At 44.5% G+C, this 288,358-nt stretch overlaps 1 protein-coding gene across 2 annotated transcripts; it reads left to right on the top strand.

Moving 5' to 3' along the window:
• Positions 1-115,205: 115,205 nt before the first annotated feature.
• Positions 115,206-284,099, top strand: MKLN1 (muskelin 1). 2 transcript variants are annotated; one of them, XM_075925720.2, is made up of 19 exons: positions 115,206-115,357; positions 132,037-132,106; positions 149,237-149,379; positions 151,005-151,093; positions 169,823-169,932; positions 179,261-179,453; positions 189,891-189,968; positions 190,724-190,789; positions 190,963-191,118; positions 204,804-204,916; positions 228,686-228,898; positions 230,874-231,095; positions 236,779-236,908; positions 252,454-252,601; positions 252,966-253,080; positions 255,492-255,631; positions 260,923-261,025; positions 268,355-268,409; positions 271,757-284,099. In XM_075925720.2, the coding sequence occupies exons 1-19, from the start codon at positions 115,248-115,250 to the stop codon at positions 271,876-271,878; spliced, it is 2,376 nt and encodes a 791-aa protein (XP_075781835.2). In that variant the 5' UTR covers positions 115,206-115,247; the 3' UTR covers positions 271,879-284,099. The 2 variants fall into 2 exon arrangements, with proteins under 2 accessions (XP_075781835.2, XP_075781840.2); XM_075925725.2 differs by lacking the exon at positions 190,963-191,118.
• Positions 284,100-288,358: the final 4,259 nt, after the last annotated feature.

Raw genomic sequence — 288,358 nt, 5'->3', positions numbered from 1 at the left:
GACAAGATCTTTTGACAAATCCATGCTGGCTTACAAACTGTTTAATTTCTTCCAGTATCTTTCCAGATACCAAAGTTAAGCTAACTGATCTACAATTCCTTGAATCCTTTGTTTTCCCTTTTTAAAGATTAAAAACTGTATTTGACTGTCTCCAGTCCTCGGAGACCATATGCATCTTCCACAAGTTCTTTGGAATAATTCACAATTCTGGTATTGCTTAAGTACTGTAGGATGAATTTCATCAGGCTCTACCAACTTGAATACTTCAATCTTATTAAAATATTCCTTAACCCGTTCTTTCCCTGTTTTGGTTTGCATTCCTCCCCCTCCCTTGTTAATATTAATTGTGTTGAGTGTCTGGTCACCATTTAACCTTTGTAGTAAAGACAGATGCAGTTTTGTTTATTCACAAAGAATGTACAAAGACCCATGTCTCTGAATGCAGCAGGAATCAAATAGCAGGAAACAGCTTCTTTTGCTTGCAGCCTTGAGTGCTTTTTTTTCCAGTCTGCAACCATGACCCCAAAACCTTAGGCTTCTTACAGAGTCAGCTACTATGCTTTCAGCTGCTCATCGAACTGTCTTTTTTTTCTCAGATTTTTTTTCTGTTCTGTTTTCACACACCATGCTCATGGGGCGTGCGCACACAACCCATCCAAAACAATACTCAATTGGGATCAGGCACATGGCCTGTTGTCTTAGGGTATGTCTACATTGCAGAATTTTTTCAGAAAAATAGCCTTTTTTTTTTTTTTTTAAACTTCACTTAGCTACACTAAGTGAAAGAACAGAGGAGTTTTTCAGACATTGATAAACCTCTTTCTACAAGGAAGAAGACTTTTTCCAAAAGAGCTCTTTTGGAAACATGTCTGTGGATGGGGAAGAGTTCTTTTGAAAGAAGAGGAAAAAGCACAGGTGTCCTCATGGCCACTCTGTCGATAGTAATCACAGCTTAAATGAGAGAGAGCATCCAGTATGGATGCTTCTTTAAAAAGAAAATCTCTTTTTTTGATGCACTTTTGTGCTGTGGATGCTCTTTCGGAAGAAGTTTTTTCTGAAGATCTTCCGAAAGAAGCCTGCAGTCTAGACATAGCCATAGATGGAGACTCATGAATGTAGCCATAACCATGGAGAATAAGATCACACTTAAAAATTGGGTTTTAACTCAATTTATGCAAGGTTCATCCAGCATTCCTCCCCAGCTACAGGATATTATGGAAGTGGTGTGTGTTGATCTCTCAGCCACCTACAATGCAGTCAATCATCTCATGCTACTTGCCAGTATACTGGTGGTAACAAAGATCCAACACGTGACGGAGCTAATGCAAACCATGCGGCAGAACAGAAGGTTCCTTGAAAATTTTCATGGCAAACAGAGCACGTGGCAATGACCAAAGAATAGTCTCCCACAAGGCAGTGTCTTAGCGCTATATTAGTTAATATTTAAATGACTAGCCAGCTACCCAAGCACGAGGTGCTTGATTTATGCAGATGATCTGTGCATTATCACCTAGCTGGCACAAGGAGGCTGGCCTATTACAGAGAACTCTAGGAAATGAACTGAAGGCCTTAGAGAAATGCTAAGCAGCTGCAGGCAAACCCACCAAAGATGCAAATCATGCAGTCTATCTTAAAAAAAAAAATCAATGTCAAATATGAAGTTAACATCAGCGGGTCTAGGACAACAGTTATCATTCCATAAATCTCATGTACTTCAGTGTTACTCACAACTATACGCTCTTTTTAGAACCCACAGCAGGAACACCAAAGCCAAGATTAGCATACAAACCAACAACCTGGTTGCATCTAACTAGGACCCCATCCATTCTGCAATCGAGCTCTGGCACTTTGTTATGCGTAAGAATGGCTACCCTGGGTCAGACCAATGGTTGGTCTAGCCCAGTGTCCTGTCTTCCAACAGGGGCCAGTGTCAGATGCCGCAGAAAGAACAGCTCAGGGCAATCACTGAGTGATTGATCCCCTCATCTACTCAGCTTCTGGCAATCAGAAGTTTAGGGACACCCAAAGCAAGGGATTGTGATCCTTGATCATGAAGGATGGGTGGCCAATAGCCAGAATGAACTTTACTGACTCTTAGTTCCGCAGGTTAACTGTGCATTCCACCGAGAAATACCTCCTCATGTTTGTTTTAAGCCTGCTGCCTTTTAAATCTAATCTGGTGACTCCTGGTTCTTCTGCTATGCAAAAGGAAAAATAACACTTCCTTACTGGGTTTCTCTCTATTCCTTTCATTTTTTATACCTGTATCATTTCCCCCTCATCTTGTTTTTAAATTGAACAATCCCGGTCTTTTTAATCTCTCCTTGTATGGAACAGCTTCCATAGCCCTCATTTTTGTTGCCCTCCTCCATACTTTTTCCACTTCTAATATGCATTTATTGAGATGGGGCAACCAGAGCGGCATGTGGTGTTCAAGATGTGGGCGAACTGTGGATTTATGCAGTGGCATTATAATATTTTTGTCTTTCTTACTCTCCTTTTCTAATTCTAACATTGTTAGCTTTAAAAAACAAAAACCTACCATTGTACATTAAGTGGATGTTTCTGGAGATCCATCCAAATGACTCCAAAATGCCTTTCTTGAGTGGTGACAGCTAATTTAGACCCCATTACCTCTCTGCCTGGACAGTGAAGCTATGTCTACACTATGAGTTCTCAGCAAAAAATATGCTAACAAGGGATATTTTTTGCTGAGAACTCATAGTGTAATGAGGGACTCACTTGCGTGAGTTGCAATCTCATTTGCATATTTTCTGCTGATCCATTTTTGCTCTGAGGTTTGTGCCAAAAACAGATTGGCAGAAAATATGCAAATGAGATGACTCATTATCGGCAAAAAATATGCTAACTCGTAGTGTAGACATAGCCTGAAGGATCACCCTCTCATGCACGAAGGGTAAATCCTGCACTTAACACTGCCTGCTGCTATATTAGAGGATGCTATAGGCCACTGGTTCCCAAACTTTTCAGCATCACGCCCCCTTTTTGATTTTTGAGAAACCCTCATGCCCCTTCCACAAAAAATAGCAGCAAAACTTGAGGGGGGTGGAAAAAGGAACTTATGGGAGATGAGAAACAAAAACAGCAGCAAAACTTGGGGGGGGAGATTGATTGGCGGGACTGGGTCGCCTCACCCCCCCCAAATTTCTTCATGCCCCCCAGGGGGCCACGGCCCCCAGTTTGGGAACCCCAGCCATAGGCCAGCCCATATCCATAGCTTATACATCCTCCCAGGAATTGCTCCTCCTGAAATATATTGGGAAGGTGCTACTAGAATAGAATGCAGAAATCCAATAAAACTGCTGCTGAGTTAAATGAAGTCATGATGGGGTTTGTTTTCCTCCATTAAACCACTAACATTATCACCCAAACAGACAAGAGTTCAGTGATGGCAAACAGGAGCAGAGAATGACCTTGTAATCCAAGCCTTCCCCAGCAGTCAAGCACCTACTGCCAGGTACGGCTCAGCCCTGGATGACAAAGAGAGGCAGCTGCCTCCAGGTCTGGCAATTCAAAAGAGCCCAGGGCTCCTGGTTGCTGCTAAGGGCTTGGCTGGGGAAGCCTGCCTCAGCTCCTCCCCTTCCAATCAAGGCCCTGCTTCCTCCAGGAGCTTGTAGCCAGGCCCCTCCCACTTTCCCCAGGGCCCAGCAATTCTATCAGCCCCACTATACATGGCCTTGTCTTAGATGATGCCACATGGGAATTGGATGAGCTAGGGTTATAATAATCAAGCAGAGCTACATCATAGGCCTCAATACCTGAGAGCGCCACAAGGCAGTCTCTGAACTGAAATATCTCCTGCAATGGCAGCTGCTTGAGTACACATGCTCTTTCAGTGACCTGGCAAAGTCCGATGACTGGTCCATTGCCCATACACACATGGGATGGGAAGTATTATGAGGATACAAGAAGACGCAGCTTAACCCCCGTGAGGCCTAAAATGATGATGTACAAAAACCTCACCCCCCAAACAAAAACAAAACACTGAACAACTCTCAAACAAAACTAGGTTAGCTATTTTTCATATAAACAATCTTTGTGTCAGGCTACTTTCACATCACCAACAGAGAATTTTATTCCTACCCAAGTATCTTTGTGACTTTCTTCTCCCAGGATATTGTTTCTCCATGTGCTTTTGAAGTGTCTACTGTTTTTGTGCAACTTGCTGGTCATGAGAAACAGAATGGGGAGGAACTGGACCTTTGTCTACATTGGCAATTGAGTGAAAAAAGCTTTTGTTATTAACAGGTGCTCAAAAAGCAGTCCTGACCAACAAAAGCTTGGCTGGGGCAAGTGTTAGTGTAAACAGTATTTTGTTGTCAGGAGTCCTCTCTTGCTGACAAAGCAAATGCCACTCATGGAGGGTGGAAGTTCTTTGTTGGTGGAAGTGCTGACAAAGTGTTTACACTGCATGAGGCCACATCTCTACTTGGCCTGTCAGAGATTTTTCTGGTGTTTGATTTAGCAGGTCTAGTTGAGACCCGCTAAATCGAATGCTGAGGGTGCACCCAGTCAGTGTCAGTACTCCTTGCATACAAATAAGGATGAAAACATTCTAAGAGTTCTAATAACCATTGCTAAGAGTTCCTTTTGCTGTCACCCTCTCAAGTCCCTTGTGCCCAGACTGTCTCCCAACAATAAGATCTAGTATTTGTGTCCCAAAATGATTAAAGGTCTAGAAAACATGAGCTACTATGGAAGACTGAAAGAATTGGGTTTGTTTAGTTTGGAAAAGAGAAAACTGAGGGAACATGATAGCAGCTTTCAAGTACATAAAAGGATGTTTCAAGGAAGAGAGAGAGAAATTGTTCTACTTAACCTCTTGTGATAGGACAAGAAAAATGAGCTTAAATTGCAGCAAGGGAGGTTTAGGTTGAACATTAGGAAAAGCTTCCTGTCAGTGTGATTAAACATAGGAATAAATTGCCTAGGGAGGTTGTGGCATCTCTATTGTTGGAGATATTTAAGAGTAAGTTACAGATAAGAAGATCTAGATGGTGCTTGCTCTTGTCATAAGTGCAGGGGACTAGACTTGATGACCTCTCAAGAACATAACAGCCATAGTGGGTCAGACCAAAGGTCTGTGTAGCCTAGTATCCTGTCTTCTAACAGCGGCTAATGCCAGATTCCCCAGAGAGCGTGAACAGAACAGGTAATCCTCAAGTGATCCTTTCTCTGTCCTCCATTTCCAGCCTCTCTCAAACAGATGAGGGACACCATTCCTATCCATCCTGGCTAATAGCCTTTGATGGACTTAACCAGACACATTCATGGAGGTTCTTTTCCAAATCCTGTTAGAGTATTCACATCCTTTGGCAAGGAGTTCCAGTTTAGTGTTCTATGAAAAGGGCTTTGAAATGTGGATCAGCCAAACCAGGAGCCATCACCTGAGTGTGTTTCATTTCTGAGGAAACTACATCACACTTTGCTGACCTCTTGAAATGGTGTCACTTTCTCACCCAACCGGTGCAGTGAGTTGAAAATATTGACAAACCCACAAATAATCTTCTGTAATAGGAGCAGAGACCTGTACAACGCTACATAGCTAGGCAGTTGGCCAGCTCTGTAAAGCTTCAATTTTTGTTTCTCTCAATGAGGAGACAATTTCTAGTAATTGTGTAAAATTTCCTCTTTTCAAAACAACTCCCGTTTCTTTCAGTTTATTTTCAAACGGGCCACCTTCAGCTCATCACCCACCGATTGTAAATGTTTTAGCATACAGTAGAGCGGTGGTCCCCAACGCGGTGCCTGTGGGCGCCATGGTGCCAGCCGGGCCATTTCTGTGCACCCACCGAGTGATCAGAGCCAGCCCCGCCCCTGGGCACGTGGTGCATGGGTGGTGCCGGCCCTGGGTGCCCAGCGTATGGGTGGCCCTGCCCCCGGGTGCACTGCGCAAAGGGCTGTGCCGGCCCCAGGCACACAGCGTATGGGCGGCCCCGTCCCCGGGCACGCGGTACATGGGCTGTGACGGCCCCGGGCGCATGGCGTATGAGCGTCCCCGCCCCTGAGCATGTGGCACAGGAACAGCGCCAGCCCCAGGCGTGCAGCACTTGGGCACTGCTGGCTCCTGGGCATGCGGCACAGGGGCACCGCCAGCCCCAGGTGCACAGCACATGAGGGGCCCGCCCCCAGGCGGGTGGTGCATGGGCTGTGCCAGCCCTGGGTGCGCGGCGTACGGGCGTCCCCACCCCTGGGCATGCAGCGCAGGAGTGGCGCTGGTCCCGGGAGTGCATTGCATAGGTGGCACTGGCACTGGGCACACAGCGTATGGGTGGCCCCGCCCCCGGGCATTCTGCAAGCCCTGCCTCTGGGCGCGTGCGCAGCTCCGGGCGTGTGTGTGGCCCTGCCCCCAGGTATGTGTGCGGCCCCGCCCCTGGCCACCTGGCAGCCCCAAAAGGTTGGGGACCACTGTAGTAGAGTATCATCTGGGTATAACAGGCTGAGAGATGCCATGTAATGCCCTCCCTATTAGCCTCTCAAATGTGACTGGTACTTCATATAAGCCAAAAAATATCACTTTAAATGGTCACCATCCTGGTCCTTCTGGGAACTTAGGTGGGGTTTTTTCTTCCTTCCTCCCAGTCTTTTGGATCCACTTCCATTTGTCAATTCTCACCTTTAAGAGCCTACACTGGGAAATCAGACTGAAACTTCGCATCCAGGGTATCATCTATTTGTGGTAATGGACAAGAACATGTCATAATGGAATTCTCTGCACTCCACGCAGAATCTGCCATCCCATTTTCTTAGCCAAAACCATGGGTGAGGCCCAGTGGCTGCTTGAATAGAATCATAGAATCATAGGACTGGAAGGGACCTCAAGAGGTCATCGAGTCCAGCCCCCCGCCTTCAAGGCAGGACCAAGCTCCGTCTACACCATCCCTGACAGATGTCTATCTAACCTGTTCTTAAATATCTCCAGAGAGGGAGATTCCACCACCTCCCTTGGCAATTTATTCCAATATTTGACCACCCTGACAGTTAGGAATTTTTTCCTAATGTCCAATCTAAACCTCCCCTGCTGCACTTTCAGCCCATTACTCCTTGTCCTGTCCTCAGAAACCAAGAGGAACAAATTTTCTCCTTCCTCCTTGTGACACCCTTTTAGATATTTGAAAACCGTTATCATGCCCCCCCTTAATCTTCTTTTTTCCAAACTAAACAAGCCCAGTTCATGAAGCCTGGCTTCATAGGTCATGTTCTCTAAACCTTTAATCATTCTTGTCGCTCTTCTCTGTACCCTTTCCAATTTCTCCACATCTTTCTTGAAATGTGGCGCCCAGAACTGGACACAGTACTCCAGCTGAGGCCTAACTAGTGCAGAGTAGAGCGGCAGAATGACTTCACGAGTTTTGCTTACAACACACCTGTTGATACAACCTAGAATCATATTTGCTTTTTTTGCAACAGCATCACACTGTTGACTCATATTCAACTTGTGGTCCACTATGACCCCTAGATCCCTTTCTGCCATGCTCCTTCCTAGATAGTCGCTTCCCATCTTGTATGTATGGAACTGATTGTTCCTTCCTAAGTGGAGCACTTTGCATTTCTCTTTATTATACCTCATCCTGTTTACCTCTGACCATTTCTCTAACTTGCTAAGGTCATTTTGAATTATGTCCCTATCCTCCAAAGAAGTCGCAACCCCACCCAGTTTGGTATCATCTGCAAACTTAATAAGCGTACTCTCTATCCCAATATCTACATCATTGATGAAGATATTGAACAGTACGGGTCCCAAAACAGACCCTTGAGGAACTCCACTTGTTATCCCTTTCCAGCAGGATTTAGAACCGTTAACAACAACTCTCTGACTACGGTTATCCAGCCAATTATGCACCCACCTTATCGTGGCCCTATCTAAGTTATATTTGCCTAGTTTATCAATCAGAATATCATGCGAGACCGTATCAAATGCCTTACTAAAGTCATGCATTAGTTGATGGCTAAGTATTGCCGCCTTGATACATTTCTTCAGTAGGCAGGTGTGCCTCTTCCCTTTTTCCTGCTGATAACCAGTGAGATGGCTGTTTAATGGGTCAGCCTTCCCAGTATTATTCCTGTGTTGGGCCAGTGCTGTACAACCTATCTTTGTTGGACCAGGAGAATGACAACTGATTCCTAACCAGAAAGTGTCATCAAGTATTCTGTTGTTCCCCATTTACGTATATAGGATTGTGCTGGAACAAGTCCAATAGAAACTGAGCAAACTCACCTTCACCCCCATTTCCCTTTAATTTTCCTCTGTATCAGTAGTTAGAGCCACCGGCTTACGTTTCACAATGCCAGTTCTCCTTTTTTTTATCATTTGCTGCTTGTTAGAAACCCACAGCAAACAAACTGGGATCAGTTCTTCTTTCAGAGCCATAAGATCTTTAGCAGCTAACAACTTCCCAAAATCCCGGGTCTCAAAATAGGTTTCAGCCATGCCTCCTCTTTCCCTGGCTAGAGAGCATGTAGCTGTTGCAATGATTTCTGCCCTGGTGGTGGGGCAATTTCTTTCATTACAAACCAGTTGCATACAAACCATGTTTATCTAACTCGGGCCATATCTTTTTCAAGGGAATTTCTTTAGACTGAAGTTTCACGTAACGATTAGAGTTGTTAGCCATGACAAAATCCAAACCAGTGATCTCATCCGTTATTTCAGCCACCCAAACGCCTTGCTCTAATACTAACCATTGGCTGCATCTAGACTGGCAAGTTTTTCCACAAAAGTGGCCGCTTTTGCGGAAAAACTTGCCTGCTGTCTACACTGGCCGCTTTGAATTTGCGCAAGAACACTGATCTAATGTAATATTGTCAGTGTTCTTCCGCAAATACAATGACTCTCCCATTCGGGAAAAAGCCCTCTTGCGCAAATGCTTTTGCGCAAGAGGGCCAGTGTAGACAGCTGAGAACCGTTTTGTGCAAAAAAGCCCCGATGGCGAAAATGGCCATCGGGGCTTTTTTGCGCAAAACCGCGTTTAGATTGGCATGGATGCTTTTCTGCAAAAAGTGCTTTTGTGCAAAAGCGTCCATGCTAATCTAGATGCACTTTTCTGCAAATGCTTTTAATGGAAAAACTTTTCCGTTAAAAGCATTTGCGGAAAAGCATGCCAGTCTAGACGTTTCCATTGAGTTTCCAAACCTGTGTTCTTGCCCCACAATTTTGTCCCCATCTGAGACCAGTTATGTGGTTCAGTTTCAGATCCCAATTGCCCAGCCTGTTTAGCATGTCTGGTCCAACTATATAGGTTTAAACCTATGTCAATTATCCCCATGTAGACATCATGGGCCTATTACACACTCGATAGCCAAAGTCCCATTTTTGTTGTTCAGCTGCCCAGACCGAAACACAAACTGTGGGGCTGATCCTTGTACCTCCAAATTTCTTTCCCTTCAGCTTGATGTTTTCACATTTTCCCAGGCTGAATACAAGAAACAGCCCTCTTTCTGTTCCTCCTCCCAGCCACTGATCTGAGCTATCACATTAAATGGATTCAAATAATTCTCCCAGGAAGTTTTCCCCTTTGTCAGCTTGTAAATGGGGTCAACCCACTTTTCCCTCTGGGCATTACAAACAGGACAGAAAACTGTTGCTAGTGTCCAATCTTACCCAAGTCTTCCAGCTGGCTCTCTTCCTCATCCAGGCATCTGATTTCAACCATACCAGAGACCTTTTGATTTCCTTCTGGAGCTGAATTTTCAGTTCTTGTTGCAGCTCATCCCTGTTACCAAGTTCCAAGTGGGCTAAAGCTTGCTGGTCTCCACTATTTTGTGGAAAAGCTGCTGGTTTAAGGCAATCTGGTTGCTGGTCACTTCCCTGCTTTTCATCCCAACGTGGGAGCTTTGCAATTAGGCTCCCCAACCTCTATGGATACTTTGTGATGGTTCCTCCAACAGAAATACCAGTGAGTCAACTCTTTGCTCTTTCTGGAAATTCTCCAGTTCCTTTTAAATCAAGTCTCCAGGTCTTGTTTTAAATTCTTTTGTGAAGGCTTCAGCTCTTATTTGAAGTCTTATTCCCATTCCTTTTGGCCATCTTTGATTTCATCAAGCACTGCCCTCATTTCCGCCGTCTTGGTTCAACAGCAGTGGCAGCTCATATTTTCTCTTTGGAAACTGAAAGCTGCTCCTGGCACCACAGTGGGCCTCTTCACTTAAATGGTAACTAAACATCCCGTGTGTGGCCGGTTAGGGGGAGAAAATGATGACAGTCAGCAATCTCTGGAATGCAGTTTTGTTTATTCACAGAGAATATATAAAATCCTGTGTCTCGAACACAGAAGGAACCAAATAGTAAGAAAGATTCTTTTGCTTATAGCATCACGAGCAGGCTTTCAGCTTGCACCCTGACCCAAACTTTTCTCCCTAGGTTTCTTCCATTGTCAGTCACCATGTTGAGGAGGGCTGACAGCTGAAAGTGCAGTTCTTTTGGCTGTCTCTCACTCTCTGGCCTTCCCAGGTTTTTCTGTTGCACCTTCCCACCCACAAACATGACTGCCCAAAACAATACTCAGCAAAAGCTTCCAGGATAACTCATATGTTCCTTTTGTCATACCTGACTCCAGCACTGCAAAGCTTGAGACTGATCCTGGAAGCACGTAGGCCTTATCTACACTTAAAATACTGCAGTTGTTCTGTCACCGCACCTCAATATAGATATTACTTTGCCAACAGCAGGGGTCTATCTGTCAGAGTAGGCAAACCACAGCCCTGAGACGCAGGAGCTAGGCTGATGGAGCAGTTATTCTGTTGGCTTAGCACTGTCTATACTGCAGTTAGGTCACTATAGCTACATCTCTCAGATGTGGATTTTTTGCATCCCTGAGAGACATAGCTTTACTACTGTAAAATCTTAGAGTAGACCAGGCCTCTACTACTACTACTACTACTATACTGAGTGTAATACTTACTGCTGTAAGTAGTTCCAAGAAGTCATCATGACTATTTATGACAATACAGGGTTGAACCTCTCTAGTCCAGCGCACTGGTCCGGCAACATCTGTGGTCCAGCATGAATTTAGTTAGCTGGATGTCCACTTATCATGGGTGTGGCCAAGTTTCCCACCGTCTCATAAAGTTTGTTTACAGCCACCACTCGCAGCTCTGTGTTCTGTGCTGTTCTTTAGCTCTGATTTACACCTAAATGTCTTCTAAGAGCCCAGTAAGCAGTGGAAGTGTTGGTAATGTTACTAGATAATATTGACTTCCCACATTCTCTGGTTCAGAACCATTCAGATCCCGAGGATGCTGGACTGGAGAGGTTTAACCTGTGCATACTACACCTGCTGCACTTCGCTCCAGTCCTCTGGGACATTAGCTGACTTTAATGAGAAACTGCACACTCTTGTTAGCAGTTTGTTTGCTTAATATTGAGTTAGCATACTTTCAAGTCTCATGGCCCTAGTGGCTTCTTGTTCTTTCATTTATCAATTATTTTTTTACTCAGCACCTTCTCTTTTGATACTTCTGTCTCTGGCAGTATCTCAGAGAAGAAGTAGGGGAAATATGCCACCAGTCTCTGTGATGAAGACTGATGCAAAGAAAAGGTTTCAGGAAAGCTCAATACTTTAATTGCTTCCTTTATTTTTTTTTTGGTTCTGTAGTGTACCTACCATTTCTTACTGGTTTCTGATATATTTAAAGAACGTCTTGACATTTACTCTCATGTCTCTTACTCTTTGCTCTTCAAATTCCCCTCTTAGAGTTCCTATCATCCAGCTTACATTGTACTTACCAGAGGATATGGCTTAAATTTTCAAAGGTGACTAGTGATTTAGGGTATCTTAATGTCTGTGTGTGACACTTATTATGGGACATGATTTTCAGATGCACTGACCATCAATCTTTTGAAAATCTAGACATATGTGCCTTTCAGTTGTGTTCACTAGTATTGCATTTCCATTTCCCACAGGATTCCTATTGGGCTCAAATAATTCCTTGTATTATAACTTTTCAATTTAGTTGTCTTTAGTGCCCAGTCCTGGGGTTCTCAGTCACTGTTCAGCTTCTATTCTCACTGTCATCAGCAGTGACTGGGGGTCATGACCAATGCTCCTTGACAGAAACGTCTAGTCCTGGCTGCTGTCAGGGATGCAACTTGGCTCCTGTAGGGGGTGAGGCCTCAGCAGAAGGGGTGGAGTTGTGAGTGGGGCTGGCCCAACTTTGTCTTCACCGATCACCCATTGTACGGAGCTAGTTAGACCATTTGTCTGACCCTGTATTAATGTTCTGGGGATGGGTGCAGTATCAGAACTAGAAAAGAACAGACAGTGGATTTCCAAATTAGCATCAAACACAAATATATTATGCAATAAGCCTTCATGGGGGGAAAATCTCAATATTTAACCAGGATGAAATAAAACAGGGGTCTATGGAAAATTAATAAAATTTGGTAAAATTCCATTGAATTAATAGTGAATAGGATCCTACTACTGTATATGTTTTGAACATCCCATAGAATGTCCTATAGAATTCTTAACATGAACCAAAAACCCCCAAAGAAAAGGCATAATTCTTATGTGAATCCTATAAGAGGACATTGTATGAACATGAAACAATTTACTCCTCCAAGAGAATTATAGAATACTAGAACTAGAAGAGACCTCGCGAAATCAAGTCCAGTCCCCTGCCCTCATGACAGGACCAAGCACTGTCTATATCATCCCTGACAGGTGTCTGTCTAACCTACTCTTCAATATTTCCAGTAATGGAGATTCGACAACCTCCCTAGGCAATTTATTCCAGTGTTTAACCACCCTGACAGGTAGGAAGTTTTTCCTAATGTCCAACCTAAACCTCCCTTGCTTCAGTTTAAGCCCATTGCTTCTTGTCCTATCATCAGAGGCCAAGAAGAACAATTTTCCCCCTCCTCCCTGTGACACCCTTTTAGATACCTGAAAACCGCTATCATATCCCCTCTCAGTCTTCACTTTTCCAAACTAAACAAGCCCAGTTCCTTCAGCCTTGCCTCATAGCTCATGTTTTCTAGACCTTTAATCATGTTTGTTGCTCTTCTTTGGACCTTCTCCAATTTATCCACATCTTTCTTGAAATGTGGTGCCCAAAACTGGACACAATACTCCAGTTGAGGCCTCATTAACACAGAGTAGAGCGGAAGAATGACTTCTCATATCTTGCTCACAACATTCCTGTTAATGCATCCCAGAATTATGTTTGCTTTTTTTTTTGCAACAGTATCACACTGACTCATATTTAGCTTATGGTCCACTATGACCCCTAGATATCTTTCTGAAGTGCTCCTTCCTAGACAGTCGCTTCACATTCTGTATGTGTGAAACTGATTGTTCCTTCCTAAGCGGAGCACTTTGCATTTGTCCTTTATTAAACTTCATCCTATTTACCTCCGACCATTTCTCTAATTTGTCCAGATCATTTTGAATTATGACCCTATCCTCCAAAGTAGTTGCAACCCCTCCCAGCTTCATATCATCTGCAAACTTAATAAGCGTACTCTCTATACCATCATCTAAATTGTTGATGAAGATATTGAACAGAACCAGACCCAAAACAGACCCCTGCAGAACACCACTTGTTATGCCCTTCCAGCAGGACTGTGAACTGTTAATAATTACTCTCTGAGAGCAGTTATCCAGCCAGTTATGCACCCACCTTACAGTAGTCCCATCTAAGTTGTATTTCCTTAGTTTATTGATAAGAAGGTTATGCGAGACCACATCAAATGCCTTACTAAAGTCTAGGTATACCACATCCACTGCTTTTCCTTTATCCACAAGACTTGATACCCTATCAGTGAAAGCTATGAGATTGGTTTGACACAATTTGTTCTTTGCAAATCCATGCTGGCTGTTACCTACCACCTTATTTTTTTCCAGGTGTTTGCAGATTAATTCCTGAATTACTGGCTCCATTATCTTTCCAGGCAGAGAAGTTAAACTGATTGGTTTGTAGTTTCCTGGGTTGTTCTTAGTGCCCCTCTATAAAAAGGGAAATATTTTCCCTTTTCCAATCTTTTGGAATCTCTCCTGACTCCCATCATTTTCCAAAGATGATAGCTAACGGCTCAGACCTCCTTTATCAGCTCCTGGAGTATTCTAGGATGCATTTCATCAGGCTCTGGTAACTTGAAGACCTCTAACTTTTCTAAGTGATTTTTAACTTGTTCTTTTTTTATTTTAATTTCAAATAAGTTTTCCATGGTGTCCTCCCATGAGCGCTAAATCCTATTCCCTTCCCTGCCTTTAGCTTCTGATCCTGTGGCTTAGATTCTGTTTCTAATATTTCACCATCCTAATGCTGAAAATATATAAAAAGCAAAGATTGCCTATCTATTTTCCAGTGACTCTATCAACCTAAGCGTCATTTTCTGTTTGCAGGATTGTCTGCTGTTGGAAGTGTCTAATGTCATAAATGTTACTTATTTGAACAAACAGATTTATTTATTGTTCCGAAAGGACGTTTTGTACTCTCTGGCTCATTTGCAACATTATGACCAATTGATTTCTACTGTACCTATTATTGACTTGCCAGACTCATTATGAAGTAATGCTGGGGCTGTGTCAGAAAAAATTGTTGACTTACACACAGCCTTTTTCAGACGTTTATTCAAGATGGTTTTCCTAATCAACTGCTGCTCCAGTAAACGAAAACAGCTAGCTGTTGTTTGAAATGAAGAATAATTGAAAACATCATGCCTGTTTTTGTGATGCAAGCAACAATTTGTCCATTTAGGATTCTTAACGTTCCTGAACACTGACCTCTTAAAAACATGGGTGCCCATTGTTTTGTGGATTAGTAATATTGAAAACTGCAAACTCCTGACAGGATTCCACTTTCATCCTACCCAAGACTTAGCAACACTAAGTTCAAATAACATTATGAATCTGAGTTTAACCCATGGAAGTCAGAGATAACAAGAACTGTTTGTGCTTTCTATCTGAAGGAATCCAAACTGCCTTGCATATTAATTAATGATGGCTTAGAAACACCCTTTATAAAGTAGGTACAAAATTGGGTTGTAAGCTCTTGGGAGTAGCTGTTTGTTGTGCGTCTGTGGGGCTTCTAGGCACTACTGCAATTAGGATAATATCCATGTGGATAAATGTAGACAGAGAGAGGGAAATGTGACCTGCCCAAGATCACAAAGGAAGTCAGTAGCAGAGCTGGGAATAGATTCCAGTAATGTAAGCTCACAGTCTCTTGCTCTAACACTTGATTAAGGCTACTTGACACGTAAAGGGGTGGGTGGGAACTGCGTGTTACCTGGTTTAATGGAGAGATTATGCTGAACCCAGCCTTAAACACAAAAGGAGAGAGTGCCTGTTTAGGACACCAAACTGAACATAAATGGGTCAGGCCAGTCTTCCTCTCTAGCATCAAGAGTCAGTTCAGTCCCTTATTTTTCTTCTGGCAACCTGGGATCTTTCTTTGGCTTGGTCCCCACAAACCCTAAACCAGTTGTCTGTTCCTTTGGTCCACTTCCCTAGTGCCCCAGCCTACTGACAATGAGGTCCAGTTCCCTTTAGACAGATGTGAATCTTGGAGACCAAATGTCTCTTCCTCACTTCCGCAGATTCTTAACTCTGAGCTCAGCTCTGCTCTCTTCTGAGGTCTCTGCCTCACAGAGCCTGTGTCAGCCGTTCATCCTCGTTTGCCTTTTGAAAAGGCTTCGTTGGGAAGCCATTTGGAAGCGGGCTGGGCCTTCCTGGGTGCAGTTCAACTCCACTCCTTTGACAGGTTCATGATCCATTAGTGAGGCAGCTCAGAGAAATGTTCTTCCTCTGTTCCTACCTCAAGGATTGGAGCATCTAAACCCATAGCTAGCCTACCCCACCTAGATGGGCCAGCTGTGTGTTAAGAGAGTCTAAAAACTACTGCAGAACCCTTTCTCTGGTCCCTGAAATCCTTAGTTAATCCTGCAGGCGCTGGAATGTAACAAGATACAAAGAAAACAGAACATTTGAATGCCCAGTGATCTGGCATGGTGGGAATGATTGGCAGGTCATTTGCATTTCTATCCTAAAAACAACACTCATGGCACCGACATGCCTAGCTAGCACTAACCCCCTCCAGCCCCAACTCCTACCCCAAGCCGAGTTTTTAACCTCAGAAAGGGAGAAGAGCCAGAGAAGCCAAGAATTGTACCAGGGAGGTCTCTGTTGGCATTGATGTGATGTGGTAGGCACTCAGACACTATGGTGATGGGCGGCTTCTCCCTGAAATGGAGAGGCAGATATTCCTACATGGCAGAGCTCTGCCACCACAATGAAGATGTCACTCCCATGCAGTGGCTCTTTGGGGGCTCGGTTTGGAATAAAGTTCATCTCTTATTTGCCTTTATAGGGTGGCACAAATTCAGGAGATGAAAAAACCGTGAAAAGCTTCTGAATGTACATTGCCCCTTTCAGCTGAGGATTTCAGCCCTGGGCCACCGACATATGTTTGTATCCTTTTTATAGATTAGACACAGAGAGGATTTGGCTCGGGATACCCAGCAAACCTGTGCCAGCAGTGGATTTGAGGTGTGAAATCCTGGCCTCGGTACTGTCAATGGGAGAGGTGCCATCGACTTCAGTAGGAACAGAATTTCATACTAGGACTTCTGGCTCCCAGCCCATGTTATAGCCAGCAGACTTCTGACTACAGGATACACTGAAGCATCACACATGTGGCATCTTTTGAGCCCCATATTAAACATTCCCACACAAATTACTAGCATTACAGGAGCAATCTTTGCCATTTCCTGTGCTTCTCCTATTGCTTAATCTGAAAAGTATAGCTGACTGCATTTCTGGATAGCAAGAGGAATAGTATAGCTCCTCCCAGTAAATTCTAAGTAGCTGTGTAGGGAAGGGTTAGCTGAAAATTTTGTTCTGGTACAAGAATAAGATAAGACATAAAGTGGCAAGCCTTCAAAATGACCCAACTGGTCTTTTCATTATTTCTTACCACCTGTTATTTGTATTACAGTTGTGAATAAGGTCCCACATAAAGATCGGGGTCTCACTGTGGTAGGTGCTGTACACACCCATCGTAATACAGTCCCTGCCCTGAAGAGCTTACAATTGGCATAGATGAGTAGACGCAGGAAGTACTGCCCTATGGCCTCTGTTTCTAAGGCATTTCAATGGTGGAAGTATTGAATCAACTTGGCAGTACACCCAACACACAATTTTGTGGCACAAAAGAGTGATTAGTGGTCAGATCAAACGAAAAATAGCAAGGCCAGGAAAGGCCCTTGGTATTTCGTGGCCAGGAATCAGGACCTCCCTTTATTCTCTTATCCAAGCAGCAATAGTAATGCTTTTCCTTCCGGATCTCCAAACCATTTACAAAGGGGCAAAGTTGTTGTTCCCAATGTTACAGAAAAGGAAACTGAGACTCAGGGAGGGGAAGTAACCTGCTTAAAGTCACCCAGCACAAGGCAGGGCAATCAGCAGTGAAAGTAACTTAAGAGTTCTTACAGGGACTGTCCTATTGCAACCCAGGTCCTTGCCAGCTCTTTAAATAGCTCCCTGCTGGCTTTTGCTGCAGCTCAGCCGGCTCCTGCCACAGCGGCGCACCCGCTTACTTTCACCTCTGCAGGGAATAGAGACTTATATTCTCCGCTGCAACCGCAAGGCCTTCCTGCAGCTTGTGCTGCCTGTGAAGCAAGGCAGCCGCTTGATTCTGCCACAGAGAGAAGAGCTTCCCTTTCTGATTCATAGATACCTCTTCCTGCCATACCTGGGTTTTCCTTTGTCATTCTCCCATCCAAGTTCCCTGCAGCCTCAATCTCCTATGGAGCACAAGGCTGGCATGCGGTTATTGCTGTCTTGTCCTTCTCCATGATTCATTTCCTTTAGCATTCGGGCCAGGGAGTCTCTCAGCAAGAGAGATGCCTTCAGAGGCAAGTCAGTTGAAGAATGCCCTTTCTTATCCGCCTGTCATCATGCTGGAGATGACGTAGTTGCTCCCGCTGTGCCGGAACACTCACAAGGAACCATTTGACTATCAGTAAGAAGGGGGCCAAGCAGCCCACACACCACAACGAATCCAAGAACATCTCGGTGAGAATGAAGGCTGCAAGCCCACGAGTTCGCTGCTGGTGCAGCTGGTGTCCTTGATCCTCACTGCAGCAAATCGACACGTTGCCAAGTGCTTTCAAAACAGCTGCCGTCATTGAGCTTTCTACAGCAGCAGCTGGCAAGGAAATACAACAGGATTCAGGGAAACGAATGTGGGCCTTTTGGACCTCGGCCGCCCAAGCTGCCGGGAGGAAAACATCTGAACCCTGATCTTGCAAGCAAGTCAGACGCACTGAATAAGCGTGAACTTGTGTGTGGGTGTTGCAGATGGAGTGAGTCACGTGGAGCGCTGAGTGAGGATGCTGTCGGAGAAGCGTCCCCCAGGACTACCAAGTCGAAAAAGGAGCCTAAAGCATTTGAGCTGATTTCAGATGCAAACATGGCACTCGTGGCTTGAGACGGGTAACAGACTGCCTGGGTCGGTCTGCAAAGTCACAGTTTAAGCTAGTAGGAAGAGGGGCTTAGCAAACAAGCTTGCTGTGGAAGCAAGGCAGTGTTGTGAGTTGTATGAACAAACTGTCCGAAGACCTGAGTTCTAATCTCCCCACCCCCACTACCAATTTGCTCTCTGAGTATGGGACAAATCAAATTACTGAGATTGGCTTGAATTTTCCCCTTTAAAAAAGTCAGCACCATCAGTCTCATTTTAGAAAGTGTGAGATTCTAGAATGAAAGGGAGGGGATGTGGGAATACAAAATGTCACCGTTCGAGGTTGTTGTAGCCATATTGGTCCCGTGCTACAAGAGAGAGAAGGTAGGTAAGGTAAATTTTTTTTTGAGTGACTTGTATTGGTAGAAGGAACACGCTTTCAAGCTTCACAAAGCTCTTCTGAGTGTCTGAGCTAAATGCAAGTCGGGGCAGATTGTTAAGCAAAAGAGGTTCACACAAGCTATAGGAGCCAAGGTAAAATGAAGTGGGCACCTAAGGGTTATCCGGTAGTAGGGTATATTATGAATGGTTGTAATGTGCTGTAAATAGAATCTCTGTTGAGCCCATTGTTTTCAGTGTCTAGCAGGGTTCTGAATTTAAGTGCTCACTCCTGTACTTGAAGGAGTTGTGTGGGTTTCATTTGAGGCTGAGGACTAAGAGACCAGTGATGGAGGGATCACTTTGTGAAAAGTGTAGGACGTGATTGGGTCACCCACATAATTGTTGTTGGGGTATCTGTTCTGGAAGAGGCACACCACATGTGATAGGCACATGTAGGAACCATAGATGTCCTGTTTTTTGTTATAGATGTTCAAAGGTGTGTTGCGGGTGGGGGGTACTGATCATCATAGGAGTGGAGCTATATCGGCAGGGTCCAGTGACATTCTGACCTGCTCCCAGATCCAAACATAGTGGCTAAGGTTATACAGTCATGGATCAGAACACATCACAGACACTATCGACATTACGTAGATACCAAAATCCAGCCTAGATACTTCCATGAACGATCCTCTGAACATACCGTAGAATTGGATTTATGAATAAAGACCCATCTGCAAACATCCGATCCAAATCTTAGCTTTTCCAATATTCCTGTGTGTTCAGATGATAGCTATTTAAATCCCCCTGCTCGCATCCAGACCAGCAAGCTAGCTCCTATTAACGGCATCATTGTGTATGTTTCTCACAATGCAGAACCAAGACCTGTCAAACGTACCCCTGTAACAAGAACATTACTTTACACTTTTATGCTGCACGTCTCATCAGAGAATTCCATACCACTTTCCAACCACGACCTTATTCCGCTCCGCAGCACACTGCCTGGTAGGCGTCATCACCCACCCAACTTTATCAGATAGAGAAACTGAAGCACACAAAGTTTGTGATTTGCACCGCATCATGCAGCAAATCCAAGACAGAGCTGGGAACTGGAAAGAGAGGCAGGATTGTGCAGTCTTCCAGGACGACTTTGTGTTAAGTGGCATCAAGTAGCCTTAAAGTGGCTGGAGATGGTTAGTGAAGAATTCCCCGTACTAGGGAACTCTCCACTAGTATCCATGGAGACTACCTAGTGCCACATTTCCCCCCGCCCCTGCCTCCAGGCACACCACAGCCTAGTGTAAGGGAAAGGGAGGGGACATGTCCAAGGCAGAAAGTTTGGTAGAGTGGAACTCTACCATGCCCAATTCTCAATTAAAGTCCTTGGGTCCCATGTATCTTACCCCAGGGCTGTACAGCTCCAGATCAGGGAATGGGAGGGGACCTCTATAAGTCATTTAGTCCAGTCTCCTGCACTGAGGCAAGACCAAGTATTATCTTGCAGATCATGCCTGGTACCCTGAAATCTCCATTCTCCGCTCGGTCTGAGTTCTGTTTGGACACAAGCAGGCCTGCCAACAGGGGTAATTGCCCTGAGGCTTGGTGCTTCTAAGAGGCTGCAGCTCTGAGAACGGGGAGCCCAACACCATGATCTGGGCAGTCCTGCCCCAGTTTCACCCGTTTTGCCCAAGGCCCTGCCCCTGCCAAGAGTACAGAGCAGGCTCTGCCCACACAGAGAGCCAGCGGAAGCTGTCGGCCCCTCTGGACACAAAGCAGAATAATCCTGCACTGGGAGTCCTGACTCCAGTCTTCTGCTCTGTCAGACGCTCTCCCTTCCCCAAGAAACAAAGGAAACCCTGGGGTTTTGTCTACAAAATGGTGCAACTGCTCAAATCCTCCCTATCACTACCTTGCACGCTCTGATGTTTCACAGGAGCAGATGACCCCAGCTAAGTAGACTGTAAGATGTGCAGCAGCCTTTGATGCAGTAACTGGAAATTTCCATTCTTTGCTTACAGCTTTGAAAAACAGAAGAATCTAATGTGCTGGGAAATCTCTATGCTGTGCTAGGGAATTTCCACAAAGGAGATTTTTAATATATTCTCCAGTGTGCATTTAGTCAGCCAAGTGTGTGGGGTGGGGGAGCGAGGTATTTTTGTTTTACATTTGGGGGAATTTTTTCAATTTAATTTAAAAAAAAAATTAGTTAATGTACATGGCAATAGTGTGAAAATAAGACCGGCCAGAGAAAGGTAATGCGATTGGAGAAAGGACACAGGAATGAGTAACACACCTGTCATGCATCTACCAAGCCAGCAGAGATAATGGAGACTTGTATTTCTTCTAGAGCAGTGTTTCTCAACCAGTGGTACTCGCATCCTCAGGGGTACTCGAGAGAAGTCTGGGGGGTACGTCAACCCAACTGAAATTTGGAGAAAACTGAATTTTTGTTTTAAGTTTTACAGCGCTTTAATATTTTTGTCCTTTTTACAACTACAGGCAGTCCACGGGTTACGTACAAGATAGGGACTGTTGGTTTGTTCTTAAGTTGAATTTGTGTGTAAGTCGGAACTGGTACATATTGTAGGGGAAACTCTAGCCAAACATTTCTCCAGAGCTCAGTTTTATTCTCCCAAGCCTCACTTCCCTCAGTCCTTTATTCTCAAGCTGAGGTGTCTGCTGAGAAAAGCCGCTTCGCGTCTCCCTGGTCTGCTGGGGGGAAGCAGCTAGTGGGGGGTTGCCTCACCCCGTTTGTAAGTAGGGATCCGATGTAAGTCGGATCCATGTAACCCGGGGACTGCCTGTAAATATTTCATTGCCCACCCGGCTATCATTAAGTTGTTTAAACAAATGTGTTGCAATGGTAGAAAAAAATGTTGTGCGTCTGAAAACCGTAGGTACTGGGGGTATTTACAATTTTTTTAAGGAGGTACTTATAATCTTTTTGTTTTTAAAAGGGGTACTTTATAAAAAAAAAAAAGTTGAAACACTGTGCTAGACAATAGCCATCAGACCTATTGCAAAGGAGAGCAATGGCTAGTTGAGGCCATCTCCCACTCTTCACAGATTGATATCTTTGGGAAGATGTAGCTGTTAGCGTAAAGTGCCCAAGAGCCAGAGGGTGGATCTGTCTGTGCCTAGTCAAACAATCAGCACCGTTCTCTTGAACCGTACCATTCGACGTCACGTGAGCCTTTGGTGTTGTGATCAGCAATACTGGGCTGGAAGTCCAAACAAAGCTTTTAGTGTCACAAAACAGACAAGGGATTTGTCAGCAGTTCTGAAAAGAGGCTCGTATTGAGGAGGTGGACAGCAAAGCAAATATACTGGAGGCAGAATGACTGTGTTTCCTGAATGCAATATGAAGGAACTGCATGGGCTTCCTGTTGGCTAGTGTGGGTATGTCTCACAAGGCAGTCTGTGATCTCTAAAGCCATGAATGACTTAGGACCCAACTAACCTAAGACTCTCTCATCCTCAGTAGGCCTCAGAGGTCATCAGCTGGGATGCTTCAGTCTGTCTACAACAGCAAAACACAAAGCAACACATTCATGGAAAAGAGCCAAACAACATCCTTTTCCAAACAGTACAGGATGTGGGACCAACAATTGCTCTCAAGGCAAGAAGATGAACGAGGGAATGAACCACCTATGGCAGGTGTCGGTCTTATGGCTTAATGTGTAGCTGGAAGGTGCTCACATACTACAGTGAATAAGGTATGGTATAAGAACCTGTAGACAACGGTCTCAGAGGGGTGGTGTTGGTCTGTTACTTTAAAAACAATGACTAGTCCTGGGGAACCTTAAAGACTAACAAAAATATATAGGAATCACAAACTTTTGTGGGCAAAACCCACTTCATCAGATGAGCTGGAGTGAGATGGGTTTTGCCCACGAAAGCTCGTGATTCTATATATTTTTGTTAGTCTCTAAGGTGCCACAGGACTACTCGTTGTAGAGAACAGAAAAGTATTGAACTCATGTGGGGAATCTTCCAAAATGCCATCACGTATGAACGGCCACACTGGGTCAGACCAAAGGTCCATCTAGCCCGGTAGCCTGTCTGCCGACAGTGGCCAATACCAGATGCCCCAGGGGGAAGGAGCAACAGGTAATCCTGCTTCCTGAAGTCAGTCTCGTTTCCTGCAAATGAGGAACTGGATCCTGGGGCAGGAGACAGACCATAATTAGAGGACGGCTGCGCACTAGGGTTAACATGCATGATGAGCACTCAGGTCTGACCACCCTGATGAGCCTTGCTCATGTGCAAGTAGTCACACCGGCAAGCGAGACTCGGCCTGGGTCATGTGAGCTGTATGGCTTCTGAGTATTAGCACCATAGTAAGCTGAGCTGCTCTCTGATTCTTTCCCAGGGAATTGTGGGAGAACTTCTCTCTATCTGGGCACACGGGGGAATTGTGGGAAGCACTGGAGTACTATCAGCACTGAAATGGATTAGCCTGTGTCCACACCGCCAAGTGGGTGGGTTTCAGCCCAAATGTAAACAGCCCTCGGGCTTTAGTTCATCCCCCCCCCCGGGTAGGTCAGCTAAATCAAGTTCAAAGCATTTGGGTGAGAGGTTTTCCCGTGTTACTGTCAAAGTAAGATTCTAAAGGGAGGTCTACACTGCAATGAAAACTGGTGGCGCTGAGTCTGAGCCCTAATCAGCTAACTCAGGCTCACAGAGCACAGGCTGTGTGGCAAAAATGGGCCCTGCAGAAACTCAGGCTGGAGCCCAGACTTTGAGACCCTCCCCTCAGACTTGCCTGAACATGTACACCGTAGTTTTTAGCCCCAGAGCCTAGGACACCTCCCCTCAACCAAACCTGAGTTAGCTGATTTGGACCAGTCATGGCTGTACCATCAGTGCAGTGTAGATGCACCATGAGGTAAACCTAGAGGCTGTGTCTAGACTGGCCAGTTTTTCCAGAAAATCAGCCGCTTTTCCGGAAAAACTTCCCAGCTGTCTACACTGGCCGCTTGAATTTCCGCAAAAGCACTGACTTCCTACTGTAAGAAATCAGTGCTTTTTGCAGAAATACTATGCTGCTCCCGTTTGAGCAAAAGTCCTTTTGCACAAAAGTTTTGCACAAAAGGGCCAGTGTAGACAGCTGAGATTTGTTTTCCGCAAAAAAGCCCCGATTGCGAAAATGGCGATCGGGGCTTTTTTGCAGAAAAGCACGTCTAGATTGGCACGGATGCTTTTCTGCAAAAAGTGCTTTTGCGGAAAAGCGTCCATGCCAATCTAGGTGGTCTGTTCCGAAAATGCTTTTAACGGAAAACTTTTCCGTTAAAAGCATTTCCGGAAAATCATGCCAGTCTAGACGTAGCCAGAGTGAAGAGAAGCCCTCAGGGAATGTCTTACCATTTGCAGCAGTGAGTTTGGCTGCCTTTAGAGGACAGTGCGCTACGTGGCTGTTTAAAGAAGCATTGCCTAGTGGATCTAGGTTTTATCAGGGGGGGAAAAAAGCACGATTAGAACACCTAGCACGATCGTAAATGTTTTAAAAAATTTAAATTAATGGGTTTTTGCTGGAGTTTAAAGAAATTGTGTTGTGCAACCAAAGGAAAAATACATGGAAAACCAACTTCACAAACAGTGAAAACTAAATTAGGTCTTCCAAGTCCTTCCCACTGGAATAAACTACTGCAGTCATGATACACCAGTCCAATTCTTAAGCAAATGGATCCAGAGGAGCAAAGACACCGTGTGATGCCTTACGCTAGGGCAGTGGTCCCCAACATGGTGCCCGCAGGCGCCATGGTGCCCACCAGGCCATTTCTGTGTGCCCGCTGAGTGATCAAGGCTGGCCCCGCTCCCGGGCATGCAACACAGGGGCGGTGCCAGCCCCGGGCATGTAGCACATGGGTGGCCCTGCCTCTGGGCATGCAGTGCATGGGCTGTGCTGGCCCCGGGCACGCGGCGTATGCGCATCCCCCCCCTCTCTGGGCACACGGCATGGGCTGTTCTCCCCCCCCCCCCCAGGCACACGGCATGGGCTGTTCCGGCCCCAGGCACACGGTATATGGGTGTCCCCGCCCCTGGGCATGCGGCACAGGATTGGTGCCGGCCCCGGGTGCATGGTGTATGGGCGGCCGCACCCCTGGGCATGCAGCACAGAAGAGGGGCCGGCCCTGGCAGTGCGGTGCATGGGTGGCGCTGGCACTGAGCACGTGGTGTATGGGTGGCCCCGCCCCCGGGTGCCAAGCATGTGAGTGGCCCTGCCTCCGGATGCCCGGCAGCCCCGAAAGGTTGGGGACCACTGCGCTAGGGCTCCTTAATCTCGTATGGTCAGAGACAGAGGATGTTTTTGGTCAGTGGGCAATTGATGGTAACAGGTGAGAATTGACTTTCTTTGGGGCACAATCTTTCTCCCAGATCCACTCAGGGATCATGCAAATCTAATTTAATAATCATAATTAATACCTAGTGCTTATAGAATGTTTTTGATTAGTAGTTCTCAAAGCGCTTGGTAACATTATCCCGATTTTACAGATGGGAAAAACTGAGGCACAAGGAAGGGCTATGACTTCCTCAAGGTCACTCAGCCTGCCAGTGGCAGAGATGGGAACAGAATCCAAGTCTGAGTCCCAGGCCAGTTCTCTAGCATAATTTGTTTGGCAAGGTGGATCACTTGCCCCCACCTAGTGCTCTCTTCAGTGAAATCAATGGGTCTGGGGGTCTTGGAAGGCAGAACAAGCCTCTGAATCTAGGCCTCAAACTGCAGGAGAGGATGACTTTAGTTCAATGGATAATTTAGACATTAACTTCAACAGAAACAGGTCCTTGATTGCAGCTGTTGATTTGCTTTTGTTTTTGAGTGTTCGTCAGAGTAGAGACACTGCAGAGTCTTATGCCAGCTGCAGCAAACTGATGGCATACTTGTGGCACCTTTTTTATTATTATTACTCGGTTACTGTTGCTGCTGCTGCATGGTTGCCAGACCTATTCACTCCCCCTTAGAAATGGGCCGAGATCAAAACCCTTCATCCAAATATCAAACCCGGCCAGCAGCTCAAACCTATCTCTGCCATCCAACAAATCTGAGCATCGGGGTCCGAATTTTATACCCTCTGTGGAGGAAATGTTGAGAGGAGAGATTTTGGTCCTGTGATACAGCTACGACCTGAGATTTGGCTTTCCATTCATGTCTAGTGTAGATGCACTCAGGGTTTTCCTTGAAGAGGAACTCAGCCCCGCACTCTCTGGTTCGGGAAAGCTAGATGGGGCAAGGGATTCAGGTGTTACAACAAATAACATTTAGGGGCCAGTCACTGAGCGAGCTAGGCACTCAGACTCCCTATTTGAGGCACAGGTAGAGGTAGGCACCTAAGAATGAGATTCACAAGAGCCAGCATGCTGAGCAAGGAGTTGCCTGGATGAGTCAACAGGAAATGCCGAGGAAAGAGGCAGGGCTTAATCCCCCCCATCTCAGAGCATAGGCACTGGTAGTGCTTGCACCCACCCCACCTCCTGAGCCTGCCTCTGTTCCATCCCTTCCCTGCCGCATTCTGCCCCTCCCCTGACTGCACCATGTAGTTACTTCTCCCCCTTCCTCCCAGCACCTCGGAATGCCGGGAAACAGCTGTTCTGCAGCAAGTGAGCAAGAGGCACCGTGGGAAAGGTGCAGAGAGGATAGGTTGGCTGCTAGTGAATGCTGGGCAGCTGATTCCCCCCCCCCCCATGGGTTAGGGTTCCCAATCCTTTAGGATTGTCCTGGAGTCTCCCAGAACCAGCATCAATCTCCAGGTGACGAACCTCCTGGAATAGCTTCCATCAGAGTTGGCAACCAGTGTTGCCTCGAATCTTTTCCATACATGTGCAAATCAGCTGGGTGGCATTTGCATTTCTCCTGAGCGGCTGTGCAGGCACCCAGCTTGCAGGGAACGCCGTAAGGGCAACCCTACCGTGGGTGCTCCAGTCCCAGAGCACCCATGGAGTCAGCGTCAGTGCCTCAGAGTTAGGTGCCTTAGCCAGTTCAGTTTTGTCTTGTGAAAAAAGAATTCACTCACTGGGCCAGAAAGAGCATAAGAATAGGCTTATAGCCTGGGGATTAGGGTGTGTCCCTGGACACCTGCATTCCAGTCGCTGCTCCAAAGATTACTTAATACAAAGTGGAACAGCTTCAAAAGGAGAGACAGAACACTCCACCCTGGAATACCCTATTCCCAGTGGGTAGGGCTCTCACCTGTGATGAGAGAGGTCTGTTTAAATCCCAGCTCCAAATAAGCCATAGCAGTAATTCAAATCTTACTCTCCTATATCCCAGGTGAGGGCTCTCACGGTGCTATTGGGCATAAGGGAGGCCATTGTCTCTTTCATAGAATCCTAGGACTGGAAGGGACCTCGAGAGGTCATCGAGTCCAGTCCTCTGCCCTCATGGCAGGACCAAATACTGTCTAGATCATCCCTGATAGACATTTATCTAACCTACTCTTAGATATCTCCAGAGATGGGGATTCCACAACCTCCCTGGGCAATTTATTCCAGTGTTTCACCACCCTGACAGTTAGGAACTTTTTCCTAATGTCCAACCTAAACCTCCCTTGCTGCAGCTTAAGCCCATTGCTTCTTGTTCTATCCTCAGAGGCCAAGATGGCCTCACCTGGTTTTCTTTGTTGGAAGGTTAGGCTTGATTTGAAATGCCTTTGGAGTGGGTCCCACAGGCAAGGGAATGCTTTGTTTTTGAATACCACTTGGACTTAGTTGCTAAGGTCAGGCCTTAAGCAGCTTTGTACATCCCCCAGCAGTGGATTGGGGACTTTGTGCCTCCAGAATCTTAGCAGGGGTTTTGAGAAACTTAGTGCCACCTAAATGTTAAACTCAGGCCATTAGCATGCCATCCCACCCATGACCCAAAGGGGTTAGGTGGCCAGCTGAGCCAATAAATGGCACAGATTGTGCCAAAAGGAGGAGCCAAGGAACAGTGAGGATTAAATAAAGAGGATGTTCAGCTGGATAGCAACAGGAGGGGCCTGTATTAATCCTGGTAGCTGAGAGCAGAAGGAGGCTGCAGACTGAGAGCGAGACAACAGGCTGAGGAACTGAAAGACCAGAGTATCATGCTAAAAATTGGTAACCCCGACAACAGACAAGAAAAGGTGCCATGTAACAGTGAATAGAGAGGCCATGAAAAGTTAGATGCCTGCGAGTCACCAGGGTCTGATGAAACGCATCCTAGAATACGCAAGGAGCTGATAGAGGAGGTATCTGGGCCTCTAGTTATCATCTTTGGAAAATCGTTGGAGACAGGAGAGATTCCAGAGGACTGGAAAAGGGCAAATATAGTGCCCATCTATAAAAAGGAAAATAAGAACAACCCAGGAAACTACAGACCAGTTAGTTTAACTTCTGTGCCAGGGAAGATAATGGAGCAAGAGGAAATCATCTGTAAACACTTGGAAGGTGGCAAGGTGATAGGGAACAGCCAGCATGGATTTATAAAGAATAAATCATGTCAAACCAATCTGATAGCTTTCTTTGATAGGATAATGAGTCTTGTGGATAAGGGAGAAGCGGTGGATGTGGTACACCTAGACTTTAGTAAGGCATTTGATACGGTCTCGCATGATATTCTTATCAATAAACTAGGCAAATACAACTTAGGTGCATTACTGGCTGGATAACCGTACTCAGAGAGTAGTTATTAATGGTTCACAATCCTGCTGGAAAGATATAACAAGTGGGGTTCCGCAGGGGTCTGTTATGGGACCGGCTCTCTTCAATATCTTCATCAATGATTTAGATATTGGCATAGAAAGTACGCTTATTAAGTTTGCAGATGATATGAAGCTGGGAGGGGTTGCGACTGCTCTGGAGGATAGGGTCATAATTCAAAATGATCTGGACAAATTGGAGAAATGGTCTGAGGTAAACAGGATGAAGTTTAATAAAGACAAATGCAAAGTGCTCCACCTAGGAAGGAACAATCAGTTTCACACATACAGAATGGGAAGCGACTGTCTAGGAAGGAGTACGGCAGAAAGGGATCCAGGGGTCATAGTGGACCACAAGCTGAATACGAGTCAGCAGTGTGGTGCTGTGGCAAAAAAAGCAAAACATGATTCTGGGATGCATTAACAGGTGTGTTGTGAGCAAGACATGAGAAGTCATCCACTCTACTGTGCGCTGGGTAGGTCTCAGTTGGAGTATTGTGTCCAGTTCTGGGCACCACATTTCAAAAAAGATACAGAGAAATTGGAGAGGGTCCTGAGAAGAGCACCAAGAATGATTAAAGGTCTAGAGAACATGACCTATGAAGGAAGGCTGAAAGAATTGGGTTTGTTTAGCTTAGAAAAGAGAAAATTGAGGGGGGACATGATAGCAGTTTTCAGGTATCTAAAAGGGTGTCATAAGGAGGAGGGAGAAAAATTGTTCATCTTAGCCTCTGGGGATAGAACAAGAAGCAATGGGCTTAAATTGCAGCAAGGGAGGTTTAGGTTGGACATTAAGAAAAAGTTCCTGTCAGGATAGTCAAACATTGGCATAAATTACCCAGGGAGGTTGTTGAATCTCCATCTCTGGAGATATTTAAGAGTAGGTTAGATAAATGTCTATCAGGGATGGTCTATACAGTATTTGGTCCTGCCATGAAGGCAAGGGACTGGACTCGATGACCTCTCGAGGTCCCTTCCAGTCCTAGTATTCTATGATTCTAAAAACTGGTGGAGAATGTGGGCAGGTGCTCACTACAAGAGGAGGGTGAAAGACTGTGCATGACAGTTGGCCCTGATAAAAGGGGACTGTAAGAGACTATGAAGGACTGTATAAAGCTGTTACCCCGATATAAGGAGAGTGCAAAAGGCCATTGCAGGAAAAAAATGAAAAAGCAACAGAGCTGCAGTATATGGAAGTCTTGTTTTGCAGAGAGCAATTATACCCTTTCGGGTTGGACCTTGGAGTTGCCACCCCCACAGAAGAGGGCTAACAAACAACTTAGATCTAGATTCTAAGGCTGGTGTTGGAGAGCCAGCAAAGACAGAAGGAAGCAGAAATACACTCACAAAAGTATTTCATGGAGCTGACTAACCAGCAGCAGTAATTATACAGATTCCTGGAAAAGGAAATTAGCAGAAGCTGCAGATTGAGACTGGAAAGGAGGTATTTGTCCCAGGGCAGTAACAAGGGTGAGGCGAATGAGGCACTTGCCTCGGGTACATAGCTAAGGAGGCACAGAAAAACAATATAAAAAACTAATTATTTTAAGACAGCGCCACTTCCCTCCCCCACCCATTAGCATCGTCCGGCCCGCAGTTTACATGTCAGGCTGCACGTTGCTACTCCGCGAGCCAACAGGCACCAGCCCTGGTGGCCGCCCAGCGCATCAGCCACTTCTGAGCGGCGCAGGAGGCCAGGCACCGGTTCAGCCATGCCAAGCGCCGCCTTAAGGTGCCCAAGCGCAATTCCCAGTCATGGGGTGCGGGGCCAAGAGAGAAGGGGCTCAGATTGCCCTGCACAGGGCAGAGGTGCAGGGGGTGAGGCAGGGGTGCCAGGCTGGGAGCCAGGACTCCTGGGTCTTGTCTCTCCTATGCCAAGGGAGTGGCTCTAGGGCTTAGGGGTATGTGATTAGAGCTGGGGGTCTGGGAGCTATAATCCCTGGGTTTTATGGGTTGGGGTCCAGGCCCTCAGCCTGTTGGAGTCATGGTTTCCCCTCCAAAAACTGGAGCCCATGCTGCTGAGCCGCCTGTGCCAAGTGCTTTGAATGTGCTACAACCAAAGGGACAAGGCAGTGACTGTGGCAAAAGAAGTTTTAGTGAACTAAAATTAATTAAGAACTATCTTCGAGCATTCATGGGTCAGGAGAGATTATCAAATACGTCCATCTTATCAACAGAACAGGAGGTAGCGAATAATATTAATTTCAACGTGATTATTGATTAGTTTGCCTCATTAAAAGCACTCAAAGTGCAATTGTAAACAAATACCTAATAGTGCCTGACATGGTGATATTTTATAATTAGATGTATTGATTGTGTATGCAGAGCTCATAACCATAATAAATAAATGTGATATTATTATTATTATTTATGTATTTTCCCTTTTTCTGTGAAATAACTACTATGAATATAGACACGAGTGGGCGCAATTTTATATTCTTGCCTCAAGTGCAAAATTAGCTAATTACGGCACTGATCTGGCCCAGGAGGCCAGGAGCCTAGCCAATGAGTATTAAGCCTGTCAGTATAAAGGACATCTAAAAAGGAGTGCCCCTATCTGTATAGGATTGAAAAGCCTTACTTGGGAAGCAGGAAAACAAGAAATCTCCAAAAAGTCCAACCTATTGGGAGAACAGGAAAGGGAGGGGCATGTTTTTGCCTGTGATTGACAAGGGCACATGGAGGGATGCCCTTTTATGTAGGCTGATATGTTCCATTTTGGATGGGACAATCCTCAGGCCCACTCTGCGCAGTGTCCCATGTTTCCTTTCAAGAAATCGAAGTGGGAGTCGAATGCTAGCCCAGAGGAGGAGCGTAGGTGGGAGGAGGCCAAAACATGGCTTACCATGAAAAAGGATTTTCTTTTGGTGCTTTGAGACCAATGATGTAAAAAGAAGCTGCCCTCATGGTGTAGCAAAGGGAATAGCCTGGGCTCCAGGGGGACGGGATAAACAGAGGGAGGGGTGATGGGTAGGGTTGTCAGGTGTCCAGTATTCACCCGGACAGTCCGGTATTTTCGCCTCCTGTCTGGTTTAAAAAAAAAAGTTCAAAATACCGGACACCTGAGATGTCCGGTATTCTCTGAATTTTTCCCCGGCCAGGAGACAAAAAGGCGGGGCACCTGGCAACCCTACAAATACTCAGCGCCTGGACTCCCGACCCCAGCCCCCATGCGTACCTGGTTCCGTAAGGCGGCTGGCACAAAATAGCTGCTGACTCAGGGGAAGCAATGCTTCTGGGTCTTAGTGCTCAACCGCTCCTCTGTTCCTATCCCTGCACTCACTCTTAAAGGAGTGACATGTTGTTTTAATTTTTTTTTTGGCTTAAGTGATGGGGTGTGGTCACAGAAGACCCCTGGGGGAGCTTCCCGGAATGCTGATAAGGCCACTGACACTCACCTTCCTGCTTTCTGAAGCTTCTCTCCACCCTGTCCTGCTGGGCCTGCTCTCTGGCCTCCCCCAGCCAAGACACTGAGCTGAGATCACTTCCTCCCCGGGGGAGCAGTACAGACACTGAAACCCTTCAGGCCCAAGGAAAATGCAGTTTGGGGCCCAGCTTCCTGGGATATGGCTCCCCAATAGGGTCAGAACCCCAAATGAATTATATAGGCAAGTCCCCTTTAACAATAAAAGGGGGAATGTACACACCCTGATGGCTTCCCCAGGAAACAATTATTTAGATTGGGCTTGATAGAAAATAAAAGATTTTCTTAAGGTACAAGCAGTAGGATTTAAGTGGTAATAAGTGAGAACAGTCCGAGCAAAGTAGATTACAAGCTCAAAATAGCAGAAAATGCTTTGTGAATTCTACACTAAAACCTCAGTTCAAACTTATAACAAACTCACCCTAAAACTGTTTCTTTTCCAGCTAAGCCTTCCAAACCAGGGCTGTTCCTCACCCTGGGGACTTTGGTTCCTTCCTTCAGTGTGTCCAGCCAGCCAAAGACAAAAAGGCTCCTAAGCTTCCCATTGTTCTAAAGATTCCCACTTTTGCTTGGGAAGTTACCTGGCCCATCCCTACCAGTTAGGGAGGTCATGTGGCTTCCTAAGACCAATCACTGCTAAGACTAAAGGACAAAAGGCTATTTACATAAGATTTGCCCAGTCCTTGAGGCATCACAGCATTGGAAACACCCTTGACGGCTTTCCATTTACACATTTAAAATGATAAAGCATTCCATATTCCATATGCCTAACTTTACACACAAGACTGATACATGCACCGAAATAAGGTAAACAGATCCAGCAGATTATGACATGAAGATTGATAGGTTACATGAGATTGTTTGCCCAATGCATCTTTAATCTATGCATATTTGTGTCCACAAGCCCATTTCATAAAGCTGGGGCAGGGGAGGGAGGGCATCCCAGAAGTGTTCAGTGAGAGAAGTATGCTGGAGGAATATTATTCATGGTAGAAGCAGTAGCAAGGACCATGGACCTTACAGGTGGTCAACCCATGCACTTAGTAACAGGTAGTAAGGAGTAAAAAGAAATAATGTCTGGGATGGAGAAGGCCCAGACAGGCAAGGGAACTAACCCTGAAGTGAAATGAGCTATCATTGGAACGCAGACCCTAAAAGAAAGGGGGCTGAGAGGGTCCACAGAAAGTTGCTATAGGAGAAATTAGCCATGGCCTAGCAGGTGTTGCAAGAAGCTCCAAGGGGCCTGTCACTACAGCCAAAAGAGTCCTGGGACACCATGGAGGAGAAAGGCGGCAGCCTGCTCTTCATAGCGGGGGACCTGGATTAGGAAAGGGATGAGCTGCAAGCCAAGCTCAGACAAATGCAGGGCAGGAAGCCTTGTTGCCACCAAGGATTCAGGCTTTAGAAGGATGGTGTATGAAAGGGTTTCTAGGGCATACACGGCCAAAAAGGGTTAAGGAAGCTAGGTAGGCCAATTAACAGCATAGGCTGCACCTGGAGGAAGAGCCAGGGCTCAATAAGGATTAATTACACAGGACGTTCAGCCAAACAGGAGCAGGAGAGGCCTGTATAAAGTCCAGTTGCTTTGCGCGGAAAGAGGCCACGCACTGATATGATAAGCTGAGGAAATGCAAGAACCATAGAATCACAGCACTGAAAGGGACATTGAGAAGTCATCTAGTCCAGTCCCTGCACTCATGGCAGGACTATTTTTTATCCAGACCATCCCGGACATGTGTGTGTTAAATAAATAAATAAAAATACCCTCACTGACATGGCCTCCAACTGAGAAGGAGAAAGACACTCCCCACATTCCCCTCCCACTCCAGAGCATACGGGGGCAAACCTAGTAGATGTTGTGTGTCCCAGCTCTGTGGTGCAGCAGTGGGGGGCTGGAGTTCCAGCATGGGCTCCCCTGTGCTGGGGGCGTTCTGAACCTCAAGAGCTAGACCCAGGCAAGGTGGGGACCACCTCCAGCTCCTGGGTCTGAGGTTCCCCACTGCTTTTTTGGGTACTTGAAAGCTGTTATCATATCCCCTCTGAGTCGTCTCTTTTCCAGACTAAACAAACCCAAACTTTTCTGTCTTCTGTCATAGGTCATGTTTTCTAGACCTCTAATCATTTCTGTTATTCTTCTCTGGACTTTTTCCAATTTGTCCATATTTTTCCTGAAACGTGGCACCGAAAAAATGGACACAGTACTCCAGTTGAGGCCAAATCAGCATGCAATAGAGTGAAATAATTACTTCTCTTGTCTCGCAGCACTCTTGTGAATATATCCTTTGTTGCAAAAAAAAAATAAATAAAAAAAATTTCACACCATTGACTCATATTTAACTTGTGGTCCACTATGACCCCCAGATTCCTTTCTGCAGTACTCCTCCCTAGACAGTCACTTCCCATTCTGTATGTGTTCAACTGCTTGTTCCTTCCTCAGTGGAGACTTTTACGTATGTACTTATTGAATTTCATTCAATTTACTTCAGACCATTTCTGAAGTTTGTCCAGATCATTTTGAATTTTAATCTTATCCTGCAAAGCACTTGGCAACCTTTCCCAGTTTGGTATCATTCACAAACTTTATAAGTGTATTTCCTATGCCATTATCTAAATCACCAATGAAGATCTTGAACAAAACTGTCTGCAAAACGGATCCCTGCAGGAACCTATTCGCTATGCTTTTCCAGTATGACTGTTAATCATCGATAACTACTCTCTGGGAACCCTTATCCAACCAATTACACATCTAGGTTGTAGCAGCTCCATCTAGGTTATATTCCCTAGTTTGTTTATGAGACGAGCATGTAACACAGAATCAAAAGCCGTACTAAAGTGAATATATACCACATCCTCCCTATCTGCAAGGCTTGTTACTTTGTTAAACTATCGGGTTAGTTTGACACAATTTGTTCTTGACCAATCCATGCTGACTGTTATTTATCACCTTATTATCTTCTAAATGTTTGCAAATGGATTCCGTAAGCATTTGCTCCCTTATCTTTCTGACTATAGAAATTAAGTTGACTGTCTGTAACTCCCTAGATTGTCCTTATTTCCTTTTTTATAGATGGGCACTATAGTTACCTTTTTCTGGTCTTCTGGAATCTCTCCCACCTTCCATGACTTTTCAAAGGTAATTGCTAATGGCTCAGATATCTCCTCAGTCAGCTCCTGGAGTATTCTAGGATGCATTTCATCAGGCCACAGTGACTTGAAGACATCTAATTTGTTTAAGTACATTTTTACATTTTCTTTCCTTGTTTTAGCCTCTGATCTTACCTCATTTTCACTGGTATTCATTATGGGTGTGTCTAGACTACAGGGTTTTTTCAAAAAAAGTAGCCTTTTTTCAAAAAAACTTCCCCTGCATCTTGACTGCCGCTGCATTCTTTCGAAATTAAATCGAAAGAACGCGGCAGTTTTTTCGACCATGGCAAACCTCATTTTACGAGGAAGAATGCCTTTTTTCGAAAGTGCTCTTTTGAAAAAAGGTGTTCTTGAACGCAAACAGGGCTTTTTCGAAAGAGAGCATCCAGACTGCCTGGGTGCTCTCTTTTGAAATAGCAGCTCGCTTTTTCGAAAGAAGTGGTTGTAGTCTAGACAGTTTCTTTTGAAAGAGGCTGCTAGTCTAGATGTATCCTAAGTTAAATGCTCAATTACCAACACCCTACTTCATGAAAATTGAGACAAAAAAGTCATGAAGCACCCTTGCTTTCACCACATTTTTTGTTATTGTTTTTTTTCCTCCTTAAGTAATGGGCCTCCCCTGTTCTTGATCTCCCTCTTGCGCCTAACATATTTGTAAAATGTTTTCTTGTTATCCTTTATGTGTCTGGCTAATTTGATATCATTTGGGGCCTTGGTCTTTTTAATTTTATCCCTATGTATTTGTTTTATTTATAGTCATCCTTTGTAATTTGACATAGTTTCTGCTTTGAGTAGGACTCTTATTTTGATTTTTTGAAGATCTCTTGGTTGTCTCTTGCCATTCTTCCTCTCTTTCCTATGCAGTGGGATAGTTTGCTCTTGTGCTCTTAGTAACTTGTCTTTGAAAAACTGTTCACTCTCTTTAACTGTTTTTCCTTTGAGACTTGTTTCCCATGGGATCTTATCTACCAACTCTCTGAGTTTTCGGAAGTCTGCCTTCTTGACAGCCATTGCCTTTATTTTGATGTTCTCTCTCTTACCATGCCTTAGAATTAGGAATGCTACCATTTCCTGATCACTTAGACTCAAGCTACCTTCTACTTTCAAATTCTCAACCGGTTCTTCTGAATTTGTCAAAATCAAACCTGGAACAGCTTCTCCCCTAATAACTTTCTCCATTTTCTGAAATAAAAAAAATATATTAAAAATTGTCTCCTATACATTCCAAGAACTTGTTGGATAATCTGTGCCCTGCTCTGTTATTTTTCCAACAGATGCCTGGGTAGTTGAAATTCCTTGTCACCACCAAGTGATGATTTTGGATGATTTTGTTAGATGTTTAAAAAAAAAACTCATCCATCTCCTCTTCCTAGTTAGGTGGTCTGTAGTATATCCCTGCTGTGACATCTGCCTTTTTAACTCTTTTTATCTTTACCTAGTGACTTTCAACAAGTCTGTCTCCTGTGTCCATCTCAATCTCAGCCCAAGTGTACACATTCGTAACATATAAGGCAACATCTCCTCCCTTTTTTTCCTGTAATCTTTCCTGAGCAAGCTGTACCCTTCCATACCAATATTCAAGGGCAGCATTTTGGGAGAGCAGCAGGGGACAGCAGCCATGTGTTTCAGGACACAGCTTGCTTTTTTTTCTGTTCCCCTGACGATAAGGGAGCAAGGGGAATGTACTTGGATTCTGTGAATTACTCCTCTGTCCCCTCCTTTCACCAGCCAGGAGTGAGAGGCATGCATGGAATCTAAGTACTTTCCCCTCGCTCCCTGATAGTCAGAGGAACAGAAAGAAAAGTAAGCTGTGTCCTGGTACACATGGCTGCTGTCCCCTGCTGCTCTCCCAAAATGCCACCCTTGAATATTGGTATGGAAGGGTACAGCTTGCTCAGGAAAGATGACAAGAAAAAAAAAAGGAGGAGGTACTGCTCTATATGTTAAAAATGCATATGCTTGGGCTGAGGTTGTGTTTATTGACTAGCATTTTTAATTCTTCCTGCTTATTCCCCATACTTCTTGCATTAATAAACGGACACCTAAGATACAGCCTTCCTCCTTCACCCCAATTTTCAGTGGGCATCGGGCTGAAATAACTAATCCCCAAAGAGGCCAGAAGGAGGTGTCACCGAGTGGTGAGCAGCTCCCATGATAGGTGGCTACATTCCTTTGCGGAACTGGTCTGAAGTTGTTAAACAAAAACACAAACAATCCCTCAGTTTTGCCTGTGTCTAGTTTTCATATAATGTATCCAGGACAGGTCAGGGGCTAGGTCTCTGACCAAGCAGCAAACAGAAGCTCTTTGGGGGCTATTTGGTGATGCTTCTATGTCTGAATAGGCCTTATTAGGACTATTGGTTAGATCTAGTATGCTATAAGCTCATAGAAGTCAGAGCTGGAGAAGGCCGGTTAGAAAGCGCTGGACAAATAGCAACATCTTTCTACATGCATTTGCTTGCCTATTCAATCAAATTTGCTATGTTTGGGCCTGTTTCTGACTTAAGAATTTTATTAGTTCAAGTCAAGCTTTACTGACACAAACATTTGTAAAAAGTGAATTTCAACCCTGTGAGCATGAATAGTACCAACAATGGGATTTGCATTTGGGCTGAAAGTGTGTGTATGCGTATCCAGTCAAGAAACAAAGAGCAGCATGCCACCCTATCTAATCAGTTACAAGTAACCCGCCCAAATACAGTCTATCGGAGGCCAAAAAGTCTTGGTGATTGGTCCATAGAGTTAAAAAAAAAAAAAACATTTGCCATAAAACATTTAGAGTGAAAACAACAACATTGCAAAACATTGAATTGAACAATTTTGAGCACACTTTGGAAGAAATTTGTTCTTTATATTTCACCAGCACTGGAAGCTAAATTTGTTAAATAAGTTATTTCTAATGAATTATTCACATAGCTCTATTTTTAGATTACTTCTAGCCCATCTCTCATCCAGCAGAAGATTGTTCACCACAGAATATTCTCCAGAGCTTTATTCAGTCTGCTTTGATAAGTAATGTTTTGTTGTTATTCCTTTTATTTAAATGCCTTGAGAGGGATGGGAGGGTCGGGGCTGGGGCAGTCCCCGATGTTTGGGTTACCCCCCAGCCATCCCCTTTCACCTGCCTGACGATTCTATCTATTTTCTGTATGCACTATAAGAGTTAAAAACAAGGAGATGTAAACGGGTATTTTCTAATTAGTCTCTAAGGCAGCGGTTTTCAAACTTCTTTTCTCCTGACCCAGTTGGAGAAAATTGTTGATGTCTGTGACCCAACATAATTTGACCAGAGTGTAGGCTTGGGTGGGTGGGGGGGGGGGAAGAGCTGAGGATGAGAACTTTGGGGCATAGGAGGGGGCTCAGACTTTGGGGGGCTGTGGCAGGAGGGACTCACCTTGAGTGACTCCCGGTCAGTGGTGCAGCAGGGATGCTAAGGCAGCTTCCTGCCTCTCCTGGCACCACAGTCCATGCTGCGCCCCAGAAGCAGGTTCCCAGTCAATGGAAATGCACAGCTAGTGCTCAGGGCAGGGGCAGTGCATGGAGCCCTGTTCATTTCCCCGAGCCCCCCTCCCCCACCTAGGAGCCAGGCCTGCCATCTGCTTTTGGGGTGCAGAGCAGTCTGTGGTGCCAGGACAAGCAGGAAGTTGCCTTAGCACCCCCACTGGTCACCTCATCCCCCTGCAGCAACGAGACCCAGCGCCTGACATTCTACCACCCAGTACTAGGTCGAAACCCAGCATTTGCAAACCCCTGCTCTAAGGTGCCACTGGACTACCTGCTGGTTTTAAAGTTACAGACTAACACTATCTCTCTGAAATAATTGTACAGGAGACAATTAATATGCTAGTAGACTATTGGGCTTCTCCAAACTATCTTGTTGGTCTATATTCTGTGTGTGTAGGTTAAAATACCACGTTCATCAGTCCGGTGTCCAAGTGCCTGGCCCTGTTTGGCACAGAAATCAACCACACCAGAATTTCCCATCCTTGAATGGCATTCTGCCATACCGTCTGGGTCTGAGATCAGCATGAATGTCAGTTCAGAGGATTCACTTTCAAGTGTGGTCTTAAAAGGTCTTTGAAGCAGGATGCAGGTAATCAAGTGGTTTAAGACCACACTTGAAAGAGAATCCTCTGAACTGACATTCATGCTTAAATTCGACACTTTATGCCTAAGTTTAAACAAAGACATTAATTATCTTACCCATTACAAAGATAGCTTCCCCAATTATCACCTCTAATATCACTAGCTCACAGACATTTATCTCCCACCCTCATCCCCCTTCTGTTCTGAAATTTGATTTGTCCTTTTCATATGTGTTCACTTTTTTTTTAAATTGTATCCTTTGGTATATATGGTTGTGACAATTTTCTTCCTCTATTTGATCTGAGGAAGTGGGTCTGGCCCATGAAAGCTCATCACCTAATAAACCATCTTGTTAGTCTTTAAAGTGCTACATAGTCCTGTATTTTGTTTCAGCTACACCAGACTAACACGGCTACATTTCCATCACTATTTTACTTTGATCTGTCTGTCATCACTCGCAACCACTTAAATCCCTCCTTTTTATATCTAATAAAATCACTTTTGTTTATTATCAGACCCAGTTATCTGGAGAGGAACAACAGCCGTCTATATCTTTCTTTCATTGATAAAGGGAGCAAACTTTATGAGCTTTCTCTGTGTAAAACTTTTATACAGAGTAAGATGGATTTATCTGGGGTTTTGGTCCCACTGGAGCTGTGCACCTGGGTGTTGTCAAGTCCTTGTGACTGAGCCTTCCCTGTGATGGTGTGCTGTGGGCTATAACCCCAACTCTGTGTCTTTGCTGAGGAAGACTGACCACAGCTTCTGCCTTCCAGAGGGACGATAGGCAGGCTCAGTGTTGTGATCAACCCATCAGGTGACAGTCTCAAGGGGATCTCTGTGACCCAACTCATCACATTTATCTACCTGCTCCCCTTTTAAGCTTCATTCCTGGTCCATCTATCTTTGCCCTTCTGTGGGCAACAGGATCAAAAGTTAACAGCACTGTCCTGTAAAAGGAACAACCACTTTCCAGAGAGAAGATGGATTTAGCTAAAGCTACTTTATTCTACCCACCCAGAGAGATCAATTAGATGATCTGCTGTAGCTGTTTTTTCATCTCAATTTCTGTCATTCTATGAATCAGAGTTTGTTGCCGTGTTGGAAGCTGATCTCATAATACTTTCAATCTCAATAATTTTAGGTGTATAAAGATTCTTGGAAGCTTGCAAAACAGCTTTTAAAGGAAAAAAATCCCAAAACCTACATCAGCAAGGAAATTCCCCCAGTGGGTTATATATGAAAACAAACATGTTTTTGTGCTTGTGAAGATTCGTCAAGTCTAACAATGGTAATGGGGATTTCCACATTTCAGGGAATAGCCTGGAAGCTGCAGAGATCTGTGTTCCAAACCCCATGCATTTGGGAATCAGTTATCAACAAATTATGAGACTGGCTGAAAAATCATGAGATGTTGAAAACAATAATAAATATTGGGAGTTTTTCCCATCGCTTTCTCAGCCTTTAGGGGGCATGTTTTCAATACCCCCCTGCGCACGCACACAACCATGAGGCTAGAAACTTACTTTTTTATGAAAGCTGAGAGTCTCACAAACTCACTAGCCTTAGGAGCTGGGGCTTATAAGAAAGATACTGAACAACTCAAGATTCAAAACAAAATCTTGAGTTGGCAATGGTGAAAACAAATAGTTTTTCGTCCCTGTTAAATTACTTGATTGTAGGCATCATGGACCCATGCATATAGTGCTGGACTAGAAGCAGGAGACTGCCACATACTTTGTCTCAGCTTTCCCCATCTGAAAATTGGGGATTGTGGTATTTCCTTTGTTAAAGCACTTTCAGGACCAACCAGCGGTAAACTCACGATTTAATCTCAGCAACCCCCAGGGTGCAACTTGTTTCTCCTCAGTGTTTGTGGTGTTAATCTTCATTCCTCCAGCCATTCCTCATTTCCTCTTTTTTATTTCCCCTCACCTACTACCCAAGACCCTCCCTTCTGGTAAGGCAACCCCAACGCAATTTTCAGTGCCTCCTATCAGCCAGTAGGGATCAGTACAGAACACTGGGATGGATGCATTGGCCCTGTAGTCCAGGAATGGGCTACTTAGGCTAGTGAGTGGTCCTCCTTCATCTCAGTGGGACGCAAGATTGTCATAACTAAGAGAATCTCCCAAGATTTGCTAACAGCGCTTGCGTACCTAGAATTTGTGGGATGTGCCAATTGAACCGTAGAAGGACTTTGATTGGATGCAACTGGAGCACACAGCTCTCATAGTCAGTGTTGTGTGCAATCAGCACGCACCTCCAGTCACGTGCCCTGCCTTTACGTGTGTGTCACTTTAGTAATACCGGTCCGAGAAAAACCTACATGGAGAGAAACCAGTGGAATCTGGCAGCCCTGCATGTGGGCAGTGGCCTGCAGGTCACAGGTTGCCCACCACTGCCGTAGTCCCAAAGTGTCAGTGAGCAAAAGGACTGTCCAAAGCTCGATGCTGCTCTGAGAGTGGGGGACAAACGCTAGCCTCAGTCTGGAGTCCTTCCTGGCCTTGCGCTGCTGGTTGACTTCTGAGCTACCTCCTGCTTCTTTGTAAAAACCTCAGAACAGTGGGCGAGGGAGCTGGCAGCATGGCAGCTCTGATTCCCTGAGAACTGCAGTAACTCGGTGCACCTGAAGAGGGGCTCTTCGCCTTGCGAGACAAGGCCCACAGCTGGTGGCAAGAGCCAGAGGAGGTGATGACGCTGTGCAAGGGTAACGTGAAAAGAGAAGTGGACCCAAGAGAGAGCTCTGAATGACGCTGACAAAGACCTGGTCTATACTAGACCGGGCAGGTCTGCTTAAAGAACGCAAATGCACAGCTGGAGTTGACTTACCTTAAGCTGAGCTTTGGTAGCATCCACAGAGTGGGAGGCCAACGGGAGCATGAAGGAGGAGTACTGGATGCCGGTGGGGGCTGCCCTCAGCGGTCGATTTAGCATTCCATACTAGACCCGCTAAATTGAACGCTAGAAGATCGACCTCTGGAGCATCAATCTTCTCATAAGTGTAGACATGCCCAAAATATGGGAGAGGGAAAGAAAGAGATGGGGGTTGGAGAGCAATCAGAGAGTCAGGATACAGTAAAAATCCTCTCCAGCCTGCTTTGTGAAGGTTCATCTGTAAATAGCACACTGTGCTCTTCAAACTAAATACTGCAGCTGAGGTGTTCCTGCTTCCGTTGATAGTCCTGTCTGCTGCCATTTGGGAGATTAGCATATCCCAGAAATGGGGCGCCTGCCAGGAAAACATGAGTAAGAGGATGAAGGAGAGATCTGCCTTCGGGGAAAGGGAATGGTGCCACCACGAAGAGCAATGTTACCTCACCCCCAGTGAGTAAGCGCTTACTGACAGGCACCATGATTGCTGCATTTTCACATCAGCTTGTTACGGCAGGAAACGGTTTCTAATGAAATTACTGATGACATAGTGAGGAGCCTTGAAAAACAAACAGGGCAGCCTTACAGTGTGATAGGGCTGGTGCTAAGGATGTGTCCCTGGGGCTTGATGATGTTAGGTTAGTCCAGAAACTTCCCCAGAACTCTTCCAGAGTACAAGGAATAGGTATCGTGGGTGTTTATCAGCACTTGCTCTTAATGTGAAACCTCATCCTGTGTCACCAACAGATGCTCTTTTTGCTTCAGACATATGCAGCTGTCCCCCTCCTACCTCTCTCTCTCTCTCAGAATATTTTGGATAGTATGAGAAAGGGGAATCAATTACTTTTGCTACTTACTAATAATAATAATGTTTATTGTTGTTTTCTCTTAACATTTTAAATGCTCTGAGCCCTCTTGAAAATAGACTCACAACACCAACTACACAGCAGTATAAATAAAAACACTGCAATTAAAGAAAATTATTAAGGTTGCAAAACCTGGCAATCAAAAGATAGGAAAGAAATTAGGAAACCCTCTTCATTCAACCTTAATTCAGTCCCTTTAGGTGTATGCATAATGACAGTCATTAATTACATGATCACATAATTTTTTCTACAGTACCCCTGCCTTGTTCTGTACATAAGGTGGATCTGATCTGGGGAGGCATCAGGATTGGTTAGTTAAGGAGGCTGTTGTCTGCATCCAATTCTGCCCCTCCGCCTTTACAGAAAGGATGTGGACGCATTGGAGAAAGTCCAGCAGAGGGCAACAAAAATGTTTAGGGGTCTGGAGCACATGACTTATGAAGAGAAGTTGAGGGATTTGAGTTTATTTAGTCTAGAGAAGAAAAGAGTGAGGGGGGATTTGATAAGCAGCCTGCAACTACCTGAAGGGGAGTTCCGAAGGGGAGAGAGGCTGTTCTCAGTGGTGGCCAATGACAGAGCGAGGAGCAACGGTCTCAAGTTGCAGTACGGGAGGTCTAGGTTGAATATTAGAAAATACTATTTCCCTAGGAGGGCAGGGAAGCACTGGGATGGGTTCTTAAGTGGTGGAATCTCCATTTTTAGAAGTTTTTAAGTCCAGGCTTGACAAAGCCCTGGCTGGGATGATTTTGTTGGTGTTGGTCCTGCTTTGGGCAGGGGACTGGACTTGATGACCTCCTGAGATCTCTTCCAACTCTAGGATTCTATGATTCCGTGATTTGTTACAGAAGTTGGAAGGAGAGTACTGATTCTGGTTCCATGAAATGGGTCTAAGAACATCCACAGGTTAAGGCCCGCCAAATACTGAGGACAACAAATGAGAAACCAGGAGTGGGAGTGAAGGTCATGGAGTGAAAATCAGATGGCTAGAAAGGGACACTGAACTAAGATCCTCAGACAACATCTATGATTCCTCAAAGGCATCTCAGGAGTCAGTAGACACTGCCTAGGGCCCTTGGGGAACTCTGCTTGTTGGAAGGAGAGATCTGAATGAGACATGGGCTTGCAGGAAGGGAAAGGATGATCTCATGGTTAAGACAGTTGAGTATTACACTGCAGATTGGATTCTGTCCCTGCCGCTGCCCAAGAATGATATTGGGAATACACTTAAACCAAAGTTTCTATAGGAACACAATTGCATGCTTGTTTTCCAGGTACCTGACTTGATATTCCGGGGTCCTATTTGCAGAAGCTGCACTTCCAGAAGTGCCGGGTGCTCACAGCAGCAACTGAAATCAATGTGAGCTGTGAACATATTCAGTGCTATTTTGTGCAAGCACTAAGAAAAATCAGGCCCTAAAATGATGAATGGATACCTCTGTTAAGCCTTTGAGCATCACCAGTGTAAATTCAGATTTCCAGGAGCATGAGCTGTCTCAGGGTGTGCTGTGTGCTTGTGAAATGGATAAAAATACTGGGCCATGTCTCCTCTTCACTAAACGCTTGCTTAGCCAGACTAAGCGTATGTAGCTCTTGTAAGGTGTCCTCAGATCAGTCTGTCCTCCAATGTGATTGGAAGCTGGAGAGGATGTGATGGATATATTAAATCGTAAACATTTATACAGTGTAAAGTCTTGGCTCTATCAAAGTCTGTGGCAATGCTCCCATTGACTTTACTGGGGACAGGGTTTCACCCCCAAAAGTTTAGTTTGTGCGCTACATAAGCCAATTTTTTGTGGCTTACAGCTTTGCTTGGATTGTGAAAATACAAAGTCATTTGCATTTGATAGCATCATACATGGCGTATTTTATTCAGTGATTTAATGAGTTTCTTTGGTGCCCCTGGGGACTTCTCAATTAGGAAGCTAGTATATGGTTTCAAGCCTCCCACCGTACATTTCAAAAGCTTTTGATGACTTTGCTGTATTGACTTTCATGGGAGTTTCATTGGTTTTGCTTTTAAAGACATGTATTCCCCAATGGCAGAAGGAAGCAAACAGGACATTTTTGCAGCATTTCAGTCTCATAGAATTTAAAAAAGCTCTTCAGAGCTTCAGCAGGAACAGATTAATTTGGGGTTAAGAAGGACGTAGACAAATGCAATGCTTTTGGTTTGGATGCAGATGTGGCTGATCCTTTTAGGCCTGATGTGTATAGAGATTCTACACAGGTGAAACTTAAGGGCAAGGTGGTTTTTTTGGTTTGAATTTTTTCAAACTAAAATAGTTACACCAGTAGAACTACTAGGGTGGGCACAATTATGCTGGTATAAAAGTTCCTTAAAATGGCATAGTTTATTCTCCCTTCTGTATGATAATAAGCTATTTTGTTTATAACCACATTTCCATAGGTATTTCTGTCTCCGCAATAGGAGGGTTAATCAGTTTAAAACCAATACCAAAACAATAAGGAGTCCTGTACCACCTTAAAGATTAGCAGATTTATTTGGGCATATGCTTTCGTGGGTAAAAACCATTTTGTGGATGCGTCTAATGAAGTGGTTTTACCCATGAAAGCTTACACTGAAATAAATATGTTCGGGATTGTCTACACTATGGAGAAGATCAACCCTCCAGAGGTTGATCTTCTGGCACTTGATTTAGTGGGTCTCATGTAGACCTCTAAATCAAATGCTGAGGGCAGCCCCTGCTGGCGTCCTGTATTCCTCTTTCTGTGAGGAGTAAGAGAAGCTGATGAGAGTATGTGCTCCCATTGGTTTCTTGCACTGTAGATGCTTTGGCAGCTCAGCTTAAGGTAAGCTGAATCCAGCTACGCATTTTGTGTTGCTGGTTGGCGTGCCTTAAGTTGACCTGTCTGGTTAACCAGGCCCTAGTCTTTAAGGTGCCAGAGGGCTACTCATTTTTTGTAAATACAGACTAAAACAGCTCTCTGAGACTTAAACCAATATAGTTAAGGCAGTACAACTTTTGTATTAGACAAGTCCTTAGATTACTTTAGAATTCAGGCCCCATCTATTGAAAGACTGAAAGAACTGGGCTTGTTTAGTTTAAAAAGGAGTAGACTGAGAGGGAACATGATAGCAGTTCTCAAGTATCTAAAAGGGTGTCACAAGGAGAGGGAGAAAAATTGTTTTCCTTGGCTTCTGATGATAGGACAATAAGCAATGGGCTTAAACTGTAGCAAGGGAGGTTTAGGTTAGGACATTCCTAACTTCCTAATTATCAGGGGGGTTAAACACTGGAATAAATTGCCTAGGGAGGTAGTAGAATTTCCATCACTGGAGATATTTAAGAGCAGGTTGATAGGCGTCTATCAGGGATGATCTAAATCAGTTTTTCCAATTTTATTTGGCCACAGAACCCTTTAAAAAAAACAGCGGGGAAAACTGGTCGACCAAAAAAACCCCCAAAAATGCCACACTACCCCTAAGACTGCAGCGGCCAGCGGCCCCTTGAAAATGGCAGCCCCAGGCAACCACCCAGCGTGCCTGCCCCTAAGGCCGGCTCTGGGGGCGGGAGAGTGATCGGGTTCTCGCGGATCCCTTACTTTCACTTTGCGGAACCCCAGAGTCTCTGTTATCCCAATTAAGTATTTGAAGGCTTCAATATCTGAGACATAGGTGAGAGGATTATTCTAAGGGGGTGGGTGAGATTCTGTGGCCTGCACTGTGCAGGGGGTCAGACTAGATCATAATGGTCCCTTCTGACCTTAAAGTCTATGAGTCTATAAGAGTTCCACGCAGCACTATTTGGGAAACACTGATCTAGATGGTGCTTGGTCCTGCCGTGAGGGCAGAGGACTGGACGTGATGACCTCTCGAGGTCCCTACCAGTTCTAGTGTTCTATGATTCTATTATCCTAGCTTTAGAACTGATTTTAAAAACTGCACTGAAACATTATAGTGTCCTGGGGGATGTAGGTTGTTTGAATCTCCTCTGACATACTGTAACTCCATATAACTCCCCCATACTCATCCCTGTTAATTTGAGGGGAGGGATCAGTAACGGCAAAGCCTGTATTTGTAGCGCACCTGTAGCTGCATGAATACTTGAAAGTCATGCTGTTTTATTTGTTTTCAATTAAACAAATTCTTGTTGTCATGGCAGTCTGGGCCCAGTCTTGTGCAGTCCTAAAACAGGCAAATTTTCCATCGTGGGAGGACATTCTTCTGACTCAGCATAATTCCAAGCAGGGCTTTAAAGAGACACCCTTTTGGATTGGATGTACACATTGTCTCAGATAATCATGCTAACGGCATCTTAAATAATTACATCTGGAAGAATTTTAAAAATCAGATTGATTTATCACCATCTCTCTTCTTACACCATGCAGATAAATTGGTCAGCTTCATTTTCATTTGGGGTTATAATTAGTTTCCTCTCCATTTCATTTTCCGACGCTGACCAGCTAAGTGGTTTGATATGGAGGCTGGAAACAGCACAGGGGAGTGTGTATTTACTTTCAAATACTGATCTCCATGGGATTTTTAAAACAATTCATGGAAACATTTTAACATCTACATAACCAAAACCTTGTTTTTACAAATCTGAATTTTGAACCAGTGTGATCTAGTGGCATCCCCTGTGTCTGAACATGAAACTATCAAAATTTACTTTGGGGAGAGTGGGGGAGATCATAGAGAAATGAAGTTCCCTGTAGAAAATGAGGTTTTTTTTAAATGTCCCAAGTGAGAGCTCTAGCATGGAGCTCATGGTAGGTTTACAACATGAGAGTGGCTAGTGGAAGCAGCACCAGATTGGTGCTCAATGCACCAAATTAATGCTCCTTTTCCTCACTCTGCCATGGACTCACCTGTGTGACCTTGGCAAGTGTCTCAGTTTCTCTTTATAGCAGTTTCCCTATCTACAAAACAGGGATAGTGACATTTACCCACCTGTGCAAAGTGCTTTGGGATGAGCCGCTTGGAGAGGAAGCACTGTAAACATACTAAGTGTTATTATTAACAACATGAGTCCATAGCACCTGGTTTGTAACTAAGGTTGCCAGGTGGTTTAACAAAAAATACTGAACTCCTCCCCTCTCCCTCTCTCCCCGCAAAAAAAAATAACACCGGGGAAAAATTCTGTTGGGAAAAAAAAAGGAGAGGAGACCAAAGTGGTTAAGCAAAAAAAAAAAAAGAAAAGGACACTGCACCTTTAAATGGCTCTGCTGCTCACTCCCCCACCAGGCTTCCATGCGAGGGAAACAGGAAATAGCAGACATTTCACATGTCTGGTATTTTCTGTTTGTTTTTTTTTACCGGACGGGGGACCCGAATACCGAACTGTCCAGGCAAAAACCGGACACCTGGCAAGCCTATTTGTAACTGCTGGTCTTTCTGGAGCAGGCTTAGATTCCCATATAGCTGACTCAGTCCTTCTTTCTTCTCAGCTAGATACACTGAATTCGGTGCAGTTAACTATCAGAGCAGACCTTAAAAGCCAAGTTTCTAGCCAGTTGACATGAACATTGGGCTTTCCATATAAGTAGGGACTGCCCTGGTGTTCTTGGCCAAATTGTTTCTCTCTTTAGGATGGACAGTGCTCAAAAGGGAGGCAGGGTGATATTATTATTGTCACTTTAGAAGAAAACACACATTCCGATCTCTCTCTGCAGAGCACCAGGACTGATCCACAGACCACTGAAATAAATAGACTCCTTATTGGCTTCATAAGGCTTTAGATCAATTAGTTCTCAGTCATGGTCTTGCTTCAAAACAACATTCCTTGGCCACGTTCTGCTCTTACTAGCAGCTGAGCGATACCCATGGCCTTCAGTGAGAGCTGCTTGTGTACAAATGGGAGCAGTATTTGGCCCTTCGTTTCCTGTATAAGTAAACTAAATCGAAGGATGTACTGTCCTTGACCGATATGTTTGTTCCTCATCTTCCTATGTCTGATTAAATGTAACTTATACTTGTCGTCTAATTTACTCAGATGTGCATTGCATCAATTTAAGGTGTCACTCTTGCCACCAAGAGATAGCATTCAATAGGTCGCTCTTACATTAATTTCCCATTAAAGAGCCCTGTAACAGAGATTTTTTTTCTAAGCACTAAATATGAAGGGCCTAATATCTTGGAATCTGCACACACTCCATAGCTGAATGTCAGCAATATAGTAGTGCAGGGAAATGCATTACCAATGAATATCTCTGTGTTTCTATAGTTTCTATGTCCCTTTATTAATCTTAAAGTTCTATCACACGTAGTCCATGCTTAGCCAAAAACTGCTCACAATGGATTTTGTATATATTCCCAGATATTTACATAATAGAAGATGTACCTGGTAATGCTCGGGTCCTTAACTCACAGAAGTTTTGTTTTTCTTCATTTAAATCATTGCTCTGCGGTGGGGCTGAGGACAAGGGGTTCAGTATGCAGGCTGCCCTGGGGAGAGAGGGCAACTCCAGCCTTCTCTGACTGCAGCAGCTTGGAGCCAGGTGTGAAGCACCTGCTCATAGCCACTGCAGCTGCAATGAGCACAGCTGGGAAAGGGGTGCATGTCCCCCAGCTGGGGAACAGACAGACACACACAGTCAAATGGAGAGACAAACAAATTCTCTGAAATATAGAGATAGCTGCCCCTCCCCACTCCCCCCATCCCCTGCTGGCCCAATGGGGTTATAACTGTCCCAGTCCCCATCTCTGGCCCCTTGCTGCCCTCCTGTGGTCATTCTGCAGTATAACTATACTTCCTGCCAGACCCCTCCCTTTCCATTTTATGAGAAACAATCGAATTCCAGGCTCATCCCATTGTCCTGGAAAAACCAAACCCTAACCTTGCTTTAAGTTATGATAAGGGGAAGCTGCCGACCAATTTTAATGGTTCTGGCTCTTGCCGTTTAGAAGGAGCTCTTGAACAAATGGACTCTCAGTAGGATGGACAGACAGACAGATGCACATTTCTAAAATATATAGTAAGATATGTAATTTGCAGTACCACAATTTTACAAAAGATATCTGTTGAAGTAAGTCCTGTCTCTTTCTCACAGACATTAGAAGACAATAGAGCACTTCTTTGTAAGAGCGATATGCATCAGTGAAGGGCTGGCCACAAGTGAGCCCTACAACTTTATTACAATAGCAGTACTAAAGTTAATATGATTAATTAGAGCAATAAGAATGATAAGTGATTAGTTAATGCCCATATAGCACTTTGAAGAGTATAAACACGATGTCAGTGCTATCAAATTGATTACTTGCTTTCCTCCTTTGCTTTCGTCCGTATGGACCCTCATAGTGATGAACTAAATGGAAAAATACTAGTTTAGCTACTCAGGAATTGGATTGTTGGCTTGTGAAATGGAGGAGCAATGATGATACTCATTAAATATACAGCAGACACAGACCAGCCAAATAATCTTTGTCAAATGAATTAAGGGAGAGTTCCCAAGTGATGCCTAGGGCTATGTCTAGACTATGTATTATTTTCGAAGGAGGATATGCAAATACCATGGGTCAGAACTTTGCATATCTTCTTCCAATATCACTTTCAAAAGCGGGTCTTTTGAAAGTGAAAGTAGTCTGGACGTGGGGGGGAGATTGGAAAAAAACTCTTTTTTGGAAAAACCGTGTAAACCTCATTTTTTAAGGAAGTGTGGTTTTTCGAAAAAGGGGAAATTTTTTCTGAAAAAAACATGTTGGCTACTTTTCCTTTTGAAAGACCCGCTTTCGAAAGTGAGATCGGAAGAAGATATGCAAATTACCGCAGAATTTGCATATCCTCTTTCGAAAATAATGTGTAGTTTAGACCTACCCTAGGAGTGGAGCCAGGAGGGTATTAGGTGGAGGGTCCCCAATGAGCCTGATTCCCAGGCTGCTGCATGAGAGCAGGCTACTCCCGTGTTCTCTTTTATGCCACATGGTTTCCCAGGAAGTTTCCGAAGAAACCCCCTGGAAGTGTGGGGCTGCCTCGGATGATCAAATTAATTAGAGCAAGCCCATTCTTCCAGGTGAAGAGGCAGAAAACTGAAAACCAAAACATCACTAATAGAGGGGTTCTCTAATGCCACACCACTGCAACCCCTTTTTGACAACCAAATTTACCACATGACCCCAGGTGGGGGGACCGGATCCTGAGCCCGCTCAAGCCCTACCACCCCAGATGGGGAGGGGGGCGACCCACAGCCTGATCTCCACTGCCCTAGATGTGAGAAGGGTTGTGAAAGCCAAGCCCAAGGGCCTCAGTTCCAGGCAAAGAGCCTGACATCTAAGTCCCGCCATCCAGAGATGAAGCCCTGTAGGGGGGGCCCACTGGGGTGGGACTTGGGCTTCAGCTACAGGCCCCAGCAAGCCTAAGAGGTCTCTCATGACTCATTAAAACAGGGCTGTGACCCACTTCGTGGTCCTGACCCAGTTGGAGAAGCATTCTTCTTTCCTGTTCAACTGGAAGTGCGGAACGCACTGGCTCTCTGGACTTCGCCCACTTTGCAGCCACTCTCAATTTCTGCATCATCCTCCTTTCTCAGTCTTCTCCCCATGCTCCTCTCTCCCTTTTCACCTTCTCCATTACCTCCTCTATAGAAAGCTCAGTGCACACTGAGATCATCTATCCAGAGTGGGGGTGGGGAAGGGTACCGAATTCATCCTAATCTATTGGTTTATCAGTTCATGTGAGCTCTGTACTCTTAGCTGAAGGAGTGACGAGGAGTCCTGTGGCACCTTATAGACTAACTGAAGTGTAGGAGCATCAGCTTTCGTGGGCAAAGACCCACTTCGTCAGATGCAAGTGCGTCTGACGAAGTGGGTCTTTGCCCACGAAAGCTGATGCTCCTACACTTCAGTTAGTCTATAAGGTGCCACAGGACTCCTCGTCGCTTTTGCAGATTCAGACTAACATGGCTACCCCTCTGATACTTAGCTGAAGGAGTTCCTCAGAGAATTCTGAGATGCCTGTAGTAAGATCTCAGCTGGAGCTGAATGCAAACAGACAGCTAGGTCTACCAGAAGCAATTACTCCAGCAGCTGTTCCCCACTGAGAGATCATCCAGGGGACAAGCAAACTAGTCTCTTGTTTGTTATGAGGCTTTATAAAAACTGAAATTGTGGGTGATTTTAACTGAACTTCAAAGAGTTCATTTATGTTCCTTGACACAGCTGGAAAGAAGCTGTACAAAAGTTGGTCCTTAGCTATGCTTTACACAAGAGGTGGGCCAGAACCAAGCAGCTTCACACCTGAGGGAAACTTGGATCCAAATCTAGACTTGACCCTTATGACTATAATAAAAGATCCAGAAACTGGCAAAGAAATCACCACTAACAAAATGTAACTAACAAAGCTACACCAGATTTATTTACTTGCATGGACTGTTTCTTTATCTATCGGTACAGAGCATGGTCCCAATCCTGACTCAAGAATTTGGATACTTCCATGATGTAAATGTTTTAGCAATTTTTAATAATGGGCCAGACTGAAACTTGGATCTTGAATCGACTTGAATCGTGGGGAAATGTGTATCTGGTTCTAAAGTCTGATGTGACTGTTTCTCTTCCTCATGGCTGAGCAGCAAGAATTTAGGAAGGCTGTACATGAAATTGGGGGATGCTCTCCCCCATGTTTAATATGTACAATTTTTACCTTTGCCTTTTAGTGAGAGGCATGCTCAGGTGTCTCTCAAGTTAATGTCAATAGGAATCTCACGCTGGCTAATCTCCAGGAAGTCTCTCCAGTGTGCAACTAAATCTCCCATGGTGGCTAAGAAAAGACAACAGCAAATTAAATCCTGCTTAAAGCCTAGCAATGAAGGTTAGTTACATCACCTGGGGCTGTGAGTTTCTCTGATGTCACTTGCTTAACAGCTTTGAGCCTTGGGAACCTTGAGGGAAAACCTGAGGTTCTGGAGACTCATTATTTATTCATTGCTATTTTTGTCATTTACATTGCTGCGATGCCTAAAAGCCCCAACCATAAGAACTGTCATACTGGGTCAGATCAAAGGTCCATCTAGCCTAGTATCTTGTCTTCCAACAGTGGCCAATGCCAGGTGTCTCAGAGGGAATGAACAGAACAGGGAATCATTAAGTGATCCCTACCCAAACAGAGGCTAGGAACATCATTCCTATCCATCCTGGGTAATAGCCATTGATGGACTATCCTCCATTAATTTATCTAGCTTTTTTTGAACCCTGTTATATTCTTGGACTTCACAACATCCTCTGGGAAGGAGTTCCACAGGTTGACTAAGAATCATGTGAAGAAATACTTCCTTTTGTTGATTTTAAAACGGTTACCTAGTCATTTCAGTTGGTGACCCCTAGTTCTTGTGTTATAGGAAGGAGTAAATAACTCTTTATTCGCTTTTTCCACACCAGCCATGATTTTATAGACCTCTATTATATCCCCCTTAGTCACCTCTTTTCCAAGCTGAAAAGTCCCATTTTTATTAATCTCTGCCGCTATTCATCATGGCTGTTATCTCTCATAAATGATGGCTATATGTAGCCATGATCAAAGCCCATTGTGCTAGGTACTAAACAAACATATTGTCAGTGACAATCCCCTCCCCAAAGAGTTTAAAATCAAAATAGAGAAGACCAACAAAGGGAAGGGAAAGAGCTCTGGTATAAGGTAGGCAATGCTATGTTGTAGGAGGTTCCATGTTTCGGATGCTAAAACAGGTCTTCCTGCACTTCTTATGTTCCATGACACCTTTCACCAAAGCCAGGATGTCAATACAATAACCTGGACAGATTTCAGGATAGACACACTTCCTCGTCTTAAAATTCCCTCTTCACTTCAGATTGGAGACTTTCTTCTTCCGCATTTCCTCCCATAAACCCTGGTGTCACCTTCCTCGAATCTCTTGAACAGCTGCAGCGTTCCCCCCTCCCCCCCCCCAGAGGTGGCTCTGTTTCAGTTGCAGGAGAAGGGAATGGAGCAGGGTGAGATTTTTCAACAAAAACTTTAAAAAAAAGAAAGATTCAGGGACACTGAAACATTCTGTGAATTGGTGCTGATTTTTAGCCAGTTCTTTCAAGCAAGGAGAAAGTCCACCAAAAATCTGAAAATATTGACACACTTCCGTTTATAATTTCGGTTTTTTTAAATGTAAAAAAAAGCCCCAAATAAAAATCAATTTTGTGGGGGTTGACCTCGCTAAAATAATGTTGGACTCTCTCAATTCACTGAACATTTAATTTAAAAAGTCGGTTTTTGTTGACCTGAAATGACTTTTTACAAAATGTGTTTGGAACAACCAGTAAACCAAAAAGCCCACTATTTGCTTGGCTCTAGAAGCGTCTGCTGCATAGGCAGGGGACCTTTTAGGATGAAAAGTACTACCTGGAAGCATCTCCCTTCAATAATATCTTGTAGTTCAGTGAGGAATCGGCAAGCTCTGGCTGAATTGTGCACTATTCAGTGGTACTTTGGCATCTGAGTAGAATTGGCCTAAGGCACCCTACCTGTGTAATGCAGCCATATGTAGCCTGGATGGGACCAGAGGACTGGATTTGGTGCAATGCCCGGTCCTCGTTGCACCTCCTTCTTTAAAGGGTTGGATCTTTACTTCTCCCCCACGAGCTTTTTGGCTCCATGCCTCCTGCCTGATGTTAGCTCTGATGGGGACTGGCCACACCCTTTAGCAGCAGACTTCTTCCAAACGTGCTAGCTGGCTTTCCACCCAGACTGCTGTAGGAAGGCGAGGGAAGAGAATTCCTGGGTCTTCTTGCTGCTCCATGCCCCAGGGCAAAAACAGCTACTCTCTGCATCAGTGGTGGGAAACCTGCAGCCTACGTGCCGTATGCGGCCCATCGGGGCTGTGTGTGCGGCCCGTGAGACTTTTTATTTACCCTTGCCCATGCACAGGGTTGCCAGATTCCTCTGGTTTCTGTCTGTGTAGGGTTTTTCTACTGGTCTTACTAAAGTGACACAAAAGTAAAGCAAGGATACGTGAATAGGGTTGCCAGGTGTCCCGTATTCACACAGACAGTCCAGTATTTTCGCCTCCTGTCCGGTAAAAAAAAATCAGAGAATACCGGATACCTAAAATGTCTGTTTTCTGAATTTTTCTCCGGCCAGGAGGCGAAAATGCCGGGCACCTGGCAATCCTACAAACACTCAGCGCCCAGCCTCCCCCTGCCGAACTCTTCCTTGGCTCCCAGCACCCCCTGACCTCAGACCCCATGCTTACCTGGTTCCCTAGGGCTGCCGGCCAAAAATCCTAGGGGAAGCAATGCTTTCCCCTGGGTCTTAGTGCTCAACCGTTCCCCTGTTCCTATCCCTGCACTCACTTTTAAAGGGGACATGCTGTTTTAATGCTGTTTTATTTTAAATTTTTTTTTTTGGCTTAATAAGTCCTTGGAGTCCTTTTTTTTTTTCCTCAACAGCTTTGGTCTCCCTCCCTTTTTTCCCCTTCAACAGAATTTTTTTTCCCATTTTTTGGAGGGAGAGGAGGGGGTGTTCGGTATTCTTTTTTCAACCATCTGGCAACCCTGTGCATGAAGGGAGGTGCAGGCTGATTGCATCCATCATCGACAGGGTGTCCAATCCAAGCGCTGCTACAGTCCAGTCGGCACACCATGAGCAAATTCTAGCACCATGAGCACAGGGAGCAAAACTCCCCTATCCTCGGAGACCACTTTGGTTACAACAATCTTGCAGCCCACTGAGATTAAGGAGGGCCACTCACCCGGCCCACTCCCTAGCCTAGGTTGCCCTACACTGCTCTGCATCAAAAAGAACGTTTATCTGAGACAAGAAACATCACGAGTGACAAAAATGAGACTCTCTAATAAGGGCCAGCTGGCCTCACTACCAGGGCATGGCCTGGCACCCACACAGCCTTTGGTAGACCACCCTCTGGAGAGCACAAGGTCTGTCTCACTTTTCTTCTTCTCCCTTCCTCCCTTATGCCCCCTCCCCTCTTCTAAGAATCAGTGGTTTCTGTTGTGTTCAGAGTAACACAGTGTGTGTCTAGCCCCCCAGCCCGTCCTTTAACAGCCCGGCTAGCAACGCTCCTCCGAGTGAGGATTTTATACGTTCCATTCTAACCTTTGTCTTATTGAGCAGTGAGTCATCTTGCTCATTAGCTGAACTTTGAATCTCTCTCTGGTGGTTACCCGCTGGATCTCTTTCAGCCTTGTTTCCTAGCAGCCAAAGCGCCTGCCTCTCCCTTGGTTTGCTCTGGATTGCAGCAGGGCAGCCTGTCTCTCTGCTACTGCGTAGCCTGCCTCTCAGTCCGAGGGACTTCAGTAAAAAGAGACGGGAGGGGGTTTGTTTTCAATGCAGAGTTGCCTTTCCTTGCAGCGATGTTACTTCTAATATAGGGAGGCAGATTATTCAAGGATATTGTGCACACAATGTCACACAAACATCCACACATTCCCTCGTATTGTTTGTGTTTTGACAGCTAGAAGGGCACTTGCCAGCAATTCTTTATGGCAGGTGCTAACATCCTATTACTAACCCAGCCAAAAGAGAACTGGCTAGGGTCAGTTCTCCTATTAGTACAACACAGTGGCACTCAAGTCTGGTTTTTCTGCCCTCCCTTCAGGCATTGACCTCCCAGAGGGAGAGTAAAATGTTGCAGTCAAGAGCTGTCACGTGGCTTCGAGAGGAGAATTGTGCTCTTACAACTGAATGGACACTTTTTCGGGGGGGGGGGGGGGGGAATGGATCAAGAATGAAGGGGGTGGCCAATGACTGTCCTGTTAAGGCCCTCCCATGAACTGTGTTCCCTGTAAACAGTGTTCTTGTACAGCCACTCAGGAGAGATTCAAATGCTGCCCAGTTGATTAGCAGAGAGGCCACAGCTAGGTTTTTGTTTCTACTAGTGGTGCACATTCACACATGCCTTCGTGCACATAAAAAATTATTCTGCACGCGGATGGAAAAGATTAGCGGGAACATTGCTCAGGAGTGACCTGTCTTTCCTGCTTCTCAAGCGATAAAGAGGAACAAAGAGTGATCATTCTAAGGGGATAAATCCTGAGCTACGTCACCTTCCTACCATCTGCTTCTCTGCGTCTGGATGAATCATTTCCAAATGTCCGTATCTCCTGTGTACGATAATGGGAGCTTTTACATTTCATCCTCTCCTTGTCATTCAGATCACTTATAGACCTTGATGATTTCTTACTATTAAGGTTTGGCAGCTCTCATTGTCTTTCTAAATTGTGAGGCGGCGCTATGGATAAATTCTTCCATCTTGGCACTCACCAGTTCTCAGTCTGCCTGTGTTTCTTCCAGTAACTCATGTCTCTTGTAACGGAACTGCTGGAGAGCCCTCCTCTTAAAGAAACGGATTATTCATGACCGTAGGAAGATTACTCAATAAGCCATGACTAAAACATCACTGCAGGGTGATTTATTGTTCACCCACGTCTTCCAGCAGATTTGTCCTGAGTGACAACATATTGTTTATCTTTGGGGGATTATTGTTGTGGGCCAGCTTTGCCATATTTTCAACAGGTTGGTTTTTTTTAATGTAGAGTCTCTCTCCCCCCGACACACCTCTCTAGGCTGTTTCTTAATTAATCTGACAAAGAGGGTCTCTCTGGCAGGGAGAGCTGCACAGTTAAAGGCATGGGCGGCTGGTGTGCTAGGTGGGGCAACGCATTGCCTTCCCAAACTGCCAGCCTGGCCCCACCCACACTCCGCCCCCCACAACACCGACTGTAAGTGTATGGGGGGGGGGGGGCGGAGTGTTGCTGCCCCAGAGTATCCACCCTCCCTGTTTGCCATGCCAGGGAGCCTGGATCCACAAACATACACACCCCCTATGCTGGGAAGGTGGAGGCGTGGCATGCTGCCCTGCCTCCCCTTGGTACAGGGGGCAGGACAGGAAGGCAGCTTGTCTCCCGTGAGGGGCAGAGCATCGGCAGACAGGGGCGGCCCATGAGCATAGGCAAACTCGGCGGTTGCCTAGGGCGCCGCCTTCAATGGGGCGCCCGGGGTGCCCGATGATGACATCACGGCCATTGACGGCCGTGCAGGTGGGGGCACCAATCGCGCCTTCCACCTGGGGCGCCAGTTGCCGCAGCCGGCCTCGGGCCACTCCTGTCAGCAGAAGGAGTGGGGCTGGGGAATAGGACTTCACCTTCACCCACTGCCCATGGCTAATGGTCTCTTAACAGAAATGGTGGGAGTCCCTTCTCTTTGAATCCTTTACAACTTGACTGGAAAATACATCATAGGGAGAAGTCCTTGGGAGATGGACTGTGTAACCTAACAGGTCTTTTCTACCACTAATTTTTCAGATCCTGGGTCTTTTATTTCTGGCCCGTCCAGTTCTCTAGTATGTTGTGCTTCAGAGAGAGAATTAATGTGCTGGCTTAAAAATTCTGGTACTCAGGAGCTATGCCAACCTATACATTTCTTGGACAACCAATTAGAACATTAATTTTCACCGACCCAAGAAACCCAAATAAACAGAAAGATGTGTGTAATTAATCACAACTGCATGGTCACTTGGGGATCACTGCGCTGCTGGAAATGTTTGCTATTCTGTCAGCAGAAGGCTCCTTGAGTGCACTTGATTTACGAACTCTTCACTGAATGTGCTGATATGGAGACATGATAAGTACACGCTAGACGTGAAACTAATTAGATACAGTCTGAAATCAGCCTCAAGAAAGAGAATTGATGTCAGGCTGCAACACAAACATGTTTTACAAGTCCCCGACATTACTGACACCACACACGCTCTGTAGCGACCCTCATTGATCAGGGGCTCCCTGAGTTAACACCAGTGACTCTTGGGCTTGTTTCTTGGTATTCATCCAACGTAGCATATGGATGGATTTTCTAAGAACAGAATAATCAGCCTCGTGGCTTATTTCTACCCAGGCACTGAAGAATACAGGTGCAGCCTCACAGATGTTAGCCACGAATCCCTTCCTATATACTTCAGGTTAACGGAGCTCCAGATGATAATAAACAGGGAGGACTTACAAGCAAGAGTAAGGCAAGGGGAATAATGGAAAGGGACCTAGAAAAATTTGAAACCCAGGCATAAAATAAGAAAAGGAGATGTAGCTTGGAGGAGTGTAACCTCCATCACTCATTTGAAAATGCTGGAAAAGAACCAAGCATAATCATGGATATGCATTTGCAATGGAAGATAGCTGGGGAAAGATGCCCCACACAGTTGAGGACTGCATATCTGGAGTCCTCTCATCACAGAGCACATGAGAGGAGACTGTCTCCATGCAGCTCTGATTCAACCACATTAGTTCTGGGTAACACATTGCCAAAAAGATGTGGACAAACTGGGAGTCAGGGTGTTCCAGTATAAACTTGCTGACAGTAAGGTCAATTAGAAGAGCCTCCTTGAGGAAGATACAAATGCGCCATCACTTGGGATTTTAAAAATCAGATTGAAGAAAACATTAGAACAAGTGCTCGATGCAACAACCCTGTATTCTCAGGAAGAAGGGACAGAAGCACAGGTTGGTGTGTCATTCGGTCTTTCCCATCTTCAGTTTACATGCTCGGATCAGGTTAAGAACGTGTGCATGGCAGAGAATGGAACGGATGACCATGAACTATGTCTGTGGATCCAAGGGAGAGTCTGTGCCTCTGATTCATTTGATATGATAAGGGATGGTGGAAAAAGGTACAGCAACTGGAGTCTATGAGTTAAAGATAACTTCCATACACATGCCAGGAGAACACCATGTAATACTGCTGATGTGGAGGTTGATATTTTCAAAGGGCGCACTGCATGTTACTGGAGTAACAGATGCGTAGTCAAATTAGCTTAATGTGGGGGAATTAAAATGTTCACCTGTCTCGTATCTATTTTAAGATACTTTTTAAAAAGTGTCTATTAGAAGGTAGAGTTTATTGAAGTGACATTATAAATGAGGGGACGAGGAGTCCTGTGGCACCTTGAAGAATAACAGATTTATTTGGGCATAAGCTTGAGTGGGTAAAACCCACTTCATTGGAGGAATTGAAGTGAGGGAGGGATGATCCATTGGTGGGGACCAAAACAGAACCAAACTCTGCTCTACTATACTTTCCTCCTCCTGAATCACGCTAGGCGTGGGAGACTCGCACTTGTGTTGGGGTTAGTGCTGCCAGGGAGGCAAAGGGATGGACCTAGCCTAACACCCCCTACAGCAGTGGCATTGTGACATTCAACATTTATAATTGGCCCCATCTAATGGAGTTGCTCAGGTAGGTAATGACTCAGAGGCAAGTGATATTGTCATGTCACTCCCTAAAAGCTATTGGCTCTAGTCCCTGGCTGGCTCCCAGTGAAAGGATTATATATCAGGGCTGTGAGAACAGAAAGCACGTAAATACTCTCAGTATAATTCCTCAGTCAGTTACAGAGAGCGACAAATACCGCAATTTCTAACTCGGTCTGGGTGTAACAGTTCCTGACTCTCTGCTACGGCGCCTCCTGCTGGTCTCCTTGGGAATTAGCTCATCTGCCTCAGAGTGCCCCCTGTTGACCAGTGTCTTGCTCTCCGTTATCTGTCTTCTGTGTCCCTCCCAACCCACGGTGCCCTTCCCTCCTGGTACTGCTCTGTGTCAGTGCCCCTGTGCTCCCCTCTCAGGAAACCCCAAGTCCCCTAATCACCTTGCCTCAGTGACTCTACGGCCAGTCATCCTCTAGCCCCTGCCTCACAGGCAAACTGCAGTCTATGGTCATTCATTATCGGCAAGAGGTGTGAACCTGCTGCCTTCTCCTGCCCTAGCTGCCTCTTCGCAGCCCTCATTCCCTCAGGCCTTGTCTCAGGTCCTGCAGCCTAGAAGTGGGGTCAGGCCAAAGCTCCCCAGCTCTGCCTGCCTTTCCCCAGCCCTGATCTGTCTCAGGAAGACTCTGTAGCTTCCCTTGCAACCAGGTCTTTCCTCATCCACCGCCTGAGCAAGAGTGTGCTGTTTTCCTCCTCTGCAGGAGCCCCTATTTATACAGTCTCAGTTAAGCTCTAATTGGCTGCTACCTGCCCTAGCTGCTGTATCCACAACCCCAGCCCTCTCCCAGGGCTGATTTTAACTCTTGTTAGGTCCAGCACGGGGCAGAGATCGAGTCACAGTCTGTAAGGGGCAGCCCGATAGAGGATAGAGGTTCCCTCAGAACTAACACCTGGAGTATCCCTTGTAGTCCCTCAGTATGTTAAGCACTAAGGTATCTGAATGCAGGTCCCACTGGCCAGGTTCAACTTTAGAGTCTCATTGGGGCTTTTTGTTTCTAATATCAGAACTGGCCTTTGCTTCTTGTCCTCTGCCCTACTTATGGGTGAAAGTTTGGCTGAAAAATCCTTCAGGTTGGTATGGATGACCTGTGCCTGCCCCTTTGACAGCTGTCCTTTCCCTTTGGACTCAGCACCTGGTCAGGTCACACTGACTCCTCTCTCCTCATCCCCAGCCACACAGTTTAATTGAGGCCACTGCCCCTTTAAGAGTAAAGTCTTGTAGGGTTGTTGCATCAGGACTCTTGCCTTGAATCCCCTTCAAACCTTTCTACGCTGCCTTCTGCATGGGGAGGGCAGGCCCCATGCTTTTCCTTGCAATACTGTGTCCTCGCTCATTGAGCACCAGGGGCAGAGGAGCTAATGGGTGTTTTGCCTGGAAGGAGAAGGCAGGTGTTTCCAGGCTGTTCTTCAACAATCAACTCTGCGGTCCTTAGTATTCCTATAAAATCCCACACAACCTGGCCAGAAAGGGCACACCACACTCCCTGGTGGGTTGGTGTGTGTGTTGGTCCCAAATAAGCTAGGGGCTCTGGGATATTGGCCACCTTCCAAAAATGTTATAGCTTTGGCACATAACACGACCATATCTCATTCTATCCTCTCTACCTTGGTGACTTAATGGAAGCGGGGACAGTTCTCTCTTCCCACACAGTGCCCTCCTCCTCCTCATTTACATCTACTGTCCAGATCTCCCCTTCTTCCCCCCTCCAGTTACCTCTCTCCTGCATTTAGGTCATCACATTTTTCATTCCCACCTTGCTTTACTTGTGCCACTGAGGTTTAGCGGGAACTATGAAAATAGCCCTTGTAGCAATCTGTATCTTAGTGTGCTTAGAAACAAAACCTGACTCGGGAGGCTGCTATTCCTTTCTTCTGTCTCTCCCCTGACTGCCCCAGAGATAAGCAGTATCCTATGAATCACCCAATTGCCCTTGGGAATCTTTCCTGTGCGACCAAAATGTGGTTCTGAGTAGTCAGACGATACTAGGATGTAATTTTAGACCTCTAAGACAGCGAGAGGAAAGGTCAGTAACTTTGTGACGTGCCAGAGAGGTCCATAAACAATCCAAAGCCTTGAATGATTCTTGTGTAACCAATCTAATCGATACTGATGTGGCTGGCCATTGCTGGAGGCTGGGTCAGGAAGGAACACATTTTCATACAGGATTTCTTTGTCTTGAGGTTTGGGGGATGGCCTGTTATAAGATTCTGAGGATGCATATGTTGTTTATTTACATCTGTAGCAAGAAGCCAGGCAGCAGAGCATGCTGGTAAAAACTGTGTAGTGAAGCTGAGAAACTTCAGGAATAATTCTGGTTTTCATTTTCTAAAACAGTTCCTTGCTCAGTGATAGATTGTGATCATTTCTATGATTCACTGTCACATGACAGTCCCTAATCTGTCCCTAATCTTATGAAATAAATTGTGATATGATGAGACTGAGACTCTACTTTCCATACAGTGGATGGTAAAGTTGTTATACCCCAATGCTCCAAACCCCAGTCTGAAAAATGCATTTGCATATAGTGTTCTTCATGTTCTCTCCTGAACAGCTGTTCAGTAATGCTGATTGTTAAACAACTGATTTGGGGGGTAAAAAGTGTCTTATAAATCTGTAGTGCTGATTGGAATACTGTTAATGAGAATAAGTACTAGAGAAATCAATATCAAAATGAATTTGAGTTAAAAAAAAAGCTGATGAAACAGTGGAAGCCATGGAACTACAGGGGTATTAGAGATCTGATGTAGAAAAGTAGCAAAATATTAAAGAATAGGCAGAAAAGGCTGCAGCTGGTATGCATCCCGCTTAGTTCTAATGGCCTTTTCAGACCTACGTAGCACCCACCATGAAAAGAGGAATAAACGATTTCCAGAAGGCCTTTAAAATATACAATAATATGAGAAGGACTAGGTTTAGGGAAGAGCTGTAAATATAATCAAGAGCACGTAAAGAGTATAGTGAGAGGAGTAAAAAGTGACATTGAATAAAGTCAACAGAATTGTGCAGATGTCAACTGGCAACCTGAGATGTTTCACTGAGTGTTGGAAGACATCTCTGCTAGCAAGCTCCAGGCTATTTGTATGATCAAACTATGCTTTGAGCAGAACCAAAACTAATCAACAGAGGCATATTGAGTTTGTTATTTATTCAAGCTCCTCCCAATTCTTCTTCCATATGACACCCTTTAATGTTGCTTTATAGTTTGATGTCTAAGTTTGTCATCCATTCTATGGCTTCTGCTAACACGGAATGTTTCTAGGCTGAAGGATTTTAGGGTATGTCTATACCGGGATAAAAGACCAATGGATCAGCTGACTTGGGTATGGGGTATTTGGTCTGGACGGCTATAAAAAACTATCTATCCATTTGGGCTGAGACTGTGGCCTGGATTCAAAGGCCTTCTACCCTTATAGAATCCCTGAGCACTGGCTTCAGCCTGAGTCAGCTGACCCTGGCTTGCCAGAGTTTCTTTAATCCTGTGTGGTTGAATCCTGAGACGACAGCAGTTCACTGGATGTTCTGTGGTTTCAATGGCTTCTACGTATTGGCCTATTGGACTGTCCTTTGTTTTTCATTTGTGTAATAGGTAATAGCATCATCATGTGGGATTCTGATGCATTCTGCTGTGAGCTAGGGATGTGCATAGTTAGCCAGTTAATCAGTAAGCCTCACCTATTACCGGTTCTAGTTAATCAGGAGGGGCTGGAACAGCTCCTAGCCTGACACAATCAGGTAGAGGCTGCTGTAGCCAGCTGACCAGAGTAGCCCTTATCCACCGCAGGGGAGCCCCCTGCCCCTCCCTTTTCATTAAACCAATTAAACAGGCCGTTACATCCCGACTGTGAGCCATATCTTTCCTGGCATGATGAAACCAGGTGGATGGTCTGTAGAATCGAGAATCAGCACACTCCTCAGAATTCCCAGTCTGAACCATGGATGGATGACTGTCCTCCTTAAGAGAGTCCTCAACTACCTCCATCCAGGTACTGAAGAGTTCAAGTCCCCATAGTAGATGTTGCAGAGTTCATGTCTCAGGATTGTTTCCATTCTGTGTTCTCAGTGGTATGGGCTTGATGCTATGTGGTATCCTGGAATGCGACATGTCAGTGCTTGCTTGGTATGCAATAAGTGAGTCTCCTGCAATGTGAAGACATCAATTGCCTAGTCACTTAATAGCTTGGTCAGGAGAATGGCCTTTTACGTTGAGATGGTGTATGCAGAGGTCTGAGCCTATATTTCTCTCATTTTTTCTGCACGAAAGAAAAGAAATCTGTGGGGGATATGAATTCTGCATGCATGCAGTTGTGCGGAATTCCCATATGAGTAATAGGAGGGAACGGGGTGCACCAATTCTCAAGACCTCTGCAATGGTAGGGAAATGACTGAGTTCTTGTTTAGACCACAAAGCCATTGACCAGCATTCATGCACCACATTGATGGCATTGGTTATGCTAGGGCACTTATCAGGAATGACCATGGGGGAAGGTTGCCATCCTCCTCCCCAAATTTAGTATCATCTATGAATTTGAGTGCTGTTTATCATTCCTGCAGATCATTAATTAAGATGGTTTTAAAAAGCTTGGTTCTTAAGTTTGATTCCTGCTGTAGCCCACTCAATACTTCAGGCTTGATTTGTCATTCTGCCATTTAACATTAATCCCATTCTAAGCATCTTTGAGCCAGTTTCCTGTCTACATGTGTGGTCGCTCCGAGCCAATTGGAATGAATTTTTCAAGCGAGATTTTATGAGACACAGTAGCAAATACTGTAACTAAAATCCAAATGTTACATCTGTGGTTTTCCCTTTGCCAACTAGTTCTGTAATTCTATTAAACAGCCCCTCCCTCCTCAAAAATAATTCCCTAACAGAACTGTGCCCATCATTCTTGCAGCCTGATTTTGATCACACGCTAGTTTAGAGCAGCGGTGAGGGATCTTTTTCAAGTCAGGGGCCATTGACCCATAGTAAAATCAGTCAGAGGTGCCACATGCAAGTAAAAACAAACAAACTTCACTCACCTGCTCCCAAGGGAGAAGCAAACAAACAAAACCCCTACTCAACTTGCTCTCAAGAGAGAAGTAAAGAAGAAGAAACAAACCCGACACTCAACTTGGGGCACCTGGACTTGCCGCAGGCAGAATCAAATGAAGCAGGAACTGGAGGTTGCCAGAGAAATGTAAGCCACTGATGTCAGCAAATATACCCTTCATTTACACCAGGGTAAGTGAGATCAAACTCAGACTCTAAACATTTAATTATATTTTCTCATAATACTGGTTTTATTTTGTTGGAAAGATCGATTGAAAGTGTAGGACAGTTGTTGCCAGGTTTGATTCTCTCTTTTTAAGAACTGGTACTGCAGTTCCTTTCTCCTGTCACACAGAACTTTCCTAGGCATCGGATCTGCACAAGTGGATTAGAGTTATGTGAGAGCCCACGGTTCCACCCATGCAGTTGTTCGTGAATTTTCAGTGTCAGCAAATCAGCATTCAGGATCATTTGCTAATTTCCTTAATAATGAAATTATTAAGAGAACAAATACACTAGGCTGTATGTATGTGTAGCCCAAGGTCCAGTGTGTTTCAGCAGCAGCCCTGGGAACTACACGTTGTGGACTACAAACTGCGGCATGTTGGGAGAACTTCCTGGTTCCTGCCAGGATGTGCCCTCTGCCCCCAGCAGGGTCTCAGCAAGGACTGTGCTAGAAGCAGCACACAGGCTGCATGCTGAGAGAAGGGGCTGCTGAACTGTTTTCCTCTTCTATGTTTTTTACAGAATAAAGCCTGTTCCTGGTGATTTGTTGGAGTGGGTCTGGTCTGAGGTGCACTCACACATACACAACGCAGAGCACACCAAGCAGCCTCAGGCCTAGCCCTCCCCCCACAGTGGTGTAAGAAGTCACAAGCTTCCCCTATGCTGAATAACCTCACACTGGGCTAGCCAACAGGAGGGGTTACATTTTTTAGCTACTGGTGCCGTGACTCGGATAGGGGAAGCTTGATTAGTTTGCAGAGAGTTAGGAATCTGCCACACCAGGACAGCATGAACTCACAGTTTGGAGCCCAGGGGGATTGGTATGACCCGGGGTTGGTGTCAGTGAAAGTAGAGACCCCTAATGGGTGTTGTGGCCTAGAGATCCCTGTGGCTAGGGATATAGCTGTTAGAGAGGAAACCTTACGGAAGAGCATAGCAGTGCCATATCTCCCTGCACAGCACCAAATCCGTGGGGTGCCTGTTTTCAGTGGTGGTACAGATTGCAGAGTAGACATTGGAGACTGGATAAAAGATATAGAGTATCTGCTAGCAGCCACTGGCATTCCTGAGCCTCTGAAGTTCCCCACCCTTGTCAAATACCTAAGTGGGGGAGCCCGTAAATTAGTCCTTAATCTGCCGCCTCAGGAGCAGTTTCCAGCCGGAGCTGTTGAAGAGCTTAGAGCAGAATACAGTGACTGTCATTTATCATTGGACCCCTTGGCAGACTTTTATGAGCAATGCCAACGCCCTAGAGAAACAGCCTCAGCCTATGCCATCGAGTTAGGAGCCTTACTGCGGGTAGTAGAGGAGAAGCTCCAACAGGGCCGATCCTTCCCTGATCGGGACTATAAACTGACACAACAGTTCATGCAGGGCATCCGGGACCGAGAAGTGCGGAACAGGTTGGCACCTATGCAGCCTCGCTACATGACATTCCGACAGTTGCAAGAAGAACGGCGTCAGTTGGCCCGGGAGAGGAATGTAGAGGGTAGAATGCATGGGCCAGCCCAGAGGATAAATAGCCTGCAACAAGCTGCCCCGTCAGATGATGCTGTGCAGGCTGCCCCTGAGGTACCTCCACCCAGCAGTACACCGCATCAGGCAATGCTGGAGACAGTGAAGGGCCTAACTGGACTAGTCCAGGAACTGACTGCCCTCCAGAAACAGAGCCATGTGAGAATGGGACAGCTGGAGGCACAGGTATTGCAGCAAGGTGTAGCAATGAGGGCAGCACCTCAAAATTCTAGATGGGCAAGTGAGGGAAGTACCCCTGACAACAGTGCCCGTGTCACCAGAGGCCGTTTTGTATGCCACTGTTGTGGACAAGAAGGCCACATAGCCCGTGGCTGCCGTCAACTCTCTCAGGCTCCCTCCTCTTTAAACTGCTAAAGCCTGACACTGAGGGGCAAGTGAAGGGCACAGAGTTGGTGAGAAGTTCCCCAATAGCATCAGTGTGCACAACGTCCTAGTGTACCCGACCATCAGCCATACACTGTTATGGTTGAACCTGATGCTAAGAGTCACCTGCCAGGGAATTTGAGGGTGGAGGAAGGTATAGTAGATGTTGAACACGGGAAGGCTTATGTTTATCTGCAGAATGTAGGGCAAACAACAGCAATAATAGGGAGGAACCAGCATCTAGCTACAGCATCAGTAGTCTACAGCATGGCTAGCGTGAGCAGCAGCTTAAAATACTCTCCAGGGCAAGCACTGAGAGAAGAGGCACAAGCCAATGCCAAGGTGCCAGAAGTAGACCTGAGTCAGGTAGCTGTGCAGGACCCAGCTCAACTGAAGATGTTGGAAGAACTGTTGAAGCGGAACGCAGATGTATTCTCTAAAAATGATCTTGACTTGGGGTGTACTTCCACAGTCAAGCATTGGATACCCTTGATCGACACTACTCCTGTTAGACAACCCTACCGGAGGATACCTCCAGCACAGTACCAGGAGGTCCGCAAGCACTTGCAGGGTATGGCAGAGGTGGGTGCAATAAGACCAAGTCAAAGCCCATATGCTTCACCAATGGTGGTGGCAAGGAAGAAAGATGGCTCTATGAGAGTGTGCATTGACTACAGACAGCTGAATGCTAAAACCACTCGGGATGCATTTCCTCTGCCCCGTATGGAAGAAGCTCTGGATGCCTTAGGAGGAGCCAGATATTACTCTACACTAGATCTTACTTCAGGATATTGGCAGGTAGAAATGGCAGAAGAAGATTAACCCAAAACTGCATTTATCACCCTCATGGGACTGTTTGAATGTAATCGGATGCCCTTTGGTCTACAGAATGCACCAGCTACCTTCCAGAGGTTGATGACACATGTTTTGGGGGATCTAAACTTCTCAGCAGTATTGATTTATCTCGATGATGTCATAGTGTTCTCCAGTACTTTTGAGGAGCATCTGCAGCGCTTGGAGATGGTTTTTGACAGACTCCGCCAACACAAGCTCAAGCTAAAGCCCAGAAAATGTCATCTGCTACGAGAAAAGGTACGATATCTTGGGCACATAGTATCTGCCCAAGGCATTGCAACAGATCCAGATAAAGTTCAGCAGGTGAGAGACTGGAGGATCCCTGCTAACAGGAAGGAAGTGTTACAGTTTCTTGGGTTCACTGGCTACTACAGAAGATACATCAAAGGCTACTCCAAATTGGCAGCCCCATTATTCAGACTAACTGGAGGGGGCACCCAGACTAAAAGGAGGAATAAGAGGGGTCCTATTAAGATACCAAGTTTTGTTTGGACAAAGGAATGTGACCAGGCTTTTACAGAGCTGAAAACAAAGCTGACAACTGCACCAATATTAGGTTATGCTGACTACAGTTCACCATTCATTCTCCAGACAGATGCATCTACGGAGGGTCTAGGAGCTGTACTGGCACAGGTTCAGTTAGGAAAGGAGAGAGTCATAGCTTATGCCAGCAGGCGCTTAACTGCCTCAGAAAAAAATTATCCTGCCCATAAACTGGAGTTTTTGGCATTAAAATGGGCAGCTGCAGATAAATTTAGGACACCAATTCACAGTGCTAACTGACAACAATCCACTGACCTATGTCATTACTTCCGCTAGGTTGGATGCAACTAGTCAAAGGTGGATGGCAAAGCTGGCAGAGTTTAACTTTGACATAAAGTACCGGCCTGGGAGAAGCAATGCCAATGCTGATGGCCTGTCTCGACTACCCTGGGAGGAGGTGGCGACTGTTCTGAATGCCGGATGCAATGTGTCTTCCATAGCAACCCAGGGTGATGGCCAAGGGAGAGCAACAGGTGGAGCTGAGCCACTCCATTGGCCAGGCATAGAGTTAATCCCAGGCCTGGCTAAGGAAGAACTGAGGAGGCTGCAGGAAAAGGATGCAGTAATCTCTCGAGTAAGATCCTACCTGACCAGACAGCGGACACCCAGTGCCCAGGAGAGGCGGAAGGAAGTAACACTAGTGAAGATATTACTGAACCAATGGAAACGATTGCAGCTGGTAGAAGGGATCCTTTACAGGAGAACAACAATCCCAGGAGAGGGACAGATCCAACAAGTTGTGCTACCAGAGAAACTCCAGAGAGAAGTGTTTGAAGCTCTGCACACAGACATGGGACACATGGGCATTGACCGTACAGTGGACCTCATCCGCACTCGCTGTTATTGGCCAGGCATGCAGTCCACCATCCAGAAGTGATGCCTTTCCTGCAAAAGGTGCTGCCTAAGGAAGAGAGGCATCTCTGGAAACAGAGTTCCACTTATCTCCATCCATACCAGTAGGCCCCTGGAGCTAGTATGTATTGACTTTCTCACCCTGGAACCATCCCGAGGGGGCATTGAGAATATCCTTGTGGTTACTGACCACTTTAGTCGCTATGCTCAGGCATACCCTACTCGTGACCAACGGGCATCTACTGTGGCCAAGGTGATGTGGAAACACTTCATCTGCAACTATGGCATCCCTGAAAGTATACATACAGACCAGGAGAGGATTTTTGAAAGTAATCTCCTTGTCCAGCTTTGGAAACTGTTGGGGATCTCAAAAAGCAGAACTACGCCCTATCACCCCCAGGGGAACGGGACTACTGAGCGGTTCAACCAGACACTCATGAACATGCTGGGAACCCTGTGTCCAGAGCAAAAAGCAAATTGGAAGGACTATGTTGAGTCCATGACTCATGCCTACAACTGCACTCGTCATGAGTCCACTGGGTTTTCCCCATTCTTCTTAATGTTTGGCCGGCACCCAAAGCTGAAGATAGATCTAGCTTTGGGTCTCCCCCACCGAGGAAATGAGGGGTTAGAGGTGGAGGAGTACGTCTCCCACCTCAGAGAATGCCTGGAGACAGCATACCATCAGCATACCATATGGATGGTTCTAAATCCTGCTGGAAAGGGATAACAAGTGGAGTTCCTCAAGGGTCTGTTTTGGGACCCGTACTGTTCAATATCTTCATCAATGATGTAGATATTGGGATAGAGAGTACGCTTATTAAGTTTGCAGATGATACCAAACTGGGTGGGGTTGCAACTTCTTTGGAGGATAGGGACATAATTCAAAATGACCTTAGCAAGTTAGAGAAATGGTCAGAGGTAAACAGGATGAGGTTTAATAAAGAGAAATGCAAAGTGCTCCACTTAGGAAGGAACAATCAGTTCCATACATACAAGATGGGAAGCGACTGTCTAGGAAGGAGCATGGCGGAAAGGGATCTAGGGGTCATAGTGGACCACAAGTTGAATATGAGCCAACAGTGTGATGCTGTTGCAAAAAAAGCAAATATGATTCTAGGTTGTATCAACAGGTGTGTTGTAAGCAAAACTCGTGAAGTCATTCTGCCACTCTACTCTGCACTAGTTAGGCCTCAGCTGGAGTACTGTGTCCAGTTCTGGGCGCCACATTTCAAGAAAGATGTGGAGAAATTGGAAAGGGTACAGAGAAGAGCGACAAGAATGATTAAAGATTTAGAGAACATGACCTATGAAGCCAGGCTTCATGAACTGGGCTTGTTTAGTTTGGAAAAAAGAAGATTAAGGGGGGACATGATAGCGGTTTTCAAATATCTAAAAGGGTGTCACAAGGAGGAAGGAGAAAATTTGTTCCTCTTGGTTTCTGAGGACAGGACAAGGAGTAATGGGCTTAAAGTGCAGCAGGGGAGGTTTAGATTGGACATTAGGAAAAAATTCCTAACTGTCAGGGTGGTCAAATATTGGAATAAATTGCCAAGGGAGGTGGTGGAATCTCCCTCTCTGGAGATATTTAAGAACAGGTTAGATAGACATCTGTCAGGGATGGTGTAGACGGAGCTTGATCCTGCCTTGAGGGCGGGGGGCTGGACTCGATGACCTCTCGAGGTCCCTTCCAGTCCTATTATTCTATGATTCTATGATTCTATGATCAGGCTGCACAGGCATCTGAAGCTGCCAAACATCACCAGAAAAAGTATTATGACCGCCAGACACGAGAAGCCCCATTAATTCCTGGAGACAGGGTGCTAGTAGCCAAGGTAAAGAAAGGGAGACAGAAACTGGGAGACAGATGGGAATCAACTCCCTACATTATAATTAGAAGACAAGGGGATTTGCCTGTGTATGTTGTGCAGTCAGAAACAGGAGGGGGGGAGCTGGTGATACATCGTAACCGAATTACCCCATGCATGTTTCTACCTATTGGTGGAGTCAGTCAACCAGTTGGCAGGGAAGTAGACATGCAGGAAGCCATGCCAGAAAATGAGGGAAGTCTCCCGTTGGAGGCAGGGGCAGGAATAGAACTTACTAGAGGCCCTATAGATAGTCCAGGGGGCTATAGAGGAAAGAAAACCTGTAGGGGGATGACATACACAGGGGATACCCGGGACATGAGGGAGTCAGGATTACGCTGCAATGAGACCCCAGAGCTAGACAATTTTGACTCAGACTCTCAGTTCTCTGACCTGGAGGAGCCTGACCAGACCATGGGGGTAACAGAAGAGGCTGACCAAACTGAGGAGAGTCTGAATGAACTGAATTGGATCGGAGAAGGGCAGACTGACTGGGACCAGACCGAAGACATGCCTAGAGAGAACCCACCAGCTCCACGGCGCTCAACAAGACAGCGCAGAGCACCTGTCCGGCTCGATTTGGAACAGAGGGCTGCCTGATGAAAGAAGAGTAGAGACTGGGGGTTAGCCAGAGCTGCTGTGGGACGTGCAGCAGGACGCTGAGAGGTTTTTGATTAAGGAAAGGGACGAGGTCGCCCTTTCAATGAGTGGGGGAAGGGTGTAGCCCAAGGTCCAGTGTGTTTCAGCAGCAGCCCTGGGAACTACAAGTTGTGGACTACAAACTGCGGCATGTTGGGAGAACTTCCTGGTTCCTGCCAGGATGTGCTCTCTGCCCCCAGCAGGGTCTCAGCAAGGACTGTGCTAGAAGCAGCACACAGGCTGCATGCTGAGAGAAGGGGCTGCTGAACTGTTTTCCTCTTCTATGTTTTTTACAGAATAAAGTCTGTTCCTGGTGATTTGTCAGAGTGGGTCTGGTCTGAGGTGCACTCACACATACACAACGCAGAGCACACCAAGCAGCCTCAGGCCTAGCCCTCCCCCCACAGTGGTGTAAGAAGTCACAAGCTTCCCCTATGCTGAATAACCTCACACTGGGCTAACCAACAGGAGGGGTTACATATGTAATATGGACAGACTGATTTGTCCCCATTAGCCAGTTCCAAATACATCTTTGTTTTCTTTTTATACATAGTAATTTGGAGAGTGTCTTCCTTTCTGACTATTCTTGTCGAGGACGGAATTTTAGAGTCCAGTATCTTTCTTTTTGATGCATCATTAATTTAATTAACCTGGAACATTCACACTTTTCTCTGGAACTTTTTTCCTTTGATGTATTTGTAAAAATTGTTCTTATTTCCTTTGACTGGCAATAACTGTGTGTTGCCTGAACCGGCATATAAAGGGCTAAAACGGTCTTCGGCAAGGGCTGTGCCTACGAGCCAACTGGGAGAGGGCTCGAGACAGCCCCAATCAGAGCCCAGCAAGGCTGTATTAAAAAGGATAGCTGGCCAGGAGGAGCTCACTCTTGCTTGCGCTCTGGAGGGAGAGGGTCCTACCTGCCTGCTAGCATGGGATACCTTGGACAAAGCAGTGCTGGGGGAAGGCAGAGTGAACCAGGGGTGCTCAGACCTGAATAAACCCCAGGCTGAGGCTAAGCGACAGAGGCCCAGCGAGGTACGGGGGCTGCAAAGGAGTATCTAGGGCAGGAAAAGGCAGCAGGTCTACACCCCTTTTCCAATGATAAGTGGCCATTTCAGACTGCAGTTTGCAGGGGCTAGGTGGCGACTGGCAGTTGGTTACTGAAGCAAGATTGGGGTTCTCTGGGAAGGGAGGACCCCATAGTGTAGAGCACTGCTGTGGGGCAGTGTCCAGAGGGAAGGGCGCCGTAGTCTGGGAGGGATATGGGTCCAGATAAGTGGACATAAAGATAACAGCAGGTGAGACACCACCAGCAGAGGGTGCACTGAGGCTGGACTGAGCTAATTCCCTGAGTGACCAGCAGGAGGCAGTGAGTCACGAACTTTCTACTCTGGTTTTGCTATTTAGCTTTCCTTCCCTTTTCCTGAAAAGCTGTAATTGATTCAGAACAGTTTTGCTTGGTTACCTCCTCTTATTCTCAGATCTCTGAGCAGCCTCATGGGAAACTGCACCGGCTGGACTGATTTCTGACACACTTCCGAACATCACTCTGTTGCCCCTTGATTATAACATTGTTTAGGACTTCTCCAGCCTTCTCCCAAACTAGTGGACTTGAATTCTTCCTCCTGTTGCACCTTCCTGGTTAGATGATTTTTCATTTCCCCCAAATTTGCTTTCCAGCATTCTATGATCCTAATGCTTCCTCTGCTGAATTCAAATAACTCATGGGCACTCGTTCCAGGCTTTTTCTATGCTTCTCACTCGATAAGAAGTTGATTCGGGAAAGTTGTCTGAAAAGTTATTGGTGCATAGTGCTACTCTTGTCTTGTGATGGACGACTGTGCTGGGATGGAGGGGGGGTGTAGGGGGGAGCATAGGAAGGGTACTGCACTAATGAAGCAGCAAGACGCAATTCCAGTAGCCCAAAACAACCTGGAAAGAAACCTAATCTGCTAACTAGAGGGCTTGAGTCTGTAGCACATCCTGGCCTGAGGGACATGCTGCTCCTTTGTGACCTATGTCCAATATCCCCTGAATCCCTCTTGTGAGTCAGCCCTAACGAACTGCGACAGCTTTGATTTTGGGGATGCCTTCAGATGCTGCTACATGACCCAAGGGACTGGAAGCTTTACGACTGTGCAGTCACATTATAGCTTGAAGCTAGTGGCCTGCTTTAAAAGTGTCTGACGCTATCCCCTGAAATAATAGGAAGGTTCCTGGCATTGGCTCAAAAGGTCCTAGAGGTGGCCTCCGTTTCGTGACTCACCATGACTGCCCCTAAGGTTGTCTCTAACGGTGTCCCTGGCCATGCAGAGTTCTATTTGATTGTTTAAGAGGCACAGGCTTGTGGGTAGGAAGCACCAGAAATTTTCCAAGGCAGTCTGTTTCCAAGCACCCTGGAGCCTTGGTCTGGAGCCCAAAGAGGCGTGGATGAATATCCTATGTGAATCTTCAAACACTGGTAGTGTACCTGTCATTACATGTGCACTGGGCAGGCATCACAGCAGCTATAATATTTCTATGATTACATCAGTGTTGTCTTTTCTCTTCCTGCCTAGCACCAATCGCACATTGCCCTTCTGGCGCATTTCCTAAACATTTAGCCCCAGATCTCTGAAGGTTCTTAGGTACCTAACTCCTGCTGAAATCAATGGTACCAAAATACTTTTGATGACTTAGGCCCTAATCCTTGTGAGAGAGAATTTTACAGGTGGGGAAACTAAGGCACAAAGAAATGCTAGGGACCAAGTCGATGGCAGGGATAGATCTCGGTAGTCCTAACTTCCAGCCCTTTCTACTCATTCATGCTTCCTGCATGTCAGGAGTGTATGAGTAGCAGTATGGGAGAGGCAGTATGGTGAAGGAGTCTAAGGGTACGTCTAGACTACAGGCTTTTGTTGACAGAAGTTTTGTCATAGAATCATAGAATAATAGGACTGGAAGGGACCTCGAGAGGTCATCAAGTCCAGCCCCCCGCCCTCAAGGCAGGACCAAGCTCCGTCTACACCATCCCTGACAGATGTCTATCTAACCTGTTCTTAAATATCTCCAGAGAGGGAGATTCCACCACCTCCCTTGGCAATTTATTCCAATATTTGACCACCCTGACAGTTAGGAATTTTTTCCTAATGTCCAATCTAAACCTCCCCTGCTGCACTTTAAGCCCATTACTCCTTGTCCTGTCCTCAGTAACCAAAAGGAACAAATTTTCTCCTTCCTCCTTGTGACACCCTTTTAGATATTTGAAAACCGCTATCATGTCCCCCCTTAATCTTCTTTTTTCCAAACTAAACAAGCCCAGTTCATGAAGCCTGGCTTCATAGGTCATGTTCTCTAAACCTTTAATCATTCTTGTCGCTCTTCTCTGTACCCTTTCCAATTTCTCCACATCTTTCTTGAAATGTGGTGCCCAGAACTGGACACAGTACTCCAGCTGAGGCCTAACTAGTGCAGAGCAGAGCGGCAGAATGACTTCACGAGTTTTGCTTACAACACACCTGTTGATACAACCTAGAATCATATTTGCTTTTTTGCAACAGCATCACACTGTTGACTCATATTCAACTTGTGGTCCACTATGACCCCTAGATCCCTTTCCGCCGATAGATACTGTTGACAAAGCTTCTGTTGACAAAGAGCGTCTAGATTACATTCAGTTCTGTCAACAAAGCAAGCGGTAGTGTAGACACAGGTTTAGTTTTGTCGACAAAAGTGGACTTTTGTCGACAAAACCCTGTAGTCTAGACACACCCTAAGTCAGGTGCTGCTACATCTAACTCTAGTCCTGAATCATTTTTACCAGAAGCCTTGAACAAACCATTTAACTTTCATTGCCTTCAGTTTCTGTGTGTAAACCAGGGGTGGTGATGTTTACTTACTTAACAGAGTGACATTGATTTAATGCTTCTATAGCAGTCCTTGTGTCAGTTTCTGAATTCCCTGGAATCAGCAGGGCCTTGCTCCATGCCCCTAGAAGGGGAGGGGCCTTGATTGGAAGGGGTGGGGCTGGGGCTAGGCGTGAGTGCCATGCCTGCCCAAGCTGCAATTTAAAGGGCCTAGGGCTCCAGCCAGTGCTGGGAACTCTGGACCCTTTTCTTTCACCCTATCCTGGGGCCCTTTGCCCTCCACCCCCCGTTGGTGGGACTACTTGGAATAAGAGCAGCCATATTGGTCATGTCAATGGTCCATCTAGCCCAGTATCCTGTCTTCCAAAAGTGGCCAGTGCCAGGTGCTCCAGAGGGAATGGACAGAACAGATGATCAGCAAGTGATCCAGCCCCTAACATCCTTTCCCAGTCACTAGCAAACAGGAACTATGAACACTCGATGAATTCACTCCATGAATTTATTTACTTCTTTGAACCCTGTTAGTCTCAAGAACATTCTCTGGCAAAGAGTCCAACAGATTGGGTGAAGGAATTCTTCTTTTTGTTGTTTTTAGACCAGTTGTTTTAATTCATTTGGTGCCTCCCCTCATTCTTGCATTATGAGTACACTTTCTTATTTACTTTCTGCACACCAGTAATGATCTTCTAGACCTCCATTCTATCCCGCCTCAGTGATCTTTATTTTTTTTATGCAAGGTGAAATGTCCCAGTCTTAACAATTTCTCCTCGTATGGAATGCTCCCAATCATTTTTGTTGTCCTTTTCCGTACCTTTTCCAATTCAAATGTATTTTTTTGAGATGGTGCAACCAGGTCTGCACACAGTATTCAAGATATCGGCATACCACAAAATATATATAAAGGCAATATGAACTATATAGATAATAAGGCAGAATCCCTTTCCTAATGATTCCAAACATTCTAGTTGCTTTTTTGACGGTTGGTGCAAATTTAGTGGATGTTTTTGGAGAACTGTCTACAATGATTCCAAGATCTTTTTTGGGTGTAACAGCTAATTTAGACCCCATCATATTCATAGATGGGGGGATTGTTTTCCAATGTGCAGTACAGTACTTTGCATTTTTCAGTGCTGAATTTGATTTGCCATTTTGTTACCCAATCACCCAGTTTTGTGAGATCCCTTTGTAACTCTGAGCTTTCGACCTACACAACTACAGGCAGTCCCCAACTTAGAAATGGGTTATGTTCCGAACACCTGGTCGTAACTCGATTTGGTCATAAGTTGGAAATACCCTTAAACGTGCTGCCCGCACTGTTCAAAAAGCTTGACATACATGGTTCTCAACTCGAAAGTATTATAATGGGGTTAATGGGAGGTTGGTTGTAAGTACGTATGGTTGTAAGTTGGGGTGTTCGTAAGTCGGGGAGTGGCTGTACTCAGATAGTTATGTGCGAATTTCACCATCTCACTGTTTACCACTTTTGCTAGATCCATTTATGAATATGTCAAACAGTATTGTTCCCTGTACAGATGTCGGAGGAGTGGGAGGGGGAAACCACTATTTACCTCTCTCCATTCTGAAAACAGGTCATTTATTCCTGCCCTTTGTTTCTTGTCTTTTTAACCAGTTACTGATGAATGAGGACTTCCCCTCTTATCCCATGACAACCCTCTTTGCTTAAAGGAGTCTCAGGGAACTTGTCAAAGGCTTTCTGAAAATCTAACCACACAATACTCTCTTGATCACCCTTGTCATGCCTGATGACCCCTGAAAGAATTCTAGTAGTTTGGTGGGCCATGATTTTCCTTTATAAAAGCCACTTTGGCTCTTTGCCAACAAATCATGTGCATCTATGTGTCTGATAATTCTGTTCTTTATTATTGTTCAACCAATTTGCCTGGTATTGAAATTAGGCCTGTAACTGCCAGAGTGGCCTCTAAAGCCCTTTTAAAAAACTGGCATCACATTAGCTATTCTCCAGTCATCTTGCAGAGAAGCTGATTTAAATTATAAGTCTCGTAGTTCTGCAATTTGAGTTCCTTCTAAACTCTTGGGTGAATACCGTCTCGTCCTGGAGACATATTACTACTTATCAATTTGTTCCAAACCCTCCTCAAATGACACTTTGATCTGTGACAGTTCCTCAGATCGGTCATTTAAAAGAAATGGGAATTTCCCCTCACATCTTCAGCTGTAAAGACCAATGCAAAGAATTCATTTAGTTTCTGCACAACGGCCTTATCACCCTTGAGTATTCCTTCAATATCTCAATTGTCGAGGGACCCCACTGTTGGGATTTTTTTTAAGCAGGCTTCCTGCTTCTAATGTACTTAAACTTTTCGCTATTACAGTTATCCAAAGACTCAAAATTCTTCAAATCCTTTTTTGGCTTTCCTAATTATATTTTTATACTTCACTTGCCAGAGTTTATGCTCCTTTCTATTTTCCTCAATTGGCTTTAACTTCCACTTTTTACAGGATGCCTTTTTGCATCTAACTGCCTCTTTTACTTTGTTGGGTCACAGAAGCACTTCTTTGTCCTCTTGCTGTGTTTCGTAATCTGGGGTGTATGTTTACACTGAGCTTCTATTATGGTGTCCTGAAAAAGTTTCCATGCAGCAGCAGGGATTTCACTTTTGGCAGTATCTCTTTTAATTTCTGTTTAACTTCCTCATTTTTGTGTATTTACCCTTTCTGAAATTAAATGCCACTAAACCAGGCCGCTGTGGTAATTTCCTTGCCACAGGGATGTTAAATTTCATTATGTTGTAGTGATCATTACCAAGTGGTATCAGTGTCCTTTTACATTGCTCATCAATGATTATTTATTCACTAGTATTTATTTAGCATAGACACTTTGCCTGGTGCTAGTCAAGTACGATGCTCCTCATCTCCACGGAGTTGACAATGATCATGCAGATGGCTCTGCATAGGTGGACTAGGGTTCTGCATGGACCTAACGTTCTACTTGTGCAGCTCCATCTGCAGGAACGGAGCCCAAATCGGGTGCAGTGAAAACAACTGAGACACAAAACACTGGGGGGCTTGAAGTCAAGGAGCAACCCCCCCTTTACTTTGATGCTTGGAATCAGGGCCCAAGCCAGGCAGTAGGCAGGAATTCTATTTGCATTTAGCCCAAACGAGGGGTGAAAGGAAATGCAATACGTTCACTGAGCCTCTGCTCGGGACCTCTCTGAAGTTCTGCCAGCGCTTGGAAATCTACTTGGAATGCCACAGTGAAAATGGCTCGGTTCGGTAATACAGTGCTTCCAGCTGGACAGATGCTATCAACACTGTTCTTCTGGAATTAAACCTCATTTTATTCTCGTTTCCAAAACAAACTTCCTCTTTGGCCAATCGTTGCTGGGAAGAAAAGCTGTGCAGAGTTTCCATCCAGTTGATGTCCTCTCTGGGTATGTCTACACTGCAATTAGGCACCCACAGCTTGCCCATTCCAGGATCCTGGGGTTCAGGTTAAGGGCTGTTTAATTGTAGTGTAGACATCTGGGCTCAGGCTGCAACTCGAGGTCTGTGACCCTCGCATTTCAAAGGATCCTAGAGCACAGGCTCCAGCCTGAGCTGAAACGTCTGCACCGCAATTAAACAGCCCGTTAGCCTGAGCTGTGCGAGCCCCAGTCATCTGTCACAGGCCAGCTATGGGTGTCTAATTGCAGTCTGGACTCACCCTGTGTTTTTGCTCATCTTCAGAAAACCACGGGGAAAAAGTCTAATGTTAAGAGCAAAATGAAACACACTTGAAGCTGCCCTGACTTTAAATGCATATCATCACCCTGATTGAAACAAGCTGAGCGGCTCTGTTTAAATTTTAATTCCATGTTTCAACCATCTCGCTTTTAAATGCTAGAGCTCTGACTTTTTTAAAAAAATCAAGAACGGCGCTTGAAAGTAATGTGCGTTTAATTGCATTAAGTGAGAATATGATGTTAACATGTTTCTTGACCTGTCTCTTTACTGATCAGTTGAAAGGGTGTGTAAATACACTTTATAGCTGGAGTCCTGTTTGGTATGGTAGGTCATTCGTATTGCTAAAATATATTGCATTGCTCCCATTCAGTAACTCCTTTGGCTTGGCTGCACCATTTGACTTTCACTTAATGCATTCATATTGGTTTTGTTTGTTTTTTTCTTGAAAGCTTAATTTTACAACCCATCTTGTGTAGTTCTTACTCTTGAAGAATTCAGTAAATCAATCAAAAGCACCAGGCTCAGTTACTGTCAGATTTTTTTTGAGTTTATGCTGGTTAATTGCTTGATTGCATGCTATTAGTTAACACTTTTAAGATGTAAAATGTTAAATAAGTGTTAAGTATAGTTATATAAGTGCAAAGTACGGTATATTGTGCTATGAAAACTGTAATGGTATTTTGCACCTAAATAGCACTTTCATCCTAAAAAATCCAAGTTCTTTACTAACCTGGGAGCCTTAATTAGAGTTACTGTTTTATTACCCATTTATACCTATGGACATTGAGGTAAACTGATTTATACACAATCAAGTCCAAGGCCTAGCTGGGAAGCAAACCCAGTAATCCTTGTTTTCAGATGACTGCTCCAACAACTAGGTGACATTCTTTCCCACTACAGTAGATCAAGAGCAGCATAACCCCATGTGCAGCTGAGACTAGGTCTACACTACAGGAGAAAGTCAAACTAACATATGCAACTCCAGCTACGTGAATAGCATAGTTGGAGTCGACATATCGTAGCTCTATTACCATTGGGTCCCCACTGTAGGAGACCAATGGGATAAACTTGCCCATTGATTTCTTTTACTCTTTGCAACCCTGTGGAGTACAACAGTTGACAGAGGTGTGATCAGCGGTAGATTTAGCAGGTCCTTACCAGACCTGCTAAATCGAACCCTGGGAGATTGATCTCCACAGTGTCGATCTCCTGGTATGTGGAGACAAGCTGCTAGACTAACTTGTAGCTTGACACAGCAGTGGGATTTATTTGACATCTTTCTACCAATTTGCTGGATCAACAACATCTTTGTTTTTGGAGCTAAGGGGAAAACTTCAATCAACACAGGGCAGAAATGCTTTGAATGAACCCAACAGATGTTTTGTCTCTCGAGTGCTAGCCATTTTTGATGTATGGAGATTCCTAGAATTCAAGGCCCGAAGGCATGGGCAGCCAGTATGGTAGGTGGGGAAGGCACAGCCTTCCCATACTGCCAGCCTAACCCTGCCTACACTCTGTCCCAGAACACTTACTGTAGGCATTCTGGGGTGGAGTGTTGCTGCCCCCAGCGCCTGCTCTTCCAGTGCTCCTAGACAGGAGGCTGGAGCCTCCCATCCTTCTCCCTCCCCAGTCCTCCAGGCCCGGGACGCTGAAGCTACGCGCCACCCACCCTTCCTGGTGCTCGAGGCTGGGGAGACTAGGGCCATGTGCCTGCCTGCCCCCCTTCCTGTGGTGCTGGGGGCTGCATGTGTGGGGCACTGTCCTGCTTCCCCATGGTGGTGGGGGGGAGATGGCTTGGCTCCCATGCGGGGCATGGCCCCAGCAGAAGGGTTGGGGCTGGGGTGGGGCTGGGGGCTTGCCATCCCTTGACCTACCTTCACCGACTGCCCATGCCCAAAGGGATTGTTAGAATATCTAGCCCAGTTTCTTGTATATCACAGATAATTAAATTTCATGTGTGGAGTCTGGCTAAAGCATATCTTCCAGAGAGGCATCTATGCTGGATTTGAAGAAACTTCACTACTCCCCCGCCCCTTTTTTTTTGTTCTGATGTTAATCACTTAGAAATTATGCACAAATTTTTAATTTGACTTTTCTGGAGTCCCATTCCAGCCATTAGTCCTTGTTCTGATGTTCTCTGTGAGATTAAAGAGCCCTTTAGTACCCAGTATTTCTTCCTGGAAAGGTACTTACAAACTAAGCAAGTCACCTCTTAGTCATTTTAATAAGTTAAACAGATCCAGATCTTTACGGATGTCTACAATGCAATAAAAAAACCATAGCTCACCTTGATCCTCTGACTGGCTTGCAGGGCTGCGGCTGCAGGGCTACAAAACTGCCGTGTAGCCATTCAGGATGGGTTTGCCCCTGGCTTATAGAACCCTCCCCCATCGCAGCATCCAAATGCCTGCTCTGCAGCCCCACGCCCTGTTAGCCTCAGTCACCTGTCACAAGCCTGCCATGGCTGTGCTGCAGGTCTTTGATGTACCCTGCGTCTGCCGCAGTACGGCACTTTTCTCCTGCCCTCAAATAACTCTTGTGGCTCTTCTCTGCACCCTCTCCAATTTTTCAACAGGCTTAAAAAAAATTAAATTAACATCTACTGGTGTGTTCTAAGGAAAATCACCCCGGCCTCCAGAAAACAAGCCACGCTGCTGACTGTGGTAGTTACGTAGCATTTGTGATAATTGGATTCTTGGAGAGCCAAGCACTTTCTGAGCTAGAATGAGATTCATACTTTAATTGCTGTGTCCTTTTCCCAGGCATGCAGCGGAGCCAGTGAAGAAAACAACCACAATCAACTCTTAGGTGTCTTATTACAAGATATGGCCTCAAACGACACTGGTTTAGCTTCTTAATGAGGGTGTGCTCTGGCAAGGCATGTTTTATGGCCAGATCCTGTCCTACTAGGGCCTATTTGTGCCAGTGAGGAAGTGCAAGGGGTTAGATTTTTGCCATAATGTGCCATCACAGAATTTCTCCTGCATAAGGGCTCTTCCCTCTGCTGTAAAGCCAACAGATACAGCTTTGGTGCCACCCACCCTCCCCACTGTGCTATAGGGAGCATGCTTAGGGAGGGGGTGGAGCATGGCAGAGCTACACCAACCTTTCACTTTCATAAGGTCTCTATTGGCCTGTACCAACCTCGCACTGGGCCGATCAGAGTGAGCCAGGGCTACCTGGCTGAGAGAGCCCCACCCCACAGCCCAGCATAAAGGCCAGTGGAGCACCTCAATCAAGGCTGACTGCCACGGAGGAAGGAGCTGCTGCCAGAGCTCTGCAGGAGGAGCTATGGGAGGACTGAACTGTGGAGGCCAGTCAGTGGGGAATGGCCAAAGAAGCCCTCAGCCTAGACAAGACAGGAGAAGAAGCCACTGTCAGGGAGGCTGGTAGGAAGCAGCCCAGGGTGGGGAGCAGTGTTCCCGCTAAGCTGCAAGGGGTGGGGTTAATGGGGTGGGGGTAGGAGGACTCAGACCCTTCCTCTCCACCAGGTCCCAGCCCAGGACCCTGTCAGTGATGGGTATATCCCACCACTAGCTCAGCATGGAATCTGCCTGCAAGATGCTGAACTCTGTCAGGGTCTTTGCCACCCCACCAGTGTTCCCTCTAAGCTGTGGGGCAGCCCAGCTTCCCAGGTGATTAATTAGTCCTGCCCAGGCAGTCAGCTCCTGGCAGAGCCCTGAGTCTCTGACTGGTCAGGGCTGATGAAGCACCTGTCAAGCTGGGCTGCCCCACAGCTTAGAGGGAACACTGGTGGGGTGGTAAAGACCCTGACAGAGTTCAGCATCTTGCAGGCAGATTCCATGCTGAGCTAGTGGTGGGATATACCCATCACTGACAGGGCCCTAGGCTGGTACCGGGTGGAGAGGAAGGGTCTGGGTCCTCCTACCCCCACCCCATTAACCCCCATGGAGGGGAGGTGCTATAGCTGGGACTACAGACTTGGGCTGCTAGGCCTTGCTGCCCTGGAACAGGGAGTGATATGGACTCTGGCCACTAGGCCTTACTGCCCTGAGTATAGAGGACACTGCTACTGGCTCTGGCTGGTAGGCCTCACAGCCCTAAGAGAAGGGCATGATAACTGATTTGGGCCACTAGGCCCCACTGCCCTGAGGGAAGGGGGTGGGAAGGATCCTGACCACTGAGAGAAGGGATGTTGTACTGATGGTGGCCACCAGGACGGACCGTTGTAAGGGAACAAGCACACAGTGAGAGGACTGGTCCCTAGAGACTGAGACCCTCACAAGGTGGAGCACAGGGTAAGGGGGCTGAAAGGCGTAAAGCCCTGCTGAAGAAGGGGCTGGGCACACCCACCCCGTAACATGGCCATACACAAGTACCTGAAACTGGCAGCCCCCAGCTTACTGTAACTCACCCTGTGACTGGATCAATGCAGAATCAGTGAGCCAGCACCCTGGCAGCTCCTAGCCCCCTCTCCCTCCTGCACAGCTGACAGCTCCGACCCAGGAGAATAAAACCCGGCTTGTGTGACTCCTCCTCTGGACCTCTATTTGCATCTACAGAGCCTCAGTGTGCCATTACAAAAGGGATATATGAAGCAAAATGCAGGACAATGTAGCACTTTAAAGACTAACAAGATGGTTTATTAGATGATGAGCTTTCGTGGTCCAGACCCACTTCCTCAGATCAAATAGTGGAAGAAAATAGTCACAACCATATATACCAAAGGATACAATTAAAAAAAAATGAACACATATGAAAAGGACAAATCACATTTCAGAACAGGAGGGGGATGCAGCGGGGGGAGGGAAAGGAAGGAAGGTAAGTGTCTGTGAATTGATTATATTAGAGGTGGGGAGAGTGGGATGTCTGTGAGCTAATGGTATTAGAGGTGATAATTGGGGAAGCTATCTTGGTAATGGGTAAGATAGTTTGAGTGTTTGTTCATTCCTTCTCGGAGAGTGTCGAATTTTAACATGAATGACAGTTAAGGGATATAGTGGGCATGCTGAATGGTGGATAGTATTAGCTCAGCTGTCCTGCATTCACCATTGTCCCTGGGCAGGTGCCCAGCAGGGACGTGACAGTGTAACTTTGTACATGGTTAACCAATTATCCTAGGCTTAAAAGTTGGCTCCTGGTGTGCACCAACTCCTGCAGAGCTGCCTGCTCTCCCTCCCCGCCCCACCCCTGCTGCTGCCTCTTTATTGGGGGCAAGAGGGCAGGCAGGAGCTGATATGGGGGGGCAGCTAGCTCCCTGTGCACACCGGCTCCTGGGAACCGCCTGCCTCCCAGCCGGTAACTGCTGACATTTTCTGCAGTTACACGGTTAAGAATTAAACACATGTTAACATCCCTAGTGTCCAGTGTGAGTGTCTGCTTAGGACCTCATGAGTATGGGGACACCACTCTGAGCACCTACAGCCTTCCCCCTCTGCTGGCTGGCTGTGGCCTGCCCTCCTCCTGCCACCACTGCTGAAATACTTCAACCTTCCCCAGTGGCAAATGCCGTTTTTCATTCCCGGCTGAAATCCTCTCTTGGTTCCTGGTCCAACCCCAGCTTCTAGTTGATAAACCCCAAACCACAGCTCCCGAGCATCCACACTCCCTCGCCCCAGCTAACCTCTCCACTCAAATATGCTGTGTGGTTTACCAGAATGTGCCTCAGGCGCAACACGTCCTCGTTAATGCAGGGCTGTGCAAAACCTACTGCCAACTCCACCTACACGGAGCCATCCATTGTGGAGTCATCAAACCACAATACTGAGCGCAGACTCGCACTGGCCAGAGGGAGAGATTGGAATAGAATAGCCTCTTGCCAGCTCCTCAGGAAGCTGTACAACTCAAATCTGTCCAGCAGCAGCATTCGCTTCCCAGAGGGGGTGGAAGGCAAAGCCAATTTGTTGCTGTTGGTTTTATGGAGGTTACTCTTAATCCCATCCCCTTATCAAAATGGGGAGGGACTCCGGGAGAGGGCCGTGAGAAATTTGGTACCACATTGCAACGTCTTATGCTCATTCTTTCCTGGTGAATGTACTGACCCTCCTGTCATCCAAGGACGTTGAGACCCTTTACACAGGTGAATGCTTGTTATGCCTCTCTCACCCAGAGGATCTGGGGCACAGGAGTAGTGCTGTAGGTGACTCATTCCAGGGCACACAGAATATCAGTGGCAGATATTGCAGACATTGCTGCTGTCTAACTCTCACCATTATGTAAGCAGGACCTGAAGGAATGGGTCCTGTACAGCAAGCTGGGACTGGGGGGAGACCCCGAGTGTACCTATGTAAATACAGCTGGCTCCTGGTTTGCTTAGATTTGTTAACTATTCAAGCACATCACCCAGAATAACTTACTGAAATAAAGCATTTACACAAACTTTAGCTATTTGTTCTGACTGCCTCCCTGCAAAGAAAATAAATGGAGAGTTAAATATTTATAAATAGGGCAACTGAGGCACACAGTGATATGTCCAAAGCCACAGAGGACAACAGTATCATAGCTAGGATTAGAACTCAGGAGTTCCTGGAGCGTAGGCCCCTCTGTGACCACTATCCCTCCACCCTCTTTTTGTTCTGCCTCTCTTCTTTTGAGCCAAAATTAACCGACACACTGACGTCTCCAAGGTTCAGACCTTTCCAGGACTCCAGCAGCTCAGAAAACCGAGCTCTGGACATTCCTTCCAAAACCTATTGGTCTCTAAACCAGCAAAATCAGACATTTCAGCTGTGCCAGAGGGGCACCCGAGGCAAATACATAACTGATTTCAGTGCACAAGCAACGTATGTAATAGAAATTCTTTAAAATACCAAGATTGAGGCAGATCCAGGTCTTAAAAAAACCCAAAAAACCTCTGGCCTCCAGTGACGACGTTCCATACACGTGTAATTATAGCACGCTAGTAACCATTGAATTACCTGGTGTATTTTTACTTCAGAGTTGTAGGATGGAGCATCTTTGGATAAGTCACAACTGATAATTGTAACATACTCAAGTTCTTTTTGTGTTAAAGAGAAAAGCATTTAAAGCAATGGGCTGCGTCTAGACTGGCAAGTTTTTCCGCAAAAGCAGCTGTCTACACTGGCCGCTTGATTTTGCGCAAAAGCACTGACATTCTACTGTCCGAACTCAGTGCTTCTTGCGCAAATGCTTTGACATTCCCGTTCGGGCAAAAGCCCTTTTCCAGAAATGTTTTTGCGCAAGAGGGCCAGTGTAGACAGCTAAAAACTGTTTTGCGCAAAAAAGCCCCGATGACGAAAATGGCGACGAAAAGTGCTTTTGCGGAAAAGCGTCCATGCCAATCTAGACGTTCCTTTCTGCAAATGCTTTTAACGGAAAAACTTTTCTGTTAAAAGCATCTGCAGAAAATCATGTCAGTCTAGATGTAGCAATGGGGTGTGAAGCAGGATCTTCTGTCTGAGCGACACTGACTCCTCTCTGTATTGGAAGGAGAACAGACAATACTAATATTTTTGGCCTCTCTTCTCTTGCCTTTGCAGTACAATTGGGAATATATTGCCTGCCAGGTTTAGAAACGCACCGCAGAGAGATTTTCATTTCCTCGGGGTAGTTTGTCCGCCTGAATACCCTAAACCAGAGGGGGGCAAAGTACAGTCCCTGGGTCACATCTGACCCAGTCGACCCTTCTGACTGCCCCTGAGCTTTTGCCCAGGGAGGATAGCCCCCAGCCGCTGCCTTCTCTTCTCCCCCACAGCCTCAGTTTCCCAGTGCCTGGGTAGCATTTTCCCTATGTTGCCAGCTCTGATACTCCATGAGGCACTGCTATGTGTTTCAGCCAGAGAGTATGGCTGCCACATCACCTGCCACAGTGCTGCAGGTGCCGTGGTCAGACAGGAGGGATGTGATAGGATGTGGTAGGTCCTGGGGACTAGGGGGCAGGGAGGTTGGATAGGTTTGGGGGCTAGGGAGGTTGCATGTGGAGTGGAGAGGCTGGACCATGCCTGGCTGTTTGGGGAGGTGCAATCTTCCCTACCCGATCCTCAGTACAATATCTGAACCCCCATGTGGCTCTCAAGCCAAAAGATTTGCCCATCTCTGCTCTAAGCACTGACATTCACTTTTTTTTTATCCCAAGTCATTCTCCCTATTGTGTGCAGACCCATTGGTTTGTGGATGTGAGGTGGTGAAAGAGAGCTGGCATTCATTTTTAGTATTATGTGTTGTAAAGGAAGCAGTTTGAAATTGGTTTGAATGCACTCCTTTCAGCTTGCACACATGCGAAGAAAGGGGATTGAATATAGGGGCACTTTTAACCTCCCCAAAGTCCCTGTGATTGCCAGTGAGATCTTTCAGTGATTTAGGACTTTAATTATGTCCCTGATTCTGCCACATGTAGTTTGTGGGACATAAGCCTGTGCTTAAATGATTTACTGATTTGGGTTGGCGAACTGGATCAAGGCCTCGATGAGGTAATGCAGCGTATGTTATGAGGAACTGGTTGCACCTCCGGTCTGTCTATCTCAGAGATGAGGGAGGGATAATAGAAGCATCTCCATGTGGCCTGTTCTCATCTCTCAGGGTGCGAGTGCCTTGAGGTTGCACAGAGAAAGGATTTTAGCTATTTTACTATATAATTTAGATATGTGTGTCTTTGTCCGTGAGTCCATTGGTTCAAGAACTCCTCTTAAAAGGTAAGAACTAAGACCACCAAATTTGGTAGGCAACTTCCTCTTAGCCTAACTTAAAGCAAGGTCAGGGTTTGGTTGTGCCAGGAAAATGGGTGTGCCTGGAATCAGACTGTTTTCTGGAACACAGAAAAGGAGAAGTCTGAGAGTAGGGACAGTTATGCTCCACAATGATTGCAGGGGGCAGTGAGTGTGGGGGACACTTATACTGCAGAGTGACCACAGGCGGGGATTGGGAGGGGGGAGTTCACCATCAAGAGAGAGACCAACTGGGACCGGGGCTTTCTATATTGCTGGCCCCTGGCCAAGGTAAGGAAACCTCCACCCCGAACACCTTCCCCCCAGCCATCAGCTGCAGCACCAGAAGTGGAAGAGCCCTGCCAGCCAGCAGCCCCACCTCTTTCTCCCCCCCCCCCCACCTCCACCTGTGAGGAGCTGCCTGGCTCCCCTGCTCATGCCTGGAAAGTGTCTCTGACCGGCTGAGCAGCCCAGTCTCGGCCCCACTCACAGGACAGCGCAGCCATGTCTCCCAGCCTTGGGAGGAGTTGCCAGGGCAGTGCAGTGCAGCGCAGCCCTGGCCTCCCAGAAGGAACTGTCATCAGAGCAGTGCCATCCTCACTGCCAGAGGCGAACCTGGTAAGCCCCTCCCAGCCTGCTGCCCTGAGCCCCCCAAGCTCCTGCCCTGAGTCCTGCACCCCCCCAAGCCCTCAGCCCCCTGCCCTGCAGGACTTGAGTAACACCAGGTAAGTCTTCTGTGGAATCTACCTTTTCATTTAGCATTGTCTCCTGAACTCTGTAAGGCACCCGGTGTGAATTCCCTTTAACAGCACCGTCAAAGAGGAATATAAAAAGAGCATCTTTCCTCTGTGACCAAGGCCTCTTGAAGGCACATTTCCAAACTGCATTCATTCTAGGCAAACTAGCCTGCTCCTCCTATCTGAATTGACGCCCATTTCTGAAGGAGATTCCCTTCCTTTGTCATATATATAGTAGCCCAATGTCTGTGACTCTGTAACGCTGAAATGCTGTCTGTTCCCTCTGGGCGGCGCTGTTGCCTCCCTGGCTATTCCCTCTGGGTGGTCCTGTTGCCTGAGTCATGTCCTTCTTCTCCCGCAGTGGCGCTCAGCTGACTTCTGTGCTGTTCAGCTGGGCCACCGCATGGGAGCAAGTGGTGCAAGCGACCATTTGGGCTCCATGCTCCCCTGAGTGAGAGGCAGGAGGGGGAGGAGAAGAGAAAGAGAGAGAGGCGGGAGGCGGAGGAGAGCTGAGAGAGGAGGAGGAGGAGGAGGGAGAGGGAGCGAGAGACCGGAGGCTCAGGAGAGAAGACCGATGTGGAGGAGAGACCTGAAAATCCCGTCTTATGACAGGCTAATTGGCTAGTATTTTAAGAGAAGGCAAAGATTTTTTGAGGGTAATCTAATGAAGCATATATAGTTATGAAAATCACACAACAGCAGTCCAGGTATGTTTACACAGCAGTGTTTTTTTGGAATAACATCAGTTATTCTGAAATAACATAGTCTGCATCTAAACTTCAAGCAGTTATTTCAACATAATGTTGAGCTGGAGGATTTCTTACTCTGACTCCTGTAAACTTCATTTTATGAGGAGTAAGGGAAGCCAGAGGACGAGTGCTCATTCTCGGACTTCCTGACATGTAGACAGTGCCAAAAGCTGAAATAAGCTATTTCGACAGCAATTGACGTAGCTGAAGTTTCATAGCTTATTTCAGCTTTAGCCCTGCTATGTAGGTGTGCCCTACGTAGGGGTGTACTCTACTCTTATGAAAAGTGCCATGGGAACTTTAGTTACAAGACTTTGGTTTTATTTCTCAATTGAAAGAAGGTACCTCTAACAACACAGCTCCAGTTAACTTCCTTGGTTTTGGTCCTTTCTAGGAGGGAAGAATTCTATGTAATGAGTTACCTGCCTAGATGGTCCATGAAGGTCTTTACTTCAATCCAACTGCTGACCAGCTCCATGGCTCTTGAGGCTTAACTGGATCAGAGCCCAAGATGGAGTGATTCCTGACCATGGGTTTGTTTGTATTCCTGATGTTTTTGTCACCACCTGGCATTCTAGTGTAATTACCTACACACATTTCACCCGTGGAAACTTGATACATACACACAAGAAGAGGAAGTTTATGACAAAGGCCAAAATGTTTATATAAGGGCAAGCACAAGCAACAGTCAAATCCCCTCGCTCTCAATGGATTTCAAACATACAGTATTTAAGAAAACCAAGATTCTGGTGTTGGTGTAATATGTTCAGATCACCAGCAGAGGGTATGTCTTGTTGGCACTCACCACTGGATCCGGAAGTACCAGTGTGTGAACTGATTGGACAAACACCTGTCAGGGATGGTCTAGATAATATTTAATCCAGCCACCAGTGCAGGGGACTGGATTAGATGACCTCTCATGGTCCCTTCCAGTCCTACCGTTCTATGATTCTACTATGCTCACAGTGCTCCCATAGGGAAGTTAGATAAATACTTAAAATACTCTTTCTGGAAGGTTGCAATGTAAAAATCGTAATATACAAGAACCTAAAGCAGAGACACAAAGTGGACTATTCCCTAAGATCGAGAGGCACAACTCACCCCACCTTCCTCTGGGCTTTTTCTTTGCAGACATACTGCTGAAGATCTAGATTGCTCACTACCCTACTGAGCCCCCTGGCCTGTGAGCAGGACCAAGAAATCTCTTCCTTATTTTAAGAAGAATAAGGGATCTTTCGGAAAAGCTTTATTTTCCAAAAGATCCGCGTCTAGACTGGCGCTTTTTTCCGGCAAAGCTCCGAGCCGGAAAAAAGTGGCAGCCATTTTTATGCAAATGAAGCAGGAGGGATTTAAATCCCTGCTTCATTTGCAATTGCGATGTGTCTAATTTGCATCCCTTATACGGAAAAGGGGTGCAGTCTAGACACAGCCCATGAGTTTTCCCATTTAACTCCACAAATTTCATGTGGAGAGTTCTCAGGTATAATTTGGAATTGCTGAGAACTTCTACGACAGACTTGTTGTAAGTGAAACTCTGAATTATGAGGCAGTGGCTCTTATTCTGGGATTGATAACATAGTATAAGCAATATTTCTGTACACTTTTACTCCTCTAATAGTAATTGAATAAATTAAACAGTTTTCAGTCAGGAATTTAGGTTAGATAAATCTTAAAATCAGGAGTGTTAGAAGCGGAAACTTGGTAACAGAACTACTGAGGAAGCTCTGGAAGCTTGTATCTAACGTGTGCCTGTTGGCGGGGTATTGCTGAGATGGTTTGCTTTGATACAGTAAAAATTCTGAGAACTCTTGGCCAGAAAATCAGGCCTCTCTAAAGGCATGCCCACACTAGGAAATTATTTCCAAATAACTAATTTTGACTTAACTCCCGATTTTACAAAATCAAAATAGTGTGCCCCCACTATAGGGTAGCCTCAAAATTAGTCGAGGCAGGCTCCATTAATGTGGATGCACTAACCCTGACTTAGAACCCCAGGAAGCACTGGGGAGTAATTAGTTCAAAATGGCAGCACTGGAGTGTCCACACTAATGCTATTTCAAAGTAACTATTTTTAAATTAACATTATTCCCCGAGGAAAGAGGAGTACAGACTTCGAAATAAGTGACCCGTTATTTTGAAATAACAGGATTGGTAGTGGGGACGCTCCCCTTATAAATTCGACCTAAGGTGGGTTATTTCAAAATAACACCCTACTGTAAGCGAGGGCTAAGAGGCCTGACATCGGGCCCCAAAGTCACTAGTCACTTTTTGAAAAACTTGGTCAATAGTCATTAGCCATCAAGGAAGTGTAGGGAATTTTTTGTTTGCAATTTGGCTTCTGTTGCTGCACTCGGACTTATTTTCCTAAAATAAAGTTAATATTCTAATCAGGCATCTTTGTAACCTAGCTGGTGAGGCTGATTTCTCCAATCGGGCATCTTCAGGAGATGTCTGTTTCTTTTTCTTTCCTCCTGTCCCTAATTGGCTCCCCTTTCCATTCCAGAGGCTTTTAGGGCTACTGCTACACTGCAATAAAATACCTACGTCTGGCTCATGTCACCTGACCTGGGCATTGGATTTGCAGGTGTTGGGCTGCGGGGCTATAAAATTGCAGTGCAGACATTTGGGCAGGGGCTGGAGCAACTGTTTTATTGCAGTATAGTTGTGCCCTATAACTTCCTTGTTGAGGTCCTAAACCCCCTTCCCTCCAACATTACCCTCTCTGTATCAGGTGTGGACAGAGCCATCTTTCTTCTTTCTCTCTCCTGTGTCACCAGAACACACTTCTAAGACAATCTGTCCTAGAAAAAATCCATTAAAGATTGCCAAATCCACTAGATACTTGCTTACCTACGCAGGACTTCAAAGAAAGCGGTCTGGGTAATATGTCAGCTAAAATGATGAAATCTATCACTCTGTAAACCTGGCAGTCTGAGAACTGTCTAAACTCATTCTCCATGATAGATGTTTCTCTGAGATATGGTCAGAGGAGATATCATCCCGAGCCAGAAATATGATCCAGAAATAGGATGATCTTTTCAATCCAAAAAGTTACAGAGGTATCAGTGTTAGCAGCAACATCAATAAGTTATCCTGTAGATTCAACAGGAAAGTACTACATTCCCTAACAATACTTCCACCACAATATATGACAGTCATACTGCACCCTTCCCAAAAAACTAACCGTTACAACACAACTGCTTATCAATAAACATACAAACAACAACAAAAATGAGGAAAGATATTTGTGTTTTTCAGACTTATTAAAAAATCCCTTGTGATTCACTCTAGTAATTTAGACTCAACTTTCAACTGCCACCAAATGGAGCTGTTGGCAAAACATATGACATAATTAAATCTATGCACCAACCAATCAGCTACATGATGAAAATAAACAATACACAAACACATGTCTACAAAGACTAAAGAGTAAAAGAAGGAGGCAGAATAATTTCCAACTTGTTCCAACATATACATCAGTGACCTACCTATTCTTCTCTAATAGTTCTCTCAGGCTACGTCTACACTGCGCAGTTATTTAGGAATAATCTATTCCGGAATAGTTATTCCAAAATAGCTTATTTTGAAATAGCATATCTACACTGCAGGGTAGCTTCAAAATTAGTCCGAAGCAGGCTTCCTTAATGTAGATGTGCTATCTCCATTTAGAGCCCTAGGAGGAATAACTTAGAATGGCCCTAGTGAGGGGCTATTTCGAAATAGCAGAAGTGGAGCGTCTACACATGCCTTATTTCGAAATAGGCATTAGTCTGCATAGAATGAGATTTACAGAAGTCAGAATAAGCCATCCGTTATTTCAAAATTATTTCAAAATAATGGAATTGCTATGTAGACGCTCGCATATTTATTTCTGAATAATGGCCGTTTAAAAAAAAATAACTTTGCTGTGTAGACACACCCTAATTCATTCAACTCCTCAGAAAAAAAACACAAAAAAATTAGTTGTTTGACACTGATCACAAAATATGGGTCCAGCAGCTTGGCAAGTGTAAACTGACCTCAAATAGCTCCACTGACATAGCCTGAGATCCAGTGACAAAGGTTCTGTTCCAGGAGAGAAGTATTCACCAGTTTATCTGGCCTCTTCACCTACTTACACACCAAAACAATATTTTTAAAAGTCTTTAGTTCAGTCTGGCATCATGAACTATGACTTTAAATTGTAAAAAGGAATAGGACATATAACTCAATTGAATCCATGTACAAATCCATGCGCTGCGGGATAAAAACAAACAGCACATTAGAATTGCCAGCCCTCCAGGATTGGCCTGGCATCTCCAAGAATTAAAGATTAATCTTTAATTAAAGGTAATGCCATGTGATGAAATCTCCAGGAACACACCCAAGCAAAATTGGCAACCCTATAACATCCAAACAGTTTAAAAAAGAAAGTGGAATAAGGCGAATTCAACCTTTAATCAGTTGAAAATAATTTAATTACAAAATTAAAAGTGATACTTCAGTGTTACTCAATCCATCCCAAACACAGGGGCACCATTTTGGAAAGGTATAGAGGGCAGCAGCTGTGAGCTCTAGAATGTGGCTTGTTTTTCATCCTGTTCCCTGGACTATCAGGGATTGAGGGAAAGGACTTGCATTCCGGCATTCCTCTCACACCTGGCTGGTCACCAGCTGGTTATCTATTGTATTCAAATGATGCTGCCCTGTTGGTGCCGAAACAGCACAGTTACAGAAGAATCCATACTGTATTTCTTTGTTCATGGGATGTATTAACAGAAGTGTTGTAAGCAAGACACGAGAAGTAATTCTTCCACTCAGAACTGATTAGGCCTCAGCTGGAGACTGTGTCCAGTTCTAGGCACCACATTGCAGGAAAGGTGTGGTCAAACTGGAGAAGGTCCAAAGAAGAACAACAAAAATGAGTAAAAGACTAGAAAACATGACCAATGAGAGAAGACTGAAAAAATTTGTTTAGTCTAGAAAAGATAAGATGGATAGGGGACATGATAACTTTCAAGTATCTGAAAGGTTGTTGCAAGGAGGAAGGAGATAAATTATTTTCCTTAACCGCTGAGCATAGGACAAGAAGCAACGGGCTTAAATTGCAGCAAGAGAGGCTTAGGCTGGACATTAGGAAAAACTTCCTAACCATCAAGGTGGTTAATCACTGAAATAAATTGCCTAGGGTGGTTGTGGAATCTCTGTCAATGGGGATATTTAAAAGCAAGTTAGATAGACATCTCTCAGGGATGATCTAGATCAGGGTCTCCAGCCTTTTTAAGCACGAGATAACTTACCTCACACCCAAACACCCGTGCCCTGCCTTCTTCGTGCCCCTTCTCCAAGGCCCACCCCCTGCTCACTCTGTCCTCCCTCCCTTTCATCAGACAGGGATAGAGGATTGGGGTGCAGGCTTTGGTCTTGGGTTAAAGGATTTGGAGTGTGAGAGGAGCTCTGAGCTGAGCCTGCGGAGGGGTTAGGAGTGCAGGAGGAGGTTCAGGGTACAGGCTCTGTAAGGGAGTTTGGGTCTAGGGGGACTCAGGGCTGGGGCAGGGGCTTGAGGTGCAGGAGAGGGTTTATGATGGGGGAGAGGTTCAGGATGCAGGCTCCAGCTGGACACGGCTCACTACAGGTGGCTCCTGGGTGTTGGTGCAGTGAGGCTAAGACAGGCTCACCCCTACCCTGGCCCAGCACCACTCTCAAAAGCAGCCAGCAAACTCCCTCCATCCCAAGACCTGTTGTGCCCCTCCCCTCTCCCTGTTCTGTGGAGACAGAATTCAGGGTGGGAGGGGGGCACCCTGACATCAGCACCCCCTCTTTTCCCCAGCCCTGCACAGCAAGCGTGGGGTGGGGGCCAGCTCCAAGGCAAAAGGCAGGAGGTGCACAGCAGTGGGGGGAGGGGCAGTTGAAGTGCTGGCACTTGAAAGCCTCTTGGCCAAACCAGTCAAGATCACCTGTCAGAGGCTCCAAGATCAACCAGTAGATCCTGATCCACTGGTTGATGACCACTGATCTAGATGATGCTTTGTCCTGCCTAGGGATGTTAAATATCGGTTAATTGAATAGTCGATTCACCCCATGAATTCTTATTGGTTAGTTGATAATTCTATAGTCCCCAGGGGTGGGGCTGGCAGCCAGCATACTCCAGCCCCATTCCTGGGGAGCCCCTTGCCATCCCGTGCTGCTGCCTCTCTATCAGCGGCAGCAGTGTGGGGTGCCAGGCGAGAGCTGGTCTGTGAGGGAAGCCAGTTTAAAAAACAGCTCCCCTTGTGGACTGGCTGCGTACCACCCCATGTTACTGCCTCTGATACAGAGGCAGCAGCACGGGATGGCAGCAGCCCCTGTCTGGGATGGATGGTGTGAGCTTCCGGACCCAGTGCAAGCCAGAACTGAGCTAGGCTGCTGGCTAGTCTGCTAAAAAATTACTGGAGGGAGGTGAGGGGGAAGAAATGTGTGTAATCTATAGGATTAACCTATAAGCTTTTGCTTATTGGTTAATTGGTTAATCGGCTACACCAGCGTTTCCCAAACTATGGTCCGCAGCCCAATACCGGGCCGCGGAAAAAAATGCCGGGCCTCAGTGCGCCTGGTGGCTGCTGCCCCTTAGGCCGATTGACCCATCTGGTCGAATCGGGCCCCGCGCCCCTGCACCCGGAAGTGCCGGCGAGTTAAGAGCCAGGCCCTGCTCCAGCGCTATGTGGAGCTGGGTCTCTCCCCGGCTCTGCCTGGAGCGGGCCCGGGCCCTGCCCCCGCGCGTCCCCTCGGCCCCGGATGTCTCTGCCGCACGTAACTCCTCCTCGCCGCCTGCCGCCCATGCATGGCATTGCACGTGGGCGGGGAGGACGTGACGTCACGGCCCAGGGTTTTGAAACCTGCGCGAGGCACGTGGCGGGGCCTGGCTGGCTCCGGGTTCGGCCTCCAGGGCCTGAGCGCGGACCCCGGCCCCGCAACGGGGAAAGAGAAGGTGGGAACTGGCTCGTGCGGCGGCGAGTAAAGGAGAGGGGTGGGGAAAGGGGTGGAAGGAGAAGGGGCTTGGGAGGGAAAGGCACCAAGGGATAGGGGTGCGGGAGAGAGAGACAAATGCCAGGGGGCCAAGGAGGTGTCAGTGGGAGGGGGGACAGGGTGATGCTGGGAGAGGAGAGGAGAGGGAAAGGGCATTGGGGACTGGAGGGGGAGGTGCTGCGAGAAGGCTTGAAAGAAGGGGTGGGCATGAGGAAAGTCAGGATGGAACAAATTGTGTGTGAGGGCACAGAGGGGCAGGAAGGGAATGGGGCAGACACTGGTGAGGGGGTGGGTATTACGGGAAAAGGAGGCACCAGGAGGGTGCAGGGCTAAGGGAAGGTGCAGGTGCCAGGGGATTCTGGGGTGAGGAGGAGGGGAGAGCTGGCCACCGGAAGCAGAACTGGACGGGGGAATCAGGGCAGGCTGGGGATATTGAGGGGCTGGTGGAAGCAGGGCTGCCGGGGGGTGTGAGGTTGGGGGCAGGGAGCTGGCTGGGGAAGATGTGGGCGGGGTGGGAGAAGTGGCCGCTGGAAGGAGGGCTGGACGCAGGCAGCGGGGCTGGCCAAGGGAGATTGGGAGGAAAAGCGGGGGAGCACTGGCTGCCAGGGAGGGGGTTGGGGGAAGTGGGGCTGGCCAGAGGCGCAGCAAGGGGAGCAAGGGGGAAGAATGAATCGGCCTGCAGGGAGTGGGACTGACCCGACCCCGTTCCCCTCTCCCCCCCCACCCACAAAGCATGAGTAAGTCTGGCACAGGGATTCTACTGTAGTTGTCCTCCCCTCCCCCCACAAACCCCTCGAGTAGTTGCGAGCTGTCTGGCTGGTAGACACACTCGTGCAGCCTGAGCACATTTGCCAGCCAGGCAGTTTGAAACTACAAACTGATACATCTAGTAATAATACAACTTCCTACTGAGAAAATACCAGACATGTTATATGTCTGGTATTTTCTTCGTTTGTTTTTCATGTGTTTATATTTTTGGGCTGCAAAAAGCGGAACTGAAAAAAAAGGGTTCCAATTAAAGTAAAAAGTTTGGGAAACCCTGGTCTAACCAGCTTTCTGTCTGTCTTACAGCCCATTTATCCAATCCATATTCCTTAACTTGCTGGCAAGAATATTGTGGGTGACCATATCAAAAGTTTTGCTAAAGCTGGCACTGGGAGATTTGGGAGGACCAGAAACAACTTATTTAAATAATTTTTAAATTTGATTAATGAATATGCAAATATGCAAATGAACATTACTGGTCCTCCAAAAGTTCGTGAATGGATTTACTGGTCCCCGTGTCAAAAAGTTTGGGAACCCCTGGGCTACACTATTATATCCCTAGTCCTGCCATGAATGCAGTGGATTGGACTCAGTGACCTCTTGAAGTTCCTTCCAGTTCTAATAATCTATGATTCTACGTTTATTGAAATAAAACTACCAAAAAAAGCCCAAAGTTACTGTCTCAGTCAGAATCACAGATTATAAAAGAAACCATTAAGCCCTCCCCTCCTCAGATAATTTGTCCTGAGAACATGATCTTCAATCTTCAGTAATATCATAGGTCTTCATGACACCCATTATTCCATCAAACCTAATCTTTTTTCTCCACCATGGCCAGTGACTGTATAAACATTTCAATAACATGAACCAGAGTTTTAAGCATGCTGTTCTGTGTCTGAAGACAAGATGGCCAGCAGCTCCGTCATAGGTAGTATAAAACCAGTGTTAACAACTGCCAGAGTCTCACTTTTTTTTTTTAAGTGGGAAATGTCTGTCCTTCCAGATTGAAGCATGATGCCGAGTCCTCTGGTGTTGGAAAAAGTTCAAAAGCCAGTTGTCCATAAGTCTGCACACATGACAGCAGGCCTCTCTGTTTTGAAGCCAACAAATCCTAAACGTGGCTGCTAAAGGGACAGAATAATACAAGGAGCTCTGTTGTCTCCTCTGAACCAGGGCACACTTCCCAGGGACAATCTTTATAAAGGGGAAGTTACTCACCTTGTGTAGTAACGATGGTTCTTCGAGATGTGCCCCGTGGGTGCTCCACTCTAGGTGTCGGGTCCGTCCCGGCGCCACTGATCGGAAGATTTCAGAGCCATACCGGGCCGGGCCGCGCATGCTCCCTGCGCTGCTGGTCGTTCGCGCCCTTTCCAACGATCGCGGCTCGGCCCCCCCGCCAGTTCCTCTCACCGCTCGGTCTCTAGAAGAGAAAGACAGAAACAACCCGGAGCGGGGAGGAGGGCGGGACGTGGAGCACCCACGGGGCACATCTCGAAGAACCATCGTTACTACACAAGGTGAGTAACTTCCCCTTCTTCTTCGAGTGGCCCCGTGGGTGCTCCACTCTAGGTGACTATAAAGCAGTAGTCGGAACTAAGAGCGCTCCGGGTTACTTAGGTTTTACTGTTGAAAGGACTGCGGAAGCTACTGAATGGTCCGCCCCCCATTTCTGAACTATAGCATAATGCCTCATAAATGTAGAGCTGGAAGCCCAAGTGGCTGCCCTGCAAATATCGGCTAAAGGAACTCCTCTGGCAAAGGCCGTAGATGTCGCCACTGCTCTAGTCGAGTGTGCTCGCGGCTGCGAAGACAAGGGTTTATCCCGAATGGAGTGGCATGTGGTAATGCACAAGGTGATAAGCTTGGCAATGCGCTGAGTGGAAAGTGCAGTACCCTTAGATCGGTTCGCTGTCGATATTAGAAGTCTATCTGTTCGTCTCCACTGACGGGTTCTGTCTATGTAAAATGAAAGAGCCCGCCTAACGTCCAGCGTATGTAGCAGGGCTTCCCTCGTTGAGGAGTGTGGCTTAGGGTAAAAGGAAGGAAGGACGATCGGTTCATTGATATGAAATGATGAAGCTACTTTGGGTATGAACGCTGGGTGTAAACGTAACGTTACCAAGTCCTTCGAGAAAGAAGTAAAGGGAGGGTTTGCCATTATCGCCCCTAACTCACTAACTCTACGAGCTGAAGTCATAGCGAGCAAGAAGACGGTCTTCATGGTTAACATCTGTAAAGATACAGATGCCAGAGGCTCGAATGGGGGATACATAATTGTATCGAGTACCAGGTCGAGGTTCCACGACGGAGGAGGCGGCCTTCGAGGTGGGCTCATATTGGTTAGACCTTTTAGAAATCGTTTTAACATCGGGTGAGAGAACACCGAATAACCCTGTATCGGGTGATGGAAGGCACTGATGGCTGCCAGGTGAACTCTGAGGGATGCCAGAGAAAGCTTAGCATTTCGGAGATGAAGGATGTACTCGAGGATGTGTTGTGGAGGAGCAGTCAATGGTTGAACGTTACTCTGGAGACACCAGAGAGAGTATCTGCGCCATTTTGCCAGGTAAGTATTTCGCGTAGATGTCCTCCTGCTATGTATCAATATGGACCTGACCTGGCTTGAACAGAGGTTTTCATCTAGCGTAAGCCAGTTAGGAGCCACGCTGTCAAGTGCAATGTTTCTAGTTTGGGGTGAAGGAGAGCCCCCCGATCTTGAGAGAGGAGGTCTCGATACAAGGGCAGAGGCCATGGCTGTCGAAGTGACATCTTGTGTAGGAACGGGTACCATGCTTGCCTCGGCCAAGCTGGTGCTATTAAAATTACTGTCGCCCTCTCCGTCCTGATTTTCTCTATTACTCTGGGAATGAGGACTGTTGGTGGAAAAGCATACAGTAGCGACTTTTTCCAATTGGTCAGGAGCGCATCGCCGAGGGATCCTTTGCCGATCCCCGCCCTGGAGCAGAAGAGGCGGCACTTTTTGTTGACAGACGTCGCAAAAAGGTCTACCAGGGGCGTTCCCCATCTGCAGAAGATCCCCTGAAGTACGTCCAGCCTCAGCTCCCACTCGTGGTCCGTGGGAAAGCATCTGCTGAGGGAATCGGCAATGACATTGGCTATGCCAGGTAAGTATGATGCTGTTATGATTATGTTGTTCTGTATGCACCAGTTCCAGTATCGTACCGCTTCTGCGCATAGGGAACGTGATCTTGCCCCTCCCTGCCTGTTTATATAGTACATCGCCGCTACGTTGTCTGTCAACACCCTGACTGTTTTGCCTCTCAGACTGGGGAGGAAGTGTTTGCATGCCAGAAAGATCGCCCTCAACTCTAGCTGGTTGATATGAAGACGCCTCTCGGTGTGAGACCATTGTCCCTGGATGCGCTCCCCGTTCATGTGAGCACCCCATCCGATGAGTGAAGCATCTGATGTTAATTGAACCGATGGCTGAGGTTGGTGAAACGGTACTCCCGTGAGGATGTTTAATGGGCTCGTCCACCATCGGAGGGACCTGTGCACGTGGGATGGAGGAGTAACCAACTTGCGTATGTCGTGTCTCATGGGGACATACACCGTTGACAGCCAGTGCTGTAAATTCCTTAAATGGAGACGTGCATGCGGGACTACAAAGGTGGCCGCTGCCATGTGGCCGAGCAATCGCAGGCAAGTATGTGCTGAGATTGTTGTGGTTTTTTGGAGAAGATTGACCAGGTCTTTTATTGCCTGGAATCTGTCCGTGGGCAGGTATGCTCTCGCCGTGCAGGAGTCGAGAACCGCTCCTATGAACTTTATGTTTTGTGTTGGAATTAGCGTGGACTTTTGTTCGTTTATTATCAACCCGAGTGAGTTGAAAGTCTCTATGACTTTTGAAAGCATTAGAGTTGTCTCTTGTGCCGTCCTTCCCTTTATGAGACAGTCGTCCAGATAAGGGAATATGATGACTCCGAGACGACGAAGATGGGCGGCGACAACGGCAAGGGTCTTTGAAAAGACTCTTGGAGCTGAAGCCAGCCCGAACGGGAGGACACAGTATTGAAAGTGCTCGTTGTTTATAACAAATCGCAGGAAACGTCTGTGCGCCGGATGTATGGCCACATGAAAGTAGGCGTCTTGGAGGTCGAGGGCTACGAACCAGTCGTCGGTGTCTAGAGAAGGGATTATTGTAGTCAGAGTCACCATCTTGAACCGCTGCTTTCGCAGATAACGGTTTAACTCCCTTAGATCGAGTATGGGTCTCCAACCCCCTGTTTTCTTTTGAGTCAGGAAGTACCTTGAATAAAATCCTTTTCCCCTGAAACAGTCTGGGACCCTTTCTATCGCTCCGATTTCCAACAGGCGATAGGCCTCCTGTTTTAGGAGGGCCTCGTGAGAAGGGTCCCTGAAAAGGGACGGGGTGGGAGGGGTAGGAGGAGGGAGGGATGTAAATGGGATGGTGAGTCCGAATTTTATCACTTCCAACACCCATCTGTCCGATGATATGGCCACCCACTGATGGTAGTAGGGTCGCAACCGATGCTTGAAAATGGGAGTGGTGTCTCTGACTGTTACCGGAATGACCGGCGTGCCCTCGACCTGAAAGTCAAACTTGCTGCTTGGGTGCTCCTGCGTTATTCACCCTAAGTGGCTGAGGGCGTCTGCGCTGTGTCCTTTGCTTGGACCGGTTCTGATCGTATGGACGGTTTTGTTGTCTGCGGAACTGGTAATCGTAACGTCTTTGGAATGGGAAATAGCGTTTACGACGGAAAGGTGGAACATACATCCCGAGGGTACGTAAGGTAGCCCGGGAATCTTTACCCGTGTGGAGCACCTCGTCCGTCTTCTCCGCAAACAGCTTGATTCTGTCGAACGGAAGATCCTCGACCTTAGACTGTAATTCTTTCGGTACGGCAGCGGTCGCAAGCCATGAAGCTCTTCTCATGGAAACTGCTGTTGCGATTGATCGAGCCGCTGTGTCTGCCACATCCATGGCGATTTGCAAACCTGCTCTGGCACATGCATAGCCCTCCTGCAGTATAGCTCGGAGAAGTACTTTGTCCGTTTCGGAAATTCTCTGAGCAATTTCCGATAATTTTGCAATGTTGTCAAAACTATGATTGGAGAGCAACGCTGAGTAATTTGCAATCCGGAGGAGAAGAGTTGAAGAGGAGTACACTTTCCTCCCGAATATGTCCAATCTCTTTGCGTCCTTGTCTGCTGCCGAGTTTCTTACTTGCGGGTTCTTAGCTCTTTGAAGAGCTGCATCCACAACCAACGAGTTTGGCTGAGGGTGAGTAAAAAGGAACTCAGCACCCTTCGAAGATATGAAGTATCTCTTTTCTGCTCGCTTGCATGATGGAGTAGTGGAAGCCGGCGTCTTCCAAATTTCTGTGGCTGGTTCCAGGATCGCCTCGTCCAGCGGTAGAGCCACCTTTGATTGCTGTCTAGGGTGCAAATTCTTCAGTAACTTATATTGCTTCACGTTCACGTCCGCTAACTGAACCTCCTGTGATTGTGCTACCCTCTTAAAGAGGTCCTGAAATTCTCTGGTGTCATCTGGTGGTGAGGAGTCCATAGCAAAAACCGCGTCATCAGGGAAAGAAGATTGAGCATCCTGCGGGGAAGCTTGCGGCGGCCGGTCATCTGTGTCCGATATCTGGCCCTCTTCAGGCTCCGACAGGACCGAAATTGAGGGGGCACTAGGAGGTGGTCTGGGTGACTGCGACCGTCGATGCTCAGAGGCCGGTTGTGAATGGCGTCTGTAAGATGACTGACGGCAACAACACGAATACGAGTGGGACGGTGATCTGTCCTGCCTCCCCATGTAATAACCCCTGTGGTAACGGTAAACAGAATCAGGGGATGGTCTTCTGGATGCATATCTGCTACCATGTCTAGTATGGTGAGACCTTGGAGGAGAGTAACTCGGAGAGCGAGATGTGTTTCTGTAATAATGGGAAGATCTTCGTTGCGGGGAACGTGAAGACCTATGTCTTGGATAGTAAGGTTCTCTCCCCGATCCCGAATACTGAGGTGGGGAAGGGTATGTTGAAGGCACAGGAGAGGGAGACAATGAATGATCCCTAGGGATCGACTTCCCAGATGCCCTTGCATGGGCTGATGAATGCCCTTTAGCACTTGAAGAGTGTCGTGCTGTGCTGCGATAAACCTCCTTAACAGATGGGGAGCCTGATTCATGAGAGGAGGGAGAGGCTGTTTGCATTCTAGCCGATTGCGAGGACTTTCTCGGTGCCGATGCAGATGACTCCTGTGGCACCGGGTGTGTTGCGGGACCGCTGACAGTTTCCGGTGCCGGCTGCCTTGACGGAACCGGGTCCTCGCTTTGCGGTGCCGGGCTCTCCCGGTGCCGTCTGTCTGGTGCCGAAGGCGCCCGGTCTCGCGGGACGGTAAGCCGCACCGCTTCGGTGACCGCTTGGTCAGCCGACTCCGTTGCTGACCCCTGCATGTCCCGCCGTTCCGGGGACGATGATTTATCCGGCGGCGCTGTTAGCCGGGGCCGCTTACTCCCCGAAGGGGTCAGATCCCGCTCGTGCTCCCTATGGAGAGGGGAGACTGGCGGTGGGGCAGACGCAGTGCGATGCTTGCCCTGTTTTGAAGATCGCGGCTGCGAAATTGACTTAGCCGCGGAGCGGCTGTTGTCTGATCCCCGGTCTCCCTGATTCACCGGAGGGAGAGGGACCGCTGTCAGGGATCGGGCAGGGGAAGCTTTTTTCTTTTTTGCTCCGGCTGCTGCAGGAGATAATGCCCTTCTTTTTGGGGTTTGTGAGGACTCCTGCTGCAGAGGGTTTGATGGCTGAAGAGCCTTGTCACAGAGCAGAAGTTTGAGGCGGAGATCTCTGTCTCTTCTTGCCCTCGGAGTTAGTTTAGAGCAGTGGGCACACTTGCTTGGGATATGAGACTCCCCCAAGCAACGAAAACAGAGAGTATGCCCATCAGAAGCAGGCATTGCCTCCTTACATTGTCCGCACCGCTTAAAGCCGGGTGATCCGGACATGGCGGTGAAACTGACCAGGAAAAGCGCTTCAGCGCGCAACTGACTAAAGATCTTCTGTTTCCTTTTTAACTAACTAAACAAAGACTAATAACTAACTAACTACAGTAAAGGTCAAACTATTTACAGACTAGTGGGTTGTTTTTTTTTTTTAGGAGAACAAGGCAAGCGACCGCAGAGAGATCGCCGTTTCCGTCAGCAACCGAGGATGGTTGAGAGGAACTGGCGGGGGGGCCGAGCCGCGATCGTTGGAAAGGGCGCGAACGACCAGCAGCGCAGGGAGCATGCGCGGCCCGGCCCGGTATGGCTCTGAAATCTTCCGATCAGTGGCGTCGGGACGGACCCGACACTTAGAGTGGAGCACCCACGGGGCCACTCAAAGAAGAATGATGTGATTCCCCCATAGGTTACCTCTAGCACACAATTTACCATGAAATACCCACCACCCTGTATCCCTTTTCTGGAAGGGAACTCTGTTATTTCAAAAGTACGCCTCCTTAAAATGATCTGCTGGGCAATTCAGCCATGCTAAATGGTGCTCTAAAAATGCACCTTAAACACCCTTTGGTATAACACTCTCCTAAACTCTAAGCCTCCAGACTACAACTCTGTTGCCTGGCTGTGCCAATTGGGAAATACATCTTCAAGCAAGTGGCATGTTAGTAGAAGCCTATTGGCTGAGCCCTGGGTGGACACAAAATGTATATCCGCATCTGTATCCACAAAGATGAGCTGCAGATATCTGTATTCATATCCACGGATGCAGATACCTGCAGCTATAAAGCGGATAGCCACGAATTTGCAGGATTCTAGATACAAAGTTTGCATCCATATCTGCATCTGCACAAAAGAACCGTGGATATCTGCATCCACATCTGCAGATGCAGCTACTCATGGATATAAAGTGGATATCCATGGATTTGCAGGGCTCTACCTATTGGGGTATTGCATGACATTTTGGGAGCTGCATCCCTTTTTTTCCACCATCACTCCATTTCCTCCCCTGCTGTGACATTTTCCAGTAACCCCGGAAATTAATGGCCATACACTTCCCCACACCTGTGTAAACCCTATGAAAAATATAAATCCATGCGCCAACCCTCTTCCTTACCTGAAAGCTAGACTATGCTTCCCTTCATTAGGTTATATTTATTCCTCCAGAGCATCTGAAACAACAATATTCCAGAGGGAGGACACACATAAACCACATAGTTGCAAAGGGGCAATAGGAATGTTTTAATTAATCATTTCTTCCGCCTCATCACGTTACACTGGTGGGAGGCAAAGCACTTCTCCCAGTTCAACTCAGCTACTGACTCACTGCCAAAGGTGAATCTCAGAATATCTTTATAGCCTCAGGAGGGCTTGTCACAATCTGCAATGAATCTGAAAGAGCAAAAGAGTACCCCCTAATCTCCATCCCCAAAGCACTGCTCTTCTACATGTTAATTGCTATTTCGGCGGCAGCTGGTTAATTAAGTAAAGTGTCAAAATATATTCCTACTAGAAGATTTACCTGATGTTGCTCAGGTCCTTAATTCAATTATTTAAAAACAATGAAACGAAAATGTACATGCTTAATTTAAATCATTGCTCTGGCGTGAGGCTGGGGATGAGCAGTTCAGGTGCAGGCTGGCCCTGGGAGAGAGGACTGTCCAGCCCTCTCTCACAGCAACAGTTTGGGGCCAGGTGAGAAGCACCTTTCCATGGCTGCTGCAGCTCCACCAGGCACAGCTGGAGGAGGGCTGCATGTCCTCCAGCTGGGCCAAGTCCAGGTTTGTCTCCTCCCTGAGCTCTCCAGCTAGAGTGAGGATTGCAGCAAACTGCACTTTTCCCTCGCTCCCTAATGAAGGGAAACAGACAGCAATGTTCTTCCTTTACAAATTGCAGGGAGGGATCTTCAGCTTCCCCCTCCCCCCCCCCACGTCCTCCCTACAAGTGCCTGGGGGGTGGGAGGCTTGGGCTGGGGCAGTCTTGGGGGGGCACCCCCTGCCAGTCCCTTTCACCTGCCTGGTGATTCTGTCTCTTTTCAGTATGGTTTTCTGAGAAGCAATTGAATTCCAAGCATATCTCATTATCCTGGCACAACCAAACCTTTATCTTGCTTTAAGTTATGTTGAGAGGAAGTTGTATCAAATTTGGTGGTCCTAGCTTTTACCATTTAGGAGGAGTTCTTGAACAAACGACAGACTTTTTCAAATATATAGTAGATCTTCTGTTCTGTCCATCTATACGGTGACATTAGCATGGGCAAAAATTGCTATTGACAGAGAGAAATTTTTCTTCCCTTAATTCACTGTTACCAAAGAGTCTACAGCAAAGGGTCCAAAGAAAAACAATATGACTGTGGACTCAAGGGACAACTTTGCCGTACCCCAGAAAGTATCTATACAACTCCCCTTCTCTCCCTATTTGCTAAAGGGATTCATAGTGCATGAACATATAAGAGCTGCAGCCAGTTAATAAGCCGTGAGGTTATGCCATATGGAGGAAGAACCAACAATAATTAAAGCAGGTTCATGCTGTCAAAAGCTCTGTCCTGATCCCAAGCCAAAACATAACCCTGCCACTTTCCCCATCACTCAGACTATGGCTACACTGCCATTTTTTTGCGGAAGAGGTATGCAAATCGTGCTTGCATTTGCATATCTTCTTCCGATTCTTTTTTGCAGAAGAGGTTTTTCCAATAAAAAGCCCTGTGTAGATGGGGCCATTTGTCGGGAAAAAAAACCCCTCTTTCACAAGACCCTGTAAACCTTGATTTACGAGGAATAAAGGGTCTTGCGAAAGCGGTTTTTTTCAAATATTTCTCACAAGTGTCTGCCAATGTACAACCTTTAACTGCATTAGACTGATTGTGATATAGTTATTTCCTTGCTACTTTTCCTCAATCTTTTGGCTAGCATAGAAGTCAAAATATAGTAATGTGTCCCACAAGTTCCTGATATTTTCCAAATATCATTTTTTTGGTCAAAAACATAAAGGGCTTCATAAAAGAGTCCTCTGTGCCTCTAGTCAATCTATTACTCCTGGAGGAATTTTGCACCACTGCACAGATGCAGAATTCATGTCTCCTATGGATTTCTTTGTTTGTCCAGCAGAAAAATGACTTTCTGACAGGAAAACAAAGGGAAGCTCCAAGAGTGGTCATACACCCATTCCTAGCAGCACAGGCACCAAGAGCAGCTGATGGAGAGATGAAGCACCATGGGGCTAAGGACACCCCAACCACAGGCTCCTATTAGGATCAGTTGCTCGAACTGGCTGGGCTAGAAGCAGGAGAAAATGGGACTTCCTCTTCCCCTGCAAGGAGTGGTTGGGGCTGTGTCAGATCCACCCTGCAGAAGCCTCTGCCAGCAGTAGGAAGCGCACTACCATCCCCTTCTCCCTGCCCCCATCACTCCTCAGCTGTGAAGCAAAGGGTCACTGTATGGGGAGCTGTTCCTGCATCTGCCCAACCCTGGGCATCTAGACCTACCATCCCTAGACATGCCTGCCAAGCCTCACCTCATACATCCAGAATCCCCTAGCCCTCCATACCTGAACCTCAAACCCTGCATCCAGAGCCCCCTACGCTTTCCCCATCGCTCAGTTTCAAATACTTGCACCTCTTCATAGCACCAACTATCTTCAGACCTCCCACCCCTGTAACCAGACTATCCCCCACTGAGATCTTTCACTCAAATACCAACCTGGCTAGCCACATCCCCTGCACCATCCTGAGCCCCCACATCCAGACTCCCGCATTGACCCCAACTAGCTACATTCACTCCCACCCCACCACCACCCCACCAAGCCCTACTCCCCCAACACCCAGACCCCTCTCCCCTGCTGATATCCTCATGCCCAGACACCCTCCCTGAGACCCAACCACCATTACCTGGAAGCCCCTGCAGTATCCCAATGCCCCAGCACTAGAACAGCCCCCGACAAGACTCAATGTATGCAGATCCCTCCACCCCAGATCTCCCCCCACTGATCTGTCTGCACCCAGATTATCCCACCTAGAACCCTCTCACCCCACCCGGATTCCCCCACAGTGTGCCCCTTCACACTTGACCCTGCCTTGCTGAGCCTGCTTGCCTCACACCTGGTGCACCTGGCATAAAAGGGCAGGGCCCCAGGCTACTTCTGGGGCAGGTACAGGCCTTGTGCTGTGTCAGGGGTGGGTGCAGTCCCATTACTGAGTCCATGTCCTGAGGGTTGCCGGAGTTGGGCATCAGGTGATCTCCTACTTTCATGCAACCCGTGGCCTATGTTCCGCCCAGCCATGCTGGAGCCTCCACATTTATTTATGGACAAATAAAACTTGCAGAATTTTAAAAATATTGTGTGCAGAATTTTTAATTTTTTGGCACAGAATACCCGCAGGAGTAAGCCAACACTGAAAGCACGAGAGTGCCGCAGAGGGGGGAATCCACAAACCTCTCATAAAATTCTGCTGTCGACTCCGGGGGAAGTTCCCTTGTGCAGTAATAAGATAGAGGCATGAACCTCACTTTCTTCTATTGGCCTCACGAGTGAATCTTGTTCATCATCTGCCAGTGTTGGGAAATCTGTGATACTATCCAAAAACTGCTGCTGTGGAAAGGAAGAATGGTTTCTTCCCCAAAGATTGCACTCGTAATACTCCTGAACTATCCTCAACATTCCAGCAGGGTCCTGTGGATGTGTCCAGCACTCACATCCCATAACCCCCTCATATCTTGCTGTAGTCTCTTTTCCTTTTGTCCTGAAGTCCTTTGCAAATTTATCTGATTCCAGCTTTCTCCTTCAGTGCTGAACCATTTCCTTCTTAATTTCTTCTAAGACCTCTTAGTTCTGTGCCTTTCCCAGCTTGCAGTCAACTATGAAGATCGCTCAAACCCCTCTGCAATACTAAATAATGCTTGTAATCAGATATACAGATGTCATGAAAAGGAATATAGAAAGGTCACTAGGCTCCTCTTAGCCAGTTCCCACCATTCTGTATGGGATGCATAAAAATTTGCGAACTGTCTCTTGTTCAATAAAGGTGTCTTCAACCTTTCTATATGCTACTGCATTATTAAATACAGGCAGTCCCCGGGTTACGTACAAGATAGGGACTGTAGGTTTGTTCTTAAGTTGAATTTGTATGTAAGTCGGAACTGGTACATATTGTAGGGGAAACTCTAGCCAAACATTTTTTTTAGTTTTGGATAGCATAGGGAAAGGTTAACTCCCCTCTAATGTTTGTTTTGCTGTCTGTTCCCCTGTTCAGAAGATTTCACATCTATTTCTGTCCCTGTGACAAACTCAGGACTAAAGGAGTAACTCATCAAATACCAAACAGCTCTGCACCATGCTTTGAGCTAATAGCTTTATTTCCACACACCACCCAGGGTTCTAGGAGGAGGGTCCTTTTTTTGCTAACACAATGAGGCCAGCACTTTGTTTGTTTTGGTGGAGTCTTTGTTTGCCCAGGGAGCCCAGCATGTATAGGGGGAGGAGGGGCGGAGAGGCTGCTTTTGTCTGCTGTTCGGCAGCCTGTTGCTCAGGGGAGGGGGCAGCCTGTTGCTGGCAGGGGGGAGGGGGGAGGCGTGCAGGATGCGAGGCCACAGGGGGGGGGGGGGGGGGGGGCAGCGGGCGTGGGGAGGCACTTTTCCTCTGCCCGGCAGCTCTGCGGGATCCCTGTCCCTGTGGCCAGCTGCTGCAGGCAGAGGCCAGTTGGAGCCGGCCGAAGAGGAGGAGAAGGTGGATTCTAGGACCCAGGTGAGCGAGCCCCGGGGACGCTGCTGCGCTCCCGGAGCCCAGCCCGGCATGTATAGAGGGGAGGAGGGGCAGAGAGGCTGGTTTTGTCGGTTCGGCAGCCTGTTGCTCAGGGGAGGGGGCAGCCTGTTTCTGGCAGGGGGGTGGGGGGCGGCAGCGGGCATGGGGAGGCACTTTTCCTCTGCCCGGCAGCTCTGTGGGACCCCAGTCGGAGCCAGCCCGAGGAGGAGGAGGATCCTAGGACCCAGGTGAGCTAGCCCCGGGAATGCTGCTGCGCATGTGCGGGAGTTGCCTCACCCCGTTCGTATCTAGGGATCCGACGTAAGTCGGATCCACGTAAGTCGGGGACTGCCTGTAAACCCGTATTTAGTTTCCATTTACCATGGCCAAACTTCACTTTTCTGTACTCCCCGAGTTCAACTTAGATGAAACGGTGATAAATAAACCTATAGGCCGCACACTGCAGCATCTGCTCACTGAAAATAGCTTTCCTATATACCCCTTCCAATCAACCACTTATTTCCCCTCCAAAAGAGGTCAATGCCCCCCCTTCCTTAAATGAGACTGCTTAAAAATATCAAAGTTAGTGGAATCACAAAGGGTACGTCTATACTGCCATGCTATACCAGAGTATCCCGCAATAGCTTTCCTGTGTCTTCACGGCAAGCCTGTTACTTCAGGCTCACTATTCTGACATTCCTGTAAACCTCATTCTATGAGGAGTAAGGGACATTTCAGAATAGTGCTTTATTTCAAAATTTGGTGGTGTAGACAATGTCAAATGACGAAATAAGCTATTTTGAAATAGCATTGAAATAAGATACGCAATTTGTGTAGCTCAAATCGCGTAGCTTATTTTGAGTTACGGTGCAGTGTAGACGCACCCAAACTGATCGTAAGTTTTATCAGCTCATAACCTTTTGGGTTGCTTTGCTCTGTCAGTCACTGCAGCTAGCCAACTAAAATCCCCCTTTAAAAAAAAACCCTTGAGCCATCAATAATAAAGGAGCAATAACAGTAAAAAAGCTCTTTCCTTAGCTTGTGATGCTGTGGGTGACAGAGGGGACACAATGCTTCACACCCAAATAACAAAAATTCATTAGTAGCCCTCTTCCTAGCTGAAGTTCTACCACCTTCTGCACTGATACTAGATGTATGGGAGGAGCTGTTGCATTGTATTATTTACTTGGGCAAGTTCAATGGTGCCTGTAAATTCACCATTCCAACCCCTATATCAAACATAACCTTTTACTAGGGGCATCACAGAAACAAAGCTCATAACATCAGCTGATAGAGCCACAGGATCTACCAGTCAGTGGGTAGTATCTTCTGCACATCACCATTATCATGTCCAATGAATTTACTCGGGGCTGCAGCTCTTTTGGCTGGAAGAGGAAGAAAGAATGAATTCTCACTCTGTCTGGCTACGTCTAGGCTGCATTGCTTTTCCAGGATATCTCTGGTATCCCGGAAAAGCTATGCTGTGTCCAAGGAATGTGTCTGCTTTTTCGAAAATGTTTTCGAAAAAACGGATGCGCTCTTTTGCCATCCCTGTAAACCTTATTCTGCGAGGAATAAGGGATATGTCGAAAGAGCACTTTTTTCCAAAATTTGGTGCCATATAGACGTGCCACATTTTGGAATAGCCTCTTTCTAAAGTAAATCGGAGAAAGATATTTTTTTTTTCCAATTTAACATTGCAATGTAGACCTAGCCTCTGTCTCTATATAGTCTCTATATTACAATACATGCATGATAGGGTTGCCAGTTTCGGCTGTTCATATTCCTGGAGATTTCATTGCATGACATAGTCTTTAATTAAAGATTAATTTTTAATTTCTGAAGACACCAGGGCAATTCTGGAGGGCTGGCAACCTTAATGGATGATAGAGTCAGTGTAGCAAGGAAGGTGTTGGACTGGGACTCAAGAATCCTGGGTAAACACAACACTCAAGGGGTGTTATGAGGATAAAACCTATTAATGATTGTGAGGGGGGGTCAAACAGTGATGTGGGTCATAGAAACACCTAGGTAGGTAGTACCAGCATGTCTCTCTAACCTTGGAAAACCTTCTGCAAGCTTAACCCTGCACACTTATGAGATTTACAGATGACTCAAACTGTGAGGAAGTGTGGAAAGCCCAGAATTAACACACGGGCTGATCAAAGAAAAGTACAGAAGTTCAGCAAACAATGCAGTGAAATTCAGCCTTTAATAGATTCCAAGGCCAGAAGGAACTACTGTGATCATCTAGTGTACCCTCCTGTCTATCACCATCCATTGACCTTTTCCAAAATCATTCCTAGGGCAGATCTTTTAGAAAAACATCCAATCTGAATTTAAAAAAAATGTCGGTGATGGAACATCTATCACAGCTCTTGGTCATTTTTTCCCTTGGGGAAATTATTATTATTGGTTAATTATTTTCACTGTTCAAAATGCTTTATTTCCAGCCTCAGTTTGCCTAGCTTCAAGTTTTGGATTTGAAATACAGATTTTCAATGGAAGGGAGAAATCTGCAAAACAGTATTGCTGTTACATAGCAAGTTAGTTGTGAATTTGCCCTGGTGATTTGGTCATAAGGAAAAGGCCAATGCTAAGGTGAACTGTATGAAAGAATAACACAGTCAAGAGCAGGGAGGTAAAAAGGTCTTCTCTGAAGTGCTGTGGACCAACCTGTAAGTTGCTTAGGGTAGGGACTGTCCTTCTTGTTTGTACAGTGCCTGCGGTCTTAGTCCATGAGCAGGGATTCTAGGCACTATGGTAAAGCAAATTAGAAATGCTCTTAATATTGAATAACTGGAGGGGATTCAGGGAAGCTAAATAAAAAAATTCTTGGCACTGGAAGGAGTGACTTCTCAACAAAGAAAAACAACAGAATGTGTCCTACTTGGCTAAGTGATGACTAGGGAAGAAGAGGGATTGTTTAGTTTAGTACCAGCAGGTAAAGGAATGAAATTACCTTAAGAAAGGGAAAAATTAAGCTATCACTCTGAATTTGAGATGCATTAGGTTGTGTAATAATCTATCAAGGAGCTGAACAAAATGGACCCTGCCCTAAAGATTTTAGACTAGACAAATGCCATCCTACATTGGCCAAGGGAAGATGGACTTGGTTGTCTAACAAGCCTTTCTATCTCTAATGTTTGTGACACCAGGAGAAATAAATGAGATGGCACACATCAGCCATGGACCAGCAATGTGTGATGACAAATGACCATTAGGGACAAAGCCTTGTTTGTGAAGTTTATTTGTATCCGTTTCTTTGCTGTCCAGTGCCAGGCAGGTCCTCGCTCTATTGCTGGGACTGGTAGCAGACACACCACCACACTGTAACCGGGGGAGGGAGCAGCGCTTGGCCTGCCAGGAACCATTTGGGCTTGGATCTTAGCATGTGTTTGTGAGTCTTCCCTTCTTCTGTCTGTCCCTGTGTAGGGGGACAAGAGTTCAATTCAGTCCTCATCCTGGAAGTGCCTAAATGCCAGAGCACAATATAAACTGGTAGAGAGAGACAGCCCCGTGGGACAGTCGATAAGACCAGACTCAGTGAGCTGCCTGCCTCACCATAATTGTCTGCAATGTTTGCCTGCCTTTTTGTAGCTTGTTTGCAAAGTGACCGTGGCTGCTTGCACATGTCTGTAGTCCAGGTCCGCCTGTCCCTCTGCAATTTGCGCGACAGGTCTGTCTGCACCGTCTGCCCCTCTGTCTGTGTCTACAAGGCGTCTGCCCCCTTTCTGCAACGGGTCTGTCTGTCTGCAACATCTTTCCCCTTTTTACAATCTGCCTGCAACGTCTGCCCCCTTTCTGCAGGGGTCTGTCTGTCTGCAACGTCTGCCCCCTTTTTACAATCTGTCTGCAGAGTCTGCCCCCTTTCTGCAGGGGGTCTGTCTGTCTGCAACGTCTGCCCCCTTTCTGCAGGGGGTCCGTCTGTCTGCAACGTCTGCCCCCTTTCTGCAGGGGGTCTGTCTGTCTGCAGAGTCTGCCCCCTTTCTGCAGGGGGTCTGTCTGTCTGCAGAGTCTGCCCCCTTTCTGCAGGGGGTCCGTCTGTCTGCAACGTCTGCCCCCTTTTTACAATCTGTCTGCAGAGTCTGCCCCCTTTCTGCAGGGGGTCTGTCTGTCTGCAACGTCTGCCCCCTTTCTGCAGGGGGTCCGTCTGTCTGCAACGTCTGCCCCCTTTCTGCAGGGGGTCTGTCTGTCTGCAGAATCTGCCCCCTTTCTGCAGGGGGTCCGTCTGTCTGCAACGTCTGCCCCCTTTCTGCAGGGGGTCTGTCTGTCTGCAGAGTCTGCCCCCTTTCTGCAGGGGGTCTGTCTGTCTGCAGAGTCTGCCCCCTTTCTGCAGGGGGTCTGTCTGTCTGCAACGTCTGCCCCCTTTTTACAATCTGTCTGCAGAGTCTGCCCCCTTTCTGCAGGGGGTCTGTCTGACTGCAGAGTCTGCCCCCTTTCTGCAGGGGGTCTGTCTGTCTGCAGAGTCTGCCCCCTTTCTGCAGGGGGTCTGTCTGACTGCAGAGTCTGCCCCCTTTCTGCAGGGGGTCTGTCCGTCTGTCTGCAGAGTCTGCCCCCTTGCTGCAGGGGGTCTGTCTGTCTGTCTGCAGAGTCTGCCCCCTTTCTGCAGGGGGTCTCTGTCTGCAGAGTCTGCCCCCTTTCTGCAGGGGGTCCGTCTGTCTGCAGAGTCTGCCCCCTTTCTGCAGGGGGTCCGTCTGTCTGCAGAGTCTGCCCCCTTGCTGCAGGGGGTCTCTGTCTGCAGAGTCTGCCCCCTTTCTGCAGGGGGTCTGTCTGTCTGCAGAGTCTGCCCCCTTGCTGCAGGGGGTCCGTCTGTCTGCAGAGTCTGCCCCCTTTCTGGAGGGGGTCTGTCTGACTGCAGAGTCTGCCCCCTTTCTGCAGGGGGTCTCTGTCTGCAGAGTCTGCCCCCTTGCTGCAGGGGGTCTGTCTGTCTGCAGAGTCTGCCCCCTTGCTGCAGGGGGTCTGTCTGTCTGCAGAGTCTGCCCCCTTGCTGCGATGAGCCCGACTGTGCCTGCGATCGGACGGTAGGTCGGTCGGTCGGTCTGTCTGTCACGTCTGCCGGGCAGGGACGGACCCGCCAGCCCGCTCCCGCCGCCCCAGCCGGGCCCGCTCCCCTCAGGCTCGGGAGGGCGGCGGCCCCTTTAAGAGCGGCCGCCCCTCCCCCTTCCCCGCTGCTGACAAGATGGCGGCGGCGGCGGCGGCGGGGCCCGCGGGTCCGGCCGGGCCCGAGAGCCGGGTGCTGGGCTACACCCTGCACCGCTGGAGCAGCTTCTCCTCCACCTACCTGCCCGAGTGAGTGACCGCGCCGGGGTCGAGCGCGGCGTCCGCTCCCCCCCCCCCCCGCCTCAGCGCTCCAGGCCGCGGGGGCCCAACCGCCGGGAGGGTCCCGTGACCGCGCCGCGCGCAGCGCCCCCCCTCAGCCCCGCCCCTCGCCGCGGGCCTGGGGGGGGGGGGGCGCTGCCCTCGCGCCGGAGCTGGGGGTAAACCCGCCCCCCCCCCCCCCTCGCGCGCCCGGCCCGTGTCCTGCCCTTGCAGCGCGCCGGGCCCGTGTCCTGCCCTTGCAGCGCGCCGGGCCCGGCCGCCCGCTCTTCCCGCCCGGGCTCAGGGCGGCGGCGGACGCGGTGTCACTGGGCTGTAGGGGTTGGTCTGCGCCTCACCCGCGCCCCAGTGGCGAGCAAATCTCCTGGCCAGTTCCCCGGGGGGTGACAGTTTTAAAAAAAAGCCTAAACTTTGTGAGCCGCATACTCCGTAGTCTGGCCTGGGTTCCTGTGGCCTCCTGGTGCCAGAAAGATACCGATCCTATCCTGGAACACAGCACAGGGCCGTGTAGCACTTTAAAGACTAACAAGATGCTTTATTAGGTGATGAGCTTTCGTGGGCCAGACCCACGTCCTCAGATCAATATGGGGAAGAAATTTGGCACAACCATATGCACCAAAAGCCACAGTCCAAAAAATGGTGATAGAAATGTCGCCGTGTTAGTCTGGGGTAACTGAAGCAAAATAGAGGACGATGGAGCACTTTAAAGACTGACAAGATGGTTTATTAGATGATGAGCTTTCGTGGGCCTATTTTCCTCCACTATTTGATCTGAGGATGTGGGTCTGGCCCACGAAAGCTCATCATCTAATAAACCATCTTGATAGTCTTTAAAGTGCTCCATAGTCCTGTATTTTAATCCAAAAAATGAACACCTATGAAAAGGACAAATCAAATTTCAGAATCGAAGGGGGATGAGGGGGGAGGTAAATGTTAGTGAGCTAGTGATATTAGAGGTGATAATTGCGGAAGCTATCTTTGTGATGGGTAAGATAATTAATGTCTTTGTTTAGACCGAGGCGTAAAGTGTCGAATTTAAGCATGAATGATAGTTCAGAGGATTCTCTGTCAAGTCTGGTGTTAAAAGGTCTTTGAAGCAGGATGCAGGTTCTATCACTATAGTATCATGAGATTTTGTGCGCCATACCCGCTTCCTCAGATAACCTCCTAGTGGGTTTGGGCCATGACCACTCATGATACTAAATAGACTCGTTTTGGTTAGTCTCTAAGGTGCCACAGGACTACTGGTTGTTTTTGAAGTTGCAGACTAATGGGCGGCCCGGCCCCTCTGACACCTTGGAGCAGTTTAGTTTTGAATTATTGTAGTGTTCAGGTTTTTTTTTTTTTTAAAGGCCGGAGTGACCATTATAAAGTGTGTTTGTGTAAGCAGTGACTAACCACCTGCATGATAGTCTAACTCAGTTAAAAGTTAGTGGCCTGAGTCAGGCAGGTGGTTGGTCACTGCTTACACACAAATGCACTTTAGAGAGAATCAAGTCTTGACTCAGGCTTCTAGTGATGGAGTTGTCATCCTTTCTATTTTCACCGGCAATTGCTTTTACTCATTTTTTTTATGAAGTGTTTTACTTCCAGTTCTCTCTCTTTCAATACAGGCAGTCCCCGAGTTACGCAGTTCCGACTTACGTCGAATCCGCAGTTACGAACGGGGCCCGTCTCCCTGGCCTCCAGCAGACCAGGGAGAGGAAGCAAAGCGGCGGAGCATGCGGGCAGCGGACAGCCCAGACGCGTCTTGGCTGTCCGCTGCATGCATGTTTCGCGGCTTTGCTCCCCGTCCCCCTGGTCTACAGACCAGGGAGACGGGGAGCAGAGCAGAGCCGCGGAGCCGGAGGGCAGCAGGACAGCCACGGCGCGTCTGGGCTGTCCCACTGCCCCCGTGCTCCGCGGCTTTGCTCCGGACGCCTGTGGTACAGCAGCTGGGGCGCTGCGGGTTGGTCCCGTAGCGCCGCTCTGGGCGCTACTGGACCAACCCGGCAGCACCCCAGCTGCTCTGCCCCAGGCGTCCTGATTCAGCTGCTGCTGAAACTGACCAGCAATCAGGACGCCTGGGGCAGAGCAGCTTGGGTGCTGCTGGGTTGGTCCAGTAGCGCCAAGGAGCAGCGGCGCTACTGGACCAACCCAGAAGCACCCCAGCTGCTCTGCCCCAGGTGTCCCCAAGTCAGCCGCTACTGAAACTGACCAGTAGCTGACTGCCCCGGGCTTCCTGGAATCAGCCGCTGATCAGTTTCAGCAGCAGCTGACTTGGGGATGCCTGGGGTTCTTAAGTTGAATCTGTATGTAAGTCGGAACTGGCGTAAGCCGCTGCTGAAACTGATCAGTTTCAACAGCGGCTGAATCTGGACGCCAGTTCTGACTTACATACAAAGTCAGAACTGGCGTCCAGATTCAGCCGCTGTTGAAACTGATCAGTTTCAGCAGCGGCTGAAACAGATCAGTTTCAGCAGCGGCTGAATCTGGACGCCAGTTCCGACTTACATACAGATTCAACTTAAGAACAAACCTACAGTCCCTATCTTGTACGTAACCCGGGGACTGCCTGTATATCACTTCTGTTTCCAGCTATTGCATCCGGTTCTGCCTTTGCTGTTCTGGATTCCTTTAGTGTCACAGATCTCTTCTCTGTGTATATATAGTATACTCGTAGGCTGTGAGTGACCAAGTCATCTCCTCATCTTCCCTTTGATAAGCCATATAGACTAAACTCTTTGTAAGGCTTGCTTTCCAAATCTTGAACCATTCTTGCAGGTGTTCTGCTTTTTTAAAAAATTGAGAAGCATCATGATAGGTACTATGTCCAGTTGTAGTATTCCAGTATTGGTCTCCATTGTGCAGTTTTCAAAGGTATGAACTCCCTGATCAGTAGTTCAGTTTATAATGCCCAGCATCCTGTTAACCCTCTTTGAAACAGCATCTCACCAGCTGTTCATGTTTAGATGCTATTTACAAAGCTGATCTAAGTCTTTTACAGAGTCTCTGCTCTTCAGGATGCAGTTTCCTCACCTGTAAATACGATGTGTGACCTTACATTTAACTGATTAATTCATGTTTTAGTGTGCCCAGACTACTTGCGATCTCAATTACTCTGTATTGGTGGTAGGTCCTTACAGTTATGCTTCTAGTTTTTTTGGTGTATAAAATCATTGCTGCTAAAGTTGGCTGTTTTATTCCAGATCATTGATAACTTTTCAATAGTGGGACTGATAATGAGCGTAGTGGTAATTAGGGATGTGAAAGATTAACCAGTAAGCACCACCCTGAAGGAGTGAAGCTTACCAATTCTGATTAAATGGTAACCAGTGGGTCCTGCCACAGGTAGAGGGCTGCTCCAACTCCGCAGGAGGCATGCTACGGACGGCTCCAGACAAGAGCATCCCTTGTCTGTGGTGAGCCTAGGTGAGAGCATCCCCTGCCTTCCAGCGCAGGAGAAATGTTAAGGGAAGCAGCCTGAGAAGGAGGATTGAAATTTTGAAATAATCCTCTGGGAGTGGAAATGATGCAGTTACAGTGTGTATACTGTGATACAGTTTAAACTTGATTTGTTTTAAAAGTAGACAGTACTAGGCCGAGTCATGGTCCAAAAATGTTAAGGCCCACAGTTAAAACATAGTCCAGTCCTGCTTACATTGTAAGTCTGAATTATAAAAGGTCATGCTAGGTGACTGTGTACTGCTGCATCATGGATAGAATTAATGTAGATGGCTGTTTTCCCTAAAATGAATATTAGCCCTGTCATTGGAAGTAGAACCATGTTTACTAGGAGTAGTTACAGCAGCAGCCATGTTAGTCTGATCTTGGTAAAACAAAAAAAGCAGTCATGTAGCACTTAATAAACTATTTTGTTAGTCTTTAAGGGGATGAGCTTTAGTGGGGCAGACCCACTTCTTCAGATCATATGAAGAAGTGAGTCTGCCCCACTAAAGCTCATCACCTAATAAACTATTTTGTTAGTCTTTAAAGTGCTACATGACTGCTTTTTTTTTGTTTTACTGTGTTTTTACTATGGTTGTGTTGGTGCTACTACTAAAGTACTAGTATGGACGGGTTTTTTTCTGTCTCGTGGACTCTAACAAAACCATGATTTTAACACATGATTTTAAATGTAAAACAAAATTATGGAATGCAAAATCCATGTCCCTCCTGGCCAGCTAGAACCATACCAGAACAGCTTTTTAAATGCTAGTGGGGATCTCAATCCATTATGAATTTAAACTGGTAAGTGGGTAAAAATATAGAAGACTTAGCACTTGAAATTTAATTTTTAAACAGTTAACATGATTCTAGGTATTCTCAACAAATGTTACACAAATACTTACAAAGGATGTAAAAGAATAGTCACCCAGTCAGGTTTATTGGATACAGGAGCTGGATTAAAAATCAGTTCCCGCGCCGCTGCCCCCCCCCCCCCCAGCACCGTTGCTGTGGCTCTTCCTTTTAAATATTGTAAGAGTTGGGCAGCTCTTCCTGCTCACTACCTCTGTACCACTCGCCCAGTGGTTGGAAAGCACCTCTTAATACACACAGAAAGCAGAGGAGCAGCTGTTGGGAACCCAGTGCAAGTGGGAGCTGTGTTGCACTCTGCCTTTTAAATGTAGTAAGAGCCACTCAGCTCTTACTACATATAAAAGGCAGAGCCACAGCAGGGTTAGCTCCCAGGGTCGGTACAAGCTGGGACTGCTTAGTCACGGCTCACGCCATCCCCAGGAGGTAACCGGCTGCAGCTCTGCAGTTGAAATATAGTAGGATCTGGGCTGCTGCACGCCTGGGTCCTACTACTTTTAAACTGCAGAGCCGCAGCAGGGGTAGCAAGTGCTCTCTTCTCTCCCCCCCCCCCCCAATTGAGTAGTTGATGGAAGTTCCTGCGACTACTTGATTAGCTGATTAATTGCAATTTAACATCCCTAATACTTGTAAGTAACATTCCGATAATTCTCTGGTTGCTTTCTGTTTTTATGGGGATGAGTCCAAAAAGGCAATCCGTTAACTTGGCTGGCAGTGACAACGGGGAGAGTTGCATGGACATCAGCAAGGATGTCAAGAATCCAGGTGTTATGTCATAGACTGTTAGTTCTTGGGAAAGGTCTGAGCTGTTACTAGGAAAATTGAGTCTAGAACAAATTCATACTTGTCAAATCCTACAAAATGGTCCAGTAGTAAGGTCAATCCTCCTGTCCTTCCTTAGGTGTGGCAGAGATTAGTAATATAGACTGAATTATACTTAAACTGGATCAGGCTATTCCAAAAGTTTTAAGGAGCACCCAATCATCCACGTTCATGGTCCTCACTTGCCTCCCTGTTTCTCTCATCTATAAGAATTGCTAAGGTAGGATGAAAAAGAATAGACAGACTGAAATACCAGCAAGTTGCAAATGGCACTGAGGACCAGAAACTCATTTTGCATGAACAACCATGTGATTGTAATAACTTTGGTCACTATAAATCTGAGCTGGAATTCTTAAATTCTTTGTGTACACCAACCTTCATATGTATTAAATATGTAGGAGGAAAGAAGGGCATAGGCATTGGTACCTTTTAATATGGCTGTCTTTCTAGCACATAGCAGCCTGAAACCCCTCCTCCCCCCAATGGTATGTAGTTAAGTCATCATTCTGTAGTACTGGAGTAGCTTGATATCTGCAAGATAGGAAGAAAGACTGGACTTTCCTTCAGTTTTTTGCTCTGACTCACTGTGGACCGATATTGTCAAAGAGCTGATAGCACCTCCCCCCCCCCCCCCCCCCATCGGTTAAGCCTATCTCATGTTGCTGACACATTTGTTATGACTTTCCCCACCCCTAAAAGTCCCATATTTTCCCGTAAAGAATTCCTTCCCTGAGTTTTAAGTAGAGCAGAAAAGGGGTACCTTGTTTCACTTTGTAAGTATATTCTTCAGACACAAAGACATACATTGTCCAGAATTGTTTCAGTCCTGGGGAATTTTGTACCACTGCACATCTGCAGAATTCATGTCCCCTGAAGATTTATTTGACACAGAAAATACATTGTCAGAATTGTTGCAGTTACATCTGTTTGCGCACAAGAGCAGGGGTAGATGGCTTATCCACTCTGGCAGCCAGCTGCTGAAAAGGAAAGGGTGAATCTGCATTCCATGCAGTGCCCTGTGCGTGGGGCCAATTGAGGGGGCATAAGATATGGAGAGGCCAGAGTAGGGCGCAAGGAGCTGCTGGGGATTGCATAGATAGTGGCTCAGAAGGTCTAGTGGGAGAGACAGACAGGAGCAGGAGGGGGGTTGAATGGGTACAGGGAGGTGCAGGATCACCAGGGGGCAGAGGATGGCTGAGTCGGGGTGCAGAGGTACATGGGGGTGAGAGGAGGGTGCTGCATGGGAGGGGGCTCCCCAGCTCCTAAAACAGTCCTGCAGATTCATTCTCAGGCTCCTTCCCAATAATTACTTCCCTTTCCCTTAGCACCTCTGTTATCTTTTCTCTGACTCCCCTGAAGACTTTGCACTGCTTCTAAGGGGTGCAGGAAATGTGTTTCTGTATTGTTGTTTAAATGAATTATTACTCAGTCATGCATTAATATGCCTAGTAAGGAATCTATTTGTCAAGAAACATTTTCTGAATCTTTTTTTATTTTATTTTTACAGACATACTTGCTGACAGGTATTTTGACATAAATTTTCCAGATAATTGAAACTGATGTGTTTATATTGTTTTGACAGGTAAAATAAGCAGGATTTGTGAAAACAGTATTTCTCCAGGAATAAACTAGGAATATTAAAATGTGTTTAATTTTGTATATGTGGTGTCCTCTTTCTTTGCCCTTAGCTCCTATGGGAGCATAGGCCATCAACAAATTCTTTCCAATCCTCTCTGTCTTGTGCCACCTTTTCTAATTTTCTCCAGGTTTTGCCCATTTTCCTCACATTGACATCCAGGTCTCTTCTCCAACTATTCTTTGGCCTTCCTCTTCCCTTTTTGACCTGTGAGTTCCAGGATAGGGATGGTCTTGTAGTGCTAGTTGGTGGCTTCCTCAGTGTATGGCCAATCCATTGTCATCTTCTCAATATGTCTTGCTCTACTGGTCATTGCCCTGCTCTTTTCCATAAACTGTTTGTAACCTCTCTGGAGATAATTAAGAACAGGTTAGATAGACATCTGTCAGGGATAGTGTAGATGGAGCTTGGTCCTGCCTTGAGGGCAGGGGGCTGGACTCGATGACCTCTCGAGGTCCCTTCCAGTTCTATGATTCTATGATTGTCAGACCACTTCAGGCCACTGATCTTATGCAGACATTTATTAATATAAGTTTGCAATCTTTTGATGTTTGTCCCTATAGTTCGCCATGATTCTGAGCCATATAGAAGTACTGATTTTTACATTTGAGCTGAAGATTCTTATTTTGGCCTGTAGCTTGATCTCTCTTGAATTGCATATGTTCCTCAAAATAATAAAAATCTCTTGCCTTCTGTATTCTGGTCTTAATATCTTCGTCAGTACCTCCCACTTTATTTATAATACTACCTAAATAGGTGAAGATATCAACTTCCTCTCAGGACAGTTGGGCGGCTGCTGTTTGCTGCATTCACTTTCATGATCTTAGTCTTCACCTCATGGATCTTCAGTCCCATCTGCTGTGAAATCTTGTCCAGCTTCACTGTTTTATTTTGCATTAGAAGTTGATTTTGTGACTGAAGAGCTAGGTCATCTGCTGGTGTTCCAAGGTCTTCTAGCTGTTTAAACAGAGTCCGCTGGATTCCATTCCTCTCATTAGCTGCTGTTTCTCTTTCTTTTGGCTGTTTGAATCATGAGAGAAAGGGGGACAGCAGACAACCTTGCCAAACACCAGACTTTATTCTGAAGGGTTCTGTAAGTTGACCGTCATGCAAGACCCTACAGCTCATATCTTCATAGGTCTTTTTAATGAGATTTACGTGCTTCTGAGGGATCCCATACTGCTGTAATAACTTTCACAACGTTTCCCTATCCAAGCTGTTGAACGCTTTTTTATAGTCCACAATGTTAATATACAAAGAAACATTCTATTCTAAAAATTGTTCAATAATTAAGCGCAATGTGGCTATCTGATCTATACAAGATCTATTTTGACAAAAGCCTGTTTGTTCATCTCTTAGCTTGGCATCTATAGTTTTGAGTCTTTCTAGAATTATCCTATTTAATACTTTGCCTGGCACTGACACAAGCATGATTCCTCTCTAATTCATACATTCTTGTAGGTCACCTTTACTAAATATCCTTCCCTCCAGTTTCTTGGTAATTCTTCCTTTTCCCAAATGTTACCAATAAAGCTGTGGAGTATTTCTGTTAATTTATCTATGTCCATCTTTATAGCTTCTGCCGGTATTCCATCAGGACTTGCAGCTTTCTTACTTCTTAGAAGTCAAATTGCTTCCTTTATCTCTTCTTTATTGGCTTGCTACAATTGACCAAGAGATCTTCTTCAGCTGGCTGGATTGCTGGGGGATCTTCTGAAACTGGTCTGTTTAGAAGTTTGCTAAAATGTTCTGCCCATCTTTCCATCTGGTTTTCTACTTTTGTATCACTTTTCTTATCTGCTCTAATGCTCTTCTTAACCCCTTTGTTTGCATTTGTATAGTTCCCTTGGGCTATAATTTTGGCAGCTCTTGTTTTACTATTTATATAAGAATACTTTCTTTTCTCCCCCCTCTTTGATCCTTCTAAGTGTTTCCACTGATACTCTCTCTGCTGACGTTCCTTTTTGCCTAAGACTTCTTCACATGTACTGGTCCAGGCATCTTTTATTTTTTGCTACTGGCTGTCAGTGCTTAAATTTTTATCTAGATGTTCCAGTGCTTGATATGTATTGCTAAGCACGATACAGAACATTTCTTTCTTTACCTGGTCTCTTAAAAATCCTACATTATAACATGATTTGTAGTTTTGTATTGTCCTGTTCTTTTCATAATTTTAGTTTCAATTTGGCCATCAGTAGATGATCTGAGGCCACATCAGCTCCTCTGTATACTTTAACATTCTGTAAGGATCATTTAAATTGTCGATTAATGCAGAAGTGGTCAATCTGATTGTTTGATGATCGGGGGATATCCATGTTGCTTTATAGATGTTCTTATGTGGAAAAACACTTCCTCCTTTGATAAGTTAACTGCACAAAAGTTAGCAAACATTTCCCCTGTTTTCATTCATAACTTCCCTATTGTCTCTTCATATCTTGTGTTGTCATCTCCTACTTTGGCATTAAAATCGCCCATGACTACGATGGCATCTCTTGGTTTTGTCTGGTCAAGCACATGCTGTAGTCTGTTATAAAATTGTTCTTTTATTGATTCCTCTATCATTTGTTGGTGCATAACACTGAACAACGTGCATATTAATTTTCCTGTTTGTGGTCCTGAATGTTGCAAGGATACTTCTTGGCCCTGCAGGTTCCCATGCTATAAGAGCTTTATGTGCCTATGGTGACAAGAGTGCAACCCCCTCCATATGTGGTATATCTTCCTCTTCATTGCCTGAGTAGAGCACTATTTCCTCTGAAACTTGTACCCTTACCTGACTGTGTACCCATCTTGTCTCACTAATTCCCATGATGTTTAGGGTGTACTGCTGGCTGCAAGCCCCCTCCCCTGTCCTTCCCTTCCCTTCTCCAGAGCCAAACACATCTCCTCCTTGCTATAACCCAGTCCCCTTTCTCCCCCAACCTTATGTCCTGGTCCCAGCTGCTAACAAGTGCAGGCTGGAGCTGTGAGCGCACGTGTGCTTGAAACGCAACCTCCACCTTTTCCATCATTTTCAATGGGAAAATTGACCCCGCATAACACGTTTTCACTTAGGACGATCATTTTCTGAAACGTATCTACCGTGTTAAATGAGGAATTACTATAGTGGTGGTTGTTTAGATGTTCTTTCGGAAGTATCTAGCCTGCCTCTGGCAACCCAACCCTCTTCTCCCTCCCCCCCCCATCCACATAACCTAAACCCTCTGCCCCCATATCCCCTCCTAGATTCTGCACCCCAATCCTCCTGCCCCAGGTCACAGCCCCCTCCTGACCTAGGTCACAGCCCAAACTCTTCTACCCATGTCCCTAAACACAAGTCACAACTGCCTCCTTCACCCAAATTCCCTCTCCTGCACCCCAGTCCCTTACTGCAAGCTCCCTTCTGCACTTAGCCTCTATCCCAGACTCCATCTTCCTCCATTAATATGGAGGAGTGCTGTTCTTGACCACTTTCCAAATTCTTGGAGTAACTCCCCAACAAAGTATTGCCCACCCCTGACTTATGGTCTCTTCTCTTGCATATGTAATACCTGAACATGTTTTTTCTCTTACTTATGGTACAGATATTGCATCTAAGCCAGTCAGACAGCATGTATGTTGCTTCATTTTATCTTTTAGAATGTTAATTTAAAAAACGAACTTGTCTCTCTCTAAATTGGCTTGATTTATTGTCCTTCAAGGTAAATATTGAACTTGGCTTTTTTCTCAATCACCAATCAGTTCAGTAAACTCAACTTCACTTTGAAAATAAGCTACTTTTTTTTCATCATGTATTAACATAATGTACAATAAAAGTAAAAATAAATACACCTTATTATGTAATTGAAGCCTGTGTAAGTCAATGAGAGTGCTGGATAGATTTTTTTCCCCCCACTTTGACTGCAAAACAAGGTTTTCTAGTTATTCTTTGCAAGAATAAATACTGAGAATTAAGCAATAATGGATTAACATTAGGTAACTGATACTGCAGTCAGTAAACTTAAAAATAAATAAACTGTTGAAGATGTTTCAAGGGTCAATACTGCTCATGTTAAAGTATTGCAACATCCTGGGAACTCTGAAAAATTTTGATCACAAACGTTGAGTTCAGGGAGCAAAAATTACTTTTGTGATAATACACGGTTAAGAAAAGCAATTAACATTCCTCTGATTTTTTCAATATAATTTAGGTGTAATTCAGTTTGATACCAACAATAACTCTAGTTATCCCTTTGTTTAACTTTATGCTGTGTTCATCTTTTATTTGGGGGTGACCCACAAATGTAAACCTCTGATTCTTTAAAACCCAAGCCTAATAAATAGGGTTAATGGTGCATCATGGCTTTGAAGCTACATAAATTACAACTGAGTCAGTGAAAAGAAGGAGATACTGAGGAATTTACTCTGAAAACTCTTGGAAACCTCTTATTCTGTATTGCAAGATGTGAATGCAGGGTCAACTATTCTCAGCAGCAAGTTTGTTAATGAAAAACGTTGTAACTACACAAGCCACCTGTTTATTTTGGTTCATATCCTTAAGAAATTAGGAGTGGGTCTATAAATTCCCCTACACAGCTAAACTTGGCTCTTTCATTAAGAACTGCATAATTGGATCACAACAGAAGTTTTAAAAGGTACAGAAATGTACAGTACTTGTGGGGTTTTCTTTTGGTATGGTGAAGTCTGTATGCAATTCTTGATTGAAGATGCTGTAGCAGAAAATATTGTGCTAAGTTTACTTTGTTAAATGTTGTCACTGACAACTTATGATGAGTGCTGTGGTTTTATGGAAACATTTGGAAGTATATTTGAATTAATTTCTTCAATTACTCTGCCTGTATTTTTCCATTAATTAAAATATGGATGTTTTACATTGGCGTTAATCGAACCCTCTTTTATGCATCAGTTAGTTACTGAGGAAATAGCTTTCATTGTATTGCAAACTAGGGATGTTAAAATGCAGGTATTTAATCCAGTAGTTGATAGAATTTTTATTGATGACTTGATTAGTCGATGGGGCAGCCTGGCTCAGTTCCGGCTTGCACTAGGTGGCTCTGCAGTGTAAAAGGCAGTAGGAACTAGATAGCCTGCCCGCTGGCTCCTGGTTTTTAAATTGCAGAGCCACAGTGGGGTTTAGTCCCACACTCAGCGTGAGCCGAAACTGAGCTAGTTCCCCATACTCATAAATTCAGACTTCTGTGCTCCAGACTTTATCTGGCTTCTGGTCATAGAATGTTGCTATGCCTTTTGTTTGCAAGGTTGAACAGCTGTTATTGAATTTGTGTTCCTCGTGTAGATATTTATAGACTCTGATCAAGTCATCTTTTATATCTTCAAAGAGCTAGATTGAACTCTGAGTTACACCATAAATAATGTTTTTTAATCTTTCAATAATTCTTGTGGCTCTTCTCTGAACCTGCTCCAATTTGTCAAAATTCTTCTTGAAGATAGAATTAGTGATTCTTCCACAATCCAAATAGTCTATTTTTGATGAATATTCTGTGGCTATGTATTACTTTATAATTTGTGTGTGTGTTTTTTCCAGTAATGTTAAGGAGTAAGGGGATTCTCATTGGGTATCCTTCTGTAAAATTCTGGTGGTTACAAAGCAGTGCCATTTTTACTGAATGGCCAACCATGTTTGGGATTTCGCGTAACTTCCACATGGTAAAATCTATGGTGTCTTCTCTCTCTTGCTATTTTGAAGTGAAAAGGTAATGTGCATCTGCTATCCTGAGGTAAAAATGCTCCTTTTTTGTTTGAAGACAAAACTTGTATGACTCTCATATTGTAAAGGGTTCCGTTAGGTCATTCACTTTCTCCTCAAGCAACAGGGTAAATACTACACTGTAGTGTATAGTGTAGCTGATGCTGCTGTGACAAATCTTTGATCCTGCTTAGCCCATTTAGTTTCTGCAAAGTCATATGTTATACTCACAGAAATGCTCAGGAAAATGCAAACTTGTGTAGGTTGCAAAATTTGAGAGAAATTGGTTCTGTTTTCTGAATTTATGGAAGTATGATACAATAAGCTGTCAGGTTGAATACTGAGTGAAGATTAAGTGGTGGATTAGGGACTGCTTGGATGCAAGATTTTGATTTGTGACTTTGGTTTTTTTGCTTTGGTTAGGCCTAAATTAGGGATGTTAAAATGAGCAGGGCTCGACAAATCATGTAATCTACTCGCCCGTAGTGAGTAGATTACAAGTTGGCACAGCGCGATCTGCGCATGTGCAGCTCGCAGAATCGCGCGGCTGGCGAGCGATGCTTGGCGAGCCCTGAATGAAGTAACCAACATACGGCATGGCACTTGGCTTTTTGGGAATTAACTGGTGTGTGCGGGGTGCTGGCTTTTGAGTCAGCTCCCTACACGTACTACCAGCTCACATCTGCACCCCCACGCCCCCCGCACTCGCTGCTGCATCTGTATAAGAGACAGCAGCATGGAGAGTGGGACAGGAGGCTCCCTGGGAATTGGTGTGCACTGGGAGCTTGTGTGTACCAGGAGTCGACATATAGCCATGAATGTTAACAGCTCACCAGTGAACGGTGTGCTGGTTACATTTTCATATCTCTAGCCTAAATTAGAAAATTAGGTCAGTTTAGCTCAGTTGGTCAGGAGTGTGAAAAATCCACATTCCCGAACTGTGTTTTTAGGCTAATGTAAATCCCATGTAGATAGCGCTAGGCTGATGAAAGTACTCTTCTGTTGATCTAATTACCACCTTTTGGGGAGGTGATTTATGTATTGTGATGGATAGAGCCCCGTGCAGATACAAAACTTGTATCTGAATCGGCAAAAATGAGCCATGGACATCTGCAGCCATATCAGCGGATGTGGATAACTGCGCATATCTGCAGTTTTCCAGGGAGATGGAAAGATGGGAGAGTCAGTGTAGATAAGGGGTGAGCAATAATTATTGAGGTGAGGGTCACTCCAAGATCTTGTAAGTGGTCAAGGGCTGCACTTCTCTATGGAGGGGGTACGGGATATTGAACAGAGATTTAGTGCAGACAGGAGCTCAGGTTAGGAGACTGGGGAGCAGGAGAGGGTGTGGTGTTGGAGAGGGAGTTCGGGTGAAGGTGGGGGTTGTAACCTCCACAGGGTGGATTTGATTTAAATCACTAGTTAGGAAACTTGATTTAATCATGATTTTCTACATTAGTGGTTTTGAAGCTTTTTTTCTTGTGACCCAATTCAAGAAAATTGTTTATGCCTGTGACACAACATAATTTGTCTTGTGTGATGGCTCTGGGGGTGGAGCTGAAGATGAGAGCTTTGTGGAGGGGGGAGAGGATTATCTTGAGGGGCTCCCACTAAGTGGTACAGCAGGGGATGCTAAGCCAAGCTTCCTACGTCTCCTTGCACTACAGACTATGCTGCACCCAGAAACAGCCAGCAGCAGGTTGCCAGCCACTGATGGTGTGAAGCTAGTGCTCAGGGCTGGGCAGTGGACCAAACTCCGTGCGCTCTCCCCTCTCCCCAGCTAGGAGCTGGGGCTGCTGTCAGCTGCTTCTGGGGGGTAGTTTGCAGTGCCAGGGCAGGTAGGTAGCCTGCCTTAGAACCCACACTGGTCACCTGATCCCCCGATGCAATGAGACATTCCATGACCTGCTACTGGGTCATGACCTAGAGTTTGAAAACCACTGTTCTACATAAAAATGCATTCTAGTGAGAATGGTATGGTAGATTTCAAATGAATGAAGGCTTCTGGAATATGCTGCTCAAACAGTTTCACTTTTGTTTCTGCTGCCTGTCCCTCACCTCTCTCCTTTTATCTCAAGACTTCTTCTTGTCCAGATCTGTTCCACCCCCAACAGTCTTCTATTCATTGAACTTTTTGCAACTTTGCACTTTCAGGGAGAGGTAAGGGATTGACTCCATGTATGCAAATTTGCAGAGGAGCAATAGGATTGAGGCCTGTTATTCCTCACCTCTATATATTTAAAACCATTTTTTGCTGTTAACAAGCATGCTATTTCTGGATACACAAATCCAAGTAAGCATCTCTGATATCTTCTACACTGAGCAATGAGTCCCACTGAGGGGATAGAAAAATTCACGTAAATAATGTATATCTCTAGAACTGTATAAAATTGGGTCCCTTATCCTTGAACTATTGGAACTCATTCTTTTCTTAATGTACATGAATATATTGTTCCAGACTGTAGGATTGGAATTTATTATAGCTAAAAGATCTTTCCGCATGGAAGACGGATGATAGTTTTAATTCATATACATCTTTAGATAAGTGTTTTTTCTCAAACATTTTTCAAAAAAATCTAATTTTAAATAAAAAATCTGATTTAAATTAAACCATTTTTTTAACTTTTTTTAAAAAATAATTGATTTTTATCCACCCTGGACCTGGGGCAGAGGGTTGGGGTGCAGAGTCTGGGATGGGATATGGGTACAGGAGAGGATTGTGGCTATGGGGTGCATGTAAGAAGGGGTGCAGAGTTTGGGAGGGAGTTGGGGTACATGAGGGGGTGGAGGGCCAGAGGTAGTTCCACTCTATTCTAGCAAAATCTGTTTGAAGACCTGTCGCATTTGTTGATTCATCTTAGTTGATGAAATAACATGTTGCTCTCCTCTGTAAACATTTGTGCCAATAACTTATGTTTTAAGAAATAAACTGATGTGTGTTGTCCGCTTTGCGACAGGTCTTCAAACAGATTTTGCTAGAATAGAGTGGAACTTTTTCTCTGTAGTGTCTAAACTTTGGTTTCCCACTACTGATATACTTTTCTGAACCTGTTTTTCTCTTGGAGCCTTTTTATCTCCTCTTTTAATTTTTCTTGAGCTCTTTCAGGTTAGGTTCTGCTTACCAACTGACTTTCAAATATTACTTCCTGCCTCCCGTGGAGGATTCTACTTTATATTTGTCTTTATCATTTATTTGAAAGTATTGAACAATATCGTCTTTAATTTTTGTTGCTGGATCTTCAATCTGGAGCAGCAAACAATTTTTATAGGAAATTAACTTTTTGGGACCTGTTCATCCCTTTTATCTAAATACTTTCAGTGGGGTAGCTGCTCACCATTTAAAGGCACCGTTTTCTGCAAACCACATCTGCTTCAGTAAGGATTTAGAGAATAACATTACATCTAGTTTAGTGCATAAATGAGGGTGTGATTAAAATGTATAATTTCATTGTCCTGGATGTGTTTGATCCGGCGCTTACAATGTTAATATCCCAGTAGTTGTGTTTTTAAAATCATCCCTCCGTACTTTGAAAATGATCTTTAATCCAACAAGGTTACATGTTTAAAATATATGCATGTTGGGTTTCCTTATTCTGCACTTTGAGACCGGGCTCTTGGCCATGGGGAGCCTTGGCCAAGCTGGCAGTGGGGCCCATGGCAGAGCGGTGGTGGGCTGGGCTGGCAAATTCTCTTGTTCCCAAGTGTACCAGACCAGGGAGATTCAACCTGTATCTTTACAACCGTGAACACTAAAGGCTTGACTTATCTTTTAAAAATCTAGGTTCTGCCACACAATTATGCAGCAGAGTCAAAAGGAATAACTGCATAAATGAATTGTTGACTGTAGGGATGTAAAATCCCATTTAATAGGTTAAACATGATGGTTAACTAGTTAACCAATTAAAGGTGGAGTGGGAGAAGGGACCGCTCCCTCGCCCCCACTGTAGACGGGGGCTGTGCTGGCTGGGCTGGAGTGCTTCCCACTCCTGCTGCGAGCAGGGAGCTTGATCAGTTCCCACTGGTTAAGCAGAACTGATAAGCTTCCCCCATTAAGGGTGAGATAAGCGATCGCATCCCTAGTTGACAAGACCATATGTGTTTCTGTTCAAACTGTAGGAGCTGTTGACTAAAATGTAGTGCCTTGTCTACATGTTTGCCATTTGGGGATTTTACAAAAGTATTGTCAACTTACGTTTGCTTTTCATTTTTTAGGAATATTTTAGTAGACAAGCCTAATGATCAGTCTTCAAGGTGGTCTTCAGAAAGCAACTACCCTCCCCAGGTAAGTATTTTAATTCTGCATTAGTACTCAGCTTTACTGGGGATTCCAAAGTCCCAAATTTTATACTCCTAGATTAGTAGTATTCCAGATGTAATATAAATTAAACAGCTGAGTTATTCATGCTGTTATTGACTGATAAATGTCTGAGCACTCCGCTCTAAGACATTATCTTTCTTGCAGTGTTTCAATTATATTTCCAGCTAAGGCATGTTTATCTCCTTGACTTCTAAAGCAGTCTCCTTTTTGGGGCATTCCGTATTCTTTATGGGAATATGACATAAGTGGGATATGCTTTATCTGAGATGATTGGAAAGGTTATAACCCACTGGGTATAATTATCCCATTTTTATGCTTGGATCATTCTTGTATGGGACGTTAAAAATATGAAATATAAACCTGTGGTGGTGTAGTTCTATTTATGCTAAGGACTATTAGTAACACTCGAGATCCAATATTCAGGACAGTGAGATGTGAATAGACGTGTTTTCCTTGCAAGTCTGGGAGGAGGGGCTATCGTGGGTATACTACCAAAACATGTGGCCATATCACCTGATCTTGGAATCCAGCTTAGATAATGTATTTTTCCAGAATAGCAGAGATGAAGTTTAGACTGACTGCAAAGGATTCCCTCCTTGTGCAAAACCTGTTTAAGAATCCAAAGTGAAGTAATCCAGGTGGTCAGTTCTCCTTGGCTACACAACCCAAGATGGCTGCTGGAAAGGATTAACACTGAACTGGGGGAAGGAACTGGGCCTAGGCTGGAAGAATGTCTAGTCTGAGAAGAGTATTAGGTGACTGTTAGAATGATATGATGTAACTAGTTTCTTTCAAATGTTAATTGCCTGTTCTATTTTAATTTGCTTAATCTACTTTGTTCTGTGTACTGTCTCTCTTATGACCACTTAAGTCCTACCTTTTATACTTAAATCGCTTTTACTTACACTGGGTTTATTAATAACCAGTTGTTACCTGGAGGCAGGGTCCAAGGAGTCTGTATCTCTTGAGAAGCAGGAAGCCTGCTAAGCAACCAGTGGGGCCCTTGGATGATAGAGATGCTAAAGGAGCACTCAGAGATGATAGTCATTGCAGAGAAGCTCAATGAATTATTTGCTTCAATCTTCACAGCTGAGGATATTGGGGGAGATCCGCAAACCTGAGCCATTCTTTTTAGGTGACAAATCTGACTAATTGTCCCAGATTGAGATGTCCTTAGAGGAGATTTTGAAACAAATTGATACCAGTAACAAGTCGCCGTGACCAGATGGCATTCACCCAAGAGTTCTGAAAGAACTCAAATGTGAAATTGTAGAACTGTTAACTGTGGCTTGTAACTTATCCTTTAAATCAGCTTCTGTACCTAATGACAGGAAGATAGCTAACGTGATGCCAATATTTAAAAAGGGCTCTTACTGGTATGTAATGGTCAGAATCACTGTTACACTAACGTCAGTACTAGACCAATTACTTGAAACTATAGTAAATAATAATAATTTTCAGACACAGATGAACATAATTTGGTGAGGGAAATCATGCTTTTCTAATCTTCTAGAGTTCTTTGAGGAGGTCAGCAAACATGTGGACAAGGGGGGACCCAGTGGAGATATTTTACTTAGATTTCCAGAAAACTTTTTTGACCAAGTCCCTCACCAAAGGCTTTTAAGTAAAGTAAGTGATGATGGGTTAAGAGGGAAGGTCCATTCGTGGACTAACTGGTTAAAAGACAGGAAACAAAGGGTAGGAATATATGGAAAGTTTTCCAAGTGGTAAGAGATAACTAGTGGGGTCCTGCCAGGGTCTGTCCTGGGACCAGTCCTATTCAACTCTTTTATAAATGATTTAGAGAGAGGGGTAAACAGTGAGGTGGCAAAATTTGCAGATGATACCAAACTGCTCAAGATAGCTAAGACCAAAGCAGACTGTGAAGAGCTTCAAAAAGATCTCACCAAACTAAGTGTTTGGGCAACAGAATGGCAAATGAAATTTAAAGTTGATAATAAATGAAAAGTAATGCATATTGGAAAAAATAATCCCAACTATTCATACAACATGATGGGGACTAATTTAGCTACAGCTACCCGAGAGAGATCTTGGCGTCATTGTGCATTGTTTTCTGAAAACATCCACTCTGTTTGCTTTTTTGACTTCCGCTACACAATGTGAGGAATCATTTTAAAAGGGATAAAGAATATCTTATTGCCTCTTTATAAAAACATGGTACACCCACATCTTGAATACTGGGTACAGATGTGGTCACGTCATCTCAAAAAAGATATACTGGCATTGGAAAAGGTTCAGAAAAGGGCAACAAAAATGATTAGGGGTTTGGAGTCGGTCCCATATGAAGAGAGATTAAAAAGATTTGGACTTTGCAGCTTAGAAAAGAGAAGACTAAAGCGGGGTATGATAGATGTCTATAAAATCATGACTGGTATAAAATCATGACTGGTAAAGAAAAAGTGAATAAGGCAAAGTTATTTACCTATTCCCACAATATAAAACTAGGGGTCACCAAATGAAATTAATAGGCATCCTTGCCAGAGGATGTGGTGAAGACTAGGACTTGAACAGGGTTCAAAAAATAGCTAGGTTTGTGGAGGCTAGGTCCATCAATGGTTATTAACCAGGATGGGTAGGAATAGTGTCCTTAGCCTCTGTTTGCCTGGAAATAGGTGACAAGAGAGGCATCATATGATTATTACCTGTTGTGTTCTCTCCCTCTGGGACATCTGGTATTGGCCACTGTTGGCAGACAGGATACTGGGCTAGATGGACCTTTGAGTCTGACTCAATATGGCCGTTCTTACGTTAATATTGAGGAAGAGGGTGAATTTCATGAGCTTATACTGTACAGATATATGCTACAGCATAATATGGATTTATTTTAGCGCTCTGCTCCCAGAAGGTCTATATACTTGAGTTCTGGGAAAAGATCTCAAGCTGTGCTGATGAGTGTGTGTCTTCAGCCATTGGATTGTGGCTGTGTCCCGATGTTGCAGCAGGCTAGCCTGTCAGGCTCAAGAAGAGAGGGTTACATGGTGACCAGGCTGCCAAGGTAAGCAGCCTCAGTGGGGTCTTGGTGCATTAGGTAATAATGCTGAGGGGGTCCTGACCCATCAGTCTTGTTGTCACAAGTGAATTTGGCAGGTACTTTTTTATTCATTTCAGACTTCAAGATCAAACTAAAAATGATTTAACTTGTGCTGTCAGTGAGCTAATGGTGGGAATCTGCCATGCATGGGGCCGTATCTCCTCAGCAATACAAGCAGCTATGGTAGATTTCTTATGCATATCAGTCTTGTTTTAGTGAGAATATTCTGTTCTTGGAACAGGGCACATCCTTTTTATGGTCATCATTCACTCTGCCAGAATTCTAAACATGGAAACTGTTAGAAACAGTACATTGTTTCCTCTGCTTTTGTCTCATTTGCTTTGTTAGAACATGGTTCTATTTGTTCACTTAATGTCACAACTCTGTGTCCTACTTTCTTTCCACCATGGTACATTGGTTTCTAGTGCTTCTCAGAGAAGTAAAATCTGTTCATTCTATTACTACTTTCTTTCAAAATGTTTATTTTGATTTCTCCACCCCCCCCCCCCGCAATAAATGTAAGTGCTTTTGTAAGGAAATAGATTTCTATATGTTTGTAAAATCTGCTATCCTGCTTGCCCTTTACATGATCTAATATCTAGAAGACGAAAGTGGCATTTCCTGGATTCTTCAGGGCAGGGGACTGGCAGTGTGAGGAGTGTAGGAGTCAAAGCAGGACCTTGGGGATATGGAGGGCTTAGGGCGGGAGGCTGGGGTATAGGGACTGCAGGAATCGGTGTGGGGAATTTAGGAGGGGCTCAGGGCAGGTAGCTGGGACTGTGGGAGCAGGGTGTGATTGGGTAGCAGGGTGTGACCAGAGGCTCAGGGTGGGCAGTGGGGATGGCTCCTGGCTTCTTCCTGGTGATGGCCCAGGTCAGCAGGGACCCCACACCCCACCTACTAGCTTGTCCACAGGAGTTGGCAGAGCGCTCTTCCTTATCCCTCCCGGGGCCTCGGGAGGGATGGCAGTTGGCAGGGGCTGATTCCCAGGCAAGGGGACCCCACTTACCTGGTCTGGTGGCTACTGGCGAGTATAGAGTCTCTCCAAACAGTCCTTCCCCTTCCAAGTTATGAAAGTCTCAACCTGGTGCTTCTGTTTTTCTTGGCACAACCAAACCCTGACCTGGCTTTGAGGAAAGAGAAAAGGAAACTGAATATTAAATTTGGTGCTCCTAGCTTGTTTTGGGGGAGCTCATGAACAGACTCATAGATTCACGTTTCTAAAAATATATAGATCTCGGTAGGGAGGTTTAAAAAAAACAAACTTTTAATATGATGATTGCTGTGTAGCTGCTAAAAATCTTAGTGGTTACACACGCTGTGGGCTCTGCAGCACAAAGCTTAACGTCGACTGTAGAGCCCACAGCCAAGCCTCCCTGGGAGAAGGGCCCCCAGCTATTTGCCGCTCGGCTCCCAAGGAGGAGGCTTTGCTGCAGCAGTGAAGCTACCTCCCTGGGGTGCGGAGCCAGCAGCCTGCTGAGCTCAACAGGTACCATTAACTGATAAGCATCAGTGTATCAGTTAAATTGATTAAACTCTAACATCCCTATTAGAGAGTGCTCCTTTTATCAGTCTTCAAGCTCAGTAATTTTGTCGTACTTGTATATAAGGGGAAGATTGCTTCGAAATTTGAGACATCCATGACATTTTTCTGCTTTGGCCCCAGTCGTGATCATGAGGGTTAGCCAGCATCCTGGAGACTATGGTTATGTCTAGACTGCAAGCCTCTTTCGAAAGATACTCTTTCAAAAGATACTGCTCTCTTTCGAAAACTCCCTGTTTGCAGTCAAGAACGTCTTTTTTTTGAAAGAGCACTTTCGAAAAAAGGCGTTCTTCCTTGTGCAGTGAGGTTTACCGCCGTCGAAAGAAAAGCCGTGTTCTTTTGATTTAATTTCGAAAGAACGCGGCTGCAGTCTAGACGCAGGTGAAGTTTTTTAGAAAAAAGGCTACTTTTTTCCTAAAAACCCCTGAGTCTGGACACAGCCTAAGGGATTAGTTATGTCCCTTACCTAAACCAGGTGGCAGGCAGCCAATAGAAATGTAGGTAGGAATTTCAAACTGGGACAAAGGAATTTTGGGGGTTTTCCCTCCTTTGTCTCTGTGGCAGTTTCTCTCCATCTACTGAAGGGTACAGACAGAATGTCTCCCTCCAGAATAGACTCTTCACTTTTCTGTATGTAGAGTAAAGTTTAGATAGATCCGTTTTAATTGTTTTATGGTTTGTGTACTTTTAAAAAATGTTTTGGCTTCCCTTTGTAACTAAGTTCTAGGCCCACGGTGGAGTTTCTCCATGAGTATTACTTTTCCATCTAGTCATTATGCTGCAACAGGAATATTGTGGTGGTGATAAAAGTTCTCTGTTTTTTATTAACCTGATATTGGTTAATGGTTGTGTCCTGGTTTGTACTTTAGGGTGAGATTTCCCAAGTGATCTCTCCCCTGATTTTCTTATCAATACTTCGGTGGTGGCAGCAGAGTTTTTTTTTTTTTTTTTTTTTTTTTTAAATCCCCAAAATCTAGGTTAAGATTTGGGGGGAAGCTTTATACCAAAGCCTGGAGGATAAGGTTTTGGGGTACTTTTGCTGGCCCTCACTTCTGCATTTATTGTGCCAGAGTGGGGAGGGAGCCATGGCAGCCCTATTGTGTTCAGGCTGAAGCTGTTGGATGGCGCAGAGGCCCCCTCTGCCCCTGCAGAGTTGCCAGCCACCGTGGGAGCTGCAGCAGTGGAGGATGCTGGACTAACCTCCCTCCCATGTTTTGTCACGGTTACTTTTAGAAAACATCATGGGCAGGTCAGGGCTTCTGTGACTTTTTGTTTGACATGTCTGACTTTAATCGTGACACAATCTTAGCCTTACTTCTGACTGATGCTTTTGGCTACATTTGTTTACTTTATTTTCTAGACTGGCTGTTTTACTCTGTCTAAATTTTGCCTGATTCAGACAACAAGAGATTTTCATTTTCATCTAGGAGAAGAACGTGAATAGTACTTGTTTGTCACCTTCACTTCATTGGGTCACAACTTCTCCATTTTTTTTTTCTGATTTTGCTTTTGCTTTTAAATCTATTTAGTGTCTTATGAACTCTGCTTTCTCTCAAACCAGAGTTATGAATGCTCATAATGGGCTGCAAATGTAACCCTCCACTTACCCATACATTTAGAAACATCCGAAAATTAATCGAAAGAGAAAATGCCACAAGACTTGCCATCTGGGGCAGATGTTTGGTTGAAAAGATGACTTAAGTTTCAGGCTAAAGGCTCACAAACATACACAAGACTGACTCTGTTCTATAGCAATGAGACCCATTCAGCGTGACTGACATGTCTCCAGCCAGCAAGTTTGCAAGTCTATGGCCTTGCAGCAAAAGTATTTCCAATTATCTCTGTTGGCACAAAAATTCAGATACAGGTTTCCCTAGCCTAAGATTTTGAAATTGAGAAAACATTTCACAATGTGTATAGTTGTCAAGCATTTTTTTCAGTGACATCCAGCTGTGGTGAAGAATGGTACTTTTCAGATCTTGTGGGTCAAGGTTTCTGTTCGGAGATTGCTATTTAGGTACATACATGGAGACCTCGCTGGAGTATTGCTACGCTGTGGGCATGTCTACGTTAGGAAATTTCAAAATAACTCCTGATTTTAATAAAATTGAAATAGCGTGTCCCACTACGGGGGGGAGGGGGGGCATCGAAATTAATCAGAATTATTTCGAAATAGCATGTCCACACTGATTGGAGCCTGCCTTGAACTTAGAGCCCCTGAACGCACTCTGGGGAGGGCACCAGGAGGGCAGATGCTTCTGAGGCTGCTTGTTCAGGCAAGGCTGTGCATTCAGGGCTCCTCCTTGTGGCCACGTCACACGAGCCACTCCTTCACTGCCTCCCCTCTCGCAGGACAGAGAACAGATGCAATGTGTTCTGGTTGCCCTTGCAGACCCCACAGCACACGAAGCATGGAGCAGGAGCTGCTGCAAAGCAGTGCCAGGCTCATGGGCCTCATGCTGTACATCATGGCGCAGTTCATGCAAACTGCCCTCATGCTGCTCCAATAGGAGAAGGACCAGCCTGGATTGCAGGCTCTGATCTCCCTGCTCCCTGCTACATCCCTATGGATAGGGGCTGCTTGCAGCAGCCCCCCTTATCTTCGCCCCGCTCCTACTGCTTCTAATAAAGGCAGCGGGGAGAGGGCAGGCAACACCCTGGAGACGGTGCTGCGGGAACTGGCTTTTAAGCCAGTTTCCCCCAGCACTGGCTCCTGCTTCCTCCCCTCCCCCTTGCTATCTCTGATAGAAGCAGGGGAGTGGGGGGGGAGCGACTTGTTGACTCAGCTCAACTATCTGATAAGCTTATGCTTGTTGGATAGTTGGCTAGCTGCTTACATCCGGAACTGAAACCTGCCATCCCCATACACAAGCATGTCACCATGGTCTTGTGGAAGCTCACCATGCCAGATACCTACTGCTCCATCGGGAGTCAGTTCGGCATGGAGAAATCCATAGCTGGGTCCATGCTCCTGCAGGTAGCTGAGGCCATCAACCATGTGCTGCTATGGTGGATTGTCATGCTGGGCAACATGGACACCATCGTCAATGGCTTGGCCACTGTGGGCTTCCCCAACTGTGGAGGGAAAGGGGGACATAGGCTGCATGCACATCTCCCTCCTGGCCCCCAACCACCATGCCTTGCACTACATAAACAGGAAGGGGTATTTCACCATGGTGCTGCAGGCCCTAGTAGATCACAAGGGACACTTCAATGCCCTCACCTGGCTGGACCTCAGCGACTGCAACATCCCCTGGTTTGTGCTCCACAACCTATGAGAGAGCAAGGAGGGGGCGGGGGGGATACTTATGCCAGGGTCGGGGGCAGAACCTGAACAACTGGTCAGGGCATATGAGCAACTGGACACCAGCCCCATACGGAGAACATATCAAGGGGCTTTGCTCATGAGGGGGAGAATTCTGTCCAAGGCCAACTGAGAGACACTTCCCCTGTGCCTCTCTACAAAGGGCCTCTACTTTCCTGCTGTGTGCCTTTCCTCCCCCCCCTTCTTACGTCCCAGGATGGCCTCCAGCTACTCGAAATAGTGGCATGTGTGCGGTGCCACCCCGGAACATCCACTCTGCTCCTTGGCCTTGTGGTAGGCCTGCCAGAGCTTCTCCTTCATCCAGACCTGGTCCAGGGTAGGGATGTTAGATATCGTGTAATGGAATGGTTGTGTAACCTCATGAGATTGTAGCAGTTACACAACTATTCAATAGTCCCCAGAAGCAGGGGCGGCAGCCAGTGCACTCCCACCCCACTCCTGGGGAGCCCCTTGACACCCCTCTCTATCAGCACTCACTCTCATGGAATTCCCCCTTCTTCAGATGGGATCTTGACAGGAGAAGGGGAGCTGGGTCATGTCAGTGCGCACCGATGCTCCTGGAGGATTATCAGAGAACCAAAAGAGCTGACCCTATAGTTTCGTACCCATCTCTTAATATATTTTAGTCTATAGACCCTGACCTGTCACACTGTCCCTGGGGCAGTGGAACCAAATGACTATAACTTAAGTTAGCGGCTTTGATCTTCAGCCCTACAGTATGAGCGCTTGTTCTGATTTGGGGAACACGTGCCACAGCTTGAAGGAAAACCAAAAAATGCATATTTCACATGCCACCTGCTCAGTTAAAAACAAGTAACTTTCATCTTGTACAGCACATATGTTGATTTGTAAATTGTAGAATAACTTTCTTGATATCAGTCTTTTATTTTCCCCTTCTTTACAGCTTATGTTGCATGCAGCATGTTTTTACTTTGTAGTATCAAGTATGAAGGAAAAAATCACGTGGTATATTCAGAGCAATGAGCCTCTTTCTTTCCTAGATTGTTTGGCAAGATTCTAGTTCTCTAGAACTGAAGACTGGTGTATCTATCCTAGTTTGGGGTAAAAAACTGTTTGAAATTAAACTCTTTTCCCCTAGGTGTTATCCCTTAGAGTCTATAGCTCAGTTCCTTCAGAGTGCTTGACTTCGCATGTCACCTGTATTCTCATTGTGAAGACAAATTAGAAGCTTACTCACTCCTATTTTTAGAATTAACATCAGTAAATGAACATTTAGCTCCCTAATGGTTTTGAAGTTTCCCATAATTGTCATTTAGCATATTAGTGGTGTTTTAAATGATAGGGTCGAATTGGAATCAGAGTAAAAACCATATATTAGGCATAATATTATTACTAAGAAGGGTCATTTTCCTCTTTTCTTAATAGTTTTCAAAGCTTGAATTACTAGTCACAGCAGCTGTAGTGGAGGTGATGAGTTGCTGATATCTCTGCCTATCATGCCAACAATTGTTATTGTGTTGTTTCCTTGACCTTTGTCATGTCTGTTTCAGTCTGTGGTTTTTTTGTCTCTATACTTACATTTTAACCTTTTGGGGACAGAGACCGTCCTTTTATACTTTATTTGTCCAGAGTCTAGCAGAATGGGTTGTCAGTCCATTTTATAGGTGGGATCTGAGAGACAATTCAGTTCAGAGGTATCCACTAATTTAGTATGTTCAACTTGAAGCACCTATGCACTGATATTTTTAGAGTACTGAACATTTATAGAGCATTATATGTTTAAAGCATAACTTCCACTGATATCTTCTAATTTTTTGGGTGTTTGACTTTGGAACTTTTAAAAAAAAATTAACATTTTTTTGGTAAGTAAATTCCCCCAACAATTTTTTAAACAAGTGGCAAACCAAATTCTATAGTGGCATCATATTGCTATTTACATAGGTCAGAAGCAGAGTTGGAACCATCATCCCCAACTCTGTAACCTTTTTGCTAATGAAGTAACTGTTTAGCTATGGTTTCCTAGCCTTCTCATTAGGGATGTTAAATTGTGTTTAATCAAATATGTAACCCATGAACATTTCATTGGTTAAACTGGGGGAGGCAGAAGCACCTGCTCTCCTCCCTCCCCCCCCCCCCCCCCCGCTGCCTCATACATGCCAGCTCCCTGTGCATACTGGGAACCTGCGTGTAACAATGAAAGTTAACCAATGAGCCCAGGCTCAACATCAGGCCAGAGCCCTAGCCTGTGGCAGAAGAACAGCACAGGCCATGTTGGGAGGGACTTCCCCTGCCCCGGCATATCCCCTCATTCAGGACCACTCAGGTCCCAAGGGTGCTGGACAAGGAAGGTCCAATTTGTAGATATCAGTGCTTAGATACTACAGTTGTAAGGGGTATAGAAATAATAAAAACAAGTGCATATAGGTTGCAGAATAGAAACTGGGAGTTGGGATGTAATAGTGTAGCTGATTAATCGATAGGCTTTTGCTTATTGGTTAATGCTATAGACTACATGCATTCTTCCCCTCCCCCCAGTACATTTTTTGCAGGCTGATGAGCAACCCAGCTCAGTCCTGGCTTGCACTGGGTCTGGGACCTACCCCTGCTGTGGCCCTGCATTTAAAGTGTATTGGGAGCCAGGCAGCTTGGCTCAGTTCTGGCTCCTGCTGTGTCCGGCAGCTCAGATTTCTCACCTCTTCTCCTCTTCCCCCTTTCCCAATAGGGGCTGCTGCCATCCTGCACTGCTGACTGTATCAGAGGCAACAGCGGTGGGGCAATAGGCAGCCAGTTAGCAGTGAAAGCTGACGTTTAAATTGACTCCCCTCACAGACCAGCTCCTGCCTAGAACCCCGTGCTGCTGCCTCCCATAGCAATCGCAGCACAGAGTGACAGGGGGCTCCTTGGTAGTGGGGCTGGAGAGCACCGACTGCCGGCCCCACCCCTGAGGGATATAGAATAGTCAAGTAACCGATAAAAATTATGAGGTTCATAGTCGATTAACTGATATTTAACCTCCCTAACTGGGAGTGTAGTAAACTTTTTGGACTTATTTTTTTCCCCAAAGGTGTTGAGCAGATCAGGGGTTGCTTAGTTTATATAAATTTAAGGGCTTAGCATCTTTGTCATTTTAGGCACCTCCAGCATTCCTACCTGTTTGTGAATAGAGCGTTTATTATTTTGACTCAGTCTAGCATTCACACAGGGGTTCATTTTATCTAGCATTTCAGTACAGCTATTTTTTTAGATGAAATGCAGTTTTTAGCAAAATGCTAAAATTGCTTAAGCCTTGCTGGGGCTCTTGTACATCTGAAAGGTGAACATGCTAATCCTTATTGACTAATTGAATAGTTGATGGAAATCCCATTGATAATTCCATTAGTTAGTTAATCTAAATTTAACATCCCTATTTTGAAAGGCACATACGATGGGCATCATATATATATATAGTAGCCCAATGTACATCACCCTTCCCCCCCCTCCTCTCCTGCTATGGCGCACAGCTGAGTGCTACGCCCCTCAGCCGGGTTACTGTGGGGGAGCCAGTGGCGCAAGTGACTATTTGGGCTCCCCGGTGGCAGGAGGGAAAAGGGGGGTGGGGCGGTGATGTAACCGGCCCTGCCCCCGGCCATGTACATCACCACCTCGTCCCCTTCCCTTGTGGCAGCCCGGCTGAGCAGGCAGCACTAAGGCGAGCGCCATGGTGGGAGGGGAAGGGGAAAGGAGGATGGGGAGAAACGGAGGGGGGAGAGAGGCAGGAGGAGAGCTGAGAGAGAGCAAGAGTGTGCTCAGGAGAGAAGACCAAGGTGGAGGAGAGACCTGAAAATCCTGTCTTATGATGGGCTAATTGTCAAGTAATAAAGAATGAGTAGAATACAAGAAAATCTACTAATATGAAGAGAAATTGGGGGAACTGTACTTCCATTTTTTGGTACAGTAGCATGTTTGTAAAGTTGTTCATTGAAATAGAAATTGAAAGTGGAAGTCTAAAACCTCAACATAATACTGAAACATCTGAAATACTACCCCTTGTGTTGTTTAATAAATGGGTTTTCCAGTTATGTAGTTATGGTAGAGTTAAATGACTCTTGTGGCCTTGAAGGCCATGAGTTGATTATGAATGAGTTCCAATGAAAGGAAATAAATCACAGCTGTTTGTTAAACTGGATACTTTCTGGATCCACTCTTGAAATCGAATGATCCAGAAGTTATATGTAGGATAATAAACCTGTGAAATAGAAACTTTGCCAGGAAGAATCTGGTGTATTCTCTATTGTCATATTAGTTCTAGATTTTACAAAGGAAATATAAGTAATAATTGTTAGCACTGGAGACCAGACTTTTCATTTTATGAAAGAGAATCCTAACAGCTGTATTTATACTCTGATTTTGTACAATGTAAGTTCAACAACGTGGCTTCCCTGGTTGACAATATACAAAAGCAAAGTTTTTTTTTTTATATATAATTCTTGTTATACAAAGAGGAGGCCTTTAATGCAGTGAACTGTGTCCATAGCATTGTCTGATTTTAAGAAATATTATGGTATTAATTTATCTCTATTTAAAAAAATAATACAGTACCACCTCCTAATGAGATGCATTTAGCTGCAGGACAAAACTGACAGCTGCTTATTGGGAACTGACATTGTTAATGTTGGAAAGAATTTGTTGAGTCAAATTGCATGGATGTCAGGTAGATAAGACTTCAAATGTCTAATTCATCATCTTAGCTCAGGAGAAATTTGTTGGAGCTAATACAGAAGTATTCCATCCTCATTTAAAAAACAAAAAAAGCCTTCCTAAGAGGCAGCTTCTATTTGTCAAGTACATAGTCTGTTTCAAAAGATTTTTTTTTTTTATCCCTGCAGAGTAAAGACTGATTTTGTTCTGCGTAATCTCAATTTGACCTTTTGGTTCTGCTACTGCTGTGTAGCTCATATCTGAGCGTGATTTTGAAATATATTGTTAAAACTTGTTAGGCTGTATGTTTTAAATGCACACATACGTTGAACATGTGGCATGGGCTAGATCTTCAAAAGAGCTGCATTCCCATTATGACACTTGGGGTCAGATACTTTTTATGCTAGTGTGACTGGGTAGTGGTTGCTAAGGTCATGTCTAACTTCGTTTCACTCCCCTTTTTCTTGTACCTCAATTTACCCCTCTCTTTGAAGCAGAGGCCAAGGTGTGTGGTGTGGGGGTTTTTGAAAGGACTTCTCAGAAATCTTAACCAGAGTTAAACCTCAGAATCATAATGCAAATCCCTGAATGTTGATGGTACTAGCAGTTGTCAGTCAGCCTCAAGGAGGGTACGATATGATTTTCTTAGTGAACAAATATTTTATATGAACGCCAACTCTTGAAATACTTCAACTGATTTAATATAAACACTAGGCACTGCACCTATTGGTGCTTCATGTATAAAATCTTTACTTATAATTCACTACAGGGTTTCAACAGGGCATATATGACCTATTATACATTCTGCTTTGAAATTCTTAGGGGGCGGTGTGTGTGTGTGTGTGTGTGTGTGTGTGTGTGAGAGAGAAACACTCCCCTGAGTCCTCCCAGAGCTGAAGGAAAATGGGAACCTCAGTTTCCTTCCAAACACTTCAGAACCTCCTCAGCTATACAGTCAGGAGAGCTTCACAGTCCTTTGGCGCTGCGGGACCAACCCGGCGGCACTCCAGCTGCTCTGCCCCAGGCGTCCCCAAGAGCAGTTGGGGTGCTGCCGGGTTGGTCCCGCAGCCCCGAGGGGCAGCGCTACCAGACCAATCCGGCAGCACCCCAGCTGCTCTGCTCCCGGCTTCCCCGATTCAGCTGCTGGTCAGTTTCAGCAGCAGCTGAATGGGGGAAGCCTGTCCGGCTGCCCCAGCACTTCCGGGTTCCTGATGGTGCCGGACCATCAGGAGTCCCGCAGCATTGGATGCCGGACTAATGGAGTTTTACTGTATATACAAAAAAGCCTTAACTCTGTTTCTTTCTTACTCGGCCTATCTGAAGACTTTGATTATTATTGATGGAAGTATGTTTTCATCAGTCTGTCTAATTTTTCTGAGCCTGTGAGTTTTACAGTAGCATTTAGAAGATGCCACTGAAATCATGATCCCATTGTGCTAGATGTTGTATAAACACATAATGAGGGCCTGCTCTTGCTCTTAAACTTAGTTTTTAATTTTTTTACTGCCCTTTATATAGTGTGGTTTTGGGCTCAGTCTGGTTTCTAGGGATATTTAGAGATGACTGTATTGTGGAGTTGTAGCAGAAAGACCAAGCAGAAAGGTCTGTCTTACTGGTTGTGGAGAACAAATTGCCCCATTATCTTGGAAATGGTAATTCTAGGTGAAGTTTGAAGCATGTTGGCAGGGCAGCTTCAGCAGTTTGCATGGCTGTTTCTGTGCAGCACCTGCTTTGGAGATAAATAAGCAGACCCCTGAAAATCCACAAATCTGCTTTATTTGCACAGATATTCACATCTGCAAATGTGGCTATGAATATCCACAGATCACTTTTGTGGGTGCAGATGTAGATAAAATTTTGCATCTAGAACACTGCAAATTTGAGGATACCTGCTTTATATTTGTCGGTATCTGAATCCTTGGATGTCAAGGTGGATATCCATGGATCACTTTTGCAGATGTGTATGTGGCAACAAATTCTGTATCAGTACAGGATTCTCTAAAATCATCTGGCTCTACTCTGGGACTTTGAAAGCAGTCACTGTGTTTAAGTTCTATGGAGTTGGTCACTTAAACATTCTCCTTTTATATATTAGATTAAGTTTGTGCGCTAATAACTTGGACATTATAAGAGCTACCATAACCAAACTTTTCACGGGATAATGTTTCATCCAGGAGAAGGTTTTAAGGTACTTTTCGACCTGATCGGTCCCGAGCTCAAGCTGTAAAAATAAAAAAGTAACCCGCTGCGTTGTTGCAGGGGCTGCCCCACCCACCCTAGGTCCCATGCCCGCTGCCTGTGGCTCCCACCACCGTACAGGACTCACCGCCTCCCACCCATGAGATTACATAAGCGACCCTCTCGTCTCTCCTTCCCTCCTCCCCCAATGCATGCCGGCACGCAGTGCCCCGACACCCCACGTGCACAATGGCTCGGGCACCTGCCCTGCCCCCGTGGCACCTGCAGCCCCAGGTGCGAGCTGGGGTGCCTCTCCTGCATGTAACCTCCCCTCCACCTGGGATCGCGCACCCTCTCTCCCCCTTCCCTCCCCCCCCCCCCAGGGGGATGACGCGGACCAATATTTTAATCCCTATAGAAATCAGTGCAACTTTTCTACCATTCAAAAAAGATAATGGATTACTGTTTTTCTACATTTTATTGTTCCGGTTTCCCGAGCAACGCTGGGTAACTCCAGCTAGTATTAAAATAATTAAACTTAAAATGCTAGCCATGTTTGAATCTGCAGCACTGTTTTATGGTTGGACTCCCCTTTCCCCATGTAGTTTGCAGTGGAATGGTTTCTAGAATATTGCACATGTCTGTTCATACAGTAGCTTCTGTTGAGGTTTTTGTGACCAATCAAGGGGAAGACAGTGGAGTTTATTGTACATTGTTCAACCTCTTATTTTATTTTTGTGTGGCTGCGATCATCCCATTGTAGAGCTCCTTGGTGTGACTCTAGGGAGCAGAACAAGATCTGCTAGTCTGGAGTAAAGGGTGTAAGCGACTAGTCAACTGTTCGATAAGCAACTCGACTAGTTGCTTCCTCTTCTCTCCTCCCTCCCCCCCTTGCCTCTATCCGAGAGAGGCAGCTAGCAGGGGGAGCAGGTTCCAGTGCTGTGGGGAGCTGGCTTAAAAGCTGGTTCTTTCTTCCTCCTCTTCCCCACCTCCCCCCAGCACCATCTCTGAGGAGAAGGGGCAGGGCATAGTGGGGAACTGACAGCACTTCTGCCTTTGAAATGCAGCAAGAGGAGAGCTCTTGATACATTTCAGAAGCAGAATTGCTGCAGCGAGCCTGGGGCGTGCTGGGGACTCAAACAGTCTCCTGCTGGTGCCACGCTTCCTGCTTTTGAAATATACAAGAGCCCTCCCGGGAAGTGCTGCAAGGAGCATGGCCAGCGAGGGACTCAAGCTGTTCCCTCTTGACCCTGCGCTCCTGGTGGTGCTTTGCTTTTGAAATGTACAAGGGCTCTTGTACATTTCAAAAGCAGGGAGCTGGGAGCCAGCCAGGGGCTCTTGCTACATTTCAAAGGCAGAGGAGCCCTTATTGACTAATCGAATAGACAATGCAAATTATATCGACTATTCAATTGGTTGATTGATCTAAATTTAATATCTTTACTCTGGAGTAATTTCTAGATTGTTCTATTTTTGTTGGAAATAAACACTTTGATCTCTTCAGCCAGAGGGAATATTTGCACTCAGATCTACCAAAATTCCTGGTGTCCTCCTAGTTTATTCTTCAGGAACATTTCCCTTCACAGGCACTTACGAAGCAGGACTCGTTCCCTCATGCAGTTTTTGTTAAAGTGACTGATAGGACTGGAAAATGTGAAGTATGCAACCCCTCTCAAGTCTCGCACGGATGTTCCTCTGCACACAGGGCAGTTAAAAGCAGATCCTTGTGAGCCAAACCCTTCTGATTGGTTTCCCTGTAGACTAGGAAAAGCTACGAATAGCAGATGAATTTCCAGATTTCATTTGATATGGTTTATAGGCAGTTTATTCATCTGCTACCTATGAACCAAGCTTTTAGTGGCTCACTTTTTGCTCTGGGACCAGGTAGTCTCTGAAATGAAATTAATGGAATTTGTGTGTGAGCATCTAGGAGAGATTTAATCAACAGAGAATGTACTTTTGAGTTAAGCATTACTTCAGGCATTAGCGCATAGCTGAGTCAGTTATCCAGAGCCTAGACGTAGCTTGCTATGCTATCTGAAGTCATACTTCCAACTCCCAGAAGGAATACACAAGGCCTGGAAAAGCATACGGGGTCTGACTTTTATTTTCTGGTTGTGTAAAAAGCAGGAGTTCCTAATATGCAACCCACATCTTCCTTTAGTTTAGTTTTTTAAACTTATTCACAGGCAAGAACAATATGTGGAGTGCACATGTTGTCCTCCAGCCTCTGAGGAAATTTACAACTTTTCATTACAGTGGTAATGTAAAGGCTGTAATTTCCCTCCGTTCAGGTATGCGCTCCACAGCCTTTATTTTGGTACTCAAATTCATTCTTCCTTTTTCCTCTTTCCACAGTATTTGATTCTGAAACTCGAAAGACCTGCCATAGTCCAAAGCATCACCTTTGGCAAATATGAGAAGACTCATGTCTGCAATTTAAAGAAGTTTAAAGTCTTTGGTGGGATGAACGAAGAAAATATGACAGATCTATTATCCAGGTAAGAGATGATTTCAACAACTTGTAAATCATCTAAATCCAAGGCTGGACCAAAGTGTTCTTTCCTCCCCTCTTCTCCCACATGGCACTCATTAACAGTGGTCTGTGTTGGCTCCTATAACTCCATGTAGAGTCCATGCCAGATAACAGATGTGATACGATCCAGGCCAGGGAACATATGTTCCAAAATTTAGTTCTGGGAAACCTTCCCTACCTTGTTCTAATCAGAGGAGTTGCAGAGAGTGAAATCCTGGAGGTTTTTGAAGAGCCAGGGTGCAACACTTGATTCCTTTCTTCTGCGTACCTGAGACTCTTAACTAAATTTGAGTTCCAGTTGTGGGAAACTTAATAGTACAGGTCTGGACTACTCCGTTGCATTACCTTTCTTCATATTGATCTGTCAAAGGGTAAAGTACAAAACTAATTTATTTCCTTTGTTTAAAGTCACTTGATTTGGTAGTCCAGTGACAGATACTTTATGTAAGGAGGCAGGTTCATTGCCAGTTTTAGACTTGTCATGGATATTAGAATAATTAATGTAAATTTGAGAAGGCCACCTAGCCAGTCTCTGGCCTAAGTGAATGGGACAGATAATTTTTAGATCACTTGCTGTAGATCAAGCTAAGAGGAGCTATACAGCAAGAGCCAATGTTAGATGGAGGCCTGCAACAAGAAAGCTGAGTTGTGGGGAGCATGTTCCTAGTTTGTTGAAGTAGTTCAGTACTTGCTGACTGCACTTACTTGATCAAAGAATCAGACCGGGGCGGCCCTAGACTAGCTGTCAGCAACTGGTACCCAAGGCGAACCATGCAATTGGCGCCCCCACCTCCAAACCCCTCAACAATATTGTGCCACCATTTTGGCACTCCATTTAACTTGGCGCCCTAGGTGACCGCCTAGTTCGCCTATATGGACGGACCGCCCCTGAATCAGACTAGTGCTGCCTTACCAAGTTGAAAACATATGACATGGAGAACCTTGTACATATTCCTGTAAGACCCTGTAGTAGGATTTCAAAAGCATCTTTAAATAGGAGCTACATCAAATGAGTCCTTTTTTTAAAAAAAAATTGCTATTGCTTAGTACTTGAATTGTGGACCAGCTTGATGGTAAGAGGGAAGGATTGAAATAGTATGCTACTAGTTAGCTGGTATAGTTGAGGTCTTTGTGTCATTTGTAATTCATTAAAACATTTGACTTCTCAGTTTGCCAGGAATTATTGATTTATGTATATTTTTTTGATAAAACTAGACTTTATGTAGTACTTTTCATCTGGAAATCCGTTAATTCTTACAATGTTCCCATGAGAGGGGCAAGTATTCTTATCTATGGCTTGCAAAGGAAAGCTGAATTAGAGAAGTGACTTGCCTAAAGTTACAGTTGGAGTCAGCAGAGACAGGAACAGAATAAATGTCTCCTGACTTCAATTCCTTGTTCATATTGTTAGGCATGCCACCTCCTTTGGAGGTGGAGTGGCTGATAGCAATCCAGACACTAGTCCAGCATGCTTGCTTATGAATCAGTAGTAAAATCAAAATATCACATTAGACATGACCTAGGTTGCATTTATTAGTTAGTTCTAAAATACAAGGTAAAATTTAGTAACTTTATTTATTTTTTCCACAGTGGCTTAAAGAATGATTATAACAAAGAAACATTCACCTTGAAGCATAAAATTGATGAACAGATGTTCCCCTGTCGATTCATTAAGATAGGTAAATGCATTTTTTCAGCATTCTGAGTAGAAAATAATCTCTTGTGCCAATCTTGGCGCTTGTGACTCTGCTGTACTCCGGCAAAATATCCAAAATAGTTTTTCCATTCCATGGTCTTTTAGGTTGGTTAGGTTAGAATACAGAGAAGTCTTGTAACCAAGGAATAATAGCTTAATATTTTAAGTCCTGTGAGCTGCAAGCACAGTAGAATGCAGACTTAAAGAAATGTAATCATGTAGCCAAACAATATTGCTGGGGAAGCTGCTTCCTATGCTCCAGAGCATTCTATCTGATCCCTCAAGGTATGTCTACACTGTGATTTAGAAAAAACTCACAGCACTGAGTCTGAGCCCAGGTCAGTTGACCCAGGCTCATAGGGGTTGGGCCATGGAGCTGTAAAATTTCAGTGTAGATGTTTGGGTAGGGGCTGGTTTCTGGGCTCTGTGATTCCCTCCAGGCTGAGCCTGAATGTTTACATAACAATCTTTATTAGGCTCTCACAACTATAAAATTACCTGGGACCAGCAATGGCTGTGATGCAGGTCTTGCATTATTGTTTAGAGGTACCCTCAAATCAGATACTTGTTTTGTTATAGTGGCTATTGTTTGAAAGGAAAAAGCAAGGACATACAGGAAGAAAAGAGAAGGAACGAGAGGCTCTGGATTTGCTTTCCTTGCTCACCCAGGCTTGCCTGAGTGACTGAATGGGGGTCCTCTCGGAATCCTTCCCTGTCACTCATATCTCTGGTAGAGTATTGTGAAGCAGTTTTTCTCTGTGTGCTAGCATCCAGGGAAGTGAGAGGTTAGGTCCAGAAATGTCATTTGAGAGGCAGCCAGAAGCCCTAACTCCCCTAAGTGTGCAAGTGTAGTTTTTGTTGACTGTGCCTTTTTCTCTGATATTTTGGCCATATAATATGCAAAATTTAGCTCAGAAATGTAGTGGCAGAAGTGCAAGCTAAAGCAGCACAAATTCTGCACTAAGTATAGAATGTGTATCACGAGAGTTGTTGCCTTTTAAAACATGCTGAGGCTTACCTATTTTGTCATAGGATACAAATATTATTCTAGTATTCCTTTTTACATGTTGGAATCTAAAGTGGGAAAAAAAAACTCCAGTAACTTCATGGTCATCTTCAAAAGCGACAAGGAGTCGCTTTATGGACATCTTGTGAGTTTACTAGAGCACTTCATTAGTGCTGCTTTGCCTTTCAGAAAATGGTTCAGATGCGTTTTTGAACTCAAATTTACAAGTGGCTGTTCTTAAAAAGTCACGGTTGAATGTGTACTTTGCTCTGATTGAATGAAACTTATTTGAGAGGTTATAAATAGTTGTGTGAAGTATGTTCATTCATTTACACGTGCTCCTGCATGAGGGGTTTGGAATGCCCAGAAGTGAATACATATTCCTAGTATTTTTCATAGACTGTGTGTAGGATGATTTTCATATTATTCCTTGGGAAATCATGCGCTACTGTGCACATGCAGAAGTCATGTGTTGCGCAAAACATACATTCTGCCCAAGTGGTGCTGCAGTTCGACATACCCACCAGAAGCCACTGTGGTGCAAGGACAACCAATAGCATGAATGCAGCCAGCTGCTTGGTGCCACAGTGGCCTCTGGTGGTCAGTAGGTGGAACTATAGTGCTGTTCAGGAAGAACAGGCAGGGGAAAAAAGGAGGAGTTGCACTGTATGTAAGAGAGCACTATGATTGCTCAGAACTCCAGTATATAGAGGGAGAAAAGCCTGTTGAGAGTCTATGGGTCAAGTTTAGAGGTGTAAGCAACAGAAGTTATGTTGTGGTTGGTGTCTGCTACAGGCTGCCGAATCAGGAGGATGAGGTAGATGAGGCTTTCTTCGGACAACTGAGAGAAGTTTCCAGATCGCAGGCCTGGGTTCTCACCGGGGACTTTAATCACCCTGACATCTGTTGGCAGACCAATACGGCAGTACACAGACAATCCAGGAAGTTTTTGGAGAACGTTGGAGATAGCTTCTTGGTACAAGTGCTGCAGGATCCGACCAGAGGCTATGCCAGCTTGACCTGCTGCTCACAAACAGGGAGGAGCTAATAGGGGAAGTAGAGGGGAGGTGACAACCTGGGAAGCAGTGATCACGAGATGGTAGATTTCAGGATCCTGACCAAAGGAAGAAAAGAGTAGTAAAATACACACCTTGAACTTGAGAAAAGCAGACTTCGATTCCCTCAGAGACCTGATGGGCAGAATCCCCTGGGATGCTAACATGAAGGGGAAAGGAGTCCAGGACAGCTGACAGTATTTTAAAGAAGCCTTATTGAAGGCACAGAAAGAAACCATCCCGAAGCATAGCAAGAGAAGCAAATATGGTAGGAGACCGGATTGGCTCACTGGGGAAATCCTTGGTGAACTTAAACACAAAAAGGGAGCTTACAAAAAGTGGAAGCTTGGACAGATGCCTAGGGAGGGCTATAAATGTATAGCTCGAGAATGCCGGGGGGTTATCAGGAAGGCGAAAGCGCAATTGGAGTGGCGACTCGCAAGGGATGTGAAGGATAACGAGAGGTTTCTACAGGCATGTTAGCAAGAAGGTAATCAGAGAGGGTGTGCGGCCCCTAGTGGAAGAGGGCGGTAACCTAGTGATGATGTGGGGAAAGCTGAAGTACTTAATGCTTTCTTTGCCTCTGTCTTCACGGGCAAGGTCAATTCCCAGACTAATGCGCTAAGTGACACTCTATGGGAGGAAGGTGGACATCCCTTGGTGGGGAAAGAACAGGTTAGGAACTATTTAGAAAGGCTAAACGTACACAAATCCATGGGACCGGACTTAATACATCTGAGGGTATTGAGGGAGTTGGCAAGTGTCATTGAGGAGCCTTTGGCCATTATCTTTGAAAAGTCGTGGAGATCAGGAGAGATCCCAGATGATTGGAAAAAGGCAAATGTAGTGCCCATCTTTAAGAAAGGAAAGAAGGAAGATCGAGGGAACTATAGACTGGTCAGTCTTACCTCAGTCCCTGGAAAAATCATGGAGGACATCCTCAAGGAATCCATTTTGAAGCACTTGGAAGAGGGGAAGGTGATCAGGAATAGTCAGCATGGATTCATGAAGGGCAAGTTGTGCCTGACCAATCTGATTAGTTTCTATGATGAGGTAACTGGCTCTGTGGATATGGGGAAGTCAGTGGATGTGATATACCTTAACTTTAGCAAGGCTTTTGATACGGTCTCCCACAATATTCTTGCCAGCAAGTTAAGGGAACATGGATTGGATAGATGGGCGGTAAGATGGATAGAAAGCTGGCTGGAAGGTTGGACCCAACGGCTCGATGTCAGGATGGTGGTCGGTTTCTAGCGGAGTGCCCCAAGGTTCTGGAAACGGTTTTGTTCAATATCTTTATTAATGACCTGGATGAGGGGATGGATTGCACCCTCGGCAAGTTTGCGGATGACACTAAGCTAGGGAGAGAGGTAGACATGCTGGAGGGAAGGGATAGAGTTCAGAGTGACTTAGACAAATTGGAGGATTGGGCCACAAGAAATCTGAGGTTCAACAAGGCCAAGTGTAGATTCCTGCCCTTGGGACGGAAGAATCCCAAGCATTGTTACAGGCTGGGGACCAACCTGCTAAGTAGCAGTTTTGTAGAAAAGGACCTGGGGGTTACAGTGGATGAGAAGCTGGATATGAGTCAACAGTGTGCCCTTGTAGTCAAGAAGGCTAATGGCATATTAGGTTGCCAGTCAATCCAGAGATGTGATTATTCCTCTTTACTCTGCTCTGGTGAGGCCACATCTGGAGTATTGTCCAGTTTTGGGCCCCCAATTACAGGAAGGATGTGTATGCATTGGAGAGGGTCCAGCGGAGGGCAACCAAAATGATTAGGGGGCTGGAGCATATGACCTATGAGGAAAGGCTGAGGGAGTGGGTCTATTTAGTCTGCAGCAGAGAAGAGTGAGGGGGATTTGATAGCAGCCTTCAACTTCCTGAAGGGAGGTTCCAAAGAGGATGGAGAGAGGCTGTTTACAGTAGTGACAGATGGCAGAACAAGGAAAAATGGTCTCAAGTTGCGGTGGGAGAGGTCCTGGTTGGCTATTAGGAAAAGCTATTTCACTAGGATGGTGGTGAAGCACTGGGATGGGTTACCTAGGGAAATAATGGAGTCTTCATCCCTAGAGGTGTTTAAGTCTCAATTGACAAAGCTCTGGCTGGGTTGATTTAAATGGGATTGTTCCTGCCTTGGGCAGGGGACTGGACTTGATGGCCTTCTAAGGTCTCTTCTAGCTCTATGATTCTGTGCATAGGCAGCATGTATTTTTCGAGGGGATGAAGGGGACATTTTTGTGCATGTGTGATGGCACAGAATTCCCCCAGTAGTAGTTCATCACAGCACCTTTCCTGTTGAGCCAGGTTAGGACAGATATGATATCAGACTGGGGTTCAGAATGGGGTGAAGGTTCAGGAGCTGGTGGGGTAACATTGTTGAGCTCAGAACTGAATGAGAGTCGAACTGCAGGAACATATGAGGGTGGGGAAGGAGCTGGTAGAGACCTTTGGGGAAGGAGGGCAGATGTGCCTAACTGGATAGGAAAGGCTTGGAGTCTGTGTCGGAAGATTCTGAACTCCCTAATAACCCCTCTCCCCCAAACTTCCACATCCTCTTTCATACTTATGCTACCTATACCCAACAACCCTTCAGGTTCACTTTAGGCTTCTTTCCTCTCTCAGCTTCTCTATTACTCCTGACCCCCTCATGCTTTGCACTGCTTCTGATGGTGCAGGAAATTCATTTTTGTAATGTAACTTTAACTAATTACGGAGAAGAGCAACGAGAATGAGGGAAGGCTGAAGGAAATGGGTTTGTTTAATTTTGAAAAGAGAAGATTGAGGGGGACATGATAGCAGTTTTCAGATATCTAAAAGGGTGTCATAAGGAGGAGGGAGAAAACTTGTTCATCTTGGCCTCTGAGGATAGAACAAGAAGCAATGGGCTGAAACTCCAGCAAGGGAAGCTTAGATTGGACATTAGGAAAAAGTTCCTAACTGTCAGGGTGGTCAAACACTGGAATAAATTGCCCAGGGAGGTTGTGGAATCTCCATCTCTGGAGATATTGAAGAGTAGGTTAGATAAATGTCTATCAGGGATGGTCTAGACAGTATTTGGTCCTGCCATGAGGGCAGGGGACTGGACTCGATGACCTCTCGAGGTCCCTTCCAGTCCTAGTATTCTATGATTCTATGAATTACTCCAAGATCTGTACTAATGTGCCTAGCAAGGAATCTGTCAAAGTACCATAATCTTTTTCCGATCTGTATTTAGACAAACTTGCTGACAGATACTTTGAAATAAATTGCAAAATAATTGAGACGGGCATGATTATATTGTGCTATTTCTACAAAATATTTAGCATTTTGCAGAATTTTAAACTACTGTGTGCAGAATTTTTAATTGGTACGGATTTCCCCCTGAAGTATGATAGGCCAGGCAAAGAGCTTTGAGGTATACCTTCATATCAGGTAGTGTGTAGGGATGTGAGGTACTAGTTGACTAGTCGACTATCTAATAAGCGAATGCTTATTGGATAATTGGCAGGATAATCAGCTAGTTGCTTCCCCAGCTTTGCTATCTCTGTCAGTTTCAAAACAGCAGTGCAGTCCCCAGCTGGCCCTGGGCTTCTGTGCTTTCCCTTTGAAGTGTAGCAACAGCCATTTTCTAAAGAATGCTGTTTTTTACTGTGTTTAATGCTTAGCATTGTACTTCTGCAATAACAATCCTCATCTTTTTCAACTCTTCACTAGTTTAATGATATGTAATGATATAAGAGATGTGTACATGGACTTGGGAGTAAAAAAACTGTCAGAGGTCACAGCTGAAGAAAGGGTGATTGGGTAATCTAGAAGTAGTGGGTCAGTGCTGTTCTGGACTTAGCTTTTGCCTGTTACAGTTAGGTCTGGCCTGTCTTTGGATGGAAGATATGCAAGAGAGGGAAAAGTCTCATTTTGTGCAAAAGACTGTTACTGGACTGTTAATGAAAGGAAAAGCATAACTAGAAGTTTTTAGTATGGGAGCAACCTTGCTACTTATGCTTGTGAATACAAAGGCCCCTTCATCCGTTTCTTGCTTAAATGAATTTCTTACATATAGAGAATATTTATTTATTACACTTCTGTATTGAGTGAGATGTGACTCTTCATTCTAAGCTTCTTTTTTAGTACCTTAATTTCTTGGTTACACTATCTTTTGGGTTGACATTATCTTTTGCTGCATGCCAAAAATAAACTGAAGTTTTTAAAAGCTGAAGAAAGTCTACTAAGCCACTTGGGGGAAAAAGTGGGCATTTAAAAACTACCAATGACTTTTACAATGAAACCCATTAAAATATTTCCTATTTTGTTTTATGCAGCATTTTTCATATAATAATGTGACATTAAAATGTTTTTACTAGGGATGTGAATGGTTAACAGGGTGAGGCTTACTGGTTATGGTTAACCAGTGGGGGCTGGAGCGGTCACCTGTTTGCTGCAGTCAGTAGGCAGGGAGTGCTTCAGCCCAGCTATGGCAGGCAGGGAACTTCCCTGTCCACTGCCACCCCCGTTTAATCAGTTAACTGGTTCCAGTTAACCATTGAACAGGATTTTACATCCCTAGTTTCTACTATGAAATGACTGAGAATGGTGGTGTGAAATTCCATAAACTTTCATGCTTACAGATCAAATTTGCTCAATATATAGGTGAACTTTTTCCTACTTGCTAGCCATGGTAACTCAACTTGGGATAGAAATTCTATGCCATGTTCCTTGTGACATTACCAATAATAAAGATTCTGTAAGCAAAATTTGCTCTTATATGCGCCTTGCAGGAGAGATCATGACTCCTAGAGAATTCATTCATCAGTGGGTTTGCACAGGTGTAAATGAAGATACATAATTTGGTTCTGTGGTTGGAATTTGCTTAATTCTGACAAGTGAGCTCTGCAGAGTTAGCAGAAGGAAAGTAGTGTAGGAGAAGTGGTGGTAAATCCACGCAACCCCTCAAAGTGTTCAGACCTGGCTCTTAACTTAAAGGCAACAGACTTGTTGAATAGGAAGGTGACTTTAAAAAATCTTGTTTAGACTGGAGACACGCTTCTATAATTCTGACTGCATGATCAGACTTCATAGGCCATGCAACCAAGCAGTTGGTGGTGTTTAACTCTTATAATAAAATTTTGTCTGGTTGTCCATTTGAAAGACTGGGTGAGGGAAGCAAATTATTTGGATATGCTGTATACCAGAAGAAAGCTCATATATTGATGCTTTATCTCAACACTTAACATTTCTGGTCTGTCTTCCTTTCTTTGTTTCAGAAAGTTTTGCTTAGGGAAAGGATGTTGTGAGAGAGTGTTATGTTTTCACACGAATCATAATCTTTACAAGAGGAGTGTCTGACATACCAAATAACTAACAAGTCATAATAATCAGTCTGCATGTGCCATAAACCAGGGGCAGGGAACCTTTTTTTTTTTTTTTTTTTTTTTTTTTTGGTCAGGGGTTGCTGACCCAAAGAAAAATCACTGACATGGCCCCGACTGAGAAGCCAAAAGACACTTCCCCCATTTTTCTTGTATGCCAGAGCCTGGAGGGTCCCAGGCTAGTATATTTTTGTAGAGGCTAGATCTAGGCAAGCTGGGGGCTGGATCTGACCCTTGGGCTGTAGTTTCCCACTCTTGTCATAAACTTTGTGTAATGGGGTGTCAGTCTCCTCTCGCGACTGCTCTCTCTGCCTGTGTGTGTGTTCCTGCACTCTCTTCTATTTAAAAGCCTCTTTGGAAACTCAGCCCTCCAAGTTGCATGTTGCCTGTGTGTGAAATACACATCTACCAGGGGCTTTTTTACATGCCTGCTGTAATGTCCCTCAGTCTATTCCCCACTCTGACAGAAAGTGGTGCTCTCAGGGTTTCCCTTCCTGGAGGCAGCGTCTTCATCTTTATCCCATAGTCCAGGGGTCTCCAATAAGCTTTCCACACAGAGCTGCTCATGATGCTGCTGCTCTTTCAGCCAGCCAGTAACCCAGTCTGCATACCTTGAGGTCTCAAGAGGAACTGACTTGCCCTGGTCTGCAGCTCTTTATATATGGCCTCCCTGACGCGTGATTGGCTGCTTCTCCTGCTGCCACTGTATCCTGCTTTGTGGACCTCTTTTGTCTTTCTGGGGTGGAGTGTGACAGGACCACAGGAGCCTCCTGCAGGGGGCCTCAGGGCCTGGTCTACCCAATCACACTTTGATATAATGGAGTGGAACTAGCTTTACTGTTGCTTCTCTGGTAAGTCTTTGTAAGTTAATTTGGACTGTAATGTTATCTAAATTGTACTGGATAGCATGTACTTGATAGCATGTGTTGCCATGTAGTGTAATGCCTGCCTGCAGGGGTACAGATTTGGGGTTGCTGTTAGGAATTGTAGATAATTTAAGATACTCATTTGAAATAGACTAACTCAGGCTTAATTTCTTTTACCCAGTAATAATGTTTTGGATGATTTTATTTCCATCCTCGATCACACACTTCCTTAGTAGGCCTGTTCTTACATCATTTTATGAAAACAAACGCAGTTTAGTGCCAGTTTAAAATACCCTGTATATTTTGTTTTCACTGGGTTTGATCTTGTTAAAAGTATATTGATTTCTGCTCTACACCAGTTTTTCTGTGTAGCAGTGATTCTGAATTGTTTGCATGTTCAGTAAGGACTGCTATAGAACTTGCACCAAATTATGCTGAGACTCTTTAGGTAGAGCTGATAAGGTAGGTTTTTTTTTTTTACAGTCACTACAATGAATCCAGGCTAACTAAAGCTCTATCCCAAAGGAATAGGACTTACCAGCATAATCTAGTACAGAACATACACAATAGGATGCAGCCACTTCAGTGAGAATACCTTTGCAGAACAAATATTTGGACTTCGTTTTTACAGGGGCTACTTCTCAAACACTTGGGAAGGTGTTACGGGCTTGGATGGCAACAACAATGAGATATGAAGGAGACGAAGGGAATTTTGTTGGGAAAAGATCTTAGATGGGGCCTGGGTATTAACCACCTCCTTTAAGACCCTCCTCAAAACCTGCTACTTTTGTAGCTCTTGCACAGAATTTCAAATAAAATATATTTAAAAGAAAACTAGATCAGTACATAACAAAAAAACAAGGTTATCTGTATGATCTTATTTGTGTGAATTTTGCCACTCTTTCACACTGCCTCCCACCGTCTGTCTCTCCTTATGTCATGTCTAATTTAAATGGTTGCTCACCCAACAATATGACACTTTCTGTCTGAAATGCTATGCATATATCTAAGAGCTGTATACATGAGGGCAGAAAGCTGTCAACATGAAGATAAGCTGGTCTCTAATGTATAGGAGTGGGAATTAGTGGAGAGTTTCAAGATGGAGGAGATGTTTTTGGTGTGATTGGAAAAGGAATCTTTAAAATACTCTGTATATTAGGGTTAACAAAATAAGTTATCCTGCTGTTCAGTTGATCCTTTTTTTTCTCTTTCTCTCCTTTCCTCATCTTTAGGAGTAACTTTAGAATATCTGATATTTTCTTGGATTTTTTTAGCCTTTGCATGGCATCTATCATTTGTCCTTTTCATATGTGATACAATTTGTTTTAATGCTAATTAGGGATGTTATGAGGTGGGTATTTAATCATGTAGAATTTTTAATCGACTACTTAATTAGCCAATAGGCAGCCCTGCTCAGTTGCGACTCATGCTGGGTGTGGGACCGAACCCCACTGTGGCTCTGCAGTTCAAAAAGGAGGCAAGGGGCAGGTTGGGACTCACTCCAAAGTAGCCCCTGTGCACGGGATCAGCCCCTCCCCCTGCTGCCTCTGATAGGCAGCAGCAAGGGGGGGAATGGGTGGCACTGCGGAGATGGTACTGGGGGAGCTGACTTGTAAGATGGCTCTCCCCAGCGCCTACTCCAGCTTCTCCCCCTCTCCCCCCCATCTCCTTGCTTCCTCTGATACAGAGGCAGCAAGGGGCGGAGGGGGGGAAATGTGAGTAGTCGACTCGACTACCTGAGAAGCATAGGCTTCTCAGGTAGCCGACTACTCCTTTACGTCCCTAATGCTAATTGATTTTAAATACTTGTCATATAGACTGATCCTGTATGATAGAACTTTGATAGTAAAAACACCACTGCTCATGAGTTCTGTTTCGGTGTGGTGGGAAAAGTAAGACCTTGTTGAATGTTTAATTAGATTATTGAGCTGTTGTTGGTCTTACATCCTTGTGTTTATGGTTCGTATTTCGGAAGTTCTTGTCACTCTATTTGGACATGTACCTAAATGATAAATGGGATTTTAGCTGTCCAGAACTATTCTCTGTTTCATGGCCTCTGAGTAAGACAAGTCAAGTGCGATAGAATAGGGAATCTGCTGTTCTGTTAAAACACCTGTGTAACGAGAAGTCTCCTGTTCCACTTCTGAGACCGGTGTTAAGCCTGGACTCTCCAGTCTGTTAGAACTTCTCAATGGAGAGTCCAGTCCCAGTCCATGTTCTGTTGGAGTCCTTGTGGTCTGACTGCTTTCAAACTATCAGTTCATGTTTGTGAGAGACAAATGACAACTGTTGAGATGGAACCAGAGCTGCTTAATCATTTAGCAAATGATACCCAATGCGTTGAGTTGAACTTGGAACTGGACAGGTAACTAGTTCAGAGGGTGGTGATTGGGGTGGTACGTTATTGATGATCTTCCTTGCTTAGTAGAGAGGATGCTGAATGGTACACGGGTTATATTATTTGCAAGTCTTCATAGCTCTTGTTTTTTCCCCTCCTTCTCTGCTGTTTGGGGACGTGTATGGGTAGGCAAGTGGCCTAAAAGCTATTAAATGCTGTTGGGGCTATTTTTGTATTTTATAGATTAGTGTGGGGGACAATGCTTTTTCTTGTAGAGAAGGAACTAAATAAGGGTTAGTAATGGTTTTTTAATTTTTTTTCTAAATGCAAATCTGTGTGCCAATTGCACCGTATTAGAGCTTTGATCAGATGCAGGGTGAATGCATGGCTCTTAGTCAATGTTATATGCAGTTATCACTCACCTTGCCTCACTGCCTTTGCTTTTTGTGTTTAGTAACACTGGTGGGGGAAAAAAACTTACATAGACAGAAACTAGCAGAAGCAGAATCTGGCAACCCTGTACATGGGGGAATGGTTTAAAAAAAAAAAAACTCACGGCCCTCATGTAGAACCCCAATGGATTGCAGGTTGCCCACTGTGACTTTGGATTATGGAAGGTGTGAATACTAAAGTTCTGCACTTAACATGCTCCAGGTGGGTGCAATGGGAATAAGTGGAAAAAGTTCCTACTTTGTATTAATGTGGCTCTAAAATGAACTAAGAATCTTTTAGTTCATGCATGCAGCAGTCACATGGGGAGTTGCTGCTCATAACTTTGCTCCACCCTGTAAGTTACACCTTTGAGCTCTGAACTGTAGGGCAGCCTACAGGTAGTGAATGTGCCTAAATCGACCTTCTGTCATGCACTGCAAGGCAGTCAGCAAGGAGTGTATTAATTTTTGGCAAGAACAAGATCCTTTTCCTACAATCACAGTTGTCTCTCTCCTTTTTTGGTAATTGTTCCCTTTCATGTAGTGTGGTGGGTTGGTTTCTTTTTGTGTGTGCGTGCGTGTGCGCGCGCAATTTCTCCACTCTCCAACCTTCTGAAATGGGACACAATGCTGCAGTTTTTTTTGGAATAAAACATTCTGAAAATCTTGATTTTTTTTTTTTTTTTTTTTAAAGAAATGGAAGAGTTCTTGATTTAGAAATTGAAAAAACACTGATATTCTTACGTTGGAGCTGTTTTGATTTCAGTTAATTTAACTGACCCGCAATGTATCAGTTTGCATCAGTACAATATTAAAAATTATTTCCTTAAGTTTTTGTGTTGCCCCATAGGAATTGTACAGCAGGTACCCGATGCCCTCTTTTCCCTATGGACTGGGCTCGTGGCCCAGACTGCAGATTCTGAGATACATATGCAGTCATGTGACTTGCATGATGCACCACATAGTGTGGTCAGGAGAGATCATAGAATACTAGGACTGGAAGGGACCTCAAAAGGTCATTGAGTCCAGTCCCCTGCCCTCATGGCAGGACCAGATACGGTCTAGACCATCCCTGATAGACATTTATCTAACCTACTCTTCAATATCTCCAGAGATGGAGATTCCACAACCTCCCTAGGCAATTTATTCCTGTGTTTGACCACCCTGACAGTTAGGAACTTTTTCCTAATGTCCAACCTAAACCTCCCTTGCTGCAGCTTAAACCCATTGGTGCTTGTTCTATCCTCAGAGGCCAAGATGAACAAGTTTTCTCCCTCTTCCTTATGATACCCTTTTAGATACCTGAAAACTGCTGTCATGTCCCCCCTCAGTCTTCTCTTTTCTAAACTAAATAAACCCAATTCTTTCAGCCTTCCTTCATAGATCATGTTCTCTAGACCGTTAATCATTCTTGTTGCTCTTCTCTGTGACCTCTCCAATTTCTCCATCTTTCTTGAAATGCGGTGACCAGAACTGGACACACGACTCCAACTGAGGCCTAACCAGCGCAGAATAGAGCAGAAGAATGGCTGCTCCTGTCTTGCTCACAACACACCTGTTAATTCATCCCAGAATCATGTTTACTTTCTTCGCAACAGCATCCCACTGCTGACTCGTATTCAGCTTGTGGTCCACTATAACCCCTAGATCCTTTTCTGCTGTACTCCTTCCTAGATAGTCGCTTCCCATTCTGTATGTGTGAAACTGATTGTTCCTTCCTAAGTGGAGAACTTTGCATTTGTCTCTATTAAACTTCATCCTGTTTACCTCAGACCATTTCTCCAATTTGTCCAGATCATTTTGAATTATGACCCTATCCTCCAGAGCAGTCGCAACCCCTCCCAGCTTGGGGTATCATTTGCAAACTTAATAAGCATGCTTTCTATGCCAATATCTAAATCGTTGATGAAGATATTGAAGAGAACCGGTCCCAAAACAGACCTCTGTGGAACCCTACTTGTTATGCCTTTCCAGCAGGATTGTGAACCATTAACTACTCTCTGAGTATGGTTATCCAACCAGTTATGCACCTACCTTATAGTAGTCCCATCTAAGTTGTATTTGCCTAGTTTATTGATAAGAATATCATGTGAGACCGTATCAAACACCTTAGTAAAGTCTAGGTATACCACAGCCACCCTTTCTCCCTTATCCACAAGACTCGTTATCCTATCAAAGAAAGCTGTCAGATTGGTTTGGCATGACTTATTCTTTACAAATCCATGCTGGCTGTTCCCTATCACCTTGCCACCTTCCAAGCATTTACAGATGATTTCCTTAATTACTTGCTCCATTATCTTCCCTGACACAGAAGTTAAACTGACCGGTCTGTAGTTTCCTGGGTTGTTCTTATTTCCCTTTTTATAAATGGGCACTATATTTGCCCTTTTCCAGTCTTCTGGACTCTCTCCTGTCTCCCATGATTTTCCAAATATGATAGTAGTGGCTCAGATACCTGCTCTATCAGCTCCTTGAGTATTCTAGGATGCATTTCATCAGGCCCTGGTGACTTGTAGGCATCTAACTTTCCTAGGTGATTTTTAATTTTAATTTTATCTTCTAAACCTACCCCCTTCCCACTAGCATTCACTGTTAGGCATTCCTCCAGACTTCTCGGTGAAGACTGAAACAAAAGTCATTAAGCATCTCTGCCATTTCCAAGTTTCCTGTTACTGTTTCTCCCTCCTCACTGACCAGTCGGCCTACCCCATCCTTGGTCTTCCTCTTGCTTCTAATCTATTAAGAAGTCTTCTTGTTTCCCTTTATTTCTATCTAAAATTTCCAGAAAACACATTTTCAGTCAATGATTTTGGACTGAAAATTCCCCCCAATCTCTAAACATAGTGTACTATGTTGACTTGGTATGTTTGGTTTCCTGTATGGAGTTCATGGAACTACCAATAAGTATTTGTTGAAAAACAAAACTATTTAGGACAGGAAGTGAAATCTCAGCTTAAACAGGTAATTGTAATTGCACAATTGTGCTGCAGCTTGAGTGTAGAGTTCTCTGTCTTGGCTTTTGTTGTATCATTAACACAACTAAATGCTATAGATGTACAGCATTACATTTTATTCATATTATGTCTGCCTACAGATCTGCTGTTCAAATTTTGCATTCAGTTTTGGCATCCTTTGCTGTTCCTAAGAAGAAATGTCACTTTTCCTTTAAAGTGTAAAACCAGTGAAAAAGAGCTTCTAGTGGGCTGTGCTCGCCTATACCCCTTTTTGGCCACTTTCATGGCTGGAGAGCATGAAGTCGTCACCTGTCAGGGAAAACACACATACAGGGAGTGAGGGGGGAAATTAAATAGTTTAGGTCCCAAAGTTGTCTTACTGTACCCTTGAAATTGAGGACCGTCTCCGAGTTTCATAACATTATGCAGTGGTTCACATTTTCTAAATGGAGGAATAAAAGGTGATTTTCCATGGGACGCTACTGAGAGTATTCAGTTAAGGACAAACTACTGAGAAAAAGGCAGTCATGGCCCAAGACTGATGGTCCTCAACTTATAAGGTGTACCAAATTTTTCACCACACGGCTAACAAGTCATAAAAGCAGATCCCTCAGATACTCAGTTCATTTGTTTCACCACCAGACGTATTCCATCTAAAACCAGTATCCCCAGTTAATAAAGGTTCTTCTGATCCCAAAGGACTCAGGTCAATATATAACTTAAATTTCATCCTAAATCATGCTATTGATAATCCTTTAGTACAGTGGTCCTCCAACCTTTTTACACCCAAGATCACTTTTTAAGTCTCAGAACAGACAAAGATCTACCGCCCCGCCCCTTCCTTGAAGCCTGCCCTCTCTGTTCTCCTGTCCATCACTTGCTATCCCCAGCCCTTATACTCTCTGTTAAACAGTTTATTTTTTAATTATGCAATATATAAAATTAAAATCACGTTTATAGTTATGAAATAAATGGTCTGTTTTTAATTCATGCTATTTAAATGTCAAATGAAGCATTTACAATTATACATTTTGTTCTCTGCTATTTTGTAAATCTAAAATCAAGTATTGATGATGTTATATTTTTTCTTCCAATAACAAAATCTCAGTGTGACACCTGTGACTGAACAGTATCTGCCAGTGTCTTGAAGTCTGGGTTGTAGTCTGAGATTGCTAGTCGTATACAGTCCATCAGATGGGCATCTGTGATCCTGCGCTCAGCCTGGGAAGCTTGCTCCAGCACAGCTGGAGCTAGACTCAGCCTCCCTGGGCTGAGCGCAGGGCAGCTGGGCTGGAGGGAAGAGAAGTGGCTGCCTGGCTAGCTGGCCATGGCGCTCAGCCAGGATGCACCAAGCTCCACGTGGGCAGGCGCAGAGGAGAAGCCGTCGATCATCTGGAGCATGGGGCAGCCTCTTTCAGCTGAAAGCCAGAGTCAGCTGACTGGAGTGTTTAAGCCCTCCCAACCTCCCAGCTCCCCCCATTCCTCGCAGCTACTCACCTGTGTTGTGTTGCTCAGTGAGTAGCTGCTCCTCAAATGAGGAAATCGAATGTAAATGTACTGCGCAGGTGCGCAGTTCAGAGAGGGCTCGAGCTACTCTTAGAGCCCCTGAGAGCTACCGGTAGATCGCGATCTACTGGTTGGTGACCACGGCTTTAGTATCTAAAATCTCAAGGCTTATTTGTAAAAAGGAAAGAGGATAAGAATTGAAATAGGTTGAGTCTCATACGTATAACCGGGGCTCAACAAATCCGCTTATCTACTCGCCCATGGCGAGCCAGCCCGTCACCCCATTCACCGGCAGTGCGTGAGTGGGTTTTCGCTGCAGTCGTCGAGCCCTGCATATAACAATTTCAGAGTTCTTGGTTGAGGCTTGTAGTAGGGATCGAATAAACTCCTGTCTTAACTTAAGTCTCTGATTACTTCCAAATCAGTCGCTTTGTTATAAGTCCATAGTCCAGAGGCTTAAGAGATAGAGAAGTTGGAGCAGGAAAGTGGCCAAATGGAGATGTTCCCAGGGCCTTTTCATATCTTCTGCCACCTGGAAGGAATCCCATTGTTCTTAATGTGAAGCTACAGTAACAAGAAGTCACATGCCCATGCATAGTTTTGCTTAGTCACAGCAGAAGCCATTACTCGCATTCCAGTTTAAACGTTCACATGAAAGCCCATTCAGTACAGATGGGCATCTTCTTTGGTTCATTGTGAGTTGTGTCCTTTAAATGAGCCATTCCACTTGAATAGTCCTTCCAGTAAGTGCTGGTTAATTACTTTATGGGTGCTACCTTGGGATCAAACACTTGAAATCAGGTAGAGAGTCAATATTCATTTTTAAATACAAAAAAGATACACGCATACAAATAACATAATCACAACCAGCAAATCATAACCTTTTCATAGACCTATCACTTGACAACCTTTGTACAACATTTGCTGCAAATATTTAACAGTGGTTGCAGCAAAAACAATGATCCATGTGGTCATATTTTAATCCAGTGATGTCATAGCACATACTATTTATTCCTTAACCTTCCATCCACAGGTCTGTTTTGCTGTGGGTTGGAGCATATTGCCATTACTACTGGGGGAATGATGCACCAAAAAATTTTGCACACTATCTTTAAATTCTTCATATTGTAGATGTCAAAATAACACACTAATCACTCCATTCAATTATTTTGGTAATTTATTTCAAAATCCCCATTAAGTGTGTCAGCAATACAGATAAAGATTCCCTAGGAGCAGAGTTAAAGAAATCCATACAACAACCCAGTTGCTCTTGAGGTATTACAGGGAGGTCTGCATAGCACCCCCAGATCTCAGATCTGCATTTCCCCTCTCCCTGGAACCCACACACATGGCACGCCCACAAAAACTCGCAATTCTCATTCTCCCAGAGTGGAGTTGCAGGACACTCCCTGGTCCAGATACCTACACTCCCAGAGCCTTTATTTTCCTCCACCTTCTTTATTGACCTATTGGGGAATATGATGTTGTGCAGCCCTGTCCTTCCTCACCCTTTTGTCAAACTAGTTCTCCTGGCCCCCTCCTTTCCCTGGGAGGAGGAGGATCAAGCCAGGCATCCAAAGCATGCAGACACTCCATCCGTGCCAGGCTGGGTGCTCTGCTTACTGTAGAGTCCAGCAGCGCTTAGTGTGGAGCTGCTGGTTACCACTAATTCCATAGGGGAAACAGGAACTTTGTGCAAATTCTGCATTGTGAAGTGGCTAGGGATGTTATTGGTTAAATGGTTAAGCAATCAGTTAGTGGCTAGTTGGCTATCAGTCCCGGTTAGTTGCAACACACCTCCCACCGGTCAGAGTTTTAAATGAAGAGTGTGCAGGAGAGCTGCCTGATACAGAGGCTGCAGCATGCTTCTGCAGGTAGGATTCCTGGCCACCCCACGCTGCTGCCGCTGATATAGGGGTAGCAGTGTGGAGTGGCAAGGTGCTTCCCAAGAGTGAGGCCAGCAGCACACTGACTGCCAGCCCTGCTCCTGGGAACTATTAAATAATTGAGTAATCGCTTCAAATTTGATGCGGTTACACGATTATTAAATGAATCCATATCTAACATCCTTTGTTCTTACAAGTGCTGTCTGCGTTGTAGGGAAAAAAAAATCCAGTATCTGTATTGTTTGCCCAGACTTGGCGTGAGGGCACAAGAGGAGCCCTGTGCTGGTTGCAAATCATGTAAACGGGGGAAGGGAGAACCCCACAACCCAATATCCTCTTCCTTAACCAGGGATGATGTTTCTACTGCTGGCAAAAATGAAGTAAACCATACGCTTTAAGTATCATGTACTGCCTTCAGTTTCCCTGGGTAATGTCCATCAGTGTCAAAACCCATTGGCCATTTGAGCGGTTGATCCAGTATTTTGACCCTACTTTTGTCTACCTGTGTACAAGTGTCTACTTAAAGATCTGCTATCTTAATCTGCTTTTCCACTGCAGGCTGTTTTCAGTGACTGCTTAATATGATTAAGTCTCAGCCATGTTAGTCTCTAAGGTGCTACATGACTGTTAAGTTTTTCTAGTTATAGACTAACAAAGTACAGATAGTGTCGTGCGCTTTCATGGGCACAACCCACTTCTTAAATGAATGGAGCAAGGGGCTCAGAGCACTCATTAATGGATTTAAAAGTGGCTATCCTCTTGCGAAGTAATTTCAGGAACCAGCTAGAGAGACTGTGGAACTGACCTTCATATGCAAATTTGACACATTTACCCAGGGATTGAACAGAGAAATTGCTTGGCTGGGCCGATAGCTTTTGATGTCATTTGGGTATTGACTATTAGGCACTTACAGCCCACTCTATTAGCCTCATTTAGCAGGTGTTTCTCCTCCCTCCCCTCCCTTTTTTCTGCTGTATATTTGTACCTCTGGGCCCCTTGCTCCCTTCATCTGAAAAAGTGGGTTATGCCTGAGAGAACTCACGATACTATCAGTACTTTTTGTTAGTTTCTAAGGTGCTACAGGATCTTTTATTCTTTTTTTAAGTTAGTATGATGTATGTCTAGTAAATGACCTAACCCTATAAATAATCAATCAAAAACTTGTGTGTATAGGAAGAGAATATTATTCTTGTTAAATCGTTTTCCTTAGTCTGAAAATGCATTCCTTTCAAATAAGTGTTGTAAGTCTGATCAATAATCCAGCAAGTATTTGACATTTATGTACTTCTATTTCTTTTCCCCGCACCTTCTCCTCCCTCCAGTTCCATTGTTGTCATGGGGGCCCAGTTTCAATTTTAGTATCTGGTATGTTGAACTGAATGGCATTGATGATCCAGATGTGGTCCAGCCCTGCCTCAATTGGTACAGCAAGGTAGGCCTGCATTTTAAATCACTGTTTGCGGTAAACCTTAAATTCTTGTGGAATTGCACTGTTTGTTTTCTTCTGTTCTGCAGGTATCAAGTCTTTTAAGCAAGCGTGTTTTTTTTTTAATGGCAAGCGTGGAAGCCTGAATTCAGACTTTTTGAAACTATCCTTTATTTTAAATTTGTATGATGATTTTGTACTAGTTGGTCTCTGAAATTTCTGGGCAGAATTGTTACTAATTTAAAAAAAAAATTTTGGGGGGGGGGGCGCTTAAGCTCTCTCCTCATAACTTGTTTATCCTATATTATCCTTTAAGATAATAAAGAAAGGGTCTTATATAAGCTTGAATATGTTTATTTGAAGTAGGTGGACTTGTATTTTTTATTTGGCCTTCATTGGTGAAGGATGGCTTGTCCTGGTATCGGTAAGTGTAGACATAGGCTTCAGAATGGTGGGAGCAGGGCTGTGTGAGTTGTTCTAGGATGCTGCTATAATATAAACATAGTAAAAATTGTTCCAGGATAAAACTCTCAAGCATAAACATAAGGATTAGGGTTGCGAACCTGTATCGTGTACATGGTTTAAATGCAGCACACGTACTCTCCCTCCCCCTGGGTGCAGACTCCCACGGAGCCACCTGCCTTCTCCCTTGCTGCTGCTGCTTCCCATAGAGGCTGTTGCATGGAGGGGCAGCTTGTGTGTGCTCTTGCTCTGTACCCCCGCCGCCTCCTGTGTGTAAACATGAAACCACTGAAAATTTAGCAGTTACACCTTCACAAAAATAAATATTTTAACATTCCTAATAAGGATCTTGATAGTGATTTTCAACTTACTCTAGAAGAGCCTTTAAATGGAAATGTAAGACCCCAAAATATCAAATCATGTTGTACTGACCATGACAAATGTGTATATGTAGATGTTTGTGTTTTCATATACACTTTTCTTTGGTTAGTATGGTGGGATTTGGTAGTTTGATGTCTTGTGTACAAGAGAGCAGTTTATATAGAAAAAATCAACAATGTGCGCATACACCTGTGCATGCAGTCCTCTCTAGTTTTTGAAACAAACTGCTATGGTTAATCCAAATAGGAATCCATGCAGCTTTTCACCTCTTCTTTCACTTAGCATTCTTCCTATCGCTAGGTTCTTGAATTCTGAATGTTTCATTACATCCTTATGATATTTTAATAGGTTAGCCTCAAACCATGTTGCTTTTATGGACTCACTAAATGAAGTGTTTAAAAAAATGAAACTCCTCTCCAGAATTCTAGTTCATTTACCCACACTCATCAATATCAGAGCATTTTTTTCTAGCTTGCTTTTGCTTGACTACACTTCCTGTTTTCACTTCTTTTTATTTGCTAGTGAATTGTAGAACATATCTGATAGTACTTAAACTTCAGGGTTATCTGCAGTGGACTGTTTGACTTGGTTTGTTTTTGCTGTCAACTTGAACTTGTATGTCAAAATTAGTTTTTATAAATGATTTAAGGCTCTATTTGAATTGTGGAATGATTGTCAATTTGAAGCTGAGTTGCAAACAAGCCATGGAAAATTGCAGAAAAATAACAGTGGATATTTTATTTGCAGTAATGAAGTCTTTTATTATTTTTCTGCAGTTTTCCGCTCTGGACAATTTAACCACCGGCCCATCCCTGTTCTAAACACTATCCTTAACTCTTAGACACCAAGATGGTGTATGTTTTTCATATTCACCTATATTGTGAAGCTGATCTCTTTGCTTTATTTGTATTTTAGTCAGTGTTTTGTACTTTTTTCTGTTAACGCACAACATAGTCTCTTATATTTATGTGCTGGATAGTTGATTGTTGAAGACACAAGTAACATCTGACATTTTCAGATAACTACCAGTTCACACATGATTGTTTTAAATAATTGTGGATTAGTAGTAATTGCTTTTATGACTTGTAGGTATTTTCTTCTAACTTAAAACCTTTTGGTGTCACAATTTAATGGTGATAGAAGTAGGGATGTGAATTGTTAACCGGTAAGGACTGGAGTAGGCAGAGCTGTGCCAATCACTGGCCTAAGCAGGCCTTGTCTGTAGCTGGGGGACTGCTCTAGCCTGGGTGGGGGTGGAGGGTGTCACTCCAGTGGGATTGGAGTGGCCTCCCCATCTGTCCCCTCTGAATTGGTTAACCAGTTAAAAATTCCTAATTGGAAGATTAAAGTGACAGACTTTTAAAGTTTTCAGAAAGTTTATCCAGTTGCATCTGACTTCAGGCATTTTGAACACGTTAAAATACAGAATGACTTGACCTGCTTAAAGTATGTCTAAAACAATATTTTTGATACTTGCCTCTATTTTAAGAGGCAAAAAGGTGAATTTTTAATAGTGAATGAAAGCCCCCAAAATTAAATTTGCTAAAGCTAGCAAGATGTCTCAGCAATAAAGGCTAAGCATGGGATTTTCAGAAGTACCTGTGTGCTTTATTTATCGATCCCAAGGTTATAGAATCACAGAATCATAGGACTGGAAGGGACCTCAAGAGGTCATCGAGTCCAGCCCCCCGCCCTCAAGGCAGGACCAAGCTCCATCTACACCATCCCTGACAGATGTCTGTCTAACCTGTTCTTAAATATCTCCACAGAGGGAGATTCCACCACCTCCCTTGGCGATTTATTCCAATATTTGACCACCCTGACAGTTAGGAATTTTTTCCTAATGTCCAATCTAAACCTCCCCTGCTGCACTTTAAGCCCATTACTCCTTGTCCTGTCCTCAGAAACCAAGAGGAACAAATTTTCTCCTTCCTCCTTGTGACACCCTTTTAGATATTTGAAAACCGCTGTCATGTCCCCCCTTAATCTTCTTTTTTCCAAACTAAACAAGCCCAGTTCATGAAGCCTGGCTTCATAGGTCATATTCTCTAAACCTTTAATCATTCTTGTCGCTCTTCTCTGTACCCTTTCCAATTTCTCCACATCTTTCTTGAAATGTGGTGCCCAGAACTGGACACAGTACTCCAGCTGAGGCCTAACTAGCGCAGAGTAGAGCGGCAGAATGACTTCACGAGTTTTGCTTACAACACACCTGTTGATACAACCCAGAATCATATTTGCTTTTTTTGCAACAGCATCACACTGTTGACTCATATTCAACTTGTGGTCCACGATGACCCCTAGATCCCTTTCCGCCATGCTCCTTCCTAGACAGTCGCTTCCCATCTTGTATGTATGGAACTGATTGTTCCTTCCTAAGTGGAGCACTTTGCATTTCTCTTTATTAAACCTCATCCTGTTTACCTCTGACCATTTCTCTAACTTGCTAAGGTCATTTTGAATTATGTCCCTATCCTCCAAAGAAGTTGCAACCCCACCCAGTTTGGTGTCATCTGCAAACTTAATAAGCGTACTCTCTATCCCAATATCTACATCATTGATGAAGATATTGAACAGTACGGGTCCCAAAACAGACCCTTGAGGAACTCCACTTGTTATCCCTTTCCAGCAGGATTTAGCACCGTTAACAACAACTCTCTGACTACGGTTATCCAGCCAATTATGCACCCACCTTATTGTGGCCCTATCGAAGTTATATTTGCCTAGTTTATCAATAAGAATATCATGCGAGGCCGTATCAAATGCCTTACTAAAGTCTAGGTATATGACATCCACCGCTTCTCCCTTGTCCACAAGGCTCGTTATCCTATCAAAGAAAGCTATCAGATTACTTTGGCATGACTTGTTCTTCACAAACCCATGCTGGCTATTCCCTATCACTTTATTACCTTCCAAGTGTTTGCATAGGATTTCCTTAATTACTTGCTCCATTATCTTCCCTGGGACAGACGTTAAACTGACCAGTCTGTAGTTTCCTGGGTTGTTCTTATTCCCCTTTTTATAGATGGGCACAATATTTGCCCTTTTCCAGTCTTCTGGAATCTCCCCTGTCTGCCATGATTTTTCAAAAATCATAGCTAAAGGCTCAGATACCTCCTCTATCAGCTCCTTGAATATCCTGGGATGCATTTCATCAGGACCTGGTGACTTGCTGACATCTAACTTTCCTAAGTGATTTTTAACTTGTTCTTTGTGTATCCTATCTTCTAAACTTACCCTCTCTGCTTGTATTCACTACGTTAGGCACACCTCCAGACTTCTCGGTGAAGACCGAAACAAAGAAGTCATTGAGCATCTCCACCATTTCCAAGTTTCCTGTTACTGCTTCTCCCTCCTCGCTAAGCAGTGGGCCTACCCTGTCCTTGGCCTTCCTCTTGCTTTTAATGTATTTATAAAAGGTCGTCTTGTTTCCCTTTATGCCTGTAGCTAGTTTGATCTCATTTTGTGCCTTTGCCTTTCTAATCTTGCCTCTTCATTCCCGTGTTGCTTGCCTATATTCATCCTTTGTTATTTGTCCTAGTTTCCATTTTTTATAGGACTCCTTTTTTATTTTGAGATCATGCAAGATCTCCTTGTTAAGCCAAGCTGGTCTTTTGCCATATTTTCTATCTTTCCTACACAGCGGAATTGTTTGCTTTCTGGCCCTTAACAACGTCCCTTTGAAATACTTCCAACTCTCCTCAGTTGTTTTTCCCTTCAGTCTTGCTTCCCATGGGACCTTACCTACAAGTTCTCTGAGCTTATCAAAATCTGCCTTCCTGAAATCCATTACCTCAATTGTGCTGGTCTCCCTTCTACCTTTACTTAAGATCAGGAACTCTATTATTTCATGATCACTGTCCCCTATACTGTCTTCCACTTTCAAGTTCTCAACTAGTTCCTCCCTATTTGTTAAAACCAAATCCAGAACAGCTTCTCCTCTGGTAGCTTTTTCAATCTTCTGAAACAAAGTTGTCTCGAATGCAGTCCAGAAACTTATTGGATAGCCTGTGCCCCGCTGTGTTAGTTTCCCAACATATGTCTGGATAACAGAACTAAAAATTGTGACCTATATAACCCTGGCCTATAGGACTTCACCAAAATTACTTTTTGGACAAAAGCACATCTGTAATTCCAACGGGAATTTTTTTTAACCCCTTGGTGGCAGCGGCGTGAGGTGATGGCTGGGGTGGGGAGGCCTGGTGGCAGCAGCGGCAAGAGAAGCCTGGGAAACCCATGAGGGCAATGGGGGTGGCCAAGGAGCTCTGGCAAGGGAATGCCCGGGGAGCCCTGGGAAACCCCAGTGGCAGCGGGGCCAGAGTGGCTGGGTGGCCATGGCAGCAGCGGTGTCATGGCGTTGGCTGTGGCAGAGTGGAGATGGACAGCCGGAAGGATCCCTGGCTAGCCAGCGTTAGTGGGGCAGCAGCCGGGTAGGAAGCCCCAAGGAAAGGAGCCAGCAGAGGGGTATTGGCCTCCCCTGATCTGGCAAGTTCCCTGGTGCGGGATTGCTCAGGTTTTGCAGCTGCCAGACCAGGGAGGTTCTGATACGTAGATGTATACTTCTATATTTAGCCATATTGACATGCATTGTTTGCTTGTGCTCAGATTATTACGTGAGCCATATTGTACTTGATCAGAAGTCTGTTCTCTTCACTTTTTTTTACTACTCCCCCACTTTCTCATCTGCAAACTTTGTCACTGATTGTGTTTTCTTCCTAATGGTATTAAAATAGCCTAGGACAAAGAATTCCTACAGGATCCCACTAGAAACACACCTATTTTCATGTTTTGTCATTTACAATTAGTTTTTTAGATTAATTAGCCAGTCTTTAATCCACTTCGTGTGTGCCATGTTCATTTTGTATTTGAGTTTTTAATCAGAATGTGATGTTGGTACTAAGTGTTGCAGTCAAACTTGTGATTTTTATCAGAAAGATGGGAGCACAATTCAATTGAATATTGATGGGCTAAGTTGCTTATATGCTTTGCAAAATGTCGCTCTAAATTCCTGCCATCCAATTGTTACTATTAGTGTATTTAAGGCTGATGGTGACTAACTTGCCTCTCTCTGACTGTTTAAGTGGTAGGTTTTTCAGCAGCTGCATACTCTTGAGTTTTGGGTACCATAACTCACTGGATCTCTTCCAGATCCTAGTGTCAAAATCCTGCACTGTTGGGTGATAGGTGAGCAGCATTGATATACTGGGGGGATGAGACAAGGAATTGGTGAGAATAGCCTGCAGTGCTAGTTTTGGCATGTTTCCCCATTTTCCCCCCCCCCCAAATACAGGTATGGGGCATCCCTGCTATACATCCAAGATATGTCCTGAGTGGAGTGCAGGATCAGGTCCAGGATATAACCGTTACAGGACTGCTTGGGAATAGTGACCATAATATAATAACATTCAACATTCCTGTGGTGGGAAGAACACCTCAGCAGTCCAGCACCCTGGCATTTAATTTCAAAAAGGGGAATTACACAAAAATGAGGAGGCTTGTTAAACAGAAATTAAGGCACAGTGACTAGAGCCAAATCCCTGAAAGCTGCATGGAAACTTTTTAAAGACACCATAATAGAGGCCCAACTTAAATGTATACCCCAAATTAAAAAACATAGCAAGAGACCTAAAAAAGAGTCACCGTGGCTTAACCACCATGTAAAAGAAGCAGTGAGGGACAAAAAGGTATCTTTTAAGAAGTGGAAGTCCAATCCTAGTGAGATAAATAGAAAGGAACAATAAACACTGTCAAATCAAGTGTAAACATGTAATAAGAAAAGCAAAAAAAGATTTTGAGGAACAGCTAGCCAAAAACTCAAAAAGAAATAACAAAATGTTTAAGTACATTAGAAGCAGGAAGCCTGCTAAAAAGCCTGTGGGTCCCCTAGATCGAGCTATAAAAGGAGCAATCAAGGACAATAAAGCCATTGCGGAGAAACTAAATGATTTCTTTGCTTCAGTCTTCACGGCTGAGGATGTTGGGGAGATTCCCGAATCTGCACCGTCCCTTGTGGGTGATGAATCTGAGGAACTGTCCCGGATTGAAGTGTCATTAGAGGAGGTTTTGGAACAAATAGAAAAACGTAATGTTAACAAATCTCCGGGACCGGATGGCATTCATCCAAGGGTTCTAAAAGAACTTAAATGGGAAATTGCTGAGCTATTATCTGTGGTTTGTAACCTATCCTTTAAATCGGCTTCCGTACCTAATGACTGGAAGGTAGCCGACGTGACACCAATATTTAAAAAGGGCTCTAGAGGCGATCCTGGCAATTACAGACCTGTAAGTCTAACTTCAGTACCGGGCAAATTAGTCGAAACAATAGTAAAGAATAAAATTGTGAAGCATGTAGAAGAACATAATTTGTTGGACAAAAGTCAACATGGTTTCTGTAAAGGGAAATCCTGTCTTACTAATCTATTAGAGTTCTTTGAAGGGGTTAACAAACATGCGGACAAGGGGGATCCAGTAGATATAGTATACTTGGATTTTCAGAAAGCCTTTGACAGGGTCCCTCACCAAAGGCTCTTGTGTAAATTACATGGCCATGGGATAGGAGGGAAGGTCCTTTCTTGGATTGAGAACTGGCTAAAAGACAGGAAACAAAGGGTAGGAATAAATGGTAAATTTTCAGATTGGAGAGGGGTAACTAGTGGTGTCCCCCAAGGGTCAGTTCTGGGACCAATCCTTTTCAACTTATTCATAAATGATCTGGAGAAAGGGGTAAGCAGTGACGTAGTAAAGTTTGCGGATGATACCAAACTGTTTAGGATAGTCAAGACAGAAGCAGACTGTGAGGGACTCCAAGAAGATCTCACCAAACTGAGTGATTGGGCAACAAAATGGCAAATGAAATTTAATGTGGATAAGTGTAAAGTAATGCACATCGGGGAAAAATAACCCCAATTATACGTACAGTATGATGGGGGCTAATTTGGCTACGACAAATCAGGAAAGAGATCTTGGAGTTATCGTGGACAGTTCTCTGAAAACTTCCACACAGTGTGCAGCGGCGGTCAAAAAGGCAAATAGGATGCTAGGAATTATTAGGAAAGGGATAGAAAATAAGACCCAGAATATCTTACTGCCCCTGTATAAAACTATGGTTCGCCCACATCTTGAATACTGTGTACAGATGTGGTCTCTTCACCTCAAAAAAGATATTTTGGCCTTGGAAAGGGTTCAGAAAAGGGCAATTAAAATGATTAGGGGTTTGGAACGGGTCCCATATGAGGAGAGGCTAAAGAGACTGGGACTTTTCGGTTTAGAAAAGAGGAGACTGAGGGGGGATATGATAGAGGTCTATAAAATCATGAGTGGTGTGGAGAGGGCTGATAAAGAAAGTTATTTATTAGTTCCCATAATAGAAGAACTAGAGGACACCAAATGAAATTAATGGGTAGCAGGTTTAAAACTAATAAAAGGAAGTTCTTCTTCACACAGCGTGTTGTCAACCTGTGGAACTCCTTGCCAGAGGAGGCTGTGAAGGCTAGGACTATAATAGAGTTTAAAGAGAAGCTGGATAAATTCATGGAGGTTAGGTCCATAAAAGGCTATTAGCCAGGGGATAAAATGGTGTCCTTGGCCTCTGTTTGTCAGAGGCTGGAGAGGGATGGCAGGAGACAAATCACTTGATCATTGTCTTCGGTCAACCCTCTCTGGGGTACCTGGTGCTGGCCTCTGTCAGTAGACAGGATACTGGGCTAGATGGACCTTTGGTCTGACCCAGTACGGCCGTTCTTATGTTCCTATGTTCTAACATGGATGTATAGTGAAACAACGTAAAGCGGGAATTTTTTTTCCTGTAGCTGACTTCCATTTGCACAAATTGTGGGTGTGGTTTTGTTTTGTTTTTGTTTGGCATGTTGTAAGAGTGGGGAATGCATCAGTTCATACAAGCGTCAATGACGGGGCGACTTATAGTGGTGATGCCCTATATGCTAGACATCTGGGCTTTCGATGCTATGGGTTTTCAAGCTTGTTCTGTTTTCAAGTAATAGTGATTAATGGTCATTGTGTGTTTAATATTCTTTCCTTATGCTCTTTCTCTTAGAGGAGCTGTGACCTACTTACTGTTCTAAAGTATTTTGTTATATAATTTATGATTGTATGATGCTTACATAACTTCAGAAGTGAAGGGTTTTTTCCACTTCTCATTTTCATGTAAAATTCAGCAGCAGGACCAAAAAGATGATAAAGGAATGTCAGTGTGTAAAGATTTGATACTGTGGTGAAGTGTGCAATCAAATATTTTAACTGTATTGAATTAAATTATCTTAAACAGCACAAAGTTCTGTCTAATCTCTTGAAAGGCAGATGCCATGCAAAGTTTATTACATTTAGCATAGCTTTGTAGGCTATGAACAGTTAATATATGCAATATGTATGAGAGTTTCCACTTCCTTGTCATCCCAACAAATTTGTGAGAAATTCCTGCCAGTACCAACCAGGGAAATGTACCCTTCTCATAGATTTTCTTGTGTTCCAGTAGTACCGTGAACAGGAAGCCATTCGTCTCTGTCTAAAGCATTTTCGCCAGCACAACTACACTGAGGCTTTTGAATCGCTGCAGAAGAAAACCAAGATTGCGCTAGAGCACCCAATGTTGACAGACTTGCACGACAAGCTAGTGCTGAAAGGAGACTTTGATGCTTGTGAAGAATTGATAGAAAAAGCTGTAAATGGTAAGTGAATTGAGAGCAGCAGCTTGGCTAGAAAGCCTATTGAGAAACTTTCCATAATGTACATTAAAATATACACAACTGTTACGATAGCTTTTGTTTAGCATTATGTAAGGGGAACTATTTATTATCTGAAGTATGATGCCTTGTCAACTATAGCTGGATGAGTGATTATGCTCTTCATGAGAAGACAGTAAAGGTAGATGGGGAGCTCGAAATAATAGTAATAAGCCTCAAGAGTTTAAAATGCTTTTTGGAACAAGTGAAGACTAGGGATGTTAAATGGGATTAATTTACTAATTCAGTAGTTGATCGATTTTAAAAAAAAAAAAAATCTACTAATTAGTCGATGAGGGTAGGGAGTTCCACAGTATAGTCTGGCTCTCACCAGTTCACAGCATAACCTCCCTAGGTGCCACTCTGCGTTTTACAGCACAGGGAAGCCAGCGTGCGGTGATGCTGGGTCAGTCCCTGCTCCTGTGGGTCTCTTACCACTCAGCATACAACCCTCTCTGCTCTCTGCAGCTACTCTGCATTTTACAGTACAGGGAAGTCTCTTACTAAAAGACCCTTGGAGCAGGGACTGACCCAGTGTCTGTGTGCCGGCTTCCGTGCGCTGTAAAATGCGGAGTGGCACCTGGGGGGATGCGACTAGCCCGGGGTGAGCAATAATTTTTCACAAGGGGGAGTCACTTCAGAAATTTTTGAAGTGCCCCTGTGCCACCCCGGAAGGGCAGGTTCTCAAGAGCATGGGACAGGGCCAGACACTTCTGTTTTTCCACCCAGACCCTGATTGGGGTGGGAGAGCATGCAGACTCCCCCTTCTTCCCCTGAGAACCGCCAGCTGTTCTGAACAGCTGGCAGTTCCCTCTAGGTACCCTTGCTCCTGGTGGTGGGAGGAGACTTTGCATGCTCCTCCCTGCTGCCCCCCCCCCCCCCTGGTCAATCAGGGTCTGGGGAGGGAGGGAGCATGTGAAGTCTCTTGCAACCTGACCCTGCTCTGCAAGGGTGCAGCTGGTAGTTGACTTTTAGTGCAGAGCCCCTTGCAGAGTGGTAGGAGACTTCATGTCTCCTCCTGATTGGCCTGGGGGTGGGGGGAGCACACACAGTCTCCTCTCACCCTGCCCCTGTCCTTCAAGGAGTATGTGGCGCTTTTAAGCATTGCACCCCTCGCAGGGTGGGAGGAAACTTTGTGTGCTCCCACAGTGCCTAATTGGCCTGGGAGCGATGAGAGCGGCAGGGCCTCTGCAGGCCAAATTTGGCTGCGGAGGTCCTTTTGCCCACCCCAAACTAGTCGATAGTGCTAACCGATAAGCTACTGCTTATTGGTTAGTTGACTTGTTGACTAGTAGTTGATAACCTTCCTAATGAAGACAAGGTCTGTGACCCAAAGAACTGATAACCTAAAGTCAGACACAACACTACAAGGGAAGGTAATACAGAAGTGTCTTGTGCCCACAAAAGCTCTGATACTATCTCTATTTTTTGTCAGTCTCTCTAAGGTGCTTCAGGACCATTTGTGGTTAGTTTCCTTATTTAGAGCTTCATATAGAGTGCAGGGGAAGCTTAAGTATCAGAATTGAAGTGTCTTTGGTTTACATAGTAAGGTTGGAGCACAGCTATGCTTAGAACTCAGCGATTCCTGACTCTCATTGTGCTCTATGTTCATTTGCTCTGAGTGAAACTTGTACTGCCATAATAAACGAGAATCTTTGGGTAACTCCTTTGAAGTCAGTGTAGTTTATAGTGGCATAATAACAATATAGCATAAAGGCAAGTCCTGACAGAGTTTTGTTCTTGTAAACTAAACACATATTCCGGGGGGGGGTTGCATGCACGCGCTTGCTGGCAAAATCAGTAATGCAGTTTTTATTGAAGTAGTGATTGGTTCCTAGAGTACAGTGCCTATAAAATAGGGGTGGGCAAATACTGACCTGTGGGCTGGATCTGGTTCCCTGGGATTAGCCACTGTCAGGTCACCACTGCTGTATTTACCTGCGCCCCCGTAGTTATAGGTGAGTGCAGCTCCCACTGGCTATAGATAGCTGTTTTCGGCCAATGGGAGCTGTAGGAAGCGAACAGCAGTGTTCTCCCACTTATCCAGGTGTAGAAGTACTGGTAAAGGACAAGGGTGGCAGATTGCTAAATCCTGTATTGCCCTGTTTAACAAATCACTGTTGCTTTTTAGCTTAAACTTTTTTTGGTGAACAGTTAGCCTTCCTTGCAGTTTTAAATGCCAGGTTTGCATGGCTGCTGACCTCTCCTGGCATAGAGAAACGGTCTTGAACAATTGATTGTATAACATTTTATTGAAGCAAGCAATGTACAAAAAACTGTTGCACTAACTGTAGCGGAGATGCTGGGAGTGCCAGGACATTGTGGGAAGTGCTGGCTGCTTAGCCTTGTGAGCAAAGCCTAAGAGGTGCTGACTGGCTCTCACTGGACACGTTTGGGTCCAGCGCGGCGGCTTAAGGTTTAATCTTTGTATTCATGCCAGTCAGTGTGAAAGAAGCTACTGGCATATATTTGCAAATGTATTTGCATGTGTATATACAACCACACTTAAGTTGCGGCCCTCAGCATGTGCTGTGAGTATCATTGTGGCCCCCAGGGGCTTCCAAAGTTGAGTAGCCCTGAGTTATACCAACATAAGTGGTAGTGTAGACAGAGCCATAGTTAACTTGAAACCTGCAACTTTAAGCATGTTGAGGTATTGCATCCTTTGTTCTTGTTACCATTTTATTATAATTGTAGAGTGAGCTATTCTTTCAAACAGGTTGCTAGTAGAACAATTTAGCATGTTTTTTTTACCACATACTATGCTACATTCTGTCACTGATTGAGGTATTCTAAATCTGATTTCAATACATTTACAGTATAACTATTATATAATAACTGAAGCTCCCTGTTAACTGAAGACTTACTAGTATTCTCAAATAGCATTGCTCCCTTATCCTGTACTGCTTCCCATTCTGTTGTTTTGAGCATGTTACCCCCAAAATCCTTTGCTGGTTTCCCCTGGTGTTCACATTAGGTTGTGGCTTCTTAATCACACTTTTCACCTTCCTTTCCATCTAGCTTTCCTTTTTTGTGTATCCCCATTAACTGTGTGTAGCTACACTCTCAACATTCTTGTGAGATAGGGAACTATTATCCTGAAGCACAAACATTAAGTGACTTGCCTGAGGTCACACAGGAACTCTGTGGTGGAGCGGGCAATTGTACCCAGACTTCCAGGCTAGTTCCCTGAACCACTGGACTACCCTTCTCATTGGCCTACAAGGCCTGACACCTTCATTCTGGTCTATCGTGTTTTATTCTGGACTCTTAACCACCAGCTGCTCACTCTGCTCTTTTACATTCTCATGCTGTCTCCTGTGTTTGAAATGGCTTTTTATGAACCTCACTTCTCAAGTTCTCAGGTTTCACAAAAGTTTTGAAGATTCTACAATAATTTCTTCATCTGCAGAGCTTGGTGTTTTGTCATTCCTGAAAATAGGTCTTCAAATCACTTTTGTTTGGTCAGTGTAATATTGTGTATACAGGCAGTCCCCGACTTACGTGGATCCGACTTACGTCGGATCCCTAGATACGAACGGGGTGAGGCAACTCCCGCACATGCGCAGCAGCATTCCCGGGGCTCGCTCACCTGGGTCCTAGGATCCTCCTCCTCCTCGGGCCGGCTCCGACTGGGGTCCCGCAGAGCTGCCGGGCAGAGGAAAAGTGCCTCCCCACTCCCGCTCCCCCCCCCCCCCGCGGCCTCGCATCCTGCACGCCTCCCCCCTCCCCCCTGCCAGCAACAGGCTGCCCCCTCCCCTGAGCAACAGGCTGCCGAACAGCAGACAAAAGCAGCCTCTCCGCCCCTCCTCCCCCTATACATGCTGGGCTCCCTGGGCAAACAAAGACTCCACCAAAACAAACAAAGTGCTGGCCTCATTGTGTTAGCAAAAAAAGGACCCTCCTCCTAGAACCCTGGGTGGTGTGTGGAAATAAAGCTATTAGCTCAAAGCATGGTGCAGAGCTGTTTGGTATTTGATGAGTTACTCCTTTAGTCCTGAGTTTGTCACAGGGACAGAAATAGATGTGAAATCTTCTGAACAGGGGAACAGACAGCAAAACAAACATTAGAGGGGAGTTAACCTTTCCCTATGCTATCCAAAACTAAAAAAAATGTTTGGCTAGAGTTTCCGCTACAATATGTACCAGTTCCGACTTACATACAAATTCAACTGAAGAACAAACCTACAGTCCCTATCTTGTACGTAACCCGGGGACTGCCTGTACTTATAATGATGTGCAAATGTACATTTAAAGAGAAATACTTACATAAATGCCTGGTTAACTTGAAGGTCTGCAGAGACTCTGAACTCTCCTGGCCATTAAATAGCCTCAACATGGGCATATGAATCTTTGACCTCATGTTACCATGAACCTCAAGATCCACAGTTTCATTTCATCACTCAATTTTTCTTTAGCAGGGATGTCCTGCAGTTAGTGTAGGGCAAACTGTGTTAAGGGTAGGATGGTAATATTTGTAATGACAGGTTTTTAAAAAATGTAATGTGCCATACCTTTTGCAGGCTGTCGCCATAGTATTAGATGGAGAGAATGGGTCTGCATCGATGAGAATGAATATTAATGGAAGAAGTAATTTTTTTTTTTCATCGCTAATACCTCACACCCTATCTCACTTGATAATTTCTTTTGAAAACTTTTTGGTATACAATCACACTTTTCCCATAGATGTTTAGGATTTCCTCAAGTGCATTATGCCCAGAAAATGGGTATGTTAAAACTCTGGCAGGTGGATGACTTCCTCTGAAAAGTAAGATTCCCTAATTCTCAGTTGGTTTTTAGACGTTCAAATATCTCACATTTTGATTTATTCCTCTATCTTCCAGATAGGCTTGTCTGTCAGAATGTAGGTTGGTTAATATTCTTGAACTGCAAATGCAGAATCAAAATTACTTAATGGAACTGCGTAAAACTATTTCAAAACATACATACAGATTAGATTTCTGTTTGCAAGCTACTGTTAGTGTTCTAGTTGCACTTTTTTTTTTCAAGGAGGTGCTTCATCTTGCTGTTTTCATGTCCGTATCTGATGTCTGATCATTTGTTGACAAATCATCTGCTGAGTTGCTAGCCAAAAGTATTGTCATATTTGTTGACCGTGCTCAAAGTTCTGAGGTTACATAAGAGAGAATGGTTGAATCTCCCTGGAAGTTCCAGACAAACTGCAGTTTTGAGGGGTAATGCTAAAGCATGCATACTCCCTTCATTTGGTGATTCTATAAAATCTTTTGCTGCATGATCTTCAATTGGCTAACAAAATAGAGTCTCTAATACAGTGGTTCTCAAAAGGTCTTTATGGACCTTCTTTACGGACTGCCATTGCTGCGGGTCTTGGTAGACCATTTAATGATCTTTCCAAATGTTTGTACTCTCAGCTTACTATTGTAAAACACTTGGGTAAAAGTGGTGTGTGTGTGTGTGTGTGTGTGTGTGTGTGTGTGTGTGTGTGTAAAAACCCTTAATTACTATTAACTTTTTTGTTCTACAAATAAAAGCACACAGTAACTGGGGAAGAGGTGAGGGGTTTGGGCTTCTCTTCCCTGCCTCAGAGCAGGGGCTGGGAAAGACGACAATCTCCACAGCAGCAGCCCTGGAGCTGAAGGATGTACTCCTTTTCTGGCCGGCAGAGGCCCTGCACATGACACATTCTGCCTTTCTCCCTCTTCTCACTCCACTGCCCCCTCTCACCTACTCTGTATTTCTGTCCAAGGCTGTGCCCTCCTCTTGCATGTGTGTCTTCTCCAGGATCCAGGCACTTAATTAGTAGAGCCATACCTGCTTAGCCCTGCTAATTAGGTTGGCTACCTTTCATTTTCTTGTGTGCAGACACCCAGGCATGCACCTATGGGAACTATCTGTGGATCACCTGAATGTAGCTTGCGGACCACAATTTGAGAACCTCTGCTCCAATGTTCCTTCTGATCTTTTTCCATCCATGTGTAGAATAAGTGTTTTACGTGCACCAAGGCATGTGCAGATGTGCACCATCAAAAAACCTGGCTGTGGGCACTCTGCTGATCAGCTGGGTGGCATTGTGGCCGCACAAGCACACAGTTTACAGGAAACACTGCTTTGCTCCGATATTAGCAGATTGTGTATCTGTGATGAGCCTGTAATCTCTAGGAGTCAGCTGTTACTATATGTAAGATGCATCATGGTATGGGTGTTATGGAGTTACTATAGATCAGTGTTTCTCAACCAGTGGTATGAGTACCCTTAGGAGGAGATTTGGAGAGAACTGAACTTTTGTGTAAGTTTTACAGTGGGTTTTTTTGTAGTTTTTACACCCAAAAATTGCATCGCCCGCCCAGCTATGATTAAGTTGTTTGAACAAATACGTTGCAATGTTAACAAAAAAAAATGTCTGAAAACTGTAGGTACCTGGGGGGGGGGGCTGAATCAGGACCTGGGGCAGAGCAGCTGGGGTGCTGCCGGGTTGGTCCAGTAGTGCCCAGAGCGGCGCTGCAGGACCAGTCGGCAGCGCCCCAGCTGCTCTGCTCCAGGGTCCAAAACAAAAGCCTGGTCTGCTGTGGGGGGGGGGGGGGGGGGGCACACTAGCCGCGCCCCCCCCCCCAGCAGACCAGGGACACGGGGAGCAGAGCCGCAGTGGCAGCAGGGTGCCACGCCTCTGAGGCTTTGCTCTGGCAAAGCCTCAGAGGCGCGGGGACCCCCCCGCTGCTGCCGCTTCAGTCCCAGTGCCTGTGGTCTGCTGGGGACCGTCCCCAGCAGACCACAGGCACCGCAACTGAAGCGGCAGCAGCGGGCGGGTTCCCGCGCTTCTGAGGCTTTGCTCTGGCTACTTTATAAAAAGGTTGAGACACACTGCTATATAGCATCTATTGACTGAAGTTTCTGAAAGGATGTCACGAGGAGGAGGGAGAAAAATTGTCCTCCTTGGCTTCTGAGGACAGAAAAAGAAGCAATGGGCTTAAATTGCAGCAAGGGAGATTTAGGTTGGGCATTAGGAAAAACTTCCTGTCAGGGTGTTTAAGCACTGGAATAAATTGCCTAGGGAGGTTGTGGAATCTTCATCACTGGAGATCCTTAAGAGCAGGATAGACACTAGTCAGGGATGATCTAGTCAGTGCTTGGTCCTGCCATGAGGGTAGGGGACTGGACTTGACCTCCCAAGGCCCCTTCCAGATCCAGTATTTTATGACTTGCCCTTTTTGGACATAATTGGAGAGTAAACTTGAACATTGACCCATGTGAAAGGTCTTGTGGGCTCTGGAAACTGTTTTTCTTCCCCCCCTTTTAAACTAGTAAGCATTTGTAGAATGATTTCTGTACTAGAGTTGAAAATGTTGTTTTAAACTATTTCACTGGAAACAGCTGATAAAAACCTAATCTGGCCTAGATCTGATCCTCCACAGGGACTGTGCAGTGCTTTGTCTCTTTCTTCCGACATGTTTTATTGGCTAAAATTACCTGATAAGAACCACTAGTAAGACACTAGAATAGGCTCCCAGTAGGAGATCCACATAGGCCCACGTCTATCTGTGTGCCAAACCACTACAGAGTGTTCCAGCTTCCAAAACAAGCCTCTGCTGATTTATAGTGCAAGTAGAGAATGTGGAACTGCTCCCAGCTGAAAGAAACATTTCTGGGAAGAGAGTTGGATTATTTCCAAACCAGTGTCCCATGGAAGAAAAGAAGCATTCTTAAAAGAAGCTGAAGGCTCGCAGTAGGGGAGAGAAGTGTAGTCTTGACAAGTGCAGCCCCAGACGGGGAACGGGGGTTGAGTATGAAAGAGGTCAAACCACCCTTTTCAGGTCACATGATGCAATTCATCCACTTGCTCTTTGTCCAGTTATCTGTCCACTGCCAAAGGGATTGATGCTACTGTTTTAGTTCCTTACCTGAAGACCATGCCACCCTAATGTTCTGTAAAAGATTGACTTTTTTCTTCTTCTTGTTCTGTGATGAGTAAAATCTACCTGATTCTGTTAATATGGAATTTTTTACTACCGTCAAGTAACGCAACATATATTGTGCACATATCTTGGGGGGAGGATCAAAAAGCCTGAAATGTTTTGAAAGTTTTAGAATTAGAATTAACCAGTGTAACTCTTGTTTGAGTTTGCAAATGCTGTGTTGTGTTTTGAGGAGACCAGACTTTAGAACATCAGCCTCTTCAGGAAGCACTCATTGTCTTTAAGAATTAAGTCTTAATTAAACTTGGATCTCAGTCTTGACAAATTAAGACCAGAAAAAAATTAAAATGCCATGGAAAGAGTTGATCATTTACTACACATAGTTAAGAGCTTACACAATTTTAATTTTAACTTTTCCACCTAGAGGCATCTTGGCAAGTAACATACTTCTGAATTTGCATGTGTACTCTTAGGAAGTGGACATGTTAAGTTGTTAACTTTTAAAGTCCCTGCCATACCCCCAAATACCTGGGCTCCTGAATGGGGAATAGCAAATATTATTTTGTTATTCTTTAATTCTTATTTAATAGATTATTTTGCTATTCTTTAATTCTTCAAGCTCCAAGAATTAAAAATCGGGGGAAAGTATTATTTTCCCTTCATGTGGGGTTCACAAGCATAGAATGGGTGGTCTCTACACTAAAAAAGAAATAGGGAGTGAACAAGTGGGTGCCATGTTTTTTGTTTAGCTCTGTAAACTGCCTTTTGTGGTTCAGGGATCGTATATACAGGCAGTCCCCGGGTTACGTACAAGATAGGGACTGTAGGTTTGTTCTTAAGTTGAATCTGTATGTAAGTCGGAACTGGCGTCAGCTGCTGCTGAAACTGATCAGTTTCAACCGCGGCTGAATCTGGACGCCAGTTCTGACTTACATACAGATTCAACTTAAGAACCCCAGGCGTCCCCAAGTCAGCTGCTGCTGAAACTGATCAGCGGCTGATTCCAGGAAGCCTGGGGCAGAGCAACTCGGGCTTCCTGTAGTCAGCCGCTGGTCAGTTTTAGCAGCGGCTGACTTGGGGACGCCTGGGGCAGAGCAGCTGGGGTGCTGCTGGGTTGGTCGGGAGCAGCGCTGCGGAACCAACCCGGCAGCCCCCAGCTGCTCTACCCCAGGTGTAGGCAAGAAAAGCCTGGTCTGCTGGGAGGGGGGCACTAGCTGCACCCTCCCCCCTAGCAGACCAGGGAGACGGGAGTGGGGATACCCAAGTCCTCCACGGCTTTGCTGCGTCTCCCTGGTCTGCTGACCTGGGAGACACTGAGCAAAGCCGCAGAGCACATGGGCAGCGGGAGAGTCCAGGCACGTCGTGCTGTCCCACTGCTGGCGTGCTCCGAGGCTTTGCTCCCCATCTCCCTGGTCTGCTGGTCAGATCAGGGAGACGGGGAGCAAAGCCTTGGAGCATGCCCGCAGTGGGACAGCCCGGGCGTGCTTGAGTTGTCCCCCTGTGGGCGTGCTCCGCAGCTTTACAAAGCCACGGAGGGGCTGGGGCTGCGGGGCTGTCCCGCCGCCGGCTTCCCCCGCGGCTTTGCAAAGCCGCGGAGGGGCTGGGGCTGCAAGGCAGCCCAGGGGCGCCTGGGCTGCCTGGCTGCCCGAGCCCCTCTGCGGGTTTGCTCCGCGTCTTCCTGGTCTGCAGACCAGGGAGACACGGAGCAGCTTTTCTTGCCCCGGAGTACACGGGCGGCGGGACCGCAAGGTCCCGCAGTCCGTGTCCTCCGGTGTAAGAAAAGCCGCGTTCGTAACTGCGGATCCGACATAAGTCGGATCCGCGTAAGTCGGGGACTGCCTGTATGTCTAACCCTGCACATATCTTTTTAATCAGGATCCTCAAAAACCTGGTTTCCTTTTTGTGTGTTGTGTACTCTCATGCACTCACCTCCTCCCTCCCCCTCGAAAAAGCCCTCAGGTAAACTGGAGAGAGATGGGATTTAAGACTAATTTACTTTTTTTTTTTTTTTGTTGTTGTTGTCTTGAGCCAATTCCTGGTTTTTCTCAGCATTTAAACAGTCTGTTTTTACCTTGTTTAGATGAAGCTCTGAAGATACCTTCTGACCCAGTTTCAGCTCAACATGAGCTAAAATGGCTGGATTTATAAGCACTTGCAACTTCCTCTCTTCTTGCTTAATGGAAATAGGTTCCTATCCTTAATTAAAACATTACAGTAGCAATTTATGGATAACTGTCATGATGTGGACATTGGGCTAGGTTGATTCTTGATTGAGTGGCTAATGTTTGCTCTTTATTTTGCCAAAATTCAAATCAAGGTACGCTTTATAAAAATGTTATTAGTAACTGACATGCATATGACATTTGTTTGAAGGAAGCTCTAGAGTAGCAGTTCGGTTTGAGTGAGAGCATATTTTAATCTGAATTTTCTGCTACAACTAATAATGGCAAACATTATGTGCAGCAATAAGTTGTGTTTTTTGTGTTTGCAGATGGCTTGTTTAATCAATACATCAGTCAGCAGGAATACAAACCACGTTGGGGTCAGATTATCCCTAAAAGTACCAAAGGTAAGTAAGAGTTTAAATGGAAACACTTCTTAAAATTAACCATGCCTTAGTAATTGACACTATTGTACTTTGTGCCTACAGTGAATGAAAGGTGATAAAAAGAAGGTTATAGGGCAGCTCAGTTTTGCTTTTTATATGTGCAGCTGATTCTCTTACTTTTCACTATGGCACAGTGCATTTATCTTCAGGTAATAAAATTTAGTGAATGTACAGTTCAGTAAGGAACTCTTCACAAAACACTAGCTTTAAACCAAAAGTTACTACAAGTTTGGCTTTTCTAGGGTGGTGGAGTAACATTTAAAGGGGGGGGTTGGGCCTGTGTAGCTGACTTATCTTCTGAAACTGTTTATCATATTGGGAGCTGAAGTAACTCTGTTCCCGGTGCTCGGGTTTGCTAAGGTTGATTCAAGCTCAACAGTTTGTATGGACGTCAAGATATATTTTCACATCCTGGGATTCAATTCTCTTCTTGTAAGACTCCTTCTGTAGGGAGAGATCATTGTATTCGCTGGTTTACATATGTCAATGACTTTTCTCTGGAAGAGACTCAAAGCAATTGGGCAATAACCAAGATTAATTTTTTCTATCTTGAATAAAAAACATTGCGTTCTCTAGATAATTGCCGTGTATGTTTTGAAAGTTTGAAGAACTGTGGGCTATTTAAATTGTGTTGCTTCCACTTAACTGTATTGATGCCATACAAGTTATTTTTTTAACCGTGTAAAATAGAAAATCTTTCCTTTGTTTTTATCAAGGTGATGGAGAGGACAGCAGACCAGGAATGAGAGGAGGCCATCAGATGGTCATTGATGTACAGACAGGTGAATGGTCATTTAGTCTTTAAGAAAAAAGTTCTTGTCATTTTTTCTTTTGGGACTTAGTTATGTTCAGTTGATACCAGTTCAGCTATAAATATGCAAATATGTTTCTTCCTTTGTGTACTCATATTTTTCCTATTGTCATTGAGCTAAAACTCTGCTCTTATTGTGTCTAGACTCAGTCATGCTGCTTTCCCTCAATGCAACCCTACTTCACTTGTCTAGATTTCAGTCTGCTTGTTTTGGTGATGCAGGAGTGACTTCTTCCATAGATGATCTGATGTTTGGGTTGCGGGAGGATGCCCCCAATCTTTCCCCACTACCGTCAGCAGGTAGGGAAGTCTGGAAGGAGTCTCAGCCTGTGCTGCCCAAGTATTGCTGGTCTCTAATGCACATTGATAACCCAGGAGCCTTGTGATTAAGAGCTAGGGCTTTTTCCTGAGAGGGGGTTGGCTGGGATCTTAAAAATAAACCAGTAATTTTTTAAAATGTGTATTGTGGGCCATACTTCAAAGCTCTGTGCATCTCTGGATATCTGCTTCATCTCAATGGGCATCCGCATCTGTGGCTGTAGATATCTACTCATTTTTGCAGATACAAATTTTGTTTCTGCTCAGGGCTCTAGCCCACTTTTCTAAAATCTTTACTCATGGGAGAGTTCGGCACCAAAAAATTAAATTCTGTGCACAACTTTTTAATTCTGCATATTTTTTGTCAAAATAACACCGTATAATCATGCCGGTTTCAATTGTTTAGGTAACTTAATTAATCTACAGTACAATGGATGGAGAAGGGGCCTGAGGAGCACTGGAAAAAATCACCAAACCCTCTTGCCTAATAGTAATGTAGCTGGGTTTTGCTTTTTAGTCATTGTTGTTAGTCAACAAATATGTGCAGCTGTATGCTCAGTGTTACATCATAGGCAACTGAAGAACAAGTGAGGTCTTCAGAATCTAACTCACCATTTATATGAGCGACTGACCATCTCCAGAAAGGTCAGAAGCAGTCAGTTCATGGAGCACATTGCGATAAACTTTCAGTCCAAAAATTTAGACCAGTTCTAATACTAGAGCACCATAAACCTTTAAAAGGTCATATTGTCCTTTCCACCACTCTGACAATGTGAAGGAGCCTTAAAACTTTTATACCTGTGTTAAACTCCTGGGGAAATTCACAAAGACGACAATCCTCTAAGCAAGCAGACTGCTACAATCAGAGCCTGCCCCATGCCTAGCTCCTTAAACACCCTGGCTACGTCTACACTGGCCCCTTTTCCGAAAGGGGCATGCTAATTTCACAGGTCGTAATAGGGAAATCCGCGGGGGATTTAAATATCCCCCCCATTTAAATAAAAATGTCCACCGCTTTTTTCCGGCTTTTAGAAAAGCCGGAAAAGAGTGTCTACACTGGCCCCGATTCTCCAGAAAAGAGCCCTTTTCCGGAGGGTCTCTTATTCCTACTTCAAAGCTTATTCCTACTTCAAAGTAGGAATAAGAGATCCTCCGGAAAAGGGCTTTTTTCCGGAGGATCGGGGCCAGTGTAGACGCTCTTTTCCGGCTTTTCTAAAAGCCGGAAAAAAGCGGCGGACATTTTTATTTAAATGCCGCGGGGGATATTTAAATCCCCTGCGGATTTCCCTATTACGACCTGTGAAATTAGCATGCCCCTTTCGGAAAAGGGGCCAGTGTAGATGTAGCCCCTGAAACTTTCCTTTCACAACAAGCATGCCTATAGCAAATGAGAGGGTTGGTCTCTCACCTGAAGAAGTGGTTGTGATTCATCTGAAGTGGGTTGTGCCCATGAAAGCTCATGGCACCATCTACATTTTTTGTTAGTCTCTAAGGCCATGGTCACCAACTGGTCGCTCACGAGCTACTGGTCGATCTCGAGGCCTTGACCAGTCGCTCGCAAGGCGTCCTGTAAGCCCCCCCATTTCCCTCCCACCCCCCAGAAGCCCCACTACTTACCTCCAGAGAAGACGAAGGTAGCGTCGGCTTCCGGCGCACTGGGGTTTGGCCCCGGGGCTTCCCAGCGCAGGGAGGTGGTTGGCGCCGGGACAAGCGCCTGCGGGGCTTCCCGGCGTGGGTAGGGGGGTCGGCTCCCTGGGCAGGCGCACGCTCGAGGCTTTCCTGCATGGGAAGGCGGCAGGGGGTTGGCCCCGGGGCAGGTGAGTGCGCGCGGGGCTTCCCTGTGTGGAGGGGGGGGGGGGGAGAGTTGGCCCCTGGACAGGCGCGCATGCGAGGCTTTCCTGAAGGGGGAGGGTTTGGCCCTGGGGCAGGCGTGCTCGCGGGGCTTCCCTGCGTGGGTGGGGGGGGGGTATGGCCCTCTGGGCAGGTGCGCGTGCGAGGCTTTCCTGCACAGGGGGAGGGGGGGGTTGGCCCTGGGGCAGGCGTGCGCGCCCGCGGGGCTTCCCTGTGCGGGGGGGCTTGGCCCCAGGGGGCTTCCCTGTGCTGGTGGGGGGGGGTCGGCTCTCCGGGCAGGCGCGCACGTGGGGCTTCCCTGCGCGGGTGGGGGGGGGGGGGGGAGGTCGGCCCTCTGGGCAGGCGCGCGTGCGAGGCTTTCCTGCACGGGGGGGGTTGGCCCCGGGGCTGGCGCACGTGGGGCTTCCCTGCGCGGGTGGGGGGGTTGGCCCCCTGGGAAGGCACGTGCTGGTTTCCGGGGGGTGGGGGAGAATGCTGGGAGGAGGAAGATGCAGGGGACTCTCTGCCTCCACTGGCATCCCACTCCCCTGTCCTCAACTACAGAATGCTCTCCCCACTCCCCGAACTCTGTCCCCACTGGCACTCTGTCCCCAGCTGCAGAATCCTGTTTTCTGCCCTCCCAGCACCCTGCTCCCTCTCCCCTGCTCCTAGCCACAGTACTCCGTCCCCACAAAATGTATAATTATAAATGCTTCATTTTAGATTTAAATAGCATGAATAAAAAACAGACCATTTATTTCATAACTATAAATACGTGATTTTAATTGTATGTATCGCATAATTTAAAAATAAACTGTTTATCAGAGTGTGTAAGTAAGGGCTGGGGATAGCAAGTGATGAACAGGAGGAGAATAGAGGGCGGGGCTTCAAGGAAGGGGCGGGGCGGTAGATCTTCGCTTGTTCTGAGATTTGAAAAGTGATCTTGGGTGTAAAAAGGTTGGAGACCACTGCTCTAAGGAGCTGCAGGACTATTCATTGTTTAAGTGTCAGTTAGACTAACATGGCTATCCCTCCAAAACTTTTTTTCTCTCTCAGAAAAGCCCAGCCCCTCCCCACCTGTGGTTTGGCTGCTCCGTGCACCCTAACTGACCTGTCTATGCTTCTGGGAAGGTGTATGTGCTCCTGCAACTTCCCTTTCCTTCAGAAGTCCTTTTTCTGTGTGGGATATGAATTCTGTGCATGCACAGTGATGAAGAATTCCCCAGGAGTAAAGAAGTGAGGTTGCGAATACCAGTCTCAATGCAAGAACATGAAACTTAGCTTGCTACAAAACACAAATTAAAAACAGAAGGTTAAATGGATGAAAAGTCAAGATTAAATTTACAGTGTGTAATATGTCGTGTGGTTCCATCTCAAATCTTGGTTTTCATCTTGAATACTTTACAACAATAAACATTTCTTTTTTTGAGCTGTGAAGTTCAGTCATCCTCATGCCATATGCACAAAGTCAAGCAAATGTTTGGGCTTACTTCTCAAGTTGTACAGACTGGTAAATAATATTGTTCTCTCCCTACCTATGAGCCTTTTTTTAGATCTTTACTCTGCACCAGTGGCTCAGAGTTGTTGTAAATTTTACTTGGTGCTTTCTCTCTAATTTGGTCCCTGTTTGTTCTGTTTCTCTGAATTTCATTGGCAATTATATAGCCAAAATATTTCTGTTAAAAACAAACTTATGCACTTTAGACTGGTTTTGATTGTGTTTGGCACATGTTTCTGGATAATACTAGTTCAAGGATTCCATTAAGACTGGCTGAGAATTCCAATGATGCATTGTAGTAGTTTTTGGGTCTATAATTACTACTTATTTATACTGTTCCTTGAACTCTGAGGGTTTCTAATTTTCACTGTGTCTGATTGTAATAAATATACAAATCCCTACCCTCTAGCTACTTTGGAGAAAGTGTTAGGTTCTATATAAACACACCAGAGTGGTACAGTCTCTTCCCCAAAGAAAGTATCCCTGTCAAAGAGGAGAGGAAAGGGGAATACAAGTAGGATGATCAGGGTTTTGATCATATCCTGATGGTATATTTTTTTTATTACATATCAGTCTCTTCAGTTGCTGGTTAACCTTGCTGTTACCAGTCAGCAGACTTCATGTTGCCATCAACTCCAGATTTAAATAATCCTAATAAACATGGTTTCTTACCCTTTCCCCCATCTAACCCATATGGTTACCTATAAGTCGCATATATTGCATTGTATTAGCAGGGAGAAAGGGAAGAGTACCAAGCCTTTGGGTACATCTGTGCTGCAGCTCGGAGTGCCATTTGCAGCTTGGGTAGGCCTGCGTAAACTAGCTTTAAGCTAGCTAACTATAGAAGTATGGGCCGAACAAGCCTGATTCTCCCTCTGGGGAAGTATTCACTTGTGTTGCCTGCTGTGTCCTCACTACTTTTAGCAAGCTAACTAGAAAAAAGCTACTATGGGTACGTCCATGCAAGCTGCAAATTGTGTCCCCAGCAGTAGCGTGATGCCCTTTGAGTCTCAAAGAGAGATGTGGAATTGTTCTTGAAAATTTGGGGAGTTGAGGGTGGCTGTATTGGTTGTGGGTTTATAGATAGGGAGTTGAAGGCAGTAGTAAGTTGAAGTGCATGAGAAAGGGAACAGAATTTGTATTATGCTTTCCTGATCTTATAAACTTCTAGACCTTGGTCACCCAATATATAATTATTGCTGCAGAGAGGAATTACTCCATTTGTATGAGGCTGGCAAACATTCTCCTGTAGAAGTAGAAGAGTCTGCGAAAAAAGATAAACTTGCAGTATTAGAAATTTGTTGAGAAGCACTTCCATAGGAAAGGAAAGCTGTGAAGCGCACTCTAGTGGCTATAGACTATAGTTGTTACAAGAGTGAGTGCTTATTTCAAAGCCGCAGGAGTGATGCAGATACAAATAAGAGGGTTATATGCATTTTGACGTGAAATGTATGATCCTTACTCAGAGCAATTTGACTAATTCAGGCATTGACCTAGGCGATGATTCTGATATTTAATAAGGCGGTGAAATGGGACTAGTTTTCAAGTTTCTTAAACTTTTTAGCGAGTAACTAAATCAGACTCATGTACTTTGCGTTCTGGGAGAACTGGACTTCCTTGCATTCTTTTTGTCAATTTCAGCCCCATCTCCAAGCTTTCTGCCTTTTTAGTGACAGACGTTAATTTTGGATCATTATTGCAGCTTTGGGGAAAAGATTCCCTACAGGTTTCTTGGGAGGCTGTATTCAGTTTTGCTTCAAGACATGTAAAGTGTGTGTGCTTTTAGATCATATAGAAATACAAAAATTGGCTCATGAGAGGTCAGGAAGCTTCCTGATATTGTTCCTGTTACAGAACCTCCTGCTTCTACTACTGGCTGCTCAAGATTCCTTTTGTGCTTGGGCCCATGTATCGAATCTGTGAAGATTGGGGTAGGCAGGGCTTTGGGATGTATTTTACAAACTGAAGCTAGTCTCTCTGGGTAGCCTCAAGCATCCCTAATGTTAATGGAAAAAGGAATAGAATACCTGGGAATGAGGGGATAATAACTTGTACTTAGTACTTTTCATCACGGGATCCAAGTGTCTTTCAAAGACTGGCACTATTTTCATAACCTTTACCCTACTTGAGTTTTTATCGATGATAAAGTGGCTTGCTCCATGCCTCACAGCAAGTTAGTGTCAGGAATAAACCCCAATTCCCTGATGCCTGGATAGTTGAGTCTACTACTTGCTCTCCCCCACCCCCTGCTGCCTTAGATACAGCAGGGAACAGGAGCTACCTTAAAAACCAGTTCTCCCTAGTACCATCTCCATGGTGCTGCCTGCATACCCTGCTGCTCTCTCTACCAGGCTAGCCACAGGCAAAGGCAGCTCTGGCAGCAGTCCCTGTCCCCAGGGCATCCCAGATCCCCGCTGGAACCCCTGAGGACCGGGGCTGCTGGTTCCAGCATGAGCTGGGATTGAGCAAGCTTGGCTTGGACCCAGATCATGCCAATCTGAGACAGCTGTGGCTCTGCATTTTAAATGTAGTAAGAGCTCGTGCCGATTGGGCTCTGCAGTTTACATGTTGTATAAGCCAGCCTCCTACTACATTTAAACTGCAGAGCTGCAGCAGGTATAGCTCCTGGACCGGCGTGAGCCAAGACAGAGCACCTTCCCTTCATCGACTAATTGTGTAGTTTGACACACATTGTATCGATTACACAATTAGTCAGTTACTTGCCTCTTAACATCCCTAGTCAACACCCCTGGACAGTAGAGGTAAGTGCATGGCCTAGTTCAGTAACAGAACTACAGTACAGGCAGTCCCCGGGTTACGTACAAGATAGGGACTGTAGGTTTGTTCTTAAGTTGAATTTGTATGGAAGCCGGAACTGGTACATATTATAGGGGAAACTCTAGCCAAACATTTCTCCAGAGCTCAGTTTTATTCTGCCACACCTCACTTCCCTCAGTCCTTTAATCTCAAGCTGAGGTGTCTGCTGAGAAGCCGCTCCGCGTCTCCCTGGTCTGCTGGGGGGCGGGAGGGGGGCGGTGCTAGCTTTGCCTCTCCCTGGTCTGCTGGGGGGAAGCAGCTAGTGCGGGGTTGCCTCACCCCGTTTGTAAGTAGGGATCTGATGTAAGTCGGATCCATGTAACCTGGGGACTGCCTGTACCTCCTAACTTACGTAGGTTTTGGCAAAATACCCAGAGTGCTCAGGCTTTGATTAGGGATGTCAGTGTATAAGCACTCTGTCTGTGTGTGTCTGTGTCTGTCTGTCTCTCTCTCTCTCACACTCACACCTTGCTGCCTCTGTATCATGGGAGCTGGTACCTTTGGGGAGCCAGGTCAAAACCTGGCTCTCCCCAACCACCATATCCGCAGAGCTGCCTGCCTCCCCCTCCACCCCAGCGCTGTTGCCTGGTGAGGGGAGCAGGTGGGAGCTGACACAAGCACTTTCAAGCCAGCTCCCAGCACATACCAGCTCATGCGAGCTGCTTGCCCTTCTCCCGTGCCCCTGCCTCTCTAAGGCAGCAGCGCGAGGCTTGTAGTTGCTCATGTGGGAGGAGCCGACTTTTAAGCCAGCTCTCCCCATGTGCCAGCTCCATGGAGCCGCCACCCTTCTCCCTTCTTCTGTGCTGCTGCCAGAGGCAGCATTGGGTGAGTGGACAGGGGAGGTTGCTGCAGAGCCACCTCTGTTCCATGGCGGGTCCAGGCTCGCATCAGACTGAGGCTGCTCAGTGTGGCACTTGAGCCCCTGTGGACAGAAGCTGCTGCCGCTCTGTGCTGCTACCTGTGTATCAGAGGCAACAGCAGGTGGGAGCCAGTCTGCGCAGGAAGCTGGTTTTTAATAAAGTTTTTGATACAGAAGCAGCAGCATGGGGTGGCAGGAGCCTCCCTGGGAGTGGGACCAGAAGTGCACTGCCTGCCGGCCCTGCCTCTGGGGACTATAGAATAGTCTAACTGACAATACTTTGTGTGATTACATGGCTATTCGCTATCTAACGTTCCTAGCTTGGATTTCAGTGCTGCATTCCCAGCTGAACTGAGCTGCAAGTAAGTCTGGTTCTCGTGATGCATTTTTCTGAGGATTCTGACCTCTGCCTTTGGTACCTTTTACCTAAATGACCTTAATCAGGCTTTTGTCAGGCCTTTTATTGAGGAAATGAAAGGCAGGTGCAGCATAGCAGCAGCATTTAAAAAAAAAATATTCTGTGACTTAGTCACAGGATGCCAAATATAAGTTTTAAGGAATGACATCCTGTCTTTGACTGGAATTCAGTACATTCCTTTCAGTCTAATAGCTATGGCTGAGTTGTGATTTTGCTTTTAAAGTGGGCAGTTAAACATTTTATATAGGAAGCATATGTTTTATTGTTGCCCCAAATTACAGCATTTTCTATTTGCTTCTTGAGTACAGAATGAGTGTTCTGATAATTTATAAGTAAATTCATGAACTAGTTTAGAAGTTAAAATTAAATATATTTCCTGTTTAAATTGGACTTGCCTGTGTCATTTGTTTTGTTCCTATTCTAAATAAAACAGACCTGTCAAACATCACATAGATATAGCTCACTGAAATCTCCTTTATAGGGTACATTTGAATTAATGGTAACTTTTTCCCAAGTGTTGTAATGAGTGAAAGCTCCTCTTCTGTGGTGAAGCAGATAAACAGTTTCCTTCATGGAATGCCCCTAAACTGCCCTCTTTGAAAATGGATACCACCTCCTACTGCTTTTGATGGGAACGAAGCCAAGCCGTCTTGAAAATCCACAATTTTATATGGGAGAAGGCAAGCATCTTTACACTATTAGGTAGCTACAGAGTGGGAAGGGAAAAGGAGTTGCAATAGTCAGCTGACAATACATGAAGGCCTAATTAAAGCTTTCAGCAGAGGTGGAGTCAAGGCAGCAGTATAAAAGGGCAATGCTGAGAGTCAGATTCAGACAAAGGAATTATGGGAGAAGTAGCGGAGGATGATACCAGTATTGGGGGGCAAGGATAGAGGAGGTAGAAGAGAAACTTAAGTTGAGGAGAAAAAATTCTGCTTTACTCAAGTGTCTCAAAACCTTTGAAAACTGATAAGATAAGAGGGGAAAAGGAAGCACAAGGTATCCTCAAAGGTATTGGGAGAGGCACTGTTTGCATATCATTTGGTTCCATTATTGAACAAAATGTGGCTAAATGTGTAGTGTTGTGTCCAGTTCTGGGCGCCACATTTCAAGAAAGATGTGGAGAAATTGGAGAAGTTCCAGAGGAGCAACAAAAATGATTAAAAGTCTAGAAAACATGAGCTATGAGGGAAGACTAAAAGAATTGGGCTTGTTTAGTGTAGAAAAGAGAAGACTGAGAGGGGACACGATAGCAGTTTTCAAGTATCTAAAAGGGTGTTACAAGGAGGGGGGAGGAAAAATTGTTCTCCTTGGCCTCTGATGATAGCACAAGAAGCAATGAGCTTTAACTGCAGCAAGGGAGAAACTTCCTAACTGTCAAGGTGGTTAAACACTGGAAAAAATTGCCTAGGGGGGTTGTGAAATCTCCATCAATAGGGATATTTAAAAGCAGGTTAGATGACATCTGTCAAGTTTAGATGAGGGATGGTCCAGATCATGTTTTGCTCAACAAGTTTTGCTGTCCTCCCCCCCACCCAAAAAAAAAATCAAAGGGGGGCATGATGCTGAAAAGTTTGGCAACCACTAGTCTGGACTGTGCTTTGTCCTGCTATGAGTGCAGGGGACTGGACTCGATGGCCTCGTGAGGTCCCTTCCAGTCCTAGGATTCTATGATTCTAAACAATCTCCCAGTTTGCTAGTGGTTTTTTTTAACCTTGGGTAGCTTATATTAGCCTACTATATTTAAAAAAAATTGTAATCAGACTTTTTTGGGAGGGAGTATCACGTCATTATCGTATACATTAGTGAACCGAATGATATACTCTTCAGTACATTAGAATATAGCTAATTTCAACTGAGTAGCCATGTTATGACTCTCTTGAGTTAACAATTGACAAATGTCACGAAAGAGCAAGGATAACAATGTTTTTGTTTTGATTAGTCTCAACGAATTTTAATTTGAGCTGTACTTCATAATGTACTAGTGCTATTAAATACATGCAGTGTAGCTTGAAGTGGTAAAATTTTCAGAAGTGCCTACTTCTCATTGATTCAGTGTGATTTAGATTTCTAAGCAACTTAAGCATATTTGTAAATTGTACGCAGTCGTCTTTGTATGAGATCCAGTTAACATTACCTTTGATTTACACTTCAAATGATTGTAATCTTTTGTGTAGAGTAATAGTGACATGAAAATTACTTCAAAGCATAAAATGCATAAGTTCTGTGGAGATGGGTCTGATACTTTTATTTATTTGTGTAGCAGGTGGTGGGAGAGGGGATACCAAATATTCTTCCAAAAAAAGTCAGTTTGGGGAGAAGTTGGTAGTCAGTACAGTAAAACTCCAGTGGTCTGGCACTCCTGATGGTCTGGCACCATCTGGAACCCGGAAGTGCTCTGGGCAGCTGGACAATTGGAGCTGCTCTGTCCCTGGCTTCCCCGATTCAGCTGCTGCTGAAACTGACCAGTGGCTGAGCACCCTAGCGGCTCTTCCTCGGACATCCCTGAGACAGCTGGTGGTCAGTTTCAGCAGCAGCTGACTTGGGGAAGTCTGGGACAGAGCAGCTGGGGTGCTGACAGGTTGATCCTGCAGCCCCGAGGGGCGCATCCTCCCCCCTCCCTCCACCCCAGACCCCTCATAGCCCCCCTTCTGATAGTCCAGCATATTTGATAATCCGGCACCCCTGGGTTCTACAAGTGCTGGATTATCGGAAGTTAACTGTATCTAGATTGAGACAGTGTTGGACAAAGTAATAATTGTATGGCAGCTTCTTGCACTCTTAGGGAAAGTGGGGGAGGGGGCGGTTGTTGGTGATAGCAGCTGTATTGAGAATAAGGGAAGAAAGGGAGGGAGAGAGCAGTTTAGGCCTCTTAGGAACTGCTTTCTTTGGTAGTATAAATTTAGAAATGCTCTTGAATATAGTTTCTTCTAAGAAATACTTATTTGGCATTTTAGATATGGCACTCTTGTAGTGCTACTGCAATATAAATAATTACCTTGACATGCTGGGCCACTGTCCTCTCTCCATTCACATTTCCTGCTTGTGTCTCAGTTGTATCTGAAGACTTGATTTAAAATGAGGTTTGCCACTACCTGCGCTTCTAATTCCATGTGCTAGTTTGTATTATCAGAATAGCACCACTGGGAATGGATCAGTTTTATTTTCTCTTCTGTTCCTCTGTTTCAAATTATTGAGATTGAATTGTCTCCCTGTAATGGCTGCATGCAAAACTTTACCTTTTTGTACTTTTAGGACAAATAGAAATTTTTTGTTGCTGTTTAATGTTACATTGATTAGATTACCAAGAGGTCTCAATTGGAACATGTGGTCCCTGTACAGACCAGCTATTCCATTTACGTAAAATGGGGGATACCACTAATATCAGTATTGTGTTTTCTCAAGGTAAACTGGAAGTTTCAAAGTCCAGTCTCTGTATCCAAAAGTATATGTTGCCTAAGCCAAGACTGAGGGCCAGTATCACCATCAGACTACTCCAAATGCATTCATCAAACTTGCCCTCCTGCATAAGACTTGTATCCTGCATTTTCACTGCAATCATAGACCTAGTAGCTATAACAAAATGCAGGACAATGTAGCACTTTAAAGACTAACAAGATGGTTTATTAGATGATGAGCTTTCGTGGGCCAGACCCACTTCCTCAGATCAAATAGTGGAAGAAAATAGTCACAACCATATATACCAAAGGATACAATTAAAAAAAATGAACACACATGAAAAGGACAAATCACATTTCAGAACAGGAGGGGGATCCGGGGGGGGGGGGGGGGGAAGGAAGGAAGGTAAGTGTCCTGTTCTGAAATGTGATTTGTCCTTTTCATATGTGTTCATTTTTTTAAAAATTGTATCCTTTGGTGTATATATGGTTGTGACTATTTTCTTCCAGTATTTGATCTGAGGAAGTGGGTCTGGACCACGAAAGCTCATCATCTAATAAACCGTCTTGTTAGTCTTTAAAGTGCTACATTGTCCTGCATTTTGCTTCAGCTACCCCAGACTAACACAGCTACATTTCTATCACTAGTAGCTATAAGTTTTTGAGTGTGGTTAAGGAAAAGAGATACTTTGCTCTGAACAGCCAATGCAGCATAATCATAATTTATCAACTGTTAACACACTGTGGTATTGGAAATACTATGGTATTTTGTTACTGCATTTATCTCCGGTTTGCAGTGTACAGCAGAGACTTGAGTGTAATGAAAGCTGATAACTTAATGCCAAACACAATGTTATGGTGATGTCACAAGTACCCAGACTGATGTTGGAAAAGAGCATATAGCTAAAGGAAGGCTATAAAGTAAAACTGTTGCCACAAAATTGAGTTACTTTGGATTTGTGGCGAAAGATAGGAAAATGTTTTATTTAAGCCATGGAAGAATGGTTGCAAACAGTAGAAGAAACCATTTAAAAAACAAATCAAGTAACCATGAGTCTCTTGGCAGTAGACCAGTTTGTTTGGAAACACCCATGTCCTTCTGAAAAAAAAAAAAAAAATCCTGTCATAAGTTACAGTACAAAAAATGTGCTGCCAATATAATAAAGAATAAAATGTTGGGTTTTATTTTCTACGTCTGCTAGAGAATCAGTAGAAAGGAAAGGAATCTTAGTCATGCTGGACTGGGCGATGATGAAGCTTTTATCACTGAGCTGAAATGTAGTTAAGCAGTAAGATTAAAAGTAAATTTGACATTGTGTACATTTCTCTCTTCATTGCCACTTGTAAGCACCGAGATGCTTACTGTTGGCATTTACTTCATGATATTTCACTCCTTTTGAACACTTACAAGATTATTTCATTTTACCAGCTTTTTAAGGTAGATAAAAAGATCTAACTTGTATTAGATTTATTCAGGTTTGCTATTAAACTTGTACTGGGGCAACAAAGCTTTCATAGGCAGGCATGATGTTTTGGCAGGGACCCAATAGGATATGTGGTCTGTGCCAAATCTTTTATTTTCTTCAGCTATCAATGAAGCTGTTGTGGTAATGTGGGTTTTGTGAACTGTGAGAATTTATGTGCACAAAGGGACTTGCTCTTTGCAGGGAACACTGAGAGCCCTGAGCCCAAGAGGAAGGGTAATTAAAGTTAATGAACCAGGATAACCTTTTCATGGTGGTGCCCACTAACACAATTGCAGACAAGGGTCAATAGCTGTTTAAATTCTATATCTCACTTTTAACTGTGCTGTTTAATTGGTACTAGATGGAAAGTTGGCAGACAGTTGTTATAGTAAACTATTGCATAATTTATTAAGTACTTTAAGTGAAGACTTAAAGGATTTTGAAAGGTGTCCTTCATTTAGAAATACTTTTACATTTTGAGAAACAAATTTGAACTCCTAGTTCACTAATTGATTTTTGATACTAAAAACCATTTTCTTTTGAGAAGATGGGAAACTTCAAAGTTAAAGCCAGTACACTAAATGCTTCTTAGTCCTTTTCTTGTCAGACCCACTGAGTTCTTTTTCAGTTCTCCTTTACGCAGAGTGTGTCTGCCTCTCACACCAAGAAGCTTCGTTCAGTTATGTCTGAGCATTACTGGCTGGGACACCTGTGGGAGCCCATTGTGTTGGGCATTAAGTGGTTGATGGGGTCATAGCTTAAATATGTCTCTAACTCTGACATTTAACTCTTGAGGGGTAGTAAGCTCTGCAGGAATGGGCTTGGAACTTCTGTAACTTGAAGTTATGAATTTTTCTGACTTTGCGTGGGTCTCCTCACTTATTAAATCTCAGAGCACTCTTTGAACTCTTAATTACCTCAGTGTTAAATGAATTGATTTTACACCTCCTGGGGAGGTGGCTTTGCTGTGGCAACCAAGCTTCTGCCTTGGAAGCGGGGCTGCTGGCTGGTGGCTGGTAGCTGGTAGATTTTTGGTGGTTACACAGTTACCTTTTAACGACTTTTTAGATCCCTAATCAGAATACCCTAAAAAATGGCTATATATCTAAGAGGGATGTGTCTGCCATTCTGAAAACCTAAATATTAGATAAACCGTGTCCTTACTATTGCTTTTGCAATTGACAAATGAGAGAATTTCATTTGGAAAGGAAACTTCTTGAGATTAGTATCCATTCCATATCTACTTAGTATGCATAAATCAATTTCCATCTTTTCATCCTCGGTAGATCATAAGCATGTTTAAGATCCTGCCTTTTCAAGGCATTCAAATTAACTATCTTTGTGTTTTTAAAAATCCACGTATGTTCTTCCATTTTTATAGAAACTGTTTATTTGTTCGGTGGCTGGGATGGGACTCAGGATCTGGCTGACTTCTGGGCATACAGTGTGAAGGAAAACCAGTGGACCTGTATATCTAGGGATACAGAAAAAGAGGTATGTTCCCCCCAATATTCATATTACTAGTATCTTTAAATGTGTCATCTGTTACAGAAGCATGACAAGTTTTCTAAATGTAATACTTGTGTTCGAGTATTGCTTGCATTAAGATTCAGAATTCAGATACTGAAATTCTACTTGACTTTAGAAGTGCTTTTTGGTCAATTTTAGCAGAAGCTGAATTGGGGAAGCTGGGGGCAGAGCAGCTCCAACGGTCCAGCTGGCTGGAGCACTTCCGGGTTCCTGATGGTGCCGGACCATCAGATGCCGGACCATCAGAGTTTTACTGTACTTAGAATTTATGCTAACTATTAATACTAAGAGACCATTCAAGGTGATATGGCCTGTTAACACTGTTAGTCAAAGAAGGGAGGTTAGTGGGCTATAGATTGTTGTAATAAACTATACATCCGGGATCTTCATTTAGACCATGATTTTTAGTATTGAGCAGTTGTGATTTTAAACTCCCAGGCTTATTTTTGAAAGTGTGCAAGTTTTGTTTGAGGGTGAGGGTCAGATACTGTGTGATTGCTTTGTGAAAAGTATTCACCCAGAGGCGATGGGTGTCTTTATCTTGTATCTCATTCCATTTCATTCAAGAGTATAGTGATTGTCTGGTGTCACCCACATAATTGTTGGGGAATTTAGTGCAGGTGTAGGACTTGGGAATCTTGAAAGGGGTGTGTGTGTGTGTGGGTGGGGTGGATGTTGGTCTTGAACAGTGGAGATAATGTCTGCTGGTTTTGACCCATTTTAAACTGGTGGGTTGTGATCTCTGGGGAGCTTGCTCTTGTTAATTAAGCTGAGGGGTTGTTTGAATTCCCCACTTCCTTTGTTAGTTTGTTCTAATAATGGTTAGTTGACCTCACTGTTTAAAAATGTGTGCCTTATTTCTAATGTGAGTTTGTTTGGCTTTAACTTCCAGCCATAGTTTTTGATCTTTCTCTGCTATATTAAAATTCCTGTTCACACCCAGTATTTTCTCCCTGTGATGCTTCTTATGCACTGTAATGAAAGTCACTGCTGTTGATTTGTTGATAATCTAAACAGATTGAGTTTTGTAAGTCTCTTGCTGTAAGGCATCTTTTTCCAGCTGTGAAATCAGTTTTGTGCCTCATAGCTGGATTCGCTCCAGTTTTTAAACATCTTTTTAAAAATACGAACACCAGAACTGTACACAGTTCTCCAGTGTCAGTCTCATATCAGCTGTGCCATATACAGAGGTAAAGAAGCAGGTCAAAACGTGTGAGAGGTTTGTAGGAGTAAAATAACATGGAATTGTTGAAAATATTCAAATAGATTTTAAGAGAACTTAATCTTTTCCCTTCATATTGTAATTTGCATGTGTGTTATTTTTGTGGCTTTAATGCTTATTTATTTGGTATTGGTTTGGTTAGTCATAGTATTTACACTAAAACCGTTAAGCTAGCATAAGAGCAGAAAGCCGTAAACATCCCATTAGCCAATATAATCTCAAGGGTAATGTAAAGTAAACCAGCTCTAGAACAAAGAGGTCTAACTATAGGGGGGATGATAGTGGTCCATGTATTTGTTTCCTAGCATTTCCATTGTGAAACAACTTTTTTAAAAAAAGCTATCGCCTCAATTGTTTGCAGCAATCCTTTGAAATTCATTAATGGGAGAGCCGTCAGACTAGAGAAATGCCTTCTCTTTGTCTTATTAAATTCCATTCAATTTTAGTTGAGTTAAACTGTTAAATTATTTTCTACCATTGGCCCTGTCAGCAAAATGTGGGCAGCTTGCCAAAAAACTGAAACACTAATGTTCTAAAGAGTTAGGCCCACCCAGCAGCAGAAGCAGATAATGATGTGCATAGAATCCGGGGAGTAGACAACCACGCTGTTGCCAGAGCAGCTGAAGCGTACTGGAATGAGCCGGGATAGAACTCTCCCTCCCGCTCTTCCCCCCCTCCCCCCCATCATGGATTTTGTGCATGGACCCATTGGCACATCTTCCCAGTCCAAGAGCACCACATGGGCCAGGGCCCTGCCTCTTCAGAAATCCACCACCTGAACCCAGTATCCATTTCCTCTGTTTTTACTTGCTTATAATGGGCTTCTTTAGATATATGGTAACTTTATAAACATGCTTCCCATGAGGAAAATATGTGGGAATCTAAAGAACCCTTATCCTGGGCTGTATGTTGAACTGTGCTAAGTTTTTTTTTTTGTAGGCCTTAGTCCATTGACAGAATAATTAAAAGCCATACTATACTTAACATTTAATACATTTTAGGTTGAGATTTTTCAAACTTTCCTATGGAAGTGGAGCACCTAATACCCTTTCACTTTAATGGAAATCAGATACCCAAATCCTCTAGACAACTTTGAAAATCTGTATCTTAGACTGTATTATGACGTGTCACGTTCTCCTCATTCACTTAATATCTGTTAATTTTTGCATTAAATATAGGTATGTTGCTTGGTCTCTAGTTTACTATCAAATGTTTCTTGTTTTTGTGTTGGCACTGTAAATAATAGCTGTCAAATATCAGATTTGTTTAGTTTTCCTGGAAGAGGTCATAAATGAATTTAGTGTAAGTAAAGGAGAAAAGCTTTGGCTCATTGGATAGCGGTATGAAAGACTGCAGTTGTAAGCTGATCATTATCTGAAGTTTTATGTGTCTTCTCTTGTTGGAAATCCCAAAGCCCTAAATTGAGTCAGAAGTCAGATGGCCTTTTGGAAGCCTAGTTGCTCTCATAAGGGAATCAACAAACTGAGTATGATAGTTTGCTTGATGTTTTAGCAGTAGTACCATAATTCCTGCAATAATCAGTTTGTATTACAGTAGCTTCTGGAGACGAACTGAGATCACTGCTCCAGCATCATAGATGCTGTACAGTCTCAAAGAACCTTTTAAAATTTTAGATTTACAGCCTTAATAGACAAGACAGAAAAAAGGTAAAGGGATGCAGCATATAGGCAAATGACTGAGAGAGAATTAAGGCACAGAGGGGAAAAAGTGATTTACTGAGGATTGCTTAGGAAGTCTGCAGCAGAGTGAGAAACTGAACCCAGATCTCTGGACTCCTTGCCTAATGCCTTAACCATAAAGCATCTGTTCTAGTTGGAGCACACATACTTCAGTTAGTATGTGGGGCTGCTTGTGCAAGATATCATACAGACGTAGAAAGAGATAGTCACTGCCCAAGACAGTTGACTGTATAGGCCCTTATTCTGTAAACATGCACATGAATACCTTTTATACATGTACTTTACTCATACATGTGACTTCTTGCAAGATCAAGGCCTAATTTTATTATTGGTTCCACTTATTTTTTTATTGTAACTCCTGCTGCAATTGGTTAGCCCTTCCCTGTTTTTATGAAGATTTTTTTAACCTTCCAGCATTGAAGAAAAGCTAATGCCTGCTTTTCCCAGTCTAACCAAGGGCCTAGAGCTATTCACTTCCACCCTGCTGTTCCCCATCACCTGGCACAATTCCCACTTAAGTAGTTTTATCGCTGTCAGAAAAACATCATTTCAGGCACTTCAAAAACTCCAAATGTCTGAAATAAGCACCTTGCATTGAAACATGGAGAGTATCTCTAGCAGCTTCACAGAGATTACACAAAGTGCATTATACATCATTCAGTGAATGGTCCTGAACGTTAACCCTTGGAGATCTTGTGAGGGTACTAGTCAATTAGTCACTTACATCCCTAGTGGGAGTGGCCCCCTCGCCTGTCCCCTTTAATTGCTTAACTGGCTAAATGGGATTTTATATCCCTAATATAAGCCAATGTGAAGACTAACAATCAACCAGACCAAAAAACACTTCTTACTCAACAGCGGGTAAGTGTGTCCAGAACAGCATTCAGAGAAGTTTCACATTTGTCTTTCCATTTCTTCTCACTAGCGGGGAGTTTGTGTTGGACTCATGGAACAGCTAAAGTTGCATGGATTAGTGAGGTTTGACAGAAGTGAAGTTAATAGCAATCCCAACTTGGTAAAACGTAGGAACCGTTGATATTTGGAGTTGTAGACAAATACTAAGCTGATTTGTTCAAATGTATCTTGAATTTAAAAATGAATCTCTTGTGACCTTGCTGGCAGGAAAGGGTATAATTGTGTATTAAGATGATTATACTCAATTCATGGCTAATGAAGTAGTAAAGACCTAGCCAAGTCAGTTTAAGTGTCTTGGCATCTCTCTATAGCAAATGCTGCTTGAAAGAGCATCACATTTTCCCTCAGGCTTTTAGGTTTTGAAAGAGCTCCAGTGTGCTTAATAGGACTTAATCCATGAATGTTCCATAGGAAGAATGTGATTTGGTTAGACACCATAAAAGGTAACATGGCCAAGAGGCTTGAATTAATGTTGGGAGGCAGGAACTCCTGAATTCTAATCCTAGCATTGTGCTGACTTGCTATGTAATTTCACTGCTCTTCTCATCTTCCCGATCCGTAACATAACACTCATTCTTAACATCCTTGTGATTTTGGTTTAATTACACATTCAAAATATGTGGAAATGAGAAGCTGCGTATAGTACTTCACTTACTCCTCACTTCATACCTCCTTCTCCTGTCGTTAATTATTCCTCAGACCTTACCTCTCCCATGTTTTTGCCCTACAATGTCTTGTGTGTTTTATATATGTGAATCTTTCAGCTTCTGAAACCAGATGACCTGTATTGCCTTCTGTGAACTGTGATGGTCATTTACACATAAATTAAATGTTTAACTTTTGCAGTATATTAACTTTCTGTATGTGTTAATAAATAGTAACACTAGTACCTTTGCATCTTTGAGGGGAGAGGGTGATATTGCATGGAAATTGAGGTGGTAAAATATCTGTTAGATCATCCAGTCCATGTTATCTTTGTTACCTTTGCATATTTCTTACATGATTGATTCATGCTGTAAATTAGTGAGATTATAGCCTGTTGTTTCACTTTGAATTGAAACGTAATCTGAATTACCTCAATAGATTTTTGTTGAAGTCTTGTTCCCTGGTGTGTCTTCTCTTCCTGTTTCAGGCAGAGCAGGCAAAGGTGTAATTGCCATGATAATTAGAACTTTATCTATCTTTACAGTGATAAGTTAAGCATTTCCAAAGGAAGTTATTAAATAAAAATATGTCCAGGGTTTTTGTCAGGGAACAGGACTTTGTTATATTTATCCATTTGGTGATATAATAAGGCTTGATCCAAGTAGCATTTTGTTCTTGAAGATGCTTATGTTGACTGTGGTTCTAATGTTATTGGAGTGAATTAGAAACTTACAAGCTGCTTGAGAAAGCAGTCTCCTTCATGCAAAAGTTTAATGCTTGAAGTTGATTGCTATGTTAGGGATGTTAAATTTAGATTAATTGGCTAATCAACTAGTCGAGCATCGACTATTTGATTAGCCAAAGAGCACCTCCACCTTTAAAGTTTAGCAACAGTTCCAGGGCTGTTGCTACATTTCAAAGGTAAAAGCACTGCGGGGAGCATGGGGCCAGCGCGGGGCACCCCGGCTGGCGTTGGCCTGCATGTGGTGTTTCAAAGCCGTCTGGCCCCAGGCTCCACATGGTGCTGCTGCTTTGAAGCACACCCTCCTCTCCGGCCCCCCTCCCCTTGCTGCTGCTTTCTGATAGAGGCAGCAAGGCCGGGGGGAAGCGACTAGTTGACTAGTATGTCGACTGTCCCATAAGCATTTGCTCATTGGATTGTCGACTAGTCATTCACATCCCTAAGCTACATTGCTCCAGTGCAATGTATTCATCATTTAAGTGCATGATTGTGCTTGGTGCGGATAACTTGTGAAATAGTGCTTTGAAGAAGAGGATTGAAATCTTGAAACACTAATAAAGACAAGTGCAGAATGGATATATTCTTGGTAGCCTGTATGACGGAGCAGATGGGCTAGTCTTTTAAGTAATCTAGATTCTTCTTGTCACCTGCCATTTTTAGGTTCTAAACCAAAAATCAGAGATCTGACATTCTTGTATATAACCCTGAAACGTGTACAGTAAACTTTCAGATCTGATTTATTTTAATTGTTTAGGTTTCAAATTGGTGCCTATTCAAAGCTATAAGCACGTTAACTTAATCCATATAATAAACATAATTAGATTAAACCTCGGCAGCATTATAATCCGTTCCACAAGAATTTGGTCAGTCAGCTGGCTGCTTTTCATCTACAACATGTACACCCAGCCTTCTCCCAAGATTGTCAAACATATATTTTGCAGCGTGCCTGGAAAGTTGCCAGGTTGGGGCATTTCAGAGTATGGTGAAGGGAGCAAGTCCCACAATCTGAGATGTCACAGAGAAGTACTTTGCCTGTTGCCAGCACCCTCTTTCTTACGATGAGGGCCTCTTGCTGGAGCACCATGCTGAATGCAACTGTGGGAGTGTGGCACAGGACAGTCCCAGGCCATGTAGGGCTTTGTAGGTCATAACCAAAACTTTAAACTTCACTCCTAACTCTCCTGTTAATTTTTGTAGTAAATATTCTTGTAAAACACACACATTTGCTGAGCTGTAGTAAATCAATCCTTCAATACCTCTTGGGAGTTGGAATAAGATGGCCGAATGGCTGTCCTACTAGGGCACTTGCATAATGCAAACCCTTTGAAAACTGTACACATCTGCCACTTTTTTCTGCATGTTTTTTTCTGCGAAAAATAACTTTGGCTGGAAAGTTGCTGCAATTCTGCCTTTTGCCCGCTGTGGACCCACTATGATACAAAAAGAAAACAGTTGCTCATTGGCAAGATTAGCCCAGGCTGCTGATAGGGGAAAAGAAGATGCTGCCTTCCTGCAATACCCTGTTAGTGGAGCCAGATCAGGATTTGGGGAAGGGGGGACAGTCCGTGTGGGGCATATGTGACTCCTGGGTGGGGTCACAGTCTGGGATTCACAAGGACTATATTGGGGGAGAACAGACTGCGGCAGGGGTTCAGTGGGAGTTGAGGCACAGGACCATGTGGGGGAGGGAGTGCAAGGTAGGGATGCTAGGAGTGTTTTATTTTGTAAACATGTAACTGCTGTTACACGTTTACACCCCCAGGGAAAGGGGAGATGGTGGCTCTGTGGGAGCCAGCTTTACACAGGTTCCCCACAAGCACCATTTCTTACAGAGCCATCAGCTCCCTCCCCCACCGTCCCGCTCCATGCTGCTCCCTTTACAGAGGCAGCAGCACGGGGGGGAGGGGAAGGGGGTAGCTCTGTGGGAGCTGTTATGTAGGGGGTGCTGGCTTAAAAGCTGACTTCCCATGAGCACCAGCTCTCACCATGCACTCCCCTCCTCTCTCACTTCTGCCTCTGTATCAGACACAGCAGTGTAGGGGAAGGGAGATCTTGTGTGTAACCATGAAGATGAACTGATGAGTCCAGGCTCATTGGTTAACTGTTTAACTGTGTGCAGGAACATGTCCCAGGTGCAGGACCACATGAGGAAAGGGGTGGTTGAGTGAGGGCACATGAGGAAGGCAGCTCAGGGCAACTAGGGATGTTAAAAGTTGGATTAATTGGCTAATCAAATAGTCATGCAATTTGCATCAGCTATTTGATTAGTCAATAAGGGCGCCCTCTGCATTTGAATTGTAGCAACAGCTCCAGGACTGTTGATACACTTCAAAGTCAAAAGCGCTGCAGGGAACACAGGGCCAGCAGGGGACTAAAGTGGGGGGCAGGGTGCAGGGACGCGTTGGGGTGCAGGGGCGGATGTGCCTAACTAAACGGGAGACACTAGGGTCTGCTTGAGGGAGGCTCCCTAACAATCTCTCCCTGCCCTTGAAAAAACCTGCTTCATAGTTCTCCCACTCACACCCAACAATCCTGAGTTCACTCCCTGGCTCTTTTCCTCTCCCTGAGCTCCTCCGTTACTGGAGCCTGTGAAGATACAAAAAGTGTATCCATACCCCATCTGCAAAAGTGATCTGCAGATGTCTTCATCCACAGATCTGTTGATTTGCTGGGCACAATTAAAAGAATTACTCAAAGTTCTTTATAGCCCTAGTAAGGGATCTTTGTCAAATACTTCTTGAATCATTTTCATTGTCTATATTGTTGGGCATACTTACTGACAGGTATTTTGAAACAGATAATCAAAATAAATGAAGCTAGTGTAATTGTTGTGACAAATATACTGTGCAGAACTTTTGAGAATTTTTCATGTTTTGGTGAACAAGTCCTCCAGGACTAGTATTAGAGTATAAATATGAAGCTGTAAAACATTGTCATTCTTGTATTGAATATTCAAAATAAGCTTTAGTATGTACACATAATAAATGTCTAACAGGAGGTGTCCTTGTATGATACCAACTACTTTCCTCTGTCTTTTTTTTTAATGTTCATCTTAAATCAGAGAGCTGCTAAACCAATCATAACTACATGCTGAAAGCTGCTTCTGATTTTAATCCTGTTCCTGCATGTCTGAGTCAGATGCCCAGAAAGGACTTTAACCATGACTAAACCTATTTATTTGAATATGAGAGTACTTTATAAGTAGATCAGCCAAAGTACATTCTATATTCAGCTTGCAAATGCAGTTCCTTCATCCTTTCCCCCTCACTTGTGGTTGGCTGTGTAAGTGGACAGTTATCTGAAAAATTTTACTTGTGTTCTTCTTGTACCTGAATCGAAAATAAGTTCCCCAAACTGTTTGTGAAAACATCATTGAGGCATTCTTTCCAAAGGAGTATTTAGAGAACCTTAAATGTCACAAATTTTAGTCAACTTCCTGTTTACATATTATTTCGTAGCTCTCTTTATGCATCTATATTAGCTTGAAGTACCTCAAAGCTACAGTACTTACTCTTGTCCATCTGTACTTTTAAAGAAATATTGCATCTTGTGGGTGAAATCATTAAGTATTGAACTGTTGCAGTCATTAAGGATGTCACATTTGATTGCTTATGTTTCGTTGTTGTAATGAGGATAGCTTCCAAGTTGGAAAATAAACCTTTGGCTGAATTCTTGTCCTGCCCTTTTTTAAATAAAAACACTTGAGAGATTAATTATTCCTGACCACCTACACCATTGTAACGGATCAGAACCTTCCCTAAGTATCCATTATGTAAATTTTCTGAAGACTTCCTAATATTTGTTCTTAGTGGCTGCTTTTATTTAATTTACTATCATTTATCCAACATCAAGTTTTAGTAGTTTGGCCTTGTGGAATAATAGAAAAGCTCTAGGCTACAATATGGAAGTTCCAGCTTCAATTCTTCTGCTAGGTCTTTAGCATCTTTGGCAGCAAGGCGCTTGAAGCACTTTCTAAGCTGTGTGGAACGGAGTTATGACTTTATGGGATATATTGTATTCCTAGCCTGTAAATAGGTTCCTGGGAATACCTCTTAAAGCTATATCTACACTCTGAGCTGATGGTAAATCATGACAATTACTCACACTTGTTCTTGTGGATCTAGCTAGCAAGAGTATAAATAGCATTGTAGTCATGGATTAGCAGCACAGTTGAGCTGTCTTTTATCAGCCTGCCTGAAACCCATGGCTAAGCCCGCACTTCTACCTGTTCTACTGCAGCTACACTGTTTATACTTGTGCTAGACTGAGAACTAGCATGAGTATATGTGTGAGATCAAGGAAATCATACCCCATATGTGTGAGATCAGGGAAATCACACCCCCTAGCTTGTAGTGTAAACATAGCCATAGGCTCTCAAGGAGTCAGTCTCACATTAAATGAGGCTGCAGTACTTCACTACCTAAGACTGAGTCTCTGGGCTCCAGCACTCCCGTTTGGAGAGTTTCACCCCCCTCCGGGATCCGTGCACTTCCACATGTATCTGCAGCAACTCCATGCAGCCCTTTTGAAACAGACTAAGATTTATTAGTCAGCTAGACTATGGCATCAGAAAGTCCTTAGTTTAGAGAAGCAAAGGTTAAGGCAGCATTCAGATTGGCTAATGCCACTGCTCCATCAAGCTGTTGCGGAATCCATCTGCTCTGTCAAGTCTCAAGAGAGATCATCTGTGTGTCTAAGGCTAGTTCTGATCGCAATGTACAGTTGGTTGCCTCTTGATCCATTGTCCTGCTGTGAGCCTTCACTGGCGTGAGCCCCCAGTTAAACGTTAATTGCTGTCGCATTGGGTTCCCATTATCTTTCTTTCCAGATCTGAGGACCCTTTTATATTTCCTAGTTAGTTACATGACACAGACCACTCATGTCTCTTAACCCAAGAGCAGCATTTTAATCCTTTTGCGCCCGAACAATGCCAAGGTCATAGACATAGTTCATAAAATATAGAGTATTTCATAATGAATGAGTTCTCCTGCAAAGTTTAGAATAGAATCATAGAACACTAGAACTGGAAAGGACCTTGAGAGAGCATCGTGTCCCAGTCCCCTGCCCTCATGGCAGGACCAAGCACTGTCTAGATCAGCATTTTATACTTTTTAAGACCGAGGAACACCAAACAATTTTTTTTTAATGGGGAACACCAAGGAGACTTGCCCCTTTAAGGGCAGCCATTTCCAAGGGAAAAGTTGTTGAGCAAACTAACAAACCCCAGTTTGCTCTTTTATCAGGAGAGCAGCCATTGCCCTTTTAAGGGTGGCCATTTTGAACTCTGTTCTCCACGGCACAACCTCCTAGGCAATTTATTCTAGTGTTTAACCACCCTGACAGTGAGGAAGCTTTTCCTAATGTCCAAACTAAACTTCCCTTGCTGCAATTAAAGCCCATAGTTTCTTGTCCTGTCAACAGAGGCAAATGAGAATAATTTTTCTCTCTCCTTGTAACAGCCGTTTAGCTATTTGGAGTAGCATTGATTGGTCTAGAAGGAAGTAAAGTCCTTTTTGAACATAATTGTTGTCCTGGATAAATCTTACATTTATATAAGTGTTGTAAGGTTAGCAGTGTCCAAGTGTTTGACTGCGTTCAGCACATTAAGCACCATTTTTTAAAAAAAAAAGTAGGATAAATTGGAATGAAGATTACATCCACAAGAATAATATGCATTCCTTTCCTTCCTGAGGATTTCACTTGTGGATGTTTTATCCATTCTTCTGCCCAGGAAGAAAAAATACTTATCTGTATATTTGTGAAATGTAACCTTTTAAGGGAAATGGACAACAATGATTTGTGTAGTTGAGTGCAGACAAGTAGGAGTTTTTGTTGAATGGCAACCTGCTCTTGGACATACAGGCCAGGCTGAGTTGGTTTGGCTCTTTTTTCCAAATGTGCTCACTCTAGTTCACTTCAGGACAAGAGTGTTTATCTCATGATGCTTCTTTCTGAGCTTTACACTGGAGACAGTGTTAACATTCCCTCTAGTCTTTTAGAGCACCCGAAAGAGAAATGGTCAGCGGTTCTTCCTTGATTTTTAAATAATGTCTAGGCTTGCTCTTGAGGTTTTTCATCAGGTTAAATCTGCATGCCTAGATTTAGATTATCATTGCCTATGACTCGTTATTACCTACAGTTTGACATCCTGAAATAAGTATGATTCCTCAAGATGCCTGTTTGTTAGAGGAAGGAAAATTTTATTTTCTCCCAACTTGTTACAGTGCATCTATTTTTAGTGTGAACATTTATTTCCAAACATGCAAAGTGCCAAAACAATTGTTTATGCTTTATTGAAGAATGTGTTGTTACAATGTTGCATAATGAATCTGAGGTAGATAATAATTTGAGCAGCCTTTAACCCTAAGGAGTAGTTGCAGTTTTCTGCTTTTTGTATTGGAGCAAGTTATTTTTGATAGTTAATGCCCATTATGGTACTCTAGGGGGAAAATACTTGAACTTTTGAAAATATTTTAAAAGATTAGTCATTTAGTGGGAGAATTATTTTCTCTACTTGCATGTTACATGAAGTAAGTCTGAACTATATTTTATAATGTATAACAGTCAAGATATTTTTCATAATATACTATGATTCATCATGTAATTGCACAGTTGCATATTGTGGGTGCTTTTTGTTATTTCTCAAAGTCTCTGGCATTCATCACTTTTGGAGATACAGTGGACTTGAAGGCCCTATTTATGTTAGTATTTCCTATGGCCTCTTAAGACCGTATTGGACTCCCTTACAATTTTTCATCCTGTGAGGACAGAGCTGTTAACCCGATTTTATGGATGGGAGAATGAAAGAGAGACTGAGTTCTCCAAGGTCGCAGAGGGAGTCTGTGGCAGAGAAGGGAATTGAAATCAGGTCTCTTGAGATCCAGGCTTGTGCTAACCAACAGACCAGACTTCTGCTCTATGGCAAATCTGCTATAGCTGTGTAATTATCCGTGCTACCAAGAAGATCTGAGGCATGTTTATCTTGCAAAATCCTATTGGTTTTAGTTGCTATTTTTTACTAAGTAAAGTAATTTTTTTGAGGTCTAACTTAGAGATTCACCCAAGCTGTGGTTGTATTGGCCTTCATCAATGTGAGAACTAGGCATGCGAAAGGTTAACAGGTAAGCCTCACCCTTAAATGGTGAAGCTTACCAGTTCTGGTTACCAGTTCTGGTTAACCAGTGGGGGCTGGAGCAGCTCCCCACCTGCTTGCAAGCAGGGGGCTCCTCCAGCCCCGCAAGAGGCCTGCTATAGATGGGCTGCTTTTTGGAGCAGCCCCTGGCTGCAGCATGCTCAGGCATCCCACAGGCAGGAGCTGATCTGGTGGAAGCTGCCTGCTGGCCCCCAGCTCCCACCAGAGCAGCCCCTGCCTGCGAAACTGGGGACTGGCAAGCAGCCTGGATCCTGATTTAGTCGGCTAACTGATTAACCTGGCTTTTACATCCCTAGTGGGAATCTTGCATATCTGGACATAAGTAGCAGTGCAAAGAGCTGGTACGCAGGTCTTCCACAGGGGAGAGAGCAACTGGTCTGATAAAATAGTACTATATGTCAATGCCTCCCATATTTGTTGACAGCATTACTCATTTGTAAGGCTTGGAGAATATTTAACCCTTTCAAGTACAGATGCAGTCAGTGTGTAGGTTTCTCTTTTGGCGACCAGTATGATTTTTACAATGGGAGAAGTATTAAACAAATTTCCTGTCTCCCACTTGAGCAAATTTGTTCTGGAGTTGGACACATTAGACACCAGGGTGTCTCTGGACCCACATTTGAATCCCTTTTGAGGCAATGTTATGAAGATCTCGAGAGGGGAAAAATGATGATTTATGGAAAGTTTAAAAAACAATCCCAAGATGATAAACCTCGTTATCTCTGTATGCATTTATTTTAGGCTTATACATTTCATGGCGTGCTGAAATAGCATGTCTAGAACTGCCCAACAATAAAACAGATTAAGATAAAATATCATTTTAAATAGTCTTTGGGTTTATTTCACCATATTTAATACCTTATCACAGTCAAGACAGTTGTGTTCTGAGTCCTGAGTGTTGTACATATTTCTAAGGAAATATAGCTTTGGGTTGAAGATGCTGCATTTTCAATTAAAAAAAGATGAGACTTGTGATGAGATTTGCTACATTTTCCGAAGTATGGCTTTCCCTTACCTTAACTGGACAAAACACTTAATGTTTAGTGCAGAAACCTGGTGGTCTCTCCCTCTTTTTTTTCTCAATATTCTCCCCCCCCCCCCCCCCCCCCCCCCTAGAATTTTTTCCCCGGTGTTTTTTCGGGAGGAGGGGAGTGTTCGGTATTTTTGGTTCAACCATTTGGCAACCCTAGTGAATGGAGTTCCTTATTTATGGGTGTATAGTGTCTTCTGTTTGAAGGTACAGGACTTTGCTAATTTATTGGCAAAAAATCTAAAATATATGCAGAATTTCAGTAAGCGCTTTTAGGTGAGTGGGTATCTTAGGAAAAAGGGATATAGGTATTCTACAAGTATTTTTGCAACTATCTGAAGACAGCAGTATTAGCCAGAGAATCATAGGACAGGAAATCTTCCTTCTGACACTAATTGATCCAGAATGAGATAAGGATATTAATAGATGGGTAACTTGCTAATTGTGTAGTCAATAGAATTTTTATCAACCACAGGATTAGTCAATAAGGGGAAGAAGCGCTCTGTCCCAGTTGTCACTCGGTCCAGAAGCTATCCCTGCTACACCTTTGCTGTTTAAATGTAGTAGGAGCCGGGCTGCTAACCTTGCTATGGGTCTGCAGTTTAAATGTAGTAAGACCCAGGCTGTCTGCCTACCTGGCTCTTAGTACTGAGCTGCAGCAGGGGCAGGTCCCGGACCTGGCATGAGCTGGGTTGCCTGCACAGACGGAGCAGCCTGGGCTTATCAGTTAGTTGACTACTTGCTTATTCCTAGAATGAGGAGGGCTTGGGTTATTGAAAGAGCAAGAAGATTATTCTTGCTGGGTTTTATTTTAAGATCCTTTTAAAAAATCTGTTTGAAAGTTTGTTAAATTGCAGTTGTCTGGTAAGACCAAAGTCTTGTTGAGGGGATAATTTAAGATTCTTGAGAAAATGAGGAGCCTACTGCAGGCAAAGATCAGTTCTTTCTGCAGTCATTTAAGACAGTTTTTGGGGAAACCATGCTGTTCTTCCTCCCTGCTGCTCTGATTTAAAGGAAAGGGATTAGACAGAATCGTCAGAAGTTGTCTCTATGTTGTACGTGGAAAGACAAGGTGAGTAAAGTAATATCTTTTATTAGACCAACTTCTGTTGGTGAGAAACTTTTAACTCTACATGCTCTGTCAATATGGGAAAGGCAATCTGAGTGTCTCACACCTGAAGGAGAGCTCTGTGGAGTTGAGAAGCTTATTTCTTTCACCAACAGGAGTCGGTCCAGTAAAAGGTTACCTTGCCTACCTTGTCTCTATTATATCTTGAAACCAAGATGGCTACAGCAGCATCCACTGAACAGTAGTTTATCCTCATCAGGGCTTGACAGTCCCCAGCGAGAACCACTCTCCAGCCCCGCACTACGCATGCACTAGACCGGCACTGTGCATGCGTGAAGCGCCGGTGAATGGGGCACTCGGAGTGACCGGCTGAAATCTGCTCACCATGGGCCAGTAGATTCAGCGGTTTGCCGAGCCCTGCTCATTACATAATTGATGTCTTGTTTGTTCCTTAGTTTTCACACCAGAAGTCTCAGTAGAGAAATGGTGCTAAATACTTACATTCTTTCCAGATTCAAGTGAGAGCATAAACACAATGGGGTCTAGCCACCCTCTCACATTAACTCATGGAATTTGGACCGGTCAAGGCTCTAGTCAATTTTGGTTCTCTAGTCCTTTCACCATATTGAATCTCTTCCATTACTAGTTAAAAAGGAAAGTCCATCTCTTGTACTGACTCTTTTCCTCCCTTGTTGCTTAATAAATAAGGAATCAAGATTTACACTTCCGAAATCAGCAAACTCATTCCCAATTTGAATTCAGTCAGGTCACTCTCTCCATAACAAGCTGTTTCACTGTACTCTTTGTCTGGACAACAGGCCTGCCATTGTAGCTATGTGAAGTAAACTTCTTTGGATGAACATTCTCAACTCCCCACAGGCTCTTTATTCATTTACTCACATGTTGTTGTGAGTGTCTTATTCATTTTCTTTTGTCCAGAGTTTCTATACATATCTTTCTTCATAAATGGACCTTGTGTCCCCCACTGAAATGTGTTCATATTTTACAAGGGCATGTGTAGACCAATATAGTAACCCTCAAGCAATTGCAGGTTTAGACCTTTCCATTCAGAGTTTGATTTCAAAATAAACACCATTGTTTAAAATCACTTTAAAGGAGCTGTTTGCATAACTAGCAAAAAGTGGCAGATTTACTGATTAGATGTTTCCAGTGGGTTCCTTGTACCTTTTTTCAGTTGTAGTAAAGGCTTTCATGCATCCACAGTTTGTTTAAGCTCCTGATTAAGCAGTCTTCTGGTGGGCAAGGACTTGTTCTAGAAAAGATGGAACAAGTTGCAGAAAATTAACTAATTTCCTTTCCCTAGAGATGGACCCTTCAGGTCAGAGATTAAATGTTGTTGGACACCCGTCTGGGGAAGCTTGTGGTGTTACTGCCCTTGAGCATGTTATCTGAAAACATAAAAGGGGAAATTAGGTCTCCATAAGTCAGGGGTGGGGAGTCTAAGGCCCAGGAGCTGGATGCAGCTACTGGCTTGCCTGGATATAGCCCCCGAGGCTCGGGGCTCCCGTCACCAAAAGTGTTCCCCACCCCTGCTGTAAGTTGCTAATTCAGCCCACGTTAGTAGTACTTAAACAAAAATTCTGTATTATGAGAGTTGAAGGATCATTGTGCTTTACTTTTTGTATTACATTTAGGTAATCTGAATAAAATACGTTACTGCTATCCATTTTTTGTTTTCTTTATAAGAATCTTTGCATGGTTTACAACATTCCTGTGCTGTGTACTGCTCAGAAGTAAACCAACTCTTTTACCTTTGGTACCAATGCCAAGAATTTGATGCTTTAAGGTATCAGTGGTTTGATATTAGATCTATTTCTATCTCTCAGACAAGTATTATGACTTGAGAGGAGGGATGATCTTAACAAAGCACCGATCTCAAAATGAGTTGCTCAGAGTTCAGTTAATGGGTCTGTCACCGACTTTGAGCGTGGGCAAATCATGTACTCTCTCGGTGCTGTCAGTTCACCATCTGTCAAATGAGGATAAATACTTCTAGTGTCTTATCCCCTTTGACTGTAAACTTCTGGGGCTATTGATTCTCTCCCACTGTCCGCATCCATTTACCTAGCATGAATGGCTGTCTCAACTATAAATCCATGCGTATCTTGGTAATACTGATGCTTGTGTAAATTACTGCATGAATTTGAGGCATGTTCAGCCTATAGGTGAAGAGCCAAATCAAATGCCACTCAAGTCATCAGGTTCACTATAAAAAGAACATCACTTGCAAGGGCAATGACCTAACAAATGGAGGCTCCACAAAACATCCATTTCATAGTAATGGCCTCTTTGATAAAGCAAAAAGGGTTCTACTGTACCCTTGCTAAAAGTGTCACAACTGCAAAAATGTGCTCAGCAGTGGGCTTTCTCTTTGGCAGTGAGAGGCTGAGAGTACCTCTATGAAGTATTAAACTCAGAACTGTTTTTAACTGGAAAACCCTCCTCTAACCTGGGATAAATGTAATCTTTCTGGAACTGCAATTCAGTGTTTTCTCAGCTGCTTCTGCTTGCTTGCCTACCTCTGAGGGACAGCAAAGCATTTCCTCTGCATGCTCTGGTTGCCCTGCTTCAGGATACCACAGCACTCCTTGCCGTGGTGCTGGAGCTGCCTCTGGGCATGCAGTGGCCCTACACTGCCATGCTGCAGCTTCTGCAGGGTGCCTTCGTGGTCCTGAATGAACTTGACTCATATTTGAGTCCCTCTGCCTGTGTGCGGGAGCAATGCCTGTGCTCTCCAACAATATGACACCCAGATGCAATCTGTCATCCCTCTGGAGAAGCGGGTCGCCATCGCCGTCTGGAAGCTCACCATGCCTGACAGTTACCGGTCCATGGGCAACCAGTTCGGTGTGGGAAAGTCCTCTGTTGGGCCCTCCTCATGGAGGTAGGTAAGGCACTCTCAGGCTGCAGTCCCTGGAGGGGAGGTGGAGTGCTGGAAAGGGAGAACCTAGGGAAAAGGAGGTTGGGAGTGCAGGGGGTGGTCTGGTGGGGGGGGAGGAAGGGGAAGCCCTGTCCCTTCCCCATCTCCGGGGGGCTGGGGAGTCTACAGACCTGCCCTCTTGCAGCCATGCAGGGGAGGGGCTTAATAGGGGCTGTCTGCTGGGGTTTTGGGGGGGGGGGGAAGGACCTCCCAAGGGCTCAGGCACCCCCTTTGATTCTCTGTTTTGTCTTTATCTCCTTCTCCAGGTGATAAGGGCCATAAACAACACCCTGCTGTGCAGGGTCATCTGTCTGGGAGGCCTGGACCCCATCGTGACCAGATTTGTCACCCTGGGCTTCTCCAACTGCAGGGGGGCTATAGATGGGACCCACATCCCTATCCATGCCCCTGATCACCGTGCTGCGCAATACGTAAACCAAAATGGATACTTTTCCATGGTCCTGCAGGCCTTGGTCGACCACCGCAGACTGTTCATAGAAGTTTTCATCAGCTGGTCGGGGAAAGAGCACGACGCCTGTGTCTTCTGCAAGTCCAGCTGGAGGCTGGAACTTTCTTCCCCCAGCACCACAATATGGTCGGGGATGTTGAGATGCCACTATGCCTTGTGGGGGACGCAGTCTACTGCCTAATGCAGTGGCTGATGAAGTCATACACCGGCTACCTGGACCCGAGTCAGGACTGGTTCAATGGCTGCCTGGGGAAGGGCCCACATCCAGGCCAAATGTGCCTTCGGGCTCTTGAAGATGCAGTCCAGGTGCCTCCTGACCCACCTTGATGTCGGGGAGCACAACATCCCCCCAGGTGATCTCCACGTGTTGTGTTCTCCACAACATCGTGGAGAGGAAGGGGGAGGCCTTTCTTTTGGGGTGGGAGGGCAGAGGCTGGCCGGGAGGGACAGGTCTTGGAGCAGCTGTGCACAGCTGCCATCTGCCAGGCCCATCAGATGGGGATGTACATCCGGGAGGCCCTGAGGGAGAGTTTCTCTAAAGGACTCCAGTAACTCTTCCCCAGGGCCTCCCCGCTAGGGGCCTGTGCCTTGCCTCCTCTGCCTTTCCCACAGCAACCCTCCCCCCTGCTTACAGTTCTCCTTCCCTGCAGACCCAATAAACACACATTTGGATTTCAAAAGCATAACTCTTTGGTTTTTTTTATTTGGGATAAAAGTAACTGGGGAGGAGAGGGAGGCTGAGAACCTGGATATGGTGGGGGGTGGGGGCTTGAGAACCTGGATATTGGGATGTGGGGTGGGTGAGAACCTTGGAGGTGGGAGGAGATGCTCAGAGCTGGGGCTCAGACTGGTGCATGGTTCAGGTCCTTGTTCCATCTGGTGTCCGGCGACTGTGAGGGTGGGGGCGGGGAGAACAGGGGTATAGGCGGCGGGGGAGGGGCTTGAGCAGGGTCAAGCATGGGAGCAGGGTGGGGACTGGCATGGGAGGGAGGAGAGACTGGAGCAGGGACTGGTGCCGGGTACACCATCTCCCGGATGGTGTGTCACATTTTGCGGCCCTGCTGCAGCAGCTCAGTTCACATCGAGGCCCACCACTGTGCATTGTTCAGGACCTTCTGGGCCAGTGTCTGTTGCATGTCTCGGAAGATGGACATGTGCTGCCTGGTTAGGTTCTCCTGGACCTTCCAGCACCTGCGGCTGCCCTGGGGTTGGGCGATGTCGATTGCCCCACAATCACAGCTGGTCCAGATGGGGAGAATAAAGAGGAGTGGTCGTCATCCCTGAAGACACTGTCCCTGAGGCCTTGCTCTCATCTGTGAGCAGAGCAACAGTTCTCAGAGCAGAGGACAGGGATGTCCTGGGAGAGAGGCCGTGTGTGTCCTGGACAGTGGGGTAATACCTCACAGGGGCCCAGAGGTCCCCCGGAGACCATGCTTCCCACCGCGCCCTCCCACCCCCATCTCATGGACAAACAGGCAAAGGAAGTGTCCGGCCACACTGGGATCCAGTGGCTGGGAGAGGGGCTTGGAGCTGCCTGTGCTTCCATCGGTGCCCCCCACACACTTGCGCATGGCAGCGCTATCCCTGGGAGTGTGTGGTGCCTCGAGCGTGCAGGGCATGCCCGTGAGTGGCACTCAAGAGTCTGTGTGCGGGCATGTGCCCTTGTCCCCAGCCTTCTTCCAGTGGTGGCTGGTGGTGGGAGGGTGTCCACCTCCCGGGGGTCAGAAGTGTGTCTGGCTTCCCCAGAGCCTGAGAGTAGGAGCCCAGGTGTGCTCTGGGGCTGCCTCCTCAGACTGCGTGGCACAGACTGGCACTGCACGTGCATCCACGTGCACGGACTGCAGCACAAGGGCCAGGCCGAGCGACGATCGCACCACATCCCCATAGTACCTGCCACCCTCGCCTTGTGTGAGAGAGAAAAATGAGGAGCACTCACCTGATGATCCCTCTCCTTGTCGCCCCTTGCCTCCAGGAGGGCCAGGATCTCCGCTTCAGACCAGGACGGTGCACACCTTTTGCATGCTCCCTGGTAGGAACAATGGACTCTTAGTGGCTTGTGGCTGCGACGTTGGTGCCCAGTTGTCAGGCACTGGCAGCCGCGCAGTGTCTGGAGGCTCCCAGATGTCTTCCTGCAACAAGCCCTGTCCCCTGTGTCTGCAGCTTTAAGAGCTGCTGGGAGACAGGAACTAGAGTTGTGATGAGTGTGGATGGCATGGCACCTGTTATTTCCTGGAGGGCCTCCCCCCCTTTTTTTTTTCCAAAATATCATCTCTTCTGCATCCCCACACACCTTTTTCTGAAAAAGCTTTTCTGGAAAAAGGTTTATTCCTTGTAGAATGAGATTTACTGCTGTTGTAAAAAGCCGGCCGTTATTTTGACTGTCGAATAACAGAACAGCAGTGTGGACGCTAGTACTGTTTTTCCAGAACAATGACCGTTATTCCAGAAAAATGCTGCCGTGTAGACGTACCCTTAGAAGTCCACCTAAAGATGTGACTCTTCTGGTTTATCTTTTCAAGTGGTCACATAATAAAAGTTGGCCCACCCTGGTCCCCAGCACCTTCGGGACCTGAGCAGTCCTGAACCAGGGAGCTTGCCAGACCAGGGCAAGTAAAGGCTTCTGTCTGGGCTGTGGGGGTCCCCAGAGCCTGGGATGGCCCCATACCAGGGCTCCCAGGATCAGCTTCCTCAGGCTGGGATTCTTCAGCCATCAGCAGTCCTGCTGCAGTGTTCTCTGGGCCAGGGATTCCCCTTGGCTGTCACTGCTGCTACCACGGTTTGTGGCTGAGGCTGGGGAATCTCTCCCCACCCCCACCCCAGTTGCCACTGAGCCCCGCTGCTGCTAGGGTTTGCAGCCGGGGATTCCCTGTGGTGGCTACCACGGTTCCCAGCTGGGGCTGGAGAATTCTCCCAGATGCTACTGAGGCTCCCCGGGAACGAACTCCCCACCTACCACAGGACCAGACCTTGTCGACCCAGATGAGGCTCTCCAGCACCTGTGGGACTTCTGGCTGGCTTGTGCTCCTCGCTTCCGGGGCTCTTTGGTCCAGCAACTTCCATGGTCTGTCCTTCCGGATGTGGCCAGATCAGAGTCCCTGGTTTGGGCGATTGAGCCTGTAGAACTGAAAGATTTCTGTGCAAAATCTGTAAAGTAAGAAAACTCATGCTTGCTTTTCAGTAGCTCAAGAATTAGAATACAGATAAATTAGGAAACTGTGAGCATTGCTAACAAAATCTTTCATTAGCTTTCTATTTCCTTGGGGAGTCCTTGGGGTCACCTGCCTCATCCAGATCCTGCATTCTCAATTGCTTCTCCCTTCAGCTGGAGAAGAATGGCCCTTAATAGATCAGTTACTCCCCCTTTTCTATTTTATCTGTCTGACTCCCTCATCAGATTCAGCATGAGATCAGAGATCCCTTTCTAGGTGAAGTCACTGAAGGTGACTTGATTGCCTGGTGACCTAGGTTTTCTTGGGAGCCAGTTTGTCATGTAGAGCCTTACATTTCAGTGGTTGAGCATTTAATTAAATGACTGTTAGATCATTGAAAGAACAGAAGATAATTAGCCCCATGTTTTCACTGAAGATAGCCATGTACACTGTGACTGTGGCAGAAGCGGTGGTACACTCCTGAACTTTGTTTTTAGGTTTCTAATGTTGGCCACCAGATTGAGCATTGCAAGGGGCTTTAGAAAAGCATTCGTTCCTTTGCTGGGCAGAAGAGAGCAAAGCACTGTTCCGGCAATATAAAACCTACAAAAGCCCTGAAACCCCAATAGGATTGCTTGAGTCTTTGAACTCAGCAAGAAAAAGGTATTGTGAAATTATGACAGCATTTGACTTGAACACTTCAAGCCACAAACCCTGAAAGTGCCTCCTTATATCACCACGAGTAAGTGCAGATGCCATCTCTTCACAGTTAATTGCAAACTCTTGTGTGGCAATGGATCAAAGCATTAGAGAGCAAATCAATAAATAACATTATTGTGCAATAAATTAGTGTCAGTTGTCTTAACCCCTTTTTGACCCTGTCAAAGTCAGATACAGGACTCGCAAATTTGTCAGACTGCTCTGTTTGTTAGCAAAGCCGCTCTAATACACCCAGAAAATGAGAGTACCATACAAGGCTCGAACCCCTTGATTTATACAGACAAAAGAAAGCAAAATCAACAAGATTACAAAAGGGCGAAACTCACACGATTCCCATGAGAGTAGTCATGTATCTTCATTTCCATATCAAGCCTCAGCAATCTCCTGTCCATATCTCCCTGGTTATCTCAATTACTTTCTGCCTAACACCTAATGTTCCTTTTCCTGTTATCCCAGACACACCTGGCTCCACTCTGATCCATCCTGCATACCTACAAACAACATTAACATAATCTTCTCTTTCCTGTTCAGGGACAAACATTATTCCTTGAACTTATTCTATTACAGTATAATTCATCTTTCTCTTAAAATATAATTCTTTCTACTTTCACAACCCCTCATACCAGTGTTTCCCAACTCTGTTTGGCCCCGGAACCCTTTTAAATTGGAGGAATTTTGCTGAACCCCTAATAACAGCAACTGATTTGACAGCTGAAACTTCAGCTTTGTCCGACGCAGTGCTAGTATATACGTATTCAGTCACCCACGTGATCCTCGCTGTCTGAGAGTGAGTACGGGTGTTTACGGTGGTGTATAACAGGTGATTGCACCACTGACTGCGTGCAGCACTGAGTAGTGGCATCCCCACTCTCTGGCTAAGCTGGCATTACACAGGGACACTTATCACGGCAAACACAAATGAAAATTGTTTTCAATCAAATTTATAAATGCTTAATTATCTTTTTAATCATAAAATGTTATTGTAATGGAATTTTCTCGCGGAACCCCTATTGTCACATTTGGGAAATACTGCCTTCTATAGTAGATGAAGTGGTTAAAGGTTTCTCCACCAATAAGTATGGGGAAGTGGCAGGAATAGACAGACTATATTCTACTTTCCTGAAGAATCTTGGTCCAAAAGCAAGAAGATGGTTAGTGGAAGTGGTAGAAGAAAGGGGATGAATCTAGCTCCCCTAGAAATAATAGAATGGGTTTTGAATGTCAAGTATAGTTTTTAGAATATTTCAGCAACTTAGGATCCCAGGTCATGGTACTTGCATAACATTTATTCCTTTTTTAATACTATTTAAATTCTTGTCCTTAAACACTAAAATTAAGTCTCTTGACTGAAGCAGCATTTCGATTTTGTGGTCATTACTGATCTCTAAAATATATTGTGGCAATTTCACATTGTATACTAAGGCTTCAGCAGTGGTTTTAGAAGTATTTTTTGTCATGTTATTGTAAGATAGTGATTGGTCTTACAAAATTTTAGATACAATTTTATATAAAGGACTAATTCATTTTATGCTGCTAGCTAGGCCGAGTATCATAATTCCACGTCTGAATGAGGGATTTCCCCAATGGGCTTTTGTTAAAGAAGAGGTGCATACGGTGTAGTTTTTTTTCTTTTGTAATTGTTTTTTTAATAAGGGGAAAATGTACATTACACAAACAATTCATGTAGCTTTAAAGTTATGAAAAGACTGCAGGTCATAAGTTAGTGGGAATGAAATATTAGGTCATAATGTCACTGTCTTTTTAAAGCAAATTCGACCTTTAGTGTGTCAGTGGCATGTTTATGTTGTAGAGAATATCATTGGGGATGGAAATAAAGAATTTATAAGGATATTTATAAAAAAATCTGCTTATAAGTATGTATAACTAAGTACTTATTTACTGTGAGTGAGCAAATACCTGGGGCAATAGTAAACTTATTGTGCCTATTAAAGTGTTTCCTAATTTCCTTTCTTAATAGAATGGTCCTAGTGCTAGATCTTGTCACAAGATGTGCATCGATATTCAGCGAAGGCAAATCTACACATTGGGCCGTTACCTGGATTCCTCTGTGAGGAACAGTAAATCTCTGAAGAGCGATTTCTACCGCTATGACATCGACACGAACACCTGGATGTTGCTAAGCGAAGACACGGCAGCAGATGGAGGTCCCAAGCTGGTGTTTGATCATCAGGTCAGGTGCAGAGAGAAACACTGAGTGCACTTTTTACTTTCCAGGCTTTGCTTAACACATTTCTTACCACAGCCCATTCCTAGAATTGCATTATTTGGTGCAGACACTTCCCAACTAAAAATATATTGGGAGAAATGCGTATAATGCGTATTTAAAAAGCTTGTGTTCCTAATAAGCAATCTTAATATTACAATATAAACTACCCTAATTTCTTCAAGAACATGAACGTTATTTGTTAGTATCTTGTAATTTATAATTAAGAAACAGTGGTATATGTGGGAAAGCTAGTCTTGCACAGTGATGTCTGGTCTGTAAGTGGTTTGTCACTGGAATTGTGGAATCATATAGATATTGTAGTCCATGTTGGATGTTACTGGGGATGCAATAGAAGAGATGGCGCAGATATTGGAAAAAACTTGGATTCTGATCAAAATTTGGCCTATCTTTATTTTAAAAACTAGAGTGTGTGTGCACGCGTGTATACATATAGATGTTTCATAAGCATTGGAACTCCTTATGGAATTGGCTTCCAGCTTTTCTTTGGAATATTGTATCTTGGAGAATTCAAATTCAGATTGAATTGATTCTTTTTTTTTTGCTGCCTTTTGTGTTTGGCAGATAAGATAAATATCACAAGGCCAAGAAACGAAAAGAGGGTTTCCATTTTCAAGGCAATTCCCAAACTCACCAGTTCAAACTCCTTCTTTTGACTTTTTCTGTGGTTACCAGGGTTATATACATGTTTCTGCTGACCTCAGTAATGCGATCATATGCCTCATGAACATCTCCTGGTCAGTGGTGCAGTGGGGGGTGCTAAGCCAGCTTCCTGCCTCTCCTTGCACTTCAGACCATGATGCACCCCAAAAGCAACCAGCAGCAGATTCCTAGCCTATGTGAGTGCTAGCGCTAAGGGCAGGGGCAGCTCTCAGAGTCCTGTGTGTACTCTTTCCCAAACTAGGAGCTCGGTCTGCTGCTGGCTGCTTCCGGGGCGCAGCACAGTCTTTGGTGACAGGACAGACAGGTAGTTGCCTTGAGCACTCCCACAGGTCACCTGATTCCCCCCCCCTCCCCCCCCCCCCCCCGCCCCCCCCCCCCCCCCCGCAGAAAGGAGATCCAGTGCCTGGGTCATGACCAATATTTTGAAAACCAGTATAATAGGCTATCCAACAAGGCCAGCCTTGATGTCCTGTCTGTCTGCTTTCCTTGAAAACCCCACTCTCATTCCTCTCCTTACTGTAAGGAATATTGTTCCTGAGTACATCTACCAATCTAACCCCTCACTCTAGCATCCTCTACAATGCGTACACATTTTTCTGATTGTGCACTAATTGGTTTTGCTCCATCAAGTTGTGATCTAGCCTGTGCTGAAGAGCCACCTAATGTTGTTGTAATTCCATCTGTCCTCTTTCCCTATGTCCCTTGCTTCTCCCCACTTTTCAGTAACCCCATTTGTTTTATATCTGAAGTAAGGTTTTTGGAGACAGGGACCAACCACATTGTCTTATTTGTATTGAGACACTTTTTCAGTCAGTTGTTTCAAGCTTTAGAGATATAGTAACAGTTCATATTTAATACGTATATTACCATAATACCTAGAGACCTTAAAAGGACAAGGCCCTGCTGTTTTAGAAATAACAGGTAAATGAGACAGTTAAACTCTCTTAAAGATACAGTTTTGACAACACAGAGTACTCAGAGGTGCCCAAAATACAGCCTGTGGTTAAATCTTACGCAGAGTACACTTTGTAAACTGGGGGCCAATAATCTCTGTCTGTATTACACATGGAGTTAGCTGCAAACTGCTTCATTTACTGCAGATTAAGGAAGGATGATATGCTCATGTTAACTCTCACTGAATACCACTATTCTACTGGCTGTCTCAATGAGCTAAGGGTTTTTTATTGTCTGATAAGAAATCTTAGTATATTCTTGATTAAATAAGTCTAGTTTAACATGCATCTCTTGCTTCCTACAGATGTGTATGGATTCAGAGAAACACATGATCTATACGTTTGGAGGTAGGATTTTGACGTGTAATGGCAGTGTAGATGACAGCAGAGCCAGTGAACCTCAATTTAGTGGATTGTTTGCTTTTGACTGTCAATGTCAGACATGGAAACTGTTAAGAGAAGATTCATGTAATGCTGGACCTGAGGACATCCAGTCCCGAATAGGACACTGCATGTTATTCCATTCGGTAAGTTTTCAATTTGGATTTTAAGTCACAATGCCTGATTTTGGGGAAGCCAATACCTATTTAACTCCATTAAGAGCATGAAGCTTTCTTCAGATCAGTCTTTTGGGCAAGTAGTAAAACAGATATTAGCCACTTGTAATCATTAACACTGGCGCTGTTTGTAGGAGAGTGTGCTAATAAGGATTTTTTGTGTGGTGTTTAAAATTTACTTCAATATAGTTTCAAATGGTAGCATCATGTGAACTGAACTGTATGTGGTGGTGGTCTGCCATCAAACTGTTGCATTCCCTGTTCTCCTTCCCTCTTTGGGGATGCTTTATTTCATTGGAGTGTCAAGTGATCCTTGCTAAAAGTTGACACAGCATTTTGGGATTCCTTGGCTTCATAAATGATGCATATTAGGAAGAGAAGCAATGGTGACTTGCAGATATATCTGTGTTCAAGAGTGTAGTGAGAAAGTAAGGACCTGATTGTCAAATGTGTTCAGTATGTAGCAGCTTCTGTTCTTGAAATATGCTGCCCAGAACTGAATACTCTTGAAAATCAGGTTACTTCATAAATTCCAGGGCCAGAAGGGACCACAGTGATCATCTGATCTGACCTTCTATATAACAGAGGTCGTAGAATTTCCATGAATTAATTCCTGTTTTAATGAAAGCTATCTTCAAGAAAAACATTCCAGTCATGATTGAAAAATTGCTATAGTTGGAGAGTCTGCCACAGCCTTTGGTAAATTGTTCCAGTGACTAATTACCTTCACTATTAAATTTTTATGGATAATTTCCGGGCTGAATTTGTCTAGCTTTGACTTCCAGCCATTGGGTGGTCTGCTAGGTTGAAAAGTCCATTATAAAATTTTGGTTCCCCATGTAAGTACTTATAAACTACAATCAAGTCAGCTCTTAACCTTCTCTTTTTTTAGATTCAGGTAGCTAAGTCTCTTTATTTAGTAGCTTAAATGTGATCAGAGCCTTTTGAAATTTTATTCTCAACTATGTATACTGAGGATTTCCAAAAAAATCTGTCCTTAAATGCCTGACAGCTTTAAAATTTACATTAAAATATAATTTAAATTTAAAATATTTGTAGGTTTTTTTTAGCTAAGAGTTTTGGTGACAATATGAACTTTTATGATTGAAGTGTCAAGCATAGTTTTTTCTGTTTTAGCAAGTCTCTGAGATCAGTTTTATAATATGTATAATTTAGTGTTCTATTTTTCACTATCATACTAAAAACATAAAATGTAAATGTCAGTGATTTGTTGTGTTAGGAATTCCTAAAGGATCAAAATCCAATCTCTCTTCATTTAGTGGAAGATACCTTAGAAACTTTTCAAAGTTCCATTTTGTTTCAAATTGCCTTCTAAAACTTAAGAAATACTGCTGAATCATTGACACAAAATATTTTTACAGGTAACTGAATTTGTGTGTGCTTTATGCTCACCTATACACTTACACATATACAGCTTATGGAACCTTTAGACTGTTGTCAGTCCAAAAAATGATTTGGGAAGGAGCAAAAGCAGTCTATCTACACTGAGGGACTTTTAATTGGTTATGCTTGGGGGAATCCCCATACCCCGAAAACTGATACAGTTAACAAGTCATTTCTGTCCATTATGTCTAATGTATGCATTTTTGTATTTGGGTGACTTTCCTATCACATGATTTCTTTTTTTTGGTTTTTGCAGTGAATTCTTAGTCCTGTGTATTAACATTGAGAATGTTAACTGTGGAGACTGATTGATTAAATTGCAAGTACAGCACTGTAATTTTCTGCCTATTCAAACAGGTTGATAATAGTTAAATATGGGGGAAAGTCCTACCAGGTCACTTCCTTGCTATGTGTAGGCTCCAGTGCTGCTAACTCTCTGTGTGCAGAGCTCATAGTTGAAGTCCAAAGAGATACACGTATGTATGGCTTTCAGGATCTGGCCCTGGATTTGGATTGTCAAACAGTGAGCGTAATAAGATCCAGTCAGTAGAAGTTGGAGTTTAAATAAACTGAACCTTAAAATAAAATGATTTATTGGAGCATAAGCTTTCTGAGCAAAGACCCACTTTGTCAGATACATGTACAGGAAATTCCAGTGAAAAATCCAGTACATGCATCCGATGAAGTGGGTCTTTGCCCACAAAAGCTAATGCTCCAATAAATCTGTTAGTCTATAAGGTGCCACAGGACTTCTCGTAGCTTATGCAGGTTCAGACTAACACGGCTACCCGTCTGATACTTAAAATAAAATGTAGTTTCTTAGCAGTGAGGCTAATCTAAATATTGGAACATCTTACCAAGAGAGGTGATGGCCTCACTATTGCTGTCATGGAAATGAGCTTAAATATATTTGTAAAAGAGCTGCTTTAGTACAGCTTTAGGTAATGTGCTCATGGTGGTCCCTTCTGGCCTTGGGAGCTGTGAAATCCTCCTGTTCCTCACCTTGCTACTCGAAGGCCCCTGAAACATTATATGCTTTGCCCTCCATGTGATCATAACACTTGCAACTCTGTGTTTAGACAATGCTAAACCTCGTGGTTCAGTACTTCAGCAGGTCACTTGCAGAGGTCCAGAACGATTTTTTTTTTATTCCCATACACAATTGGCCAGGTGCATGCTGGGTTTTTTGTCTTGCTCTGTGGCATCAGCGAATCAGATACCATATGTGGTGGGCCAGTTCTTCAGAGCTGGTATAGTGAATCCTCTTCTTTACCTCACTGGTTACTGAACCTTGCTCTCATGACCATAGCTGAAGGTTGGGAAGAAAATTTCTCTAGGTCAGACTGGCAGGAGCCTTGGTGTTTTTTTTATCTTGCTTTATAGCAGGGGTGGGTAAGAATTAAGAATATTAAGGACTAGTCAACTAGTTGATCCATCCCCCCCAGTGGGGGGGGGAGAAGAAGGGGTACTTCAAAGCGGCAGCACCGCACAGCTGATACCAGGCTCAGCTGTGTGGCGCTGCCCCTTTGAAGCGCTGCCTCAGTGTTTGCATGGAGCCCAGGGTCAGCAGGGGAGTCCCCAGCTGATCCAGGCTCCACATGGCATTTAAAAGCGGCAGCTCAGCATGGATCCTGGGATCGGTGGGGGACTCTGATTCACCCACTGACCCCATGTTCCATGAGGGCACTTCTGCTTTGAAATGAACAAGAGCCCCCTCTGTATATTTCAAAGCTGGCACCCACGTGCAGCCCTAAGTCAGCGGGACTTCCCACTGGCCCCGGGCTGCACGCGGAGTTCCGCATTCCTCCTTTGAAATGTACAAGAGTCTCAGTTGAGTACAATGTACAAGAGCGATTAGTTGAGAAGTTGATGGAAATTCCATTGACGACGACTCTAGTAAATTGCTTGATATTTAACATCCTTAGTAAGAACCTCTCACGGCTGCATCCAGCCTGCCAAGCCACCAGATCCAGCCCGTGGACCTCCCCTGCCGGGACCTTCAGAAACACAGTAGCTGCTTTTTTAAGTTCGGGGCTGCTCCATGTGGCTCTGTCCGCTGGAGGAAAAGAGAGGCTTTGGGTGGTCTCCCCAGCCCAATTCTCAGCTTCTGTTGGCTGGAAGCAAGGAACAGACCCCAGCCAGTCAGTCAGTCAGGAGCTGAGAGACTGGCCTGGGGGATGAGGCATGGCAAGCCGCCTTCCCACTCCCAGAGCTGAGAACCACATGGAGGGAGCACCTTGCAGTTTTAAGCCATCTGGGGCTGCAGCAGGTGGGGAGCCCAGCCTGCCTTTGGGGGGTGATGTAGGGATGCTGGCCAGGAGTTGTTTAGGTAAGCACCTCCCAGCCAGCACCTGCCCCTGCCCCTCCTGCACAACCTCCCTTCCCCAGGTCACCATCCAAACCCTCTGCACCTCCCCCCCCCCCCCCCCTCTGGCCTCAACTCCCTCACAGACCCTGTACCACCTCCTACACCCCTCTCCCAGGCCAGAATCCTCTCCTGAACCCATATCACCTCCTTGACCCTACAGTCCAACCCCCTGGCCCAGGTCACAGCCCCCTTCTTCACCCTAACTCCCTCTAAGACCTCACACAATATCCTGCATCCCAGTCCCTTACCTCATGTGCCCCTCTGCACTCAGCCTCCATCGTAGACCTCACACCATCTCCATAGAGAAGTGCAGCCCTTTACCACTTTCCAAAACATTGGAGTGGCCCCCTATCAAATTATTGCCCACCCCTGCTTTATAGCATTGCTGAGCGGAACCTTTTTTCCAATTGGAACCACTGACCCCTAGGGGGAAAAAAACAGTAAGTTGACCTCATTGCCCCCTGGGGATGGGTGGGTGCAGAAGCTCAGGATTTACCTTAGGCTCTGGCATGGGGCTGGAAATGAAGGGTTCAGGATGCAGGACTGGGCTCCAAGCTGGGGAAGAGGGTGGGAGGGAAGTAAGATGGTGAGTGCTCTGGGGGTGCTGGATCTGGGGATAAGGGATTTGTGATGTAGGAGAAGGCTTTGCATTGAGGCCAAGGGGTTTGGGGTGTGGGTACAAGGTCTGGGGGGGAGTTAGTGGTGCACAAGAGGGCTTGGGACTGGGGCAGCGGTGTGGGGTCTGGGAGGGGATTTGAGCTCTCAGAGGAGGCAGGGGATGGAAGAGTTGGTGTAGGAGTGGGGCTCTGGGCTGGCGGTGCAGGCTCTGGAAAGGAGTTAGGGGCTTTGGACTGGGGCAAGGAGTCCAGGGCACTTAGGCAGATCCTGAGTTGGGGCTGAGATAAGAGGCTCTCTGACTGCCCTGGGCCCGTGCTGCCCATGGGAGTGGCCGGCGTGTCCCTGCAACCCTGAGAAGGGAGGTGTCCATATGGTGTCGGTGCCTGCAGGTACCACACCCACAGTTTCTGTTGACCACATTTCCTGGCCAGTGGGAGTTGCAGGGGTAGCACCTGTAAGCAAGAACAGCATGTAGAGCTTCCCCAATTGCGGCAAACCAGTGCTTGCAGCTCCAACACAGCTGGAACCAGGGCTCATGCCTTCTGGCCTGTGGCATGCAGACTTGACGTGAGCTAAACTCAATTAGCCAGATTGGTCAGATGTTCCATATCCCTGCTCTACAGTGTTGGGAATTTCTTGCAGGGTCATCTAGCCCTATTTTACCAGTTAGTTCCCTGCCTTTGCAGGGCCTGGAGGATTCATGGAACTTTAGTCTTGTGTTCACTGCCTGTGCCACAACATGTTCGCTTGAGGACTGAAATGTTCAGTTTAACTAAAGCAGTTGGGCTCAGTATAGGGGTATAGTGCTAAAATGTAATGACCTGTGATGATGGGGTCCCTTCTGGTTTTAGGACCTAGTGTCATAGACTGTATTTAAACAAATATCTTCATAGTTTTCCCATGTCATCATAACAAAACACTGAGAGATCAGTGGATTTGTAAGCCTAGTATTTTTGAAAGTTTTCCTCAGTAAATATTTCATTTAAGAGCAAACTGTTGCCAAAATAAATCAACTGTGTTTCCTAGGAAAATCTTTTTGGGGTCAGGAACCAAAAGTATAGTGAACTCAATTCTAATCCTTTTTTATATTTCCCATGGGCAAAACAGAAACTGATGTAAATAATTCTCCCTTTTCCAACTAAAATTGCACCTGAACTATTGCTTGTTTTCATGATGTATTAATGTTTCTGCAAGCGCTGGTTGGCTAAGAATTTATCTTCTTGAGTACAGTTCAAAAGTTAAGCATCTGCTTTCCTTCTCCAGAAAAACCGCTGCTTATATGTATTTGGTGGGCAGAGATCGAAGACTTATTTGAACGATTTCTTCAGTTACGATGTTGACAGCGATCATGTGGATATCATATCAGATGGCACCAAGAAAGATTCAGGGATGGGTAAGAGCATCACTGCATAATTTCTTCTTGTTGGGACAGGTGAAAGACTTAGGGCATATATCAGCAGATGCTCAGCAATGCAGGCTGGAGATTGGTCCTATAAGATCACAATGGCTTGTTAACAATAATGACATCAAATTAGAGCTTGCTTTCTGTTGCCCACTCTGTTGTACCTGTTAGATAAATGTCTGACTTCATTCTCCACAGCTGTCAATTTGGCATCTTTACCAATACTATTTTTTTCAGGCTTACAAGTAAATCACATTTATTAGGGTTTAACATTCATCACCATTTCAATGGCCTTCTAGTCATCTGACTTGATATTTCCCTCCATTATCATCTTGCAGCCTATAACAATGGAGTCTTAGTTAAATATTTGCTAAAATATTTGTGTGAATCTCTGGCAAATAATGAAAACAAAAGAAATCCTACATGTAGTTTTGTTCCTTAAACCAATACAGAGAATATTCCAAAACAGTAAAGTGTTTCTCTTCCAGCTCATTATTTGAGGAATATATATAGTCAGCCAAGACATGAAATGAAATGGAGGGAATGTATTCCAGATGGCACAAGCAGCATAATAGCTGCCAAGTTGTGTAATAGCACAGAAAAGTTTTATGTTAAAGGAAATTAAGGGACTAAAGGAGTAGAGGAGAACAGGTTTGTGAGTTAGGCTTGGAAGTCCATGTAGAATTTGCTGAGAAGAATGACCTGATCCCCAGAAGAGATGGGAAGTGTCCCAGAGAAGTCATTGGGCGGGCGGGCGGGGGGGGGGGGGGGGGGAGTTGAAATTGTCCAGGCAAAAGAAATGAAGGCTTAGATCAGTATTTCTTTAGAGGGGCAGTGACTTACATGTGAAGTGGCACTTCATACGCAATGCGTTTATTCTTCCTGCCCATTGATATTAATAGGCTCCCATTGGCCACAGTGAATTCTGTATTGGGCCAATTCTGCCTTGTTAGCGACTTTTAGTAAGACTTCATATATAAGTCTGTCTTTAGTTTTTCTTTTTTACTTCTGTTGGCACTGGCAGAGAAATCCTGCAGTTCAAGTTTGTTTGACTGGATTTAGGGATGTAAAAGTGTTCTCTCTCTTCCCCCTCCCCCCAAATTGCCTCTATCAGAGGCAGCAAGAGGCGGGGTGAGAAACAGCAGCTGTTGCTGGGGGGAGCCATCGTAAAACCCAGTTTGCCCAGCATGGTCTCTGCGGCAGGGCTGGAGAAGGGGGAGGCAGAGGCGCAATGGTCCTGGACCTACCCCAACTGTGGCTCTCTCCTTTAAATGTAGTAAAACCCATTTACAATGGAGAGCTGCAGTGTTCCCAGAGCTGGAGTGAGTTGGAGCTACCCCCACTGCAGCTCTGCAACACCCCCCCTCCCATCTACTAATTGTGCAGTCAATACAAATTGTATCAATTACACAATTAGCCAAGCACCTGTTCCTTAACATATTTAACTTAATTAAGTGACTTGCAGCCGTCTCTACATTATGATATATAAAGAGAATCATTTTGGGTCTAAAATGTTGTCAAGAAAGCCATGTTGCTGACAGGCACTTCATCCCCCTTCTCTAATAATTATTCTTAGTATTTCTGGAAGTAACGCAGTGGTGGTCAGCCTGCAGCTCCAGTGCCCACATGTAGTTCGCTGGGGTTCCACCTGCAGCCTGCGGACCTCATGGCTGCTCCCCTCCACGTGCCTCTGGTGCACTGGGACACCACAGCCCCACACTTATTGTGCTGCCCTTTTCCCTCCCAGCACTTTCAGAGGCGCCAGGAATCACCTGATTCACACTCAGACCCTGCTCCTCTCCCTCTTGTAGAGCTTGAATGCTGCAAACAGCGGATTTGCAGTGTTCCATCTGGAAGGAAGGTGAGGAGCAGGTAAGTGCAGGGTTCCAGTGCCCCACTGCATGAGAGGCATGTGGGGGACAAGGTAGTCAAGAAGGCCACAGAGCCCACTGGGGCGAGGGAGGGCCACTAATGAGCCGGCCACTATTTGTTGTTGCCCATCCCTGAGGTAATGTTTTTTTGTTCACCAGCCTCTGTTTGTAAGACATGCTTACTCAGAGCTCTGCTTCTGAAGACCTAAAGAAATTGGCTCAGTAAAAGTTACATCATACATCTTCCCTCTCTAATATTCTGGGACCAAAACAGCTACAATAGCATATCAGAAAAAAATATTAAAGTGTATCTTCTCAAACTAAAGTGTAAAGTTATAAAATTGTTGATGTACATTTCCCGTTTTATGAATGGAGACATTTTCTATATATGCGCAAACTATGTTCAGGTATATCAGTGTTGTCAAAGTTGGCCGCAAGCCCATTTGGAGAGCTAACGGGCCATTCCGGTTTGTTTACTTAATGGCTCCATGGCCACAGAGCCTTGTGGCTCCCATTGGTTGCAGCTTGCTGTTTGCAGCTATTTGCTTTCCATGGTTCCCATTGGCAGCCTATTAGCAGCTTTCCTACCTCCCGCTTTGAGAAACACTGCAGCATATGAACACCAGTTTTGGCTTTGCCAAGTAAAGGAGAGACCATAACTTGCTGGAGCTAGTGCCTATTATTTGTGAAATTTCCCCATCACCTGCAGCTCTCAGCAGAGAAGTATTCTGCTGTGCCATTACATTTCTGTGAGAGTATTGTGTGTATTTGTAAGCCTTGCTTATGCAAGTGGCTTATTTTTCCCTATGTTTACTAATGAAAATTTTAGGAAACAAATCACTTACGTTTTAAAAACACAATCCCACCCCGCCCAACTTATTTTTTTTTTTTTTTTTTTTTTTTTTTTTAAGGCAAGTACATTACTGGTTGTTTAAATCATGGACTCTCAAGTTGCTGTTTGCTCACTTGGATTAATTTAGTTTAATGAATCTTCACATTAAAGATAAAAGTTCATGATTGTAGAAAAACTAAGGTTTTTTTTTTTAATACTCTTAACTGTATTCTTGAGGGAGAGCTAGAATGCTCACAATCTTATTTAAATGCCCACTCTGCTTGGTGCTTCAATAGGACCGTCTTTCCCCCCACCAAGTTAAACGAATGAAACCTTATCCAGAGTTTAAAAGCAAAGCATATCCTTTATTAGTTGTCTTCTAGCACTCCGGTTATTGAGGGGAGCTGCAGTTTTGAAAATCTAAATGGCAGACATGTTAGTGTGGTGGGGGGAGGGCTTTTTAATGAACACCTGTGATGAGTTCAGATTTCAGAAACTGGACTTGTCTTATGACTAGTGAACACAATGAGCCACATTTCTCTGGCCAAGTATATTAATTGCACGTTTCAGTTAGTCAGACAAATGAGAACATAATAATTAGCCTTCTTCTCCCCTCCCTCAGCCCCTTTAATGTTGAATAGCAGACTGTGTCTAAATGACTCATTAGAAATCATTCATGAATAGATTTCCAGTTTGATGTCCCCATGTCTGAGTAAACAAACAACTTTGAACATTACCCTTGTTTGTGAAAAGAAAAGTCTGCTATATTTGAAACCACAAATACTGTCGAATTATTTTGTTCAAAGAATGCAAGTCTGGATTGGAGCTCTTTTGAGCATGTTTAGTAATGAACACTGGTTTAGTAAAACATTCTGTGACAGGCCACTGTAATATAAATTTGACTCATCCCTTTAAATGCTGCTAAGGATGCTTGTTTTACATGTTAGTATCTTTGATGCACTGTACTTTCATTTTGCTCCTGGTGTTCCATCGTAAAATCAGATCTGAAAGTCTTAGAATTCAGTGATATTTTTAGCTCAGGGTACAGCTGGTGACTTGGTTTTTTTAACAATGGAGTGACTTGAAAATGTAATTCTTATCTTCCGGTTGCAAACATCTTTCAGGATAGTTGGGAGACCTTTTGAAATCGTGTAGCCAGAACTGTGGCTGTGGCAGAACTGTTGCCACCCACTACTATTTGATCTTATGGATAATGAATAAGGCTGCATTTTAGTCACTGACAAAAGTTAAGAACTGGTCACGGTCCATAAACAAAAATGTACTTCCTGTGACTTGTCCCTGACTTATTCTATATTTTCCTGACTCAGCCTTGGGTGCTCTGGCAGCAAGCCTTGCCACCTAGATCTGTACTGCTCCCCCACTAGAGGTTGCCGCAAGCTGTCCCTGCCACAAGCCGCCCCCACCCCAAGCGCCAGGCCAGCAGCTCCACTTGGTGGGAACTGCAGCAGTTGCTACAGAAGGTAAAGGTCCCTGTAAGTTGTGGAATCCTTGACTTCTGTGAGCTCCATAACAGACTCGCAGGCTTAATAATGAATTATAAATAAGTATCTGTTTTTCAGCATCTCTTCTGTTTTTCATTTCATTGTTGATATTTGTATATCAGTTTGTATTAGCAGTGTATCTCTGATAGGTGAGGGTGATGCTTCTGCTTAGTAAGAAGAAAGTTTTTTTTTTTAACTTGACTTTTCCATTTTGAGTTTCTCTGACTGGTCAAAGGGGCTATATGTATATGTGGGAGTTCAAAAAACGTAAACCAAATGATCTGGCAATATCTGAGAATGAAGCTTTGAAGATGCATTTTGCTCAGATTTAAGGGGGAGGGGAAAATCCAGTCACCTACCCTGCTCTTTGATTAGCTCTATGGTTCTTATCCTGCAGCCAGTGGGCAGTTTGTGGACCAGTCAGAATGCAAGTGCGGCCCAGGAGACTGACTGGATGCTGCCCACCATCTGTACATATGTATTTTAGAGTGCGTCTATTTGTCTGGGAGTTTTTGTTCAAGAACTTCTCCTAAATGGTAACAGCTAGGGTCTCAACCCCCACTCTTGCATCTCCCCTCAGCCTCCTGCACTCATCTCCCTCCACATCGCTAAGGTCCCAACACTGGGTAAGTCTGCTAGTAGTAAATAGATTAAGAAACACTGCTCTAGAATCCCCATGCTTTGGAGCAGGCAGGTTGATGTTTCTTGGGAATGGTTGTTTTTGTGTCCCCGTGAAAAGCTGCCCAAATATGGCTGAGTGTTAAACTCTTTGAAAGGTCATAGTTTCCACATGCTCAAGAGAGACTCTGTAGGTTTGATCAGCTAAAATATTCAGATTTCATAGATTGAGTATGCATGAATCTCTCTCAGCTCATTGTGTTGCCCAGACTGCACACGCACCAACCCTGAAGAGCCATTGAGCATGTTCAGTCACTTCAGGCTGTGGTGGAGGCAGGCAATAGAGAACGAAAATCGATTATATTCCCCTGTATTCTGAGTAACTCTGCTCCCTGGGTGCCAGCTTAATAGAGGAGTGAACTGTCTGATTTGAATGCAAAGGAGAAAAGTCCACCAAGGGGAAGAGAAACAAATAGATGAGGACAGGAATAGAAACAGGTCTGGGTGGAGGAGGAAATGGGACTGAAGTTCTGTGGTTCAAACCCTGCTGGGCCTGTAACAGCATATGTCTAACAGTAAAGTTTAGCTGATGCCTTAGAGCACCATATCCTTGAGAGGTGCTCTGTACCAGTCTTTCACCTCAGGACTCAAGTCCATGGACAGCTGGCTCAAATTATATCTTTTGGACCAGTCTGTGGGTTTTACTACAAACCTTAGGAGATGCCAACAGTCAGATTGAAGCTGAAAAAAATCTTTGGTTAGTGCTTCATTGAGCAGATATCCTATCTTGGGGTCTCTGGAGAAAAGTCATCTAAGACGATGCCAATAATATTGAAACCTTGTCATGGACAAGCTCAGGAATGACTCAAGTTACCTTGGCACTGAACCTGGCAGGGTTGGTGCCATGACAGCAAAGGGCAGCTTCAAGAGGCAAGGCTAGCTGGAGCATAGACATGGATCCAAGCACCACATGGAACCATCTGGTAGGAAGGCCTCCATCCCAAAGACACAGACTCCTTAGATTTCCAAAATTGGAAGAGGCAGGCTAGTCAGCTGATGAGGCTTTTGTTCCACTGCCAGTGTCACTAGTGACCACTGTACCAGGAAGTGAACTTGTCAAGGGTCTGAGTAATAGCAGAAAAACTAGACACACTCTCTACCCCAAAACATCAGCTGACCCCAGGGAAACATGGTTCTTGGCTCTGCCATTTGAGGAAGAATATTCCTCATGGCCCTCTGCGACATGTTCTTGCTGGCCTCAAGTAGGGATTCTGCTTCCTCTCGGTTGGAGGACTCCCATTCCAAGCTACATTTCAAGCAAAATCTGAATGACACTGAGCTGGCCAACGTCGACCTAGCCTGTACCCCATAACATGCTCCCTTGGCCATACTGGAGAATCCTCATTTATGTAGCAGGAGCAAATACTCCTCCTTTTCCCTTCACTGCTGAAGAGATCCTGCTCCTCAGCAGCATCACTAGGAAGGTCACCAGTTCATAGCCAAATAACAAAGGGACGGCAACAAAACTGGTCGTGACCAAAGGAATTGTCATAGTCACCACATGATGCAGTGGCCCTAGCGCAGATGGTCAACTTTAAGGCTCTCTAGGACCTCCTGTCACATTGCGGAGATCCTGCCATTGAAACCACAGTAATCCAGGAGATATCTTGTAAGCTCTTCATTAGTGAGCTCTGAGAACTCAGCCAGGAGCTTCCTACTATTCCTCTGGATAAGGAGGTGGGGGTATCCATATCTACTTTTAGTTGACGGGCTGATCAGGGCAGATTTCAACAGGAGACTGCAACAAGCCTAGTTTTCTCTCTCTGGCTCGCTGGGTCTCCTACTGAACTTAACCCCCCCCCCCCCACACACACATTACTCATCCAATCACAGTTTAATGGGAGCTGTGATTGAATCCAATCAGAGAGAGCATGGTGTCTTTACAGTTGGTGTTACTGAAGATAAAATCAGGCTTGGCTACCATGGTACAAATTTTTCTTGGAATGTTAAGCCAAATGGTAGTGTGCATATACAAGAAGTTGCTTTCTGTACATCACCTGCAAACCTTGTAACTTGGGCTCAAGTCAGGCTTCTCCACCATGAATCACTGAATGAAATGTGAAGAAAGGTTTTGATGACTCCTCACATCTTTGCGGAACTTATGTTCTTGGGCTCTAGAACCATCTTAGAAGAAAGACTTTAATCAGAAATCTAAGAGACAGGTTTGGCATCTGACCTGGTTCACAAAGCCATGGGAATTCCCAAATCTCCTGGAGTTCCTTTGATCTGTTTATTGCAAAGGATGAAGTCAAGTATTAAAACTACATGGGCCTGATTTTATAACTCTCTAAGGTTAGGTAACCCATCCCAATCCAAAGGTCCTGCGCCCGAGAGACTGGATGTTGGTTGGCTAAGTACCCTGGACAGGAATTTCTCCAAGCAAGTTCAAAAGACCTTTTTTGGTGGTTGTCCCTGCTTTGCACCAGAAAAAATGATTTGTCAAAAGGGAACTAGTTCTCTATATGAGGAAGCATTGTCCTCTTGAAACTCCTGGTGACTTCTTTTGAACCTTTTCAGAACGCTTCTTCCTTCATCTCACTCTGAAGGTGGCTATTATAGTTGCTGTCATGTTGGCTGGGAGAGTGAGCGAGTGCCAGGCATTTATGGCTGATCTCCCTACACAGTGTCTCACAGGGACATGGCAATGTTAAAAGCACATACCAGGTCTTTTGCCATGGTGCTCTGAATGCCATCTGAATCAGTTGCTTAATGTTATGTTTTCTTTTGAAGCCACTTGTATTTTGGTAGAGAAGTCATATATGATGGATAATTCTAGAGCTTTACTTCACTACTTCAAAAGAATCAAACTACTCAGTCTTCCCATTTATTTTTGGCTATCTCTGTCCATTCTAAAGACCAGGCCAATTTATCACACAGAATTTCTTAGGTGGATAATATGTTGTATCTCACTGTGCTGCCAGTAGGTTGGCATGTATCTCCTTCTCCGCGTCAAGGCTTGAGCTGTAGTGCTGCATGTTATGCCCTCTCCTTGTTTCACAAGCATACCAGTTTCCCAGATGTGGACAGCAGCACCATGCATGCTGAAAATGTTTGATTTTACTATTATATTAGTATAGTTTGAGTAAAATTCTGAAAATTAAATCTTTACCACAGTCACATGTTGCTGTCATCTTATTCTTAGCAACTAGATATTGAACTGACAAATTACAGAGTTAATCAACAAAAACATCCTCCATTGATTAGGTGCACTTATGTTCATGTTCTAGTGTTGATTTAAGCAATGAAAACCCAACCTCTTTTCATGTGGAAACTTTTTTATAGTTTTCTCTTCACTAGGCTGTGTCAAAGGAGATATGGTGAAGTGGTTCCTTTGAATGCATGGCACAAAACACCATGGACCAGGTTCTGAGCCCCAGTTCTAGACTTTAGGCATCCAGACTGAGCCAGTCAGGTGGTTCCAACTGTTAGCCCATGTGAGGCATGGCCCTGGCTCAGGGGTTCTCTGATGGTGTGAAACCAGTGGAGACTGCTCCAGTTCCAGCTGCCTCTGCCCCAGTGTAGTAGGGGGAGGTGGAACAGAACTTCTGAACAGCAATTCTCAGCATATGTACTTGAGGGGTCATAATCAGTTGTGGTAAATTAGAGCAGCCACTCTCTCCTTATTGTGACTGTATTTTGGGGCAGGAGAGAATTTGTCCCCATACTGGTTGTCATGTTCCATTCCAAAATGTCAGAATGGTAGACCCCAGGTGAGTAATGGATGTCTTACTGTTCAATTTTTTTTACATTCACTAAAGTTTTTAAATTTCCTTTGGGAGAGACTTCTGTTTACTGAATACTAAGGACACATCTTTCCAGAAAGTCACCTCTTATGTTCCCCTCCAGTGATTGAAATTTCTACATTATAGTTTAATTACCATCCAGTATTTGTTACATTATGTGCTGCAGATGCAGCTAATGAAGTTGTTGTACCTTCTATAGGAACAGTTTGTTTTTCATACAGGTGGGTGGTTTATATGCTTTTGCGCTCATTGATAGGAATCAAACATCTGGTAAGCACCCTTACAGGCTTTAATTTTGCAAGGCTGAGATACTACTCTTTCCGGTATCTTTTAATTAGCATACCCTATTTCCAATGCTATCTTATCAATTTTGTTGTTTTCAGGAGCTTTTTCAGTCTGTCTTCCAAAGCCTGTTTTTCATTCTGTTGTAATAATCTTTCTGCTTTCTCATTTCCTCTGTAAAGGATTCCATAAAGGGCCTTGTCGTGACACTACCTTGTGTGTTTACTTCATTTTCAAAGCTGAGCAAACTGAATCGGTACAGCGTGTCTTGTCAAAGTGTGAGGTTCTAATTTGTGTTCTGTTCCACCTCTTTTCCCATGTTAAAAAACCAATACTAGAGTGAATGGCCTATCTCCAATCCATTTCCAAACTCCCTCCCCTTTGAATGTTTGAGGGTGGGTGGTGGACACTTTTTGGGGGGGAGGGGAAGTGAGTGAATTTGATCTATTTTTGATTCTCATTCTAGGTTAACCTTGGAATTTCAACTTGGTGGATCTTATCTGGTCTTAATTTCTGTTCTTTATCTTTGCTAATCTTGCTCTTGCAGGATGATTTTTACTTAGATTTTCTTCTTCCTCATTTAAATAAAATAACTATCATATCCTTCATGTGACAGAATCACTCCTAGGCTAATGGGACAGTGCTGGCGTTTTTCATCAGTATTTAAAGAGGGAGGCTATAGCTCAGAGGTGGGGAAACGTTTTGGGGTCAGGGGCCACTGAACTATAGAAAATCTAGTTGGGGACCACACACGAGTGACATAGCCCTCTACTGAGGAGGAGAGAGGCATTTTTCTCATTTTCCTCCCACATCAGAGCCTAGGGGGACTTTTGTGTGCTCCCACCCCATGGTGGAGCAGTGGGGGCGGGGAGCTGGAATGCTGGTGCAGGCTTCCCAATGCTGGGGGTGGGACCTGAGCCTCGGGGGCCGGATCCAGGCAAGCCAGGAGCAGTATGTTCTTCAGGGACCCCAGTTTTCTCATCTTCTCTTATTCTGAATGATTGCACAGACACACAAACTGGAAGCAACCATAACTGGTTTCTGTTAAGGCAGGCCCGGGCAAAATACGGCTCGCGGGCTGGATTCAGCATGCCAAGCCACTGGATCCAGCCCACGAAGGCGGCAGGGAGCCCCAGGAAGGCTCCCCAGCTTGCCCCACAGTCCTGCATGCCCTGCAGAAATGCAGCTTCAGGGTTCCATTTCTGTTTTGAAACTGGAGGGGCCAAGCGACGTTTTAGGAGCTGCCCCACCTCCAGCACATTCCCATTGGCCTGTTTCTGGCAGAAACCAGCCAATGTGAGCTGCTTGTTAGAATAACAGGCAGCTACGAACAATCACGTCTCTCCTTTCTCTCCCCTCCCCCCCTCTCCTGGGTTCAGTTATTCATGAAGCACAAGGCCAGGCAGGGTGGCTGGGAAACATTTTAAGCTTGGCAGGCAGGCAGGCTAGTTTGACAGCTGGCAGATAAGTCTCTTGGTCACAGCCTGCCTCTGGCACCCCAGCCCTTCTCTGCCCCAACTCTGTCCCACCTACCCCCACTCAACATACCTCAAACCTTCTGTTCCCCTCGTACAACCATACCCCCTCCCAGGTCTGGCACCCCAGTCTCCTGCCCCAGATCACAATCCCCTCCTACCCTAGGGCACATCCCAAACCCCTGCACTCCAGTACCCTATCCTAGGTCACAACTGCCTGCTTTATCCCAACTCCCGCCCAGACTCCAGTCTCCCTTCTGCACTGCAGTCCCTTACCCCCAAGCTCTCTTCTGAACCCAACCTCCATCCCAGACCCTACATCTCCATTAATATCATGGAAGAGTGTGTCCTTCGACCACTTTCCAAAATCTTGGAGTGGCTCCCCCATCAAAAATTATTGCCCACCCGTGTTAGGCTTTGTGTAGGCAGCTTTTCCCTTAACAGCACAGAAAGTTCATGTCAAACTCCCATAGGTCACATTTTACTGACTTACTCTGTTTACAAACAAGTCCATATACTTCCGGTATGAATAATAGCCTAATGCATGTCATTTCCCCCCAAATTCTACTAAATGCAGCTGTGACCTCCGCATCCGTTGTTTATGTGTGCACTATTTTTAACTGTTCTTTACTCTTAGTAGGTCTACAGAGCCAACATAGGTATGGGAGAGTGAGTTACTGGGCATTTAGGCAAATTTTCCTAATTTGCAAGGCACAAGATAATAGTGTTGCACAGATAAGTAAAGATGATGCACAAACCAGAAACAGCTCAAATCTGTATTGCTGCCAGTTAAAGGCAACCTTTTACTTGTAAATTTGACAGGAACGAGACACAATCTACAGGTGGAAGCAGAGAAAGATTAAGCTAGTTAAAGATCTCCAAGGATTTGTCTATTTCCAGGCTCCAGATTTTTCCATTTTGCAGAGTGGAAAGAACTTTAAGAGCTGCGCAAATGTGCAGTTTCCCTGGTGGGTTGTGTCTGGAGTAGGAATGAGATGTATTACATATGTCTGTTTTATCTGATTATAGATTTGAATATAAGACTTTATGAAAGGATTGTCTTTGTGTAGCGAAATCAGGACTGTCAAGATTTATTTTAAATTAATGTAGGTTGCTTACCTGACCCAGCATATGAAAACAGTGAAGCATAATACCAAAATGTGTTGCAAATAGGCTTGTAAAATGCTACTCTGTATATTATTGAATAGTAAAAATGTAGTTAGCCTAGGGCTTTCCTTCCAAGGCAGAACAAGATTGTGTACTGTATATGTGTATGGCGTTTCATAGTTAATTAGAGGAAGAATTTGCAGCATGCAAGTGTCTTGAGTTCTTTCGCCAAGCAATTTGACCAAGAGCCAGGAACCTTCACCAGCCTTTGTAAACTGACCCAGATAGAGAAATGAGACAAACAGAATCGATAAACAAAGATCACGTGTCGATCATGAGTGCATTTGAAAGGATGGTTGCCGGGGGAAACAGGAAATAAGAATTACACAACAAAGAGTTAGGACTGCCAAACTCCTAATTCGATGACGCTGTTTCAGGGAACTAGATACAATGAAACCCCAGGAATCTCAATATTTCAATATTTCTAAATCTGAAGGTAGAACAGAGAGGAATAACTAATGTTTACACCACATTTTTTCATTACCCCGCAATTCACGGGTAGCCATTCATTTTATTTTTTTTGACAAGGTACAGATTTCTTCATCAAGTTACAGTAAAGGTCTACTCTAGACTATGCAGAGAAATTAATACTAAAAATAAGTATATGAAAAGATATTTGTCTTCATTCCAAAGCATCCAGATTTGCCTCCCCTCTCCTGCTTCCCCCCCATAGTTTAAGGGAAAGTCCTGAGACTGACTCCCCCCATGCTTTATGAAATAGACTTATGGACACACACATGCATAACTCAAAGATGCTTGGGACAAATGGCCTCATGTAGCTAATCAATCTTAATGTCATAATCCACTGGATCTCTACATCTTAATTTGGCGTACGTGACGTTCTTGTGTATAAAATTAGATACATGGAGTATGGAATGCTTTATGGTTTTAAAAGTGCAAATGCAAGCCATCAAGGGTGTATCCCTCAAAGTCTGGTCATCTGTAACTCATTTGTCCTCTAAGTCTTAGCAGTGGTTGGTCCTAGGAAGTCATGTGTCGACCCCTCCTTCCCCCCTTCAACTGGTAGGATCTAACTAGCTGTAATTTTTCCATGTAAGAGTGGAATGTAGAAACAGAATTCCCGCCCAAAGGTGGAATCTCTAAAACAATGGGAAGCCAGCAGTTTGTTTATCTTGGGCTGGCATGGCACACCCAAGAAAATGAACCAGAGACCCCAGGGAAAGGGAACTTGCCTGGTTTGGAGGCTTAGATGGAATAAGAACAATTTTAGGGTGAGCTTGTAATAAGCTTGAGTGTTACGTTAGAATTAGATAGGCGTTTTTTGTTATTTTTAAATTTGTAATCTACTTTGCTCTGCCTGTTTCCACTTGTAACTTCTTAACTCCTACTGATTGTACTGAATAAAATCACTTTTATTTACTGTTAAGACCAGTGTAAATAATTACCTGGTGGAGAAATCAGTGTTCACATCCTCCTTTCATTGTCAAAGGGGGCTTATCTAAATAATTCATTTGGGGTTCTGATCCCATTTGGTAACTGGTATCCCAGGAAGCTGGGCCCTAAATTGCATTTTCCTTTGACCTGAGTTTGTGTCTGTACTGCTCCCCCGGGATGCAGGAATCTCAGCTCTGAGCCTTGGCTGGGGAAGACTAGCTGAGCTGGCCCAGCAGGACAGGGTAGTGAGAAGCCCCAGAGAACAAATACGAGTGTCAGTGGCTTGGGAAGCACCACGAAGGGGTGACTGCACCCCATCACAAGTGCATTAGGCTGCAAGTCATGAGACACCATTCACAGCACCTTTTCTGACTACAGGTCGGAGCTCCCTGGTTTGGCACCCTCAGTCCCAAACCACAGAGTTTGCCGAACCAGGGGAGGTCAAGGCTACCCTCCTGGCCATTGACCCTGGTACCCCCAGCCCTGCCGGTATTGCGCTCCTACCTGAATGGGGCTGTGCTTCACACTAGGGATGTTAAGGACTAGTCGATTCTCCTTCTCTCCCCCCTCCCCCTGCCGCCTCTATAGGCGGCTGCTTAAAAAGCTCCCCAAGGTCACAGGTTACCTGGCCTTGGGAGGTAGCTGCTACCACAAACTGGAAAAAAAAAAAACCTTTTTCTTGAACCCAGGAAGAAAGTATTGGGGCGTCTTCCAGTGGGATACCCCCAGGCTCTTTTACCACAAGATAATAGTGTTGCACAGATAAGTAAAGATGATGAAAAGACCCCTCTGCAGTCTCTGTTAGCTGACCTCTCAGTCTTAGGCATGCATACACAGACCTCTTATTGCCTTCCAGGATACAAGAATCAAATCATCACCTTAAAGGTGATCTTATTAATACAACAAAAATATATACTTGGTTGCTAGGTGTTTAAAGCAACTGAGAAAATAACGATTTAAAAACTGAGAAATTTCCATCCCTGGGCTGCAGCTTAAAATACAGTGGGTGGTGGGGAACAGCATGGATTTAGCACTGAGAAATTTAACCAAACAACAAAATAAACCTGATCATGACGAAATAGGCATTTCCGTATACAGGCAGTCCCTGGGTTACGTACAAGATAGGGACTGTAGGTTTGTTCTTAAGTTGAATTTGTATGTAAGTCGGAACTGGTACATATTGTAGGGGAAACTCTAGCCAAACATTTCTCCAGAGCTCAGTTTTTTTCTCCCACACCTCACTTCCCTCAGTCCTTTATTCTCAAGCTGAGGTGTCTGCTGAGAAAAGCCGCTCCGTGTTTCTCTGGTCTGCTGGGGGGAAGCAGCTAGTGCGGGGTTGCCTCACCCCGTTTGTAAGTAGGGATCCAATGTAAGTCGGATCCATGTAACCTGGGGACTGCCTGTATACTTATAATCTATGCTTCAAGGTCCAGTCCATTTCCATGGCCAGTATTCTTTGTAGGCATGGTAGTTCTACCTGGTTCAGTTCATCTTGTTCCCTCAACTCCTGGCTTAAAACTCCCACAAAGAAAACAGCAGACAGGTATATCTTCCAGTTCAAATCTCAACCTCTTCTCCCATTGGCTCTTTTGGCTCCCTGCCAACACCCCCTAGCTACCAGAGTTTAACACTTTAGTCACTGGATGCTGGTCATCACTCCTCCTATCCATCACAACCTCTTTAAATTAATTTAATCTCTTTATTATGCAGCTACAAACATTGATTTTACTTTTATATGTATTTTGATTGTCTCAAATGATCTGCAGGTGTATATAGTATGGGGGTGGGGAGGAGTCTGCACATATCTTCTGTGAAACCTCTCTCCTCTTTTTCTTAAAATAGCAAGAAAATTCCCGGAAAAAGAATAACTAATCCCTGCAAACCCTTTAAAGCCATGGTGTCCAACCAGTTCTGAAGTAGTAGCCACTGAAGTGGCTACTGGTATAGTGAACTAACCATATTGTTCTGAAAATGCTATAGCAAAATAGCCACATTATTCAAGCCAGCTAGCCACATTTAACTGGCCAAGTAGCCACATGTGTGTAGTGGCTCATGTGTTGGACACCATGACTTTAAAGAAGGAAAGTATCCATGTAGCTTCTTGCTTGCTGAACTATAGCAGCCATAGCTCAGACAAATTTGCAACCCCCTGGCCCGCCCGGTTCACTCAGTTTAGTTTGGCTTAGCTTAAAACGGTTGCCAATAGATTTAAACTAAATCAATATAAGCCTAGTTTAATCCAGTAAATCTTTTGCACTGATTTAACAGTTTGAAATCACACTTTGAGCTTCAACTGGTTCAACTCTGTGAGCAGAAAAATACTTAGCCATGTCTTGATTTTAAAAAAGAGCCCTATTAAATTTCAGCAAAATAAAGCAGTTGCCTTTGAGTCAGCAATGTAGAGAACACATGAGAATTAACAATCCCTGCTAAATAAGGAATACTAAACTAGCTAATTAGAGGTCCCCATGCCTTACAAGTAGACTGTGCTTGCATTCATATGGTATCAATTTTTTTCAATTCTCTTTCCTGGTATCATTCTCTTTTATTCTGTGCCGCATGTAACATTTACTTTCTCTCTTACTGAACAGTTCCTATGACTGGTTTCACTCAGAGAGCCACCATTGATCCAGAACTGAATGAAATCCATGTGTTGTCTGGGCTCAGTAAAGACAAAGAGAAACGGGAAGAGAATGTTAGGAACTCTTTCTGGATTTATGACATTGTGAGGAACAGTTGGTAAGTAAATTAAAGGCTTCTCTGAAAGTGAAGTACACTTGTTCCTAATTTTTACAAATTAGGAAGGTTATTCCAGGCTATTCCATTGTGTACTTGTGGGATTGTAATTTAAAATGTTATAGGTAAATTAGCCATTTACCTGCTGGGTAATAACAGCTATCATGCGTTAGGCAAAATATAGCTGCAGTACTATATTCTATTCTGATGCTGTATTACATGTTACCCCTTTTGTACCTTGCACACAGGATGAGTTTTAATCAGCCATCCACGTTCCTGCAACCTTCTTTTCCGCTAACGGCTTGTTTTACCTGTAGCTAATACTGATTTGTTAGTGGGAGGTTGTTTGACAATTACTGTGTTACAGGTCTTGTGTCTATAAGAATGATCAAGCAGCAAAAGATAATCCAAGTAAAAGCCTTCAGGAGGAAGAGCCCTGCCCAAGGTTTGCCCATCAGCTGGTGTACGATGAGTTGCACAAGGTATGGATGTCTATCTTTGAAGTGCTAAGTTTCAGTTGTATTTAGCTGGCATAACTGTAGCTCTAAAAATAATCTGGTTGTATTTGCCTGTGAGAAGGCAGAGGTTAGTGATGCTATGATATTGGGTCGGGGACTGGACTTGATGACCTCTCGAGGTCCCTTCCAGTCCTAGTATTCTATGATTCTATGAGATGGTGTCATGCATTAGCTTAATCTAATAGAGTTGGATCCTATGGATGTTGGGAAAACTTTCAGGTGGTGATGTATCAGTTCCACATACAAATTAATAAGCATGATGGTACTACATTAGAGGCAGCCGAAAAGCAGCGTATGGGACAGATGGAGCCTATAAAGTTCTTCAATGAGGTTAGCTCACCATTCAAATTCTCTCAAACTTTAAAGTCTTGTATTAATTTAGGAAGAATAAACTTTTCTTGCACAAGGGGAACTTGCCATTCAAAATAACAAACTGTGAAGTAAAATTAACTGCTGTCATTGCAATCCAGAAGTCTGCTACAGCATGGATAAGAGCATAATTGCAGGCTTCAGTGCAGGCTTTCCATGCTGGGGAACCCTTGAGTATGTACTTCCATTGCTAGTCCACATTAAAGCTTGCTCTGCTTAGATATTCATTGCTATTTTTAGCCATGCTAGCTAGTGTACATCTAACAATGCTGCAATCAAACCTCTAGATTGCAGTATAATTGTATCTTGTCACAGACAAACAAACCCGAGAGCAGAATTCTAAGTGTTGGATCACTACTCGTATCTTGAATTCACTCCATCTGAGATGCCATTCTGTGTGGCTACTCCTGAAGTTGTATCTTTTTAGAAGTCTCTGTTCAAATGACCTTTCTGGACTCTCTTGATATAAATAAGGACTCCCTTCTGTGGATCTAAAATAATGAATTTTAGGGGTAAATATTATATGGTGAAGTAGATTTTTGAGTCTCTGCAATTGAAAAACCTTCTGGGGGAGATTTAATATTCAATAGATAAGTTTTCAGGTGACTAAGTAAACTTTTTAAATCAAATAAAAGATTGGGGGGGAAATCAGTTCAGTGAACTACTTACTTTTTTACTTTCCTTGGTCTTTCCATGTCCTTGTAAAGAGGCCATGGCCTCAACCTCATAATTAGGGAAACCAATCTTAGTTATCCAGAAGTGCTTTCAGCAGCATGACCTTAATTTTCAAAACTTGCTCTTGACGTTGGAAAAAATAGAAGCTTTGAGCAGAGGTGTAGTAATGCATTGATCAGTATCATTTAATTGGTCATTAGTGCCGCAGCTGCTTAGTCATTTGCGTATGTGGGAAGACTTACCTGTGTAGCTTTCTGGTGTCAGAAACACAAAGTAACACTGGTTTTGCGGTACTGCAGGATGTGAAAAAGCAGAATGTGAACTGTATACTGCACTTGTATTTATACATACACATTTTTGTATACCCCCTGAATGACAAAAAATAAAGGGCATAAGGAAACCAGATCTTTCTCAAATGTATTGATTTTCAAAGTCTTGATTTTTTTTCCTTCTTTTCTTTATAGCAGCTCCTTAGAACGGTGTGCAATTTTTCTCTTTTACAGTGGATTACAATATTAATCGGTGCTTTTTCTGTTGAAATGCAATAATAGCAATCACTTATGAAATCATGGGTGGGGCTACTTCATTTCAGGATTCATGCTTTCCAGTTTTTCACTTTATCCCATTAGCTCTTTGCTTTCTCTACAGTTAAGGTAGGAGCTGAAGTGAACAAGCCTTAGTCTATATGGCGAACTCACATCTCATAACCATCCTGTTTTATTATGAGAGAATGAATAAAAATCTGTCTTTCCAGAGGCTACTTGAGAATATCTCCATATACAATGGCCATATTGAAACCTATGGACTATTCATAGTCTGGATAGGATGATGAGAGGAATCATGTGAGGATTACCTGTTGTGTTCCCTCCTGGGGCATCTGGAAGTGATCACTGTCAGCAGACAGGATGTTGGGCTTATGATAGACCTTTTGTCTGACCCACTATGGCCATTCTTATTTTCTTATCCCTGTTTGTGTGGACAGCTTCTGACACCGCTGCTTTTAAAATAAATCTGCAGGACTGGAGTCATCCCACAGTCACTCTCCTTTGAGTGTTTTAGGTCTCCCTACATCCTACAACGCTGGTTCTTGTCTTGAGGTGATTTGGGGTCTAGCTTGAAGGAGAGAGGACTTGGCTCTCACAAACCCAGGTAGAGAGCTGCTCACATCTGTTAGAATCATGATTCAGTGGTAGCAGTGAGGACCCTCTCTTCTCCCCCCTGTTTATATAGTAAAATAACCTCTTCAGAGAGGTGACTTGCCAAGTATATAATACGGTAAGTGTTTTAACACGTGCAGATACCAACTTAAAAATTGTTTCTGACCTGTGTAGGTTCACTATTTGTTTGGAGGAAATCCTGGCAAATCCTGCTCTCCAAAGATGAGACTGGATGACTTCTGGTCATTGAAGCTCTGTCGGCCTTCAAAGGAATACCTGCTGAGACACTGCAAATACCTCATAAGAAAGCACAGGTATAATAGCTGAGATGGCTTCTTTTGAGATGATTGATTAAAAGTTATGGTTTTCAAAAAGCTTTTCAGAGAATTTGCTCTTCTATTTCAGTAGATATGCCATTGTCCTGGTTATGTGATGGTTCATAAGTCTCCCAGTTATTTTTTTTACTTGTGTATTTTTCATGGTATACTGCTCTTGATACTCCAGTGGGGTTATAGCTGTGCTGGTCCCACTCTCTGGTCATTATATAATATAACTGTCCCCTCCTAGCAGAGCCCTCCCTTTGTATGTTATGAAAAGCAGTCGCATTACAGGCACATTCCACTGTCCTGGCGCAACCAACCTCTTAACTTGCTTTAAGTTATGGTAAGAGGAAGCTGCGTATCAAAATTGGTGGTCCTAGTTCTTACCATTTAGGAGACGTTCTTGAACAAATGGATGTATAGATAGGCTCGCTCACAAGCTCTCAAATATATATATATATATATATATATATATATATAGTAGATAATTGAGGGTATTACCAGAATGTCAGCTCTGGTGTTAGCATTTCAAAAAGGATGTTGACAAAAGGCTCAGAAAAACTCTACACAAATTATTTGAGGTCTAGAAAACGATATTTATTGAGAGAGGTTTGAGAGGCTCAGTGTACTTAATGTAAAAAGGTTCCCTATTTGGAAGAGAGTAGATGGCTCTATAATAGAGAAGAAAAAGGCAGAATGAGAGCCAAGTGTTGGAAGCTGAAGCAAGACAAATTCAGACTAGAAATGAGGTGCAATTATTTAACATTGAGGACACTTAACCACTGGAATAACATAGCTAGGGAGTTATTGGTAGGGTTACCAGGTAGCTTCAGGAAAAAATACCGGACACACTTGATGGGGGATGGGAGGACTGGCTGGGAGGGGAGTGGGGCTGAGGGGGGGAGGGGACGGGAAGCAAGGCTGGTGGGGCGGGGGGGGGGAGGTCAGAGGCAGTGGGGCTGGCTGGGGGAGATCAGTAGGAGGAGAAACCAGCTGGCAGGAAGCAGGGCTGGTCAGGGGGAGGAGTGGAGGGGAGAGAATCGGCTGGCGGGGGAGCAGGACTGACCTGGGCACATGCAGATCCCAGGGCACTGCCTGTCCCGCGCACGGTCCCGGTGAAGCACGAGCGAGTCCAGCTACTGCTCCACAACGCGCTTCAACAGCGCTCAAGAGCATGGTCAGGGCCTCTCCTCCTCCCCAAGGCATCACTCTTGCGTCAGACGCAACCAGAGGCTCCCAGCGCCCCCTCAGCCCCGCCAGGCTTTCGTTGGGCACCCAGCTGGAAAACCAGAAAATACCAGATATTGGGCATGTCTGGTATTTTCTGAATTTTTTTTCCTGAACAGACGGCCTAAAAATTGGATTGTTCGGTTGAATACCGGACACCTTGCAACCCTAGTTGTTGGTTAGTTTCCGTTTGAAGTAAAAATAAATGGATGTCTTTCTAAAAGATCTGGTATAGTTCAAACAGAAGCTGTGATCATAATATAGAAGTGAATTGCTAAGTTGCTCCGGCTTGTCATATGCAAAGAAATCAGATTAGATCACAGTAGTTTCTTCTGGCCTTAATCTCTCTGCGTCTGCTAGTGTATAAAACAGTGACTTAGGTTATGTCTACACAGCAGCATGATTTCGAAATAACTTAGTCCGTGTCCACACAGCCGGCAGTTATTTTGATGTCATGTCTAAATACGGTCAAGCTGGAGGATTTCTTACTCCGACTCTTGTAACCCTCATTTTGTGGGTAAGGGAAGTTGGAGGAAGAATGTTCTGTTTTGAAATAAGTGCTGAGTAGATAGCACTACAACACAAAATAAGCTACGCAATTGACGTAGCTCAATTTGCATAGCTTATTTCAAGTTAAGCCCTGCTGTGTAGATGTGCCTTGGTTGATGGAAACCACTTGGCTGCTCCTGTTTCTTCAGCCTTATAACATGGCAGTGGGATGAAACTGAGATTTTAAAATGTAACCAACCCATTTAAAAGAGATTAAAGGAAAGCTTAAGGCAACCTCTGTAACTTGTTGCCAAAGTAAAGATAGCAGCATATAAAACCATTGAATTAACTATTATTTTATTATTTCATTTATATATATATATATATATATATATATATATATATATATATAATTAATTACATTACCATAGTGCTGTAAGACTTCAGTCTTGAACCAGGGACTCGTTGTTTTTAGGCACTGTACAAACACAGAAAAATGAATCCCTGCACCCCCGCCCCCCAAAAAAAGATACTCGGAGTGAGGGAAATGGCAGAACATACGTGCAGACCAAACAATCTGATAAATTGATGTCCTGTTGGTTCTGTTTTGCAAGGGAGGTTGGTAGGTTTAGTTAGAAGGGGATAAGCTAAAAAGAAGGGAGAGGGGATGCTGAAAGGTAGAGGCAAGGGGCACAAGGAAGGGAAGAACAGTGAAGTTGAGATGGAGAGACTGGCTGCTTAGTACAACCCTGGCAATCAATACAGGGAACAGAAAGACCAGTCAAAACTAGGGGAAGTTCTCCTAGGATCCTTGCTGTGATTGCTTCGCCCAGCCTGGCTGGAATCTCTAGCTGGCTCTTTGCAGCTTTCTTCCAAGCCAGGGCCCAGAATGTGCCCAGGGGCAGGGAGGAGGACATAATCAGGTTGTCCTCAGAGTGCTTGGCAGTGTAGGTGTCTTCTCTGCCCCTCTTGACCATTCTGAGACCAGGAGTTTTCTGTGTGTGTGCGCAAGTGGTGGCTCTATCTGAGCCCCATTTCCCCCTCATCCTGAGTGCAGCAATCTCTGGTTTGGCTGCTGCTTCTGTCACCTTTTTTTCAGCTTTCTCCAAAGTTCAAATTGAGGGAGGGCAAAGATACCAACTGGTGCTAGTGCCCCCATATTGTTTGGGAGGTCTCCCTTGTGGAGTTATGGGATTGGGGAAGGGGTGGCTACTAGAGGGGTCCTTTGGCACTTTTGGCTATGTTATCTAGATAAAAAGTTGAGGTATAGCAGTCCTTGTGCTTGAGGGCTGCAAACTGGTATTTCTGCAGAAGAAATCTTCTCACTCTTGTATTTGTGTAATTCACTGTCTGAATTAAAGGAGTTTGTTTGGCTTTTGTTAAAGCTGGTTATATTATGGCTATTCCCAACACAATTATATTTTGTAGTGCAGATAGGAGCATTGCTGCATCATCAAGCTGTGCTGAAGCCTTGGACAGCCAGTGATTTAACACTTCTTGTTAATTGTTGCAGAGGGAGTTAATTGACACCACTGCTCCTGTTTAGCTAGGAACATACTTTCTGCAAGGCTCTGCTAATAAGGCAGGGGTCTCTCAATTGTGAAATATACCTTGTGAAGGATGGTAGCAAGGGACAAGACTTCAAAACTTCCTTAAATAAAACCACTTGTAAAGTAGGGATGTTAAGAAGCGTGTATTTTGTTAATCTTGTAGTTAACAAAAATGTTGTCGACTACACGGTTCATCGATAAGGGATAGCACTCAGTCACAGCTCATGCCAGGTCTCAGGAGCTACCCCTGTTGTGGCTCTGCAGAAAAAGTAATTTAGGAGCTGGGTGAGGAGGCAGCCCGGCTCAGTGTCCACCTGGATCCTAAAATACTTTTTCTGCAGAGCCACAGTGGGGATGGCTCTGGGGACCCAGCACCAGCCAGGACTGAACCATGCAGCTGGCCAGCCCTCTAAAAAATTTCTTGGCAGAGGAGGGGCAAATGCATGTAGTTGATAGCGTTAACCGATAAGCTTTTGGATATTGGTCAGTTGTTTAATCAGCTACACTATTATGAGCCCTGCAAATCTGTGGATATCTGTGGCTCTTTTTTGCAGCTCTATCCACTTGCAGAAAGACCATAAAATTGCATATCCTGCTTTTTTTTTCTCTGAGCCACTGTCCTTCCTTTCTACTATCCAGTAAAGGAAAAAATGGAGCAAGTTGGTGTGACTGTTAGTGTGTATGTTAACACACACAAGGGCATGACCTCTTGGAGAGAGACTGCATTGCAAAATGTCTGAATTTGATGTAGTTCTGGTTTATGTTTTCTGTGTCTCTTTATGGTGTTTGGGACATATACATGAAGACACGATCTTAAGAAATCCTCTGTTCCATCAGGTGATGCTCTAGAGATGATTATAATGTGCCTCTTCATAGAAGTGGCTGAAGTATGGATGTTAGATTTAGTGTAATTGAATAATTGTGTGACTGCATAAAATCTTAGAGGTTACACATTGGCTAGTCCCCAGTGTGCTCCCGGCCCCACTCCCGGGGAGCCCCCGTCACTCCCTGCTACTCCCTGTGTATCAGAGGCAGCAGTGAGGGGTGGCAGGTGGGAGCTGGTCTACAAGGGGAACCAGTTTGAAGACCAGCTCCACCTGCTGCTCCATGCTGCTGCAAACAGAGCCTGCTGTGGGGGGATGGGAGGGGACATAAGAGTCTGCCACAAAGCAGCCTCTGTACAAGGCAGCCTGGGCTCGCCACAAACAGAGGCTGGTCCACGGTAGCAGCCCCTGTCTGCAGGAGAGTCCAGGCTCCCCCATGGACAGGGCCGCTGCCGGACCAGCTTCTGTCGATGGGGAGCTTGGACAGCAGCAGCACAGGGGAGGGGTAGGCAGCACCGTGAAGCTGGTGCTAGGGGAACTGGCTTTTAAGCCAACTCCCCCTCAGCATTGGCTGTTGCCTGCCTGCCCACCCTGCCTCTTAGAAGGCAGTGGGGGAAGGCACTGTAGCCAGATTGGTGGAGCCAACACCCACAAGGAGCCTGCATGAGAGCCAGATCCCTTCACTTATCTGTTCCAGTCCCCCCCCCCCCCCCTCCCCGTGCACTGCTGCCTTGGTATCAGAGACAGCACTGGTGGGGTAGGTAGATCCCATGCTCGTGGGGAGCATGCTTAAAGCCCGATCCTCACAGGCACTGGATCCCACTCCCCCGATAGAGGCAGCGGGGGCAAAGGGAGTGCATGTAGTTAAGATCAGCCAAGGTTTATCGATTAAGTGTACATGTGAATATCCCTAGTTTTAAGCACTGTGTGTCCTAGAGTGAGTTTAAGTTCTTGTTTTAAAGAGGGTGATAATGCATCATATGGAGAAAGTACCCTTTTTGCTCCCCACCAGTCACAGAAGTCACGCACTTTACACAGGAATAGCTGAATAGTTTGCATGTGCATTTTTTTTGTTTTTTACTCCCACAAATGAAGGGAGTATGTTTGATAACTGAGCTCAGGTTAAGAGAAATTAGTGTTTATTTTGTGTATATTGTAACCATGTGCAAGTTACTTATCTCTTTCTAATGTACAGGTTTGAAGAAAAGGCCTTAACGGACCCACTCAGTGCACTGAAATACTTACAGAATGACTTGTATGTAACTGTGGATCATTCTGACCCCGAGGAGACAAAAGAGGTAAGGGTGAAAACTTGCCTGCATATGTCAGTAAAAAATAGAATATAAAGGTCCATTTTTATATATATGTATATGTATATGTATATGTATATGTATATGTATATGTATATGTATATGTATATGTATATGTATATATGTGTATATATATGTATGTTCGACAGGGACAGGTGAGCAAAGCCCACAGGTAAGTGCTGAATGTGCTTGACTGGGAGATGGGTTGGAAATTGGGGGGACTACGGCCTATAATGGCAAGGAGAAAGGAGGGTCAGGGCACAACAGGGAGGCAAGATCAAATCAGTATCTTAGATGCCTATATACAAATGCGAGAAGTATGGGTAATAAGCAGGAAGAACTGGAATTGCTAACAAATAAATACAACTGATATCATTGGTATTACAGAAACCTGGTGGGATGGGACGCATGATTGGAATGTTGGTATGGAAGGGTACGGCTTGCTCAGGAAGGACAGACAGGGAAAAAAGGGAGGAGGGGTTGCCTTGTATATTAAAAATGTACACACTTGGACTGAAGTGGAGATGAACGTAGGAGATAGCTGTGTAGAGAGTCTCTGGGTTAAGCTAAAAGGGGTAAAAAACGAGGGTGATGTCATGCTAGGAGTCTACTACAGGCCACCTAGCCAGGTGGAAGAGGTGGATGAGGCCTTTTTTAAACAATTAACAAAACTATCCAAAGCCCAAGATTTGGTGGTGATGGGGGACTTCAACTATCCAGACATATGTTGGGAAACTAACACAGCGAGGCACAGGCTATCCAATAAGTTTCTGGACTGCATTGGAGACAACTTTCTGTTTCAGAAGGTTGACAAAGCTACCAGAGGAGAAGCTGTTCTGGATTTGATTTTTAACAAATAGGGAGGAACTAGTTGAGAACTTGAAAGTGGAAGACAGTATGGGGGACAGTGATCATGAAATAACAGAGCTCATGATCTTAAGGAAAGGTAGAAGGGAGACCAGCACAATTGAGGTAATGGATTTCAGGAAGGCAGATTTTGATAAGCTCAGAGAACTTGTAGGTAAGGTCCCATGGGAAGCAAGACTGAAGGGAAAAACAACTGAGGAGAGTTGGAAGTATTTCAAAGGGACGTTGTTAAGGCCCAAAAGCAAACAATTCCACTGTGTAGGAAAGATAGAAAATATGGCAAAGGAAATTGGAAAGGGTACAGAGAAGAGCTACAAGAATGATTAAAGGTCTAGAGAACATGACCTATGAAGCCAGGCTTCATGAACTGGGCTTGTTTAGTTTGGAAAAAAGAAGATTAAGGGGGGACATGATAGCAGTTTTCAAATATCTAAAAGGGTGTCACAAGGAGGAAGGAGAAAATTTGTTCCTCTTGGTTTCTGAGGACAGGACAAGGAGTAATGGGCTTAAAGTGCAGCAGGGGAGGTTTAGATTGGCCATTAGGAAAAAATTCCTAACTGTCAGGGTGGTCAAATATTGGAATAAATTGCCAAGGGAGGTGGTGGAATCTCCCTCTCTGGAGATATTTAAGAACAGGTTAGATAGACATCTGTCAGGGATGGTGTAGACAGAGCTTGGTCCTGCCTTGAAGGCAGGGGGCTGGACTCGATGAACTCTCGAGGTCCCTTCCAGTTCTATGATTCTATGATATTGTGGAACAGTTAGGACTACCTTAGATTCTTTTAGACTTTGTGCATTTGCCATTGTATTTCTTTAAATATACCAGAATAGTTAGAAGTACAGCTCCCTAGTGTGGTTGCAGTTTTGCTGATATGAAGGTTCTTATACTAGTATAGATTACTCCCCTCCTGGGAATACTTATGTTGGTATAAGGCCCCTTTATGCCAGTATAACTGCATCTAGGATAAGGGATGTGTCAGTATATCTATTTCTGTTTAAAAATAAACAACCCCCACATTCCATACCAAAATAATTATCCATACAAAAACTGTGTGCCGAGGGGACCTTACGTTTAATGCAACTATGTTAGGGGTCATAGGGACTACAAGCTAAATGAGTCAACAGTGCACTGGATCCCACTCGCCCGATACAGAGGCAGTTGCACACTGTTGCGAAAAAAAAACAAAACCTCATTCTTTGATGCATTGACAGGAGTGTTGTGAGCAAGACATGAGAAGTAGTAATTCTGCTTTACTCTGTGCTGATTAGGCCTCATCTGGAGTACTCTGTACAGTTCTGGGTACGACATCAGGAAAAATTTGGACACATTGAAAAAGGTTTAGAGGCAAGCAAACAAACATGATTAAAAGTCTAGAAAACATGGCCTAGAAGGGAAGACTGAAAGACCTGAGTTTTTTTGGGGGGGGAAAGAGAAGACAGAGGGGACAACAGCTTTCTAGTACCTAAATGAGTGTAATGAGGAGGGAGAAAAATGATTATCCTTAACCTCTGATGATAGGAGAAGCAGCAATGGGCTTAAATTGGAGCAAGGGAGGTTTAGGTTGGGCATTAGGAAAAACTTCCAAACTGTCAGGGTGGTTAAACACTGGAATAAATTTCCTAAGGTGATTGTAGAATCTCCATCACTGGAGATATTGAAGAGCAGGTTAGATAGACATTTATCAGGGATGGTCTAGATCAGGGCTACTCAACTTTGGAAGTCCCGGGGTCTACAATGATACTCACAGCACATGCTGAGGTCTGTAACTTACATGCAAATATATATGCAAATAGCTTCTTTTGCATTGACTGGCATGAATACAAAGACTAAGGCAAGACTACACAACACACAGGCCCCATTTAAGTCAGTTCTACTGATATTAATAAAATGCAATATTTACCCAATTTCCACCTAGATGATAGCACTTTTAATGAGCAATGACATTCCAGGAATTTAACTGCTAAAACGCCTATCAACAGAAGACCATTATACTGACTACTTTTTTTGTTTTGGCTCCCACCTGTGGGCCACGTGTTAAGCCCTGTGTAAACCCAAACCGCTCTGTGGGCCGCATGTTGAGTAGCCCTGGTCTAGATGGTGGTTGGTCCTGCTATGAGTGCGGGGGCTGGACCAGTTCTAATATTTTGTGTGTCTGTTGTCTTGTGTTAATTTTTTAATTTTGTGAGGGGAAAGTGGATTCTATTGTAGCCAATAAAGGGAGATGCTCTGATATCCGACATCTCCCCAGAAGATGGTGATCTCAGGATATCTTTTCATTTGGTTTGTAAATATTTAAATAGTTTTGAAAGAGAAAAATGGAACACTTCTCCAGCATATGTATTTCTCAGAGTTGCCAGTCTGTTGGCTTATTCCCTACACTTCAAGGATACTGAGTGGGTGTAGTTCCACTTGACATCAGTTTCTCTTCTGGTTATCTCAGTAAGTTGGTTTCTTGCACTGGCACTATACCTCCAGATGGCTCCTGTGTGGTGTTCTCAGCACTAATGCCATCCTTTGGATCGAAATTGAAACCAGTTTAGTTGTGCTTCAAATCACAGATGCCTGTATGATCCTGTTACCACTTAAAACAGAGATGTCATCTATTTCTAGCAAGGGCAGTATACCTTGTTGATTCTGTGTGCTTGAAGATAGCTCAGCATTGCAGGACTACTACATTTGATTCTCTTCAAATCTCCTCTTACAACTGTCTGTCTTCTCTCCTTTACCTTCCCCATCTCTGCTTTGTCTCCAATCAGCACACATTCATTAGTCAGATTTGCAAAGCAGCAAATAGATGGGATTAATCCCAGATATAGTAGTTTTGTTTGTGGTGTTGACATTGTGAACCACCCATTTCAGAGGTTTGTAAGCATTGCTGTAAAAGATTACTCCATAGTAAAATTCTGCATAAAAAGATCCTGGCTTAGGAGTTGGAATTTCATTTTTTTTAAACTTCATATGTTTCAGCTGTTTTGAGTTGAGTGCCAAAGAAACCAGGCGATTTGTTCTTAAGAAATGCTTTGGCTTTGGTAACTAACTTTGTTTAATGTAGTGTGAATAAGAGACAGCGTGGCACCTTCGGATTTTTAGCATTTGTTATGAGTGTATCAGATAAAATAAAAAATATATAAAATCCATTAATTCTGGAATGTAGCTGAGAACATAAGGGCATAATTTAGCACACGAAAGCTCATTGCGTTGTTTACAGGTCATGTGCAGAACCTGGCTCTGCTGTCACTCACTAACACAACAGATTTGCAATGAAGTTCTGACTTGCATAAATGAGTTGTGATCCCTCTTGCAGTTACTTGAGCTCTCCAGGCAATTCAGTAGCTTCTCAGATAAAAATGGGTCTCTATCTTACTGACTTGGACACCAGACTGTTTTGGTGGTGTGCTCCTACAGAAGGTGACTACCTGGTGTCCAGGACAAATGGAAAGCTATTGATTATTCTGTGGTGTGACCACCTGGTAAATGAGATGAAAGGCATGATGCTAGAATTTGCTAGTGCTGATTAAAAAAACTTAGGCACATCTATTTTTCCTCTTTGATATAAATAACACGAATTTGGGGACAGCTGTCTGAAAAGGAGTGATTCAAACCTATGGATGATAAAATTAAAAGCTAAATATAAGCTCCCAGTCTAGTGCTGCTGTGAGGAAAAAACCCAATGTGGTTAACAGGTGACATGCTAACTTTCACATGCGTTAAACTCCCGAGGCAGTAATTTCTTGAGCTTTAATGTGACCGGACCTGGAAAGTTACTGTTTATCAGCAGCATTTAAACCAACCTATCTAAGGAATAGAGAGTAAAATAATTCTGTAGTTTGAAATTGAGAGTGAAACTTTGTTAACATTGGCAAGTGAATTTGATTGTGGACTTGTGATCACTCTATAAATAGGTTCAAGGTAACAATATAAATGAGGAGAATCAGTCTCACTCGATGTAGAGGGAGCTAAAGAAGGAAATGTTTTATGCTGTGCGGTAGATGGAGCTGTGTATAAACAGGACTGAGTAGAGACATCTGGGCTATGTCTAGATTACATCCCTCTTTCGAAAGAGGGATGTAAATTAGGCAGATCGAAAGTGCAAGTGAAGCACATTTAAATAGCCCGTGCTTCATTTGCATATTCATATCCATTCGCCATTTTGAGAAAGGGTATTTCGAAAGTGAAACCACAGTCTAGACGCAGTTCTTTTTTCAGGTGGTAGCTGTTAAAAAATATAAGAGCAGCCCATCCACACTGAGCTTGTTTAGGCCTTTTATGGCTCTTAATTATGCCTGGACTGCTCATGAGCTGTCTCTGCAGATGAATTGAGCATGCTTCCTTCATTCCAGAGCTGTGGGGGTAAAGCTGGTCTCTTCCAGCTTGGGAAGAGTTCCCCGTAAACATTTCCAAAGTCACTTTATTGTTCTCCTTCAGATCCCTCTTGAAACTCGCCTTAGGCACGATGCCTGCAAAAAAATTTGACAATGGCTAGGCTGCTGGTGGACTGAGACCACAGCCTATCGTACTGACCAGTTTGTCTCACTGTTTCCTTATTCCTCTGTCTGTCTGTTTAGTCTGGCCTTCTACTTACTCTGCAAGTTATTTGGAACAAGACTGTCTCTGTGTTCTGTTTGTGCAAAGCCTGGTGCAAGTGAGTTGGTGGTGCTCATGACTGTGGCTCCTGTGCCCTAAGATAACACAGATGATAAATAAGTACCATGGTGAATCAGAGCCAGCATCACTCTTCCATAAATAGCTGTTTGCAGTGGCAATGAAGGTCATCTTTAGCACTGCAAGCACACTAAGATTAATGATTGATTTAGTTCTGTTTTCTCTACATTCCTTCCTTTGGCATCTGCAGATCACAGTACCGGAAGGGTTCACACAAACAGGAAGAGAAGTCTATAGGAATAATTAAGGGCCTTAAGGGACTGACTAAATCTTTATGAAAATATTAATGACCTAGTTTGTTTGTGTGGCTCTAATTGGTGACTATAACATGGTGAAGTGGGGCTTGCTATTTGTAGCTGAGTACCAATAGCTGAAGGGTATAGACATTAAGGATGGATAGTACTACACTGAGGATATTCTGAGCACATTCTTGATCTTGAGTCTCACGCTCCCAGCCTGAGCATCAGTTAATGAAAAGACCAAAAATTATGGGACTGAATGAAAGGGGGTTTTCACTGGGGTATGGATGATCAGGTCCAGGCTAGTGTGATCTGATGTTCTTAACTCTTTGAAGGTTGCTTGGCCTGGGAACAAAAGTAGGTGGTCTTAGTCCAGTTCCTTCTGCACATCGCAAAAAGCAATCTCGTTCAGTGCTAATTGGCATCCATAGGCCAAGTCTACAGTAGACCTGGCAGCTCGGCTTAAGGTATGCAACTCAGGTATGTGGAATACGTTACTGGAGTTGGCTTACCTTAAGCCCAGCTTGGCAATGTCCCCACAGTGGGAGGCTGATGGGAATAAACTTCCCTTACTCCTCACAAAGGCAAGAGTATCGGATGCCAGCAGGGGCACCCTCTGAGTTTGATTTAGCGAGTCTTCACTAGATCCACTAAATTGAACTCTGGAAGATTGAGCATGGCAGCAGTGATCTTCTGTTTGATGTAAACAAGGCCTTCATTATCTCCATGCCAATTCAATCCTTGATTGCCCAGCTGAGACCAGTGCTTTTTTGTTTAAAAAAAAATTTGCCGGTACTCTTTAAGACCCAGCCGACTGTCAGCCATTTTCATTATAGAGGTGCTGGTACTCTCTGTTCTTTTCAGGTAAGCTCTGACTGGAGGTGCTGGTACTGTGTACTGGGCAGTACCATCACAAAAACAGCACTGGCTGAGACAATATCATAGTGAGAACTCATACTTAATAGATGGCTATTCTAAGACAGAAATCATCTGGAAGAGTAGCAAAATGCAGGACAATGTAGCACTTTAAAGACTAACAAGATGGTTTTTTGATCTGAGGAAGTGGGTCTGGCCCACGAAAGCTCATCATCTAATAAACCATCTTGTTAGTCTTTAAAGTGCTACATTGTCCTGCATTTTGCTTCAACTACCCCAGACTAACACGGCTACATTTCTATCACTATTCTGGAAGAGTAGTTTGGAAGATGCTTGTTTTACCTTGATGATGTCTCCTCTTTGTATAAGTACAATTTTAAGCTCTAGTGCGCTGTTGATTGCCTTTCAGAACATTCATGATACAGTGAATTAACTAAAAACTGAAGGGGAAAAAGAGATTGATATAGTGTTATAGGATTTTGTGACTGCATTATATTTTCCTGTATGACACTGCTAGCCTCTGACAACACCCACTGCAACATACACCTGAATGAACATTGTGCTAGGTAAACACAGCATGGGCAAGCTTTAATGTCATTAGATATTTTAAGAAGCTTGTATTTCTTATGTGAGCATCTGGATAATTTGTTTGGCTCTTGGCTTTTTCCACAGTTTCAGCTTCTTGCTTCAGCACTGTTCAAGTCTGGTTCAGATTTCCCCACTCTGGGTGAGTATTATAGTAAACTAGAGATGAAGTATTCTAAAACCTGTGTAGCCAGGTTTATTACTGTGGTAAGATTTCTTCCATTGCTGTTGTGGTGAAACATGTGTAGGCCATAAATGTATTAGCCCTTTTACAGTCTGAATGTTAAGTGCCTTTATGCTCTGTTGTAGCCATGTTAGTCCCAGGATACTAGAGCAACAAAGTGAGTGAAGTAATATATTTTATTGGACCAACTTTTGTTTGAGAGAAGCTTTCAAGTTTACCCAGCGCTCTTCTTCAAATACTAAAGGATCAATAAAAAAAATTACTTTGTTCATCTTTTCTCCTATCAGATATTTGAGAAGGAACGTTTCTATTCAGCGGTGTTTAGTGCCTCACACCCATTTTTAAAAAAGCAGTTCTCAGTGGTTTCAAGTTCAGGTCTTAGTGAATCATTTTGTAGCTCTTGATACCCACTGTGCTGTGCCATTACCCAAATAAACAGAAGCCTTGGTCAAAAGAAAGAAACTTGTCACACCACTTGGGAATCCAGCAGCATGGTTCCAGATTTTCTGTTTGCTGTGAAAATACCATGCTTTCCCTAGATCAATTCAGTTGTTTGTTCTTGGCAAAACCGGCTCTTTGGACAGCATGTCAAAAACAATAAAGGTAACAAATGTGTAAACTTACAAAAGCAAGAAATCCAAAAACATAATTGGTTCCCCCTGATATCCAACAGCAACAAATTGCATAGTTATTAGAATGATAATATCTATGGAGAGTGACATCGGAGAAACTTTCATTTTTGTAGCTTTATGCTGCCAGTTTCTGAATTCATACAATGTAAGCATTGATAATTTCGGTATTACCCGAATTGGCAATTTACAGCCTCAAAAATGGAGTAGAAAAAAAGAGATTTCAGAGTTGGTTCTAATAGATGAAGAGGTTATTCTGATTTTGTTGAAGTATTATCAACAGAACTACTCTTTTCTAAGATGAGTTTTTAAATAGTCATCTTGATATGCCAGAGAATTTTTTATTTCAATGTTCTAATGTAACCAGGTGAATTATCCTCTATCATAGTAGGGATGTAATAATGTAGTTGATTAATCAATAAGCAAAAACGTATAGGTTAATGCTATAGACTACACGTATCTTCCCTTTGCCCGTACCAGAAATTTTTTTTGCAGGCTGGCCAGCAGCCTGGCTCAGACCTGGCTCGCACTGGGTCCTGGACCTACCCTTGCTGTGGCTCTGGATTTAAAATGTATTAGGAGCCAGGCGGATAGGCAGCCAGGCTCACTTCTGGCTTGTGCTGGGTCCAGGAGCTCAGTTCAGCTCTCCTCCTCCCTCCTTCCCTCTCCCCCCCTCTCCCCCGGACAGGGGCTGCTGCCACCCCGTGCTGCTGCCTCTGTATCAGAGGCTGCAAGCAGCCGGTCTGAGAGGGGAGCTGTTTTTAAACTGGCTCACCACCTCCCACCTGGCATCCCACACTGCTGCCTCTGATACAGAGGCAGAAGCGCAGGGTGGCAGGGGCTCTTCGGTAGTGCACTGCTGCCTGCCTGACCTCCAGGGACTATAGAATAGTCCTGTAACCGATAAGAATTCATGAGGTTAATAGACTATTCAATTAACTGAATAGTGGTGTCAAGGAATGATCTATTGTGACATTCTCACTGTGTATGAGCCAGAGTTTATTTCCCATAAAGAGCTAAAACTAAATATTCAGATTATATTTTAGGAGAATTTTTCCCTTTTTTGATTTTGCTTTGTTCGTCTGCTACGTATTTGAGAGAGTTTTTATCTATTCAGGAACTCCTCCTCCTAAAAGGTAAGAGCTAGGACCACCAAATTCGGTATACAGCTTCCTCTCATCATAATTTAAAACAACATAAGAGTTTTGTTGTGCCAGGTAAATGGGATGTCCCTGGAATGGGATGGCTGTAATAAAACCATACCGAAAACAGACAATCACCAGGCTGGTGAAAGGGGTTGTCTGGGGATAGTCTCCCACCCCTCTTCCACCCTCCCTCCCATTTGTACAGGGACATTACTGGCCATTTCCCTGTGTCAAGAAGCAAGGGGAAAGTGCACAGTTCACTGCCTTTCTCACTCATGCTTGGGAGCACAGGGGAGTCAACAAACCTAGACCTGCCCCAACTGGGGAATATGCACCCTTTCCCTGGCTTTGCCTGCTGGGTGAGAGGCATTTCTTACCTGGCCCCAAGCTGCTGGGATGAGAGAGGACTGGGTTAGTCCTCTTTCCCTGGGGCAGCCTGCATCCTGAATCCCTTATTTCTAACCTCACCACAAAGCAGAGAGTCAAATGAAGTACGTACACTTTCATTTTATTTCCCAAAAAGTAAATTAAGGCCTCTATCAACACCTGGTAAATATTCTAGTATAAAATGTTTCAGCTTCAAAAAGTTTATAACTTTAGAAATCATCTAAACTCTCCTACTTTGTAATTGGATAACATGGTATTCCAATATTTTTCATTACATGATTAAGGAAATACACAAGTATTTTTCTTTTACTAGTCCTGTTAAGATTAATATCCATATTGCAGCAATGTGAATGTTGGGCCTTTCTTTTTGTGGCATGTACTTTTAAAGGTAAATTCTCCTTGTTTTCGTCAATGCGACAAGTTTGAATTCATGTATGAGTTGAACTTCTGTAGTCCAGCACCCTTGAGACCAGACCAGTGTTAAACTAGAGAATTTGCCAAACCATGGGAGGTCCATATTGTGTAGCATCATTGCCAACACATCCACTGCTTACTGGGCTCTTAGAAGACATTTAGGAGTAAAGAAGAGCTAAATAACGGCACAGAACACTGAGACCCAGGACTGATGACTGTAAACAAACTTAATGGGACCGCTGGAAACTTGGCCACACCTTTGATAAACGGACATCCAGCATAATAAAATCATGCCAGACTCAGTATGTTGCTGGGCCAGAGAGTGCCGGATTAGAGAGGTTCAACCTGTAGTAAAAATAAGTGATTGAAACATGACCTCTTTGGGATACCAGTGACTTGATTCTTAGAAATCAAAGAAGAAATTACAGTGTATGTATAAATCCATTGCCATTGGCTGATGTAGGCTTGAGCATGGGACAGAAAGATTGGTGGCTCTGGATACTAGGCCTGAAAAAACAACTTGGACAGCCAGTAATGATGTGTGAAGCAATGTTGGGAAAAACTTCTGGGAAAGCCAGTGCAGTGATGTGTATTTCAGAAAAGGGGGTGAAGAGAGAATAGGAGCTATTCTTTATTCCTTCAAAAGGTATCAACATGGCACATTACATTGCTTAATGTATTTCATGTTTTAAATTTGACTTCTTCCTTCCTGTCTTTCTGCCTCTCCCAGGATTTTCAGATGTTGACCATACCTACGCGCAAAGAACTCAGCTCTTTGATACATTAGTAAATTTCTTTCCTGACAACATGACTCCTCCAAAAGGCAACTTGGTAGACCTCATCACACTGTGACGGAAAAATCTCGGGACTTGTGGAAGCGGGGTGGGGGGAAGCATCCATTTTCAGCATTTTAATTTTTTTTTTTTTTTTTTTTTTTTTTTTTTTACTGCATTGATTGACTGCTGTGTGCAGTAATATAGTGAGTGATCCCTGGGTCTTTGAAAGGGGCTTTATACTTGTGTAAAGAATACCTGAGGTTTTCCCCCTTGTTGAATTAGGCAATAAAATGTAACTGACATACATATATATACACACACACATATATTTTCTGATTTTTGACTTAACAGCTAATGTAAGAAGAAATAATCAATCATGCAGTCATCCTTTCTGCTTTTCAGGGAAATGCTGAGATTTTTCAGGCTCTTTGAAACTGAAGATGGCTTTACTTTTTTTTTTAATGCCCCTTGCTTTATTGTAACTAGTCATGACGTTTGTTTTGCCCTGCTGGCTTTATTCACAGCAGTTGTGTAACTCGTCAGCAGGACTTTGCTGTACGTTAAGGTAATGTGTGTCTTTATTGACTTGAGTCTTGTAACTGTAATGTACAGTGTGAAGGAGGATCTCTCAAATTTGCCACCCTCTTTTAGTGTTGAGAAACTGACTAACACTAGTGTGTAACTGGATTTGCTGCAGAGTGTGAACATAAATATTTAGATGGTGCTACTGTAAATGCCTGGCTTCCATTCTCTGAAGCCTTCTACTTAAAGCTAGTAGTCAAGTTTGAACCTCAGAAAACCCTTTGAAAATAAGTGCAGACGGTGCTGGTACAAGCATTTCTTCGGGGATGGTTTTATGTCTGTGCCTATCCTGTGCTGGTTTCATAACAAACTTTGCAAATCTTTGTAGATTTCTACAGAATTGGGTCTTCCACATCCCCCATGCCCACTCTGCACTTCTACAGCACTTCAGCCTGGATGCAGTTTTTCCAAAGCAGCACATCTGGGTTTACATACCTGTTGGCTCTGTGTGTGTATTTGTGCACGAATGTGAAATTTAATGAAGATTGTTTTCAACAGCTTGTTTTTCATCCTTGTCCTATGTAGCGCAGCTCATTTAAGTGCAGCTTAGAATTCTGTGCACAAAGGCCTCTCCCCTCATTTAAAGTTTGGATCTATTAAAGTAAGCTGAATGTGTATGTCCAGAAAATGGACTTTATTTTCACCTTTGCAGAAAATGTTTTTTGTATGTAGGCCTAAAAGTTGGGCGCTGCACTGTGTCCATAAAGTATAATGGACACGTGCACCTCATGTTAGCATATATTCAGTGCCAGAAAGCATGCAGTTCAAACTGGTTGATAAATTATATAAAGACTATAGAGATTCATGTCTAGAGGGCCAAGAGCCCATTGGACAGGAGTCCTGATTTCCTGTGGCTGAATAACTTACAATACTTCCAGTAAGTTCAGTGTATATGCAAGGATGGATTGGACTTTTTAAATGAAAAGAAATGACAATGAAGAATATTTTTTCATAGTTCTAGTATCCTTGTGCTTTCATTCAATTAGCCCCCTTCCTCCCAGCTCCAGTACATCAGAAATGATGAAGAAAAAATTGTAATATTTCACTTAAGCTGTTAAACTTAACAGAAATTAACAGTACATTAGAGGCTGGATTTGCTTTAAAAAGTTATTAGACTGGACATTTTTTTTCTTGAGAAGATTATAGATATAGCTTTTTTAAGTTATCGCTAATTTACTGTTTGGCAAGTAACTGATAAATCAGAAAATCAATGGAATGCACAGTTGAGCAAATACAATGTCAAAGTTTTCCCAGTGACATGAAAAAGTGCCGTGCCACAGTTTTTTACTGCATGTTGTAACCTTCTGGTTTTTGCTAGATAAAGGTGTGTTAAACCATATGGATTAGAACTTTGCTGATTAGTTTTGCTAATCTAGAGATAAAATTACAGTCATTAGCATTGTGCCATAGCATTGCTGTCCTGTAACTAAATGACATTTTGCAGTCCTCAAATCCCAAGGTTTACAATTGTGTGCTATTTATCATAGTAGTGTGATTATGCCTTGTGTTCACAGAAACAAACTTGCTCACAACTTCAAACAGGTAATGCTTTTTTTTTTCATTCCCTTTCTTTTTCCCCAAAAAAGCCTTTCTAATCAGTTTGTCCCAAGCATTTGCTCTTCTAATTTTCATCTCTGACTGGTGGTGTTTTTTAGTATGTTACCTTTTAACTTTATTTAAATAAAGTTGAACCAAAGTGAAACCAGTTATTACATAGTAGCCAAGAGTGTAGATTTAGTAAAACATTTAATAAAAAGAACAAATATATCAAGATGGTAACCTCATTGAGAAGCATATCTTGCAAATCAAGCTGTGATTAAGTGAATACATATTCACTTCATTAAAGTAAGGCATGATCTCTGTGTGATTTGATGGGAGACTTTCAAACACAATTAGCTAGGATGTGTGTGATTTTACTGAAAACTGTCCCAGGTAAAAATCTCATGGGCTTAAGCCTATTCACTTAGGGGCAGGTGGGAGGTTGTAGATGCCTGTAAGTACAGAAAGTTAAATTTTCTAGCTTAGTGCTTCATCCACAGTGACTGATGATCCGGTCTCTTAACCTAAGATAATGGAAGTACTTGAATATCAAATATTGATGCACATCTGTTACATACACAGACAAGGTTTACTAATTCTCTCCCTCCATACACATACCATTGTGTGCATTTTATTGCTTCTAGCTGGTGATTAACTAGCTGCCATTTCCACGGCTCCTGTCCTTTTAAAGGACTGTTTGATGTACAACTTGACACACATGCATTTGCAGCTGTATATTTATGGAGCAATCGAGGCACCCTGTGGCCAGATAGGTTTACCTGAAGTGTTTCCTATGGATTTGCTGCAAGGTATCCACTACTTCCTTGCCCTTTTTAAGGTTAGTAATCATAATTAAATGATTGGTGCTTTGTCATAGTATATACTGCATCTCTTGTATAGCGGATACAAATAGTACAAAAAACTTACTGCTCAGTTTCCTGAGAATGTACAGAAATTTCTGTAATAGCCTGTTAAAGTACTGTTGTGATATTAGATGTTTGGATTGTATTATGCGTGTGAGCATCATTCCAGGAACTAACTAGCTCCAAGCATTATGAAAATAGAGATGTCCAAACAGAAGAGATCAGGTTTTTTTAGAAATGTCATTTTGGAAGACGTGTTGTATAGTACACTCACTGGATAACCACATAAATATAAACACGTGCTTTATTCAGCGCTATCTTCATATGCGATCCTGCTTATTACATAGTGCCTCAAAACACTTTAACATCGAGCCTCCGTCCTGGCGTGGAGCACATGAAATAATATGTAGTTTACATGATCTTTACTTTATAAATGTATTGCCACATGTTATCCACACTGCAACTCTAGGACATTTCATTACATGGAAATTTAAATTGGATATTCTAAAATAAACATTGTCCCTTTAGCTTTAGTGAACATTTTCTACCAACTGAAGTCAGTAAAACCAAGACTGTTTTCACACACAACTGGTTTATTTGTAGGGATTTATATGGGGAGAGAAAAAGCTTTGTACCAACAATTTGAAGAATCAGAAGTGATCATTTAAATGTCTGCTATATCCAGTGCTTCTAGCAGAGCTAATGTCTTTACTGTTGTTGGTCTTCAGGATGGTTTTCTTTGGGACCGTGTTCAGTAGATAAGTTTTTATTTACATTAAGGCTGTTCTATGTATTCCCCTAAGTAAATGTTCCTGAAAAGCTGTGTACAAGTCTTCCTCAAAAAACAAGGCCCTTTGCCTACTGCAGATTGACAGAACGGAATCCAACGTTGGTTTATTGCCTTAGACGTGGATCGTGAACTTGTGGGAGTGAAAACAATACCTAGCACACCACTTGCCAGTGGATCTGAGAGCAGAAATCCATACATGTCCATATGTATCGTGTTTTAAATAAACGTGTATCTTTTGGATTCTTTCAAAAATAGTATATTAGGTAACAGCATCGTATGTAAAGTGGGACAAAAGGAAGGTTTTTTGCTTAATTTTTTTTTAAAGAAATCAAATTGACCAATATTCCATTAGACTGTTATCTGTAGTGGGAGGTCTCAGTTGTGACAGTGATAACACATTTGTCTGCAGGATGATAATTGTTTAAACTAGCTACTTTTCTTGTCTATCCTGACCCTGAGACAGTTTTGAGGTATAATTTGTCATAATCCAAACCCTTTTTTCTTGCTATCATAGTGAAGGGTGGTCATTGCTTGTAATCAGAAGAGGAGCTTATTCTGCCCTTTGCTCCCATGCACAGTACCCCTTATATGTAGTGTTTAGCTGAGAACAGTAGAAATTTAAATACTACAGGGCGTTCCCACTGTAAGTCACTCCGGTATACATCCGTTCCACACTGAAGTCATTGATGCGTGTAGGAATTGATGCATTCATTATAAGTTCTCCAATTCACTGCTCTGAAGTCCTGCAAGAAAACCCAACAAAACAATTTGCGCGAATGGAAGTCAGCCATGGGGGGGAAAAAAATTCCCTGCTTTAAGTTGTTTCGCTATCCGTCCAAGTTGTTTGCAAGGATCTTGGACTTATAGCAAGGATGGCCTATAGTATGTTAGGTTGCCTGTGATTTTGTGTGCGCATAAATTTCAGGTTGATTTATGAGTAAGGTCTCAGGTATTGTCTATGGAATGGTTTTCAAAGCCATGTTGAAGCATTTATTTTGAAACATCAGTGTGGGTAGATAGTCACAAAGGGTTTGCCAACAGACCTTGGGTATCAGATTTTAGCTTGATCAGCCTTGATGGTGTACTTCAGAAAAGCCCCTGCACTGATTTTTCTTCAAGAATAGTTTTGACTGAGACACAGAAATGGCGTCCAATGTAGGCATTCTTTTCCCTGAGGAAACCCATCTTTCTTGCCAGAGACATCAGTAAGGTGAAAACTGCTGAGCAGAATATAATTAATCTTTACACTTGCATAACTCTCTTCCCAAGAATGAATTGCAATAAATAATCCATTATTTCTGGATGGGAGGTAGTGTCATCTCTTATGTTCATAGCTAATTCTTTCTTCTTCCCAGAACCTAAAAAGATCTGTCATCCTATGTATGGAAATGTATGTTATAAAACCAGTTGCTGGAGGAAACAGACTTGGTATACTGAGTTTTATTTTTTCACCTGTTTCTTCTATGAACAAAAAAATCGGGAAATCTTCAATTGCTCATGAATGAATCTGATCTACAGTGTAATAGGTTGCATGTCTGACTTCACATCTTTTCCTGCAATCGTTATATCTCTTGTGAGATGGAGAGTATAAAAAGTCATAAATTTGCTATAGCTTGCTATCAGCTTGTTAGAGTATCACACAGAAAAAGCATTACAGAATAAGCACCACTAATCTCCACTCAGTGGTGACTACACAAAAGCTATGAACGCTATATAGTTTAAGTTGGTAGAAGTTATGTCACTCAGGAGGATGAATGAGACCTCCCATCATCTCTCTCCCTCTCCCCCGGGACCACCGTTGTGGTGGTGTGGACAGCATCATGTCAACTGGAGAGCTACCACCACCACTTGCAGGTTCTGGAGTAAACTGACAGGAGAGCGCACTTCTATCAGCACAATTGTGAAATTATCTAGCACAGGAATATAGTATATCCTTGGAGATTGGGCACATAGCATTTTGCAGTGTTGAGAAATGCTATATCTTTTAGTACAATCAAAGAATTGGGTGTAGGTATTGGCAAAGGACATTAAGAGCAGGTGACTTGGTGTAAAAGAATAAATTGCATGCATAACCTGAGCAGACTACAATAATTTAAAGATGCAGAGTCAAAAGTTGCTGCATCTAAATTATATTAGGATTTGTACATTTGTAGTGAGAAATGTGCAAATCCTAATATAGTTTAGATGGAGTTAAAATGAAAAGTTATTTTTGGTTGAATTTCTCCCGACTACCTGATCAATGTGGCAAACTATAAACACCCGTAGCATTAATGCAGGAAAACCAGAAAGTAAATTGGCGAATTAATATGTGAAAGTGCATACTCAATGGCCAAGTCCAATTTTATTGTCTGTGGAGTAGAGTGTAGTGGGAAAAGTTGGGATAAATGAAAGGAAAATAGGTAGCTAAAATTCCTTGAGTATTTGGAGGTAAATTTAATAATATAAGTAAGGAATTTAAAACTCGAATTATTCAGTGACTCTTTACTTGCACATTTTGAAATAAAATCCCAGCTCCTGTATTGTTGCCTTGTTCTTCGCATCAAAAAAGCGTCTATTGGCAATGGGGAAGTGCTGTGTGAAGCCATGAGAGATGCCCTGGAAAAGAGATGGGGTTCTCTACCTTATGGTGGTGGGAGATGGGAATTCCTGATAGGGCTCTACAGCAAATTCCTCCTGTCAGTTTGAGCCCTGGTGATCTCCAAAGATATCTGTGGTTTGAGAAGCAGAAGCAAGATGCAGCTGTGTGTATTGGGGGAGCGGGGAGATTGAGACAGGGTGGAGTGGGGTTGAATTAAGGAAAAAGGGTTGCTTGCTCGGTGGCATGGAGTTTAAAATAGTGGATAAAGGAGATCTGGAGGATGTAATTGCATCTGGTCTTCAAAAGATTTGATAAGTTCTTCAAAAGGCTGTTCTGGAATCTTGATAACTGGTGTGAAAAGAGGGAACGCTGTCAGACTCAACACTGGTGTAGTAGTAGAGGGGAAAGGCATGAATAAGCAACTAAGGGCTTGTCTACACTACCACTTCAGTGGATGTAAATTCTGTCACTCGAGTGTCTGCAAAAAGACACCTTCCTAAGCCATGCAAGTTGTATTGAAAGTGGCATCCACACTGCACTGTGCCAGCATAGTGCATCTTCACAGCGGTGTGACTGTCAGGGTAGCACAGTAGCGTAGACTAGCCCTAACTTTTGGCTATGGGATGATTTTAATGTGCATGTAGACTAGTTGCAACTAACTCAGAATGTATCCAGAAAAAGATCTAGCCACTCTTGTGTCAGCTTAACAAAAAGTTCTGCTTGTTTCAGAGTCTGGTCTGTATTAGCAGGAGGATAACGAATAATAGAATACCAATTTACCATAAAGTGCCCACCTCCAAATCCCGAGTCTTCGTCATTTTAAGTACTTTTCAGTTTTGCGTAGTTGGTGCAGTGAGTTATGGGTGGCTAACACTTTCCTCTGAAAGCCACAGGATGTGGTTCATTTATTTATGTGAATATGATATTAGAAGTACTGTAATGAGTACAGCTTTATACTGGGTGCAGCATGAGGACATCAGCTTTATGGTATTCCTTTAATTGCTACCCTTACTTAACTAGTACTAGTGAAATGAATTGGTAAATGAGGAATTTGTAGATACACTGGAAATACAGGATTGTTTTGGTTGGTAAAATTGGTTTTGCTAGCTGCAAGCTCTGCTTTGCTCACATAATACTAATGACGCATGAGGAATCAATACTGCATGTGACACCTGTTTGCTTCCCAGTTTCTGGCCTTTTAAAATGAGCTCTTGGCTTGAGGGGTAGCTATTTTGCCACTTTGGTGAACTTAAGTGTTCAGGAAACAGATTTCTTTCTTTTCTCTTTCAATAATGTTTGTTTGTTAATCTGCACAATCTAAACATACTGATGGATGTCACTTTGCTAAACTTTGAAAATAAATGTTGTCCCATTGACACGGGTCAGAAACCACCGGGGATAGTACCTTGCTATACACTTTCAGCTGTTTCTCCAGCATGTTAACGTGTGTATTTTTAGTTGTGCCACTCGGTTTTTTGAAAGGCAGAGGTTAAAACATGAATCCTCCTCAGAGAGGTGTCTTAAGACGTGTCAGCCTGGGGAAATTCAAGCAGACGAGGTTTTTTAGCAGTGTAGCTTCCCATGTGGCTGCTCTGTTCCAGAAAACTACTCTGCTTTTGAGTGCACTAATTATTATGGAATTAATCTATTTTTATTTCGGAACAGCAGCCATGTGGGGGTTGATTCCAGTCAGCTTTCTCAGGTAGATATGCCCTTAACAGAAGAGGGTTCCCTTCAAGGATGTAAAATCCTCTTTGTTTGTTTAACTGGTTAAACAACATTTAACCAGTTAACTAGTTAACCGGGGTCATGCAGAGGGGCAGCAGTGTGGGGTGGCAGCTGGCTCCCTGAGAGTGGGCCCAGATGTTGGAGCTGGCTTAAAAGCCAGCTTCCAGTATGCACCAGCTGCCACCTCATGCTGTGGGCTCTGCAATAGAAAGCTTATATTATAGCGCCTGCAGCGCAGCTGGCTCTCCAGGAGTTGGGTCAGGAGCTGGTTCCCAGCGTGCGCCGGCTGCCGGCCCCTATTCTGGGGAGCTGGCTGCACTGAGGGCTTCGCAGTATAAGCTTTATACTGCAGAACCTAGAGTGTGCAGCCACTAAGATTTTTCAGCAGTTACAGAGTTACATAATTAACAGCTTTTTAACATCCGTAAGTGGTTGTCAGATCTTTTATGTAAGATTTTTGCTCTTTGGTTCGGATTGTCTATGTTGACATTCTCAGCAAAGGGGCAAAGGATCGAATGGAGTTGTGAACTGGGTTACCCACATATGCCTGGAGTTACACCCCTAGGTCTCCAGCACATGGCTGTGTCCTCCCAATAGTGAAAATAGTATGCAGGGACATTTTATTTCTGCTGCCTCTGTTGTGCCTGAATTTAATGGGAGGGTTAGTTCAAAGCCCATTGCTCATTTAAGTCCTAAACTGCTAATATGGCCCAGTTTCCACATGTGGGCCAACTCTTTACCTGCAGCAACCCAAGCTCAGGGCTCTTTCTGAAGTTAACGCACTTCTTATGGGCGCCTTCCTTCTCTGGGTTGTCAGTGCCCTTACCTATTGCATCAGAGGGCGAACTTCCATCTCCGGCTTTGGCATGTCAGAGGGGGATAGCAAAATGAGGAAACAGTCCTGCATCTCTTGTAACAATCCTACTGGCATTCCATTGACTGGGAGTTTAACTATGGGGGTTGGGGGATGTTTGAGTTTAATTACCACACTGAAGCTAAACGTTGCTAACATAATTAACCAGGTGGACACAGGCCTAGAGAAACTGCTTGACAAAATGACCACTGTGGGAAGAAAGTAACTTCAAAAGGAAAACATTGTGGCTAGTGTTTCTCACTTTTTCCATGGACAGTGGTTGGCCATCCTGGCCCTCTCCCCAGTTCCTTGCTCTCTAGCATGTTCTTTTCCATTGTGGTTATTCTTTTCTAGCCAAGTGCCAGGGCACACCTAGTTTTCTGGTGCTGATGTTCTGGATAGTGGATCATTTAAATTCCCTTCCTTCTGCCAGGTCACCCTTGTGACCACTTCTCTCCAGAGCTCCTCAGTATCATTCATACCATAACTGCAAAGAAGTTGGCATCGATTTATCCAGGCCTCAGCCACGCTCTCAAAGACCTGATGGCCCAAGGACAAAGGACAGGAAATCATGCACTCTGATTCCCCCAGCAACTGCCTTCTGTTCTGCCAAGGTACCATTTCAGCTGGAGAGAGCTGGCTACGCACAGCCCTCCAAACACCCAACATTGTGATGGGGTCCTAACAGCCCCAACCAGTAATAAAGCCCTCCCTTTCCACCTGCAATGCGTAAATTCACACCACTAGGGAGGAGTATGGCCTTCCATTATTCAGAGTCCGTACAGATTATCCAACTGGCTCCTTTAGAATGAAAAGTGCAAGAGCAGCATCTTCCAAATGTCAGGGCTGCACTTTCAGGTGAGCTTTGCTGCCTCTCTTCTCCACACGAGAGCATTAAATTGATGTATAATATTAGACAACGCTTTTCCGCTTGCTGTGCTCAGCTGCACAGAGCAGCAAATCTGTTTAGAACATGTTAGGACACATCAGCTATAATGCAGAATAATCATCAAGTAAGTGGCCATTGTGAAAGGTGAAGACAGATGTAGAAAATACTTCCCAGCTGGAAGTAGGAGTTTCAACAGGAAGCCGTTGTAAGGTGACTTCTGTTTAGATCATAATAAAAAAGTGGGTTAACTTAGGTGAACTACTATGAACTGAAAATAGAAGAGGGCTATACCAAAACGTCAGCTCCTGCTGACAAACTACACCATTCCAAGCTTCATTGATACTAAACTGCAGATATTTCTCAAGGTTGATTTTGAAAATTCATTTAAGAGAACTCCCTAATGCAGGGGTTCTCAAACTGTGATACCGCGACCCCCCTCTAAGTTGCTCGCGACCCCCCAAGGGGTCAGGACCCACAGTTTGAGAAACGTGGCCCTAATGCATCAATATCCAAGGTATTGGATCAATTGATGCAGACTTCCTTCAAACAGCGAGCCGCTGCGGGATGCCAAAGCTGCCTTTTTCATAGAGTACCTTGTCCTAGCGGAGAAGGTGATCGTCAAAATCTTTGGGGAAAGGCTCTTCTAAGAGAGAAATGATTTCTTTTTAAAGTGTCTTCAGTGCTCATGCACTGCTCAATTTACAAGTGGGAAAAAATGGCTTCCCCCTGCAGAGTTTCTGGGCTCTAAACACTGGGAGTTCTCTCTCTGATCTCTGTTCTGCTGGGAGCTTTGCTGCTGCATGAGGTTGGAGCGTAGCCAGCTTGCTCTTCCATAGCAGTGTTGACTCTGCTGCCAGGGGCAAACAGACATCATTCATTTGCTTTGGTCAGGCTCTACATATAAGACCTAACGCTGCTTCCCCATGCTTCATTGAGTAGGAAGCTGTTTTTAATAGTCACTTTCCATCCTATAGCTATACTTGATGGTTCTTTTGGTTGTCAGGATATTTATGAAGGGAAAATAGCATTGAAAGCTTAATGTCTTCCATCTAGTCCCCATCTGTGGAAGGTTCATGCCTTGGGGTGAGAGCAAGGACATTGCTTACCTCCCATGGCATTCTCTGGGTAGCTACAACCCTGTGCTCTGGGGGTAGGACTTAATCTTGCAAATAATTCCAGGGTGACGCTGCCAAGAGTTCTGTGCACTGTTTGCAGAATCTGGCTTGAAATCAATGGCCTGATGGCTGGGCATTGTCTATTGTCAGACCCTCTAATTGTGGGATATCGTGAGATTGCATCCCAGTAACTTCTACACACGCCAGCTTGGTGGTATGGCTGAGCTTCAGGTCTCGCGTGTTCCCTCCTTTCTTAAAACACCTAGCGCAAGCTTTGTATCTCTAGGCGCACTGACTGCTTGGACTAAGCTGTGATGGTTTCAGTGGGTGCCATGAGAAGTGCCACACACTCAACAGCTATAGGATAGAGATGTACCAAGTCCTCAATATTTACAGTACCTTGGACAGTGATTGCAGAGATATTAATGATGCTCACAACAGACTTTCTCCTATATCATTTGGGCACAGCACCACTATCCTCCACCTAACAGCCTGGGTTATTAGCTGTTGTTGTGCACCTGAGGAATTGATTTGTGGTCAGGCTAATCTGGATCGGTGATTGACCCTTACATTGGAGAACACCCATAAATGCAAATGGGAGTTGCACCTTCTCATAAAGAGAATGTATGTTTCGCTGTTGTCATCTTTGAAGTCGAACTTCTGCCTGTTCTCTGCACCCTATGTCATGTGATAATCTGAACCTTTGGCATCCACCTCAGTCATTATCTGCTGCCCATGTTAAACCCCCAAAAACTGCCCCATATGGTGCTTTGAGATGAACTTCTAGTCAAGAATTGGCACATCTGTTTGATATGGTGCATAGTTGCATTTCAGTTCTGAATATACTTATGCCCATATGAGTTTCTTTAGGTGGATATTCACTAATCATTTGCCTTACCGAACACCTGCAGTAGGAGACCTAGGCTGAGAGTTGCAGAAGAACATTTGAATCCCCAATGGTCCTGCAGAGATGCATTCTGTGAGCTGTTGTGACATTTTCATGAGCAGGTAGAGGTCTACATTGAATACTCATACAGCACTGACTGCGCTCTTAGGGCACACCACATTAATAACGAATGCTCTGGGATACTGACCCGATTGTCTATTTGCATCTATCACATTTTCCTGCCCTACTTCCGTAGCTATTCAGACTTCTTGTTTTGTTTTTAATTTCCCTTCTCTGCCCCTTGGCAATGTTATGATTCCTGGGTTGTTAAATACGTAAGCACTGCTCTGTGAATAAATGAATGGGTGAGCTTGTGAACCATGACAAATGTAGAATTCCGCTGTATGTAATGTACATATGGAAAGAATGTATTTTATTCAGTTTTTTTCTTAATAAAAGTATATACCAACAGGATGTGAGATTTTGGCTACTGTATGTTCATTTCAGTACCATTTTCTCCTAGGAATTGAAAGTCTTTTAAGCATGATTTCGAGGGGCCACATGGAAATTGTGACTTTTGGTACATATTGAAATGTATATTACAGGTTACTGCAAAAATAATTGTGGTGAGTTTGTTGAGCATTCTCAACTCTGCCATAAAGAGAGCCTGAAAGGTACCCGGAGTACTGCAATCAGTGCTCAGCTGTGTCTGTGCCATGGGGCTGGTGCTTACCAATCAGAGTTGTGTTTGGAAGGAATATATGGTCAGAAGGGGAAGATGCATAGGTAGGATAGAACGCAGGCAGTGAACTAGCTGAGACATGCTCCCATCCTCCATGGTACACTAGTCTAGCCAGTAGCCGGGATGCTTGCTTATGTTTTACTGCCGAGGATAGGTCGTGTGGAGGACCTGATTCCTGTCTATTGCACCAGTGCGGTTACACTAACAAGACTTCTGTGAGCAGAGAGACTTCTTGTCCAAGTTACCTTGGGACTTAGGAGCTGGCATGGCAGGCTGCCTAGGCAGCAGCAATATGCAGGTTGAGCCCAAGATGGGACTGTCTGTGGTTGGCTGGTGTGTTCCTGGATCAGAGAGGGGCAAATTGAGGGAAGTGTTCTGGGCAGCAGTGGAGTCTCCAAAGGTGATTGCTGGGTTTATAAATGTTATGCCCTAATCAACTCCCATTGACTTAAGCTACGACTACACTGCACAGTTACTTCGGAGTAGGCTATTTTGAAATAGCATGTTTATATTGCAGGGAAGCCTCAAAATTAGTCCGCGGACGGTTTCCCTAACGTAGACGTGCTTTCTCGATTTAGAGCCCCAAGAGGAATAACTTAGAATGGCCCTGGTAAGGGGCTATTTCGAAAGAGTAGTAGTGGAGCATCTTACACACGCCTTACATTGGAATAGGCGTTATTCCTCGTAGAATGAGGTGTACAGAAGTCGGAATAACACATCCGTTATTTCAAAATAACAGAGTTGTGGTGTAGACACTCATAGTGGGGTTTTTTTTTTTTTTTGGAATAGCCATTAATCCGAAATAACTTGGCTATGTAGACACACCTTTAGAATGAGTATGTGCGCTGCCACAAGTACCGCCTAGCTCTTGTATTGACGGCCCCTTTTTGTGGATACAGATGCGGATACAAATTTTGTATCTGCGAAGGACTCTAGAGACATAGCTCAGCCTTGCTTTTTAGGACATATCCGTGCAGTGCACAGCTGTGGCTGTAGGGAGTTAAAGGCTGCCATGTATATAAATAAAATGAAGGATTATTTGGAACAGCCTGGCCCTAGCTTGAGAATGAGACAGGAATCCCTTTATGGCTCTGGCCCTCCAGCATGGAGTCATGGCTGAGAGGCATTGTCAGTTTAAATAGAAAGTGAAACAGATTATCAGTTGTCAACTGGCAAATCCACTTGCTGTGCAGCAGCAGTCCAAAAAGCAAACAATGTTGGGAATCATTAGGAAAGGGATAGAGAATAAGACAAAATATTATATTGCCTCTGTCTAAAACCATGGTACGCCCCATCTCGAATACGGGGTGCAGTTGTGGTTGCATCATCGTCTATTGGAATTGGGAAAGGTCAGCAAAAGACAGTGATTAGGGGGTGGAATGGCTGACAGATTAAAAAGACTTGACTTTAGCTTGGAAAAAACAAATAAGGCAGGATGTGTTAGAGGTCTATGGGATTGTGACTGATGTAAAAAAGCAAGGAAGGAAGTGTGGTTTACTCATAACTAAGGATAAGATTTTTTTTTTTTTTTGTCCTGCACAAAAATGAAAAATTCACGGAAGCCAGGACCTGTCCTTTTTATTAAAAATATCCCTGAGAAAATGGGGATCCGCGTGTCCTTGCGCTGCCTGAAGCGGAGTGGTTGCACAGGGGCTATAAGAAATGCCTGCAGCAGCGGGGAGCTATGGGGTGCCCCTGTTGTCCATGGCAACCAGGACTCCACTGTCCCTGGGAGCTTGGGAGTTCTGCTATCTTCAGATGCCTGGGAGGAGAGGGATCCTCACTGTTTGTAGCGGCTGGAAGTGATGGGCACTGACAGGTGGGGGGGTGTACAATAGTTATCTGCTCCCATGGGTGGAGAGGAACCCTGCAATTCCTGAACTCTACAGGCTGAAGACATAGAGGCAGCTGGAAGTCATGGATTCTATAGCTTCAAGAATGTCTATCACTAAATTTGTAGCCTTACTTGGAACACGAGAGCTAGGGGGTCACGTTCTGTATTTGGCAGAAAGTTTAAAACAAATATGAGGAAGACTTTTTTCACTCCAGTCAGTCAACCTATGGAACTCCTTGCCAGAGGATTTTGTGAAGGTCAAGACATTAACATGGTTCAAAAAATAGCTAGATAAATTCATGGAGGTTAGGTCCATCAATGGATATTAGCCAGGATGAATCGGAATAGTGTCCCTAGCCTCTGTCAAAAGCTGGAAATGAGTCACAGGATGGATCGCTTTGTGGTTACCTGTTCCCTCTGGGGCACCTGGCATTGGCCACTGTTGGAACATTTGGTCTGACCCAGCATGACTGCTCTTACGTTCTTAAATCTTCCATGCCTACGGTGGAAGTACACTGACAGACACCATTTGAGGGTCAGGCCCGTTGTCTGTAAAATTATTCTCCTGTATGGAAGATTTGGTTAAAAAACAACCCTCACCCGTAGTTCGTTCGTGTTCTCTCTCTGTCACTCTGAGCACTTGGTTTTCTGTGCCCCCTGCCTCATCATTCCCTTTCAGATGCCCATGTGCTAGCCCAGTATGGCAACAATAGTGTTTCTGGGTTTAATGCTGTAGGGGGATTGTGATGAGGATTAGGCATTCCTGGAGGCCAGCTGAGCCAATTAACCTAGTAGAAGGACTAGTTGACTAGCTGATAAGCAAATGTTTATTGGATAGGCAACATGCTAGTAGAGTAGTCACTTCCTCCCCCCACCCCTGCCGCAGCCTCTGTCCGAAAGGGGCAGCAAGGGGGGGGGGGAAGACGAGGGGTCCTTCAAAGCAATAGCACTGCTAGCAGCCTGGGGCCAGACCCCGGGCTCCACAATGTGCTGCTGCGTTGAAATGCTGCGTGCAGCCCGGGGCCAGCTGGGGTGTCCCCAGGCAGCACGTGGCGTTTCAAAGCGTCAGCGCCGCGTGGAGCCTGGGATCAGCAGGGGACTCCTGCGCTGACCCTGGGCTTCATGCGGTGCTGCTGTTTTGAAACACCACGGAGAGCCCAGCATCAGGGTGCAAGTGGCATTTCAAAGCGGCGGTGCCGCATGGAGCCCAGGATTAGCTGGAGTCCCCAGCTGATCTTGGGCTCCATGTGGCACTTTCACCTTAGAAGTACTGTTGCTATGCTTCAAAGGTGGAATCGTCCTATTGACTAATCGAATAGTCAATGCAAAATGCATCAACTATTCAATTAGTTAATATTTAACATCCTTAGTGGAGGAAAGCCCTAATTAGAGGAAGAGGGGGAGGCTATAGAAAGCTGGGAAGCTGGCTGCAGGAGGGGGCTCTTGCAGGGAAGTAGGCCACAGTCATTCCTGGAGTGGAAGGAGTTGGAGTTGGAGGTTGGCAAAGTTGGAGCAGAGGGATGCCAGATGGTAGGGAAAAGGCCCAGGGAAATAGCAGCGAATAGTAGGATTATATAGGGACTGACTCAGTGGTGTGGTCAGAAGGGTGGGCAGTTAATGGTGTGTTGAAGGACCCACTGGCTAAGAGACTCCAGCCCCTGGGGTCCATGTGCAGGAAGGGTTTGCCCCCCCTCTGCCCGGTGCTTCAGCCCAGGAGTGGGGCTTGAGTGCAGGTTCTGCTCCATGGCTGGAGCGCCAGGCAGGTGGATGGAGTCGGGTGAGCCCTCAACCCTGCTCCCCGGCTACAGGACCGGGTGGGCGGATGCAGTGGGACCAGCCCTCCATCCCATTCCCTGGTGGAGCAGGGTTAGTCCCCCTGTCCTGACTCCATGCTGCAGCACTGGGTGGGCTGATGGAGCACTCCACCCTGCTGCCAGCTGGCGTGCAGAGCAGGCTGGTGGAGTGGGGCAGGTGCTGAGGCATAAGGCTGGGAAGGGGGGAGTCTGCAGGGGTGAGCCTGGATGCAATGTGGGTGGCTCATGGCCCACACATGGCTATGCTGTGACTACTTATCAGGTCCCTGGGCTGGAAGGTGGATCTGGATTTCTCTGCCAGTCTGTACGAAGTGGCCCTGGTGTTGGAGATGCCAGCCAGTGG

The sequence above is a fragment of the Pelodiscus sinensis genome, chromosome 1 (genome assembly GCF_052426305.1).
Source record: "Pelodiscus sinensis isolate ZL-2025 chromosome 1, ASM5242630v1, whole genome shotgun sequence".
Lineage (NCBI taxonomy): Eukaryota > Metazoa > Chordata > Testudines > Trionychidae > Pelodiscus > Pelodiscus sinensis.
Note: the sequence above shows the minus strand (reverse complement) of the source record. Positions and strands in the feature narration are given on the sequence as shown.

Bases quoted from the DNA above. Each gene is read 5' to 3' on its own strand.
- MKLN1 (XM_075925720.2), top strand. From the start codon at position 115,248: ATGGCGGCGGCGGCGGCGGCGGGGCCCGCGGGTCCGGCCGGGCCCGAG. The intron at 149,380-151,004 runs GTAAGAGATGAT...TTTTTTCCACAG, and splicing joins ATGACAGATCTATTATCCAG to TGGCTTAAAGAATGATTATA. The intron at 190,790-190,962 runs GTGAATGGTCAT...TATTGTGTCTAG, and splicing joins GGTCATTGATGTACAGACAG to ACTCAGTCATGCTGCTTTCC.